This window comes from Pseudonaja textilis, chromosome 2, assembly GCF_049901715.1.
Source record: "Pseudonaja textilis isolate UNSWEBS1 chromosome 2, rPseTex1.2, whole genome shotgun sequence".
NCBI lineage: Eukaryota > Metazoa > Chordata > Lepidosauria > Squamata > Elapidae > Pseudonaja > Pseudonaja textilis.
Genome location: NC_141991.1, coordinates 163,235,470 through 163,523,827, shown reverse-complemented (window position 1 = coordinate 163,523,827; position 288,358 = coordinate 163,235,470). Strand labels below are relative to the sequence as shown.

The window sequence follows — 288,358 nt, the reverse complement described above, 5'->3', positions numbered from 1 at the left end:
TGATTCACAAATGAGCTTTGTCATATGCCACTGCCTGGACACCTGCAGCTGCTCCAGTGTGCTGCTCACAATAGGGGCACTTTGTTTGGAGTCTAGCCTCCCAAAGAGAGAACAAGTGAACATAAAAAGGCAAAGTTTAAGTCATCGAATCCCCTCCAAATAAAGCTGTGGGTCGAACTCTTCCCTTCAGTCAAGTGTTCGTCTGGAAGTTTTTACGTGACTGAATAATAGAGATGATTCTCTATTTTTCTCAACCTCAATTTATTCTAATCTGCTTCACATTTTTGATCAGAGCTGACACAAAATTCTCCATCAGAACGGCTCAGAGTTTCTGTGGTAGAAAAAAAATACACCATTCTATGAACAGAGAAGCATTGGACTGTTTTAAGTACTGGTGTTATGACATAATTGAGGTTTGTAGTCTTTATAATTCAGGCCTGATTGAGGTCCTGCTTATAATAGATTATTTTTCTTCTTCTTTTCTCTGGTTTATCCTGACCCAAAGATGCTTTTTTCAAGAGGCAACTGAACTTTTTGTCCAGTTTTGTCCAAAAGTCTAGTTGTCCCTTGAAAAAGCACCTTTGGGATAACTATGGCCTGGTTGACTGAGAATCTCATAGTCCAAGCATTTTCCTTTATTTATATATGAACATTTTGAATTCAGTGTATTGTCCGGGCATATTATTTTACAAAAGAAAAGAGAGGGGGAAAATGTTTTTAGTAACATATATGCTAATAACAATAGTAATGGTACAACAGAATGATTTTAACCAAACTTATAATTATGTTGGCTTATTTATAATCCTATTAATTATATTAGCATACTTATAGTTATAAACCATGTTTATGTTTAATTTATACATAGCAATATTTCTTCATCTAATTGCTTATTTGATTGCTTATTATACCCTATGACTTATTTGATTGCTTATTGTACCTTATGACTATCATTAAGTGTTGTACCTTATGATTCTTGACTCTTGATGAATGTATCTTTTCTTTTATGTATACAGAGACCATTTGCACCAAGACAAATTCCTTGTGTGTCCAATCACACTTGGCCAAAAAAGAATTCTCTAATTTCTACCTCTTATCTCTAATCACTCATAAAATCTATTCCATGTTAAATAATACTCTGTATCATCTTTATCTTTTATTTTCAATGTCAATCTATCAATTTCTGCACAGTCCAATATTTTCCGAATTACATTTTCATCTGATGGGGTGTTCTCATTTTTCCAATATTGTACAAATACAATTCTCACTGCTGTCAATACATGTAAAATCAAGTACAGTATATAGTTCCTTTATCATACTTTTCTGATATTATACCTAACAATAATATTTCTGGTTTCAAATCTATATGCAGCATATAGACGACTGAAAATCTCCATAGGTTTATTCTGACATTTCATGCTCTCCTATCTTTGCTTCTAAAGTGGTTATGCTATGATTGTTGAACAATGATAATTTTTTTAGATGTTTTGTTGGTAAGTAAAAAAAACAACAGTTACAGTGTTTTGTTCTAACACCAGTGGCTGGTTCATTTATTTCTGACCCTCACTTTTTCCCAGGAGAAAAAGACTAAAGCGAATTTTTAAATGTAAATAAAACATTGCTTTATTTATTGATTCATTTAATAAATGAAAATCAACATACACTGTGTGAAAGGAACTGAAATGTGTTCTGCATGCAAAAGCGAAGAATAGATTTGTGTATGCCACTTAGGTGCTGCTGATTATTTCAACAAAAATCACTTAATCCAGGTCAAATTGCAGGCCCATTGTCAACAGTATTCAGGGTTTGAAAAACTGCAAACAATACAGGTAGCCCTCAATTTACAGCTGTTCGTTTAATGATGGTCTGGAGTTACAATGGCCTTGGAAAAAAGTACTTTACAATCTGTGTTCACACTAACAACTATTGCAAACCATTGAATCACCCTTGTGCTCATGTGATTGCAATTAAGGTGCGTGGCAAACAGCTCACATTTATGATCTGTTGCAGGCTACTGCAGTCCCATGATCACAATCTGCAACCTTTTTTTGCCAGTTTCCACCAAAAATGTCCATTGGGGAAGTTGGACCTGCTTAACATTATGATTCACATAATGACCTTGGTGACTCGCCATTAAAAAAAATGGTCATAAAATTGGGCATGGTCACACAGTCACTAGACTTATAACTGCATCTTGATTTACAGCCTGAAATTTTGATCCCTTTTGTGGCCATAAGTGTAGGAGAAGCAGTGACAGCACCTGTGGGAGGAGTCAAATGAGGAATCAGTCTCTAGTCTCTACGTAGCTGCAAATGGATTAAGTAGTCCAACCCACTTAAATTCTGTTAGCCCTTATTTAATACAGAGATAATACTAACCCATTAGTTGAAGAGATCCCTGTGCATAGGCATGTTTAATAATAAATGAGTTTAACTGGAACTTCACATGTGGTCCTGATGTTTCATGCCTCAGCCTGCCAGTAAGTAAAATATTATGTCAACTCATAAAATATTTCTCTGGTCTTTTTCCAACAGAAAGGGAGCGGGGAGCAGTGCAGCAGCTTGCAAAACCGAAACTGCATTCCATAAATGTTTTCAAAGATAGTAACTAGGTGCAACATTCTAACTGGGGAGCATGATTGATGACTCTTGGCTATGGATGTGTCCCATTGGAGAATATGAATTGCGATACACCCAGGGGATGGGGGGAAAACCAGGGTCAAGGGTGACAATGAAGTATGTGTCTCAGGGCCAGCTATACCGAGGCAATACCACACCTTTAATTCCCAATAAATTCTTTTGAAGTTTTGGAAGTTTGGCTCTAGACTCATAATTTAAATGGGGCTAAGTGCTGGAATCCTGACATATTACCTGTAGTGTGGTTCATTACTTAACCTTTGTGCAGTGCTTTGGAAGCCAGCTACTTTCACCAGGTAAAAAATCTTCACTGAGAATCTGAGAATCTTTAAAGGGCTTATCTACATGCATCTACTCTCTAATACAAAATATGGTCCTCCAAAAGCAAAATACTGTACCTCCATCTTTTCAGCTTTATGCTTTTCTTCAATTCTTTTGAGGTAGCGACAGCATTTATAGTTGTTGATCCTATCTGAGTGCTGACAGTGAAAATTTGGAGAAGAGAAGCACTGACAAGATAGCAAATCTCCCTGACCTGGATTGTGTCAGATAATAATATATTATTCCCACAGTCAAATAGAATAGAACACTTATAACACATGGAATTATTTAAATCATTAAATAATGGAGAAGCAAGAATATCAGAAAAATCTTGTTGAGTTCCACCGAGTCCTTTTAATCTCTTTGCCCAAGTCAATGGGTTTCAGATATGAATGGCTACCGAATGACATTTGAATACAGGTAGGCCTCGACTCACAGCTACAACTGAGCCCAAAATTTCTTTGGTTAAATGAGGCAGTTGTTAAATGAGTTTTACCCCATGTTACAACCCTTTCTTGACATAGTTATTACGGGAATCACTGCAGTCCTCAAGTTACTAACAAAGTTGTAAAGTGAATCTGGCTTCGCCATTGGCTGGTCAGAAGGTCGCAAAAGGAGATCACGTGACACCAGCATACTGCAACCATCATAAACACGAGCCTGTTGCCAAGCAACTGAATTTTGATCATGTGACCATGGGGATACCAAAATGGCCATAAGTGTGAAAAATGGTCGTAAGCCACTTTTTTCAGTGCTGTTGAAACTTGAAATGGTTACTCAATGAAGTCAAGGACCACCTGTATTGAAATTCAACCACCAGTTGAGGAGATGGCTCAAAGGTCTTATTTTTGATTGCCAAAGGTACAAAAATGAGTAATAATAACAGCAGAAAGCAAAGGACACAAGTGCTTTAGCTTTAAAAGTTAAAAACTGTAACAAACCTTTCAATTCATTTGCCTTTTTTTTTTAAATGAAAAAGCTATTCAATTTGACAGCCCTGATTGCATCTGATAATAATAAATCCATGAAGAAAGGGGTATCCATATGCTAGATGTGGTTAAAGGAGTGGCCTTCTGCCCACTTCTTTCTTCATTATCTCCATCTTTGACATGTAGGTACATATAGCTATAGATGCTTTGGCTCAAACCTGCATTCTAATGTAGGCAACCTGAGAGCCTCTAAATTAAGAAAAGAGAGCAAGAAACACAGTATGCAACAACCGCCTCTCTGCAACCATTTAAATAATAATAATAATAATAATGAAAAAAAACCCTAAAATCTTCTAACACAGGATGGGCTCCAACAGAAATCAGCATAAACTAGTTGAATCAGATTGAGGAAAGACCTTCAAACTGGTGACAAACGCTTATAAGGCTCAGCCACAGTGGCAAGGAAGGCATTCCACAAGCAGGATGTTCTGACTTAGAATATCCTCTTTCAAGTCATTTGATAGTGAATTCCTAGTCAGTGTGGCACCCTCTTCCTCAGGGGGTGGCTCCTCTCTCGTTTAGTCTAGCACCTGCTGTGAGATGTTTAGACACCAGCTGAGGAGACGGCTTTTCTCTCAAACTAACTAGTTCACTGTTGTTATGCTACTGTATTAAATGGGATTTTAGTAATGTTTCCTCCCAACTTTATCAGTTTTCAATTGTACTTGCTTTCAGCTGCTTTTATCTTACTAGTTTTTGATTTGTTCTGCATTTTATCATGTTGCCTTTTCACATTGTTTTTAAAGGTATGTTTTCCACTACTGTTTGGTGTTACTTTATAAGACCCATAAAAAATCTGCAATAAATGTATACAGTGTTAAACTATACAGTTCTTTCAAGTCAATGTTAGCTCCTGATGATTGCCTGGTCTAGTCCCTGAAGTTGCCTTGGAAAGATTTGAGAAATGGCTTGTTCTTGCATCCTTCCCAAGATTGAGTGAGAGAGACTGGCCCAAGGTCACTTGGTTGGCTTTATACCTGACATGGGACTAGAATTCACAGTCTCCCAGTTTCTAGCCCGGTGCCTTCACCTCCTTCCTTCCTTCCTTCCTTCCTTCCTTCCTTCCTTCCTTCCTTCCTTCCTTCCCGCTCCCTGCCTCCATCCATCCATCCCTGTTTGCATTTTAGACCTAGTGCATGTGCTCTGAGAGTCAAAACCTCAGACTCAAGTTCCAATTAACACACACACAATTGTATTCTCAACAAACAATAACAAATAATTTTGTATTGCTGAAGTCCTTAGCACTCCTGCTTTGATACTTAAGTAAACAAAGAAGGAGCCAATGTAAACATTGCATAGTTGTCTCTGTATAAACATTATACTTGTCTTAGTAAATACTTTAATTAATGAAATATATTAGCTGCACATTCATATCTATATATTATTGCATCTGCAGGCCCCAAAAGCAAAATTGCAAATTGGAGTGGGGTGGGGTAAGTCAATTAAAGCAGAACGGAACACAGAAATAACCTCTGTATGATAATCTTGCCATAATAATGAATCCCATATTTTATTTATCCATTATTCTATAGAAATTGCTTCTCCGGCATATTCCCTTTTGGGGGTTTCTATCTAACATCAGTTGGAGAAGGCTGAAGAAGTAGGGACAGAAGAGGGAGGGTTAATTGTTTAATTCTGCATTCATGTTATTCACTATTTGCAATTTACAAACTGTAATTTATTTTGTATTGCCTTGTGTGAACCTATCCAACTTTATCAATAAATCATGTTTTAAAAAACTATTCCTTAGTGAAACACATGGACCAGGTCACCAAATCAATTTATGTACTGCCTTAAGCCAGAGTTCCTTAACTGATGATTACTAAGTAAACCATAGTGGATAGATTTAAACATCATGGTAAATGTAGACAGCAGAGTGAATCCCACTGAAGAATGTGGGAAGACCTATAGTAGAGGTAGTCCTTGACTTACAACCATAATTGAGTCCAAAGTTTCTGTTGCTAAGTGAGACAATTATTGAGTTTTGCTCCATTTTACAACCTTTCTTGCCACCGTTGTTAAGTGAATCATTGCAGTTTTTAAGTTAGTAAAAAGATTGTTAAATGAGTCTGGCTTCCGCATTGACTTTGCTTGCCAGAGGGTCGCAAAAGGTGATCATGTGACCCTGTGATACTGCAACAATCATAAATACAAGTCAGCTGCCAAGCATCTAAATTGCCACAGGAATGTTGCGGGAATGTTGCAATGGTCGTAAGTGTGAAAAGCAGTCATAAGTCACTTTTTCCAGTGCCATTGTAACTTCTCGTGGTCACTAAATGAATTATTGTAAGCCGAGGACTACCTGTATTACCAAGGCAAAGGAGTCCTGGTGGCACAGTGGTTAGAATGCAGTATTGCAGGCAAACTCTGCCCACAACCTGGAGTTGGATCCCTGATGGGGCTGAAGGTTGCCTCAGACTTCCATTCTTCCTAGGTTGGTAAAATGAGAACCGCGATTGTTGGGGGCAATCTGTAAACCACTCGGAGAGTGCTGTAAAGCACTATGGGTTATAAGTTAAGTGCTATTGCTATTGCTATTGCTATGATCAGACAAATGTGGCTTGAGCCCATTCGAAGAAACTAATGTAAGAAAATGCCTCAGATAGTGTTATGTCCCTGGAACTTGCCAAAGTTCCCACCCAGGTCCGTTCAAGCTGACTTCCCTCGACAGCCGGCTATAAAAGCCAGCTGCAGGGTTCGGTCAGCGGCTGTTCGTTGGAAGCCTGCTCTAGGCAGAGCTGACACGTCCAGTCCTTTATTTCTCAAATAAAGTCTTATTGCATCCATGCCCTGGTCTAGCCTCTCATTGCTCAAGCTACAACAGATAGGACCCTCCCAAATTCACATGAAAGTAAAATGATGAAGGAGGGAGGCACGTGCAGATTTGAAAGATTCTGTTTCTATAGCTGCTCAATAAAAGTATGCCTATATGGCATTGGCTTCTTGAACTGATCTACCCTGTACCACTGACTTTAAGCTAGAACCAAACACATTGCATTCTGGAATGATGGTGAAGGTGTTGGACTGACCTCAGGTTAACATTCATCCGCATCCATAAAAACTACCTGGGTGACTTGAACCAAGTCATTCTCAGTCCAACCTACCTCCCAGAGTTTATGTAGTGGAGAAAACTAGGAGGAGGGCATTTCAGCTCCTGCAGGAAAAGTGGGATATAAATCTGACAAATAAATAAAGGCTGATATCTCCATACTGATATCTCCTTGCTAAAAGATGGCTGTTTAAACACTCAATATATTTTTATCTGCTTTCCAGGTTATTAGGAAGACTCCAGTAACCCAAACGCATTTACAATTTCTCATCTACCGATGCCACACGTAAACTATGAAAATGTTTAGAATCATACAGTATGAGTGATATTGGGAAGTTATAATTGCCCCTTTGTGGTATGCAACTATGCTGGATTGTTTGAGAGATTTATTTGCAGCAAAAATATAGACAGTTCACACGTTTTTTGTGTCCTCACAGAAGCTATCCTTTCATCATTTTTTTACGTCTCTATTCTTGAGCTTGTAATCTTCAAGAGATTAAAGATGAGGTGGGAACTGCCTCTGAATAAGTTTGGATCAACATATCAAGTGATGGGATCCTCTTGTGGGAAAACAGGGCCTGATAATTCCCCACACTGAGATCAGGCTGTGGATTGTTAGTAGGAAAGACATCTAATCCAGTTTAAGTACTCCTTCTGCAGATATACTAACAACATCAACAACTTCTACACTGCAGGCATCTAATGAGCTACTTCAGCAAAAGGCCACGCTTGTAAATAGCAAAAGAAAGGCATCAAGACACAAAAAGGGAAAAGGAAAAAGTCTAGGACCATTTTACAAGGCCGCCTCAGCTTCTGTCCACCCTACCCACTGCCCTTTGAGAAGGATCCCAAAGTGATTATTTCTGTCCTATAAGGCAGCATTTGTCAATCGTGGCAACTTTAAGTTGGATGGACTTCAATTCCTAGAATTCCTCAACCAGCTTAAAGTTGCCAAATTGAGAAACCCCACTAAAATGTATTTCGGCATTTTTATTTAAGAGTGTTAATGTCAATCATAAATAATAATAGGCAGGATATAAATAATGATACTAAACAATACATAAAAAACCAGAAAGGGCAGCTGTATTGTGAAAACACTTTGCAAAAATGGTGGCACGTTTTAGTTATCACTGGCAAAAGAAAAGTATTTTATTAAGTGATTCCCCACAGTGAGATAAATGATTGAGCAGACTCTTACCCAGAACTGTAGCAGCCTCAGTATGCTAGACATTAAAAACCAAAACCATTTAGACCCGAGGTGATGACAGTGGGGCTGGATTACTTGAAATGTCAGGTATGTATAGCAGCTGCATTTATCAGTGGTTTGGAGGCAAGATGACAGCCGGGTGTCAAAAAGTCAAGATGGTGGCAATCATATCCACACCTCTTTTTAAGTGGCATGTAAAAATAAAGAGGCTGGTTCTTTGGTAGCACAGTTGTGACTGCCATCCTGACTTTCTTTGACATCTTCCTCTTGCCACGGATACTCCTGTCAGGAACACAAGTTTTAATTAATCTTGGAACTTCATTCGGAGATCTATAGTAGAAGCTCTAATAATGTCTGCACCGATGAATGTTACAAATCCATTCCTAGAGTTAGAAGAAAATATGTATTGACCATAGACTTCAGACTAAATTTTAGCAATTTTAATTTTAGCAATCCTGATGAACTGTTATTAGTTATCTGCAATACTTTTTTTGGCTACATATTTGTTGCCTTTACACTTTATTATAAAAACAAGGCACAGTCATGAAATTTTCCATTTTTCATACAGATACTCATCAGCCAGAAGTAACTATAATGTTTGAGATGTCGGAGTGAACAAGAAGACAGAAGAGCAAAAATTAAGAGGGGAATATCACGAAAACTATGGTAACATTGGTCAACCCTTTTATCACAGGGAAAGATGATGCACATACTAATTAAAAGATGAAATTCTTTTTATAGATAGGATTTTGACACTGGAAAGTGGTTGTGAGGGCAAATGAGAAAAAAAAAATCTGTTTCTGAGTTTCTGTACTGCCTGTTCTCTCTCTTACCTCAGCATTAAATCAGACTATTTTCAAGGTTGTGGACTGCAGCTGTCTATCTTTGGTACAGATTTACGGTGTCTCAGGAGCCCCCTTTTTACTCCAGGAAAACTATTTTGATAAGAAACAATCTCAAAAAAAGCAAATAGCAATTATTCTTTGTAAATTGGTCCCATCTGAAATTGCTTGTTAAAAGGAGGCAAGGAAGGAGGGAGAAAGAAATAAACTTTCCAAATTTAGTTACTGTATTTGCAGGTAAGGTCCTGATTAGCCTGTGTTATGCTGCTGCATGGTTGCCCTTCAACTGAACATACTGAGCTGACCTCGAAATTTTCAAATGTCTTGATTTACATTTCTGAGGCTGCTTTTTCGTCATCTCTAAAATTTTCTGGAGTTACATTAGTGAATTGATTCTGAGGGTATATTTGTAATGAGGGCATATATAACACCCAGATAACAAAGACACCTGCAGATCTTAGTAGTTGATACTTTCCAGCAGACATTTGTACAGTTAACGTGTTCCATAATCCATGCAAAGCTTGTGGGTTTGGGTTGACCTTGACTTGATGCAACAAAACAGTGAAAGATCACATTTCTTTATGACTGAGCTTGGCTTTGTTCTTGCTGTTGTTTAAATGCAGTGTACAAAACCTATTCAGAAACAGGAAATCATTTACATTTTTAAAAACAGATCGGAGTGAAATTCAACCATCTTGTACCACCTTGGAAGAGGTGGTAGGGACAATTTGAATCAGTTGACCCCACCCATGTCCACCTGCCTTCTTCCTTTTAGAGACTGAGTCCCACCAAGCCACGCCCATCAAGCCACGTCCACAGAGCCGGTAGGGAAAAATTTTGAATTTCACCCCTGAAACAAGAAAGTAGCAATTCCTACAGCAACAAAGCTGAACCCACAGGGTGAAAGGTGGAAGATCTCAATCTTCCCCTCCAGAAGGAAGGTCCTTTGGTAGGAAGATGGGTCCAGCCATCTTCCTGCCTTGGTGCAACGATCAGTACTAATCTTTCTTCTGCCATCACTAATATTCAGGAGAATCCTTGCCTTGGCCTCTCCTTCCTTAACAGTCGCTCCTGAGACAGGCAGAGGATTTCACCATCTGGTCACTCTTACTTTCCAGTAACTGGGAATAATAACAGCAGCAGCAGCAGCAGCAGCAACAACAACAAAACAGAAAAACTCCACAGCCTCACCTCTTGACCCTTGTACCCCAGAGGTATATGTCACCAGAGAAAACAGGTCCTCCCTATTCCCTTTGTTGAGCAGTTCAAACACAATGCATAATTAAAAATACAATGTTATAAAAAACAAGAAAAGGGGAAATGTAAAAACTTCTTTTGAACTTTAAGGTAGTCACCTGCAAAATTAATTAGGGTGGGCAGAATAAGGCAAAATCATAGACCTCACAAAGTACTAAAGTACTAAGAACCGAGTTTGCTTTACACAATACAATATTTCTCAGATACTAAGTAGGCACAGTTGTCAGAAACAAGATATCAAAGTCAAAACAAGATTTCAAAGTCAATAAAGACCAGCACATAACTTAAAACAAGGAATAGAGCCTTGCCTAATACACCCTTGGCATTGAAGGATAATGTTTTCACTATTTGCTGTTCCTGGATAATCCCTGATTCAGGTAGATTGCAACTTTAACCCAGAGACCATGGAACAATTTAGTCTAGCTCTTGTGTGTCTCAGAAGGTTCTGGAGATCTGATTCAGATTTCTCTTCTCCTCCATTCCCTGGAGCAGTGTTTTTCAACCTTGGCAACTTTAAAATGTGTGGACCTCAATTCCCAGAATTCCCCAGGCACATATCTTAAAGTTGCCAAAGTTGAAAAGCATTGCTCGAAAGCAGGGCTGTCAAACTCCCTGCCTGTGGGCCAGATGTGTCACGTGCTGGCTACGCCCACCACTCCCTTCTCCAGCGAAGGAGGGAAAAGTCCCAATAGGTCATGTGACGCCGCCATGACGACATGAGTTTGACCCCCCCCCCTGCTCTAGAGAAAGCAGCTTCACATCCCTGGAGCACTACCATATACTTTTCAAAGCCATGTACTTTGTCATTGTCCAGCTATCCCTGAGTCTCTTATCAGCCCTCATTCATCCAGCCAGTTCCAAGTATTTTCTGTTCTTCTTTTTCCAGTTAGGTTTTCCAGTGATCTCAACCACCCCCCACCCCCACCCCCGGTCTCAAGACTTTTGAACCAGAAATAGGAGACTGGAGAAATCTCTTCCTGAGCTTGCCCAAGCAAGCTTCTTGTCTTTCCCCTCCCTTTTTGAGGAGAGGATTCCAAAATGACTAAACATTTATTGCCTGCAGCCAAAAGTGTATGGGCTCTGGGGCATCTTTTGACTTGGGAACCAAAGACGCTGCTTTCCTGTCTGAATGAGATTCAAATTATTAGACATGACTGAATGAGTGTGGGGGACTGGATATGCCTGCTCTCCCTACCTGCATCAGATGATTGAATGAATGGGCCTTGCCTATTCACTACACTAACTTATATTGTTGCTTTACATTTTTTTCCCCAGCCTGTCAGCTGAAGACATTCTGACGCTCCAGGCAAAGAACAAGATGATGCCCTTCCTTCATTTTGGTATAAAGAAGGCAGCTCGTTTGATTTTGAACTGTGGAAACTGCACTGGCAGCTACAGTTGCTTAGGGCAGAAATGTCACTCATATCAACAGCCAACAAGTGCTAAATATCTGTTAAATTGTGAGAAAAGTGGGAAAAATAAATGCTGTACACACTATATAGAAATGCTACACAATGGGTCTTCCCTCCATGTTGACAAAAGGCACTCAACTCTATAAAGTGGCTTCATCATTGTATACAATGAACCCTCTTGTCTATCCATAGCATGTTAAGTATTTGGGCAGCTTCCACTGAGCCTGAGCTTGAGGGGAAAATTATGTGAGTTGTATTTCCATAAAATAAATTCTGGAAATTGCCATGGAATTTTGGAGGCCACTGGCTGAGGGACAGAAGAAGCAGGTGACTCCAAAGCTGAAGGAAGAGGAAGAGAGCCCAGAAAATCAGAAGACTCAATATGAGAAAATGTATGTTGGATGGAAACAGAGGAAGAGTGAGCAGAGAGGACTGTGTTGATCTCAGAAGCAGAAGCCCTTTGAAGCTTACCTGTAGATTTAAAATAGTCAATCATGTTTTCGGCTATGGGTCTCATTTCTGGATACCTGTCAGTCTAAGGGTTAAGAATTAGCCAGCCAGCATCTTTGGCACACATTTGTTCTAAGTTGTAGAGGCAGCTACACTGTAAATGTGATACTCCTTAGAAGCCCATTTGTTAGTAGACCTCACCAGTAAAATCTAGCCATGTGTGCATACGAGAAAAAGGATGCTTTTTAGATCCAGTTAGCTTTTTGTCTTTGAAGACTAATCACTTCTGCCTTATGATCTTTTTTAATGCAACACAAAAGCTTCAAAGAGGGTATTTCCCCTTGATTTTATTCATCATGGGGCAGCTAGATGCACGAAACGCTTTCTATGGGCAGCCAAGGGCAAGAACAAAAGTAGTTTCATTCTTTCACATTCTTTGTCATTCAATCCACATTATACTCTAAGTGGGTCTGAAGGGAAGAGGAAATGTTATTTCCCATCTTATGGACAGATCTTCTGAAATGTCATCTGCTGCCCAGGAGAGGTTTGAAAGACACAACAGTATTTTTGGTGATAGGAGAGAGAGAAACACATTCTTTGTGTGTACCACATGTATCTTAATTACTGGGTTTTTCTTCAAAATATGTATTAAAACAATCTGGGCGTATACTCTTTTCTGTTGAAATAATGAACAGTAATTACACATATCATTTTATTCCAACCGTCTTAGTAAAAAAAAAAAAAGCTGCACTTGGCCAGAGGGTTCCACTTTTTTTCAGGTCGTAGGGCCTAGTAGTTAAGACAAAAATAGTTGTAATAGCTGATTAGTAGACAAAGCATCACTGTTAGGAAATTGACTGTGTTTGAATGATTGTTTCCCTTTCCTGCCATTCTTAAGCTTCCAAAGAACCCCATTAGAATCCTAGAATCTTAGGGTTCCATGGAATACAATTTGAAAAACCTTGGACCAGGTTTTAGATTTAACTGTAGTGATGGTGAATGTGTGGGAAAGGGTTTACAGAGGGACCCTGTCTGATAGTTTTCTATATGCATGTCAAGTGCTTTGTATTGTAAGCTAACACAATCCTAAATTGTATTACCAATCAAGATCAAGGGAGGTACTAATACCACTCTATAAAGCCTTAGTAAGACCACACCTAGAGTACTGCATCCAGTTTTGATCACCACATTATAAAAAAGATGTTGAGACTCTAGAGAAAGTACAGAGAAGAGCAACCAGGATGATTAGGGGACTGGAGACTAAAACATATGAAGAACGGTTACAGGAACTGGGCATGGCTAGTCTAGTGAAGAGAAGAACCAGGGGAGACATGATAGTGGTCTTCCAATATTTGAGGGGCTGCCACAGAGAGGAAGGGGTCAAGCTATTTTCTAAAGCACCTGTAGGCCAGACAAGGAATAATGGATGGAAACTGAACAAGGAGAGATTTAACCTGGAAACGAGAAGCTTTCTGACAGTGAGAACAACCAACCAATGGAACAGCTTGCCCTCGGAAGTTGTGGGAGCGCCATCACTTGAGACTTTCAAGAAGAGATTGGACCACCATTTGTCAGAAATGGTGTAGGGTCTCCCGCTTGGGTGGCGGGGTTGGACTAGATGATCTACAAGGTTCCTTCCAACTCTGATGATCTGTTATCTGTATTATTAGTTGACACTGTTCTTTATTTAAACAATACTTATACCTCTAATAGTCCCTGGGAATTTTACAATAAAGTCTTTAAAAAGCATTGAAACAAATCAGCAATACAAATGCCATCTTGATGTACGACCACAATTGAGCCCAACATTTCTGTTGTTAAGTAAGACAATTGTTAAGTGAATTTTTCCCCATTTTATGACCTTTCTTGCCAAAGTTGTTAAGTGAATCACTGCAGTTGTTAAGTGAATCTGGCTTCCCCACTAATTTGGCTTGTCAGAAAGTTGCAAAAGGCAATAAATATATGCTAGTTGCCAAGCATCCAAATTTTGATCATGTGACCCTGGGTATATTGCAACAGTCATTAGCGAGAAGAATGGCCATGTCATTTTTTTTAGTGCTATTGTAACTTCAAACAATCACTAAACGAATGGTTGTAAATTGAGAACTTGTAAACTGGGGCAGTCTGGAATCTTGGTGGGAAATGTGGCAACATCCTGCAGCAAACCCTAAAGAATAAGATGGTCAAGATATCAGATGGGAGAGCATCCCTTGTGATACCTTTAATTTCCCGTATCTCTCTTTTATGCTCTTCCATAATACTGTTTTTTCAGCGTTCATGAAATCTGATTAAACTCAGGCACACAGGAATGCTCCTATGGCCCTTTCTAAATTCCCAAAGGCAGATCTTCACAATTCTTTGTTTCATCTTCATCCAACCTGAGAGCAATTGGGTTCTTTATACTTTTTGTTTTGAAGGCTACAGCTAAGCTTTCACTTCTCTTTTTTGTTCTTGCTTAACTGGGATCCAGCCCAGGTAATCAAGCAGCTGCCTAGCTCCAGCATTTGCACCCAGCATCTAAAGCCATTACTCAAAAGGCTTTCCTGACATCAATCCTGTTCTACGCTGAGGCCTTGCCCAAATTTTCAGGTCTAAACTTGTTTCCTTCCTTTTGATTGACCTTGTTATCCAGAGAGGTCCCTATGGCTCTGAATATCCAATGGAAAAAGTTACCCCTGATAAAATGCCCATTGAAACAAAAGTCTAGCTACTGCCAGGCATTTCTGTTCTTCTATTAATTGCTGTCCTAAGTCCAAAGATTGTGATCAAACACAGAATTTAGGCCATTGTGGAAGCCATCAAGAATACATTAAGGTATAAATTTAAGATCCAACTGCACCTGGACTTTAAAAAATTGGAGAGGAGCAAGAGGAGGGTCAGAGGAGGGCAACTAAGAGGATCAAAGGGCTAGAGCAGCTTTCCTATGAGAAAAGATTGCAATGTTGGCTGCCATGTTTTTAGCCTAAAATGGAGGCTTATGCATGGAGACAAGATTGAATTGTTTGCATAGCATAAATAAAGCCAAAAAAGGAGAACCTGTTTTTCCTTTCCCCTAATATTAAAACCAGAAATAATCCAAGGCAATTGAATCCCGCAATCCTGGAAAAATCAACCCCAATGCAAACATTGTTTTACAACACACGATATAACTTTGACATTTGCTACCACAAGATGTGGTGCTGTCTACCCCCTTGGCCTGGCTTCAAAAAAGGTTGGACCAATTCATAGAAGTCAAGGGGAACAACAGCCATTAGCCTTGTTAGCAGTGTGACTGAAAACTATCTGCTGGGAGACAAATGGACAGGTGGCTGACCACTTGGAGAACAGACTGCTGGACTAGATGGCCAAGGGTCTGATCCAATAGGATGCTTGTGATGCTTTAGAGTCAGGTGCAACTATTGGACCAATATATTTGTTTTAGATAGCTATCCATTGAAAAATACAAGTTTTACCCTTTCCATTTATATACAATGGTGAGCTAATTGTATTGATAAACATAATAAAAAAACATGCATCCTTTTCTGTCTCTGCTGAGAACATAAACAATGAACCTGTATAAGTTCAAATCCTGGAGTTTCAAAATAAACATTTGCTTCCTTTTCTTTTGCAAAATAATGCAGAAAAACTGTTCTCCCAAGGGAGAGGTTTCAGATTGCCTGGCCACATTTGAAATGAGGTGGTTCCCTCTGCTCTCATATATTCCATTTGTAGCAATGAATATCATGTACTGCAGTTTGCAGGGGAATGTTTTTCTGATTGATGGCAGTGTAGTTGCAGAAGTCGTGATACTGGAATTGTGGCGCTGGAGTTGACTATTACCCATGAACTGCAGAAAAAAAAATCACAAAGAAGTCCTAGACAAACCCTCACCAAAAATAACACTTGAAGTCAAGATCTTCAAACAATCATACTTTGGCCATGTCATGCAAGCTGATTCACTCGAAAAGTCAGTCATGCTGGGAGTGATCAGCAGAAAAAGGAGAAGGGGCAGTGGTGGGATTAGAACAACTTAACAACTGGTTCCCTGGCTGGGTAGGCATGGCCAGTTGGTCATGAGACTGGGTGGGTGATGTCACTCATCACACCAGCCCCGCCTCCTGGCCACTAACCTCAAAAGCAGAGATAGGATTCAGCCAGTTGGGGCTAACCCTCCATTTTGGGGCTGTTTTTCAGGCCATTTTCAGGGCATCTGGGGGCCATTTTCAGGGCTGAAAAATGGTCTGAAAATGGCTGGAAAATGGCCTGGAAAACAGGCTGAAAAATTAGCGGGGACAGGGCCAGCCAGTGGTGGGATTTGCTGGTTCGCCAAACTGTACAGAATCTTAACAACCAGTTCACTTGAACTGGTGTGAATCGGTAACTTCCCACCTTTGAGAAGGAACCACACCAGTACCCATTGGTTGAATACTATAATGCAGTCAAACTCAGTTTCATTGAGGGCTTAGGGTTGTGTTTGACCTCAGGGGGCTGGGGTGGGCGTGGCCAGCTTGACGTCATTCATGTTGAGGGGGCCTGTGGTGGCCCGAGCACTCCGCCAGCAAAAACAGGCTCACGATCTCCAGATCTAAGTGCTCCATGGGCCAAAACCATCCCACAGGCCTTGAGTTTGACACCCCTGCTATAAAGGATGATACAGGGATGGCTATGGCAGATCTGAAGGAGGCAGTGCAAGACAGAAGGGCATGGAGAAAGCTGATCCAGGGAATGGATCAAGTGATAATTTGGGTTAATTTCTTCAATGATCCTTTTTCTTTTTTCCTTGACTATCCATGGCGTATACTCCAAAGTCCCCAAGGTGCTTTGCCAGGAGGCAACTGGACTTTCTTATTTTTTCTTTTGAAGGCATTTCACTCTCATCCATTCTTCAGTTCTGACAGAACTGTGGGGGATGGAAGGATCCTGTCAGATCCTGTCAGAGCTGAAGAAGCTTCTTGGATGAGAAGCAAAACGTCTTCAAAAGAAAAAATAAGAAAGTCCAGTTGCCTCCTGAAAAAGCACCTTTGGGACAACCATGACCTGGATGACTGAGAATCTCTACAGACTTGTATACTCAAAAAGTTTTCTCCAACATTAAATTTCCAATATTCTTTCCAATATTTTTCTCCAATTTTATAAACATCCTCTTCTTTTTTCAACCCAGCTTCCCTTACTATGCATTCAGACTACAGGTTAAATAAATAACAGATCTGTACACAATCTTGCCAGGAGTGACCTTTGCCAACCTAGAATCAATCTGTTTCATCATGTTATGGCTTTACTGAGGCTTTCTTACAGGTTTCACAGAGGCGAATGAGATGTTCTGGGTTATAAGATGCAGTTATCACGTCTAATAATCTAAGTGTCTTGGAGACTGCAAATGACACTTGTTTAAATTGAGACATTAACAAATGCTGTAATTATAAATCCTTCCAGTGGACAGCAACAGAAAATCAATCCTCTAATAGATGAAATATGAAAAACTCATTATAATTCAATTATACAAAGCAAAATAATGATAAACTAATAAAACAAAGTAATCATCTTAATAGCCTTCCAAATCTCCCAAATAACAGAGATTAAAGGTCTGGATCACTCGAGGTATGAAAAAGGGTTGAAATGCAGTTTTCAAAAAATAGTATGCCATAATTTTTGAACGGGTATAATCGTGATATGAGATAAGTCTAACCTTTTATATTTTAAACCTGAAATAGTTCAAATAACTAAAGGTGGCATGTGCAAATATTTAAAAAGGGCCCAGGGAGGAGAATTTATTGTAAGTGAAACCATCCAAAATTCAGTTTGAGTCAAAAGCTATGTGTAATGTTAGAATTCTTTGTGCAAACAAAACATAACCTACTCTGCTTTAACTTTTTAAAGATATACCGTGTTGCCTCGGAAATAATCCGATTCCCGCCACCTGGAATGGGCTGAAAATGGGGCATGCAGAGGTCAAAAATGGGGTGCATGGAGGCTGCAAACAGGATGCAGAGGCTGCAAATGGGGCACGTGGAGGTGGCAATAGGCGATGGTGATCCTCGCAGTCTGGAACAGCTGATCCTCAGTATTCCAAGAGGCCGATCCAACCTCCAATCAGCAGCTTATGCTAAATCAGGCTGTGCTGAAGCTGACTTGGCTGTTGGCTGTTAGCTGCAAGGAGGCAAGCGGGGTAGAGGGAGGTAGAGGCAGAGGCAGATTTTTTTTCCTGCCCCAAAAGCTAGGTGCATCTTATACTTTGGAGCATCTTATAGTCTGAAAAATATGGTACATAAAATATTTGACCATAGGTATTTTTTATTTGAATATGCATTTTGGTTATGTTTTTCTAGGTTTTACTCTTGAATTTTCCTTTGTAAAGTTATAAACATAAACAATTCTATATTTTTTATCCTTATGAATCTCTTTCAGATTTGCCTCTTTTGCAGGTTTGTCATCATACATAACTCATTTGTCAATGTTTAAAATAAAATATCTTCATCCATGTAACCCTTATAGCACCTTCAGATATGGAGCTTGCAAAGTTACACAAATGATTTAAAAGAGTAATCCAATGGCAGGAGCGAAAGAAAGAAAGAGAGCCAAGAAAACTACTTAGAAATTGGAGAGTACTTGAACAAGGGAACAAGGACACTTTCTTATCAAGAAAAAGAAGTAATCTGATTGTAACAGGTAATACCGTGGGAAGAGGAAGAGATGAAGGTAGCACAACTGGTGGCAATATGTCATTTCATTTTTTAAGATTTTGATCATTGGCCTTTAATCACGGTGTCCATCAAATGCATGCTTATCTGAACCAAAGGGAGTCTTCCTCAAAATGTCTTAGGCTTTTCCTTTGAAATGCATCCTTTCCATTTTCTGCAATTTTTTTAAAAACACCTGAAAGGGTGTCGCTTACACCCATGTCCATGTGCACATTGGATCAATGTAGCTTTTTTCACTTGTTCTTACATTTCAGGAAATTAAAAGGCCGTTATCAGCTTTGCTTGCAGATATCATCTTTGTTTTCACAGCAAATAGACTGGGAGCTGGCTGACTGCCAAAATAATTAGAAGCTCAACAGCCTAAGTTTCACAAGTATGCTGAATTTCAGGATTCTGTGTGATTTTAAAGGGGATAAGTCCAAAACACTTTACGTGTGCCCAGGTTCATAGTTCATGTTCTAATTTTTTTCTCCTTTTCAGCAGAGATTCAGACTCTCTTTAAAGGACTGAAGAATTTGTGAAATCCAAATAAAGTTGTCAATTAATGTGTTACAGTAGATAGTATTAAAACTCCTGGTCCAACCTATACTATCTTCAGTGCAAGCAGAGTCACACATTAAGCTTTCAAAGAAAAATAGTTAGCTATTGCAGTGGTGGGATTCAAATATTTTTACTACCGGTTCTATGGATGTGGCTTGGTGGGTGTGGCTTGGTAGGCGTGACAGGGGAAGGATACTGTAAAATCTCCATTCCCTCCCACTCCTGGGGGAAGATTACTGCAAAATCTCATTCCCTCCTCACCCAACTAACCTGCTTTTCAGCTCCGTTCTCCTGTGCAGGGCAACAAAATAAGACCCAGACAATCATCTGGGACTCAGGATGCAGAGAATACATGGGGGCGGGGCCAGTCAGAGATGGTATTTGCCAGTTCTCTGAACTATTCAAAATTTCTGCTACCAGTTCTCCAGAACTGGTCAGAACCTGCTGAATACCACCTCTGAGCTATTGTACACGGCAATAGTGGAACTTTGGCTCTGGGTCATAGTATAGTCTGAGTTTTTGTGTCTTGCAGCCTCTTTTCATAAGGGCAAGAGCCAAGACTACCTTTGGGCTTCATGGTAGCAATTTTCCAACAGCAAATAAAGTGAAGAGCATGGATCCCTGTTCTCCCTGGACAGTGTTTCAGCAGGTAATACAGAGAGTGAATTTTTTTTCCAGTGAAGCATCCATATATTCTATCTAGCCCTCCACTCTGTTAGGAAACATCTAAGCTTGCCAATGCTTGCTTTTTCTGTACTTAGCGTGTTTAATTAAGCCTCTTAAAAATGTTTCTGATAAAGAATTGAGAAGCTCTTTGGGTGTTTTCTGCAAACAAGTATTCTCCCACGATCAGTGGCTTCAACGAAGAAGTTGCACTTCAGACGGGTTAAAGGACAGAAGTTGATTTGTCACTTTGCAGACTTTCCTATTAGCCTACAAACCTGGCTTTGAACTGAATATTTCTCATTCCTGAAGTTCCTACCTCCACCCTGGATCAGTTTTTACTGCTTGTTCAGCTGCATTTGCCTATGGTAAAATTATCAATCTCAGCAGCACAATTAGCAGCACAATTTAAAACAAAACTTTCTGTTTTTAAATACTAATCTTCCTTTGGACTCTTTCTTCAACTTTCCATTGTTTATATCTTTGTATATCTTTCTTAGAACATAGAAACTATGAGGAGGCTTCCCTTTTGCTTCCTATTCCTTCCAACTATGATTTAGTTCATTCAATATAATATTTGAACCATAGACTGTTATGATGATAAGGCCACTTTGGGGTCTGTTATTTTGAGTGACAAAGAGAAAGTTAGCCAAGGATAAGCAGGTCATTGTGAAAAAAGCCTGTAGGTGACAAAAGAAAATAACCTCTTTTCTTAGTTGGAGACCAGATCAGGCCAGATTAGGTAGGCAGCAGAGAGATACAAAAAAAGAACTCTTAATCTAAGATATAAGTTGATTTAGAAATGGGTGTTTCTAGTCACCTTATCTCCTATAGTACCTTCTTTCTTCCATCTTTTCCCCATTCAGCAGATGAAATAACTTGACAATGGGTATCAGAGGCATTTCTACTCAGCAAGCAGCAAATAGTTTTGCAGAGGATGGGAGAACCTTGAAATTGGCAGAGAAGGAAATCTAAAAACACCAACATGTTCATCCATGAAATTGCTAAAAAGCTGATAAAGAGCTTGCTAAATTCCAGACTCACACAAACAAGCACCTGTAAAATATTAACCTAAATTATTTTCTTAAATCACAGAACAGTCTTTGACCCTTTACTCAACCAGGCTACCAGAAGTATTTATTTTATTGGCAGGCAGGCTATCTAGGTTCTTAAGAGCTCAACTCTTAGTAAGGTGAACAGCAGAGGCAGAGCTCCTATATCTTAAACAGCTATGCAACATTTCACATTTGAAGAGATGCAAATATTTGTGCAGGGTTAGGAAAAACTGCACCTGCTGAAATGTCAATTTTCACAAAAAACGGAAGTATTGGGACCCATTATCTAATGACATGGAGCCGAGACAGAAATATTGACTGTGCCCCATTGTTCCCCTTATTTGTGAAACTGGATGGAAATGCATGTAATTGATCCCATATACTCAGCTTAGTGATTTACATAGTGGCTTCAACCCAAGTTCTAACTACTGAGCACTATTAGCATTTTAAGGAACACAGAAAAATCTTCCATGCAACTGGGGAGCATTGTCTTAACAGATTGCCTGATTGTATATCAGATGTAAAATTTTAAGGAGGTGATAACAATGGAACCATAAGAACTATGGAAAAATCAATAAAATTTACACCAACCTACAGTTTGAGGCTAAATTAGCAATAGCAATAACACTTAGACTGATATACCCCTTCATAGTGCTGTTACAGCCCTCTCTAAGCTGTTTTACAGAGTCAGCATATTGCTCTCAACAATCTGGGTCCTTATTTTACCCACCTTGGAAGGATGGAAGGCTGAGTCAACCTTGAACCTGGTAAGATTCCAACCGCCAAACTACTGTCAGCCAGTGATTAGCAGAAGTAGCCTGCAGTACTGCATTCTAACCACTGCGCCACCATGGCTCTGGTGGCTTTAATTGGTACTAAATGTGGTATTAAATCATTGATCATTGATAAAGGTGGTATTAAATCATTGATAGGGTTATATATGGCATATAACCCTATCAATGATTGCCAGGATGGACAATTTATACACTGAATGTTAGAAATACCAGAGCAAAGGAGGAACATTTTACCATATGTGATGGTAATGTAAAAAGACTCCAAAGTACTGGAAAGAAATACACAAAAGATCCATAAAATTCTAAAAATAAATCCGAATAAAAACCAACAATATTTTCACTAGGTATGATTCCAGGGGACACAAATAAAAAGCACCACAAGTTAGTAATTTATATGCTGCGAGTGAAAAGAGTCAGTCTAGCACAACATTGGAAAAGAGAAACTTTGCCAACAATAAAAAAGTAGGAGACTAAAACTAGAGAACATATGACAGTAGATGAATTTATTGCATAAAGTCACAAAAGAAGTCTGCCAAATTCAAATAAGCCATTTCCCTTAAATATGTTACACAGCAAGGCAAGCTGTGGTACTTCAAATACGGGTTTGGGGAAAAAAGGAGAAATTGTTTTAAAAAATAATTAAAATGATCCAGATAGAAAGAAGGAATACTGCAGATGTCCAAAGCATAGCATAGAAATGTTTAAGTAGAAATGGGAGTTGAGGGGTGAGATGGGGGAGAGGGTAAGACTACTAGAATGCTTTTTCCTATGCACCTTGCCCTTTTGTTTGTTTGATTTAAAAAAAAATACCCTTTTTTCATATTTTTACATTTTTATTTCAATATTTGCTCTGGTACAAAGTTTCTTTTTGGTGTATATGCACATACACACGCACACTTCTTAGCTTTTGTTCCTTATTTTACCTAGCAAGTAAAAAATGGAAGAGCTTCCATGATAGGCAACTTCTCATCAGATTCTCCCAAGGCAATGAAGACTGGCGGGGAGGAAGGAGAGGAGGAGGATTGTGATATCAAGTAGTAGAAGATTAGCAGCCTGGTTATGCAATTTCATAATGAACGAAAGTCTTCCCCCAAGTAGCCACAAAGTGGGCTATGGCTCTAAGTGGAAAGGAAAAAGTCTCCAGAAATACAGTAGAGACAACCAATGGCTACCTGCCCTAACATGCCTTCACTTAGATTCTCTGATTTCTTTCTAAACTTTTGCATGGCATATTAGAGGATGCGGAAAATATTTTACTACTCAAGAAACAGTGAGGTCTAATTTCAAAGATGTCACATGAGTGCTCTTTTTTATTTCTAAAAGTGCCTGAGAAACCCTGTCTGAACAGGGTGGAAACCTCCACCTTCTTATAATGATTTCCTGATTTAAAATGCAAATACTTTGTAGTGGATAGGAACTCTTTAAGCCCCTAAGAACTAAAAGTTAGGTCAGAGGAAATGATTCCAGCTTTGGTTCTCCAGGGGGGTGAATTCTCAGCATGAGGAGGAAGTAAAGCTTCTAAGGACCTTTACTGAAAGCCATGATTAAGTTAAAGTGTTATCCAACCTCTCCTTGAGTCAGCACTTAACAATGCCAGCCTAAAATGTGTTGTCCTCAAAGCCAATGCTTATCCTATCTCCATTGGACCAGATTTGAGGCATTGTTGAAAGGTGCCTTGATATTTTTACTTATTTATTTATTTATATTTTTATTTATTTATTTGTCAATTGCTTACAAGATAATAGGTATAAGTAAAAACATAGTTATGAATACATGAATAGCTAGTTCCTCTAGTGTGGGATAACTGAAACTAACTGCTTAATAACCACCTCTCTCCAAGGGGAGAGAAGGAGTAAGGAGAAGGAGAAAGAGAAAGAGGAGGAGGAGGAGGAGGAGGAGGAGGAGGAGGAGGAGGAGGAGGAGGAGGAGGAGGAGGAGGAAAGAGAAGTAGTTGAAACTGGCAAATACAGGGAAATTGGGAAATAAACAAAAGCAAGAAGTCTGTTCTGCCTTGCCTTGTTGGAAACTTGGATAAAAATTGGTATCAGAAACTGAGGTCTGAGATGATGGACATTCAAAAAAACCTCTTGGGAAACAAAACGTTAACAAACAGGGCAAAGGCTGGGAGAGAAATGGCTGAGGTTGAGATTGGCTGGTGAGCAGAAAGGAGAGTGCATCACTGCCTATGCCTCCCAACACTTCCCAAATATATTACTGAACCAATCACCTATAACCTGGCATCTGACTTTGAATTGTCCTCAAATGGTGTTGGAATAAGCAGGAGGGGATGCTGTTTTTACAGAAGTGTAGCTAAGAGAAAGTGAAGCCCCCACTCTCATTTATGGGCCAAAAGGAAGTGTCAAATGTATGCCAGGTTATTGTAAGAGAGGAGGGTCTATGACAATTCACCACGGCCAACTCTCCAGGGCCTCCGCACCACAGGTCAACTCGCCATGGGACAAGAAATGGTGAAATAGAATCATTAAAGAAAGGATGCAAAAGGATGGACAGAATGAAATGGGAATGATAAAAATTAAAATAATTTCTATTTATTTTAAATAATTAAATTGAATTGTTAAATTGCCCCACAGAGAGTTGTCCCACAGTGAGTTGGCCATGGCGAGTTCTGCCATTCCCAAGGGAGGATGAGGGAGGACAGATTAGAAGCTGCAGAAGCTGTGGTGAAATGCTTCCTCGATATTCTTAAAGAGCTGATCTCGTTCCATTTTAAAATAATATTCTTCTGAACGATGTATCTGCTGCTGTTCCATCATAGTTCCACTACCTGTACGTTGATTTCTTTCCTGCAAGAACTAAGATGAGGGACATAAGTTATATGCTTTTGAGATGGAGGTTTGCAAGTGATGCAGTGCTTCTAAGCGTAATGAAGAGATGGCATGCTGTCAATTGCTGTTCTCTATCTACTCAATTATCCATGAATCTAGGCCTCTTTTTCTCATTGTTGAGAGGAAGTAGCTATCTAAAATCAATGGAAGATTGTCTCTCTCTCCCTCTCCTTAAATCTGTGGATCTGTCTCCACTTCCTCCTGTGCCAGTTGAAGAAGCCAATGAAAAAACATAATTATCCCATGTTTTTAGGAAAAAAATCATAGAAAGTAGGCACTTCCATCATCCAAATCTTTCCTGAAGTGAAGCATACCTTCCAAACCCCCAGCTCTGGTGACAAATGCAATCTAAGTCAGTAACAAATCAATCTTGTAAATCATGAAGATGGTGATGAGATATTTTCAAAACAGATTTGCCCAGTTCTATTTCAGGCTCATCTTATTCTCCTGCACATAGAATTTATTTTCCAAGAAATGTGTGCTTTGCTATTTGCTTTTTGGCACAGATGAACATCCCTCAACTAATCTCAATTGAAGGCTTGGTGAGATTGCTCCGTTGATTGATCTGATATATTAGAACTGTCCAAATGGCCAATATCTTATTTCCCTTAGCCAGTATCTGTAATGTCCAAAGGTGCTGAATGTGAGACATCCTAGATACAGTGCAACTTCCTCTTAATGACAAAGACTCAGAAAAAGATAAATCCATGCTGCCTTCTGAAGGCCCTCCAAATGGTTGGATCCAAACTCTCAAAATTCAGTGGAAAGTTTAAGTAGGTTCAGTGTTACACTTGTACGTTCCCTTCAAGGGGAATAAAACTTTAAATACCATATTTACACTACACAACTACATTCAGAATGAAATGGAAGTGTCAAAAATCTTAAGGGAAGTTCATAAACTGTATAAATTTGTGAATGCATTTTTCTTACAATAGAGTACAGTAAATATGAGTCAAATATAAGCATGAATATAAGTTGCTATTTCAGGTTTGAAAATGTCTTCATGTACACTGCGACACAAAAATGTGATATTCAGATCTATGGGAACTGCATCTGGCTCAAGGTACATATGGCTCAGCTTCAAGGCTGAAGGCTTGATGAGGCTTGATGAGATCATCCCAGAGTCTCTTTAGGTGTATATAAAACACATGGAAGACAGTGCAGCAAGTTTCACAACAGTTATGAGAACAACCTTATCAAATAGGATGAGATTCAATTTCCAGAATTCACTAACACTGACTGGGAATTCAGGGAGTTGAAGTCCCAACATATCCCAAAGGGCACCAGGATGGAGAAAGAGCATTATGTGCAGTGTTTGAGTTGTGTGAAGAAGGCATTCAATTCTAAGTAAGTACCCTGTCTTTTTAAAGTCAGTATTGAATGAGTATTAAGTATTAAGTGAGTATTGTGTATGACTAGGAGAAGCAACCTTGCTTATTTGCGGTAGCTGCAGCCTCATTTTTCTTTGGGGAAATTATTAATGGGTGGAGTTCAAATGAACGTATGAAAAATATTACATATTTATTAGTCAAGGACCCAGAATATAGAAAGAACCACAGGAAAAAAACATTCAAAAGGATATCATTGTCACTCAATCCTAAAGACACATACTTGAATGACTTGAACAAATTCTGACAAAGCAGTGCATTTTCTAGCAAACCCAGATTTATTTCATGAGGTTCATATTTATCAGGAATATGTCCTGATTTATATCTCTTAATATAAATGTCATTCAAGAGAGCAGGACAGCCAGAGTAGGACAAGAGAGAAGTCCCACATATTGCAAAATTTTCTGTTGTGGGCACAGGGAAGCTTTGGACAATGGGCCTAACCTGGGCCATAAAAAATCAGCTCCTCCGGGCTAAGTGAGGTCCCTCCCACCCAAATTTTCTCTCTCATTTGGTAGCCAAGGAATAGAGAGTCTGAAAGTTGATGTAAGCTGATCCTTGCAAAGGTTCTATTATACCACCCACTGTTAGTTCTGCTTTGGACCTTGGGCACTTTTTCTATCATGGAAAATCTCCCTCTCCTGGCCTTCCATCAAGTACAGGAGAAGCCCCAAGTTTGAAAGTGGTCCATCCAGATGCTAGAACATCCACAATTGCTGGTTAGGTTTTTTACAACCTCATATCTTCCACAAAGGGGACTAAGTAGAGCTAACACTGGCAAGTGTTTACAGCAGGGATCCCCAACCACCGGTCCCTGGACTGGTACTGGTCCGTGGATCATTTTTTACTGGGCCACAAAGCTTGGGCGCCGCCATCTTGTTTCGACGGCACTTCCGGGTTTTCGGTTGCTTCCGGGTTTTCGGTTGGAAAGTGCTTCCGGGTTTTCAGTTGGAAAGTGGAGTTTGGGTGCTCACGCCTTAGTTTCGTCGAAGAGGGTGGTGGTGGCTTCGAACAAAGAGCCGTCCCGATGGCAGTGGAGTCTCACATTACTCAGGTACTGGTCCGTGGAAGAATAAATAATCGTGAAACCGGTCCCTGGTTCAAAAAAGGTTTGGGGCCACTGGTTTAAAGGACTGGCCTTTCCTTCCAGTGCAGTTGAGATGGGGAGCATGAGTTCAGGCAAGGGCCAAGCCCGCCCTTGAAGATAATCCAGGCTGTTGGTGTGTAATCCAGGCTGTATGAGGTGTGTATGTATATGAAATTGGGCTCTTGAGTCAGATCCAGTTTGCCACCCCCGCTAATTTGTAGCAGGATATCTGTACTACTGAATAGCTTTCTTCTCCTTTTTCCAACACAAGTGTTCATTTAAGATGGGAAAAAAACATATAGGATGGGACCTCAAGATTTTTACGGCATGTATGGATAGGCAAAACCTTACATCTTACAAGGAGCTATTTATTTGAAGAAAATGGACAGGTTTTGCTCTTCCCCAACATAGTTGCCAAGTGCAGCCCATTCCTCACAGAACTGAAATGGAGCTACTGAGAACCAAATCAGTTATTTTCTATTCAACTCTGTAAGGAGATTTCCTGCTTTAATCGTACCTACTCTGCAGTCTCTTAATCAATAGGGAATTGATTGGAAAAACAGCTTAGCACCATACAATGAAGCCTGAGTGGGCTAAAGAGGATTGGCCATTTATTTCTTCAATTTATAAACCACACCCATCTCTCATGGAGTGAGGTATAATGATACAAATAATAATTCAGATTTACCATAAGCACAAATCTTAATGCTTTACTTAATATGAGGAATTCTATCATAAATTCTACCACTCTCCAGCACACACAACTAGAGCAGGGATCTCCATCTGTGGCAACTTTAAGCCTGGTGGACTTGAAAGCCGCCTGGCTTAAAGTTGCCAAGGCTGGAGACCCCTGAACTAGAGCATATCGGCTTTGGGTGCAAAAAAAAAGGTGGTTTAATTTTTGGCTTCTCCGGGTAAAGCTGGGAAAGATCTCTACTTCAGACGCTGACAATCAGTGTAAACGCTGCTACATTAGATGCATCAGTGATCTGAGTTGAGAAAGGTGAGGGGTTTTTTTGTGTGTGTATACCAGGAGCTCAGAAGAGGCTTCAAGCTGTTCCCATGGCAGCCTCACTTGCACAATGCTGAGGGTATTGGAGACAAAAAGGATTCACAGTTTGAATGTGTTTGTGGGAGGAAGGGAGATAATAGCCAGATCAGGGACTGGAATTACAGCAACTTGGTAGAAATTTGGAAGGAGCAGTACTGCTCATCCCTCCGGGGCAGCAATCCCTGGTTCTTGCAGTGGATCAATAAAAAATCACCACTCCCTCCCATTCCATCGTCTCTAACAGGCACATTTGCGACCCTTCTGTTTTTTCTCAAGACACCAGTCAAACTATTTCAAAACCAAGAGGCATCTTCCTCAGGTGTCAAAAGTTCATCAGGGAAGGCACTTTCGTTTTGCAACCTCAAAAGGATGGGGATAGGTTTCGATAAAAGTAAAAAGTGAAAACACCCAAGAAGAAAAGCCACAGGGTTGTTTTTCAAACAAGTTCTAGCTTGAAAACTTCTTTTTAATAGAAACGGCTGGTAATCAGCTTCTCCGGTCTCAGCTGCCTCTAACTTGGAGAGGGAGTTAATGCCAACTCCCAGTTTGGTATACTGGCTGAAGTGCTGGGCTAGAAACCATTAAGACCGTGGTGAGTCCTCTCTTAGGTATAAAGACTGACTGGGTGATTTTGGGCCAGTCTCTCTCTTTCACCCAACCCCCTCACGGGGTGGTTGTGGCAAAACAGAAGAAGACAAAAGCATTAGGTATATACACTGCGTTGAGATAACTAAAAGTAAAAGTAGGATAAAACATCTAACAGCTAATTATCTTCATAATTACTGTAAACTGCAGTAGGAGGAAAGCGGCACATCCATTAGCTCTTCTTGTGAATGATTACATAAAGATTCAATGGGTTTCAATGGGTGAACCTTTCTTAACAAATGAATGTAGGTTAATTAACCTCGGATGTGTGTGTAGATGATTGAAAGGAAGATAAAAGCTGACATGGCTACTTAATAATTTGGCAGAACACTACCTACATATTTGTTTCCCAATAATAAATGGAATTAAGAATTACTTATTAAAATTAATATTGAATATTCAGATAAGGGGTTTAGTAGGTCCAAGGAGGAGATCTAACTTTCTCCCTCTAGGAAAAAAAAGAAAGGAATATATACAGATGACTTGACCATCCCTTGAGACTTTCAAGAACAGATTGGACTGCCATTTGTCAGAAATGGTGTAGGGTCTCCCGCTTGGGCAGGAGGTTGGACTAGATGACCTACAAGGTCCCTTCCAACTCTGATTATCTGTTATCTGTTATGAAGTAGGAATTTCTCTTATTTTTCTGCATTTACATGCAAGGTCTTCCCTACAGTATGAAGAGCTGTGAATTTTCACTATGTAATACACATATGATGTTATTTTCCTCCATCTTGTAATAGGACATCTAGCTGATGATTGTGACATTGTGACACACTATTTTGTAAAGGCTTTAAAAGTTGCACAAATGTTTTGCATGAATGAATAAATGAAACAAAGCAAGTTCATACTGGAATGTTTAGTTGGAGTTTATATTAATAGATGTGTGTTTGTGTGGGGGTGTCTGCGTGGGAGAAAAATATGGGTGACTACAATGAGACAATAAAGTTAATGTTCTCCTTTCTTTGACCTTAATCCTTCTCCCAATGCAATTTCTTATAACTCCAAGGTTATTTTTCTTCATTTTAGCTAGTAAGTTAATCTTGGCAATATGAATTCCTGCCATACTTGTTTGTGGGAGTGTATGGATACAGTAAGAACTGTTAAGATTCAGCTTTAGCAAGTTGGAGACAACACATCTTGATAGCTTCCAAGAAGCCCAAACAGTGTGATAAAGAGCTGAACATGAGGGATAGATAGGTTACTGTACAGTAACATTTTATGGGAGGATGACAAATGATAAAGGAACATGGAATCTCTGATACAAGCTGATGTGCCCACTCTTTTTTCATGACATACTTTTCAATTTTGATTCAATGATATAATGTGCAGGATGCTTTTCTAGCTACAATCCATGGTTATTTTGAAGAGATATGCTGGAAAATATCAGACATAACACTCACCTTCAAAATCAGTCAAAGAGGATGCCAAATTCTTCAATACTTGCAATTTTTCTTAGCTTGGATATACTCTTTCAGCTGTCATAGTAAGAAGCAATTTCTCATGAAACTGCTCAAGAGAAGCTTTAAAGATTTTGTTTTCTCACTTCAAGAAGCCCTGATTTTTGTAGGATACAGCTTGAAGTCCTTCACCAGCGCACTTTTTCTTAATTCCACCTCACAAAGAGTGCTTGCACAACAGCTAAAATGTTGCATTTGCAAGCATGTGCACAGGATTATAGATGCTTCTTCAGTTCAACTGATCTGTGGCTTAATTTGTCATATGAATTTGAAACTGTTAACATTTTTCTGGTTCAGAAAGCAGGTTTTTGAAGGTTTTGATGGATATAATTAACCAGTGAAACAACTTGTCTCCAGAAGTTGTGGGTGCTCCAGTTCTGGAGATTTTTTAAAAGGGATTGGGCAACCATTTGTCTGAAATGATGCAAGGTTTCCTGCCTAAGCAGGTGGCTGGACTAGAAGACCTCCAAGGTCCCTTCCAACTCTGATATTCTGTTAAAGTTACAAGATGAGAGATGAGAGAGCTGCAGTAACTGAGTAGGAAAGCAGATGATTCAAGGAGAAGAGGATAATAGCTCAATATTTGTATGACATATTTTTCAGCTCCATGCCATTCTTTCAAAAATCAAAATTTGAGTTAGATGAGATGAACGTGCATGATACTACCTGTTATGTCTCACCTGTGCCAACGAGGTGTGAAGTCCAAATTTCCAAATGAATATAAACAAGCAAACAAGTCCAGTAATGACAGGGTTAAATTCCTTGAGCCGAGAAAGTTCTTGGCAGTCTCATACAAGCTGTCTGCCAAGTCCAACAATAAAGCAAGAACATAAATCACAAGCTATTGCCACACACAGAATCTTTCAAAGCTTCTCTCACAAATTAACACGTTGTCCTGAACAAGATCCCAGAGCTAACACACCCACTTTTATTCCCTGTGGGGCGTGTCAGTCCCTCATCTCATTCTCTGATTTGTCCTTTCTTTCTGCGTTGCATCTCACGCTTTTGCCTGCATCTTTGCCTCGCATCAAACCAACATTCCTCAGCTTGATCCTTAGTCAGAGGCTCTGATACGCCCTCCTGATTATCTGCCGACACCTGAGGCACAACCAAGGAGGAAGGTCTTGCCGAAGAGGAAAGTCCTGGGGAGGAAGGCAATTCCAAATCCTCTAACAAAGCAGGCTCAAACCTCAGAGCCAAATCCTCCTCTTCCTCATTGTCCAAGTCTGTGTCCTCTAACAGAGCAGGCTCAAACCTCCGAGTCACAATAACTACCTAAGGAGGACAAGAGGACAGAGTAAGAGAGATCATGTGGGCAATGATGTCATGATGCCAATAATTCATGATATGTGTGACATCATCATGGCTTGCACCAAATACACATGCCCATATCTCTGCAGCCATCTCAGCTGAAAGAAAATAAATATCCCAGTATTTGTGATCACCGTCTCTTGATAACCCATAAATAGCAGCAAAAAAAGCAAAAGAAATACAAGAAATTTTAATTCTGAGCAGCATCATATGGGGTGAGTAGGATGAGGTTTTTTTTCCATTTTGAACTTTGAACAATGAGGTTTTTTTTCTTTCTCCCTAACAAATCTGATAAAGGTTAGAAATAGATGCAGGGTGACCAGGGGAGACAAGTTTAGCTGTGTGAAATTGCTAATTAGTATTTAAATCCAAAGTTACCTTACAATGTTTTGTATTTTCAATATTTTCAAACCAAGACACATACTAATATGCAAACAGAAATAAGTCATCACCGGAGAGTTGAAGCTCTTCTTAATTTTGCTGTCATTTGTCATTTTTGTTGTCATTTTTTAAAAAAAGAAAACAAATGTGTATTAGAATCTCTGTAACATTCATGAATTTAGAAAAATAATTTGCAAAAATGCATTATTTGAAGAAATGATTTGCAAAGACAGGTATATTCAATAAATTGTAAACAGCAATGTATGTTTGGAGAGATGGACCCTAAAATGCATAGGAACTCTAAAAGTCTAGCGTCAACAAAAAACAAGAACCAAAAAGAAAATGTGACTTGTTGGTGCCATTACCAGTGGAAAAGCAGTGACTTATATCCCACCAGTTAATGAACCAGACCAGTTAACTCACTAGTAGAAAAACAGGCAGGTGAGTTCCCGGTTAGTATAAACAAAATGCTTATTTTGTGTTGCTAACAATAATAGGAATTCATCTGTATGTTTGCGGTTGACCAATGATCATGTCATCAACTGGCTGAGAAAAACTGGTTAGAGATTACTGTTGCATATGGGAGGTTTTTGCTGACCCATTGAGACTTCACCTGAGCATGTAATCTCCCACCTGCAAAACATGTGCTGCAGAGGTGGTATTCAGCAGGTTCTGGCCAGTTCTGGAGAACCAGTAGCAGAAATTTTGAGTACTTCAGAGAACCAGCAAATACCACCTCCTGACTGGAGATTTTACAGTATCCTTCCCCTGCCACGCCCATCAAGCCATGCCCATAGAACCAGTAGTAAAAAATTTTTGAAACCCACCACTGATGTGCTGGTTATAGCTCAATCATATTAAATTAATTCCAAAAGACATTTTCTGATTATAAGTAGATTCTAGTTCTTTATCTCAGGGTCCTAAGATCAAAATCATTCTGAAGTTGGCTGCATTCCCTGGTTTGTGGCATCTGAAGCTAGAGTTGCGCAGCTACATCTTACCAACGCTTGAATAAGGCAAGATACTTTAGAAAGCAGCTGTAAGGTGAATTGCTTCTTTCTTCTGCTACCCTAGCATGTGTGTTTGTGTGTGTGCATGCATGCGTGTGCGGTTGGAACACGATTGAATTACCAGTCTTTAGTCCCTAGTCAGACAACTGACCCAGTAACATTCCTTCTCCTGCCATGGTTACAAGTCCAGCCACAGTGGTGTTCCTCTTTTGTTTTTAATAAGGCAGGAGTCAATTCTTCAGATGCCAAGTGTCTCATTCCACTGATCTAAGTATGAGCCAGAACATTCCTTGCATGCTCAGAAGCACTCAGTTCTCATGGTGTAACAGAGACAGGGATGAATTGTTTTTCTCTGTCACTCTCACAAAACATTTACATACAATACATCTTCCAAAAAACACACCCTGAAAAGTGATTTTGGGGATATCATTCCACCTATTGGCTTGTGCTGCAACCAAACTTTGGACTGAATGTGTGTGCGAGCTTCGTTTTTTGTTTTTATTTGCTAAACTGCTAGAAATCTTAGATTAGACATTTAGATCACTGCATTATTATGACTGGTTATTGCTAATTATTGTATATCGATATTAATAATCATGTAAAGCTCTAAGTTGATGGAGGAGGCTCTAAAATGCAGAACTATACTAACGTCACTTTGAAATTTTTATTTCATGCTATAGTTCCTTTTTACTTTCCTCCTCTTCTTGATTGTGTTTTTAAATATCAAATAAAATGAAAAATAGGGAGAGAGGAAGTGGGAAATCCTTAAATATCTACATTGATAAAAATGTTATTTTCCAAGATTCTCTTTGTTTCTCCAAACTTTATGGAACTTAGGCAGGGCTCCAGGACTTTCAGGGCTAAAGACTTACTGGTGGGATTGTAGCTGGAATTGCACTAGTGAAATCTCTGAGTACACCTTGTTTTTCCTCCACATAAATGAGCCATATTTTAAGGGAAAGCATAATAGCAATAGCACTTAGACTTATAGTGCTTTACAGCCCTCTCTAAGCGGTTTCAATAATGCTTTCAAAATCGGTTGCCAGATGCCAAGAGCCATCTTTTACCCATAGCAATGTGTGGCTTACATCCTGCATGCTCTTTGCCAACACTAACGGGCACTGTGATACTTCAGGGCAAAAGGCACAAGTGGGTAGGCCTGGTTTGTATTACTGAAAAGAGTGAAAAAAGAAGAACACACATAGCACTTTTAGATCAGGCCACCAAAGAACTCAGACCATCAAGCAGGAACCTGCCTGATTCTCCTCCAGATAACATGAGAATTAACACTGAAATCTTGGTTCAAAATTCAGAAAAGTTTTTTCCGGCCTAGAGGAAGGGAAAGAGAAGTGACTAGGCAGGAAAATGGGGAGCCAGGGTGATACAGCAATCAAGGTTCCAGCCAGGCTAGGAGTTGGGGGTGGGGTGGGGGAGGACCACCCCCTCGGCCACCCAAAATCATTGGGTAACTTTGGGCCACTCAGTCCAACCTACTTCACAGGGTTATAGAGAAAGCAGGAAGAAGGTACACCATATACATTTCCTTGAAGTCCTGAATGAAAGGCCGAATGTGAATCAAAAAAGAATGGTTAGAACAGAATAGATGAGTACATGGTGCGATATAGTGGAGTTCCTCCTTTTTACATTATCTTCTGCTAGCTCTCAGTTCACTCTGGACTGGTTGCCTGGGAAGACGAAGGAAGGGAATCCTATACACGTTTTTTTCCCTTAACATGTCAAATAATCTTATTTGCAGAGCACTGATATAACACAATATTTCCTCAAAAATCCCCATTTTTGCCCTCTGAGCGACAACAATTTCTGACTGCCAGCCAAATGCAACCTATTTAAAAACTGCAATCCTCTCTGTTTTATTTGTGGAATACTTCCAAAGGAAAATGCAAGCATTTCTTTTTTAAAAGTATATGTATTAGGGATGGGGACCATGACCTGTCAGTTTTCTGGAGGCATTTGACCTGGTTGGAAACTTACTAGAAATTCATTAAGAGAAAAGATAACCAAGAAAAGTGTGAAATTAACTACAGAAAGGGTAACTTGCCAAAAGCGGCCCTCATAGGAAATAGGGGATATACAATTTATGGCTCCCACCACCTCAAGAAATGCTTGATTAGGAAACCATTTTTGTATTTAATTAAAATCCAAGGTTAATTCTGCAGTAAGGAAGAGGCGTATGTACAATGGCAATCAGAATGGTAAATTGGAAAAAAATGAATACATGAAGAGCAAATGGAGCCTGCTCTATATGATGTCTCAAGAGACACCTTATTCCTTGCAGTGATGAACTCTGCACATTGTGCTTACCTTATGATTCTGTTTGTCAGGTCCCTAATGAGTAATAATCATATTTTGGAAAACAGCTATAATTCTGCTGCTTCTTAAATGGAAGAAGTGTTAGGTCAATGTTCAGAGGAAGAACCCAGATATGTGTGGGTCAAGTGGCAATGAAGGCAGTTGAAGTAAAGATGAAAGCAAAATCACCTGCTTTGGTCCCTGGGAATCTGAGCAAATTGGGGACATCAAAGGCGTCCCACAAGATGAGGCCAATGAAGGAAGGATCTGATTAAGCATCTTGCTTCTTGCGGGACTGGCTAAATGCTTCTGGGAAACTTATGAAGAGTCCCTGAAATTAACATTCCTGTGTTCACTTCTTTCCTTTTATGCCAGTGATGAAAGCTATCTTTGATAGCAACCATTTTCTTTAGAATTCATCCTTGATGATCTCCACAGGAGGCATAACACAGTCTCCTCCTCTGCCATTCCTCCCATCAACACCCCTGCTGTTTTTCCATAGATCTGCATTCAGACAAGAAGAGAAGGCAGTTCTCTCACAAGCTATCACCATCAATCCTAGCCACACTTCCACATCAATCCTAGGCTACCTATAAAACAATTTCCTCTGTGCCAGGAATCTTGCTGTTGTGGTTGCTCTTATCTCTTTGGAGGCTACTCTCTATGTATCCAGGAAGCAGCAAGCAATGGAGGAATGAGAGAAAGAAGGAAAAAGGTCACACTTCAGGTCTGTCTAGGACAGCTGGCCAGCAACAGCAATTTCAAAGGAGCTACAGTGACCTTTGATCTGCTTCAGATAATGGAAGAAGCTATACAATTTCTGAGAAGGAATCCGTGTCAGGATTTGGAGACTTTATCCAGCAAAGGACAGGGAGGTGATTTTAACTTGGGTTAGTTTAAGCAATATATTCTGCAGGTTTGATCTGTGCTAATCTAGAACAGCATTCAGGTTCAGCTTTTCTTTCCCTCAAAAGCTGATGATCTCTCCACCAGTCCTTAAAAGATAAAAAGGGAAAATTACCCTTGATATTACTGTGCTGAAGAACTGGAGATGAGGCTGAGAATAACCATGACTTGCTATGGAACACTTACTCTTGTAGCAATATGTGACCTAGAAACTTACAAACAGGCTATAAATTGTCCACGTTTCTACTGTTTCCTGGCAGTTAATCATGCCAAACTGAGTGGGTGTTCTTCTCAACACAAAGGACTGAAGTTTTAGCTATCAACTCACGGCAAGAAAATCCTGAGGACATAGGAAGCTTGGATCATATCAAAACCCAATATCCCAACCAGGCAACTGATTTCTAGTGCTAGATGGATTAGTTATGTCTATCAATTGTGTATAATGTGGGATAGTGGTTAAGGTGTTGGACTAAGATGGGGAAGCCTGAACTGAGGTGCACCTACAGCAGGGCTATCACACTCCCAGCCCATGGGGCCAGATGCATCATGTGCTGGCCACGCCCATGCCAGGTTTAATGAAGGGGGGAAAAGTCCCAATATGTCAAGTGACGCTGCCATGACAACATCAGTTTGACACCCCTGACCTACTGTGTTAGAAGCTCACTGGCTGTCTTTGGAACAGTTACTGTCACTCAGGTCAGCCTTCCTCCCAGGGTCGTCGTGGTGGGGAGAAAATGGAAGAAGTACTATATATACACTTCCTTGAGTTCCTGGATATAAATTTATCAAATAAAAGTAATAAAAAGGAAATAAATCTAGGCAACACCTTTGATAACCTGCTGATAACCAAGTGCTTCTGGTAAATCACCTCAGCCACCATCAGTTTACAAATGACTGAAAACTCCTTTAGGTTGAAATCTGTTTTCATTGCTATGTTCCTTTGCTAAACACCACATTCTCAGAAAACATGTACAGTTCACAAGATTAAGTTATAAAGGCAGCAGGAAATGGGGTTGGTAGGATACATTATACCCCAGGAGGGGATTCTGTTTTGTAAATGATGCTTGCCAATTATATTATTATTCTACACAAAAGGCCCCATGCGTTCTTGTAGTGAACTGTGTGAAATTTGATTAATAGCTGGCCTTGGTTCCCCATGACTTGGTTGTATTGGTTTTAAAATCTTGGATCCTTTTTATTTCATGGCTGGGATACCAGAGGAATGTATCCTTAAGAGTATGATCCAATAAAAGCAAACTGAAAATTGTTATACTATTACAATACCAAGCAAGCAAAACGGACAGAAGAAAAATGGTAGGGTCAGCAACAGATGTGCTTTGTGTTTCTTTTTCAGATATATTGCCAGACATATTTTATCCTGTCTGTGCTCTCTGATAAAAAGACTTAAGCATCTCACCAGGAAAAGAATGAGTAAGACACAAAGGTTTTGTTCACACAACCATCCTTCTTTTCCAATCTCCCAAACCCTTAGCATTTCTTGGCAGTTTAATCTTTCTGCAAGAACATTAATATTTTAAAATCGGCAGTGGTGTCATCCATTTCTGCTCCTCATGTATGCAGCCATGAGGATTGGAATGAGGATCAAAATGACTATGCAGAGATTCTACAAAATCCCATTATCGGTGGCACCTCTCTACATCTTCATCCAGATTAACTAAGCCTTTGGTAGCAATTCACACAATTGGCCAGGCTTTGGGAGATGTGATTTTTAACAAGAGCAAGTTTTGACTCTAAATGCCCCCATCCTAATGGGATTAACTGGATTGTTTAACCTTGTTTTCCTGTTCATACAACATACTAACTCCCCCATGACCCAGTTAAACAGTCCTGCCTACTAGGACAGAGAAGACCCACAATTCTGCAATAATTCTGCATGTGTACATGTATACATGGTATCTCCAGTAGCAGCAATAAACAACAAAACTTTATTATGGTCACAGACCAGAAATCAGAAAAAAGCATAAGAACAATAAAATGATCAAAGCAAAATACAATGTATAATTGGCGATATCCTTGCCTTGTTATTTTATTGAACTAATACTGATATAACACGCCTTAATAGTTAGAGAAAAAATTGCTCTTCAAGAATTAACTTCAGGATTACTGAAATAATTTATAAAATTTCTGGAAAATTCATCTTCTTAACTGAGCAAGTTTTAAAGTAAAGGCTGGAACAGCCTAAAACACAAATCTGAAAAGAAAAAATACATTGTAGGAAAGCATGACTTCTAAGAGTAGAACTGTTAGTTTTGCCCTTCCCAATTGTTTCAGGGACAGCATCAAACAAGTTTTGGAAAAAGACCACTGGTGCTTAGCAGAGACAAGAGAATATCAACAATTCATTGCAGAGAGCCTTGAAATTCCGTCACAATGCCAAAAAAACATAGTTTGGGGTTCATGAGAATCTGCAGAGTATGATAGAAAAAGGCAAAATGGTGACCACAACAGTGCAATCAAAGCTCAGCTTGGTTTTTATAAAGGTTGCACATAAAAATGGGTGTGGAGTTTCAATTATACCATTATGGTTGCCAACCTGACTTTTTAAACCATATTACACACACACACACCTGTTTGGATTACCTCATTCAGGAATTCAGGAATTCCTGCTATCTAGCAATAGCAATAGCAATAGCACTTAGACTTATATACTGCTTTACAGTGCTTTACAGCCCTCTCTAAACGGTTTACAGAATCAGCCTATTGCCCCCAACAATCTGGGTCCTCATTTTACCCACCTCGGAAGGATGGAAGGCTGAGCCAACCTTGAGCCTGGTGAGATTTGAACTGCCAAATTGCAGGCAGCTGGCAGTCAGCAGAAGCAGCCTGCAGTATTGCACTCTAACCATTGCACCACCATGGCTCATCTAGTGATCACCTTGATCTTTCTTAGCACTAAAGCACTCCTACAGCAGAAGTAAAAAAAGTGTAGTCCATGAACAAGATGCGGCCTCCATTTTTTCTGCTCCTAGAATCCTCCCAGATAGCTTCCCTGTGACTTAGTGGTAACATTGCCTATTTCTGAATGTGTTTATTTTCTCATGGGTTTCATGCACTTATTTCGTCCGTTAGCTCTAAGTATTGAGATACTGGCATTATAGCATGGCAATATCCTCTACAGTGCTTGGAGGTTAAAAAAAAAAATTAAGGGAAAAGATATAAAGAGTTGCCCACCCACAAAGGAACTTAAGCTATGTTGATCTCTGCTGAGACCGCCAACAAGCACTTTACAACCAATGATCTGACTTTGTGCGTTACATGCTACATTCATTGTCTTTTAAGCCTGGCTTTCCTCTGAGAACTTAAGTCACACATGAGAATCTCTCTTCATTGTATCCAAACAATAACAAACTCATGAATTGAGTTAGGCAGAGGCTGTCTGGCTAGGAATCCCTCAGTAAATACCAATACCCCATGGGAATTGAACTTGGGTCTCTTGATCCCACTCAATATCTTAATTATTACACCACCCTGGCTTTTCAATGATATATACATAAGTAGGGAGGATATAGATAATTGTTTGCAGGTCCTGCTGATTTTATCTTTGTTGTTCTTCCCCAACTATTGTGATCACATCCATATGGAATATGACTCCTCCAGTTCAACTGAATCAACTCTTTAATGTCTACACAATTCACTCACAATTATACTGTTAATTCCTAACCAGATAGAAATTAAGAGTCCAAGAATGAAAAAAGAAAGTTGAACTTGATGCACTGGAAATTGGAGAAATTGTTTCATGTTTACAGCCTTACATGTATGTACCAGATGGGGATACCGTCATGCTGGCTGGGGAATTCTGGGAGTTGAAGTCCATATGACTTGAATCTGCCAGCATTGAGAAACACTAATTTAGAAGTTCATCCAAAGTTGCACATGGGCCTTCATAGCCATACATGGAGCAAGCTGTCATGTTCCCTGTTGGATTTCTAATATTTGAAATTATTTATTCTGTTATTTATTTATTGACTGCAGCCTTTGAACTGAATTATAGGTCTATGATAGCTTTAGGATGAAATTTTACCATTGCTATTTCTAATTTGACTTTACAGATAGAAAGAACAGTGTGTTTTCATCAGTAGCTCCTCTATTGTTAAATGTTAGAAAATAATTTTATGCATTTATTTCAATGTTTTGATACGATTGATTGTTGTTGCTTTATTATTATTATTTGGCATGCTTCCTTTAAAATGTATCTATCCTGAATGGTCTCTCCTGAATTGGCTTGCTGGGATGCCAAGTAGAAATATTATCATTTTTGTTTTGTTTGCTTATTTTTATTATTTATTGCATTGTTATTTAGTTTCATTAAAAGTTTGCTTCACTGAAATTTGGAAGCTGTTTTACTCATTAAAATGACCTGTATGTTTTTAAAAATAAAATAGACAATAAAATAACATTTGTGCATGTTCATTTTGTAAGTTCCTATGAATAAAAGAATGGAATAAAAAGTAGAATTTGAACAAGGCGAATGAAGATAGTTATGAACACATGGAAGACTGGCAATAACATTTATACAAAAAGGAACTGTTTGCATTAAAAAAAACATGTGATATTTCTTTGACATAAAAATCCCAACAAGGTTGTTACATAGTCTGCTACTCTGTGTTTGGGAGGTATGTTAGCTACAGTTTTAGTATTTATTAATTAAAACATAAATTCTATATTCGGCAATCTAATCCATGATTCCCTTATTTATAATAATGTATACAAATTATATAAAATTTCATTCACTCTATAAAAGAGTGATAACTGAGTGATTACTGGGTTGTAATTCTAGGAAGTTACTTGATGGCCTCAGAGAATGAGTTTTCTGTATCCTTTGCTGCCTTTTAGTGTTCATCTGGATTTTTGGAACCCAACTAGATACCTTTATCATATGAATTCAAGGTCATAAAAGAGTTTTCCTGGTTTTCCAGAATTCTTCTTCAGGCAAGACATAAAGCTAAGAACGAGGAGGAGAATGGGGAAAGAGGACAATCTTATTTTTTTTATTTCTTCAACCCAGCAGCTGTGAGAGCCCCCAATGCAACCTGAAACCACTTCAGCCTCTGCTGTTTTTATCATGTACTTCCTGACATTAAGATTAAGAGGAACACATGGATAAGCCATCTCAATATATTGTAGGCAATTCCACCACATTCAGGCACACGGAGAGAATCAATTACTGAGGGACCTATTGACTCCGAGGAACCGTTATATAAGGATTATGCAAGGCATTATGTTGTCTGCATAAGAAAGACGATAGAAACATATGATTTTAAAATTTATGCTATCCAGGAATTTGCCAGATGAGGTAGAGTGGTTGTTATTGCTATTGACCAAATAAAAGCCAGGGTTTTGTTTGTTTTTTTTTTCATTTCTCTGAGACCAATGATACTAGTATCATAAAAACTCCAAAAATGGTCAACAAATATTTGGTGTATGGTAAAAGAGGAAACCATACATGTGGGTTTTTTTAAAATTGGCACCTGATTCTTAAATTCCCAGACTGGCTTTTAAATCAATGGTCAGAAGCTTTCAATTGCATTCCAGAAGATGACCTTATCTGTGGAAATCCAACTCGAGAGACTCTATTTGTCTGTTCTGTTAATTGATGTGAAGAGATGCCAAGCCACTAATAAATGACCCTTGTTAGGGTCTTAATGCACCCCATTCAAAACCATGCACAAAAGGAATACTATGTAACGGAAGGAAGCGAGTGCGTGAAAGGCAACAGACAATGCAGGAAGGCGATAGACTCCGACAATATAGTTTGTATCCTGTTTTTATTTCTCAGCAGGCCTGAGTCTAAAGTAAAATAATGTATGATGAACAAGACATAGTTAAAATGGCCTCCTTCAATGTCCCTTACTTTTAGTTAATGTCCCTTACTGTCAGTTTCTTTTTCTTTTGGGACAGAGTACTTGCTGCATGATCTATAAATTCAACATTTTGCCTGTATAAGTGGCTTTGGAAATGTTGGTTCAAAATTATTTCACTATGCAAGATGTTCTCATAGCTACCCTAATTAGGTCCTTCCATAGGCACCTGTAAGGCCTCTGTAATAAACATGAATATGGAAGGATATATTACATACATCATAAAGCAGGTGCCTTCAGCCATTTCTATGTGTAGAGATTACTACGTAGTGACTCAAGTAGTGTGAGAAATTCTACAAATGGTTTCAGACCTGCACAATACATTTTGTCTTGCGTTGTTAGATGATGGAATAATGTACTCAAGATAACAGCATGGAGAAGCAATATGGAAACCTATGGTTAGTCTTTGCAAAAGAAGTACCTATTGTACAGTGTTTTGGTTTGGGACATTAATATAGCTTTGCCTATAACCTCTCCTGGAGACAGATGTTCTCTATTTATCCTTACTGATAGAGTCCAATAACTCAATCTGAGGATGACTCTTCATTATTGTCTCTCTGCAAGATATATGGTTTTAAGTCAATCTTCTTCAATCCCCGGAAGAGGTACTCCTGCAGAAACATATGGAGTAGGCTATTTTCATCAATAAATAATAGAACTGTAATAGAGATCTTCAAATGACTGTAATCCTAATATTTTCAATTGATAAGAAACTATGTCTTTGTTATGAAAAGTCTGGGAAATTAAAATGGGTTATATTTTCCCTTTGTACCTTATTGACACATCTCCGAGATTTCAGAGCTCTTCAAGATAAGGCCTTTCAACTTATATATAGAATCTGCGCCTTTTTGCCCCACAATCACCTTTGCAATTCTCTCCTGTCACGTGTTTTTATGTTCATTCATCAGATACTTTATTTCTGGTCCATCTGTAGCAGAACCCAAACCAAGAACAAGGAATCTTGGCAAAGCTGAAGCATTGCAGGTTCTGGATGCTCTGTTTTCCATGGCTGGGAACTCTGGCTCCCTTACCAGGCTTCTGTTGCCCTTGCGTTCTGTTCTCCAATGTATTAAGAGGAAGTGTGACTTCATGACTTGCCAGAGCCTCTTCACAGCAGCCATTCATCTCTATGTTTTGCACAGAACCAGATTCCATTAAACAAAAACAACAACAACAACCCTGTTCTTTGGGTTTTCTTCAAGCCTTATGAGCCATTTTCTTTCATTTCCTTACATACAAAGGGAATGGTTGAGATAGATATTCAGAGCTATCTCTCTCCTCCTCACAACCACTGTTGTCCCCTGTTTTGCTTGGATGCACTTAGGAAAAGAAGAATGATCTCCAATACAGAAAAATGACAACTGTGCAGCCAGGCAGGTCTTATAAGCACACAGCCTTGTCTACAAACAAGCAGATGCATAAAACAGGTCATAAAATTGTAGATTGGAAGGAGGTAGCGATTTATTTTATTTACTATTGGGGAGTAGAAGAGGTACCACATTGAAATGCTCCCGGATGTCTCCAAACTGAAATGTTAAAGAAATTCCATGGTCATCACAGTGAAACCTGTGAGTTCCTGAAAACACACCAAATGACCAGGTTGCACTTTGTCAGGAAACCCCAATTATTCTTGTCTTCCTGCTATTGCTGAAACCCAAACTTCCACATTCCAAAGTGAATGCCAGCATTCTGCTACCTCTCCCTGCCTTAACTTCCTTGTTTTATTTTAGGATTATAAATAGCAGGCATTCCATTGTGTGTTTCTAAGCAGAAGAGTTCTCAGCATGCATAAAACCATCAAGGATGTCTGCTTCAGAAAAAGCTATCACCAGCTACAAGTATTTGCCTACTGTTAACAAGCACTTCTTTCAGCCTGCAGGTCCTGTGCTCCAGTTACTCCAAAGCTGCATTCAGCCATCCATAACTGATGAAAAGCCATTTCTCTTCTTCTTTTCAGAGAATAAGATCAGCTCCTGGCAACTCATCTTACTGCTTGTGAAAATGGGGAGAAAAGCAAATGTACCAATATTACACAAGAAGAAACAGCCATCGTCTTTCAACCATCCTCTTCTGAGGTAAAGGTTTGCGGCCTGATCTCCAGTCTTCACCCCTTATCTGAAGGCAACCAATAGTACCTCTTCTTAGCTACATTAAATTCCTCTTCATGTAGAGATGGCTTTAGCAGCTTTGTGATCAACTGCAGGGAATTTGAAAGGACAAATATGTTGGAAACTTGGAAATATAATCGGAGGGCAACATAACCATTTTCACATTACTAAAATGAAAATGTTCAAGAATGTGTGTGTGTGTATGTATATGTATGTATGTATTTCACCACTGAAATACACCTCCCGTTTCGGCGAGGTGTGTTCGGGTCTTTTCCTGTGTAAGATTGAGAGTATCTTGGTGACGTTTCGGCAAGGTCCCACTCGCCATCCTCAGGCTGGTGCTTTCAGCTTTGTGCCAGTGCAAGCAGTGTGTGATTGGAGCTGCCATCTCTCTATAAATACTCTATAAATCTCCCTCTATAAATACTGGGGGCTGGTGTGCTCGGCTGGTTGGCTGGGCTGCTGCCTCTTGATTGGTTGATGGAGTTGATGTTGGTATAATAGGCTGTGTGATGGCCTTGTGAGTTTTGTTGTGGAGATATCCTGGATCTTGTGCTGTAATCTCCTGGGTCGTTTGTTTTGTAGTGATCTTTTTTCCATTAGCCTCTCCTGTTTTAACGGCTTGGGTAATGGGTTGTGTGATGGGCTTGCGAGAACCAGAACCAAACGTCTAGCTGATAAAGACCACCTGAGAACAGAACTACACACCCTCACTAACATATTAATTTCCAACGGATTCCAAAGAAACACAATCACCAATACATACTCGTCATTTCTATAACAACAATCTGTCTAATCAGCAAAATCCAAAATCAAAGTGTCATTTTTCCCACCTCAAGCACACAGTCCAAAAGCTGCCTCCAAGTAGAAATGAATGTAATTGTACTGAAAATGTTGAAGAATCTCTGTTGGTGATGAACATTGAGAACACTCAGGAAAACAAATATCATTAAATTAGAAATCTGAAATGTTTCTCTTTGTTGAGAATCACTGCGTCTCGGGGATATTTATCATCAGCCACACAAAAATCAATGGCCCCGTGTTCCCTCCTTACTGTTCTTCATTCTTAAACTGGACTAGGATTGATGTCCTTGACAGCGGTGTTTCTCAACCAAGTGCATGGATTTCAATTTCCAGGATAATGGCTGGAGAATTCTGGAAACTGAAATCCAAACTTCTTAAAATAGCTGAGGTTGGGAAACACTGCTTTAGAAGACGCTGCAGCCTAAAGAGAGATACAGCGCCTGAAAAATCCTTTAAATAAAATTCCTTGTCGGGAGAACCATTTCAGAGCTGCTTTTTCAAATACAGGTAGCCCTCCACTTACAACGGTTCATTTAGCAACCGTTCGAAGTTACCACAGCACTGAAAAAAGTGACCTGTGACCATTTTTCACGCTTACAACTATAGGAAGTTAGCACCCACCCCTCTCCTAGAAAATTGAAACATCCTAGGAAATATAAAAAAGGCAAAATATTTCCCCTAAAAAGAGTAGAAACTCAAGAGCAGAAACTCACCTCAGAAGTAGAAGCTCAGCCCCACCTTTGTTAATGGGTGGGCCATTAAGGCCTGGGCCAGAATACTTTACATAACAAAGATCTCCAGGTAAAGCTACAGCAATTGCTCAAAAGCCCTTTCAGTGCATCATCATCCAGCAAGGCTCAACCAAGCCTGGAACTCAGGACAGCCTATAGAGTTGCCCCTGCATGGCCCCATGAGAGTCTGACAACCAATCAGAATACAAGCTCCAATTCAAATCCCAACAAAGGTTATAAAACCCAGGCACTCTCAGCACCTCAGCCTCTTTTTCTTGATCTCTCCCTTCACCTTGAAGCATGTGATCGTCCTTCCTGTTCATTCTGGAGCACCAGGCCATGTGGTCCTGTCCACCATTAAACCTTCCAAACAGCCTCCATGTTTCCAGTGTCTTTTCCCCCATTTGGAACTGAACCCAGAAGGATAATTCTTCCAACACAACCTTTGCAGCCTGGTCACAAGATTGGAATTCAGGTGCTTGGCAACTGACTCAGTTGCAGTGCCCTGGGGTCATGTGATCACCTTTTATAATCTTCTGACAAGGAAAGTCAATGGGGAAGCCAGATTCACTTAACAACCATATTACTAACTTAATGACTGCAGTGATTCATTTAGCAACTGTGGCAAGACAGGTCGCAAAGTGGGGCAAAACTCACTTAACAAATGTCTCACAACAGGAATGTTGTGCTCAATTATGGTCGCAAATTGAGGACTACTCGTGGTTAAAATGAATGAGTTAGTAAGGAATTTGATAAGTATAAATGTTCATATTCACAAACCATCCTCCTTTTTCTACCGTGGTTCAAAGATCTTGACCATGCTCTAAAGAGTCTTCAACTCAACCTATTGTTGATCAACACAATAGTGCTTCGTACTGTAGGAAGTTAGCACCCACCCCTCTCCTAGAAAATTGAAATATCCTGGGAAATATTAAAAAGGCAGAATATTTCCCCTAAAAAGAGTAAAGCAGAAATTCAGAGAGGCAGAAACTCAGCCCGCCCCCCTTTGTTAATGGGTGGGCCATTAAGGCCTGAGCCAGAATACTTTACATAACAAAGATCTCCAGGTAAAGGTATAGCAATTGCCCTAGAGCCCTTTCAGTGCATCAACATCCAGCAAGGCTCAACCAAGCCTGGAACTCAGGATAGCCTACAAAGTTAGCTAAGACTCCCACCCCTGGGAGTCTGACAGCCAATGGTATACATTTCTTGCACAGGAACAGGAAAGACTAAGGTAGGGCCCAACAGAGGGTATATAAGGGTCTCTCAGCATCTTGGGCAGCCCTTCTTTCTCTTTTCCTTCACCTTGGAGCATGTGATCATTCTTCTTTGGAGCTTCAAGCCATGTGGTGCTATCCACCATTAAAACCATCTTTCCAAACATCCTCCATGTTTCCAGTGACTTTTTCCCCACTGGGAACTGAACCCAGAAGGATATTTCTACCAACAGTACCAAGACCAACACAAGAGTGCTTCATACCAAGGTGGCTTTAGTTCCACAAACCTGATCTCCACTCTCTGGAGGTAATTCTCTGTTGCATCTCTGCTCTTGACCAGGGACAGTCCCTGGGATAAAGGAGAACCATTAACAGGAACAACAAGGTGCAAAGTCCTGCTCAAATATTCCCCACCCCCCACGCCACTCTACACAGCTAATCTTTCAAGTAAAAAAAAAAAACCCACACAAAGCACAAAAAATCAGGAAGTAAGTTAATGGGTTGCTGGAAAGATTATAGACTTCATATTATTTTGGTAAACAATGGAAAGGTGAAACTTGGATCAGCGCAGCAATAACTGCTTGCCTTGGGGGAAAGACCAGACCTTTCTATCTAGTTTCTCTCAGCAACAAGCCAGAAAAGATTGCAACCCATCAATATATAACATTCAAAGGCATCCAGCTGCTGAATAATTGCTCTATTTAACTTTCAGATCTGGACTGGGTGACAAAAAATGAGGAGATGTTACCCCCATTTTACCCAATTAATGATATAAAAGAGGGATATAAAATTTCCTCTGTATATTCTCCTTATGAACTTCATTATTTTATATTCATCTACTTTAGAAGTTGTAAACTGGGGCAGTGTGGCCTACATCTTGATCTTTAAAAAATATAGCTGTAACACAAAGTAAACTACAGTATATTCTACAATTCCAATGAAACTATGCTCATTTTAAAACATATTGTTTTCTGCATGGTTGACACCTAAATTAAATATTACAATAAGACATAGTGTGATTTGTTTAGTTTTGACTGGGTGAATTAAATGAAGCAAACCATAGATTCGCATAATATATGAACCCAGTCTCAGTCTGGAAAGACAGTTAACTGACTTTATCCAATCAAAAGAACTACTGATTTCAGCCCAGGCAATTATAGGTACTCAACTCTTTAAAACAGATACTTCTTTTCCCAAGATCCTAGAGAAGCTGAGAAGAGCAACTCTGGAAATCTCAGGAAAAGACATGGATGCTTTAAAGAATTCTTGGCAGGTGCTATGTTTCTACTCTTGTGGGTTCTGAAATCCCTTTTGGGAATCAGATGCATAGCACCACAAAGCTGTATTATGATGTTATTGTGGTTCTACTCCTACTTGAATGTTGTTAGTTGCGAAATCATGTCCGACCCATCACGACCCCATGGGCAATGTTCCTCCAGGCCTTCCTGTCCTCTACCATACCTGAGTCCACTTAAGCTCACGCTGACTGCTTCAATGACTCTATCTAGCCACCTCATTCTCTGCCGTTCCCTTCTTCTTTTGCCCTCAACTGTTCCCAGTGTTACACTACTTGAATAGGTAAGTCTGAAGGGTTGTTAGGGGAGTGAGGACCTAAAGATACTTGAGATATATCATGGTTCAGTTCTTCCCCCTATCCTTATCATTATCTACAGTACATGAAATTAATGGGAAAGGTCATCTGTTTTGGGCTGAGGTGTCATCAATTTACAGGCGATACCCAGTTATACATCTTTAACCTGGGTTAATTAGAAGATGTAGGGAAAGTCATGATTGATATCTGGAGACTGTGAGGGTATGGATATCTGGAGACTGTGAGGGTATGGATGGGGGAAAAGAGGCTCAGATTTAGTCCAAAGAAGATGGAGTGGGTCTTAATTCAGAATCTGACTGATTCCATAAAAGTACCATTTTTGACTCTTGGGGGGATTATGCTTACAGCATCTGGTTCTCCTGGATTTATAGCTCTGGTTCAAAGGAACAGATAGAGAGCTGTGACAAGAAGGGCTTTGCATACAAACTTTGGTTTAGTGCCAGCTGTAGCCTTATCTGGTGAATTATAACCAACAGCACCATGCTCAATAAACATAACTTATTACTTGTGTCATTATTTATTGATTGTACATTGATTCATTTTGCTTTCTTTATATAAGTTCTATAAGCCACCTTGATTCCTAGTTTCAGGCAGTAGACATATCCCACAAATAAATGTTGTAGGAAATAAGATTGTCCTGCTATATACTTTTAGTTGGGATTAACCCAGGTGTGGGATTCTGCCAGTTCGCACCTATTCGCTAGAATCGGATGTTAACATTCTAAGCAGTTTGAAGAACCGTTGTTAGAAGAAATTACTGGCCTAATCCTGTAAGGAAGGCAGGAAGGAAACATTCTGGTGTTGCTTACAGAAACTGCCTCTCTGTTAACCCTTATTACATTCTTGGAAGGACTAGACTTCCTGTCTCTGGAACTTCTCTGGAGTTTTTTTCTCCTCCTTGGCTAGTACTTTGCTTATGTGGAGTGACCATTCAAAGTTACAATGGCATTGAAGGCACTGAAAAAAGTGACTTATGACTGTTTTTCACACTTACGACTGTTGCAGCATCCCTACAGTCATGAGAGGCCAGGCAAGGAGATGCGTGCCTCGATGTGAGTGATATTGAGTTGGCCATGCCCAGCCAATAACATGACCACCAAGCCACATCCACCCAGTTACAAGACCACCAAGCCACGCCCACCAACTAAGCCACGCCCACAGAACAAGTTGTTTAAAAAATTTAATCCCACTCCTGGATTAACCCTTATTCTAAACAAAATTTTATGTTTACTGGACACATATAGAGTTGCTTTGTAAAATACAAATCTTAACAGTAATCATTATGTCCATGGAGAGTCTCAGTTATCCGGGTCATGGTTGGCCCAAACCCCAAAGATATGTTTTTCAGGAGGCAACTGGACTTCCTTGTTTTTTCTTTGAAGACATTTTGCTTCTCATCCAAGAAGCTTCTTCAGCTCTGACTGGATGGTGGGGAATGGAAGGATTTGCAAGGAATATAAATTCTTCCATTCCCCATCATCCAGTCAGATTGAAGCTTCTTGGATGAGAAGCAAAACGTCTTCAAAGATAAACAAGAAAGTCCAGTTGCCTCTTGAAAAAAAAGCACCTTTGGGATTAATCATTATGTATTTTCCAGAAAGATCTCCGGTAGGCAGTTAGGAGAAGGGAGGTCACTTTATGTGATTAGTCAGATGCTTGCTATAAAATACACCGTTGCATTTAGACTTGGAGAGAAAACAGCCATAATATAAAGACAGACTGAAACAAACAATAAAGAAGCAAAGTAAAAAAGCAACGCTGCTTTCATAAATCAAGGGAAGAGATTTCCTGTTCCCTTCTCTTGATATCATTGTTGATGTCAGGTGCCAGAAAAGCTTGAAAAGTATCTGGGAATATTTGCAAATAATCTCTAGGGATAATGAGACAAACAAAATTCCTGTGGATGATATGAGGATTCTGTAGTACATATCTTAGGACTGAATGCTACTTAACTGACAACTAGTTGGAAGACCTTGCATGTTATTTGAACTCAAATCTTGGCATAGCAGCTAAAAACTTGTTATCAGTTATCTTATCTATGCTACTTCCATATATGCAGCAGATGTGAATGGGGTTATTTTAAAGTTAATTTTCCCTTTTAGCTTCCAAACACAAGAAAAAATTGAACATCTTTTAAATGAGTCTGTGCCAGTCTACTATCTGTTTCCCTTTTTTTTTTTTTGCATAGCCCTATATGGAGGTAAATTGGAGACAGAAATAGCACAAGAAAAAAAAGAAAAGAAAATGTCCTTCATTACATTTGAGAGGAATCCCCACTCTGTTCAAATTATGGGGCACTTTTTAAGAAATGTTATAGAGTGTGGGGAAATGTGGGAAAGCAAGTAATAGGTTGCCAAGTATGACAAAGATCTCAAAGATAATTGACCTATTATCCAAGACTTTTTTAATGGATGTGTTTATATGATTTATGTAGCCACCCATGAGGAAGGAAGAAAGGAAGGGAGGAAGGAAGGGAGGGAGGGAGGAAGGAAGGAAGGAAGGAAGGAAGGAAGGAAGGAAGGAAGGAAGGAAGGAAGGAAGGAAGGAAGGAAGGAAAAATTGGATTCACTCTTCATTCCCCTTCAGCAACATTCTGGTATCTCTTATAGTACCATTTCATCATCTGGAGTTGCTCCAAAAAGCAGAACCTTCTGAGGACCACGAGCATAAAAATGGCTGGTCTTTAATGAATGGGGACTATTTGTGATTTCTTGAATTACATTGTTCCAGGTCATTGAATACATAACTCAGATGCCTACTAGATGAATTTTAAACCTAGCCAATTCAATCAGCATAACTGAACTGTGATGACCCTACCCATTTTGTCACCTGAAAGACACTATGGCAATTCCTCACTAACTTGGGCAATGGCACATTCCAGCTTTATTTTCCTTCATATTCAGGCCAGCTGCTCAGTTTTTCCCAAAAGTTCTTAATTTCTGGATGTGATGGAGATGTTTGGCTCTCTCTCTCTCTCTCTCTCTCTCTCTCTCTCTCCTCTCCTGGGTAGTTAACAAATAATTATATATATTTAAAATAATTGTAGCATAAAGCCTGCCAAGAAGGCAACTCCATAAAACAATGAGACATTATGAAAGCATGGAACATAGAAACACTTCTGACATTCACAGGAAATTCAGAATGAAAGTAGAGATCTTTGGGTTTAAAATTCATCTAGTAGGCAGCTGAGTTATGTATTCAATGACCTGGAACAATGTAATTCAAGAAATCACAAATAGTCCCCATTCATTAAAGACCAGCCATCTTTATACTCATGGTTCTCAGAAGGTTCTGCTTTTTGGAGCAACTCCAGATGATGAAATGGTGACACAGGTCACCGAGTCTACCTGTCATGAGTACAAGGCAGTGGTGGGATTCAAATTTTTTTTACTTTCAGTTCTATGGGCGTGGCAGGGGAAGGATACTGTAAAATCTCCAGTCAGAGGCGGTATTTGCCGGTTCTCCAAACTACTCAAAATTTCCGCTACCAGTTCTCCAGAACTGATCAGGACCTGCTGAATACCCACCTCTGGTGCAAGGACTCAGCACTCCCCATTATTCCCTCATCTTTTGCTACTCAGACATTGTGCTGAATGAATCAAGAACACAGTCCAAAGTCTGGCCTGGAAATCTGCTTTTTGTAGGAGAACAAATACTATTAAGTAATCTTTCAGCTGGCTTTTCTTCTAATAACACTTTATAATTCTTGGAACCATAATAGATATCAGTGATACTCAAGCACACACCAGCTTGGTCCAACCAAAGATCAAAGTATATGTGATATGAAATATATACAAAACAGATTTGCTGTATATTATTTCTTTTCATTGCCAGGCTACAACCATTAGGGTGAAAGTAAGCAGGAACTGGCAAACAGTGATAATTTTTGCAATCCTGTCCACGTGATATAATTCTGAACCTTACACCATGGTTTTCATTTTGAAAGGCTTAAAAACGCTTCACATTGTTGCAAGTGCTTTTTTAGTTTCAGAAATAAGACATTCTCTTAGTAGAGGAGGATGGAAAACGGTTGAATATATTTTAGCTGAGCCTATGACTTTTTGTCCATCTCACTGTGTGATACTGGGCATCATGAGGCCAAGTGCATTTTCTGTTTTGTGTCTTTTTCTCGTTTTAATCTCAGAAAAATAATATTGTGCTAGTTGTTATGTAACGAAAAGAAAAGTTACAAAAATGAAGTGAAACTTTGGAGAATGGATGTCAAAAATAAATTCTTTCTTACCCACTTCCTCAACATACAGGTAGTCCTTGACTTATGACCACAAATTGAACTCAACATTTCTGTTGCTAAGCAACACATTTGTTAAGTGAGTTTTGCCCCATTTTATAACTTTAGTTGCTACCATTGCTAAGTGAATCACTGCAGTTGTTAAGTTAGTATCATAACTGTTAACTGAATCTGGCTTCCCCATTGACTTTTCTTTTAAGAAGGTCACAAAAAGTGATCCCATGAAGCCAGGACACTGTAACCATCCTAAAAACATACCCAGTTGACAAGCGCCCATATTTTGAAAACATGGGGATGCTGCAATTTTGCTGTTGTAATTTTGAACAGTCACTAAGTGAATGGCTGTAAATTGAGGACTACCTGAACATAATAGGTATGCCTGGGAACTTTTTGAAACACATGAACTCCACATAAAACTAGTTGTTGGTTCTGCAATATTAAATACTTTCTGCCAACAAATAGCCCAGAATTTCTTTCACTATAGAATAGATCAAACGCTGGGGCTGTTTTCATGGAATGGGGTGTTTTCTTTCACATACAGCAAGATATTGCAATAAATTTCCACATTTTAATATGTAACTGGAGAATTTCAGATAACAATCAAGATGCAGCTGTTGAGCAGCTGCAATGCAACATATTCCACATTCTTTGTCTATCTTTGGAGTCTTCCTTGGTGGTTTTATCACGGCAAGATTCTGTGAATCAAAGCTTCCCACCTAAGCAAATTTATTTAAACTTCTCTAATAGGGGTATGTAATTCACACAAAATCAGAGCATGTTGTTTATCAACGGAATGCTTGAATCTATTTGCTAATTTATTCTTTCAGGTTCCAGATTGCATATTTCGATCTCCCGCTTTCTAAACTTTGTGCCTCATTAATGAGTGAGGTATGAAATACCAATTCTATCTCAGACATTGAAGGTTCCTTTCAAGTTTGCGAGACATGATTATCCAGCAAGCTACGGCAGGTTGGAAGACCTCCTGACTGGTTCATTAGAAAATGAAATGTTTCCTTTGAAAAGTTCTTTTCTTTTGGCCCTTCCCCTCCCTCCCCAAACGATAATAGAGATTTACCAGAAAAGTATGTAGATCAAAGAAAAGAGCCTTTGCCTCATATTTAAGTGCAGATGTGCTCAATGGCATGCACAGCCAGGACCATCACATTTCCCACCAGTTCATTTCTTTTGTTAAAAAGAAAAAAATCCCATTGGAGGCTTGCCAACCCTTCCAGAGATATTGCTGAGATCCCAAGCCACACAATTCTCAAAGCTGAAACCTGAATCGGGGATCTTTTTTTTCTCAAACAGTCTGCAATCATCTGCATGCCATACGGAAGGGCGATCAAGAAAGTGTCTCCTAACTGGAACCCTTGGAATCCCCAAGGTTACAAATATGCAGATAAGTTTGTTGTAGTTTGTACTCAACGAAAAGCATTTTTTTAAAATAACAAGAACTTTGTACTAATTCCTTTTGGGATAATACCTAGCCGTTGTGCCTCCTCATTCACATTTCCTATTGCTTTACTTTGAGACTTTCATTCACAACAAATGGCAGAATTATACTGCAGATTAATCTACCAGTCAACCAGTGCTGGAACAGTTGCTCTGTAGAGAGTCATTAGGTTGTGTGGACTGGTCAAGCTCATTAAATGCTTCAGTATAGTTTAAACTTTTAACGTTTTCTTTCACCTAACACATTATGATATCTACATAAGCGCACCAATGTGCCTACCGTCCCTGTCCTATTGTTTCTTTTATTTTTTTTATTTTTCTTATATGTATCCATGTATTCATAACTATGTTTTTACTTATACCTATTATTTTGTAAGCAATTGACAAACAAACAAACAAATAAATAAATTCAATTAAGGTACTGTTGGAAGAAAAATCCTTCTGGGTTCAGTTCCAAGTGGGAAAAAGACACTGGAAACATGGAGGCTGTTTGGAAGGTTTAATGGTGGACAGCAGGACCACGTGGCTTAAAGCTCCAGAGTGAAAAGGAAGAATGATCACGTGCTTCATGGTGAAGGAAGAGATCAAGAAGGGGTGACAGGCTGAGAGTGCCTGGGTTTTATAACCTTTGTTGGGATTTGAATTGAAGCTTGTATTCTGATTAGTTGTCAGACTTTCAGTGGAGGGAGACGAAGGAGGGGTCCATAGCAACTTGCAGCAAACCAAGTGTTTTGCAGGCTGTAGCATTTCCAGAGAAGCTGTTTTAAAGGCAAGAAAGCCTTTTCTTTTGATTTTTCCTGACTTTGATGAATGAGGATAGCTGATTTGTAGATTTGTTTCACAAATTACAGTATACAGAAGCAAGCAAGCTCTTAAATGTGCTTTTGTAATTTATTGGATTCGGCTTCTCCCATGAAAATTTTATTTTACATATGAAGTTGTAAAAATTCTGTTGTGGTTTCAGCTGACATACAGTTTAATTATTAAAAGAAAATGGTATATCTATTCCTTGTCCAATACATGAATAAATAATAAATGAGTCTTATGTAAGCAGACTTCATCCACCAATTACATAAAATGGAATACTGATTTAATATTTTCCTTTTAAATTGCTGGTTTCAAGGGACCCACTCAGAGAATCTTCTTTTGCTGGTAACTATCCATCCATACTGGAACACCATGTGAAAAACCTATGTTGCACGTTCTGCTCATTCATGCCTTTTATGTATCTATATCTGCCTTCATTATTTTTATAAATAATCAAGGCAGTGAACATACTAATACAGATAGTCCTCAATTTACAATGGTTCACTTAGTGAACGTTGAGCATTACAACACCACTGCAAGAAGTGACTTATGTCCGATTTTTACATTTACAACCAGGGGTGGGAGTCAAAAATCCCAGGAACCAGTTCGCTGCCCGGTTGCTGGGTGGGCGGGTGCCATGATGGGTGGGGCCTACCAGAACTTCCTGTTTCTGGCTTCTGGTGGGCCTCCAGAGCCCTGGGGAGGCCGTTTTCACCCTCCCAAGGGTCCAGAGGCCTCCCCCAGGGCTATGGTAGGGTGAAAACAGCCTCCCCTGGCCTCTGGAGGCCCACCAGAAGTCAGAAAAAGGCCCATTTCTGAACTTCCAGAAGGCCCATTTTTCCCCCTCCCAGAGCTTCTGCGTAGACCCTGCACTTACCCCCATCGAAAATGGGCTGCATGGAGACTCCAGGGAGGGGCGGAAGGGGAGGGGCCAGCCGGTTGGTTGAAATACTGGTTCAGCCAACCAGCTGTAACTTTAACATCTGGTTTGCCCAAACCGGTCCAAACCGGTAGAATCCCATCCCTGGTTACAACCTTTGCAGCATCCCCATGAACATGGAATCAGAATTCAGACACTTGGCAACTGGTTCATACTTATGAGCATTGCAGCATCCCGGAGTCATGTGATTATGTTTTGCGACCTTCTGACAAACAAAGTCAACTGGGGAAGCCAGATTCACTTAACAGCCAGGTTACTAATTTATCAACTGCAGAGATTCACTTAACGACTGTGGCAAAAAAATATCATAAAATGGGGCAAAATTCACTTAACTAACATCTCATTCAACAACACAAATTTTGGGCTCAGTTGTGGTGGTATGTTTAGAACTACCTGTACTTCTTCTTCCTCCTATTTTCTCTACAACAACAATCCTGTGAGGGATACTGGGCTGAGAGAGAGTGACTGAGTCCAAATTACCCACCCTAAATTTTTCTGGAGAGAGAGAGGGGAGGATGGGCCATTCAAACCAAATGGCTGATTTTCCTCTTCTCGTATTGTGATTTAAGAGGGGAAAGTTAAGTTTTGTTTTTCTCGTAAAAAAGTATCTGTGTGTCTCATCATAGCATAGAGGAGATGGCTGTAGAGACCCCGAAGTTTCAGGATTGATCAAGACACGTTTTTACAAATGAGGCAATCCTGGCCAAACTGGACCTGTTGGTCAGTACGTGATAACAGAAATGGAGCCACATCTGAGAAATGCGGGGGGTGTGGGGGAGAGGGAGGATTTCTTGGGAAAGAATTCCATGATTTTCAAGATCTCCAAGATTTTGCAGAGTTTCAAAATACCATCATTGCCAATAATTAAAGGGGATGATGAGGTTGCACATGAGCACTTGGATTCCCGGGACTTTGAAAAGTGGGAGGCCAGAAAAGAGAGAGGAAGAGGAAGAGTTTACAGCGACTGATAAGCTAATTTGCTTGCAATTAATTAATAAATTAAGTAATTAATTCACTTGGAGTTGGAGAGAGGGTTACTAAAACACTTGTAACTGTTTGATCAGCTGTTATCTGAATATAAAACTCAACATGAATTGGAACTACTCCCCACCCCCCATCCAGGATCATATCCTCTTACTTCTAGCTGGACAGCCATAAAATGTCATAAATTGGGAACGGGGTTCACAGACTCATGCTAAAAAGGAGCTGTCACTGATCTTTGTCTCAATGGTCAGAGATTCAGATTTCCTTAGCTTAGGAAATCAGAATAACATAATGTCAGATTTGGAAAGGACCTTGAAGGTCTTCTAGTCCAGCCCCACTTTAATCAATCAAGGTCAAGACACTCAACATTCATTCTCTTCCTTCTATCCATCCTTGATTTAATTCCATGATTGCAAACACAAATTATCTTGGCTTGATTCCTACTCAGGTTTCTTGGCACCAGAAATAGAGAATTTTGAGAGAATATTGCTGGTAATAGAGAATATTGCTGGTCATCACTGAACATTTAATGTAATAAATACCATCCGTTAAGCCATAGGGGGTTTTGCTGCAGCCTAGCAAAAACTTTTCACTGAATAAATGACAAAAAGAATTTTGGTTTTAATCCAACGTAGGATCACTGTCAGGTCATGTTTGGACGTCCTCATAGACTCTCTTGGCATGAATGCCTATTGAACTTGAATTGCCATTTTCAATTCATCCTTTGAGTTTCAGAGTTGCAGAAGAATGAAGATGTTCAAGAACCAAGACAAAGGCAAGGCTTCACTTCTGGAGGAATTTTTTTTTTAAAAAAAGGAGACCATAACGTTCAAATATGAGAGCAGACTTAAAAAGATACTTCTGTGTGAGAAAAGAATTAAATAAATGAACAGAAGATGAAATCTCTCTACTGCTGTTAAACTTTTACATTTAATTCTCATGTTCCAAAACAGAACATGAGGTTGTGTGTATTTGGTGCCACTGGACAATAGATGTTCTGAACTAAAATGACCCAAATTCTATGAAAAGAAAAACTGGACCTGTGTGATTTGTATCAATTATAAAAGCCAAGCAAGCAATGTAGTGGTTTTTTATATTAATGTTGTATAATTGATACAATTTTCTCAGAAACCTCCCAGAAAGACAAGTTCTGTGACCCTATCCTTTGATTGTTAATAAGTGTTGGCTTTTCTCTTGGGCCACATTCTGTTCACAATATGAAATATCCAAAGTAATGAGTAAGTAATCCAATTGTTTCTCTTCTCTTTCTCCCAGAGCAATAATGGAAAGCGAGTCTAGGAGATGAGGTTGCACAGACATCGCATAATAAAACACTAACAGATGAACAAATTGCAGCCACGCTGAGATTCAACCCCTTTCAGTTCTCAAGATTTCTCCCCTTGTTCAAGATGCTCCAATTTGGGGCAGAGAGTTGCTATTTAAAACCAAACCTACCTGAAACTTTTTACAAGTTGAATGCTGCCTTCTGCAGTTTTGTTTGTTTGTTTATTTGCTGCCTTTGCATTTCCTTAGAATATGACAGGTGACACATCCTGTTCGCTGTTGTAGGAGATAGTGGGAAAACATACTCCTTAAGACTATAAAAGCCATGAAGAGGAACACTGATATATAGCTCTGTGGCTGTGCCTTACTTGATACTCTTGAAGGGCTTCAGAAGGCATTCCTTGAATGCATGTTTAGGCCTTGATTCCGGTCACATTTTGCACTGAGCTGCTTGGTGATTTATTTACCATGATTTAAGGCACAGCCTTTAGGTGAAACAAACAATTTGTGACTTAGTCAAAACAGGATGGCTAATGCAATCTGTGATGCCAATAAAAAAATTCAACACAATAGGTTGAAAAAAAACCCTTTATTTAAGAAAGTGTCCCACAAGGGAATCCAACAGGGATTGCAGTTTTTGTTTTTGTTTTAATTCAATGATATATCTCTACAATGAGTGGGTGCATTTTCTAATTTCTTGTTCTATTTGATTTTCTTTCTAAACTGAGGAACAGAAGAATATGTCTTTACTGGGTATAAGGAAACAGATTGATCATAACTGAAATATTGTTGTGATGTGGCCGTAATCTCTTTTTCTTTTAAATGAAGTTTTTATTATTTTTAAATACAACAAATCCATTCCATTTCAATCGTGTGTCAATTAGGTACATATTTCACTTGTTGACCATTATAAATGATATTCTACTTATCAAATCTAACAATACAATATTAATCACATTTCCATATATATAATAATGTCACATACATCTATCACTTAAATTTCTCTAATTACTCTATAAATACATCTCTTTTAATTTATTTTATTCTCTATCCATTGATAAAACATATGCCATACCATATAATAATCAGTTCCTTCTCTTTCTTTAATTTCTAGTGTCAATCATTTCTGCACATTCAAATATTGTTTCAATTATTCTTCCAATTTTGGGCAAATACTATTCTAACCGCTGTTAAAACATGTATAATTAAATATGTCTTTTCTTTAGTATAACCTTCTGGTACCATTCCTAATAGGAATATTTCAGGTTTCAAATCTATATGTTGTTTAATTATTTTTTCTAACCATGTGTGTATTTTAGTTCAGTACCTTTTTGCCTCTATGCAAGTCCACCACATATGATAATATGTTCCTGGCGTTTGATGACATTTCCAACATTTCATTGATTTATCTTTAAACATTTTCGTTAGTCTTGCTGACGCTAAGTGCCATCTATAAAACATCTTATATAAGTTCTCCTTATACGATGTCGATATTGTCAATTTATAATTCCTATTCCATAATTTCTGCCATTTATCCAATTCTATAGGATATCCAAAATAATATAAAAAGATTATATAGTTATTTATTAGGTGTCAAGCTGGAAGAAGAAGTTAAAGAAATCATGATTGCTGTAATCTCTTTTTCATTGACCTCCAGCTGCACATAGACATCTATATGATAATACCATTTGCATTTGCATATGCTGGCTAGGGAATTTGCATATTAGAGCCCATGGTCACCTTGGATAATGAGATGGGCAGCAAACAAATGTAATAAATAAATAAATAAAACTGCACATGCTGACTGGGGTATTCTGGGTGTTGAAGACCACACCTCTTAAAAGTTGCCAACCCTGCTGTAGTGGGAGGCCGTTGTGTTATGTGGATATAGAAACATTACACAATTTAAGCACTAGGTGGTGGTGGAATCAAAATGTATCCAGTTAAGAGTTGTGAGAATAAGCGTTTGACTCTAATTCTATTTTCATAATGTCATGTAATGCTTTTTTCTACAGTGAAGAGAGGCAGTACTATATACACACAGATGCAAAGAGACCTGAAATTCCACTTAGTGCATTGGGGGCCCGGCAAGTACCTAATCATAATAAAGTACCTTTATTACAATCTGTAGTGCATACATTGCACCACAAATACACACCCGTACACACATACATACCTGGAGAAGGCAGGAGTACATGGTGAGGAATAGGTGTGTATTTCCCAAGAAAGTCAGTATTGCAAGCATTTGCTTGAAAAATATAATTTTCCTGCACAAGCATGCTAGTTTCTAATCGGCTGCTCTGATCTTTAGCAACAAGTACACATTCCAGGTGCAGAACTAGTGAACGGAGCTGTGACTAGGGAAAGGAAATGCAGGGGCAGTGTTTATACTTGCCTGATGACTTGGCTTAAATTATTTCGTGTTCCTTCCCTCACTGCCCAACCACACCCTTGTTTATTTACCAGCAGTTGCTGCCCTCTGCTGACCAGTGCAGAAACAGAAGAAGAAGAAGAAGAAGAAGAAGAAGAAGAAGAAGAAGAAGAAGAAGAAGAAGAAGAAGAAGAAGAAGAAGAAGAAGAAGAAGAAGAAGAAGAAGAAGGAGGAGGAGGAGGAGGAGGAGGAAAGGAAGGAAGGAAGGAAGGAAGGAAGGCTTGGTGTCAAGATGCCAGCTACATCATCCACTATAATCCTTTGCAGCATTGCCCATTAATCCCAATGGTATTGAATTTATCTCCTGTAGCAAAAAAGAATGAATAGAGATGTTGAAAGCAGAACGTCTGTCATCGCTGATAGTCTGTTGGACTACAGTACAAGAAGTCAGGAAATGAATGAATGAAACAGAGGCCAAAGTTTAAGGCAAGGAGAGATGGGGTAATTTTTTATCTAGATGGGCTTTATATGCTTCTGATCATGATAGAAATATGAACCCTTTGGGTTTTTTTTCCACAGAATTAATTATGGGTGATTTCAATCTACCTCTACACATTTCTTCCAAGTGTTTAATATGATATAGATGGAACAGTATAAAATAAACACACCCCAGCTCAGCAATGTATGTATTTATAGGCCATTTCCAGTGTCCAAAGTGCTTGCCATGATTATCAACAAATGCTACTGTCTATCCTACCACTTAATCTTTGGAGACAGAATTAGTGCTGGTAGAAGTGATTATTATTATACAGACAGTTTTATTGAATGCAGATTAAAACATAAAATAGAAAAATTTTAGTTTATAACTCGACTGGCAGACCCAGGCAATTAATAGTAGACTTCTTTTTTTTTTTGAGCGAAAGAAAAATGAAAGCGATGGAAATGATGTTTGTGTCTAATTTTTGCTTATCACATTGCTGTTAGCAGACAGAAAGACCCCATTGGGATAAATTAGCAATGGTTTGAGTCTCAGCAACTGTGTAGAATAGTACAAATGACAGCCTTAAGATGAAGTATGGGAGCTTGTGCTAGCTAGGTGGCAGCATCTGGCTGATCTAGAGACCCTAAGCAAGGGCAGACCTCATTAGTATTTAGATGGGAGACATTCATTTATTTATTTTATTTATTTAGTTTAGTTTGTCAAGCATGTATGAGAAAACAAATATAAGTATGAACATAACATATAAACATATAAGTATAAACTGGTATAAGTATATACATAATAAATGAGTACAAATAAATGGGAACAGTAGGACAGGGACGATAGGCATGCTGGTGCGCTTATGCACGGCCCCTTACCGACCTCTTAGGAATGGAGTGAGGTCCATGGTAGACAGTTTAAGGTTTTGGTGGTTTGAGGATGTAACAACAGAGTCAGGTAGTGAGTTCCAGGCATTAACCACTCTGTTGCTGAAGTCGTATTTTCTGCAATCAAGTTTGGAGAGGTTTACTTTGAGTTTGTATCTATTGTTTGCCCATGTGTTATTGTGGTTGAAGCTGAAGTAGTCATTGATAGGTAGGACGCCGTAGAGGACAATTTTGTATACTAATCTTAGGTCGGACTGTAGGCGGCGTAGTTCTAAGTTGTCTAGGTCCAAAATTTCAAGCCTGGTGGCATAAGGTATTCTATTGCAAGCTGAGGAGTGGAGTACTCTTCTCGTGAAATACCTCTGGACTCGTTCAATTGTATTAATGTCCATTATACAGTGTGGATTCCAGGCGGATGAACTGGAATCATCATGAAATGCTAGGTTGTAGGCTAGACTGGGAAAGTCAAAACCATCCAGGGAGAAGGTAAAGGCAGGTCACCTCAGTACTGTTGCCAAAAAAACCACCCCTACACAAAGTATCACAAAGGTTTCATGAAGTCACCAAGGGCTGAGCCCAACTCAAAGGCTTTGCTGTGACCCGGCTTATGTTGGGAAAAAGGGGAACCTATTCTCCGATCTAGAAAGTATATGCAACGTTCTTCACACAAAAGATTTTCTAAATCTGGTTTTACCAGTCTAACGTTCTGCCTTGGCTTTGTTTTCCAAAGTATGACAATACTGTCTAATAGTCAATCAATTTCCCTCCCCCACCATTCCGACCCTTATTACAGCACATCCCCAGGAGAGCAACCCAGGCTCCTTGCCAGCATCAGAATTGGTTTTTTGAACAAGGATTTACTCAAGGGATGCAACTAGGTGTATTTGCCACCGAGAAAAACAACCAACACAAAATAAAGACCTCCCAACGATTGTTTAAACAACCAGGTAAGACATAAGGAAACGCGTTCCTGCCTAGTGTGCAGAAATCAATAGCTGAAACACATTTAATTTGAGTATCTGCCAGCATCTGCTTAGGTAGGAAGCTGCTCTTTAAATTCCTGCTACATTGGCTGGCTGGCAAGTTGGTAAATCAAGACAGGGGAATGAGAGTGAGAAATAATTAAAAAATATATCAAAGCTATAGTGCACCAAAGGGTTCTTAAAAAGTGGCAAAAGATTGGTTGAATCGGTTTCTTAAAACACTTATCTTTTCCCCATCCCACTTTCGACAGTTATTCTCCCTTGGCAGGTTCAGGAGCAGCCTTAGCTCAGTTTCACTCTCCCTTTCAGGGCATTAGTGCAATCTGAACTGCCCAGCATGCTTATCTTTCAAAATAGTTACACAAGCAATGATGCTTTAAATTGCTAATTGTTTAGATGGGCTGTGCAACCTGAGCAATGAGAGCTGACCTTTACTCAGGAGAATAAAAAAATCACTATGTATCGTGCACACAAAGAAGCAGGTGTGATGTTCTTCTCCAGCAAACCCCACCTTCTTGAAGTCACCAACTTGGCAACACCTGGTACAAAGCCTTCCTGGTTCCACTTCTGTTTTACTTCTCCTCCCCTCCCCTTTTTGCCTATAAAATACAACATAGAACGAGTTTGGCGACAGCAGTGTTCAGTTTCTCTGTATACAAAGAAGTTTCGGGCGAAGTAGCCGAGTGCTTTTAGCTGGGTACATAGAGGAGGGAAGACAATGGACGTCACAGGTGTGCCTGCAGTAGGACTGAGCAAGCGGACAGGTAAATGTTTGCTCTCTTTTGATGTCTGATTCCAAGTCAGGGGGAGCTTCAGGATTTCAGGAGGGGGATCTTCAAACCATCTTTAAACTTGAACGGGAAGAAAAAAACCCTCAGGCTGCCGTTGACCTTCCTTGTTGGGAAGGTCCCTCCAAAATTACACTTTAGAAGGGGGCACTCCTGGCAGTGACTCAAGAGAAGTAAAACGTACCATATTTTGGAGCCGTTCCTGATTACAGGGGAAGGAAGGAGAAAAACATTCTCTTTAGCACTGGGAAAGGGAGACAGAATTTAGAATTAAGCAATTGTGAGAAATAGAGCAACCCAACTGTTCGCTGTAGTTTCTTTTACGGGCAGAGTAGGAAGGTTAAAGGAATTCTGCAGTAAATGTGGGGCTTATATGTGGGGAACCTGAGTCCTGACTGACCGGATTTCTTGAATCCTAATCCAGAATCTTTTTTCAGCAGAGATCACCAACAGATGCCTAGCAGGGAATCTTAGCTAGGCAGGCCAACTTAGAAGGTGAAACCTCTTCTGGTTTCCGTAACAGCTTCTTGGGCTTGATTGCTTGGTCAGCAGCATGCGGACTCCGACTCCCATGATTGTGGGCATTGTGCTTGGTCCCTGTGGCCTTGTCTTGAACCTGACAAGCACGCTGGCCCCCAGCTGGAGAGATGTGACTGGATTCCTTGACATGTCAATAGATCTGATTCAGCACCAAGGGATCTGGGATATTTGCAATGAGCGCATGAGTACCCGCGCAAACGAATGCAACATCAAAGACACCCTTGGTTACTTTGACCAGCTGCCCGTGCAAGTGGCCAGAGGGCTCATGCCCTCTTCTCTGGCAGTCACGGTCGTGGGGCTGATTGTGACTTCTTTGGGTGTGCGATGTTGGCAGGAAATGCCCCACCATTTGCTCGCGGGGCTAGGCGGCCTGGTGCTCTTTGTTTCCGGCTTGCTGAGTTTGATTGCAGTTTCGTGGTACAATTACGAATTGTATGACTTACCTTCTCCTCCATCCACTACCCTGCGGGTGGCCTACTGCTTGGTCCTTGGATACTTAGGGAGCTGCCTGGAAATTATTGGAGGCATCTCTCTAACTTTTAGCTTTGGCCAATGCTGCAAAGAGTTGAGATTGAAGAAAAGCGCCACGAATTCCAAGTATTCCAAGAATTCCAACCAACAGAGTCTGTCAAATGTTGGCGCCATCTCTGCCCCCATCAGCAGCACAGCAGTTCCCAGGCAATCCCGGAACCCCATGCCCAGATCCTACAGCAATTCTCTGGATGTACTGGAAGGGGAGAGGACGTGGAGTAGGAGCAGAAGCGAGAGCAAGCTTCCCTGTGACACAGATGTTTAGCCCTAAACTTGAGAATTTGTACAAAGCCAAAGCAAGGAGGAAAATTCTTGTTATTGTACTATGGAATGCCCATCCATGAATGTCCTCTTACCAATGTAATATTTCTCCTTCCCTCTTGACCAATGAATCAATGAAAGAACCACTGAGACTCTGGAACAATACCTGATTTATGTATTTTCTCAGGATGCTGGTATACTGCTTAGGCAACATATATTATAGTCATTGCACACAGAAAAAAAAAATACAAATGGAATGAATCATGCCTTTGACCGGCGCCTGTGTTGTTAGGAGTTTGGAGATGAAGTAGGCTAAGGATCCTCTCAAGTGAGCCACCTGGTTAGTAAATAAAAGCAGGACTTAAAAAATATTCTAAATTCTTGCAAAAGATCTGAACAGAAATTTAAATTGCAAGCAATCCACACTGAACTGAGCAGAAACCTCTTATGAACAAATGCGTACTGCTGACCAGCTATGCATAAGATTGTCCTGCTGGGTATTAAAAACTGCTTTTACAGCGGTGCTTAGAGTTCTTAAGTGTTTCCTTTTTTTACTGTCAGATGAAAAGCTGAAGGGAGACTTATAAGAGATTCCACGTAACTTTTCACACAAGGCTATAATCCTATTACTTAATTATTCAGACACGGAGGGAAAGCTGCAGGTGAAACTTATCCACATTTATTTGAAGGTATATACCACGGGTCTTCAAATTTGGCAAGTTTAAAACTTGCGGACTTCAACTCCCAGAATTCCTGAGCTAACATGACTGGAGGAGGAATTCTGGGAGTTGAAGTCAACAAGTCTTAAAGCTGTCAAGTTTGAAGACCTCTGGTGTATACATTCATGTGAAGAAAGGAAATCACAGTCAGTTGCACAGATACGTTTTATATACTGTGTGTAGATATGATACTTGAATGCAGATAATTTGCTCTTAAGACTTTCTGCTAAGGCTGTGCCAAACATGCCTTGTAATTTATCAAAAGGGGTTTTTTTCCCCTCACAAAGAGAAGTTTCTATTCTTTTTCTCATATTTCGGGTGATTGGAAAGTTCTTTCTTGATGGTGTTTTAAGCTTGCTTCATTGTCCAGCCAATAGAGTTTGCAGAAATCTCTTTTTAAATTTTTTTTTAGAAGTCTCTCCACTCTCCAAAATGTAAAAAAAAAAAAAAGCCCAAGGGGAGTGGTTCCTTCATAATGCTCTATTCTGGGATTCAGTGTGAGAACCAGCAGTGTGCAGTCTGCTCCTGAGAAGATTGACTAGTAAGGGATAGGATAGTTGTATGCTCCTTTGCCACCTCTTCACTAAAAGAAGTGCAAGGGTATCCCATTCTGCCATGAGAATTTCATCTCTTTCCTTTTCAATAAAAATTTGGAAAGCAATTTTCTTACTCCAAACTGAGGGAAAACTAGTAAGTGGAAACATCACACAGAGCTTTTCTGCACAGCCCTGCATTCTGCTGTATGTGCAACATTTAGAATAGCTCCTAAGGGGTGAGCTCAACTCTTGATAACTTTATAAACATGTGATTTCCTTAACTACAAGGCAGGTGGGTTGTGATTGTCTTCCTTAGGGGTGTGTGTGTGTGTGTTTCATTTCCTCAATCTAAATTATACTCTGGAGATTTCTTGGTGATCTCTCATTCTAATACTAATCAAATACAATTTTGCTTAGCCTTCTTGTGATCAGCCAGGTCTACCAAGAGGCTGCTGCTACCTGGTATGGCCCACTTCTGATAGCTTTTGAATTACTCAGCTGTTCTTCTCCCCATGGCCAGGATGCTTCTAGAATCTAGATTGTCTCCTCTGCGGGGGTTCTTCCATTTTTCTTCAGATATTGTGCCTGCAGTGTTAAAATGAAGTTGGTCAGTGTCTATTACCTTGATGGGAAAAGCAGCTAAATTACCACTTGCCTTCACGTTTTCTGTTTATGACAAGGAAAAATATTATTTTAAATAAGGAATGTAATAAGGGGACAATATCACAGATTGTCCTAGCACACCAAACAAATCACGCTAAAGCATTTACGTTTACAAATGGGTAGGTTCTAATTAAAGGCACAGGAATCCATCATTGGGGGAGGGAACATAACAACATCCTACAACATTATGCCACAAATTAAGGTCTGAACACCCAAAAGACAAACAAACATTGAAATGGAATCATTGTGTAATGATACAATTTGGATTATGTGAACAGTTACAGTGATTTTTGAGAAAAATGTTTGAACAAGTAGAGTTATTTTTGCAAAGCTATTAGGCAATTTATCTCTGCCTTAAGATTATTTTAATCATCATCAGGTTTTTCCCCTCACAATAAAGCTAAACATTTGGAGGAACACTAGCTTACTAAAATGATATGTTCTGCAAAGTAAGTTACCAATGAAGCTTAATTACATCCTGAAGTATTTTTAAGATTTATATGAATACCAACTTGTATTAGTTTTTAATCTGTTCATGCAATAACGGGCAGGGCAACTTTCGGCAGGGCAACTTTCGGCAGGGCAACTTTCTGTTCATGCAATAATGGGCAGGGTAACTTTCGGCTATAGTATACTAAAATACATTGAGCTGAAAGATTGGTAGACATGGGTGAAATGCTGCTGAAAATACTATAATTTTTTCCTGAAACTGAAATCCAAGTATAATAATAACCATCTCTAAAATCAAGGGCAGCTAAATTATGCAAGGTACAGATTGCATTTGATTTAGAGTGGCCATATTTATACATGTAGCCCTTAAATCTTGTGAATTTCTTTCCTTATTGATTCTTTTACTTATTGTATTTTTGTGTTTGGTCTGAAACATTTTTTTCTCCTTAATTTTGTAAGGAGTCAGGCTTCTTTTTGGCCTACAGATCTGGTGTTTACTTTTATTAGGTTTTTAGCCTTTCATTATTGAAATATATTTCTGAACTAAATTAAACCATTTCACAGTGTATTTACATTTTAACAATAAAGGGATCAACAAACATAGGATCTTGGGGTATGTCATCTCTGTCTTTTCCATTTGTTTTAAATACCTGGTTAACTAAAAAGCTGTCTTTTTCAAGTCTTTTTCAAAACTGAAATTTCAAAAAGTGATTTTTGAATGGTGAGGCGTTCCACTCCCTAGGTAATGTGATTTTATTTTGTTTACATTTAAATGTAATTAAAATTCAGTAGTTTTAAGTTTAACTGATTATTCTTCAGTTCTGTACATACTTTTCTCCCCTCTTTTATATTAAAATTTCAGTTTGGAAACCACTTTTGAAGTCTCTGCCTCCTCCAATATACATCTGTGATGTCAATTAATGTACAATGATTGCATCCTGAGTTGACAGGGGTATACTCTTCTCCCATTTAAAAAGATGACAAAGAAAATCTTTCGAGTAGCTGCTTGAGAAACACTGCTTATAACCCAAATGATACATAACCCAGGGCCGTAGAGTGGGTCTACTTGCAAACATTGGGTTCCTGAGGGTTGTCATACCTTCCTCTGCCTGTTACCATCCTGATGTATTTATGTATGTAAGTGTACATCTTATTTATATGGCTGCCCACCTCACAAAATTGTGACTCTTAGCAGCATGCAATCAAACCAATTTAAATAAAATATAGAAAAATGGATATTATTGTTAAAAGGCTGACAGAGAGAGAGTCAGGTATTATGAAGAATGGAGGCCCCTCCTCAGACCACCATTCTTTTGCAACTTCCGGGCCTGTTGACTCAGTCAGATTTGGAGGGTGTTCCAGAAGAAAACAGAGATGTTCAGCAGAGATGTTGTTTGGGGAGTTGATATTCCACAGGGCCAGGGCCAGGCAGATGTCCCTACCTGCTCCTTCTTGATCCTTTCTCCAAGGCAGGGGTGTCAAACTCAAGGCCTGGGGGACAGATCCAGCCCATGGGGTGCTTAGATCTGGCCCATGGGGCCACCCTGGAAACAGCAAAAGACCGACCTGCGGCACCTCTGCCAGTAAAAACAGAGCTCGCTCGGGCCACGTGCAGCCCTCCCGAGCTCCGTTTTCGCTGGAGGCTGTCGCAGCCAAAAATGGAGCTCGGGAGCCCACTTTCACTGGCAAAGTGCTCGGCCACAGGCGCCCCCACACGAATGACTAGCTAGCCATGCCCACCTGGTCATGCCTCCCAGCCCCTCTGTAGTCAAATACAACCCTGATGCGGCCCTCAATGAAATCGAGTTTGAAATCCCTGCTCCAAGGCTAGGACACACACACACAAACACACAATCCCCCCGATCCTCAAGAGACCAACCATCTCTGCCCAAGTACTAGGTGGCTCAAGAACTAAGCCCGTCTAGGTGAAAGAATGTCCACTCACCACACCTGACAGAAGGGAAGATCATCCATCCTCCCTCGCTACTCGACTCAAGAGTCAAGAATTCAAGATACTGTTTTATTTTGTGTTCCGTTTACTGAGTCCTTGGTTGTCTGAGTTAGATACTATGCAAGGGCTGAGAGCTCTATCAATAAAGGTGTGGTAAAATGAAAAGAAATGCTTCTTGCTTGCAAAAATACTTTTTAGCTAAATGCGTGCATGTGTGTCTATATATTGTATGATGGACGGTGGATAAATAATGCAGTGTCAAAACCTCTGCAGTTCAAAAGGCAATCAAGTTTCTGCTTGATGATGATAGCTTTAGGAAGTGAGTTTGCATCTTTAGAGGGATGAGAACTGCCACCACCCGCCCCTGAGCAAAGGTGTCTAGGTTCCTCAATAAAATATGGCTATAATGTAACTGGGAAGGGCAGTCAAAGTCCCCAAAAGAAAAGTGGCAGCGTTGTGCAATTTCTGGGAACAGCATACAGTTATGTCATGTTAATATTTTACCAGTTATTTCATTTTTCAAATAGCAGACATTGTACAGTCGGCAAAGATGCAGTGGAGCTTTTCCAAATCTCAAAGCAACTGAGAAAAGGAAGTCGTAGTTTAACCCTACCTACTCCAACAACTAGAAAGCTGGCTAGCCGATTCTGCAGCTGGCCAATTCACACCCCTCACCTACAGATATCAGCACCTTAATGCCAAGCTTGCTGCTTCTGCCTCTCTAGTTCTCACCATGTTGTAAACAAACTATTGTATAATTGATTTCTGTATTTCATAGTGGTTCAGTAAGAGTGATTTGATTTTGATGGGGGCATCTGTGATTCAATTGTCCTCCAATTTCTGAAGTCATGCATTGTTGTCAATAATTCAGTTTTGGTGTGTGTGCATACACACACACACACACACACACACACACTAGCCGCTAGCACTTGGCTGTATAACCATTGTGATTATTTTAAATGAAAGGTATAGTAACTCTGTTGTTTTTCTTTTTTTTTTTTGCTGTCAAGGAAAACTAGTTGAGTGTAGGGTTTAAGGCATTAGACTAGAAACTGGAAGGCCCTTAATTCTAGTCCCTCTTTAGGTACAAAGCCAGCTGGATGACCTTGGGCCAGTCACTCCCTCTCAGCCCTGGGAAGCAGGCAATGGCAACCCACTTCTGAAACTTTGCCAAAATAACTTCAGGGACTTGTCCAGGCAGTTGTCAGGAGTCAACACTGATTCAAAGGCACCGAAACAAATACAATGGTACCTTGGTATTTGTTGTTAATTGGTTCTGGGAGGCACAATGAATATTAAAAATGATAAGTGGAAAACAAACCATGTGACTTAACAAGTGATCCTTTGTTTTGGCCAGAAAGGATAGTGAGTCACAAGGCAGCCAAGATTGACAACTTCTAGCTTTGCATGCCTCAGCAAATGAGTCAAACAAACAAACGAGTACCGGGACAACATTTTTGCGTCAAAATGCGTCAAATACCAAATTCAATTATTTTTAGAGCAATTGAGGTACCACTTTATATGCAAAAAGGTAGATCTGGTATAAAATACTTCTTCCCCTCTTTCTTTCTCCTTTGAAAGAATCAGAATGTCTGTTTGGGACTCTCTTTTAACATCTTTCCCCCTCCCCTTCTTTCCTTCCCATCCTACAGGTATGTCACTAAGAAACTAACATCACAATCAGAGACATTGATTCAGAAATAATAATGTTGACTCTATGAATTCTTATTTTCAAGTGCAAGATCATAGAAGAAAATAGTTGGTTGTGAGTGATAACATAGGATAGGATAGGTTAGGATAGGAATCACAGAGTTGGAAGCGACCTTGAAGGTCTTCTAGTCCAACCCCTGCTCAGCCAGGAAACTCTACATCATTTCAGACAAATGGTTGTCCAATCTCTTTTGTGTTGGAACATTCACAACTTTTGGAGGCAATTTGTTCCACTGATTAATTGTTCTGTCAGGAAATTTATCCTGAGTTCCAGATTGCTTCTCTCCTTGATTAGTTTCCATCCATTGCTTCATGTCCAGCGTTCAGGTGCTTTGGAGAATATCATGGCTATCCCTGAGGTACTGGAACACTGCTATTAGATCACCCCTAGTCCTTCTTTTCATTAAACTAGATATATTCAATTCTAGCAATTGTTCTTTATATGTTTTAGCCTTCACTCCCCTAATCACCTTTGCTGCTGTTCTCTGCACTCTTTCTAGAGCCTCCACATCTTTTTTACATTGTGGTGACAAAAGATGGATTCCAAGTGTGATCTTACCAAGGCATTATAAAGTGATATTAGCACTTCACATGATCTTGATTCTATCCTTCTGTTAAAGCAGCGTAGAACTGTGTTGACTTTTTTTGGCAGCTGCAGCACACTGCTGGTTCCTATTTCAGTGATTAGGACTCCAAAATCTGTCTCACGGTTACTACTATTGAGCCAGGTGCCACCTACATTATATCTGTGCATTTGGTTGTTGATTTTTTTTTGCCTAAATGTAGAACCTTACTTTTTTCACTGTTGAATTGGAACATCATGGAAAAAGAGAAGTTAAGCAGGTCTTCTCTTGAAATGAGATATTAGATATAAAACCCTAAGATGCAAGCTAGGAGAAAGAAGGCAAATGAAAAAAAAAATCAACTTTCTGATGTGACAAGTACTGCTGCATTGAGACAGAATAACAGAAAAAATGGATAGTGTTCCCAGAATTAACTTGTCTGACTTCAAAAGGGCTCCGACACTCTACATAAAAATAAATGGATTGCCCAACCTACCATTAATGTCTTCATCACCAAAAGGTAGGGTGGGAATCACACTTTACAGCACAACCCTACCCTTTTCCGCTCAGAGTTTATTGAATATATCTCTGTGTGCATGCCACTGTAAAGGATTAGTAGATTGCCATCGTACTTCCTTCTTTCCCTGTAGCTGATTAACCAGGGATAGAGAGATAAACTCCATTCTTCAGAACAAGAGTGGTTGTCACTTCTGGCTTGTAATGGATTTTAAATTCAGCTTCCAAAAACATGGAAATAATGACTGGTTCAACTTAAAGGAAAGTACCAAGAGCTATAGGTAAGCCTCCACTTTTGGTTAAGGAACCATATCCAAGAAGGGACAGTAAAAAGGGTGCTGCAGACCTATGACTTCATAAAGTTAATGTATTATATAAATCATGGAGCCAATTCAAAAGCATGCATGTTTGGGATGGCAGCCACATTAATGGAAGATAAAGAGTTTGTCTCCAACTTAGCTCCTCCACATTCCTCAAATTGTCTCACATTCAAATGTTCAGAAATACACTGATTCCTGGTCTTGTTACTGTCACAGAACAGATCACAGGGATCTCCAAACTTGGCAACTTTAAGACTTGTGGACTTCAACTCCCAGAACTCCTCAGCTAGACTGTTCACAAGTCTGAAAATTGCCAAGTTTGGAGACCTCCGGAATAGAACTTGACAAGTGAATCAATTTACTCTTCTACTAGCTCAAAGGCTTTCGGGTTGGACTTTCACGTGGCCATCTGGCTGTACCCTTCAAAATGGATATATTGTAAAAGTAGAAAATGTTGAATTCTAAGAAGCATTTTTATTTTAATACTGAGGCATTATCACAGCCATATACTTATTTTCTAAGGCAAGTTACTTTTTTAAAGCCTTCTTCCTTTATGGGAAAAAAATGTTTTTGTAGTTACACACACATTATTTTCAACTTCCCTTAGTGATTCCCAGTCTAATCCCAGGATAACATTAAAAGCAGTATCAGATGCTTGTAAACAAAGTAAGAAAGAATCCTTGTGTGTTGTTAATAGATTTTTTGAGAGTTTCATAACAGGCCAGAGTCCAAAGTCAATGGATTTTGGATCTGATAGCAGTTCAGTTGCAATATGCACTTTGTATACCCCAGGCATGACTCTCTTTCATTTATTAATAAGAATTCTGAATAAAATGTTGGTAAAGCATTTAACCAACATTGAAAGCACAGTTGAAAGCACCGTGTTTATCATCTGGCAGGAGAGGCAGGGGAAAGGGCTGAGGGAAGAGGAAAAATATCTATAGCTCAGTAAAAATGCACATAGATTTCATGTACAAAAACCTCAATTTAAACACCTCTAATTAAATCAACTCGTCTAATAGAAAATAGGATTGAGAAAAATACATGCCCCAAAGTCCTGAAGTTGTGAGCTAGATATTCAAGGAGATATCCCTTCCCTTTAGGATAGGGAACCCATGCTAAGTAGCTAAGATGGCAAAGTAACTCATACTAAGGCCTACAGTCAACTGTTTTTTTCTTTTAATGTGACTTACTGGTTTAAACCCTTTTTAAAACAGAGAAAGCATGTGGTAGTCCTTCAAATATCTGAGAATAGCCCTCTCTTCTCAAGATTAAATATGCTACACCCAACTGGCATTTCTGCTAGGGGTGTGGGTGGATAGGACTAAGGATTAGGGATGAAAACTAATCCTTTCTGTTTAATGTGCTTTGCTTGAACTAACATTTGCATTTGTATCCTGGTGCAGCACTAGGGAGCAAGGTGGGTGGACTATTTTGAAGCATTAAAACAGCACTTCCTTGATAGTAAAACAGACGAGCTTAAATATTTGAATTCTTTTACACGGATGAACTTTATCTCAGTGTAAAACAGTAACAATTCTAACCTATTCATTTATGGTCAAGATGGGGAGCTACTTAGCAAGACAATCAATACACGGACATCAGCATGCGAAATGTACTAAAGCTGTAATATCAACATAGTGCAGCTCCCAAGCTAGCTCCCATTATTGGAAAAGACTGATACTCTTAATACCAGCAACAAACAAAACATGTTGAGGAGAAATTATCTGAAATAATATAGGTTCTCCTGCTTGAGTAAGGGGTTGGACTAGAAGATCCAAGGTCCCTTCCAGCTCATTCATTCATTCTATATTAAAGGATCTCTTTCATCACACTGATCATGAAATGATTTCTAATAGTTGTTGCCTATTTCTATAGGTACTTTAGAATCATCATGTTTGTTGATATAAATGATCCTAACATATTCTTCTGGCATAGCTACTGTTTCCCAATGTAAGCAAGTTTGATGGTCCCATGCTAACAACTGTAAGTCAATAAGGGTGGAAGCAAACTCTGGAACTGCTCTCATACTTAGAAAGTATCTTGTACCCAAAAGAAATGGCAGGCCAGATATAGTTTTATGCCTTTTACCAATTAAAAAAACTGGAAGGTGAAAGCTCTTCAAAGATATTGTTGTGTACTTTCACAGGCAAGGCTGATTTCACAGGACAGCATATGCTACTTCGTTATGATCAACACAGTGTGAAAATCTTACTTCTAGTAGTGCCCCCAAGAAGTAACTTGAAACTACACAATATTGTCTTCCATATGGGCATTTGTATATTTCTTCCTCCTACTCTGGCAATGCTTTATAATCTTCTACCAATGGTGTAGTTTGATGCTGTTATGGACTGATAATAATATTGGTGAGAAAAATCCCCTATTCTTAATTCTCCAAATCCCCTATTTTTCTGCAATGAAGCTATATCTACTTACATTATAAGCTTGTTGGGAAAGAGAGCTGTGCTGTGCTGTGCTGTGCTGTGCTGGCGACCCAAAATTGATCTAAACAGTGTTGGTTATTTTAAAGAGCAATACTGCATTAGTGGAAAAACTGGAAAACCCACCAAAAGTTTCAGGACCTTGTTGGGACAGCGCTGAAGGCTCTAAGAAGCGAGAAAAGAGAAAGGAGTGGAATTTTTCAAAGGATTTGCCACTTAAGCCACAGTAAGTCATTAATGGCGAATGGAAAGTAGAGACCAGTGTAAATATAAATCTTTCCAAGAAATACACCTGCAAAAATGAAATGAAATGCTATTTGATATTTTAATGAAAGGGAAAAACCATGAAGAGATGTTTTGCATTGCGTCTTGCATCTAAGCTCATGAATTCATAAAAGCCAGTGAAAGAGGGATTAGTAAAGTTTAGTAGTCTCAGATACAAATCATATTATTCAAAGGGCTGGATTCTTGTAGGATCTTAAAGTCATTTGAGCCAAAAAAATTATTGCGCATTTGGTTTTTCATACAATCATATATTATCCTTCATTTGCAAAGCTGATATGCGATTCTAGGCATAGTACTATAACAACTTGTCAACTGCTGCTAGTTGAGTACTGGATCCAGATATGCCGTTTGGCCTCTAGAAGTGATTGGAGTTCATTTCATTGGGTCTCCACACCACTGTAAAATCAGAATCTAACTCATGCTATCAGCGGAATCTCCCCCTGTTTGCTACTTTCAGCTGGCTTTTAAAATGCTATTTAAATAGCTTTTAAAATGCTATTTAAAATGAACACTAAAAGATTGAGTTTTAATATAATAAATACGACACTGAGAAATTCCTATTCTGTAATTCTGCATAATCATTCCTGTTTTCCAGCTGGAGAAGACAGCATGAGGTTTAGACCTAACAGTTTGTTTTTCTTACAAATCTGTGCTTGTCCTTGTCTTCAGAGGAGTTGACATTTCCTGTTTAAAAAAAAAAATCAAGATTCAACATTTTCTATTACATTCTTTGCATGTTTAGATTCTTTTTCATTATCCGAGATCCTGCAGCCAGGGTATGCTCATTTGAGTTCTCTAATCAATGTCTATAGAGAAATTCTTTGCTTTGCAAAATAAGATGCAGTTAATTTAAGTGGCAAACTATCCTTTAATCAGTCTCCAAATCAATTTCTCTAAGCAAAGAGAGGTTGCCATTCTAAAACTTTTCAACTCAAAACAACCGCACACGGTTTAAATATCCTTTAATACTTAAATATATTTAAATTATATTTAAATATAAAGGGGCTATAATTCATTCAAGATTATAGAGAAAGCTACCAAGTGTACGTGCTTGGAACTGAAATACAACTTTGAAATGTTACAGAAGCTGTTACCTGGCCTGGGTCATAAGCTGCATTGATGCATGTTTCATCTTCAACAAAGCTGTCTCTTTCTGGTTGGTTATCCTTCTGATAGATGGCCAATGTTTTATCGGACCCTGTACTTGATGCCCTTTGAGAAAGAGAGACAGAATTCTAACAATTTAAGTGCCAGAATTTTTTTCAGAGTTGTGATTTTACATTCATATCAGTTCTATTATCACATTCCCCTTCCAATATCATGTTGGCACTATCATAAAGGCCATAGTTGCTGTTTATTTCAAGACAACTTCATAGTCCTACGCATAGGTCAATACTCCATGAACTATAATGTCTCCAATAACAAAAATAAACAAAGATCAAGAACAGCAAACACACAATTGAGGCACACCAACATAGGCAACACCTCCTGTATAAACAGAAGCATACAATCAAGATCACATGAAATACTAGTACCACTTTATAAAACCCTAGTAAGACCACACCTGGAAAACTGCAACCAATTTTGGTCACCATACCACAGAACAAAAAAGATGTTAAGACTTTGGAGAAAGTTCAGAGAAGAGCAACTAAGATGATCAAAGGCCTGGAGACTAAAACATATGAAGAACTGTTGCAGGATTTGGGTTTGGCTAGTCTAAAGAAAAGAAGAATTAGGGGTGACATGATAGCACTAGTCCAGTATTTGAGGAGCTGCCACAAAGAAGAGGGGGTCAAATTATTCTCCAAAGCACCAGAGGGCAGGACAAGAAACAATAGTTGGAAACTAGAGAAGCAACCTGGAGGAGGAGAAACTTCTTAACAGTGAGAAGACAATTAACCAGTGGAACAGCTTGCCTCCAGAAATCATGGGTGCTCCATCACTGGATGTTTTAAAGAAGAGTCTAGACAGACACTTATGGTGGTACTTAATGGTATAGGTTCTCCTGCTTGAGCAGGGGCTGGACTAGAAGACCTCCAAGGTCCCTTCCAGCTTATTTTATTCTATTTCTAGGACAAACACAGCTAACATCTTGGACCCGAGTGAACAGACAGGACTTCAAAGTCTTCAAAGTCTAACAAGGTTGGAGCCTGTTGAATCTTAGGGAGAAGATAATTCCATAGATAGGTACCATGAGAGAGAAACCTTGCCTCCTAGTCCCCTCAGATACATAGATCACATTCAACATGAAACTAAATGTTCGTTGTCATAGGTCAACAGTCACCTGAAAATAGAATTCAGCAAGTATACTGACTGGATAGGACTGGGTTTTGAATTAGATAGCATTCAAGAGTTTTAACAGACAATCTCATGCCTTCATAATATTTGTATAACCTTTCACCTATTGGGTGGTCTACTTCCAAGTTTATAGCTTCATACTTTCTAGCAGCAAATGCAGTCCTAACTAGATGAATACCTACTTAAGTAGGACTAAAAATGCAATTGGTAGCACATGTGAAGAATCTTATCAGGCAGAATTCACTTGACTAATAGAGCAAGGTACTACAATTTATTTTAAATGCCACTCATCCCAAACTCCTTGTGGAAAAAGTGCTTATAAATACAGTAAGTATGTACATAATAAAAAAAAAATAGAGTGAGAAAGTTACAGTTAGTAGAATTACACTCTAATGTCAAACATCAATTCTTAATTCCAAAATGTTAGTCCTTCAAGGGGGAAATACAGAAAAGCAGACACTAATTTTATTATTGGCCAGGTAGCAGAGAAATTTATTGCATTCGCTTATTTTCATCACTGAATATGGGTCAATTTGAAAGAAGGAAAGAAACTTACCTTAGACGTGATCTTTGCCTCCTAAAGTAGATAAAGATCCCTGCAGCTGACATAATAAATAGTAAGACAGTAATGACACTCAAAACAATGGAGCCAGCCGTAGACTTTGGTTCCTCTTTTTCACAGTAGTCACCACTGTATCCCAGCATGCAATTGCACTTTATTCTATGGTTTTCCACAGTACAGTCTCCTCTCATGTTACAGGTCTCGCTGTTACAAGCATGTGACCCTAAGTCACTTTTTTTGACCCCCTGCACTAGAGAGGGCTTTTGCCATTTCTCCGGTGCAGGTCGTGTAGGTTTCTGTCCTCTTCTTGAAGGAAGGATCTGCGTAGTGGTAGAAGTTCTACTTTTATAGACGGTAACGGTAGTGCTCTTGTATTTTGTCTGTGGTTGCACATGCATCTTTTTAGTGACAGGTTTCTTTGTGGTGATTTTGATGGGTGCCAGAGTTTTCTTTTCATGAAATGGTTTTGTTTGCAGCAGTGTTGTCCGAGATGGAGTTATTGCCTGGGGTTTATTGACAATGTAGTGACCTGTAAGTAGAGAACATCATTTACATACATCATTTCTGAATGTAGCAGAATCAAGGTTGAATGTTTTGTAGCTGGCTAGAGGTTCTTAACAGAAAGAGTAACTGCCAGCAAGCCAGATCCCCCCCTCCCTAAAAAACACCCCATAATGTCTACTCAAAGGTTAGGTGTAGGGCATTGGGACCAATCCAGGTTAGTGGAAGGACTGTCTTGCCTTTCATGGTTTTTGCTTAGATGGCACATACCAGCTAAGGAGGCATGTTCAGGGTTCTTTCAATTAAACACCGCCACCTACTGGGACCCAGGGAATGTGACTTCATGTCATTGTGCCTGCCCGCTGGAACCTGTGGGCTCCTACCCTATTTGGTGTTCTGTAAGGCGCTGAAGACCCGGTTCTTCTCCCAGGGATTTGGTTAAGGTAGATGGAACCCCTTGTTGGATGTGTCTTTATCTATAATTTTTGTACTGAGCAACTGAATCCCATCTTGTTTTGTTTTGTATTGTTTTGTATTATTTTTAGATTGTGATCTGCCTAAAATTAGTTTGGGGGGTCAGGGGGCACTTAAATTGAAATAAATAAAAGTTAGCCTGGCAGACTGAGCCCCGGTTCAGATGTGATAGCCTTTCACTGCAGATTATTTTCCCTTATTCCCTTTATTGCCCCTTCTATAGAGACTCATAGAGCCATAACATGTTACCTGACTAAATATCCCAGAAACTCTGATCAGTTTTATATAAAACTGTTATTGTTGGATCAATATGATTGGATTTCACTGAACGTAGCTACATTTTGTTACACTATAAAATTAATCAGACTTTGATCACCCATTGATTTCACCATCAATGGTGATATATTTCTATGCCTTGCTCTGTTTGTTTCTGTTGTTTTATTTTAATGTTTAGTTTTTGTCTAGGACAGTAAAAAAATTGATCTGATCTTGATTTGATCCCTTTATTCATATTATATTTGCATCACTCTTCTGCCTTCTGAAATATTTGCAGAGAACTGCATTTTTAAATATGATGCTGAATGTTGGGAGATGTTAATCCTTTGTTTATATGGCTACAAGTTCCAGGAAGAGGAATAAAAATGAACAAACGATTTCAACATGTCACAGTACCTTAGACTTGACCAACATGTTATTTCAGCCATTTGATACCAAAACAAAATAAAGCAACTCGAACTGGGAAATTTGATGGGAGATTTAAAAATCTGATGCGTTAATCCCCCTATTAATTTCTGAGTAACCATAGCTACGTAGAAATTACAGCCATTTGTTGTTTCCCCAAGTTAGACATAGGAGGTGTGGATCTTACTTTGAAATGGGCGCTGACTGAATTAAAGCAGACTATTTTATGAAATGGCCATTTATTTCCAAACCACATCTTGTAGTAAATGCACCCTTCTATCGTGAATATCATTCTCTTGCTTTTACTTTTGAAATATTGTTTCATTATATTGTTATAAAAGGCAGGTGCTACATTATAGAACTATTGTATAAATTATTAACTCTGATGGTGTTAATAAGTTTAAGTTAAAATAACATTTTTTTAAAGAAAAGAAAAGAAAAAAGGTCTTGCGAACTATGATTTCAAAAATATTAATGTGGATAAGCATAAAGCTGCTTAAATTATACATCTAGAGCTGAGGATAGCATTTCTTTGTATTAGGAAAGCACCTTATTTTAGTACATACAAGCAGCATATCCAACATTCAGAAGTTTATAAAAAGCATTTGTGTTAAATAAACAATTGGCTTTAACTTTTAACAAAAATACATTTTAACAACAGCTATACATCCTTCAGGTACTAATGAGCTGCTTCCCAAGCCTTCATCTCTCTGACTGGTTAAATACAGGTTTACATACTTACAATTCAACTCATCAGATCCATCATGACAATCAAGATTCCCATCACAGACTTGTTCTTTTACAATACATTTGCTGTTATCTGAGCAGGCTTGAAAAGGCTCTGAGCATTTCAGGGCTTTGATGCACACAGTATCGTGTTCTAAAATGTACCCGGCGGTGCACCAGCAGCTTCGTCCTTGTGGATTTGGTAAACAGATCTGACTGCATCCCCCATGCTTTTCCGAACAACCATTTCTACCTAGAAACCACAAGATAAAAAAAGAATTGCTTCAGTTCTATTTCCCATGCATAATATGGTACAGTAAGGAAGCATCTACTTGGCAACCTGGCTGGCGTGTTGTTGACTTGGAAAGATATTTCTGACACCATTTCACCCAAAGGTCTTGTGAACTATGGTTTCAAAAATATTAATGTGGGGAATTTCCGGTTTGTCGGCTTCAGTGACAGCAGGGATTCGCTTTTCTCTGCGATCCCTGCTGTGCTAGCCGCCTTGGTGCCTCCGATCCTGGCGGATTTGGAGGCTAAGGCTGCCCTGTTGGGGCAGCTGAAGAAAGGGGGGATCCGGACAGGGGTTGAGGGGTATTGCAAACCCCCTCCCCAGCTGGCAATAACCCCCTTCTCTCAAGACGGTGGAGCGGCGGTCTTAATGGTACCATAAAGAAGCCGGCAACTGGATAAAGAATGTGCAGGAGGAAGAAGAAGGAGTTTTAAAACGAAAGTTTTTTCTTGGTCGAACTGGGACCTTAAGGACATATTCAACACCTGGGAAAGTATTGTCTTTTTTCTGGACGCTACAATGTTCCCGATTGATGTTTTCAGCGGTGAAGAAAAGTGATGAAAAGGGAAAGTTACTCTCCCTCCCTTATGGAATTAACAAATGGACAAGGGAAACCTGCCTTTTAATAGAAGGTAAAACCTAAACTCCTTTGTTATAAGTGGGAAGGGAGAGGCTTGGAAAAAAAAAATTTACTCTAAGACTTTGCTGGAGGAGATGCCTTGAAGATAAAGAGAATAGAAATTAATTCTAAAAAAGATTTAAAGCACAGACTGGACGTTTTCTCTTTCCCTAATTTGACTTCACCCCTAGAAGAGAAATTGTAAAAAGAAGAAGTTTGTACTCTGCCTGGACTGTTTGATGATTGCGGGATTTTTGGACTTTTGGGAACTGTTTTAAGTTTGGAAATAACTGATTGGCTTAATAATAAGAGGATACAGAAAAAGAAGAAGAAACAGTTAAAAATGGCTCTATCTCTTGATGAACTAAAAAAACAATATTTAAAAATAAGGAAAGAAGGCAAAGATGTTATGGGAGAAGCCCTTTGTTTCCTAGATATGGCGCTTGTCATGTGTCAGCAAATTAAACAACAGCTGGAAGAAGCCGAGGAAGAAGAAGCCATTTTTAATGAACTAAATGGTGTGACTAAGAAAGAAAGGAGAAAGAGAGGAGCGAAAAGGAAGGACTTAAGAAATAAAAAAATATTTATGAAAGAGAAAAAGAAGATGCAAAAACAACAGAATGCTAGAAAGCAAAAGGAAAGAGGAATGCAACAGAAAGGGGAAACCAAGAAGGCAGAGGTTTGGAGAGGAGGGGGTAAAAAGTTTAGGCAGGCTAAGAAGGAAAGGGAAAAGGGGGGAAAAAGTTACAAAGGTATAAAACAAGATGGAGAAAAGAAAAAAATTTTTTGGAATAATGGGTAATGTATTGGTTTTATTTTCTCAAAAAAAAAAGGGGGGGATTCTGCAAAGTACACATGAGTATTGTAATAGTGGTATTTGTATTATAAGTAGATAATCAGAACTTTTTAAGATCTAATAAAAGACTAAAATATTAAGGTATAACTTTAAAATGTTTAATAATGAATGATTTTAAGTTTTAATAAAATACTAAAGGGAATGTTTAAAATATTAGTTTAAATATAGAGTTTAATGGATTAATGTGTTGACTGTTATGGATTTATTATTGTAGTATTGGTTTCTGAAATAGTAGAATGTACTAAGCAGAATCTGATTGGGATTTAGGTGTCATTTTAAATTTTAACTTAGGGGAATGATAGAAAAGCATCATACTCTGATTAGTGATTCCAGGGGAAATTATTCTTTTTTATATTGGAAATGAGATAGATGTAAATGGAGAAATGGACAAAAGATATAAAAATATTTTTCTTTAAAGCAAGATTAAATATATAAAACAGAATTAAGACGAGGCAAAAGTGGAGAGGAGTTATATAATAGATATAGAATGGTAAACAAGATAGGTAATGGTATATAAGAAGAGCATGAATTCAATTGAAGTCCATACAAAAAGAGGTAATCTGGGGCCAAGTTACTTTCTAAAAGAAAGTTTTATGTTTTTATGTTTATGTCTTATGTGTGTGTGTCCAATTAAGAATCAAATAATAAAATCTCGGAGGAAGACTAGATGAGAACAATTATAAACAAGCCAGAGGAAAATATAAATGTGATGATTGAATAGCAGATAAATTTGAAAGGAAATATGATTGAATAACGATTAAAGAGAAACAATGTGGAATTTGGTAAAGGGAATTTACGTGTTTATATGGAAATGGGATAAATTATAAGTATGTGATATAAAGCAATGTGTTACCTGCCTTGTAAAGATTTACAATGGAAAGAGGTTTTATGTTTTTAATGTTTAATGATGTTTTGTTTTGTTTGTTTGTTTGTAAAATCAATAAAACTTGTTTTAAAAAAAATATTAATGTGGATAAGCATAAATGGGGATGCTGCAATGATCGTAATTGTGCTATAGAACAAATCCATATATGGCAGGTACTATTTTTCCAGATACTATTTTTGGGGAAGGGTCTCACTTAGCCTATGCCTTAAGGGAGAGAGAGGTTTTCAGTCAAAACAATGGCGGTCACATCTCTGTTCAGGATTGGTGCTTAGAGAACAACCCACTTTTTATATGCTTAAAACTTGTGCTTTACCAAAAGGGTACCAAAGAATGTTATTGTTCAATGTAGTCCAGGCATCCCCCTATGACTTCTTAAAGTTATAATGAACTTTACCTTGCTGGTGTAGTTTGCTGTAGATCTTTATATCCACAAGTTTCTGATTTGTTTGAAACCACCAGTTTTCTTCCGCTTCCAGCTGACTATGCCACACCTTCATTGCATCTGTGTGGAATATAGTTAATCAGATCGAAGAAAATATTTTACTGCTACACAGAGTATCACTATCGATTTACAAGACACTATATAACACTAGTATTATTATCTGACTAGAATCTGTTAATTTCTGAGGCAGTTGGAATACAATACTGATAGTTCTTGACTAACAACCACAACTGAACCCAAAATTTCTGTTAATATGTGAGACAATTCTTAAGTGATTTTTGCCCCCTGACTTTTCTTGCCACAGTTGTTAAGTGAATCCTGCAGTTGTTAAGTTAGTAACACAATTACTAACTTCCTGGCTTCCCCATTGACTTTGCTTGTCAGAAGGTCATGAAACCTGATCACATAACCCAGGAACACTGCAACCATCATAAATATAAGTCAGTTGCTGAAGAGCATCTGAATTCTGATCATGTGACCATGAGGATACGGCAACAATTGTAAGCGTGAAAAATGGCAGTAAGTCAAGTTTTTCAATGTTGTTGTAATTTTGAATGGTCACTAAATGAACTGCTGGAAGGTCTACCTGTTGAGGTCTACCTGTATCACAATAATTATAGTCTAATAATTAGACTGAACACTGTATGAACACTTGCCAATAATATATTAATATAATTGGAGGCAGGTTTTCAATGGGAACTTACAAAATATTTGTTGTGCAAGTATTGACATAAAAACCTGACATCTGGTTCCCTTGTTTCTATGATATGTCATTGTTCTGAGTCAAGTAAATGATCCAAGTGACACACTGCTTAATATATTATGATTGAGCCACGGTAGTGCAGTGGTTGGAATGCAGTACTGCAGGCTGCGTGCAATTTGGCAGTTCAAATCTCACCAGGCTCAAGTTTGACTCAGCCTTCCATCCTTCCAAGGTGGATAAAATGAGGACCCAGGTTGTTGGGGGCAATAGGCTGACTCTGTAAACCGCTTAGAGAGGACTGTAAAGAACTGTAAAGCATTATATAAGTCTAAGTGCTGTTGCTATCTGTGACAGAGAGCTTTCCCTTTCCTTGGGAATTCCTATGGGGTTTGTGTAGTTCAAGCCTGCTTACAATTGTGTACTGCTGTTGTCCAGAACATCATTCCATCCCCTACTGTGAAGAGCGTAAGGCCATATATTCCTCTCCGAATGATTCTGTGCCCAGAGCCATCTAGACGAATGCTTTCCACAGAACCTTTTGCTATAGAAAACAGAAAGCAGTCAGAAAAGCAATACAATAGGAAAAAAGAATTGTGCAAGACATTTGATCAAAATAAAGTAGATATGTTGTTATCTCTGGTAATCCTTTATGGACTTTTCTTGAAACAGGACTGAAATTATGAGGTATTTATGGATTTATTTATAGATAAGAGATGGGATATGGGAAGAAGACATCATTTGTTGCATTTTAAAAGGGGATAAGTTACTTAAATTGTGATGAATGTGGGAAGTAGTTTTTTATATTTGTTTTCTTTCCTGCATTTTTATTTTTTATTTCTCTATTTTTTCCTTTCTCCCTTTCCTTTTGCACCTTTTATTATTCTTTAGGGTTTTTTGCTGTGTGTATTAGTTTTTACTATTGTAATTATAATTCTTAATAAAATTACTATGAAAAAAGAAGAACATGTACTAGTCTAAGAATATGACCAATTCTTTCATATGCTAGGAAAATAAGCTGGACCCAGGCAATTTAATCAACATGTTAAACCGCTTACCTTGATCAGCCCAATAGAGCCAAGTGCCATCCACTATTGTTAAACCAACAGGAACCAGGGATCTCTTCCAGAGTATTCTCCGCCTACTCCCATCCATAGCAGCACATTCTATTGTGGGATCAGGTATGCCATGTTCACCCCCTAAATCCACAATGCACATGGATGCAGTTGGAGGGTGCACCACCACAATGGTTGGGTTGTAAAGACCATCACTAAGTACCATATGTCTATAACTGCCTTCTGATGCTGCCACTTGGACAGATGTATATTTATTGTCAATCCAATAGATGTTGGCACTTAGCCAATCAAGTGCAAGTGATATCACAGTGCCCTCAACTGGAAGAATCCTCTTCAAAGAAGCTCTCCCAGCATCTTTAATAGCCAGGACTTTTATGAAGTTGTCATTTAAGTCTGAGAAGTACAGTGCAGCACTGCGTACAGAGTAGTCTACAGCCACCAGGTGAGTTACATTAATCAAGGGGAGAGTGCTGTGCTCAGGAAGAGCTGTCTGCCCGGCTGTGGAACGCAGTTTTTCCAGGTAGACCTAGAGTTCAACATTAGAAACAACATTATTATAGCTTCAGTCTACAAGGGGCTACCTGCATTTAGCAATCTGCTCTAAGACAACTCTGTCATAGCAGAAGCTCAGGACCGCTGAAGCCCATACAGCTTTGCCTACCTTGTGCAATGTTAAATGAAAATACTATATAACAGCTTTCATTTATCTCTGCACCCACTTTACAAGGGGTAAAGTATCACTTTCCAATAGAATTTCAGTAAGTTTTTTTAAATGTGATTAACTTGATTGAGTCACTCTTTTCGAGAAACTTGTGTGTTTGTGTGTTGCCAGGAGAGCTCTGTAAAAATTAACATGCAGCTAACAGCATTTACTTGTTAATGAGGAAAATTCAGATGGAAGCCACTTTGCTGTGCCAGCCAGTGAAACAGCTGTAAGAACATTTCGTTTGGGCAACTTGATCTGCAGCTATTCTGTTTACTATCCAATTGAAAGCAATACCTGTGTAACATCTGTCTGGGCAACCAGTAACATGAATGCTGACTCCTTTAATGGAATGCAGGTCTTTCCATCACTTGATAGCGCAAATTCAAGTGGACAATGGCAGCTTCCTCTTTTGCTGGGGCTTAAGAGGCACAAATATGAACATCCAACTTCTACACATGGATTAGGGGCTCCTGGCTGCAGAACTTCATGCATTACCTGAAAGCCAAATTTCAAGAGCGTGAGAATGTTACACTAGGAGTTTCAAGGCCTCTTTGTTATGTACTTTGCATGTTCCTCTTCAAAAATTATACACGCTACGTTTACTAGGTTCCACTATTTTCATCTATCGTCCACTTGTATCACATGGCAAAAGTCTGAGAGTTTCAAAAAACGCAGTCAATCTACTTTATGACTGTGTTTTCTTTCACTTGATGGGACTCTTAGATCTGTCTCCAGATCTATAACTGGAATGTGGCTACCTTCTTTCTCATTATTCAGTTTTCAGAGCCATACATCACCACAGGAAAGACCACTGATAAAAGATTTTTTTAAAAAGGCCAAGCAATGTCATTCAAATATACTTATTCTTCACGATTTTATATATGTTTGCCATAAGTCTTTTTTCCAACCATCTTTATGAATCCAAGAAAACAAAACAATATATCCCCTTCACTTCTTGGCCATCAAGTGTATGATCACTATAAATGCATACTGGTTGACATAACCTTTGTCTTCGTAATATCAACCAACATTTTTTTTTTACATTTACCCCTAAGAAGGTAGATTGATCAAAAGAAATAAACCAGTTCTATTAATAGAGGAGAAATCTCTGAAATAAAAAAGGTTGAATGAAATAATGTAAGATCTATGAAAGGTCCCATTCATTTTAGGGATACAGGTAGTCCTTGACTTACGACCACAATTGAGTCCAAAATTTCTGTTGCTAAGTGAGACATTTCTTAAGTGAATTTTGCCCCATTTTACAACCTTTCCTGCCACAGTTGTTGAGTGAATCAGTGTGGTTGTTAAGTTAGTAACCCAGTTGTTAAGTGAAGCTGGCTTTTCCATTGACTTTGCTTGTCAGAAGGGCGCAAAAAGTGATGCCATGACCCTGGGACACTGCAACCATCATAAGCACGAGTCAGTTGCCAAGTGTCTGAATTTTGATCGCTTGACTACGGGGATGCTGCAATGATCGTAATTGTAAAAACAACTGTCATGAGTCACTTTTTTCAGTGACACTGTAATTTTGAACAGTCACTAAACGAACTGCTGTAAGTTGAGAATTACCTGTAAAGGAAGGATCCTGTTTCAAAATGATTAAGATGTATGAAAGATGTATAGTTTTTGAAAACTGAGAAGATTGTTAATTCAGAGATTCATTTTACCAAGATAATGGCTATGAGAAATAGGAACTTAATGATGGCCAAGGCTTTAAACCAAAATTGCCCTGATAGGAGAATTGTAGGAATTTCTAATGTGACTGGATTATAAGAACATGGTTAGTAAAATTCTGATAAGTCAGTGGATCATAGGAAGATTCTCAACTAAAGAGAATTGTATAAATGATTGTATAAAGCCGGCCAAATAAACTTGCCTTAACATTTATTCATTCCAAGCTAGAGGCATCCCCTTGGTAAAGTAAAATAAAAATAGGCACTTACTCCAGCAATCAACCTTTCCATAATGTGTACTATTTGTGTTATACCTTTAGTCCATATGGTTGTCCATGACTCTTTAGGAGAACTCTTCTATTTTTGGCTGTCCTTTTGTCAATCATCTGTACTATCCTTGTTTGCATGTCAGACCAATAGATGTAGTCTTCAAAGATACTCACTGAGAAGGGACTATGAATCTCAGCCAGCTGAAAAATCTGAGAGAAAAATATTGTTGTTAAGAGATGCATCACAGCTCAGGGACTGAGATCTTATTTTCAGACAAACAAAAAGATCTGGAAACCGGACATATTCCCACATTTATTTCCACAGCTCTGGTTAGATATGGAATTCTGAAACAACATAGAATGCTACCAAGAGAAGAGCGAGATTATGACACTATCAGAAATGGCACTTTCCTTTAAAACAAACGACTCAAATAAATTCTTGCCTGTTTCCAGCTTAGTCAAGTTTATGTAAAGTAGGTAATACCTTCATATCGCTACCATCCAAAAAGGCTGAGCCAATGGAGTGAATCTTGTCATCAGACCAGAAAAGTCTCCAGCTCAAGAAGTCAATGGCTATGCTTGTGGGCCAACCAATTCCCTCATCAATTAGCACTTCTTTATTACTTCCATCCATCCCGGCTTTCTTGATTTTGGATTCAACGTCTATTTCACACCAGTACATAAATCTAGGAAAGAGAAAATAACATTATATATTTTTATAGAATGGAATTCAAATTACTACAGCTTACAGTGCTTTCTAGAAGGGCTACTGACCACCAAGTTAGATGGCCCTCATTGTATATCTTCTTTAGAGTACGAGACAAGGTGTCCCACTGATATCTCAGATGATTTCAATCTGGGGGAACATTAGTATCAGAATTCTTTTGGCTAATGTCTCTTCATTTGAACCCTACATTCTTTGGAATGTGAAGTTAGATCACCACTATCTTTCTATGCAGTCATGTATCAGATCTGCAGTTTCTGCACAATTATTGAATCATATAGCTTAGCTCCCATTAAGCATGGAGGTTGGGGGAGGGTGAACTACTGTTAAAGTTTAATACATCTGGGGTCTAATCCTAGCTCTTCAGAACATTTCATTTGCATTTAAATAGTAATAGAGCCAAACTAAATTTTTTTATTATTATTTTGGATCCATATCCTTTCAAAATTTCTGATAACCGGAGCCAAGTCTTCATTTTGAGATTCCATTCCATTCCCAAGCTATGTGCATAATATACTCTGTGTGTGTGCATGCATGCACATTTCTGCAGCTAAGACTAAGTAAGGTCACTTACAAAATTTAGGCAAAATTGAAGAGCTTCAAGTGGTGCAACATGGCATTAAGGATTCACATTTAGTCCTCTCACCAATAAAGGAGAACAGCAAGAAGGCATTTAAATAAAAAATAATGATTCATAAAAACTCCAAGAAACATATTAATTTTTAAAATTTAAAACCTGAAGCAATATCAGACCAGACTGGCAAAGCAGGAGGAATATGTGTTAAAGTGACTTGGAGGTTTAAACGGTTTACTGCAACCCTTATGTGAAAAAGGGAGGGAATTCTGCAACCCAACGCTTGTGCTAAAAATTCCCTCTTCAGATGTAGCTAATATCCAAGCCATGAACCCTCCTAAAAATGCATCTTTTCTAGCTCTTAACTGATAAACAGGAAGGTATGAGAGAAGGCACTCTATCAGGTATGCTGGCTTAGGCACAAAGTGCTTTATATGACAAGTTCCAGGAACTCTGCCTGATAACAGTGTGTGCCTTCAAAAGTGTACAGTTATGCTTGTTAATTCTATGTGGCAGCCTTCTGGAATCTGGAACAGCATCTTGCACTCTGGTGAACCTCAGTTCAGAGTTGCCTTGTATGCAGAGCTTCCCAAAAGCCTGTCTTGAGGTTACCAGCGATTAGATCACTGTGGTTAGGTTATTTCTGTCCTGCCATAGCTAGCAAATTAGGTGAAGCTGGAAAAAGGCACTCCTTCCTAGTGAAAGCTCAAGTCCTGCATCCGCTCCTTCAGGAGACTGCAGCCAGTCCCTGGCAAACAATTCCATCTTATCCAAAAAAACAATCCTTCGGGATTCAACTTCAGCTTAGTGTTTCTCATCTATAGAGGAATTATTGAGTCTGTCATCTGCACCTCTATAACTGTCTGGTTTGGTTCTGCAACCCAACAGGACAGACACAAACTTCAGAGGATAATTAGGACTGCAGAGAAAACAATTACTGCCAACCTGCCTTCCATCAAGAACCTGTATACTGCAATGAGTGAAAAAGAGGGCTGTGAAAATATTTACATACCCCTCACATCCCAGACATAAACTGTTTCAACTCCTACCCTCAAAACACTATTGAGCACTGCACACCAGAACAACTAGACACAAGAACAGTTCCCTCCCCCCAAAGCCATCACTCTACTAAACAAATAATTCCCTCAACACTGTTCAACTATTTACAAAGTCTGCACTACTATTACTATTGACCTTCTCATCACTCCTTATCACCCATCCCCTCCCACTTGTGACTGTATGACCATAACTTTGTCGCTTGTATCCTTACGATTTATATTGACTGTTTCCTAGTATGATTTGATTGCTTATTGTACCCTATGACTATCATTAAGTGTTGTACCTTATTCTTGACTCTTGACAAATGTATCTTTTATGTACGCTGAGAGTAATTGGACCAAGACAAATTGCTTGTGTGTCCAATCACACTTGACCAATAAATAATTCCATTCCATTCCATTCCATCCCATTCATCCCATCCATCCCATTCCATCCCATCCCATCCTACCCCATCATATTCAAGCATGGAGAAGGCCCACACAGCATTACTTGACTCTGATGTCAAGGGAATTTAAGCTGGGCATCGTTAGCCTAATGATGAAACCTTTACAGACACTGAATAATCCCAGGAAAAAGAATGGAATCCCCTAATTAAATGAACTGCCAGTGAGTGTTCATCCGGTGCTTTTATGAGACACGGCCAAAGGAATAGGCACTGGAACAACTGTTACATAGCAGGCCAAAGAATTTTCATAATCAGAACATCAAAAGCTGTGAACAATCTTGCCTTTGGTTTTTAAAATTTTGTATCTTACTGAGGTTAATATTTGAATATTTACCACTTTTATTGTTAATTGCCCAGAACTGCTTTGCGGAGTGAGATGGGCAGCATATAAATTTAATAAATAATAAATAAAGTAGAATCAAAAGAGCTGTGCTACTGGTTTCTTTTAAAAATGTCAATTTTCCCTATCAATTATGATTCAATCACATAATGGGACGGACCTGACCACATGTCAACATGATCACCACCCTCTGAAATATCTTCTCTAAAAAGACAATGTTAGTGACTTAATAATAGTAGATAATTATGGATGAACCCACCTATCCATCCTGTCTCTGAGATCTATTTCTAATTCTTTTGAACCATTTCAACAAGCCCAAACTTTGTACAAGCAAAATATAAAAGGCTTACCCATCCAGTGGGTGGAGAGCTAGTGACCGTGGCTGCTCCAAATTCTCTAGAACCACTGTATAGACAGGATTTCCCTTCCAAGTGATATTTAACCATGTAGCCAAGATCTGTCCTGAGGTACCATCAGTCCAGTAAAGATTCCTTCCTAACCAGTCCACTGCTATACTGTCAGATTTGATACCTGTAATCAGATGTTTTAAATGACAAGTATGAAACTACCCAAGTTTCCAGCCTATCCCAATAGCTAGATCACAATGGCAAAATTTTTATTTTTTAAAAAAATTATGTTGTATTCCAACTTTTAAAATAAGCAAATGTATTTTTGCTTTTATCTGCCGTGATAAACAGTCTATTGCTAAGATTTATAAACATTTGAACAGGAAATATCAGACATCTCCTATTAAGTAATTACAAAGCAGAATTTCATTACAAACTATTTTTTAAATAGCCATATAAGAAAAAGGCATCCTGTTCAGAGGTTTTCATGCAGAGTACCTCTGGTTTAAGGCTGAACAGTTACGACTCAGCTCCAGGTAGACCAAGGGTCTTCAAACTTGGCAAGTTTAAGATTTGCGGACTTCAACTCCCAGAATTCCATCTAACATGACTGGAGGAGTTGAAGTCCGCAAGTCTTAAACTTGCCGAGTTTGAAGATCCCTGAGGTAGACTGTTCATTGTTAACAGTGCTTGAAATCCATCTTCTTATACAATCCTCAAAAAGACTCATACTTGACCAATACTCATAAAAGGATGCTTTTTAAGGGGCCAGGTCCGCTGTTACTGTCTCTTTATATTAGCGTACACTAGACAAGCCTTTACATTTATAGACTAGAAGCTGAAGATTTCAACCTTCATCAACTCTACAACAAGGAATTCTTGGCCTTCTGAGCAATTGTCCCAGGTGACACATAACCTTCCTTTGCCATGAGGGAGTTTGCTAAGGTAGGATAACCTCATCTGTGATATGAGACTTTGTCAACTTGTATGTTTTCTTCCTGAAGGAACTTGATTAAATCTTTCCTTCAGTTTATCAGTTAAAACATGCAGGCAGGATTAGATCTATGAACCCACCTGGTATTGCTGTTTCTCAAAGTTATTTTGTTATACAGTATCAGTTTAGAAACAGGAGTACTCAATTTTTCCTTTTAAATATAAGTGGATTTGAATTTCATCTTTTCTCAGGTGAACCTGTGAAGTTTCCTAAGCATGTGAGAGTGTGAGTCGGCTTCAATAGTCAAATATGAATTATACGAATAGTTTAACTTGCCAAACTTACAATTAAAATTAGTTTTGTCCTAAGCCACTAATATTTTAAAAACTGTCCAAACATTTGAAAATATATTAAGACCCACCTTTTATTAGGGTTCCCTTTTCCTTGGTTTTCATATCAATCCACTTAATACTTTCTGCATTGAGATTCATCCAAAAGACGGTCTGTGATACAAAATCATAGTCAATGGAAAAGATGATTAGGTCAGGATCAACTCTCAAGATAACATCCTCTTTCATGGTCCTTAATCCGAACACGAGTAAGTCAAACTGAACTGCAACTAGTAGTGATGGCTCAGAACCTATGGCAAAGACAAAAGTAGTTACTTTCCATGCAAAATATGTAGGTAAATTAACTAAATTAAGGGGGAAGAGCTAGGAAATGCAAGTTGTCTTTCAATGAATGATGATGTTCATTCTTCCACTCTATTCTTTGTTTTCTATTGTTTAGCACTGCACTCAACAATATACACACAAATATACACACAAAACAGAATAATTCCAAAACCATTTGAGACAAACTTCAAAATATTTCACTACAGGCCAGGTGTTAGGTTGTCTTGTTTTTGCTGTTAAGTACAGAGGCTGTTAACCAAATAATACTCTGGAAGACCTCCAACATCATTCTTAAAAAATGGTGGATGCCTTTGAAGATGGCAATCTGAAGTGCCTGAAGTGGCAATCCTAAAATAAAAACATGGGAAAACTGGGCAACTTCCATGATTTTTGTTTGTTTTTGGTTGACTTTTTCTTTTATGGGAAACTTCTCTTAAATTCAAGCTTGTCTTCTGTTTAAGATACTAATTTTGCTTTAGGGAACTATTCAAACTTAATTATTTACCTCTCAGCTTTTCTTCATAAGGCCTTTAAAGTCAGTTCATGCTGAATGTTACTTGCTACTCAGATCTATCAAGAAATTACTAAAGGTGTGGGGAAGGGGCATTGTTCCTAGTGCCAACAAATTACTGGCTGCAAAATGAATCTGAGCAATTCCCATTGCTCTGAAATCTGAGTTGTAGAAAAACTTATTGCTTTTGCTGATGTTCCTGCACGTTAGATCATTTGCGGGCCTAGGATTAAAAATGGCAACATGATCCAATTTTCTATATTTTCTTAGGGCAGAATATGAAATGTCACAGAACTGAGCATCCTTTTTGTTCCTAGCTTAGAATCAATGCCTCTTTTGAACATTTCAAACTCAGTATGTTTTGCACAAATGTTAATGTGCTTGAACTTTGGAAATTCAAATAATATTGCTGCAGAATCAAAACACTAAACAATTATTTACTTTACCCAAAACATTTATATTTCATTATGAGTGCATTATTTTAAGTTTGTTAGGTTTTTCTTCCTGAACTAATAGCTGCAATCTTAGCAGGGAAGGCAGCCTTTAGTTGAATGAGATCACCATAAAGGGCAGGAGTTCCTAATCCTTTTGCCACCACACCAACCTTTTGTGTAATTTCCCCTAAAAATCCAAGCACCAAAATGAACACAAATAAACAATACAATGAAACTTTGGAAAAAATGGATTTATTGTAACAATGTGACTAAAATATTCTTTAGACCTCAACTGAATTTGGTACCTTCCCAAGGAAAGGAACTCTCAGAGTTTGGGAAACCCTGATCTAGGAAATTAGAAGTCTTTGTCCACCTAAAGGTAAATGTTCCCCCGTCCAGTTGTATCCAAGACTCTAGGGAGCGGTGCTCATCTCCATTTAACACCCAAGGGAGTCAGTGTCATCTGAAGATATTTCCATGGTCACATGGCCTAAAGACTACAGGCTGTGGTACACAGAATGCTGTTACCTTTCCACCAAAGTGGTACCTATTTATCTATTTGCATTGACATGCTCTCAAATTGCTAGATGGACAGGAGCTGGGGAAAGTAACAGGAACTCATCCCGTTGTGCGGTGCTTGGGTCTCAAACCCAAACTCCAGCTGAGTTTTCGCACCCTCCTTCTTTATCTACCCAACAGCTTTCATATCTCTCAGTACATCCCTCCAAGTTAATAGTACAAAGCCAAAGGAACTTATTTCAAGGCTTCTTACCCAGAAGGCAAAGCTTTCTATTACATCTGATTTCAAAAAAGTTTATGCATTCACTAAATTTGAATCATATAGATCAGTGGTGGCGAACCTTTTGGGGCTCCTGTGCCAATTCCCCCCCTTACCTGCACTGTGCCTCCCAGCTGATTTGTGGCCCATTTGAGGCCTTTTTCGGCCTGCCAGAGGCTTGAAGGAGCCTCTGCAGGCTTTGCAGGCCGAAAAATGGGCCCGTTTCATCACTTCTGGTATTTCTGGAAATACAGGAAGTGATGAAACGGGCCCATTTTTTCAGCCTGCAAAGCCTGCAGAGGCATCCCTCAAGCCTCCTTCAGGACGAAAAAGGCCCCAAATCACTGGAAGGCACGCATATGCACAGCGAGGTAAGTTTGCCTGGGGCTCACGTGCCCACACAAATGGCTCGGCATGCCACCTGTAGCACGTGTGCCATAGGTTCACCATCATGGCTATACATAATCAGTGAAAAGCCAATCCGTGGACAGGAAGAATCTTACCAATTACTTTACATATGTGGTTATCAGGCTCCAATAAATATCCAGGATGGCACGTGCAGTAGTAACTGCCTTCTGTATTGACACAGGCTTGGCTACATTTATCAACTGTCAACTCTTTGCATTCATTGATGTCTTTGCAAGAGTGCCCATCACTTCTTAGCTGAAACCCCTCATTACAAGCACATTGCTGGAAATTAGAAAACAGGCATTATTATTTATGTAAATTTTCACAATTTTTCTTTCTCCTCACTCTGCCCTCCAAGAGTTGCTGCTGGAAGCAGAGTCCAAATACAAATTGAGATTTAATTTGCAAAAGTATGCACTTAGGTAATACATTTGAAGGCACTGGTTTTTTTTTTTTTTCAAATTAATTTTTACTAAAGAATTTTTTACAAAGTAAAGCAATTCAAGTTTAAAGGAAAAGAAAAGGGGAAAGTGATAATAGAAATGAAAGAAAAATCAAAGAAAGAAAAAGAACAGAAGGTATAAAGAGGTGGTGGCTTCCAATTTTCTTTACAACAGTTACAAATGCATTTATATTTATCCTCTTGTTCTAAGGAATCTTGGCAACTTTAAGAGCTTTTGGCTGAGGGAATTCTGGGAGTTGAAGTCCACAAGTCTTAAAGTTGCCAAGGTTGGGCACTCCTGTTGTAAGATTACATAGTTGCTCTCCTTTCTACACTTTCAATCTACTTGCATTGTTTGGTACTGCTTTTAGGACTTAAGAGTCATCATCTCAGCAGAATTATCCACCAGTAACTGATCTGAGTTCTTGTCAACAAGATAATTTAACTCCCAAAGCTTTTCTGGTATCTTTTTCTATTGCATCTTTTTCCAAATATTAGGGATTCCAGCAACTCTTGCCTTTGTATTGCTTGTTCAAAATATTTTAGTTGTAGTTTAGTTACCAACACCTCCAATGAACAGTCTATTTTCTTTTTCCTAGTTTTATATTATTGGTTCTCACAATCCAGGTTATTCTCAGACATGGCCTTCAGAACCAGAATTTGAAAGTATTACTACTTTATTCAGCCAATCAAATTGTAATATAACTTTTACATTACAACTGGGAAAACTATTGCCTTGATCATATATATCTTTGTTGCCAGCAAGATGCCTCTGCATTTTAATACTTTGTCCAAATCTGTAATAATCTTCTCCCATGTATTTCTCATTTTCTCATGGTTACAACCACTATCCTTGTAAATTTTTTAGCTTAAGATGACAAAGTCTGTTGCTATAATAGTAGCAATGAGTCCATATTGTATTATTATTTGATAATGGCCATCTTTTTTCCTTATTTTAAAAGAATTTTGAAATAGGGCCTAGGAAGAAGCAAATCTCCTTAACCCATTTTTTGTTTCTACAATACATTCAGTTTAAAATGTACATGTTGTCAATTTTTAAACAGTAATATCATCAACATTTTAATACTGGTTTTTACTTACAGGCCCACTAGGAGACTTGTAACAAATGTGAGCACACGGTTTTTGGCATGGCATGGCACAATAGCCGCCTTCATCCATTCCGTCTTGGCAGTCAGATTTCCCATTGCAGACCAAAGTGTAATTGATACAGGTATTGCCACACTGAAATTCATAGTCATGGCATTTCCTGGGCTTACCTGGAAAAGCCAAGAGGACTTCAAGATTCTAGTTTTAGTGCAATTATAAACAAAATAACCATTGGAATCTAATGAAGCATAAGCCAAAGTCAATATGTCTTTTCATTTGATTGATTTGGAATGGGGTAGGTAACAACTTGAAGAAAAATCTGGAACTTTGTTGTTATAGATGTTGACAGAAGCAAGAATGCTCTATGCATAAAAATAGAAAGATATCCTAATTCCCACAATGGAAGAAGAATGGCTGGAAACTGATGGAATTAGCAGAGACAGCCAAATTAATTGCTTTAATAAAAAAAAAGGATGCATCCAATGTTGCTTCTACTTGGAAGCCACTTCTAGATATTGAACTTGAGATAGAAAAATAATGAAACTTCTTTTTTACTTTGGGATTTCCTGTTTAGACAAGTTTGCTATAGAAATGGCTAGTACGTATTAAGTATGCAAAAGTAAAACATTGACGCTGTAATGTGATTTTTATTCTACTATGCAGAAAAGAGTCAGAAGTTAATGTATTTTGTTTTCCCCCTTAACTTACACCTCTGTCTTTTTTCCCCTTCTCTCTTTTCCCACTATTTTCATTTTCATTTATATTTTATACTTTGATAAGTTTAATAAGGTTATATTTAAAAAGGAGAACATGAGTTCAACAATCTGGCAAGCACAAATGTAAATAAACGGCAGCAGCAGAATAGTGAGAATGAAGTGTCCAACCATATCCTTAAATTTCAATTCCACCAGACATTAAACCAAACATTTAAAGACTAATATAGGACTGCTACGATTATAACTTGGCTCTTTTTTTGCAGAACTTCTTTTAAGCTAATGCCTCAAAAGAAAGACAACCCCTCCCACCATTTCAAAAAACAAGACAATTGCACCAGTTGCCAGGATGAAGAATGTTTACATACATCCAATCTCATCAGTCCCGTCTCTGCAGTCCCATTCCCTATCACAATTCCATTGATCTGGGATGCATTCTAATGAGTTGTGACATTGCCACTGATGGGCACCACATTGTTTCTTTGGAAATCCACAGTCCTGTAAAAACCAATCAATCCATCCATCAAAAACTGCTGCTGTACAACAATGAAACATTTGAAATACTTGGGAGATGTTATATGCTATAGAATAAATGCTATGTGAGCCGTGATACTTTACAGCAACACAGAGAACTTGGGGGAGGTAAAGGTAGGCATTATTGAGAAAATAGTTTCGAGGGAACAACAACAGGAGGCTGCTTGCTCCTGCCTTCTGATTTGCTGAGAAGTCTGCCTATATAGTACATACTGCATATCTTTAGAAAGTAGTATCTTAAACTACTCTTTAGCAGTTCAGAGACATTTGTTGACCATGAATAGGAATATGCTGTGTACTAGTAGTGACTGAATCTTTCCGTCTTGACAAATGCTATACATCTTGAAAAGTATTCAGGAAATAAGCATCACATTTTTTTCTTTTTATGATCTTATAATCCCTTATATTGGGATGGAGTCAGGGCAATTGAATGGAGCTGAGTATTTACTGGCCAGATGCCCTTCTTGACACCTACACAGGGTTCACAGCAGATATTTTCTCTTTGTGCCCTGATAGAGAAACATCTGCCACTGCCTATGATTGAACTCTCAGCGTCCACAAGCATCTTAATCTTGAGGTCACCATCCTCCTCAAGCATCAGACAATTAAGGTTACTTAATTCTTAATTAAGGCAACGATTGTAATGGAATTCCCAGTACCGTATTCCAGCTGCTAAGTGGTTGAGATGGCACTATATTGTCTTGTTTACCCCAAAGGGACAAGTAGCTTATTTTAGGGTTTTCACTAAGCTAAAATGCTGATTAAATTGGCCCACTTCATGGTACAAGAAAATAGACACTAGTCATTTGTACCTGCTCATCTGACCCATCTTTGCAATCCTGCTCCCCATCACAGAGCCATTGCTTTAGGACGCATTCTCCACTTTCATGGCATTTGACTTCATTAGTATAGCAGTGCACTTGTTTGGGGACTGGGCAGTCTTCTTCGTCAGAATGGTCCTTGCAGTTGTAATTTCCATCACAGTGCAAGAAATAAGAAATACACTGTCCGTTTTTACACTGGAAGTGCAGGTCATCGCATTTGATCTGAGCTGCAAGCAGATAATAATGTTTAACCTTCCCTTGTTTCATGCCCTCCCTGAAAACTTACACAGACAACACGAATCAATTAGTAAGTAACAATAGCTTTAAAACCTTTCAAGAGCTTATAAAAGGAATGCTATTTACCTTACATGGAAGAAAAGTAATACGCGCAGCAAAAGATTTATGTTCCGTTTGACAATGACAATGTAATACTGTGTTTCCCCAAAAATAAGACCCTGCCCATTTTTTGCACACAAAAAAGGCACCTGGTCTTATTTTCAAGAGGAGGGAATGTTGTCCACTGACTTACCTCATTTGTGTGCATCACCCCCGCCTCCTTTTCACTGTCAGGAACTTCTTCTGCAGCCAGCAAGGCTTTTCTAAAGGCCTCTGCAGCCGATAACACAGCTCCGGATCATGGCTTGCAGGCCTTGCTGGCTGAAGAAGAAATGGGTCAGCAAGGCATGTGTCAGGGTGTGAGAGGCCTGGTTGCAACTGTCCGAAGGTAAGTAGGGGGGCAGCTCCACCCCCATCCTCATCCTAGCTTAATTTTTACCCTGGCACCCTGGAGTGGATGAGGTCTTAATTAGGGCTTATTTGGGGGGGAATAGGGTTTATATTTCATGCACATGTAAAAATCAAGCTAGGATTGAAACTTTCAGGGTAGATCGTATTTTGGGGAAAACACAGTAGTATCTTTAGAATTTTTAAAAATTCATATTCTACCAGGGGAGATATTTTCAGTAAACAGCCACTTTACCAATCTGTAAAGGAGACATGGATAAGAAACCTATGAATCTGGGAGACAAACTGAATTCTGAAAGATAGGGAAAAATCTAGTTGCTGAGATTATAGTAACCTCATCTCAATCTGTTCCAACAGGTAAAGAAATTCTAGAGGAAACTGTAGAAGTGGTGCAGCCAGGAACTTGATGGAAGTTTATGGCCTCTGAAATTTCAGAATATTGAGTTTAATGAAACAGATGTTTACTCAGCCTAAACCATTATTAACATAAAATAAAAATATTTACTGAAATGGTTTTGAAAAACATACAAGAAACTGGGAATAGAGAATTGGAGTATCTCAAATGGCTTCATGTCTTTTGGGGTCTTTAAAAAATATTTTTAAAAGATTATCTTTCTTTATAGGCTGGAAATAAAACACATTTGAAGAAATTTAGTGTGCATATTATGGATTTGTCTAGCAATTCTTCATTGGTCAGACATTACTATTGAACACTAGGTCCTCAGAAAGAATTTACAGGACAAAGATGTTAATCAACCACCACAGGGGTGGGATTCAAATTTTCTGTGGGGCGTGGCTTAGTTAGCAGGTGTGGCTTGGTGGTCATGTGACTGGGTGGACATGGCTTGGTGGTCATGTTATTGGCTGGGTGTGGCCAACTCAATATCATTCACATTGAGACACGCATCTCCTCGCCTGGCTTCTCATGACTGTGGGGATGCTACAACAGTCGTAACTGTGAAAAACAGTCATAAGTCACTTTTTTCAGTGCCATTGTAACTTTGAATGGTCACTCCACACAAGCAAAGTACCAATAAAGGAGGGGGGAAAAACTCCAGAGACATTCCTGAGACAGGAAGTCTAATCCTGCCAAGAATGTAATAAGAGTTAATGGAGAGGCAGTTTCTGTAAGCAACACCAGAATGTTTCCTTCCTGCCTTCCTTACAGGATTAGGCCAGTAATTTCTTCTATCAACGGTTCTCTGAACTGCTTAGAATGTTAACAACTGGTTCTAGTGAATAGGTGCGAACCGGTAGAATCCCACCCCTGATGTTAATATGGTTTAAAATGCTATCCCCCCAAATCTGGATTTTCTCAATTTGTGAAGAGTTTATAATATACTGAGTTTGAATTATTACTCCAAAAAGGTGTTAATACTTTTTGAAGAACATTGTGTCCAAGATTTCAAAAACTATCTTAATGAAATTTGTCAATTCTCATTGTTAAATTAATTCTGTATCAAAGAGAGGCAAGGTACACAATTTTTTGCAACTGTAGGATAAAATTCACTGTTATAAATATTGGATAGCAAAATTGGGAAAAATATATAATTTTAAAATCTGAGAAGTCTGGTATTTTTGTTTTGTTTTTGTTTACTAGGCTTTCAGCTAATTTTTCCTATTATATTTTAAAACATATTTATTTTGTAATAGTTTGCTTTTTCTTAAAGTATATATTTTTGTGAGGTAAATAATTATATAGAATACATGTTTGTCCATGTATATGCTATAAATATGAAATATTTCATAAAAATGTAAGTATAATATTTGAAAATTTCATTAAAAGTAATAATGACTGGAATTTTGCACAATAGGAGATTTATAAATGACAGAAACACATTTTCTTTGTATGTATTAATATAGGTGAACATTCGAAGATGTGCCACGAAAGACTTCACACCAAGTTATACTGACTGTGGTTTCCACAAGGCAGTCTGTGATTGTAGAGCAGGTAGGAATTAAACTTGGTGTCGAATCTTGGGTGTGGCACATGCAGGAAAAAATAAGTCATGTCTTATGTTGCTTTTGTGGAGATGGTGCGTATGGTATGGTTAGAAACCAGGAGACTGAGTTCTAGTGCCACCTTAGGCTTCAATCAAGCTGGATAGCCTTAGGCCAGTCACTTTCTCTCTGTCTTAGGATGTAAGCAATGGCAAATCATTTCTGAAATCTTGCCAAAAAACAACAACCATGTGGGAACTAGTCCCAACAGTCTCCAGGAGTCAACACTGACTCAAAGGCACCACAACAATAACAAAAAAAAGGTTAATATGAGACAGGAAAGGCTGTCTTCACTGTGTGTAACTAAGAACCTGATATAGGAAAAGGGCTTCCTCCAGAAATCTGAGTCCTGAGAAATTTAGGCAATGTTAAGTCAATGTCACCACTTTAAATTTGGCTCAGAAACACATACACAACCAATATAAAACTCTTTGAACCTTCAGACTAACTGTAGCTTCTTCCTACTGGTTTATTTTTTCCAAGACACCCCAAATAGAGACTATTACCATAATCTAGTGAAGAGGTTATTAAATAGAATCACTCTTGTCACTAGGCTGAGAATGCTGGTACTTCAGCTAAACCGAGTAAAGTCTCTCTATACTACTAGAGCCAAGCAAGTTTCAAGAGACAAAGCTGGATTTAAAAAAAAAAAATCCTAATCTGTTCCTTCATGGAGAGAATCAACCCATCCAATACAGATTATTTAGCCACTCCAGCCCAAACAGACTCTCATCTTGTTGGGACTCTTATGTTTATTAGCCTACCTCAAAGCTTGACTACCTCCAGCCACTGACCTGCCCCCATCTAATTCAGTGACAAGGACAAATAGAAATAGGTATTCGCTAGCATTTATGTTGTGTTTGCCCCAATCTCCTAATCATTTAGCCAAGTAGCTTCAAATGTATTTCAAGGGATTTCCTGTTTATTCCAGCTACAACCCACCTAGAAAGCCAATAATCCAAAAATAATTTGTTCCTTCTTAGATATGTCTTTCCTGCACTGGCTTACCACAGTTTGTTTCATCTGCCTCATCAAGGCAGTCTGGGTTCCCATCACATAACCAGCTCTCTGGTATACAGCGAATGTTGTCATCACAACGTAATGCACACAGGGGTGTTGCCATCCAGCAGCTAGATTCATCAGAGCCATCAGCACAGTGTTGTATCCCATCACATTGGTACTTCTCATTTATACATCTGTGGCCACTGTGGCACTGGAAGACTCCTTTAAGAGAGACACATTACAATTAGCCCTATCTCCAGGCACTTCTAGTTACACATTTGCAGGTTCACAATACTAGCTGCCATGTCCAGTAAGAGCAGATTTTAACATTTTACATAAGTCTGGCCTTGATGCAGACTTAACCACATTTATCAAGGTTGTCTATTTCATTAGATTAAGAGTTGCTCTGTTTGCTCTTATAGTGCACGTGATGCTATATTTGTCTTAATTGCTACTTGACTTAGGTTATTCCCCAGACTTGTGGCATGTCCTCATATAAATTCCCAAACAACAACAAAAACTAAAAAGTTAAAATTAACAATAACATTAACACCAAGTTGTCAAGTAATAGATAGCTCCCAAGTATGTAATGAAAGAGGACAATTTTCATCACCTTCCTACAAGCCAAAAGAGTGAGAACCATCCAAAGGAGGCAACTATTCCCAAGAGCTGGATAACTACAGAGAAAGACCTCACTAATGCCTTGCCAAGAGGGAATCCAAAACATCCATTTGCAGGTTAATTGCACAAGATGATCAGATTCTACCCAGAAAAAATGACCCCAAAGTTCCCTGAATCCAGATCAAAATGTTGAACTGCATTTGAAACACACAGGCACACAATGCAGTGCCTATTCCTTATGTTCCAAGCTTCTAGCTGCAGGCAAAATGCCTCAGAACAAAACTGATAAAAATAACAAAAGCCTACTTTGTTCAAATGTTTAGTGTCCAAACTGTGAATACCTGGGTTATTACAGAACAGGGAACATTCCTCTTCATCAGATCCATCCGAACAGTCATTGTCCCCATCACAAATGTATTCGTGGGGAACACACCTTTTTCCATCCTTGCAAAGCAATTCTCCCCACTCACAGACGAGAGACATCACGACTTTGGCCTTTGTAGTAAATGTAGAATGTAGAACAATAGATGCTATTGCTGTAGTGGTAGATGTAGTTCTGGGCAAGACTGTCATCCATTTTGTCTGTGGAACTGCTCTAGTTGTAGTATGAGGCAATCTAACAGTTGGATTTGAGACAGGAACCATTTGTGTTACAGCTAAAAAAAATAAAGTTGAATTGCAGATAAAAAGGTTAACTTCACAGTTCTTCACGTGTTTATGTATTTAGATAGTTTAATATTTCTTATATTTGATAATGATTTTTCTTCTTTTCTATGGGAAAAATGGACTAGTTGCCTCAAAACACAGGAAAGCTCAACCAATATGGGTCATATCATCCTTTGAGTATTTCAATCCCCTCAAAAGATTGAAAGGTGTTACCAGCCTCCATGTTAGAATGAAAATGTTTTACCTATGTTTTTAAGGATCAGCCATTTAAAAGAAAGAGTTTACTTTTTTTTCTCTTATTTAAAAGGTTCTGTAAAACTATAACATTACATCATTGTAAGGTAGATTACATAAAGACACTATATATCAAATAAATTAAGCAAAATCAAAACATATTTTATACACTGAGCAAAGACAGTTCTTGGATTTACTACAGAAGAACTGAGTCTATCATCTGCACCTCTATAACTGTCTGGTTTGGTTCTGCAACCCAATAGAACAGACACAGACTTCAGAGGATAATTAGGACTGCAGAAAAAACAATTATTACCAACCTGCCTTCCATGGAGGACCTGTATACTGCACTAGTCAAAAAGAGGGCTGTGACAATATTTACAGACCCCTCATATCCTGGACATAAATTGTTTCAACTCCTACCCTCAAAACGATGTTATAGGGCACTGCAAACCAGAAGATCTAGACACAAGAACAGTTTTTTCCCCGAAAGCCATCACTTTGCAAACAAATAATTCCCTCAACACTGTTCAACTATTTACAAAGTCTGCACTATTATTACTGTTAATCTTCTCGTCACTCCTTATTACCCATCCCCTCCCACTTGTGACTGTATGACTAACTTTGTCACTTGTATCCTTACAATTTATATTGACTGTTTCCTAGTATGATTCGATTGCTTATTGTACCCTATGACTATTGTTCTATACAGACATTTGAATACTCGAAATCCGGCAGCCCGGATTGGCTAAAGCGCACGGCCGCCGGATTGGCTGAGTGCGCGGCACTGATTGGTCGTTCGGAATTGACCGCGATTGGCTGAGCCGATCGCGGGCGATTCAAAACGACCCGATTGGCCGCAGCACTTAGCAGAGAGAGTTTTTAAGCCGCGCTTCTTCCCCATTTCCCCCACTTGTGTTATACCCTAATAAAGAGCTGAACCAAGTCACCGACTCGCGTCCTTTGTGCGTATGAGATATACGACACTGGCGACGAGGATGGGATTTTAAAACAAGTCCCACACCGCACGTGGCCCACGGAACTGCAACCGGCAGCATGGCCAGCGGCAACGTGCCACCCGCTCCCTTCAACCAAGCTACGGAGGATTGGGAATCGTACATAGACCGATTCCTCATGTTCCTGGAGAGTAGCAACCTCAAGGACGCGAACGGGCAGAGGAAAAGGGCCATCTTCCTCACACACTGCGGGCCCGCAGTGTTTAAAATGGCAAAAGCCCTCGCCAAGCCGCTCGATGTAAAGGCCATGGACTGGGCTGATCTCGAACCGCTGCTGAGGAGCCACTACGCACCCGCCGTGCCCACCCTCATCCGCCGGCACGAATTCTACCGCGATCAGAAGCAAGGGGAGAGCGTCAGCAACTTTGTGGCCGACCTCAGAGACCTCGGGGGCCTGTGCGGGTTCACCGATCTCGATGAAGCCCTGCGGGACCGCGTCGTCCTCGGCCTCCGGGACCCCGTCCTGCAGAGCCGGATCATGGCAAGGGCGACATCTCCTCGCTGACGCCCTTGCCGAAGCCACCGCAGCAGAAGCGACCCGGAAATCAGCGGCCCAATTGCGGCAAGCCGGCACAGCAGAGCGACCCGCCATGACCAAAGCGACCGCGACCCCCGAGAACCAGTCCGGATTCGACCATCGAGCAACCGCCTCCACACATCACGGCGATCTCGAATCCCCCTCCGACTCAGAGGACGACGAGGAGGACATCCACCGACTGCAGACGGGACGCGACCGGTGCGAGCAACGGAACCAAAAATCAAAGTTCCAGTGCGCCGGCTGCGGCGGCGAACACCAGTCGGAATGCGGTTCTTTGATGCAATATGCGGCATTGCGACAAGCGGGGCCACATCGCCAAGGTCTGCCATTTCAAATGGAACCACAGCCCCGCCACCGAGGCGGCAGCCCACGGAGGCGCGACAATGACAGACGCGACAACACCCCCAAGGAACGCGACCGGGATAGCGAGAGCCGTTGGAGCTGGGAAGCGAGAGCCGCCATTTCAACGAAAACCGCCAGCGCGAGAAGCGCACCAGGCGGTCATCGTTGGCCATTCCTCCAACTGGGAGGGCCGGAAGGTCCACGTGGAAGTCGCCATCGAAGACCGCCCCTGCAAAATGGAAGTCGACTCCGGATCTTACCTATCCATGGTCGCGTGGCGGGAAATTAAGAGGCTAGTACCATCCATGAGACGGCACGAGCTGGAGAGCCAGAAGCTCATCCTTAAAGACTACCAAGGGAATCGCATCCCGTGGTAGGGATCGGGCACTTCAAGGTCACATTTAAAGGCGCACCGAAATACTACCCTAACCATCGTCGAGCGAGACCGCCCCAGCCTCCTGGGACTTCAATGGTTCGCGCCGTTGGGACTAGAAGTGACCGGCACCAACCACGTCGCCGAGGCGGACTGGGAGGAGCAGCTCGTGCGCGAGTTCCAAGAAGTCTTCGACGGAAACCTAGGCAAGTACCGGGGGCCCCCAATATCGTTCAGCCTTGACCCCACCATTGCCCCTATCCGCCTCAAACCCCGGCGAGTGCCTTTTGCCCTCCGCCCCAAAATCGATGAGCAATTAAATAAGCTCATCGAACAGGAGTCCTCGAGCCAACGGACCATGCCCGATGGGAGACCCCTATAGTCACCCTGATAAAGCCAGATGGGTCGGTGAGAATCTGCGGGGACTATAAGGCCACCTGAACTGCGCGCTACAACAAAGCGCCTACCCCGTCCCAGTAGTGCAACACCTTCTACACTCACTGGGGGGCAGGGTTTCGCCAAACTCGACCTGGCCCAAGCCTACCAGCAACTGCCGGTCGACGAGGAAACCGCAGAAGCGCAGACCATAGTCACACACCGAGGGCATTCCGCTGCAAGAGGCTCCAATTGGAGTCAGCGTAGCCCGGGGGTATTTCAAAGCCTAATGGAGAGGCTCCTCCGGGGCATAAAAGGGTAGTACCCTATTTTGACGACGTGTTGGTAGCGCGCCGACCAGAAACAATTGGAGGGCCGCCTAAGGGAAGCGCTGCAAAGATTCCAAAGTGCAGGACTAAAAGTTAAGAGGGAGAAATGCCAACTGCGCACGGCACGGGTTCAAATTCCTGGGGTACCTACTAGACCACCACAGAATCCACCCCACCGAGGGCAAAATAAAAGCCGTCAAAGAAGCCCCGAAACCCACAAATAAAACTGAGTTACAAGCGTTCCTGGGGTTGATTAATTTCTACAATGTTTTCCTGCCCCAAAAGGCGACCGTGGCGGAACCGTTGCATAGGCTGCTCGACAAGGCAGCCACCTGGACGTGGGGGAGACGAGAAGAGGACGCTTTCAACAAAACCAAGGACCTTCTCATCGGACGCTGTCCTCATCCAGTACAGCGAAACACTCCCCATCACGGTAACGTGCGACGCATCACCCTTCGGCGTAGGAGCCATCCTCAGCCACACCCTCGCCGACCGGAAAGAAGCACCCATCGCTTTTTTCTCAAGGACCCTTTCAAAACCCGAAAGAAACTACAGCCAATTGGACAAAGAGGCTTTAGCAATCGTTGCAGCCGTAAAGAAATTCCACGAATACCTTTACGGCAGGACCTTCTCCATAATCACGGACCACAAACCGCTGCTGGGAATACTGGCGGGAGACCGGGCCACCCCAATCATCCTCTCCCCAAGGATGACAAGGTGGTCCAATTTCTCGCCGCCACAATTACTGGCTAATCCACCGCCCGTAAGTCAATCCCGCACGCAGATGCCCTCAGCCGCACACCTTTGCCCACCATGGACGCTGACCCAGCACCCACCACATCCACCCTGAGCATCGAGACCTTACCCAACCTACCCCTGACCGCGTCAGACATTGCTCTAGCAACCAATAAAGACAAACGTCTGGCGCAGGTCCTAAGATGGGTGGGAAAAGGGTGGCCGGAGAAGGACGTGGACAACGAGTTCAAAGCTTACCGGAACCGACAAACAGAGCTATCAACGCAGAAAGGCTGTCTACTGTGGGGGATAGAGTCATAGTCCCAGAAAAATTACAAAAAGAAGTCCTGAGCATGCTGCACGAAGGGCACCCGGCATCGTTAGGACAAAAGCCCTGGCCAGAAGTCACGCCTGGTGGCCAGGAATGGACAAGGAGATCGAAGCCTGGGTGGCCTCCTGCAAGCAGTGCCAGGAATCAAGACCAAACCCCCCCGCCGCCCCGATCCTGGAATGGGAAACCCCTCGGGGGCCTTGGTCCCGAATCCACGTAGATTTCGCGGGACCAACCAGAGGACACACCTTCCTGGTAACCGTAGACGCTTACTCCAACTGGCTGGAGGTAAGCAACATGAAGACAACTACCACAGACGCCGTCATCAGAGAACTCAGTAAGCTCTTCGCAACCCACGGCCTTCCCGATGTCATCGTGTCAGACAACGGGCCCCAGTTCACCGCGCTACCCTTCGAGAAATTCTTGGCAGAACGAGGGATCCGACATGCACTAACGGCACCGGCGCACCCGGCGGCGAACGGAAGGGCGGAGAAAATGGTCCAATTCACAAAAAAGACCATCCAAAAGATTGAAACCGGGGACATACAAGACAAAATAAACCGGATGCTACTAATTCAGCACATAACCCCGAGCACCACGACGAACAAGAGCCCAGCGGAGCTACTAATGGGGAGGAAACTGCGATCACCGCTCGACCGCCTGCACCCACATACAACCCAGAAAGACCCCTGACTCCACCAGCAAACGCAGAACATTCGCACCGGGAGACAGGGTCTACGCAAAAAACCTTACCGGGACCCCCTCTGGATACCGGCAACGATCACCAAACAACAGGCCCACACTCGTACCGCCTTCAAACTACCGACGGACGAGCGTGGAAACGCCACATCGACCAATTGAGATCAAGAATCACCGCGGGAAATACAACCGACACGCAAACACCAGACACTGAAAGGAACCGGCAAAACACCAACCAAGAGGGGAGGGAAGACCCCAAAGAACAAAAAGAACAAACCCACCCAAGAAGAAACCAGCAGTACTCACCACCTGAAGAACCGGAGAGCGACCCACTCGAAGCCTCGCCTGGAAGGAGCAGCCGAGCCAGCTCAACCGGCCCCGGAAGCCCGAGCGGGAGCAGCCAAGCCAGCTCAACCAGCCCGGAAAAGCCGAGCGGGAGCAGCGAAACCAGCAGCTCGACCAACCCGGGGAGACCAGGAGGGAGCCGCGGCGAGAGGCCTGACTCACCCTTCCAGGCGGTTCCATCAACGAGGCGGAGAGCGACAGGAGTCCCACCCGAACCGGCCGTCAGCCAAGAGACAACTGACCAGCGCAAGTCAAGTCGGAAAATACGGAGCCCCGCCTACTTACGGGACTACGTTACGTAGGACCAAACCAAGAGGGGAGGGGTGTTCTATACAGACATTTGAATACTCGAAATCCGGCAGCCCGGATTGGCTAAAGCGCACGGCTGCCGGATTGGCTGAGTGCGCGGCACTGATTGGTCGTTCGAATCGACCGCGATTGGCTGAGCCGATCGCGGGCGATTCAAAACGACCCGATTGGCCGCAGCACTCAGCAGAGAGAGTTTTTAAGCCGCGCTTCTTCCCCATTTCCCCCACTTGTGTTATACCCTAATAAAGAGCTGAACCAAGTCACCGACTCGCGTCCTTTGTGCGTATGAGATATACGACAACTATCATTAAGTGTTGTACCTTATGATTCTTGACGAATGTGTCTTTTCTTTTATGTATACTGAGAGCATTTGCACCAAGACAAATTCCTTGTGTGTCCAATCACACTTGGCCAATAAAGAATTCTATTCTATTCTATTCTATTCTATTCTATTCTATTCTATTCTATTCTATTCTATTCTATTCTATTCTATTCTATAGTTCTGCAGCGCAGGAATAAGAGTTTTTAGCTATCAGTGTACACAATTCTAATTATTATTAAATTATTATTCTAAAAAGTTACTAGTAAGAGATAAAAGATTCTTATTATGAGTAAACAGCAGAAACATTGGCAAAAAAACCCATTATGGATCCATTTTCCATTCTTGTTTATATACTGAGGGCTATTTTGGTATGGTGGTTAAAAATACCAGGGTAGAAACTAAGAGACCGTAAGTTCTAGCTCTGTCTTAGATACAGAAGTTGGCTGGGTGATTTTGAACCTTGGCAATGACAAATGACTTGGATCTTGGCTCAGACTTCATAACTATAATTTTTAATTGAGACCCAGAAGAGCTGAGACTACAATCAAAGTGGTAGGCTGTCTTATAATTTGATTCTCCATTAAAAAAAAAAAAAATCTTCTCAGAGTTCTCTAAAGATGCTATTCTCTTCCAGGAGCCACAAAGGCCACAAAACCCAAGAATCTGGCAAACCAAAGCAAAGGTCAGCTCTAAGTATCTTCCAGTCTTCCTTGAGACATTTAGGTATGGGCTGATCCTGCAGAAATTGCTTTAGCATATAGAAAGCTACCAATTCAGTCCGGCACCAATACAATCCCTCCTACTGTCAAACTCTCCAAGTAAAGATTTTTGCCTGGAACTTACCACTTTTCAAATCTGTGTCAAAGACAAACAGTGCCTTTTTCACTTTAGCTACTTGCACAGTGGAGGCCTTCATTGACTTCCTGTTCCAGACCGTAAGTGTTGTGTCATTGAATGTAACCAGGTAAGGCCTATAAGCAGCTGCCACTCCATGGGTCCAGCTATGCTTCAGATTATATTTCCGATGGGTGATGACATTCAGTACATTAAGCACTGTGATAACAAAAGGAGTGCAGATGTTAGAATCCCTTTGTGACAGGTAGAATCAAATACTCTAGATATACATCTCCTTTCAAGAAGCAATTAGTCTAACTTTAAAGCCCAAACGAGTGGCCAGTTCTAACATTTTCATATGAACATTGCAATAAAGTAACTTAGAAGTATCTAGAGCAATGTATCTCAACTCTGGTGACTTTAAGACTTAAGAATTCCCCAACCAACAAGCTGGGATGTGATGGGCTAAATGGCTTATTCTAACTCTTACCAGAAACGTAACTTGCTCTATAGCTAGTCAAATGTAAATGCATGCTACTATGAGAAAATCAAATTGAAATAAGACAAATTGTAGGCTTCTACTGCATTTCTACAGAGTTTCATATTTTAGCCAAATCTCCATAAATAATAATTCTGTTACCCATGTCTTCTGAAGTCCAGAAAAAATTGCATGAACTTATATCCAGAACTAATGGAGTATCTTCTGTCCAGGTCTTATTCCACACGTCCTTGATTTGCCCACTTTTCAGAGGATGGAACTGGATGCGTTTGCCACTTTCAAGCCAGAGGAGAGATGCCCTCTGCCAGTCTATGTAGAGGTGCCATATAATATTCTTGAGGGCCGCATGATAGAGAATCTTTGTCACCAAGCCAACAAATGTAGTAGTCTTAATTTTAGTTCTGTCACAAGTTAACCAATAAAGATCTCCTGATGGTATATCAACAGTTGCTGCACAGACTACAAAGGGAAGAAAGAGGAAATCGGTTTTCTTTCCTTAATGCTTCACTAACTTGCTGGATAGAAAATGGTCATTTGCATTTTCTGTGCAGAAAACTAAACTTTAAACATAGAAGATGCCACTAGCAGAAAGAGACAGAAACTATTCAGATTTAAGATTCTTCAACAGGCACTGACATGGAGCTCTAGAATCTGTGGAAACTAGTTCTCTCTCACAAGTTAATATTCTTCTTGCCAGATGTTTCTCCTAGTTGGTTACTGACTAAGAAAACATTTTTGCAGTTCCACTGCTATCTCCCAAGCCACATTGCCACCACCATCTACTAATTCCTACGTTGCCATAATTCTGGAATTAAGGCAATGATTGCTCTGAATGTGCCTGGGCTAATAAAACAGCTGTATGCCTTCCTTCTGGAATATGGATTCCTTGATTAGAGAGGTCAAATTGTTAGTAGTGGTTGTACCAGCTTTTAGGGGACATTTGGTTAAATCAGTAAGCGAAACAAGATGAGAGAGAGAATGTTTGGTGTAGTTGTTTTAAGGCATCAGGATAGAAACTGGGAAACTGTAAATTCTACTCCCACCTTAGAGACAAAGCCATCTGGGTTTGGTTGGAAGTTGGGGGTTCAACATAACAAGCATTCGGGATTATTTTCATTTAGTTTATCTAAGGACAGAATGAATAGATTAAAACCAAACATACTATGCATATTAACTGATGTCCTTTCCTTTGTTTCATCTAAAACAGGAATAGGTCTTGACATTTTCACCTCCAAAGCATTTTAGAGTCTGCAGTTATTTGTTGATACCCTAAACATAACCTTTGTGTAATTCTCAAGTCTTTGACCCAATGATAAGAACTGTGATGCTTGGAATCAATATGGCCTCAGATTTCTCTCTACAATTACTATTCTACAATGTAATAATTCATAATCCAATCATCATATTCCAATCTTGTCTGTGGGAGATGATGTCTGTGTGTTTAGCTCAAAGTTTCTGTGCCTATTTTGATTTTTTTAATTCCTCAATTAAATTCCTAATAAATGGGCTGTATTTCCTTGTTTGTCCTAAAAAAATTTTATTCATGGGAAAGATTAGAACAAACTCTCAAGTATAGATATGGTGATTAAAACATACAATCAGCATGCTCAAAATCCAACATCTGTTTTTCAGGTTACAAATCTCCAGTTCTATCATATTAGCCTTCTCTGCCAATATTCCACATTTGGAAATTGGTATGGAATGATCAGTTTCTTTTTTTCCAAAAGAATGTAACAGATAAAATTACTTTAAGTTTTAACCAAGTTTGGCTTTTTAAAAGTACTTTCATCCTTAGCAGTAGTACAATCTGTCATGTGCATAACCCCTTCAAATCAAAGTAATTTCCTGTTGTTATATAGGCATCTACCTTGATTTCACCTTCCTGCTTACACAAGATGTCAAAGCCAAACCTTCCTTTGGAGGAATGAGTCCTTAAGTGGTTATAGACTTCAGGGACAAACTCTTCTACATAATTCTACAGCAGAGTTTCTCAAGTCCACCTGCTTTAAGAGGTATGGATTCTGAGAGTTGAAATCCCCACCTCATAAAGGTTGCTGAGCTTGAGAAAGTCTGTTCTGCAGGCTTTTGCTCTCTGTTCTTGGATGTTCTTATACACAGGATAAAAAATATTCCTAATCAATCGTGAAACTGGAAAACCTAAAAAATGTTGGCATAAGTAAAAAATTGTGGACTTTATGGCATTATACCAGAAAATCTATAATACCCCAAAGAGTAAACTATTGAGAAATCTAGTTATGAATATATATTCTAGCTGCCCAGAAACATTTATTTTTTTGTGGTTTTAACACTGATCGGATGCAGTTCTTTTAGATGGTTGCTAATAACCTGTAGGTTATGTCAAAATATCAAGGCTTGGAGTAATTTTAAAACTAATAGTAGTATTGTATTTTACTTATACCATTGGATAGTGCTTCACCTGGTAAGTTTGTAGGAATTATTAATTTTGTCTTTGTTGCTATATTGTAGCGCATCAGTTCTCCTTTATCATCAATCCAGTAGAGGAATCCTCTTTTCCAATCCATGTCCTGAAAATAGATTATTTCTGGCCATTCAGGTATCAGGGGTTGATGCTGCTGAACTATGCCTTCTGGTCCAATATGCACTTGGAAAATTTCATGGTCAGTAGAATACACAACTTTCAACTCTGTCAAAGTACACATATGAAGAATATCACTTTGGATACTAACTTCATCAGTCATTCAGGCACCAAGAACATTCACTTAACATTGCACCTAAGAATCACAGTAGCTTTTGGCTTCCTATGTCAACAGCTGACCTTAGTACTTCCTTGAAGGAGAAAATACACATGATGGTCTGGTTTCTATATATAAGCCATTCTTCAGAGGACTTGAAAATAAAATTTTATTTTATTAAAATAAATTAAGACATGGATAAACATATTCTAGATGTTTATTTGTATTTGTCTGAAGGTCTGCTTTAAGACTTATGACAGCTTGCAAAGACTAGCTACTAACTTTACTGCCATTGGCTTTTGATATATTAAGATAAGGGATGACAAAACCACAGGGGGTCAAAAGTACAATTGGATATGATAGGTGGCTACCCAAACCATCATTAACCTATTTCTTCTTTTTCAACAGTTAAAGCATGTTCAGTATCTGCATCACATCACAACAGCTGACGTCTAAAATACGACGCTTGTATGAGTCTAAAAACTAATATTTAAAAGGTCAAGAGAGTGTTCCACCAATCTTCAAGGGACTTATGGTCTTCCAGTTGCATCCAAGTATTATAGACCTACCTCCACATTCACCAGAAGCTAAGAGAAAAGTACCCTTTGGACAGGCGCATTTGTAGCCTTTGGAATGAACTGGTGACAAAAGACAGATGTGGCTACACACTCCAGGTAAACATGCATTTGTGTTATCTAGAAATCAAAGGAATATGTTAGCATTCAAGACTAATTAACCTCTTCTCCAAACTATGTAATTATTCAGCATGGCATGTGAATTAGGGCTGTACAGTGCTTTGGATTCTAAGGAAAAGATGCTCCATAGCAGGGGTCTCCAACCTTGGCAAGACTTGTTGACTTCAATTCCCAGAGTTCTTCAGCCAGCTGGCTAAAGATCTCTGGGAGTTGAAGTTCATAAGTCATAAAGTTGCCAAGGTTGGAGACCCCTGCTCCAGAGCATATGTGCAACACTTGGCTACAATGTCTTAAACCAAATCTCTCCTCCCCCTCCACCATCAACCTGCAGTTACTGAAGGCAGCAATTCTAGGAAAATATGCTGTTTTTTAAAAATCGCAGACATACAGTATGCAATTAATTGCTCTGAAGCAAATGTTGCCTTCAAACCTAAGTGCTCCACAATTCTAGCATGAACCCAATAAAGACCTTTCAATCTTTGGTGCAAATGAAGTTGCTTTAGATATATCTCCCGGCTGATACATCTCTCCTCTCTTCAACCTCCCCACATGTTCCTGATTATCTCTTAATCCAATCACCACTTCTATATAATTCTGCCCAAGCAAGTTTGTTACAATTGCTTATGAATTCTTACAGTGTATTCCAGAAACACCCATGGGCAAGAGAATGTAAATTATTTGTCTTACTAGCTCAGTTTGCCAAAGAGATCAACTTACTTAGTGTTTGCTGTAGCTCATGCAATACTGTGAATGAAGAGATCGAGATGTTCAGCAGTATACCAACACCAGGTGAGGTGCGAGATGCATAAAATAAGTGTGTTGCAGTGCTCCAGAAGAACAGATTTTCAAATACAGCAAGTCCTAGGGGATCCTGATATTTCAGCATTGTATCAGGGAAAGTATATCTTCCAGAACCATCTACTTTTACTGTTTCGACGGACTAAAAAAAAAAACAATTTGAAAATAGCATTCAGACTTACAGGGCTATTACTAATTGTTTTAATTAACTAGCCATGTTTTCTGATAATCAAGGCAATTCTGTATGGCATTTTTTCCTCAAATTCTCCAGATCATATGGTTTATGCATTGTAGCCCTCTATATGGATTAATGGTAGCAATTCAACCCAAGCCCTAACCCTAATCCTTTCATATCTTCATTTGAGGACAATTCTGCAGAGGATTAGATCAATTCAGTAAAATATTTTTGCTTCTGAACAGGCATTTAGAATTGTTCAGCCAGATTGTTTAGCCTTATGCAGCAGGGAATGTTTTTAAATTCCCTGAGCATTTTCCAAAGCAATCTAAAAAGCCAAATAAAAATACTTTTTAAGATTTTCACAAAGTTTAGTATCAGTGGGAATATAGCAGGAATAAGAATCCTTTCAAATTGATAGCCCTCTGAACCCTTTGTATAAGTCATATATAAAACTCTCTATACAGATTGTCATTCTATGACCCCTTTGTTTGGCTCCCTAATTAAATAGATGTACTGCAACAAGTTTTAAAATGTTATGGTTTCCCTGAGCAGAAACATCAAAAATTGATGTACAGTATGAAATGTTACTACAATATTACATTTAATTAAAGAATATAAACACATTGTTAGGATTTGTTGAGAGAGGGAGAGAGGGAGAGAGGGAAGGGAAGGAAGGAGAGAGGGGGGGGAGAGAGAGAGATGCAAACCATAGGTAGCTTTGAATTTGGGATGGGCTAAATTGCACACCTTTTTATACATACTGATCCAATACAGTCTACCAGTGATGTAATCCAGAGTCAATCCCACGGGCTCTTCGGCAATTAGTACCACAAGCACATGCCTGTCTGATCCATCCATCCCTGCGGCTTCTATTACAGTCCTGCCCTTTTCACCACAATTCACCCAATACATGTATCTGCGATAAGACAGAAAACCAGAGCAAAATGCTTCAAGAGCAGTAGTCTTGAAATGTGACTCTGTAATCTCTCATCCAGTTTACTCCCACACATGAAGAATTTACACACTCTTAGATCAGGATCTTCTCAGGAGCTGAGCAATACTATGTAATATGTTGTATAGTATCACGGGGACCAAAAGTTATAAGAGGTGAGTTAAACCTTTATCAAATTTCTGGGTTTAAAAATTTCTGAGATTACACTACAGGCGGTCTTTGACTTATGACTACAATTGAGCCCAAAATTTCTGCTGCTAAGTGAGACATTTGTTAAGTGAATTTTGCCCCATTGTACTTGCCACAGTTGTTAAGTGAATCACTGCAGTTGTTAATACCCCAGTTCTGAAGTGAATCCAATTTCCCCTTTGACTTTGCTTGTCCCAAGAGGTGATCATGGGACATTGCAGCCATCTTAAATATACACCGCAACTATCCTAAGCACGACTCAGTTGCCAAGTGTCCAAATTTTGACCATATGACCATGGGGACACTACAATGGTTGTAAGTGTGAAAAACAGTCATAAGTCACTTTTTTTAGTGCTGTTGTAACTTTGAATGGTCACTAAATGAACTGTTGTAGGTTAAAGACTAACTGCATGTAAAGATTTGGGATTCCAGCCCTAAAGGCTTATGGAATTTCTGGAGAGAATGGTGAGATCTTACTAAATTTGATGATCTCTTAAAACTCTGGGCATTTTTAATAAGTAATTTGGGTCTTGGAGATGTTTCATGGGCAGGCTTCAAATAGCACAGTACCGGCAGGCTTCGTGTATGCATGAAATTATATCACTGTTACAACACTGTAAATACAATAATGTCTATTCTGAAACTCGTACCTTTTTTCTGGAAATGTAATCAGCTGCTCCGGCACCAGATTTTTCTCTAGGATCTTGACATAGCCCCTACCATCATTCAAACCAGTAAAGATGGCACGAGGAAAATTGCTGGCCCAGTATAACTGCCCTGTGAACCAGTCTACAGAGATGCTGTTGATGCCACTGACGTCTATAGGCAAAATTAGAGAAATTCAAGAAGACAAAATATAGGAAGAGACTAAGTTTTTGTTAGTCCCTCTGTAACTTGTAGGGTGCTATAAACACCCTACATAAATAATCTTCTGTAAGAGAGTTCTTTACATCACTTCTCTCTGGGGCTAAGGTGATCTCTGTGTAATGTTTTGCTTGCTATTTCACCTTCCTGTAAATTCAAGTTCACAATAATACGTAGCATATATTCCATTTAATGGTTACCCATAATATAATTCATCAATATAATCAATGATTAAGTCTTCATCAATGGTCATCTTCTATTATGCAAAAATTGGGGAAATTTACTCAGTATTGGAGAGAGTGAAAGATTTTGGGGCTCTTATTGGTGATTTATGCCATGGCAAGCTTTGAGACACACACTTTGCATGTTAAATCTCAACCTCCTCAGAAGGAAAAAAAAATCCTTAATTTTTACTCCCACGTATTCCAATAGGCTCTAGGAATTGTGTTCAGTTCTAAAGGAATGCCACACAACTCTATGTGAAAAGACAAACTGAGGCACAGATGACTGTAGAAGTAGTCTTGACAGATTTAAGGTTCATCCCAAAGGAAATTAGGATTCACCTAGAACCGAAGCTGAATGTTGCTTTTGCTAAAGTATAGAGGCAAAAATAGAGTATATACAGGGTTAGTTTTTGATTCTGGATTTACCTGCAGTAAACAATTTTACCTGGATAAAGAATCATCTCACTTTTTCCAGACTCATAAATATGCAGTTTTTTATCTTCACCAACCCAATAATAGCTTCTCCTTAAGAGGTCATAAGCAACAGAGACAGGTCTTATTTTTGTAGATACTATAATCTCCCGGTGGTGTGTCTTTAAATCCAGGAGATCAAGACCTTGAGGGACAGCTAGTAGCATTTTGGTAGCACCATCTGAAAAAAAAAAAAGAACTCTAATTACCTTTGCTCTAAGACATAGTCAAACTCAGACATCCCAGTCTGAAGCCCTCTGATCTGAGCCGGAATTGCACCTCTTAGAACTCTTAACCAGAGTATATATAACAATTAATTGTGTCTCAAATTACTTGTAAATTCTGACTCCAGTGAAACTAAGAAATCTCATTTTTTCAGCCCTTTAGACTTATTGCATGGCAATTGTACGGTACACTGAAAGCTTACCTATAACATTGCAAATGGTTCCATGGAAGAGTTCATATCCTTCAACACAGTCACAGGTAAAAGAACCTAATGTGTTCTTGCACAATTGATTACAAGGACTGTATGCTGTTGCACATTCATCAATATCTAGCAAAGAACAAAACACACTGTTGAAAGTTGCTATAAATTGTAAACGCAGTTACATCAAAAGTTTAATCATTTATAGAAAACATTAGGTGTACACAATAAACCTGGGAAGATCCTGGAAAAAATAAGCAACAGATCTGCAAACACCTAGAAGCAAGTAAAGTTATAACCAGAAGCCAACATGGATTTGTCAGAAACAGATCATGCCAAGCAAATGTTATTTCATTCTTTGACAGTGACAAAATTAGTGGATCAGCGAAATGCTGTGGACCTAGTGCAATTAGATTGAAGTCAGGCACTTGACCAAGCAGACCACAACTTATTTCTTAGTAAGTTAGAAAAATATGGAATAGACAGCATCATCACCACCACCACCACCACATGGATTCGTAACTGGTTGACAATCTCCACTCATTGTGTAGTCTTTAATGGAACTACATCTACATGGAAGGAAATAAGCAGTGGGGTACCCCAAGATTCCGTCTTAGGCTCAGTACTCTTCAGTATCTTCATAAATCAGGGGTTACCAACCTTTTGGACCTCAGAGACCACCAAACTCATAATTTTATATCCTGAGGACCAGAGACTCTGGGAAAATCCCAAAAAAAGTCTGCAGGAAAATTCCCCATGCCATTTTCCTACTGATCTATCATTCTTTATTTGAGATCACAGGATACCGTCTCCAGCTCTGTTCTCAAGGGGGGAGAGACACTTTTGGCTTCATGCAAGGAAAGCAGCAGAAGCAGCAGAAGTCTTTCTTTCTCTCCCCCAAACTCTGCCAGAAATGAGTCTTGGTGAGACTTGTCATACCTGCCCAGCCTCTTGGAGCAGGATGCCTTGCAGGGTCCCAAAGACTCATTTCTGGTGGAGTTTGGGGGAGAGAAAGAAAGACTCTTGCTGCTTTCCTTGGATGCAGCCAAAAGCAGAAGAAGCAGCAGCCTGGTGGCCAGGCCAGGCACGTGGGGAGCATGGGGCAAGTTCCCCCCCTCCGTCCTTTCCCACCTCCCCTCACTACCTTGTGTTGTTCACAATGCAAGTGAGGCAAGCCTCGTGTTCCTGCGCAGCCTGGATTAATTCCTTTGGGGGTTGACATTTCTCTGCGGACCACCAACATTTTCTCGCAGACCACCAATGGTCCCTGACACACTGGTTGGCGACCACTGTCATAAATGATTTAGATGAGGGAATAGAAGTGGAACTCATCAAATTTACAAATGACACCAAGCTGGCAGGAATAGGCTAAAGATCCAGAAGGATTCTTGACAGACATCAACATTGGGTCCTATAAATCCAGTGTAAAGTTTTTAAAACCAAATGTATAGGTATAGATGGAACTCGTGGAACCTGGCTCCATCAGCAGCAATTGTGAGAGGGATCTTGGAGCCCTAGTAGACAACCACTTAAATATGCGCCAGTAGTGTGCAACAGCAGCAAAAAAAAAACCCAATGCAATCATAGGTTGCATTAATAGAGGAACAGAATCATGATCATGTGACATATTAGTACTGCTTTATAAAACCTTAGTAAGGCATGCTTGGAATACTGCATCCAGTATTTTGGTCATCAAATTATAAAAATGATGTTGAGACTCTGGAAAAAGTACAGAAAAGAGCAACAAATATGATTAGGGAGCTGATGACTAAACACATGAAGAACAATTGCAGGAATTGTCTATGTCTAGTCTAGAGAAAAGGAGGACTGGGGTGACATGATGACAACGTTCTGATATTTGAGGGGCTGCCAACAAAGAGGAGGGAGCCAACCTATTTTCCAAAGCACCAGAAGGCCAGGCGAGGAGCGATGGATGGAAACTAATAAAGAAGAGAAGCAACCTAAAACTAAGGAAAAAATTTTCCTGACGGTGAAAACTATTAACCGGTGGAACGAACGGGTTGCCTTCAGAAGTTGTGGGTGGTCCGTCACTGGAGGTTTTTAAGAGATTGGACAGCCATTTGTTTAGAATGGTATAGGGTCTCTTGCTTGTACAAGGGTTCGGACCAGAAGACCTTCAAAGTCCCTTGCAATTCTGTTATTCTGATGCTATTGTTATTGGCATAATTTAATTGCCTAATACAGGGGTCCCCAAACTTGGCAATGTTAAGACTTGTGGACTTCAACTTCTAGAGGAATTCTGGGAGTTGAAGTCCACAAGTCTTAAGGTTGCCAAGTTTGGAGACCTCTGGCCTAATACATTAGAAAATATAGTTTCTAATTTTTAGTAAGTTCCCATTTCCACTTTAAAAGTTCAGCTCACTCAACTGCTAAATTTGAGGCAGTTGCATAAGCTAAAGTAGTCAGTTCCTCAGTATATATTTGTTACAACTTACAATTGAGAATATCTATGAGTCTAGCTCAGGGATTGTCCCTTTGCATTCATACCCGAACAGTTGTGACCATCAGCAAGAAGTTCCCAGCCATCAGCACATGAACAATTGACACCCCAAACTGTCTCTGTACATTTCTCCATGCAGCCACCATTATTCAGAGAGCACTTTTTGCCTAAAAAAATAGAAGCAAGAGTTACTCCCCTGTTCAAGCCTTTGATTAATGAAAAATAATATTAGCAGATCATGCTGTTAGGGTTTATTACCACAAGACCAGGGTTCATCAGTGCCATCCAAGCAATCTGCATCTCTATTGCACATTAGAGATTCCAAAATGCATTTCCCTTGATCACAATGGAACATTGTTTCGGGGCAGTGAGCTGTATTCCAGAAATTAAAACAACAACAACAATGTTTATATATGGAACTTCACACCGATTGCAAGTCAATCTGTTGCCAACAGAAATTCATATATCCTTTTCTTGAAGGCTATAACCTGTTTTCTCAAAGTGAGACTCACACAGTATGTTCTACACATAAGCATGTTCCAGTTGAATAGTAGGAAAAATGGTATATTTTGAACAAGAACCTATTAACCAGGGGCGGGGGGGGGGGGGCAAACTTTATTCTATTATGAATATTTAGCCAGATGTTCCCCTTTCAGATATATCCGAATTCCTGCTTTGATGGGACTGGACAGACAAACAAACTTCCTTTCCAGCTTTGTGACTGTGGACAAGTACAAAACAAATTGTTTTGAGCCTAGTACAATCCCCATGTGCTTGGAATGCACCTTCCAGAAGCTTTACATTAGCTGGTCCCCATTGATGTTCACTAATGATTCATAACATCTTCTGGAGTCATCCAATTATCACTGCACAAAAATAACAGTAAAAAGAATCGTCTTCACATCACTTCATTGTAGGCAGTACACTGAAAATGCTCTAAGTCACAAGTGGGAAAATGGCCCAAAACATCTATTAGCTTTCAAGGAACAAATGATACAACTGTGTTTTTAATTCCTTGGCACAGGCATGTATATGTTAATCAGACAGATCTACAACCCAAAGTACTGTAAGGATTTGCCTCAGTTACCTTCTCAAGAAAGTAAAACTCTTGAAGCAGATTTTATAATCCAGCAACTGAAGTTTTTCACATAAGATTAGTTCAAGAGCTGATCTCATAACTTACATACTTTGCGGGCACTAAGTAAGTTACATAGTTTGGGTTCCTGAGTAAAATAGATTGTTGATACCAAGTCCAGTTGTTGATAATGCTTAAGAATATGATGCAATTACCAAAATCATTTTATTAGGATTGCTATTCAATTAAACACATAATAGCTTGACAAGATACAAGTTACTGATATTTAAGATGCACAGTTAAAACCTAATTCTGGAGAATAAAACATTGTTACTTTTCAGCTGCTTTTTTCACATCAAGTATTGTCTTTGGCCTACTGTTTTTCAAAAAAGAAATGCCACATTAAAAAAAAAACTAGTTTATTTTCCTGCAAAGCATGAGTCCAAATCAGCCACTCAGTCTGCTGTATGGAAGACATCATAGTGTATATTTCTAATTCCTCTGAGCGATACTGAAATTTGTATATAAGGTAGCTGCCTGCAATATTTGCAGATAATTTTAAAAACTGACCATGTTTTTGATTAACCAATTTATCAAATATAAAACCCTTAGAGCCCATTGGTCTTTATCACTGGGCTCTGAGGATTTTATAGTTGATAAACTACTTGGTTAATCAGATACTTGAGACATTTGAATATGGGGCTAACTGTATTCTACAAACAGTGCCAAATAAATGAAAGGGGTAAACAAACTATAAATAGTATTCATGACTTGACTATGTGCCATCAAGTTGATGTGGACTCTAGAAAGTTTCTCCAGGAGGATATGTCCCTAACTTGGTCTTTCAGATTCTTTCCAACGGTTTACCTATTGCCACTGTAACTGAGCCCATTCATTACATAGTCAAATGAAAAAAAAAATACTCTTATTAAAATAAGTGGCCTCTCCCACCATGAGGAAGGAAGAGAAAGGAGCTCAACTTTGGCTTCCCAGACCTAGGCTGGCCAATTAATCAATACGTTTATCTCTGTAGAAGGAATATTCAACACTAAAGTTTATAAAATTCACCTCAGGAGAAAGACAGGGTTTTGTTTGTTTACAACATAAAGATACTAACAATAATGGGAGCAAAATAAATTTAAGGTTATTATTACTGTAAAATACTGCCTTATGTTGTTTGAGGTTTATATATTAGAACATTGCTTCACTTTTCTTTGTTACATAATTGTGTAATTAATACCATTTGTAATAGGTTGCTTATATCCCTCTTATGGTTTGTCACTCTATAGCAGTGTTTCTCAGCCTTGACAATTTTAAGACGTGTGGCCTTCAACTCCTAGAATTCCTCATACTGGCTGGGGAATTCTGGGAGCTAAAAGCCACCATGTCTTAAAAGTTGCCAATGTTGAAAAACATTGTTCTGTAGAAGGGGTGGGGAACCCCAAGAGTTGAAGTCCACAAGTCATAAGGGGGCCATCATTCCCCACCTCTGCTCTACAGGAACCATATTGCTACAATGAATTAGCTGGATTTGTATACATTCATGGGTAGATCAAGTTGCTTACCACAGAATTCTTCATCCGAGTGATCCCCACAGTTGTCAATGCCATTGCACTTCCAGTCTTCCATAATACAGACTTTGTTCTTACACTGCCACTGTTTGGCTAAGCAGCTACTGGGTGAGCAGTTGGTTTCATCCGAGCCATCTATGCAGTCCACATGATTATCACATACATCCCATGGATCGATGCATTGATTGTGGCTCTGGCATGGAATTTTTTTCTCTGCACAAACTACATTAAAATTATAATATCAGAAAAGACAAATTTCCCCCTCCTCATTCATTATATTTCTGGCATAAAGTGGACTGCCTTGATTTCTGTTTACTACAAAGCAAACTTTGTAATGGTTACACTAGAGAGCTCTATACCTCTTTCAAAATAGGTGAGGAAAGTTCCTTTTGCCTGTCCAGGACAGCAAAAAGAGTTTTGGAACTGCATGGAAAACCCAAACATTGTATTTTGTATATGCAAGACCCTATAGTTAGTTCTTAGTATTTTTAATTAAGGACCACTACCGTGTTTCTCACAAAATAAGGCCGGGCCTTATTTTTTTTTGACCCCTGAAAAAACGGGTAGGCCGTCTTTTCAGGGGTGACAATTTCCTCCCCCACCTAGCGTGACCCATACGCATGTACCTCGCCGCAAGGCTGCTTCTATCAGCCGACGAAAGCTCCCCAAAGGCAAAGTCCCCAGCTGCTTCAGGGTGTGGCGTGCCTGCCCGTGTCTCCTTGCCTTTAGGCAGTCTCTTTCAGGCGATGGAAGCTCCCCAAATGCAGTCACCAGCCACTTCTATCAGCCGATAGAAGCGGCCTCGCAGTGAGGGGTGTGTGTGTGTGCCAGGCCTCACCCCGAAGTGGCTGGGGACTCTGCCTTCAAGGGAGCTTTCATCTGCTGAAAGAAGCGGCCTCGCAGCGAGGAGAGTGTGTGTGTGTGCACTCTCCCCAAGGCCGTTTCTACCGGCTGATCGAAGTGGCTGATGACTGCATTTGGGGAGCTTCCATCACCCAAAAAAGACTGCCTAAAAGCGAGGGGACACGGGCAGCCCTGCCTTGCCCCAAAGCGGCTTGGGACTCTGCCTTCAAGGGAGCTTTCGTCTGCCAATAGAAGTGGCCTCGCGGCAAGGGGAGTGTGTCTGTGCACTTGCCCCGAGGCCGCTTCTCCTGGCCAATCGAAACTCCTTGAAGGCAGAGTCCCCAGCCGCTTCAGGGCGAGGCGTGGCACACACACACTCCCCTCGCTGTGAGGCCATTTCTACCGGCCGATTGAAGTAGCTGGTGACTGCATTTGGGGAGCTTCCATTGCCTGAAAGAGACTGCCTTAAAGGCGAGGGGACACGGGTAGCCACGCCACACCCTGAAGCGGCTGGGGACTCTGCCTTCAGGGAGCTTCTATCGGCTATCGGGGTATTCTAGCCTAGGCTACCTGCAGGGCACTCCTTAAAGGCAAGTTTTCTCCCCATCCCCCCCACCCTTCCCCCACCCATTTCTCTTCACCTCGTGTAGTTCTAACAAACAATGTGAGAAATAACGGGGAAAAGCATGGTTTGAATAGGCCTAAATTTTGGTGGCGGGGCTTAATTTCACCTCATGCCTAGAAATCATGCTGGCTCTTCCTATTGGTGGAGGCCGTATTGTTGGAGAAACACGGTAGTAGGACATTGAACACAATATCTTTGCCTCTAAATCCTTGAAAAGATTGGGCTAGATGACTTTGCTATGCATTATATAAAATTGTTCTATAATTTTTTAAAAAAACCAAGGGATCTTCTATGTTCACGTACAAGACTACTGAAGTGATCTTTAGAGACAAATCTATTTTCTTTGCTAAGGGATTTTCTTTCCCAATCTTAAAACTTTTTTCACACTTTTTTTCCTTTGAGAAATGTTGTGTCTTAGTTTTCATAACTCCTAACCAACATAGCCAACATACCTAAAGGATATCACGCTGAAAAGGCCTGTATCATCATCTATAGCTAACAATACACCTTCAGGCCAAAATTCCAGTTGCAATTCATGTCCCTTAAAATACCATTTACCCTCACCTTCTTGAATGGAATATGCTTTAAGATGTTTAAGAAGTAGCAACCAGAAAAGTCACATAGAAAGGGCAAACTACTTTTATTTTCTTCACAAGAGTCACAATGCTGGACTCTTGATCCAAGGTTCTAAATGTAAGTTAGCGGGACAGAAGTAGCCAAGAGAGGCATGAAGATAACTCCCTCAGCAGCCTACTTTAGTTTCTAGAAAAGGGAAGTCCTTCTAAAACCATCTCCCCAGCAGCCATTCAGGTTAAACTCAAGATTAATAACAAAAACACATGACAGACCCGAGTAGCCAAGATTCAGAACGAAAATGGACAAATTTCAAGGGGAGAAATTAATTTTAAAAAAACCTTAAGTTATTGCTTAGATTAACACCCTAATTAAATTCAAGAAACAACTGCACTTCTTTTTGATGACATCACTGTGTCATCACCCTTCCTTCCTACATTTGTTGCCAAGGAGAAATTGCCCACTGATTGAGAAAATTCTTTTTTACAGTTTGTACTAAGGGGATTCCAATATTGTAAACATTAATACTGAATGCATTAAAGCACCACAGACATGCATTTTGAATACTTTTCCTTGGCATGGGAAGTCTTAATTTTCTTGCTTCTATACAATATCATGGGGCATCAGACCATGTTTTCTGGTTTGTCATCACTGCTATTTCTTAGTATTTTTCTACGTAAACTGTTGCTCTGCTCTGTCTTTACAGTAACAGAGGGTATACCATGCAGGTTCTATGCTGCAGATTCGAAAGCACATCCACCATAAAGCAACTCCTAGCATAAAGGTGATCTTTTCTTTCACACAAGTATCTGTCTGCCGAATTATTTTTACAAACATAATTCTCCAAATTGTATTTTTCCCTCTATGCATAGTTTATAGTTTTATCGTATAGCTACCTGCCCTTTTTCAAATTATACCTTATTATCTGTCAGCGTGTATGCTGCTATTAAACATACATACCACAATTCTCTTCATCTGAGCCATCTAGGCAATCGCTGGTACCGTCACAACGCCACTTAGCAGCAATACATGTTCCATCTTCACACTGCCAGGCATTTAGATCCCCACCACATTCTACCACTATAAAGAAAGAGGAACAAAAACAGGTTTAATAGTTTCACTTAAATTTGCCTCTATGAACTGCTCTACAGAAACTTTCCCCAATAGGACATCCCCTGGTGGACTGGAGCAAACAAAGCTATTCAGAATTCCCAATTCCCGGAGATGCTCTTTCCTTCATTTTAGTTCTGGGACTACAATTCTATAAAGCACAGTGCTAATCTTAAGAGAGGATTTTCTTAAATAAGTTGGTTTATGAAGTAGTTACCACAATAGGCAGTCAAGAGATCAAGGTTAAACAGACTCCACAGTTCAAAGGGGAAACAGATCTCGTCACCAATACAATCCACTAAACTGCTCCAGAAGATGCCAGTGAGCAATATTAATTAATTATTTTATTTTATTTTATTTTGTCAAGCAATTATAAGATAACAGGTATAAGTATAAACATAGTTATGAATACATGAAATGGATACATATAAGAAAAATAAAAAGAAACGATAGGACAGGGACGGTAGGCACGTTGGTGTGCTTATGCACGGGTGTCATTACTCCAGGGGTGTCAAACTGGCTGGATGAATCACATGCAAAATAATCAGTCGTTCCATAAAGGCAAGCTACTACACACATGCAACTGTGCCATGGGGTGGCATTCTGTTCCTGGCTGATTGCCCATCTAAAGTGCTCTTGCTACAAGGAAGCTGGAAAGGCCAGGGCTGTCTAATCTAGCTATCTTGGGTGAGATGTACCATAGTTCTCAACTCCAGAAAGTGCAACTTATAGCAAGGCTGTCTACTTCCCATTCAATGCAAATCAAAGCCACCCTGATTATTCCATCATAATCTTACGTTGATATGTTTGATCAGTTATTGATGCTTTATGAACACTTAATGAGTCCATGATTCTATTTTTTCTTGTCATTTTGTAAACAGCTAGCATGAATTACTATAACCTGGTTAAAAGATCTTCACTGTATTTTAGGGATTGAGTAATAATATCAACTTTAGCCAGACATCCACATAATTTGGGGGGGCGGGGGGGAATTGCATACACCACAGAACATGGCAAAAGTCATAGCAGAGTAAAGAACTACTAACATTAGGAAATTTTAGCACCTTGCTTTGTAAACTCAAATTCAGCATTTTGACAATTAATGACAAGATAAAATGTCAAATTAAGGAGTTCCACATGGTTTGGATAACTACTCCAAACTACTAGTTATCAGTCATGCTGGTCTGGTATGTTGAATTTATAGCCCAGAACATGTGGAGGACACTAGGTTAAGCAATTCACATTGCTTGTCTTACTTTGATCTGTCCTATCAGATAAAAGGGCAAAGGTCTATGGAGATTATTACATTGCTTTACAGTTTGAAATTCCTAGATAAGCAGATAGTCAATCAGCACCATACTGGTTATAGCTGATGGCAAATGAAAATATCTCAAGAGCAACAGATTAATTTTATCCAGAATTTCTTTGAAACATTAGACTTGGAATTTATTTGAACAAAGCATGCTCTCTGGAATGAATATCTTTTCCTTTCAGTTAAGATCTGGTTCAGGTTCCCCACATATATACAATAATTAATTTCCTAGGTAGGTTGGCACCTATTTATCTGGGATTAAATAGAATGCCTTAAACACCTGGTCTATGGTATATAGATGGAAGCCAAAAATATAGGGGAGGTACAGAGCTAGCTAACTAAAACAAGCAAATTTAGGTGTGGGCTAGCAAGCAGCAGCAGACATGGGCCCAGGTTGAAGAAAAAAAAACCATGCCATTCAACTAAGAGCAATTAAAGATGCTTGCAGCATCTGCTCATCTTGTGTATGTTGAAATACGAAGCCATATACAGAACACTCGCCTTAACTCTAGTACTGTGCTTACCTAAGAAAGTAAATAATTGCAAGTATTACCAAGCCAGGACTAGGCAGTTTTGTGCTTGTGTAAACTTTCTTTGGGGCTTCCTGATTTATTTGCTCCAGCAAAACAACCACCACCACCACCAGGCAGGCAACAAAGCAGAACACCTATCTCCCCTTTCCTCCTTTGTACTATATTTCAGAAGTGAGCTGCCGCAGCCCTGTGTTTTGCCTGATGTGTGCTTGTTCTTTCCCTAGCTTCAAAAATGTGGTAAAAGTATATAAATTAGTCACCATCACTCCCTTTTGCAAACTGCCCACCACAACTATTTTATCAAAATTCTCCCCAGATTAAAAAATTGCCCCCACCACCAACCACCTCAAAATCTGATCCTTTTCAAGTCAGTGCCCAAATGTTTGTTTCTTAGCCCTCGACTGCATGGAATGCCTTTGAAGAACTTACCACAAAGTTCATCTGAACCATCAGGGCAATCTTGTTCTCCATTACAAAGCCATGAGTAAGGAATACACTTATCTCCACAAACAGCTTGCAAGGTGGCATTACAAGGTCTTCCATCTGGAAAAAGAAAAGCACAGAATTAAAAAAACAGTTGGGCCTAGACCAGGGGTCTCCAACCTTGGCCACTTTAAGCCTGGCGGACTTCAACTCCCAGAATTCCCCAGCCAGCTTCAATTCTGGGAGTTGAAGTCCATCAGGCTTAAAGTGGTCAAGGTTGGAAACCCCTGGCCTAGACCACATAACATTTCATCCATGAGTACATGATTAAGAACCCATCCTGAAATGTAGCCCAATGGCCAATTATATTGAGAGAATCACCATTTCCATCATAGCAATCCATTTTATTAATTAGTAAAATTAATAGTAGCTATTCTGACTCAGAATTACCAATATGTAAGTAACTGTCCACAAAGCAGAGGTGGTATTAAGCAAGTTCTGACCAGTTCTGGAGAACCGGTAGTGAAAATTTTGAGTAGTTCGGAGAACCGGCAAATACCACCTCTGACTGGAGATTTTACAGTATCCTTCCCCTGTCACACCCACCAAACCCACAGAACTGGTAGTAAAAAAATTCGAATCCTTCCACTTCCCCAAAGGCCTGGATGAAGAGACACTATAGCTTGGGGAAGTCTGTTTCCAAATATTTGGATGCTATTGTTTGGGCATAATGCTATATGAAATGCATTTGGACACACCTGGCCCTTTCCTGGAGGCCCAGCCGCCTCCCATGCAAAACAAGGCCTGTGGTTTAAGGTAATCTTAACAGGAGTTAATGAGGATGCACCTCACATTCCAAACCAGAGTTTGTCCTTTGAATCAGGATTTCTGTACAGCCATTTTTCTGAAAGCCATCAATGCAGGAAGCATTCAAAAAAGATCTAAACAGCAAGCCCCATTTTTTTAAAAAAAGTGAGTATTGCAATATCAGTTTAAATCAGAGATGACCAACCCTGGCAAGTTTAGGATTTGTGGACTTCAACTCCTAGAATTCCCCAGGCAGCCATGCCAGCTGAGGATTTCTGGGAATTGAAGTCCACAAGCCTTAAAGTTGCCAAGTTTGGACATACCTGGTTTAACCATTAAGCTGGGATGTGATAGCAAAAATTAGGGCTGAAATACACTGGTAAGGGACACTGGAAAGTTCCTTACCAATGAGCCCAGCAAGCAGAGTCCTCTAAAATATCCAGAAGGGAACCCTAAAAAAAGACAAGAACTCAACTTACCACTGAATGATATTCATGAACTAAAAGCAATACTGAAAAGACCCCAAAACACTAAAAATCCAATAGCAAATATGCAGTTTGTAAGGAAACTACATAGACATGTCCATGTAAGTTGAATGGTTCCTAAATCAATGATAACCCTGAACCTAACATGGCCACGACTACAGCACAGGTACATGACTATCAACTGAATCTTACACAAGTGAGGCTTATTCCCAATCACTGCCACTCTCAGTGGTTTTATTTAAGAGCCCACTGAGAGATTTTCTGCACTATTACTTTAAACTCCTTGATACCTGTGAATGGCTGGAATGAAGTCAGTTGTTGATGTTTTTTTTAAAAAAACCCTGCCAGGGTATTAACCCTTTCCTCTACTTTAGTCACAATGACGGTTTACTTTTTGTCCTGGCCATATTTACCCACCATCCCTGACTTCTTTACTTCTTCCTGGATAGATAAAAAGTAAAGACCACAACATTACTTGTAGTAGGTTCCCACATTTGGGATGGAAGAAAAAAAAAGGCAAAACTACCAGTTTCCCCTATTATTAATAAAATAAAAAGTAAATAAAATTTAGTCTATCACCTATAACCTCTATAACTGTCTGGTTTGGTTCTGCAACCCAACAGGACAGACACAGACTTCAGAGAGTAATTAGGACTGCAGAAAAAACAATTACTGCCAACCTGCCTTCCATCGAGGACCTGTATACTGCAATGAGTGAAAAAGAGGGCTGTGAAAATATTTACAGACCCCTCACATCCCAGACATAAACTATTTCAACTCCTTCCCCAAAAAACGCTATTGAGCACTGCACACCAGAACAACTAGACACAAGGACAGTTTTTCCCCACAAAGCCATCACTCTGCTAAACAAATAATTCCCTCAACACTGTTCAACTATTTACAAAGTCTGCACTATTACTGTTAATCTTCTCATCACTCCTTATCATCCATCCCCTCCCATTTGTGACTGTATGACTGTAACTTTGTCACTTGTATCCTTACAATTTATATTGACTGTTTCCTAGTATGATTCGATTGCTTATTGTACCCTATGACTATCATTAAGTGTTGTACCTTACGATTCTTGACGAAAGTATCTTTTATGTATACAGACAGCATTTGCACCAAGACAAATTCCTTGTGTGTCCAACCACACTTGGCCAATAAAAGAATTCTATGCTAAATTAAAACAAGCAAGCCTATCTTTTTACTGCTTCATCATAAACTCCGGGGGTGGGGGAGCCCATTGTTTCTTTGTATCGTTGTTTAAGTAAGCTATGATAAGCAGACTCCAAAATAAGGCATTCCATCCCAGGACACTTTCTCTCCCAAAACTGGGGGTTGGGGGGGAGGGTGGGGAGAGAGATACAAAAAGTCCCTTCTCACCTCCGCTGGGCGACAAGCGACCCCAGCCACTGAGTGCAGCCAAAAACAAGAGAACACCGTGGAGCGTAAAAAGCTCCATGACTGAGAGGGGAAAACCACAGCGAACCAGCGCTGTCTAGGACAAGCCGAGCAGGAGGTGAAGCTAAAAGAATAATCCACAAACGGCAATCTCGCAACGCCGCTTTGGGGGAGCTTTTATCTGCCGCCCAAGTCCCATTGAGTTCAGCTGGGCGCCAATCAAACCGCTTTGGGTCTGGTTTCACTCAAGCTGCTGCTACCGTCGCGCCCGCAAGAGGGCGCCGTTGTGCGCGACAGTTACCATCCTGCCCACACTTAACTAAAGGAATAGAAAACCGCGGCTTTTTACTTTTGGTAAACGTATATGGGAATCGCAGGACGCTGAAGCCCTACGCGAGAGCCCGATTACAATTGCTTGACAACGTAAGGGCTTGTCAGATAACTTTGCGTTGTCACCTGGACGTCAAAGTGCTTACCAGATCATTGGCTTCTGTGTAAGCGTGCATCGCAGTCTAAGCTTTGCAGAATTATAACACTCCACCTGGTACTTGTCATCCATAATACACCGCTTTTTAATTTACTTTTCTTTTTTCGTCTTTATGAACGAATTAGACTCCCCATTTGATCGTAGATGTTTGATATAAATGATTGGGTTCCTTAAGGGAAGACATGCTATTTTCTCCCTCTCTCACTCCCAGGAGTAAATCTAATGGATCGCATCTGCAAAGATTCGGCTGTTGAAGGCATTTTCTGGCTTGGGGGCACCAGGAGATGGAATTCTCACCTAGAAGAATCTTGCCAATTGCAGTTATTTTTAATGGCATGAGATTTGTGCCAGAAAACTGATATTGTCAAACACACACACACATGCACACAAATCTGAACTCTTTAACCACACCATCTCAATTACAGATCACCTAGGTCTGGAGTCACATAACACAATGTATTAATCTCCTGGGTTTCATATCCCCAACGTATTAGTCTAAAACAAGTGATTAGTTTGTGATTCAATGTTGTGTAAAAGCTGCCAAAAGCTGCTTCCCCACCTAGTGATCCTTCATAGCAGTGTTTTCCAACCTCAGGAACCTTTAAGAAGTATGGATTTCAACTCCCAGAATCCCTCAGCCAGTGCTATCAGTGTTGTCAGTAGTGAGGGATACAGGTGTTTACCAAAACCATAAAGCCAACTAGGAAATAATTAAACTTCAGAATATTGAATCTTGCTTGTTAAGAATCTGATTTGGATTTTCCTCCCCTCCACCTCACTTTGAAAAAGTTGTCAAAATGATTTTGTGTCTGAAACAATATTTATATCTAGCTTAGGGCTAGAGAATTAGAGTTTTGCTATCTTATAATACCATCTTTTAAAAATGGATTGGGGATATATATTAAACTAAAGTTTCAAATTCATGTTTCTAAAAGATTACATCTATCTCTTACTCTCACATACATACATAATTAAAGTAATTAATTGAATACATTGATAACCATTTTCACAACTTCATACAATTTTTATATTGTAATATAAAGACTGCCATAGCCATCCTTATAATAAATTGCCTTTTGTACATATTACGATTGCTTCTTGGTTACATTTATTATCTAAACTGTGTACTTGCACACCAGTAACAAATTGAATTTTAAAGGATATTTAAGCTATTTAAAAGTGATGCTGATCATAAAAAATATGCTTAAAGAATACAGCATTATTACTTAGTTTTGGAAAATGGGTACATATTTTGCTATAATACTTGCAAAAAAAAGAAACAAAATTGCAAATTCCAAATTTTAGAATGTATTTCTTTATTAAAATACAAAGCAATAGCAAAAATAAAATAAAGATTAATTTATATATTTTACACAGAGACTTTTTTAAAAAGTTCAGTAGTCACCTCTCTTTTCCCTCTGTCAAAATACCCCCAACAATTTCAGAAACTGACAGTAGACACACGCTAAAAATAAATTGTTGCAAGCCAGTTGCAGTTTTATCATTTCAATGTTATATTATTTTTTTAAAGCTATTCTGCACGCACAAAGCACCCACAATCTTTAATTTCTTGGTAACTTTCAAACGGAGGGAATATACAGGTAGTCCTTGACTTACAATCATCCTTTTAGCATCTATTAAAAATTGCAATGGTATAGAACAGGGGTGTCAAACTTGCGTCGTCACGGCAACATCACATGATGTATCGGGACGTTTTTCCCCTTAGCTAAATCAGGCATGGGAGTGGCCAGCATATGACGCATCCAGCCCACCACCCATGACTTTGGCAGCCCTGGTTGTAGAACAAGATGATGAGAAGTTCTTACATCAGGGATGTCAAACTCATGGCCCGCAGGCTGGATGCGTCATGTGCTGGCCACACCCACACATGGTTTAGCAAAGGAGGGGGGGAAACTCACGATGTCATGTGACTGCCTTAGATCATGTGATCAAAATTCAGATGTTGTCAAATGGTATGTGTTTATGACAGTTGCAGTGTCCCAGGGTCATGTAATGGCTGTTTGCAACCTTCCCAGCTGGTTTCTGAGAAGCAAAGTGTATTTTAAGAATTGCTGCAACAAAGTTTAATTGGTTCAAGATGATAATAAGACTCCTGATTTGCATCTTTTGGTCCCCAAACAGAATTTATCATTTTTAATTCTACTAGATCCTTCCCATAAACTTTTTCATGGGATCAAAATTCTTTCTGGTCCAATGTATCCTTGAAGACTTAAGGGCAATAATTGAAGCTAATGCCTGAAGCAATACTGGCCCAATTAACCCTTTACACAATGGGAAAATAATACTGTTCAGGGACATGGCATAGGCATTAAATGAAAATTTGTGATCCCTCTATGATCCCAGCATCACCAGTCCCTGACCCACTCCTTCCTCTCATATGTGTTTCAACAGATTCTCAGAACTGTGAACAGCAAACAAGCTGGAACTACAATTATATTGAAGGTTTGAAAGAATTGCCTGTTAATCAGGCCTGTAAAATGAAAAGAAATTAATAGAGCGAAGAGTGGAACACATCATTTTGGCAGGAATGTCATCTGGATTCTCTGGGGTTAAGTAAATGAAGCTAGGGAACAAAGTGTCTTGCCAAAAGTAATGGATTCTGTCAGGATTAGAATGAAAACTGTTCCATGTTTCTAGTCATAGATGTCCTTGCAGTTCATTCCATGGCTGAGGAATGTGAATATCCAGTTTCAAAAATCTAATAAACATCAGCCACTTTCCTGGGTAAAGAATCTTCTGATAAAACAAAGGTTTCTCTCATAGGTTGCTTTGATCCAGGGGTGTCAAACTTGATTTCATTGAAGGCTGCATCAGCATTGTGTTGACCTGGAGTGGGGGGAGGTGGAGTGGACCTGGCCAGCTTGATGTCACTTGTGTCCGGGGCAGTGGTGGGATTCAATTTTTTTTTACTACCGGTTCTGTGGATGTGGCTTGGTGGGCATGGCAGGGGAAGGATGCTGTAAAATCTCCAGTCAGAGGTGGGATTTTCCAGTTCTCTGAACTACTCGAAATTTCTACTACCGGTTCTCCAGAACTGGTCAGAACCTGCTGAATACCACCTCTGGTCCAGGGCGCCTGTGGGACCTGAGCACTCTATCAGAGAAAACAGGCTCCTGAGCTCCATTTTCAGCTGTGACAGCCTCCTGCAACCCTTTGCCAGTGAAAACATGCAGCCCTTCCGAACTCCATTTTCACTGGCAGAGGCACTATAGGCCAATCCTTGACAGTTTCCAGGGCGGCCCTGTGGGCCACATCTAAGCACCCAGTGGGCCTTGAGTTTGACACTCCTGCATTTAATCAATTGAAAGGAAATGGCAGAAGCTTTACAATTCAAACTGGTCTGAGAATCTGGATAGGGTTTTGCTAGATTTCTACTGAAATGCAGTATCTCTCCTGTCCCACTGGATATCACTTTTAATAAAGTCAGCATCAGGAAGATGCATGACTTAATAATACACTGTATAATATACATTTTCAAAGAATATTCATCTTTTCTCCCAATGAATGCTTGAGTATGGAGTGGCTGAGTATAGCCACCTGGGATATTTGTAGAACAATGCCTGCAGGTTTATTCAAATGTAGACTTGATTGACTTCAGCTTACTCCCAGGTAGGTAAAGAAGTATTTTCAGAACAAACGTTATTAGGAACTGAAGATCTGAAAACAAATTATATATGTACCTTTTCAAATAAAATAATTTATGGAATTAGTACTATCAAATTGAGACTAGGGTTAAATATTAAAGCTTTTGGATATTGCAGTGAAATATTTTGAATACTGAACCCAGTGGGTTTACATGTACTTATATCTAGATGTCAACAGCTTAGTTTCTTGCAACGGAGTAATTAAGCATCAATTTTGATTGCAAACATGTGAAATCCAACTGGTTTAACACTTGTGAGAAACTGCATTTGCAGGCCTACCTTGGTTGCTCAAATTTAAAGAAACAAGATCAAGATTTGGGTTTGAATTTTCCTTCTAATGAGACAAAAAAGAACCTTTGAAGTTGCACAGAATGCTGGATCATTTTTAGGCATAACATTTTTGAGCTGTCTGTGATGGAGCTGATATTCAATCTATCCAGCGGTGGCATGGATTCCTATGGTACAAGGAAAGTAGGGTACAGGGATATTTTAGGAGACACAGTGTCAGAGACGCCTTATTAACAGTATGGGAGAAAATAAGGGAAAATTTCACTATATGAAAATACCAATCAGGTTGTCAACAATAGAGGTATTTACATATCCAAATGTTTTTAAAAGGGAACATATTATTAGATATAAAGAAATGTTAAATGAAAAGGGTGAACTCAAAACAAAGCAAGAACTAGAGGAACAAGGGATAAGTATAGGTTGGTATTCATATTTGCAAATACACTCAAGGTATGAAAAAGATACCAAGATGACTGGGTTTTATAAGAAACTGACTGAATTAGACAGAAACTTAAGAGGCACCGAAGAGAATATGATCAAAAAATTATATGGTTATTTATTAGGGATGAAATTAGAGGAAGAGCAAGTTAAAGAAACAATGGTTGCATGAGGGAAAATTTTTGGATATGGGATAGACTTGGACAAATGGTAGACATTATGGACTAGAAACTACAAGTTAACTATGTCAAGGGCGTACAAAGAGAACTTGTATAAGATGTTTTATAGGTGGCACTTCTCCCAGCGAGAATAACCAAGATGTTCAAAAATAAATCAGCGAAATGTTGGAAATGTCATCAAATAGCTAGATCATACTACTATATGTGATGGACATGCCTTGACACTAACAAACATTGGACTAGAATACACACATGGTTGGAAAAAAAGATAGAACAACACATAGATTTAAAACCAGATATATTTTTATTGGGAATTTTGCCTGAAGGTTATAGTAGAGAGATAACATATTTGATTATTAATGTATTAACAGCAGCTAGAATTGTATTTGCACAAAATTGGAAAAATGAGAATGTTCCAACAGAGGAGGAAACAATTAAGAAAATAATGGAATGTGCAGAAATGAGTAGATTGACAATGGCAATTAGAGAACAGGAAGAAAACAATTATAAGATTTGGAATTTATTTTATGAATGGTTAGACAGTAGAATAAGAAACAGAAATGTGATAACAGTAATAATATATTACAATTAATTGACTTAGATTGAGTAAGAAAATGAATATAATTTAGGTAAGGATGTAATATATTTTTGAAAGATAATATTTACAATATTAATGATAATATAATAACTGTGAGGTAAAATATGGATTAGAATGGTTATATATATATAAACAAGTAAAAAATATATGATAATAGTATTATGTGCACAGGATATATGTACTTAGCAGACACACTGTTGAACTGAAAGATGGTTTTCTATGTTTGTTTTTGTTGTAAAAATAAAAAAAAAACTTTTTTTCAAAAAAAAAGACGATATTGAATCTATCCAGAATGAACACTGGGAATTTTTTTCTTCCAGGAGAAAAGCAAAAGATTTCAGCAAAATTCAGACGGACTCCTCAAACAGATTCTAATGTTCCAATTATAATAAAAAAGGTACACATTTCTCTATAATATAAAAGGTACACATTTCTAACAGTTCTGTTTCATAAACGTGTTTCCACTTCTTCATGGGGCTTCTTTATCTTAATTGTGAGATTAGCATGCTTGAATTCATCTTTCCCTGGCCATAACTTGCCCTGTTTGATTTGAATCCAACAGCAACCATATGCACAAACATGGACAGCTGACCCCAAGATGGCTTTTGGGGCTTTCCAAGCCATTCCAAATTAATCACCTTTCACATCAGCTTCAGCAGCAGCACTATCAAGAATGAAAAATTATGGTTGTTACAGTCCAAATTGTTATATATTTGAATACTTGAAATACTGCCTTTTGATTGGTCCGTCTTATATATTTGAATTCTTGAAATACTGCCTTTTGATTGGTCCGTCTTATATATTTGAATACTTGAAATACTGCCTTTTGATTGGTCCGCCTGACAGCGGGAAATTCAAGGAGCCGTCATTGGCCGCGAGCAGCTGCTATAAAAGAGGCTGCCGCGGCTCCACGGTAGTTCAGTTTTCTGAGAGACTAATAAAAAGAGCTGAAATCTGACTGGTCTTGAGTTGATCCTTCCCGCGACTTAACACAAATGAACAGGAGGAACACAGGATGGGAAGTGCCATCTGGAGAGACTTCTGAACTGCAGTTATAAGTAATAGTTCAGAGGTATTGACTGGCGTATTAGTCAGGAGACTGATCTAAGGAGATTTTCATTCTAACTTTTGTTGCAGGTGTCAAGAAAGTTAATCAGTTAAATGGGTACTCCTCCCCCTGCCCCCTTTGTCCTTTCCAACTATCTGTATACTCCTTTTCCTGTTCCAATATCTGGTAAGGCAGACTAGGAGGCAGCTTTTGCTGCTCCTGCGTCCTGCCCCTGACTTCCTATTTTTTCAAAGTTTGTTTCCCACTAGATGGCGTCTCCAGCCAAAGGAATCTAGAAACTGAAAGGAATTGGAATGAAACTGAAACCGATGGAATCCTCAGCTCTTGCTTGCTTTCAAGACTTGTTCCTACTGATAAAATTTCACTTCCACTTAAGAGACATCAAGCGAGATGACACACAATAAACCTAACCACGCATACAGGTAGTCCTCGATTTACAACTATTTGTTTAGTGACTGTTCAAAGTTCAGTGGCACTGAAAAAACGTGGCTTACAACTGCTCCCACACTTACCACTATTGCAATGGTCACTTGAGCGGAGTTTGAGTCAGTGGTGGGATTCAAATTATTTTACTACCGGTTCTGTGGGCGTGGCCTGGTGGGTGTGGCAGGATACTGTAAAATCTCCAGTCAGGGATTATATTTGCCGGTTCTCTTAACTACTCAAAATTTCCACTACCGGTTCTCCAGAACTGGTCAGAACCTGCTAAATACCACCTCTGGTTTGGGTGCTTGGCAACTGGCATGTGCTTATGACTGTTGCAGGGTCCCAACATCATTTGATCACCCTTGTGATCTTTCCAACTGTCCTCCAACAAGCAAAGGCAATGGGGCAAGCTGGATTTGCTTAACAACCATATGATTTACTTAGCCGCAGTGATTCACTGAACAGCTGGGGTAAAAAAAGTTGTAAAATTGGGCATCGCATCACTTAACACCTGCTTTGCTTAGCAACAGAAATTTCACTTGCTGTGAACATAATATAAATACATATATACATATATATATATGCGTACATATATATTATTAATCTTTAGCGAGATTCACAATTCAACAGCTCAAATCCTAACCAAGGACCTAGGAACTGTTAAGGTAGCGTCGGAGGATATAAGCTGTTCCATGTAGGGTGGCTTTTTGTAGAATCAGGGTATTCAAATCTGATAAATTCAGAATGTCTAAATAGCAAGGTAGCCATTGAAGCATTGCTCCAAAGGCTCCAATTACAATTGGGATAACACACAATTTCTTTTTCCAAAGTCGCTCAACTTCAATTTGTAAGTCCCGATACTTTGTGATTTTTTTCTTGCTGCGTGTCTTTAATTCGTGCATTGGTATTGCAATGTCAATGAACTAAACCTTTTTCTTTTCAACTATTGTTATGTCAGGTGTGTTGTGGGCCAAGTGCCTGTCAATCTGAATTCTGAAGTTCCACAATATGGAGAGTTTCGCACAGATGGCTGATGCTTCATTTAACATCTTTATAAACATAAATAGATTTTACAAACCAGTTGTAGATTTCTCCAACATGGAGCACACTCAAACAGAAACATGTTGCAAGTTCAGAGCAGAGCTCCATTCTTCAGCAAGCAAGCAAGTTAGTTTCATCTTCAATAGACAGACTCAGAGTTCAACATAGCTGCAGAATTGCAGAGCTTAACCTACGCCTAGGCTACTTTTAGTTTCAGTTTCCAGCCTAGGCTAATTCTAGTTTCAGTTTCCAAACTATCCTCATTGGCTTTAGTTGCTATGCCTATTCATTGGCTGATCTTGTTACCAAGCTCTATTCCAGTTCATGAATATGCTGACACACAAGATCTTGACTTTTTCATTCTCCAGAACCTTCTCAATTTGATGTTACTATGCTGAAATCCAAACTTTTGGCACAGTTTCCAGTGAATGATTTTAACAACTCGGTTATGTTGCTCTAGGTAGTCAGTTTGTGAAATTTTGCTGATTAAATGGTCAACTGTTTCATCTTTCTCGTTACAGAGGCAGCATTTGCTGTTGGTGGTGACATAATGAATCTTTGCCTTCATGCAATTTGTGGCCACGGCTTGTTCTTGAGCAGCCAAAATAAAGCCTTCAGTTTCTTTTTTCAGTATTCCTGACTTTAGCCAATTCCAAGTAAGCTTTTGGTCAGCTTTGCTTTCAATACTTTTCAGGTATTGGCCATGTACAGCTTGGCCTTCTGCAGCTGACCCATGGTGATCTTGTCAGCGCCAGTTGTTTTTAAGTGCTTGCCTAGGTCCTTAGGCACAGCACCCAGTGTGCCGAGTACCACTGGAACCATCTGCACTGCTTTATGCCAGAGTCTCTGCAGTTCAATTCTCAAGTCCTGATATCTGGTGACTTTTTCAAGTTGTTTCTCATCGATTCTGCTATCACCAGGTATGGCAATGTCGATGATCCACACTTTTTTCTTCTCCACAATCGTGATATCCGGGGTATTGTGTTCCAGAACTTTGTCAGTCTGTAATATTATTATTATTATTATTATTATTATTATTATTATTATTATTATTATTATTATTATTATTATTTACACAGCAATGTGACATTATACCTGCCAGTTCTTTAGCTGCTGTTGGCCTTCATTTGTATCAGGTTCTTCTCAAGAACCAAGGATGTTGTAATGTATCGGTATATCTGTACATCCAAGCACTGTGACTTTTGTAATTGACAGATGGAAATGTTGTCAATGCACAGTTTTTGTAAATGTATCCAAGGATTTTTGGTATGGTAATGTATCAATAAATACTAGGATGATTACTGCCAATTTATGCTATAATCTTTCAACTTCAATTTTCAGATCTTTATACTTTGTGATCTTCTCCAATACTTTGTCTTCTATTCTTCTTTAGTTCAAACTAAAGTGCTCTCACCTGACTCTGATAATAGATAAGGTAAAAACTAACGAAACAATGATAATGGATCATGCTGAATGTCCTTTTGAATACTGATGATAAGGTAAAGAGATTTCTTTCTGAACATCCCAGAATGGAAAGCCAATCAGTCAGCATAACAGAAAAGCAACAATTTGGCTGGATATGACAAATGCTGATCTGGAGCTACCCTTTGTTTATATGCTTTTTCTTCCTTTTCTATAAATTTGTTAAAGAAATACAGAATGCTAAGGAGTTTGTGCCAAGGCAAGCTGATGGGGTTGCCATATTGTTGAGACTGTTTCCTGCTTTGCATAACCCAAGACAATGCCGCAGATCAATGTAAGAAAAGATTTGGTGAACATCCAAAAACCACCAATTAAATCTGAATGTGTGCCAGACACTATGAAGTGAATGCATAATGCCAAGCAATCAGTACAAATCCCAGCCCATATTAATGGGAGGAGTAGAGAGGGAGAGATGCCAACTTGCTTTAAAATGGGCAACAGAGAGCAGATAGAAAGCTGAAGCACAAAAACAAATGATCACGACTTTTTTTACTGGAAAGTCCTTGACTTGAAAGCAACTTCTGACTTCCATACAGCTTCCCACTTCCTGATCTAAATATGTACGGTTTTGTTGATGGAAAAACCCATTCTTATGGCTTAGGAAGATGCTGATGGAACTGAATCCCTGAATGAATTATGCAACAAGATTTCTGGGACTGGCAAAGTACCTGAAATTATTGATGTGATACTATTCTAGGAAACTGCCCCAAAGCTATTTCTCTGTCAGGGCCAAGTGAGGTTATGTAACTACATGATAAAAGTGTTGAGGTGCTTGATTCAGGTTAAGAGGAAGACAGCAAAGGCAGCTCGGTGGGTGAGAGTATGTATACTATAAAAGGTTCCAAAGTTTTTTGTTCAAGATGACTAGCTCAAAGTCATGAATGTCCATTCAGAATGAACTTGTATTGAATTCCTTTCGATTCAGATCAGTGGTGATATTCAGCCGGTTTGCACTGGTTCGAGTGAACCGGTAGCAAGAATTTGGCATGGGTCGCTGAACCGGTAGCGACTTCTGGCTGGCCATGCCCCAGAACCAGTTGCCCGGTTGCCCAATGGTCACTGCTCACTTGCTTGACCTGCCCGGCCGCCCTCTCGCTGCTCACTTGCCCCACCCACATGCTCGCCGCTCACCCTGCCCATCCCTATAAAAACGCTTCACCTTGTGGCCTGATCACTTGCGCATGCTAGTCTGCTCTGTGGCTTGCCTGCCGAAGCTGACTTGAGTCTACTCTTCTGCGGTGCCTGCACCACAACAGAACTGCCTCCTCCTACCCACAGGACCAGGTAAGCACTGACTCACTAGCCCCCGCCGCCCAGCCCTGGGCTTCCGAAACCAGGGGCTGCTCCTTCCCGCCGCTCCCGGGCTTGGCCCCGGGCTTCTGAAAGTCTCCAGCAGCTAGGGTCTAAAGGCTGCAATCTGGTATAGCTGCCCAAGATGCCACGGGCCCCTTGTGGGGTGGCCGCTACCCTTTGTGGCCAGCTGCTCCCACTGCCAGGCTTTAAAATGCCCCTGGAGCTCCTTGCCGACTAGCCAGGGCCCATAGGCCTCAGCCTAGCTAGCCTAGCTAAGTAACCCCCCTCCCCCAGCCTCCAGCAAGCACCTACTTCTTCAGACGCCTGAACAGCTGATGCTGACCAGAGGTGGTATTCAGCAGGTTCTGATCAGTTCTGGAGAACCGATAGCGGAAATGTTGAGTAGCTCAGAAAACTGGCAAATCCCACCTCTGACTGGAGATTACAGTATCCTTCTCCTGCCATGCCCACAAAGCCACGCCCACAAAGTAGTAGTAAAAAAAATTGAATCCCACCACTGCTGCTGACCTGCCTCCTGCCTTGCTTGTACTGCCTGTCTCTGCATCCAGCTCATTGACGAGCAACTGATTCTGCCTGCCTGCTTTCTTCAATTGGGTAAGTAAGTGGCTTTTTTTTCATGATTTAAACCAAGGGTCTCTAAACTTGGCAAGTTTAAGACTTGTGGACTTCAATTCCCAAAATTCCTGAGCTAACATGACTGGAGGAGGAATTCTGGGAGTTGAAGTCCACAAGTCTTAAAGCTGTCAAGTTTGAAGACCCCTGATTTAAAAAAAAACCAGTAAGTGTGTTTTTTTTGGGGGGGGATTTCTTTTTAGGAAATAGTCATATAAAATTTAGGAAATTGTAGTTGTTTTTCTATTTTTAGAAAGCAGCTGCTTTATGAGATTGTCATTGTATATATAAGTTCTTTTAAATTAAGTTGTGTGAAATGTTATGTGCCTATAAATTAATTAAAGCTATATTTTTAGATTTTTCCAGCTGTATCTGCTTTGTGAGAGAGTACGCGTGTAAATGTGATAGTTGTTTTTTTTTTCAGTTGTGTAGTTTTGTGGGTCTGCTTCCAATCCAGTCATGTTACAGTGTGACTTTTTTTTTTTCAGTTGTGTAGTTAGGATAACAACATGTCCTAGCATTTTGTGAGGTTGATGCTTGAAGCAAGCAGGGGACAGTTGACGTGAAGTCCAGCCGCTTTTATGAGACAAACAGCTTTACTTTGAGAAAATTAGTTACTTGTTTTGGGGTGTAAAACTTAGCCATTAGTAAAGCTGCTGTTAACATGTTGAGATTTCTGGAGCTGAGCTTTTGTTCTTGCCTCGGTCTTTTGTCTTTCCTATCATGGTGGTTAATTCTGCCAGTTATCTTAATAATGTTAGGTGTTGCTTTTTGTTGTGGTGCTTTTTGGCTTGGGGGTTCCTTAAAGGCAGAAGGGCTGAGATTTCTGGTGTGGGGTTTTTGGTCCTTGGGGGAACAATCATGCATCCGGGGTTTTTATTGCAGTGGCTTTATCGGGATTAAGTAAAAAACTGATTTTATCTGCAGTATTTTTGGGGGGCGCGTATGCTCCTAAAGTTATCTACACATTAACAATGATCAAATACTAATAATATTTGCTTATCCTTTTTTACTGAACTTTCCTTATATAATTGGTGTTTTCTTTTATACTTTTACATTTCTAGCTTCTGTGTCTGTTAGTTAGCCATTGATAAAACAAATCTCACATTAAAAGGTATTCAAAGCCTTCTGCTTGATTTAAAAAACCCTGAAAGTAGAATATAAACAGGTTCCCCATAATTTCTACCTAATCCTGCCTTCCTTGGCTTGAAAGATGTATTTATACAGGTAGTCGTTGAGATATAACAGTTTGTTTAGTGAGTGTTCAAAGTTACAACGGCACTGAAAAAAGTGACTTATGACTTCTTACACTTACAACCATTGCAGCATCCAAGTCACCATGAACCCAATTCAGGCACTTGGCAAATGGTCCGTATTTATGACGGTTGCTTTGTCCAGGGATCATGTGATCACCTTTTGCGACCTTCTGACAAGCCAAGTCAATGGGGAGACCAGGTTCACTTCACAACTGTGTTACTAATTTCATACAATCTCAGTGATTCACTTAGCAACTTTTGTGAGAAAGGTCATAAAACGAAGCAAAACTCGCTTAGCAATAGAAATGTTGGTCTCAATTGTGGTCATAAGTCGAGAGCTACCAGTATAACGTTTAAGTTTTCCTAGACTCCAAGCTTTCCTCCCACCTGTCATTCTACTCCCAGCTCTCAAATTTCTCACTTCTGTTCTGATCCCTCCAAGAATAAAAAGGAGGAGGAGGAGCCCAGGGTTACTATCTTTTTGATTGATGGCTCTAAGATCCAATCACCACTCTGTCAATTTGAAATGGCATCCTTCTTTCCCAACACAGGGCCTAAAAATGAGGCCTGCAATGAGAAAGGTCCATGGTCCATGGTGTTTGTTTCCCTGTAGTTGTCCCTCAGGCTGAGACAGCTACTGTTTTCAATTGTTTTCACTCTTTTTTAAAGCAAAGACACACACACACACACACACACACACACACATACATACACGCAAAATTCCATTAAAACTATGAATAGGATTATGATAGCAATAAAATTCCAGGGCAAAACAAAGCAAGACAACAGAAGGAATGGTTACACTGGATATTTGCCATTTGGGAGCCAATGCTGAAATATCTGTGCCCATTTAAGTGTCCGTCTGTCTGTTTGTGTGTATGTGTGTTTATTTATTTATTGTATGGTATATCATACATGGACTAGCAATATACACTGCTCAACAAAAATAAAGGGAACACAAAAATAAGATATCCTAGATCTGAATGAATGAAATATTCTTGTTAAATACTTCGTTCATTACATAGTTGAATATGCTGACAACAAAATCACCCAAAAATTATCAATGGAAATCAAATTTAGCAACCCATGGAGGTCTGGATTTGGAGTTACACTCAAAATTAAAGTGGAAAAAACACTACAGGCTGATCCGACTTTGATGTAATGTCCTTAAAAGCCAAAATGAGGCTCAGTAGTGTGTGTGGCCTCCACGTGCCTGTATGACCTCCCTACAACGCCTGGGCATGCTCCTGATGAGGTGGCGGATGGTCTTCTGAGGAATCTCCTCCCACACCTGGACTAAAGCATCCCCCAACTCCTGGACAGCCTGTGGTGCAACATGGCTTTGGTGGATGGAGCAAGACATGATGTCCCAGATGTGCTCAATTGGATTCAGGTCTGGGGAATGGGCAGGCCAGTCCATACCATCAATGGCTTCATCTTGCAGGAACTGCTGACACACTCCAGCCGCATGAGGTCTAGCATTGTCTTGCATTAGGAGGAACCCACGGCCAACCACACCAGCATAGGGTCTCACAAGGGGTCTGAGGATCTCATCTCGGTACCTAATGGTAGTCAGGCAACCTCTGGCGAGCACATGGAGGGCTGTGCAGCCCCCTAAAGAAATGCCACCCCACACTATTACTGACCCACTGCCAAACCAGTCATGCTGGAGGATGTTGCAGGCAACAGAGCGTTCTCTGTGGCATCTCCAGACCCTGTCACATCTGTCACATGTGCTCAGTGTGAACCTGCTTTCATCTGTGAAGAGCACAGGGTGCCAGTGGCAAATTTGCCAATCTTGGTGTTCTCTGGCAAATGCCAAACATCCTGCACGGTGTTAGGCTGTAAGCACAACCCCCACCTGTGGACGTTGGGCCCTCATACCACCCTCATGGAGTCTTTTTCTGGCTGTTTGAGCAGCCACATGCACATTTGTGGCCTGCTGGAGGTCATTTTGCAGGGCTCTGGCAGTGCTCCTCCTGTCCCTCCTTGCACAAAGGCGGAGGTAGCGGTCCTGATGCTGGGTTGTTGCCTTCTTATGCCCTCCTCCACATCTCCTGATGTACTGGCCTGTCTCCTGGTATTTTCTCCATGCTCTGGACACTACGCTGACAGACACAGCAAACCTTCTTGCCACAGCTCGCATTGATGTGCCATCCTGGATGAGCTGCACTACCTGAGCCACTTGTGTGGGTTGTAGACTCTGTCTCATGCTACCACTACCACCAGCATTCAAAAGTGACCAAACCATCAACCAGAAAGCATAGGAACTGAGAAGTGGTCTGTGGTTACCACCTGCAGAACCACTCCTTTATTGGGGATGTCTTGCTAACTGCCTATGCTTTCCACCTGTTGTCTATTCCATTTGCACAACAGCATGTGAAATTGATTGTCAATCAGTGTTGCTACCTAAGTGGCCAGTTTGATTTCACAGTAGTGTTACATTGTGTTGTTTAAGTGTTCCCCCCTTTTTTTTTTTTTGAGCAGTGTATATATTAACCTTTCATCTAGATTAATCAAATACAATTAAATATAAATGTTAGAAAGATCTATTTTCAAAGGCCAATGTCTAGGCGTTCTAATCATTGAAGCACAGCATTGTTGATATTAAAAATATATACGAATAGTTAGACTGGATATTTGGCAATTGAGAGGAAATGTTGAAATATCTGTGCCTGTTTAGGTGTCTGTCTGTTTGTGTGTGTGTGTGTTTATTTAGCTTACGGCATATCATACACGCACTAGCAATATATATTAACATTTCATATAGATTAATAAAAAACAAATAAATATAAATTTTAGATGAAATACAAATCCCCAGCCCTCTAACCATCGAAGCTCAGCATTGTTTATATTTAAAATACCAGATACTGTACATGCCTCAGTTTACAGCTGGGCATGATGTGATCTACAATTTGATGTGGGACCAGCAGTTTGTGTGTGTTTAAACACCTGTTTACTGTTCTTGAATTCTAATGTCAATCCCTGCCTGTAGTGTATTCATGTACATACTTCTAATACCTCGTTTCTATTGTTAGTCAACATAGCTTAACGATTGGTTAATAGAGACAGTTTCGGATTGGCCGCCTAAGCGGCGGGAAGTTTAAATACATGCCATTGGTTGCGAGTTGCGAGCAGCCGCTATAAAAAGGGCTGCCGCGGCTCGACTTCAATTGAAGTTACTGGTTGCTAATAAAGAGCTGAATTCAACTCCGGTCTTCGAGTCTGCTTTGTCCTGGCGATGGAACACTGCCTAAATTGCCCTGGCACATAATTTTGCATCTGTTTAGTTTCCCCTTTCCGCCCCCTGTTTTGCTGCTAAGTAATGGCAGGCCTTTACAGTTTGTTCAGCTGACTGGCCAAGCTTTTACATTTACTGCTTAAATATATATGTGGGGAAACAATCAAACATTTCTCACTTCCAAACCATTGGTTATTCAAAAAAAATTCTTTCTTTGTTCTATGGCAGTAGATTATAAGGAGTTGTAATTAAGAAATAATATTGGACAAGATGAGCAGCTCTGAAACGTTTTTGCTTGAATTAACTTGGAGAGGGGAAAGAAAAAAACTTCAGGACTTAAAGCACTAACAATGTTCTACCCTATCTAATACATTCCAGATATGATAAAATTGCAGTTGTCCTAATCTTAGCTGCAGGTTGTACTTGACTTATGACCATAATACAGTTGTAAGTCACTGTGGTAGTTAATTGGGTTGCTTAATGTAACACCAACTCATAACTTTTTTCCTGTAAAGTAAACCCTGCGCTTAAATGAATGCTGCTGTCATTAAGCTAATCCGTTATATCCAATGGCCATTTCCTTGCCAGAAAACAGATGGAAAGATTGGAAATTGATAAAAAAAAAATCATGATCACATGGCTAGTAATATCACTATTTTGTTTCTATGAAGCTAAACTTCATGAGTAAAAGTTTCCATGGACCTGCAAAAGAACTTGTTCCACATTGCTTTCATTTCTGTCAGTGGATGAAAAAATTAAGAAGCAGGGGAATGACAATTCATCCGTAAATCTATATATCATGGATGCAAAGGTCATCTCTAAGGAAGGGCAGTTGCAAAGATCACTTTGAAAAAATACCTCATAATTATTCCATTAAGCAGGCCAATGTACCATATCACACTGACATGATGGGTATGTAGGTATGCAATCCATGCCATGTCTGTCATATAATAAAGCAACACTTTCCAATGACAAGAGATGGAATCTGTGCATTTCCAGCCCACCTATATAATGGGTGTAATTAACTGATTATACTGCAATATGAAAACATGACCTCTTAGAGTAGTGGGTGAAATCTGTGTACACTCACTGCATGTGCGTATGCATATGCACATACACAGACTCACATTTTTTTTAAAAAAAGAAACACACCCTGAAATGTCAAAATTACTACATGTTCAAAAATTGTCAGTTCTTCGTTATATGCTTCTATCACTCTTTTGTGTAATTTCTGATGAAGGTCGATACTCAGGTTGATACTCAGACAAGCTGATTCTACTCTTCCATCACAGGGCATAACAGGATATGAAACAGGATAATTTGAGACTAGTTATTTAAAATGCTGTTTTGAAAATGACAATGAGTTTGAAGTGGGACTCTGTGTTCTTTATAAGAAGAAATTCCTCATTCAGGTCACTTTCCCTCTCCTAGGAACAGCCTGGGTGCTGCCATGATTAGTGGGGGGGAAATGCTGGTTGTTAAAGGAAAAACTGCAAATAAAACATATACAAAAAGAAAAAAAGAAAGGGAAAGCTTTGCTACCATGCAAAATGTTCTATTTGGAGGCTGGAATATGTTCAATTTAGCAAATCACTTCCTATTTACATTAAAAATAAAACACCCAGGACCAACCTTGGAATGGCCAAATCAATGAGAACTGGAATTAAAATAGAATATTTCCCAAAAAGTACTTCTGGAACATTTTGCACACAAAAAAATCAAAATGATTTATTACCTTTTATGTTTGTAGAAGTTTGCATGTTTACATGTGGACCTGAGAGGTGAACTGAGATACCTTGTTAATGATCAGTCACAAAACACTGATTGGCTGGTAAGTTTTCTGTACATAGTTATTGGCCAGAAATACCAACTAATTGGTAGGAGGTCTTACAGATTTTTAAACATATCCATGCAAATAGTACTCTGACATCTGAATAGTTATGAAAATATTCAAAATAGTCTGGATGAATTGTCTTGAGAATGGTTGAGAGGGGAATGCTTGATCATGTTAAAGTGTCTCTCATCTTTTCCTTGAGTAAAAAGAACAAGGTTTGGAGGGTTGGAGATTCACTTAACATCTGTGTTACCAGTGGTGGTATTCAGCTGGTTGGTGCTTTATTGCATTGTAATTTATTGTTTTGTGTACTTATTTTATTCTTATTTAAGTAGTAAAGTACTTCCTTTTTGTGTATATTCTTTTTGCAGGTCATTCATTAGGGCAAAAAAGTCAGTGATGTTGACTTGGCCACGCCCATCCAGTCACATGACTGCCAAGCCTTGCCCACCCAGTCACATGACCACCAAGCCATTTCCCCACAGTCACATGACTGCCAAGCCATGCCCACAAATCAAGCCACGCCCACAGAACCGGTAGTAAAAAAAATTGAATCCCACCACTGATTAATATGTGTAAGATTTTACCCATACTGATGGAGTGGGAAAGGAAAAGGCAAACTGTTGCTGTCCATGCTGTAGTTCTTCCTTTTCTTTTCCTCTCTGGTCTCATAAAATCACAAGTCAATATAAATCAGACTAAAAGGGGGGACATTAGGTCCCAGGGGTAGTTTTCCTCTGCTCACAACGACCCTTATAAGAGAAGGAACTATCTATTAATACCATGCATTCTTATGATTTGTAGGACTCATTCCTGCCAGCTCATTTCCTTGTTTAGTTTCCTGGACCATGTGAAAAAACACCACAATTTGGCATTTGTTTCCTTTGTGTCATCAAGTTGTTCTATATGTGATAGGCCAGTATGAAAATGCAATTGTCCCCTTAGATTCAGTAGCTGGTTGCACTATTCAGCTGCAATTACTGCAGTCAAACACTCACTGTAATTGGTGATCAGCCTCTCACATCAGTGTATAGAAAAGTTGGCCTATTCCTTCATACCAAACTGCTTCAGTTTAGTATAGTGGTGGGATTTAAAATTTTTTACTACTGTGTAGAGTTGTAATTGCAGGAATGTTCCAATCTCGGATGGCAAACCTCAGATAAAGAATGTTACCAAGCAAATACAACTCAGGTAAACAAAATCACTAATCTAAAGGAGGATTAGAGAGAGGAAGTAAACATATGTTAGACTTTAACTAGAGATAATTAATTGTATGGATTACTATGCTAAACAGTAACGAAAGTTAAGCAGTAACCAAAGTTAACCAATGATGGAGGATAATTAAAAATATGTATAAATGCAAGACTAGATTCCAATAAAGATCATCATGATTCAGTTGTTCATGATCAAACAACTTGACTGCCTCGTCATTACAACACTACTGGTTCTGTGGGTGTGGCTTGGGGGGGGACTAGTGTGACTTGGGGGCATGGCTTGGAGGCGAGTGGCATGGGAAGGATACTGTAAAATCTCCATTCCCTCCCCACCCCTGGGGGAAGGATACTGCAAAATCCCATTCCCTCCCCATCCTACTAACCTGCTTTCCAGCTCCCTTCTCCTGTGCAGGGCAACAAAAGAAGACCTAGGACTCAGGAAGCAGAGAATAGGGGCCAGTCAGAGGTGGTATTTGCCGGTTCTCTGAACTACTCAAAATTTCTGCTACTGGTTCTCCAGCATTGGTCAGAACCTGCTGAACACCACCTCTGGTTTAGTGACATCTGAGGGTTTTTAGCATGAACCTTTGGTTTCCTGGTTCTGCTATAATAGGTGGTTTAGATCTGGACTTTGATAATGGTCATTCCAAGGCACTGAATTTGTTTTTCAACCATTCTCTGTGTTTGGAATCACCGTCTTGCTCCATAGCTCACACTTGTGCTTCAGCTATTGTAAAGATAGCATGATTGCCGGTTGTAGATTTTTCTACAAGAATTCTTGGTTGTCCAGGTTCTCAGAAACCAAATATGTAGTTTCTGCCAGATGCAATAACCTCCAACATTCCTTTAAATTTTTGGCAAAACTTGAGGCAAGCATCAGTGTTCTATTTAATGATTTACAGCTTCCATTCAGTAAAACAGAACTCTTTTATAAGTATCACTTTGTCAGTGCTTTTGTAAATGGTAGAATAGAGAATACTGATTTTAGCCAAGGTGAGACAGGCGTGCAGGTCCCTGGATGTGGTTCTGAGATATTTTGTGCTTTCTTGGGTAATCATATATTGTACTTTCTGAGTGAATTTGACAAGGCAGACATTCCAAGAAATCATTTACTGTATTATTTTCACAAATCTTTTCCATTTCCTGACTATGTGATATACATTACTTAGATCAGTAGTGTCTCAGAAATTTAGAAATGGGTTTGTAGCCTTTTCCAAACTGGTGGGCATATATGATAATCTAGAGAGTTCCAAAAAAATAAAAAATAAAATCTTGATGTTCGAATCTATGGAGAAGACTTTACTCTAAAGAAGGGAGCCAATTTATGATTTGTACAATTTGCGATTTGGCAGGGCTGGTTATTTAATTCAGTTGATTGAACTAGAAAGTTGATTACATTTTCACATTGGCAGGCCACAGTTTGGTCTCTTTTTTATGAAATAAATGAAGCAAGCATGGTGTTATTTGCTCAGTCAGACTCCTTGCATATTAGGAAGCCCCAAGTAAATCTCTGATAATGTTAATTGGTAAAGATACATAAACATTCAAAAAATCCAAAATCCAATATTTTCTTTGGGTTGTAATTTTAGAAAATATTGAGGATAATCAAGATTCGCTTTGGGAAATGTTTGCATTTCAGAATCAGAATAGAATAGAGCTGGAAGGGACCTTGGAGGTCTTCTAGTCTACTCCCTGCTCTCAAGCAGGAGATCCTATACCATTTCAGACAAGTGGCTGCCCAGTCTCTTCTTAAAAACCTCCAGTGATGAAGCTCCCAAAACGTCTGAAGGCAAGCTGTTCCACTGGTTAATTGTGCTCACTGTTAGGAAGTTTCTTCTTCATTCCAGGTTTCTCCTTCATTCTCCTTGATTATTTTCCATCCGCTGTTTCTTGTCTTGCCCTCTGGTGCTTTGGAAAATAAACTGACCCCTTCTTTTATGGCAGCCTCTCAAATACTGGAATACTGTATCATGTCCCCCCCTCCCCCCCAGTCCTTATTTTCCCTAGACTAGCCAAACCCAAATCCTGCAACCGTTCTTCATATGTTTTAGTCTCCAGGCCTTTAACCACCTTAGTCTCAGCATCTGTTTTGTAATGTGGTAACCAAAACTGGATGCAGTATTCCGGGCGTGGTCTGACTAAGGCTTTATCTACTTTGATCTAGTGTAGGTTTGTTTACTGCAAGTAACTTCATTAGTCAGAAAAGAAGAATGTGATTTAGTACAGGAGCCCCCAACCTTTTGGACCCCAGGGACTGGTTCCATAGAGAGAGGTTTTTCCATGGAACAGAGGGGACATGGTTTTGTGTGCTGACTGCATCCTGTTGTTAGGGCTTCACTTGTTTGTGCGGCCCAGTTTCTGACATGCCATGGACCGGTGTCAGTCCACGGACCACAGGTTGGGGACCTCTGTTTTAGTAGTTGAATTCCTAATGTTAGTTTCAATATAATGTATTCATTAAAAAGAGAAGTACTATCTCTAGTGATGGGGTTCACACAACATTAAGGTGCTTACTAACATACATCTGAATGGTTTTTCTTTCATCCTCAGTTTTACCTAGCTTTTTAAAAAAGTGAAGTTTGACATGTTCTTTATTTCAAGACACTTGTTTACGTACATCTGTAACACATAAAAATCAATTAACTTGGTCTGTACTTGTCTGTGTATCAATGGATTTTTCTTGATTTACTGTACTGCTGTTATTTATAGCATTTTACCCAAGTCTTTCAGCAAAAGGGTATCAAAGTTGGTTATTAATATCAATAGTAAGATAAGCTCTGTACTGGTTTGCAGTCTAAAAAACAGATGAGGAAAAAGAGATAGGAAGGGTAGGAGGAGACAAAACTGTAGCTCAAACTCCAGACTGGGAAGGGACAATTTCTGGTTTTTAACAGAACAGTGGCCAACAAAGCAACAATTAAATTGGAGGAATGGCCAAGGCAGCAGCTCTGTAGTCTCAGCATGATGGAATAGCCTTGCTTCTTTCCTTCTTTTTGGCAATTCGAAGGAATTCAGATTGCACAGGCTGGAAATCATATGGTTTTGGATACTTCCCTATCCAAAAAGGAAAGGAAAGGAAAGGAAAGGAAAGGGAAGGAAGGGAAGGGAAAGGAAAGGAAAGGAAAGGAAAGGAAAGGAAAGGAAAGGAAAGGAAAGGAAAGGAAAGGAAAGGAAAGGAAAGGAAAGGAAAGGAAAGGAAGATTTCCCAAGACATTCAATTTCTGCACTGGCTGGGAATTTTGCAGCTGTTACTCCCTGCAGGTTTGAAGGAATCCAACTGGGAATGGCTATGCTGGTTTTTCTATGGAACCGAAGAGCCTCTAGTCTTATCTGTAAACATAAATAGTTCAAACAACAATTTTATCACTTGATGTGAATTGTCAATCCAAAATATACAGAGCTCTGAATCTCAACTTTGCAGATGCCCCACGCCTCAAAGGAGATTTCTCATCCATCCATCTTTCCTGTGTATTCCTTGAGCTTCACAGGTGGATAACTTCTGTTGGCTGTAACTTGATTCCCTAATTTTATTCTAAAGCTTTATTCTGACAATGTAAATTTCATGACTCTTAGACTGATTTTGGTGCCAATGACAAGTATTACCCCACTCTCCTCATAGTACTCCCTTTTAACCCCCACCCCCCCCACAATTGCAGAATATCCTTACTTTCAACATGCCTAGCCTTTACTCAAGGCTAATAATGGACAATTTTACTTAGATTCTTTAACCTCCCTGCTTTCCAGGCTTTTTATTGTCCGTGCAATTCCCTCAACATTTTTTCCAATTTGTCAATGTCTTTTTTGAATTGAAGCATGGGGCTGGGATTATGTTCAGCTGGACAATGAAGCATTTATTACGCATAGTGTTGTGAATTTGGCTGGCTTGATCGCTGTGAATGGATGCTCAGCGCCCTTAACAAAAGAATTTTAATGCTCGTTTAATGACTCTGGGCGGTCCACTGATGAACCTTTCACCTGCTGGGTAGAATCACAGATGTGTGCTCTGCAGGGTACCTATGAAAGAAACAGCAGTGGTGACGTTTGAAAAAAATAGCGGTTGAGAAGAGTTGAACAAAAAAGAGGGGAAATGAGAAAGTGTAAATCCTAATTGGACTAAAATAAAATTGCTAGTGCGAAAATTTTGGAACTTTGTGCCTGGGAAAATAAGAAATATGTTAGAATATTAAACATTTTGCTCACAGTGATTGAGCTTCTATATAATGATATATTATGGTTTACTTTGTTTTAGTGTTAATGTGTTCTGTGCACCAACCATTATAGCTTAGTGTGGTTAGAACATTTTTATGACATAGTATTAGAACATTTTATTTGAGTATTTACACTTTTATCGAGGTTCAGAAACCATGTCTCTTTTTATTTTACTGTAAGATTAGATGGTTGTCTTACACTTCATTGTTCACAGAACTTGAAAGTTGTTTATGCAGGAAAGTGAGATAAAGCGGATATCCCAAGGACAGATAAGATATATATTCCAAGGATTCTCTTTAGATAATTATTATCAGAAAACTTAAGGGAACTTGGTAAGGAAGGACATTACTTATATGGAATGATGTGAGGAGGTAAATGAATTAGTGAGTAGGGAGTTGGTATTGTATAGGAAAGGCTCAGTGTAAAGTATATACACAATGCTGGATAGAAGGAACTTAACAGCTTGCTGTCCTTGCTCTTGGGCAAGGAACTTAATTCATGCATCTACTTGTTTCCTTCATCCCATCCCAGCAATGAATTTGGTAAGGAATAAAATATTCCAGCAGTGCCATGTGCGAGTTGTGCAGTGATTTTCAAAACGTATTTTTACAAATCAAGACTGAGGGTTGTGTATAAATGCTGCAATGTTGCTTGTCCTATTACAGAAGATTTTAAAATGGACAGGGGGTGGGGGGGTGGAGGATGAGGTAGAATACAGGAATGTCTCTGTCTGTCCTCTCTAGCTAGTAACTGGACAAAAGCCTCTCCATTATCACAAATTCCAAGTCAGCTTTCAAAGGAATTAAAAAGCTTTATCATTCTCAAAACCTTTCTCATGTGCTGCTAATGACTTATGGATGAGCTACCCATTACAAAGTCTTTTACTGTAGATACACTTTAAAAAAAAGTAGGATCTAAAAACCAAGATCAGCAGCTACCCACTATGGTGTTTTGTTTCCAATCTGATACTTCGGTGCAATTATTTAATGCAATTTTTACTCCAAAGGATCAAAGGGGCCTGAAATTAGTTTTACTTGGATATCTGTAATTTCAGTAAGTACAGAATACTGTACAAATATCAACAGTCATTAAAAAGCTCTGGCCACAGCGAGAAAAGGTTGAGTGATTTCCATCATAAAAATTGTGCAGAAAATAAGACCATCAATCCCTGCTTAGAAAAGGGAACAAATCAATTACAATTTCTTTGTCCTTAGCAAGTCTTTCTCCTGGAGACATCCAGACTACAATGTTGGCTGTCCTGCGATGGATTGGATATTGTAACTGTTGTTGGGAGCTTTTACTTTGTTTATGATGGTTTCTATTTAAATATTCCACTGTTTTTTGTTGTGTTCTGAGCCATGCTGGATTTCATGGCATATCATCATTTTAGCCATTGTCTATCCAATGCAGAATGAAGGTCTCTTTTGCATGTTTCTAACCAATACAGTCCTGAGCTTTCTTTTGCCAATTGGGCCTGCAATACTTAGTGATGTCATTGATCCATCTTATTTTAGGTTTCTTTTGCGAATGCTTCTTATCAATGGGATCCATTCTATGACTACCTTGGTCTGCCTCCCATCAATTCTTCTTCTATGTGACCAGCCCATTTCCATTTAAATTATTTTACTTTCTTGATTATATCATATACTTTTATTTGTTCTCCAATCCATGTACAAGTTTCCTATTTTTTCTTGTAATGCCAAACATGTAGTTTTCCATGGCTCTTTGCACCACTCTTAGCTTTTGAAATAGTTTGTGAGGTTAGTGTCCATGTTTCACTGGCATATGTTAGAGCAGGTAACACACACTGATTGAAAATTTTTATCTTCAGGCATAGGGGTAGGTTGTTCTTGAAAATTATGCTTAGCTTGCTGAATGCCTGCCAACCACATTAAACAAATCATTCAATTTCCTTTATTGTATCACCTTCCATTGAGATCCGTTGGCCAAGGTATATGTAGTAGTCTACTACGTCTAGTTCTTCTCCAGATATAATTTGTTTTCTTTCTTTGGTGAATTTATTAAAAATAGCCTGGCTCTTTTTCTGGTTTATTTTTAAGCCAAATAATTTTCCTGCATTGTGCAAGCCTTGTAGCTCTTTCTGGGTCTTGTGAGAACATAGGTATCTCAGGTATAGCTGTACACCTATTTTATGCCGATTTTCACTTTAAGATCATTAAAACAAATTGTTGCCATTGTTTTTTCATATATTGATTGTAGTAAGTCTATGTAAGCAGTGTCTGTGCCTTGGTTTAGTGATGTCTTAATTATTGCTTGCTGGAATACTGAGTCAAACGCCTTTTCATAGTCAATGAAAGCCATGCACAGAGGCACGGCGTACTTGTTGTGCCTTTCAATAACTTGCAGATCAACCTAGATATGATCCATTGTGCTGTAGCCACTTCTAATACCCTTCCTGCTCCTTTGGCTGTGCATCATTTAATGTTCTCAATATTCTTTTTGCTATTATCTTGGTGAAAAACTTGTAGATGACTGAAAGAAGCTTTATTGGGCAATAGTTATTTCGATCATCTTGAGTCCCTTTCTTGTGCATAAGAATCACTTCAACATTCCATGCATGGGGCAGTTTTTCTTCTTTAAGACATCTCAAGTATAGTTTTGCTAGTATCTTGTGTAAACTGTGACCACCAGCTTTCAGCATTTCAACTGTAACACAATCATTTCCTGAAGCTTTGCCATTTTTTATTGATTGTATAGCACTTGATACTTCCTTTTGCTAGGATATCTGCCATTTCCTCTTTCATGGGTGTTGTTACTTTTGAGTGATATTGATCTTTGTATAGCTCTGAATAGAATTTTCCAATTATTTCTAACATTTCCTGTCTTGTTCTACACACAGAGCCATATTCCCATTTTAATGCAAAAACCTTTCTTGAATTCATAAGCTTACATTTTGAACTATTAATCCTTCTGTTTTCTTCAATTGCCTTTTTCACAAGCTTCATGATAAACTGATGTGTTTCTTCTTGGATACGTTTTCTTATGGACTTAAGTTCAACGTACTCCAGTTTATTAGTAAAACTTCCAGTATTCTTCATTGTCCATCATGTGTCATTAAATCAATAGTTTCATCAGAGATTTTTGACTGTATATAGTGTTCTTCCAATAGTGCTATAGATGTAGCAAATTCAAGGATGTTTTTGACTATTTGCTCATTTTGGTCTGTAATATTCATTTCTTCCAAATGTTGCAATAGAGTAAAGTGATTTGATAGATTAATCTCAAAATCGCTGTTCTCCTCTGTGGCATATGAATAATAAGTGAATAAATACATCCAAACTTTATTGTGGATTTAGACTGGTATCAAATAAAATAACCATTATATGCAGTGATAGACATCCATATATTTTAATCTGGGTATATCAAAGTTACTCAGGCTTTTTCCTTGGAAGTCATCTTACTACCTCTCACCTTTACAAATAGCACACAAAATTTTGCAACCAATGATTTTAGAGTTTTAACTTGCTAACAGTTCATTTGTGAAAGACAATTTGGTGTCACGATTAAGCCATCAGGTTAGAAACCAGGAGACTGTAAGATCTAATACTACCTTAGGCATGAAGCCAGCTGAGTGATTTTGGGTCACTTGTTTTCTCTCAGCCCTAAGAAGGAAGCAATGGCAAAATACTCATGAAAATCTTGCCAAGAAAACTGTAGGGATTTGCCCAGGCAGTGGCCAGGAATCAACTGGAAGATACATACAAAAAAGCTGTTCATTTAAATAAAATCCATTTGAATACTCAGAAAAAAGGGTTGCTAACAATGGGGGATGACTGTTAAGCATTCCTTTCATGGAATAAAATAGAAAAAGAGGTATGCTCTTTTGAATGAACAATTTATTTACAGAGGAGAGGACTTGCATACCCTAATTCAAATGAATAAGCCTGGTGACCTGATGGGCTTTTTCCTTCTGTGATGAATTCCTGTGTGTCTGGTGATAGTGCTTAAGTAGCACATAGAAATTTAATAACTTGCTCAACAGCTTCAGATGCTGACAAGATCCCACTTTCCATGTTTTCCCATTACTTGATAGGTCACTTACTGGACAAATTCTATTGGGGAGGGTCATGCCATCAGTTTTAGTTAACATAATTCTTCTGCTTCATTAACTCTATTTGCAAAGTTGTCCCTGAGTAGGAAGCACAACTAAAACCTTTAATAATAAGCAGGATTCAATATCGCCCTGGCATTGGGGTGGTCAAGACTGGCATTAAAGCCAAACATAGTGTTGATGAAAGTGTATTCATGTCATCCCAAACAATGACAGATACTTGTTTCCCTTTATCTTCATTTTAGTTTATGTTTTAGTTTATTACTTTTAGGGCTGAAACAGACCTCCAAAGCCCATTTAACCCCAAAATAGGAAATTATATAGAAAATGGGTTGGTTAACAAAAGTCACTATTAATCTTTAGAAAGTTGGGAAAGATCATTGTTCAATTCCACTATACCTTCAAGAGCAAAAGTTGTTCTATTTTTTATTTTCTAATTAAATGTAATAAAATTATTATAACTTCTAACTTCAATAATCAAATTAACGGCACTGCTTTTAATATTTCTTTTTTATTGTGGAGTTTGAAGGGTTTTCTTAAGTTCTGGTCAAGTGTCCTGAATTTATTAATTTAGCAACGTGCTATGTTATATCTTAACTAAATTAATGCACCAAATATAGTAGGCTTTGTTATAAAACTGGCTTATAAGAAAGTGCAAAGGAAAATTTTAAATATGAATTCCAGGAGGTTGTTTCCACCACCCACTTAACCCTTCAGAACATATTTCTTGTTTAAAAAAATGTAATCCTTTCCTGCTGTTATATATTTGATAGCACTGCTCTTTAACTTCTATTTTTGTATAAATACTTAGCTTGCAGGATAATTCCAAAAACACTGGGGAATTCCTGAAAGCTTGGCATTTTGACAAATCAGCCATCAATAAAGATAAATCATGTTTACACACTATTGAGAAGAAACAATAAAAAAGCTAAGAAGGAAACAAAAAGACCAGAATATATCTGCCATAGCAGCCTATTCCTAAGCAGGGATTAACTCAAGACAAACATTCAAGCAGAAAACAATACCCACATAAAGGAACTACCAATGAGAAAACCACATCCCCTCAACACTGGCAAGGCAAGCTACCATGTATAAACAGGGAGCAAACCCCACACTCATTACCACTGATGGTGTTATTTAATCAGACAGTGAAAATCTGCAAGCATGCAACCATACTTAAAGAGCTCCCAGGACCTACAGTATTCCTTGCACTTATGATATGAAACTTTGAAAATGATCTTCAGTATCATCATTTGTTCACACTGTCTTCTCCTGTACAGTTGACTTGGATAGGATCCATATGGTTAGAATATCTCCAAAGATTATCAGGCTATAACCAATGTATCTATATAAAAATAAAGGTATCTCAGACACTCAAGGCTATCAATAGCTAAACATCCATTAATATGAAAAGACAAAAAGAAATGTTGATTTTAAATGTTGGAGCATTAGTATATAATGTTTGGGGGTTTTACACTGCTGTAGGTAATCAATTCAATGTTAAAGCTTTTTGCTTCCTGCTTTTTTTGCAATACAGATCCTACACTAGCCGAGTCATGTTTGGGAGTTGTCTGCCAAGTCTAGCTGAGAATCACATTACAGAATAAGTTTATACATATTTATGATTTATTGCCTACTTGGGTGTGAAGCTTGATAGTATGTGCTAATGACATGTTGGCAATGTGCCAAATGACATAAACAAATCTGGGTTTAATTCTGAGGACTTGCTATCCAAAATATAGGATCTTATCTAAGACCACTGACTGAATTTCTCCTGATCATGCAATTTTAATTATCTCTTGCATGTGGCATTAGCAAACCATGATGTTGCATTTATGAGTTATTTAGACTCTTAGTTTTTGTGCTTCATAATACATTTCAATCTTGTTTTATTAGATCAATAAAGGGTTTTTTGATACGATGCCAAATCCATTCTTGCTGCAACTTCATTAATAGTATATTGCGCTAAGAACAAAGTTTTCCAACTTCTGAATATGCCAGCAAACATGTTTGCTCTGGTACAATTCTGAACAGAAGCAGCAGAGAACAATCACTAATAAAGAATGAGAACATGCCACCCAGAGAGAGGTCTTGTGAAATTGAACCCCAGTTTCTTCTGTGCAATTCCGGTTTACAGAAATATGAAAAAAAAATTCAGAGTGCAAAGATTAATATAGATCAGGGGTCTCCAACCTTGGCAATTTTTAAGCTGGCTGAGGAATTCTGGGAGTTGAAGTCCACAAGCCTTAAAGTTGCCAAGGTTGGACACCCCTGATACAGATAACAAAATTCAACGTGTCATCTTTCAGACGTGCTAGAAACTGACACTTTTAAGAACTATAATCCCATCACATGTGGGGACACCATATTCAGAAATTTTGGACTGGTTGGGCTGTCATGAGAAACCAGGTGCACTTATTCAAATCCTGTTTACTCCATGTGTATTTTTTTTACAGAACCCTTTTAGTACACTGCAGATATGTCTCCCTTCTGAAGCAATCTTCAATAGGGGGTACATTTGTTGGGGAAGGGGAGAATTTGGTTCTCCTGACCAAATCTTGCAGAAGTTTTCTTTTTGAAAAAGGTAATCTGGAAATACAACCATTCAAAACTTGTTCAAATGGCATTATTTTGTTCGCATTTCTGATTTTGTCAGCATCAGTTGGGAGTGAGCAAAAATATTTCATTGACTTACAAACACAATTGCCCTTACTGAATGATTGGTTTATTATTAAAAAGTTTGGAATTATAAGAGCTCATGATCTGATCTTTCGAATAAGGTCATGGGGTGACTTAATGAAATAACCAGGAAGTTGGATATATTTGATGCTAATTTTTGTTCCCTGTGGGTTCTGGAAAAAACAGCAGTATAAAATTTGCCACATGGATCAGTTTAAACAGTTGTAATCCAACACATCTAGAAGGTAGCAGATTGGGAAAAACTGATTTTGTGGGTCCCACATAATCATTTCTAGAGTCTACTTTTTAGCAAGTAATTGGTAGACTGACAGAGGAGCTCTCTTTCAGAATATCAACCATTTAAAAATACCAGCTTTTTCTCTATATATCCAGCCATCCTAGACCAGAGGTATTGTGAACACTAGGAATAAAAGCAGAAACACTGCATATATTTGGAATAAAACCCTTAGTGTCTCAGCATCGTATTTAATTGTTGACCCATTACATTGTAATTGCAGGCCTATTGAGCAAATAGGTATGCTTGCAAGTCAGATGGGATGTCATAAGAGACGTCTTAACCTCTGGCTGTTTTGCTGGAAGGTTTGAAAAAGCAGCACTCTTTGGCTGTACCCATTGCCTTCCAGAAGGTATTAGCATTAGCTGTGCATTAGCTCTCTGGCAAGCTTTTAGATGGAATGTTTTGAAAGAACTGGACTCTCTCTTTTTACTCAGCATCCTTAATGAGAGCATCCTTGGAGAGTACCAGGTTTAGGCTATGACTTGATTTGTGCAGGATGTACTCTATTTCACATGCCGAAGCCCCTTAGTCAGTGGGTTTGTATCTGTGGTGAATTTGGAAAGATGCATAAACCTGCAGGTGATTTCTTGTTCCTGGTGTTATTCAGAATAGCTTTGTTTAACATGCCTTGAAACCGTCCAATTGGATACTAGAACAGAAGCAGGATAAGAATTGGCAGCAGGGACATTATGCTTTTATAATTTTTTGCCAGTTCAAGCATTTTAACTCAGCTTTGGACTCTCTGAACTGCCTGTTTATCTGTTTTGCATTTCCTTCCATGCAGTAGACATTTGTAGGCTGGAAGATAGAACTGTTTTTTTATTTTTATTTTTTGTTTTGCTTCTGACATTGATAGAATTTCTTTTTTAAAAAAAGACATCTTCTAAAAAACAACCACAAACGCTGGTTTGAGTTCATGAATATGAGTACAGTATGATATATTGCTGTTCATACAACACCCAAGAATGAGGTTAAATGGGAGGAGTTGTTAAACATTAGTCATCAATGATGTTATGAACAGCAGCATGTCCAGAAATGTATGTCGATGGTATTTAGGCCAGAATAAAAATATAATCCATCAGTATTTTTCTGTGTGTCAGTCACTCCATTTTGAGGAACATTAGAAATGTAAGAATGAAGATAATTATAATGACCTATGCCTCTGTTTGCATGATATGAACTGTATTTATTACAGTCCAGTGGGACCACTGATGCCATTATTTTCTCGCTTTGTGAGATACTTTCACCAAATTCAGGGGTTTACCTGCAATTGCATGTGTAGTATGACATGAAGCAATTGCCATTTGAATTTTGCAGAAACTGAACTCTGGAACTGAATGGAGAGCTATATAACAACAGGGCTGGAGAGGACCAGTTCTCTGCTACTAGGACTTTCCATAGTAACCAAGGTGATAGATGGAAATAAGGTTATGTGTGCATGGTTGGCTGGATTATACACTGACCCATAAAGATATATAGGTGACTTAACCATTTGTAACATAGTTTACAAATCTAATTAGGATCACACGATGTTTTAAGCCAAAACTGGCAAATCACATTTTGGGTTAAAAACCATGTGTATCCAGTCATAAGAAGGCAGGAAATGGAAAAATGAATCAAAGAAACAATGGATCTATGAGGAAAAATACTTCAGCAGAGAAAAAGAATGGCTGGATGCTACATTGCTGCTCTCATAGATACAGTAGCAAAGACTACTGCTCATTTCCACAAATCTCTTCCATCCTTGGTGGCACCCAACAGGAATATTTGTTGTAAGGATTGTGCATACTCCCTTCTTGGGGTGCTGAAGTGTCATAAATTATATATACACAACCATTTCTGTCCGTTCTAATAGACCCCTGGGGAGAGGGTCTTTCTGGTAAAGTGAAATCAAACTGTTAGGGGAAAAAAAGGAAAATGCCACACAATACTAAATATAGTAGTTTGTAGTAGCACATGCACCATTTATTGCAACAACTTTTGGCTGCATTTGCAAGCTCAAATGAACACTGATGATTGTTTACTTTGGAGCAGCCACTAAGGCAGTTGTTTCTCTGCCAATTTGCCAAATTTAAGAATGTGGGAATCTGTGGTAATTGACAAACTGCTGCTGTTCATACTGATAAAAGTTGCTGGAGGTCTGATTTCTTTATATCCAGTTCTAACACATTTAATACCTGTCTGAAAACAACTGGCCCAGTTGCTCATCAGTGCTCTGGTGATGTTATTAGTTTAGGTAATGAAACATCTGCAAAAACAAAACAAAACAACCAAGTTCAAAGAGCATCAAGGATGCCTCATTTCAATCCTTTTTGAATGTTCTCCTTTTCTGAACATCTCTTTCTCTCTCATCTATGCATATTCCCTTGCACATCGAGTCAGAATGTCTATACATTCACACATACTTTACCCAATTCATGCATCCAACAACTTGGGCTCTTATTCAGTGGTGGGGTTCATGTTTTTTTACTACCAGTTCTGTGGGCATGGCTTGGTGGGCATGTCAGGGGAAGGATACTGTAAAATCTCCAGTCAGAGCTGGGATTTGCCAGTTCTCCAAACTACTCAAATTTTCCTCTACCGGTTCTCCAGAACTGGTCAGAACCTGTTGAATACCACCTCTGCTCTTATTCCCAAACTAATTGTAATTATATTAGTCTTTCCTTGATTGAAGGTACACTCACCCAGATAGCATTAGGTATTTTGCTGCTTTGAAGGTCTCCTTGTACTTTAAATTTAAATGTGCTTTAGAAAGTTTTAGTGGGGCTGTGAGAATGATGTCCTCTTCTGCAGATCATGGTGCTCTACTTATAGGTCACCTGCAGAATCCCTCCAGACCTTGTGGACTTCCTTGTGGGAAGTTGCTTCCTAGAGCTCATAGTACGGACAATCTCATGGCTTTATTTTGTCTGGAGATGCTGTTAGCTCAGGCATAGTGCCGGGCTGTGAGTCTTTGCCTCTGGATCATCCTTGCTGTTTTATGGAGGCGTGTTAATATGCCATATTTTCACAGCACCAGTTTCTTTCTAAGGTGTCAAAAGCAACGTACTGTTGCTTGCCCTTAAACCAGCTTAGGGATGCCTGCAGTATGTGACTGACTTAGTATACTTGGGAAGTTTTTTACTTCACACATTAAATTCTGCTGCTCTGACTTCTGATAACAAGAATGTAGCAAAAATAACCCTTTAAGAAGCAAAACATGTTCTTTTAGCCCAGGGTTGTCAAACTTGCGGCCTGCAGGCCGGATGTGTCACGCACTCGCCATGCCCATGCCCTGTTTAGCGAAGGGGGGGAAAGTCCCAATATGTCACGTGATGCCATGACGACGCGAGTTTGAGACCTCTGTTTTATTCCATTCTCACAGTTTAACATCATCCTTACTGCATCTATAAAAAAAAACCATAAGCTAGCATTCTTACCTATTTTTTACTATTCCAGCTGAGCCACATGCTTGCCAGGAGGCATTTAATTATACCATATCCATGATTAGAAATTAACTTTCATCTCTCTTTTACATACATTGAACCTTTGCACTTTAAAACTGATTTGCCTCAGGAAGTGTGACTGGGTTTATCTGGGGCTTATAAACTAGAAAACCTTTAAAAGCTTTTTCAAACTTCTGAATTTACAAAAATGTATTACTAATACAAAACAAATGCTTGCAAGTCTGGTTCAGATTTAATAGAAAAAACACATTTTTGTTATATGAATCACCCTGCATAGGATTCAGGTTTTATGCACTAGCTATATAGTTTGTTGTGGCATCTGGACCAATGGACGCAGCAAGCATACTTATCGTATTAGTAAAGCTCTGGAATACTAATAATAATGTGGAAGGCTACATGTTCCCTATCCTAAGTTGTACATTTTAGCTGATGAAAAGCAATATACAGACCAACATTTAGGTTATTTTTTGAATAAGAGAAGCAGTGTTTGTAAATGAATGATAATGCCCTTCTTGAATGCAGTTTCAAGTTTAAGTTCATTGTGCAAGTTTAAGGAATGAATTAATTAGTCTTTTGCATCAACTTTTGCTAAACATGGTTTTGTGAAAACAATTACTGGAGGAAACAGGATTACTGAAGAGAGAAAAGGATTAATAAAGATAAATGGCTAAGCAAGATCCATTGACTAATGTAACTAAGGAAGGACTATGATTCAATCACTCACAACAGAAGTCTGATGAAAATTAAAACCTTTACAGACCACATAGTATGAGCTTTCTACTAAACCATCCGCCCAGTGGTGGGATTCAATTTTTTTTACTACCAGTTCTTTGGGCATGCTTGGTGGGCATGGCAGGGGAAGGATACTGTAAAATCTCCAGAGGTGGTATTTGCTGGTTCTCTGAACTATTCAAAATTTCCGCTACCGGTTCTCCAGAACTGGTCAGAACCTGCTAAATACCGTCTCTGCATCCACCCCAAAGATTTTGTCATTGGAATAATTAAGGGTGACCTGATAGGAGACCTGAAATCCAATATGCCTTCTTCCTTGCTTTGTTACTATGGGAATGTACATAAATCACAAACATCTGTGATGTTGAATTCCATATAACCTCAACAATCAAGATACACAGATCAGAATTAAAATTTTATTGAGTTCCAAAATATTGAGCATGTACATCAATGGGAGATAGATAGATAGATAGATAGATAGATAGATAGATAGATAGATAGATAGATAGATAAACAGTCACAGGCAGACAGATAGACAGAGGATTATAATTATTTTATTCAGGACTTGATCAAGTTATCCTGCTAAGAGGACAAATAAAGTTGTATCTTCCCATTCCATGTGCAACAGCCCTAGTTGTAGAACAATACCTTTCCCTGCATCCACATGCAGAAAGCCAGTTGATAAAATGCAGGTTAACTTACATTGGGCAGAATGTAGTAACAAGATTTTACTGTGTCCTAAATCTGTTATTAGAAAGGACAACCCCATTCTGACTAATAGACTAATGTTGATATTATTCTGTTACCAATGTTAACTTTCTTTTTACAGAATACCATATTGTATCTTACATGATTAAAACATCCATTTTAAAAGAAGGCATATCTTTGTGCCTACTAATAATAAACGTACTATCCCAAAGTTGTTTTTAAATTCCTCATTGAAATATGGAATATGGAAATATAAAGAGACCTAAAACAAGTTGGAGGAGGACATCAGCAACTATTGGGGACCTAATTGGCAAAAGCAAGTTTAGGACTGTATTGGTTAGAAACACGTGGAAGAAGTCTTCATTCTGTAGTATGGCTAAAATGATTATGATTTCAGAGTAGTTCTATTAGCAATAAAGTTATGTTCTGGAAGAAACAACTGCATACATTAATTGACTTTGAGGTAAGTTTTAATATTTTCAAATGTTCACACTCTTTTGAATTACATTTTGGGTACCTATTTATGGAAACTGAGCCGTGGACAATGAAAGTGGATCCAATTACTCAGTTGACTTAAGATCTGATGTTACTTGTGGCCTATGATTGAGTTACCTACAGATGTATATTAGGTAGAATATGATTACAGTAAAAAATGATCAGCCTTTATTGAAATTATGTGTGAAGATTTATATACATTAGTATGACAATAGAGTATATATGCTTTTTTGTGTTTTTTTTTCTTGTGTAAAGTTTAAAGAATTATTATGGAAAATATTTTTATGTAAGAATAATTCATATTAATATATAAAAAGGCTATTTATATGTAACATATATTGTAATTCATATTTTAAAATGTAAACCAATGCAATAAATGATGATATGCAAAGGAGAGTGCTACTTCTAAGGAAGAATTTTGGCTTACGGTACAATTTGCCATAAAGAACAGAGATGCTATAGTAAATGTACAAAAGTTCATCTGGTCATCCAACTCTCATATTGAGGACACTTGTGTTACCACTTTAATACATATTGGCTTAATTTGATATCTGTTCCTAGTTAGTATGATCTAAAGTCTAAACCATTATTCCCTTCAAAACAAAAGAGTAGAGACCTGTGTCTTTTGCTGATTATATTAAAAGCAATAATTCCATTAATTAATTAATTCTTGTCTACTGCTTCCATGTGGAGCAGTAGACAAGAAGATCTCCTTTTTATTGCTTGCAAATATTTTTCTTGAGTCAATCAAGCATGTGCAACTCTTCTGAATATATCCTTCACTGGAATAATCTTTTGTTTTGAGTAGGTATGATACAACTGCTAGATTTTTAACTTAGCTGTACTGTGTACACTATGTATGAAAAAGTCTCAGGTTCCATCTCTGTATCTCAGGAGCAGTGGTGGGATTCAAATATTGTTGCCACCGGTTTGGTGGGCATGGTTTGGTGGGCGTGCTTTGCCTGCTGCACACACATTACATGCATGCGCGTGCCAAATGCGCACTTTGCACAGGTGCAGAGGCATTCTACTTCGCCTCCTGCAAGCCTGCACGATCTCCCGGTTGCTTCAGCAGCTGCCGCGTGGCACTGTTCTGTGCCACACAAAGCAGCTGCGCTTCAAATTCAGCAGATAAAGGTGAGTATGGGAGCCCAGGCAGGTGGGTGGGCCCAACAGCAGAGCCATTAGAGCAGCAGAGAGAACCGGTTCGGTTTCTCCTGCTCATCGCTCCTACCGGCTCTCCAGAACCAAGCAGAACCGGTCGAATACCACCACTGCTCAGGAGTTATGAAGATCCTCAGCTGAAATTCCTGTAGGGTAGGCCTATCTTTCCCCAACTTAGTACTTCAAATGTATTACAACCCCAGACAGCACTAATGCTTGTTGTGGTGATGTGAGAAATTGGGGGGTGTTGATTTAAATATTGCAACACCTATTTGATGGATCAATGGACTGAATTAGGACAGGGTAGTTTCTGATGGCTGGTTTTAATCACGTCCAGTTAAATATCTTAATCTAGTCTGAACAGAACAATCTTCTTCTTGTTTATAGTTTTGGATCTGCTATGGTCCCCCTCTCAAATGAGGGAAATGGCATGGAGATATTCCAGGATTTAAGCAAAATTCTTCTAATAAAACTATCCTGGACAAATCATGAGGTTGCAAATGTGATAAAAAGGTGTGATGTGAGACCATGATGCCAAGTTCAGTCTTTTATATGTGCCCCAACATTGTCCTCAATAATCTAAGTTGTTTTTACAATCCTAGCCGCTGTTAATACATTTACAATCAAATATTTCAAATTTTTATTATATGTATCGGGTAAAATTCCCAATAAAAAAATCTCTGGTTTCAAGTCTATATGTTTCTTTGTCATTTTTTCCAACCATATGCGTATTTTAGTCCAATATTTTCTAGCGTCCTCACAAGTCCACCACATATGGTAGTATGAGCCAGGTATCTGATGACATTTCCAGCACTTTTCAGATTTATTCTTGAACATTCTTGCTATTCTTGTCGGAAGAGTGAGAAAATTCCATCAGAGAAAGAAACTATTAAGAAAATATTGGATTGTGCTGAAATGAGTAGATTGACATTTGAAATTAGAGAACAAGAAGATAAACAATTTTATGAAGTTTGGGATCTTTTTTATCAATGGTTAGATAATAAAACATAATAATAGAATATTTAGACTTAGGATATAATGAATATATATTTTCTTTTTCTTTTTTCTTTGATATTATTTTTATAAAACTTTATTAAGATAGATTTGGTATGATCTTATGATTTGTTGTAAAATAAATTAAGTAAATTATAGTTATCTCGTTAAAGTATGAATTAACAAAATTATAGTTAAATGATTTCTCAGTAATGATACTAGGTTATACAATTGTTGATTGATAATATGAGTTATTATGTAATATAACTATAATGGTGTCTAGGAAACGGATGCACAAAAAAAAGTGGTAAACCAACCGATACACTGTTTGTAAATCTATGAAGGAGGAGGATGTTTTTATGTTTTATGTTGTATGTTTTACGTGGTTTTGTTTGTTGTTAAAATCAATAAAACTTAAAAAAAATCTAAGTTGTTTGATTTGTAAATATTTGCCCTTCCTTGCTCCGCTTCTGCAGGTGCCCGTAGTATTTTACACTAATGAGAGGAGTATGCCAGCCCAGTATGCTAAACTGATATACTTACAAGACCCCTTTCTAGAAAAAGACATATGCTGAGTTATTAATACTGTAATACTGAAAGTGCAAATGCTGATAATATCCTCCTCTGAATAAACGTGATGAGATTATCCGCCAGTCCAGCATTTCCCAAACCTGGGTAAATTATTCAAAATTGGGTAAAAGCATTTTTTCTTTGGATTAATACTTAATTAATTAACTAACATTAATTAACTCATTAATGGCTTTACAGAGTGAATGATTGAGCTTATGTTAAACGTCAGTGCAAAATTTTATTTGAAGAAAAGAAGAACCATCTGGAGTCTTTCTGGTCAACAATTCACAGTGAATATCCTGTGTTAGCTGGGGAGGATGAGATGCAATTATTGCCGTTTCCAAGTACCTATGTATGAAGTAAGATTTTCCATTCAGGCTTTCATAGAGAACACATAACAAAACTGTTTGCTGATTCCTAAAAATGGTTTTGGATAATGAAGGAAAACGTTTGAGAAGCACTACCCTTTCCTATCTGCTTTTCTTTTCTTACAATTATTACAATTATTTGTATATAGTTTCTCATTTAATGATCACACCAGTTTTTAGTGGAAATAGGCAGAGTGCATATTATTTAAACCTTATTATTTAGAAGTTAATATGCAGTTTTATGTGTGTTTTGTGACTTGGGAGTATGTATTCAAGTCCTCCCAGCCAGTTTGGTTATTTGTAATTCAATGTATAAATCCAAAAATGAGTTCATTTTTTCATTGATCTCAATTTTTTGATGTTGCAGTTGCAGTTGCAGATGGGATCCTATTTCTTAGGAAGCAAACAAATGCTCTGCCTTCATTATTTGGACTTATGACACCTCAGGCATGGGCAAAGCACTAACTTCTGATGCCACACAGCTATGGGTGTAAGCTATGGGATATTTTGCAAAGTAAGGTAAAAGTTCCTTGCCATATATTACATCTGAAAAGATGTGAAATTAAATATCTAATTGTGAAGCTCACAAAATGACTTCATGGACTTTTTGGAAACCTGCAGGGGCAGGGAGAGGGCAAGGAGGAAGAAGAGGAAATTGTGCAGTTTTCTTCAGCTTGCTGCTAGGCAGGAATATTGTAACACGACCATATTTGCTGGAAATAAGGTGAGTCATGAACCAACCCATCCGGAGGGAATGATGTTGTAATATAATTCTGAGCTCCTAAGAAAGAGGTGGGCGACTTTCTGCAGGCTGTGCGCAATCCTAAATAACGTATCAGGTCAGGAACGAAGCCAAAAAAGGAAATAAGAGGTAAGGCTGTAGACAGAAGCAGTGTTTTTCTCCAAGATAAACTCCCATTCCCTGGATTTTAGAGGCCTTTCTTTCCTCTTTGACTAGTTTGACCATCTTAAGCCTATTGCAGAGCCCCTACTCTCAAGCAGGGGATTAGCCTAGTTCTGAAAGGAAGGAACGGCTCCACACCAAAGATAAACCCCCTACATCAGAGTGAATTTTCCCTTTCACCCTCAAGAAACCCCTCCGTCAGCTTCCCTTACGCTCCCGCAGGATGATTGGCAGATGCGGCGGGGCTCCTCACCCGCGACAATAAAGAGACGTGAGGAAAAGCAGCCGCTTTCTGCCCCGACGCGCCCTTTCTTCCTGGATTCAAGGGCGGCTCCGGGCGCGGAGGCAGGCAGGCAGTCACGTGCCGGCAGGCGGCGCTACGGCTGCTTTAGCTGCTTCGCGGCAGCTGCTGCCGCCACCGTCACCGCCACCTCCGGCTCCTCAGTCCCAGTTAGGGCATCCACCGGCGTCGCCTCGCCCTGGGAGCGGTCGCCCGGGAGAAAGGATGCTCCGCCGGGTGCGGCGGCGGCGAAGGCGCAGGAGACGGGACTTGTCGGAGGCCGCGCGCCTTTTGTAGCCGGAGCCGTCGCCTTCTCCATGGCGAGCGTGGCGGCGGAGCCCCCCGCCAGGTTTGAGCGGCGCGGCCCGGCTTGGAAGAGGAGGAGGCGGACGAAAACGGCCAGGGTCGAGGGTGCCCGGGCCCGTTTTTACTCCCGTCTCGCTGCGCCCTAGAAGCGCTACGGCGGTGGCGCCATGGCCGAGATGGAGCGTCCAGAGGAGGCGGCCCGGCTCTGGCGAGACGCCGCCCTGCGTGCCAGGAAGCTGCAGAGCAACCTCCAGCAATTGGAGCTAGAGCTGGGCTCCCGGGGAGAGAGCGGCCCGGAGGCACCGCCGAAGCTGAAATCCTCGCAGGAGCAGCAACAACAACAACAATCGCCGCCGCCGCCGCCGCCGCCGACTTCGCCGCTGGAGGCATTGAACCTGAGCGGGCGCGGCCTGGATGAGTTGCCGGAGGGCTTGTGCGCCGCTGTGGGGAGCAGCCTGAGCGTCCTCTCGTTGCGGAGGAACCGCCTGGCACATTTGCCCTCGGCCGCCGCCCTTCGGCACCTGGGCCGCCTGGCCGAACTCGACCTCAGCCACAACCGCTTGCGCTGCTTGCGCGACGACGGCCAGGCGCTGGCGCTCCTGCGCGGGCTCCGTAAGCTTAACCTCAGCCACAACCAGCTCGGAGGCGAAGAGACGCTGCCCGGCGGGTTGGGCGAACTGCCACAGCTGGAGGAGCTGGATCTGAGTTTCAACCGCCTTAGCCACCTGCCCGCCGAGGCCCTGGCCCACCTGCGACAGCTCCGCACCCTGGACGTGGACCACAATCAGCTTTCTGCTTTCCCTCAAGCGCTGCTGGAGCTGGATGCCCTGGAAGAGCTGGATTGTTCTGGCAACCGGCTCTTGGGGTCTCTTCCGGAAGGCATCACCTCTCTTCGGCACCTGAAAATCCTGTGGCTCAGTGGCACTGGCTTGACGGCCTTGCCGGAGGGCTTGTGCCAGCTGGGTACCCTTGAGAGTCTCATGCTGGATGGAAACCGCTTGAGTGTCCTGCCTGCTGGTTTTGGCAGCCTGCAGCGTCTCAAAATGCTGAACCTCTCATCCAACTTGCTGGCTGATTTCCCGGCAGCTGTGCTGGCCCTTCCAGGCTTGGAGGAGCTCTACCTCAGTCGCAACCAGCTTACCCTGTTGCCCGCTGGACTTTGCCAGCTTTGCCAACTCCGCACGCTTTGGCTGGACAACAATCGCATCCGCTACCTGCCTGATTCCATAGTCAAGCTTCATCAGCTGGAGGAACTGGTACTTCAGGGAAATCAGATCGCCATCCTTCCAGAGGGGTTTGGCCAACTCAGCCGTGTGAGTCTGTGGAAAATCAAAGACAATCCATTGATCCAGCCCCCCTATGAGGTCTGTATGAAGGGCATCCCTTACATAGCTGCCTACCAGAAGGAACTGGCTCACTCTCAGCCTGCCCTTAAACCCCGTCTCAAATTAGTCCTCATGGGCCTGAAAAATGCAGGCAAAACTCTGCTTAGGAAGTGCCTCATGGAGGAAGAGGAAGAGGAGCAGGCAGAGTCATCTTTTGGTTCAGCTACTAAGAATTTTGAAAGAACCCAAAGCAGGGGGTGCTTCATACAACCCCTGAGAGACCTGCCCCAACCTCTGTCTCCAAAAGCACAGCCAAACCATTGTCCCATTGTGGAACAGCCCGAGGCTTCTTCTTTGTCTGTCTCACCTCTGAAATGTTCCTGTTTAGGATATACCTCCACTGAGAAGAGGGGTGTGTTCAGTCAGTCCCCCAAAGTTATTGGTCGGACCCAGACAGGAGGCTCTGCTGCGGAGCAGCATGATGATACCCCATTGTCCCCCTCAGTTAAAATACATAGGGAAACCTGCTTGGGGAGTTACCCCCTGAGGCCTCCAGGCTCACATGTAACAGGTTTGCCAAGCAGCAGCAAAGGTATCGAAGTGGCAGACTGGACAGCAGATGTGGAGAGAAGTCTAACCTTCATTGTATATGAGCTGGCAGGAGACCCAAGTTACGATGTGATCCAGCCCTTCTTCCTCTCTCCTGGAGCCCTTTATGTGTTGGTAGTCAATCTGAGCACTTACATGCCACAGTGTTTTTATCCTTCTGTAGGACACTTCCTTCACTGGCTGGGGGCAAAAGTGCCACATGCTGTGGTATGTATGGTGGGTACCCATGCAGACCTGTGTCCTGAACGGGAGGTAGAGGAGAAATGTTTAGACATCCACCGCCAGATTGCTTGGCAGGAGAAATGTGACTATGAAGGCCTCCAGATTTTGGCCCGGCAGGTGGATGAAGCTCTGGGGCAGGATTTTGATTTGCGCTGCTCGAGCCCCCATGTTGCTTTCTATGGGGTATCAGACAAGAATCTACGGCGCAAGAAAGCTCAGTTCCAATATCTGCTCAACCACCGTCCACAAATCCTCTCCCCAGTTTTGCCTATAAACTGCTGGGATTGTGTTCAGGTCCGTCGATTGCGAGAGAAGCTCCTTTCAGTGGCAGAGCACAGGGACATCTTTCCCAATTTGCACCGGGTTCTGCCAAGATCCTGGCAAGTGCTGGAGGAGCTGCACTTCCAACCCCAAGCTCAGCAGTTATGGCTAAGCTGGTGGGACTCTGCTCGACTTGGCCTGCAGGCAGGGCTGACTGAGGATCGTCTCCAAAGTGCACTTTCCTACTTGCACGAGAGTGGCAAGCTGCTGTATTTTGAGGAGCACCAGACCCTCCGAGAATATGTTTTCCACAATCTGCCCAGGCTCATCGACATTCTCAATGTCTTCTGCCAGCATGACGCCTCAATATTGCTCCAGAAACTGCTCAGCAGCACCCATATGGACGAGATGAAGGCCACACAGCTCCACCACTATGTGGAAGGATTTCTGCTTCATGGCCTTCTCCCTGCCCATGTTATTCACCTGCTTCTCAAGCCCCACATCCAAAGCAGAGAGGACTTGCAGCTTCTGCTGGAATTGCTCGAAAAGATGGGACTCTGTTATGGGGTTAATAAGCCCAAATCAAAACCCTTGAATGGAGCTACAGCATGGTACAAATTTCCCTGCTATGTGAAGAACGAGATGCCTCATGCAGAGGCATGGATCAATGGTACTAGCCTGGGTGGGCAATCTTTTGGGGCAGAACAGCTGCAGATTGAGTACAACTTTCCCTTTATTTTCCCCCCTGGATTGTTTGCTCGCTACAGTGTGCAGATTAACAGCCATGTGGTTCAGCGATCAGATGGAAAATATCAGATCTATGCGTACAGGGGGAAAGTGCCGGTGGTTATAAGTTACAGGCCTGCCAAAGGCACCCAACAACCAGATACACTGTCTATTGCTAGCCATGCATCTCTACCAAATATATGGACAGCTTGGCAAGCCATAACCCCACTGGTGGAAGAACTAAATGTATTGCTTCAAGAATGGCCAGGCTTATACTATAGTGTGCATGTCCTCTGTTCCAAGTGCCTTAAAAGAGGGTCACCCCACCCACATACCTTTCCAGGTAAGAAACCTCAGCTGATTGTCAAGGTAATGTCTCCTTTGCATTGAGTTCAGTTCCTGGTTGGTATAGGGGCACAGCCAACTTGTTTTCTTGGCAGTGGTACAAAAGTGTCTCACCATTGTCTTTTTCTGGGATGTTTTTGAACTTTCAAGCCTAATCTACAGTCTTGGGATTTCCTGACTATTTTCTGTCTAATTAACCTCCATTCTGTTTAGCTTTTGTGAGTTCAATCAGTTACGTGCTGTAACAGTGTTTCAATAAACATTACGGTTTGCCAATAAATGCAGGTAGTTGCCTGTAAAAAGGTAGATACAGGGAACCATTTTACCACATAATTTTTTTGGTTAATATCCCACCTAGCAGGATTATGTAGAGGATAACATCCTGATAGTCTGATTGTTGCAAAAAGGAAAAAAAAACAAATATCCAAAGGTAGGTTTGATGCTCTGTACAGGCAAATTTACTTAATCCAGATGAGAAATTTCGGCACTCCCCAGTGTTCTAGCACAGCTGGTTCTCAATTATGACCAATTGAGCCCAACATTTCTGTTGTTAAAGTTGTGCCCCATTTTGTGATCTTTTTGCCATGGTTGTTTAATGAATTGCTACAGTTGTTGAGTCAGTCATATGGCCGTTAAATTAATCTAACTTCCTGCATTGACTTTGCTTGTCAGAAGCTCCCTAGGAAGGTTGCAAATAACAATCCCAGAACCCCAGGATGCTCCAACCGTCATAAGTACATGCCAGTTGCCAAACATCCGAAGTTTGATCACCCGTGACTGTGAGGATGCTGCAATGGCCATAAGTGTGAGAACTGATCATAAGACGCTATTTCTAGTGCCATTGTAACCCTGAACAGTCATTAAATGAAAGGTTGTAAGTTGAGGATTCCCTGTAAATTGTAGAAATATAATAAAAGTTCTTTGTATTACTTGACAAAATGGCATGTAGGGATATTTTACTAGCTACCTGTAGTATATATTGAAATTTATCAATAGTGAAGAAGGTAAACATGAAGGGTGTTCAAATTATTGGGAACTGTAGCTTGGCATCTATATTACCTTATCAAATGTCAAATGGGACTACAGTATGTAATAGAATATGTGTAGAATGGCTATCTATATCTTTTCCCAAAATAATCCTGAAATATTTTTGGTAACTTCTCCTAAATGACTTATTGAGTAGTTATATTGCTGTGACAAATTATTACTTATAAGTAATCATTAATTTACTCTTTCTTATTGAGTAGACACTGTAGCACTGTGAGAAAAGGTTCTAAACTTTATGTATAGTGCAAACTGAATGCTGCTTTATTTAGCTGTGCAAGTATTCATTTCCATGTATTATTCACATTTTGATTGCTGCTGAATCCATATCCTTTTTTCAGATGCTTCTGCAAATGGTTTATGGTTGTGTTTGCACAAAATGTTGAGTTAAAATATTGTTGGCAAGGTTGTGGGAACGTTGCTGTTTAACTTATGATTTGTTATATTGAATCATTGTATGAACCCAGCCAATTTAATTAGGAAACAGCAATTAAGTATACCGGTTCCCCCCTCTTCCCCCCTGTATATATGAGTGTGTGTATGTTGCTACCCTACATCTTAATAGGCCTATAATGTTTATGACATCCAAGCCTTGTGCAACTGGGCATCAGTTGGAAATTTCTTCTATTCCCCAATACTTCTTTTTATTTGTGCCTAAAACAGATTATTTATATATTGCTACCATGTGGCCTGTCCTGTTTCCAGTGGCAACATGTGATTGATTCCCCACTTAATTTCTCTCTGTGGAAATGGATGGGTGTGTGCTTGCTGCTTTCACCTCAGGCAGTCGTAAGTTGTACAGGCCTGATGAATAATATGCAAAGCAATTCTGAATGTTTTTGAATGCTCATAAAGCAAACAGCCTCAAAATGTTAAAACAACAATATTAATTGGTTTTCAAAGAGTGTAACGGAAGCAAACAATATCTCATCAGGACTTTCATCTAAATTGCTTGTTAAGGGGAAAATTAAATCAATTAAGGAGCCTGTTTTCTTCTGGAAATTTGATCATATCTTGAAAAAGTTTGTTGAACATGCTCAGTATAGAGTTTGTTAATGGATTTATGATATACCTATCATAGTCATTAGATTTCTATCTAGCCTTTCATTCAGGAACTCAAGTATTCATACATAACATTCTCTCCCCGTATTTTTCTCTCAATAAAAGCCATATGAGGTTCTCACCTCTCCTAATCCAGCATTTCCAGCATTATGCCAAACTGGTTCTCATTGTACAAAATCTATTTTTGTATACACTTTTAACACATTGCATAGCTTTCCTAAGCCAATATAAATAGCCAGTGATTATTTTTGTATTTCTCCAGTCTCTGTATATTGCAATTTGCATTGAGAGCTCTCTATTCATAAACTAAAAGCAGACCAGTGGCTCCCCAAGAACCAGACATAATTATTTTAAGTGCATTGTAGCATAAGATAAAGTGCACCAGATATACCTATGGGGTGGTGTCTTTGACAGTGTGGGAACCACTACAAAGAAAGCTTGCTTTCAGATGTATCCTCTTCTTTCCTATCATGGAGATCAAATCTTAAACAGGCCTGTATATTCTTACTACATAATATATATAATTTATAGGCAGGAGTATAAACTTGCAGTTAGTAAGGGACTGTTCACAGATCAAGCTCATTTTAGGCACATGGTTCAGCATGGAACATTTCTGCTCAAGCATACTAATTTCCATTCTATAACTACCAGAAGTCATCATTGGCTGATTTGGGTTCGGCAACCTTCATGCTTTAGTTTATCAAAGTAGAAAGCCATAGAGAAAGCTAAGGCAAATTCTTGTACCATTTCCTGGTTGAGGCTGGAGGTGGTATGCATTATACATTCATATAGCATGCCAGTAGATGATACTTGCTATCCACACCTTTGGGGAGGAAAACTAATATGTATGTGCGAATGTATAAAAGCACTGAATACCATCTATAGTGCCATTGTTTTATACTAGGCAGCATTAGCCACAATATTACAGCTCTTTGCTCTGCCCAATCAGGTGATGACACACACTTTGCAGCTCTCAAACATGCCCAAGATTACATTATCTTGTAGGCCTCAAAGGGAACCACTGAGGCAGTGAATTATCTCTTTCTATCTTAACTTCTTCTAGAATCTGAGAAATGATTGTGAAGACCTCTGAACATAAATTAAGTAAGACTATGAGTCATTGTTCTGAAGAATTGCAAAATGCTACGTCTATCCCAGCTTTTAACTGTATGAGTAGGAGAGACAATCACCCTTCTCTTCCTTCCCCCATTCCTGAGACATGACATAGTGTAGTGATCACCCTAAATTTTCAGTACAGTATGTATGACAGACTGATTTTCTGATAATGGGTTGTCTTGAATTTATCGCTTTTACATCAAGTTTGGTACTTTTTTGCTTTGTAATGGAGACTTGAGTCAGAACACCAAAAGAGTATTTTTGGGAAACAGAACATAATATGTTGGCAGAAAGTCAAGACAAACATCTGATCTTAATAAGCAATGTGTTTAGACGGGCTTTCTTTTAGGCCATTCAAATACTTGAGAATGTGTTACATTAAGATGGAGAAGAAAAGAACTGAGCAGATTTTACTTCGTTCAAATTGTGTATTTTTACCTTGCTAGAAATGTTCTTATGCAATGATATTTTATCATTGCTATTCTTGTATGTGCTTTTGGTAAATAACTCTGAAGGACACAGTGTTAATATAAAATTTGCTTTTGGTAATCTTTGAATTTTTTTATTGTAGACAATGCCTGGATACCAGAACTGTCTGCCTCTATAAGTGTGGATATTTTTTCATGAGAATATATCCCATTTAATATTTTACATTTCTTCATTTGGTAGCTGTGTAAACTAGAGCATAGGGCTTATTTATGGTAAGATGTATCAGTTCTCATTCTCAACTATGTTTGCAAAAAGTGAGATTAAGAACTTCCTAATATGTTGAAAGCATTTTTAGGATTTTGTTTAATTTCACATTAAAATGGGATTATCTAATGGAACCGCAGGTATGTGAATAGTCATTGTTCAAGAACAATTGAAAGAACACCCATTGTATGATGGACTATACATTTGTCTCAGGGCCCTATTTGTTCTTTATCCATCTAAGTTCCCAAGAGATTTATTGCCAGAATGAGCTTTCTCATTGAAAAGCAACAGAGCTTACAGTTCTTCTCACTCATGGGTAAATGTGGAATACTGAATATAGCCATGATGGCAACCTATGGCATACATGCCACAGGTGGCATGCAGAGCGATTTGTGCAGGCACACAAGCCCCAGCCAGACATATCTGCACTGCGCATGCATGTGCCTCCCAGCTGATTTTCAGCCCATTTAAGGCCACTTTCGCCTCATCTCAGCTGGGAAATACACGCATGCGCAGTGCAGGTAAGGGGGCGGGGCAGGATTTTGTGTGCGCATGTGCAGGGGGGCGGGGCATATTGCACTGTGAGTTCCGGTGCGCGCACGCTTTCGGCACACCACAACAAAAAGGTTCATCATCACTGGAATATAGACTTCTGGGGTTTGACATGGCCCAATGGAGGTGTGTATATGTGTGTAGGGGGAGGTTGGTATATGTATTAAATGTATATGCCGCCCATCTCAGTAGCCAAAGATATGGTTAATTTTTTCATTGAAAAGCATTTTGTTTCTTTGATCATATTAACAAAGGAATGTTCAAAAGAGCATCCCAAATTTGAGATCATCACATGTCAAAGTATTCTGAGGTATCATATTTGAGATGTCCAGGATCACTTTTACCTATTATTTTCAAGGGATAACTATGTAAGTTGTCTAGAATACAACATCTCTAATGGTGTGGTAAAGCAATATGCTGGCTGTGTATAGCATCCCAGTATCTATTTGCATCTCTTCTTAATGCCCTGAAATTGTTCAGTTAAAATTCAGCAGTGAAGTGGCTGTAAGGGGATTGTAAGAGCGGAAATCTGAATGACTTATTTCCCAAAGCTTCCTCCTTTCCAAACTTTACTTTTACACATCTGGAAAGACCAAAATAAAATTTGACCACCCCTTTTGGGACATCCTTTTGCATTAGTAGATGATCTCTTTTGGCCCTCCAAAATCTTGAGAGGCTTAGGTGCAGTCTCTAAACCTGCAGAGGATGTCCTTCTCTGCCCTAGTGTATAAGGTGAATTATTAAAAGAAACAAGGAGCATAGCTATCATTAAAAAGTAATTACTCTCTTATCTCATCTGTCATCCATATTATGTGAAGAGAAAGGAGTTTAGTTGAGTGGTTCTGAGAAAGTCCTGTGAAGTATGTGATGGTTATCATGTTATAATGCTAACTGTCAGATCCCTAGCAGTCATTCAGCACCTCATTTATTGGTAAATTCATTAGGGTGGCGATTCTTTGATGTACTTGCTAGTTGCTTCTTGAAACAGTGTGGAAATTGTTACTTGCTTTCCAGGTACAGAAGAGTGCGTACATATTCCAGCCTTGTAATATTTTCCAACCACTATTCAATTTCACAGGCTCCAGGTGAAGCTCCTTAAGATAATTTAGCTTAGAGTCATTGGGAATTCTCTTTAACTGTTGGTTTCAGATTAAATAATTGATTCTGAAAGTTCACCCTGTCCTGGCATTTGAGATGGTGATCCAGCAAAAAATGTTTTCCATGAGAAAATGGAATAAGTCTTTCTTCATGCAAGGATTTTGGGTTGTGCATAGGAAGAATGAGGGAGATTGGGTACTTTTAAGGCTCCAGTTGACTTTTTGCAGGATTGCCTTCTCCTATTTGACTACTCTGTGCCTCCATGGCTATTTCTCCTTTGGCTGGAGAGACCATACTTGTCCCTGTAATCAAGTTTTTAGAATCAACAAAATGTCTGAGTGAGTGCCTCTAAGTCTGTGTTGATTCCTGGTGACCACCTGGATGCATTCCTACAGTTTTCTTGGCAAGATTTTGAAAGTGGTTTTCCATTGTCTCCTTCCTAGGGCTGAAAGACAGGGACTGGCCCAAACTCACCCAGTTGTTTTCGTGTTAAAGGTGGTTTCTAACCTGATGCCTAAGCCACGACACCAAACTTGAGACTCCTCATCTCCAAGGGAATAATGACCTCATGGAAAACTTTCCACATAGTCATTACTCCCATTGGTAACCCCTGTGTTGCAACCCAACACGTACCATCACGATGATCTTCCCCAGTAACCTCTTTTGCCTTTCTGTCTCCCGCTCCCCTGCCCACCTATACCTCCCTTGGAACCTCTTTGCTGCCCTTCCCTTGTTTCTAGGTTTACTACCATATGCCGTTGACACTCCCAACAGTAGCAGCCAGAGCTGCCTTCACATTTGAAAGAGGATGCACTGGGACTGGGTGTTGTGCAGCATGGGACAAAAGGTGCCACAAAGGTTAAGGGAAAGCCGAAGATCTGTGTTTGGTTGGGGGTGGGGGGGTTGGAGAAGGCAGGCAGCAAAGGGGAGAAGAATCCTCTTCCCTGCTCACCATTCCTCCAATAGTGGCTGCAGCGGTGAACTGTTGCCCCCTCTTAGCCTTCTTTCAGAGATATGCAGGTAGTTCTTGACTTAAAATAGTTCGTTTAACGACAGTTCAAAGTTACAACAGCACTGAAAAATGTGACTTACGGCTGCTGTTCAGAGTTTATGACCTTTGCAGCATCCCCTCGATCATGTGATCAAAATTCAGATGCTTGGCAACTGGTTCATATTTATGACCTTTGCTGTGTTCCGGGGTCATGTGATTCCCTTTTGCGAACTTCTGACAAGCAAAGCCAATGCGAAACCAGATTTACTTAACAACTAGGTTACTAACTTATCAACTGCAATGATTCACTTAACAGCTGTGGCAAGAAAAGTCATAAAATGCGGCAAAACTCACTGAACAAATGTCTCACTTAACAACAGAAACGTTGGGGTCCGTTTTGGTTGTAAGTTGAGGACTACAACTAATAAAAAGAGCAATTCAGGGGCAACAGCGTTCTAGTTGATAATATCTTCCCCCATATGAAAGAAAGCCTTCTGCCAGGAGTGTAGAGAAGAGCCCTAAAAATTACTCTTGTGCATCTCTTGAAATGTATTTAATCCCATCCAACTAATAGCAATTTGCTTGAGAAACTCTGAGATCCAATGTTTTGAAGTTCTGGAATTCCAATTCAGAATTCTTACTGGAAACAAATTAAGCTGCCTGTAATCCAAATGGTCTCATATGACTCCTTTTGTTAGTGATAGTGACTAAAACCAGGTAATCTCTGCTTTGCCTTGTTAGGATAGTAAGAAGCAGAGATCTTTGCTCCAGTGTAAAGCTAAGCAAGGTATTAAATCAAGCTGCCCTTGATCCATTGTGTTCTGAGCACTACTTACAGTTTTCTAGCTCCCTTTTTGATGGCTCATATAGCCAAGACTTCCCTGCTAAAAAATTGGGGGCAAATGCTGAAAAATGGCAATTTCCCCATTTATTTCAATTACGCACTAGCTTTCAAAAACGTGGGGAAATAAGTGAAAAAATAATTTTATATATCCTTTTAAAAAACCTATCCATCACTAAAAAAGGAAAAAGAATGGGGGAACAGAAAATTTTGTACTAAGATGTTATAGTAAGCCACACTGGAATCTGTTAGATCTATTAGTAAGCCTTAGGATCAAAAGACAGGTAAGTTTCAGTTTAACCTTCATTCTCTTGGGCTAATTTTCCACAGGCAGGTGTATTTTAAATGTAACTATAGCTACAGGTCAAGGTAAATGCCTTTGAATCAAACAATGATGATTCCATGAATATAACCAAAGCTGTAGGTTAGACTGAGAAGTTGAAAAAATAGCTTGGAAGATGGGAAAAGCAAAAACATCCATATTGTTCCTATGAAAACCATATGTAGCCTTTCCAGGAAGCCAGTAGGAGTTGAGCTTAACTCAAAACGGACTTTCTTACTTTGCTGCAAATACTGAAAGAGCATTAAAAATTAAGAGAAACTATTAAAATCAGTTGTAGTGTTTCAGAACTGGATCTTTACATAAAGCAACAGAAAATATTTTGCAGCTTGTCAGGGAAGGGACTTTATAAAACAGAATGAAACATCCTGTGAAGGGTCTCACAGAGACAAATTGTACTTCAACAAAAATATATTAAATGCCTTGTTAATGATAAATTGATTAATACAAATTTTTGACAGTCTTGATCTTGTCAACATAAAAACTACTTCAGTGATTATGATTTAGATTCTAGGAAATGTTTTACCTAGAATAGTTCTCAGTTCCCTAGTCTTCATTTCTGGAAAAAGTGCTAAAAGCATTGTATAATATTCTTTTACATTTATTTGCATGGGTTGCAAATCACATGTCTCATGTTTCAATTAGCATGTTTGAAATATTGAGAGCATGTGGTAGGCACATTCACAAAATGGTTGCCTCAGGACACCTTTGCATCATAGGGAACAAGATGACTCATAAAAAAAGATTTACAAGAACGTGAACTATCCTAATGGGATCTTTGTGAAGTCAAAACACATTCATTTAGCTAAATATGGTGTTTTTCTTTGCAGTATATCAGTTTATTTAATTTTAAAACATTACAATGTTTTTTTTAAAAAAAGGTAGGAAAAGATTTGAATGGCAGTAAAAAAATATAGCCTGGGCTGTACGTGCTGCACCACGTTGTCTTCTATTATTGTGAATCAGTATTATTATTTGTCCATTTGTGAATGAGGTATGATTGATTACAGTATAGATTATTTTTTTCTAAGAGATAATTTGAAGTTATTTTGATTTCATTTCTGCAATTGTGTAATGCTTGACATGACTAATCCTTTTTCCATTACCAGTAGATATATGGGTTTTCTAATTAGATTTATTTTAAAAGAAATTTGCTCCCCGTTGCTAAGCTTGTCTTGTGATATGCAAACAGAAACCACAGCTTGTAGAGGGTAGACTTGTGATCTGAGAAGATAATGGTAAATTGTTTATTTTGATCGGTTTTTGAACAGTTATTCAGCCATCCATTTGAAAGCCATTAAATAGATTGATATCCTTACCATGAATCATGGAACACAGTAACATCTTTACTAAAAAGCTTTTATGGGGAACTATTACTATTCTTTCCCAGAGAAATGTAGCATCCTGATAGTAACAAAAAATGTTTTTTGCAGGGATTCAAGAATAGCAAAATAGTTATACATGTTTTGGATTACACATTCCATAGTATTTTACCATTCTGGAGCTGATGAAAGCTAAAGTCCAAAATATCCACATAACTTCCTGGCAGGCTACTCCAGATTTAATGATGGGGTCCTTGGTGCTCTCTGAGCTTGGTTGTTTTCTTGCAGACATTTTATTATTGTTGGAGGCTTAGACTGTTAGGATAAACCCACTCGTCATGTTCATTAAGTGACCTGTCTGAAGCACCTTGAATTGTTGTTTAAGTATCTTTTCAAATTCTTGCCTTTAAATAATACAAAACCTGATAAATAAGTTTATTATGAGCAAAAATGGGATGGATGTAAACACTGTAAAAAAGAATCTTTCTCCTACTTTCCCTCCCTTATGTCTCCATAAAAATAACAAATATAAAAGTAGATGCCAACACCAGTTTAATCACAGCAGCATTAATTGTCAAACCTTTGTGGAAAAATGGTAGGCAAATATGTAGAATGTTGTAATAACTGGAAAATGTATGAATGTGTAAGCATGTAAGAAATTTTCTTCCCCCCTTTCCCTATGTTTCACCTGGGTAGAAATGGTGAGGAAAGGGATAAGAGGTGGATATTTTAAAAAGAGTGTACTGAGAGCAACATTTTTTTTGTTCATCCTTTCCAAATATATTAGACCACATTTTGCATGATTTTGAGTCATTTGTATTTTCTTTATACTGGTTAGAATAGGAATTATAGCCAATATTATTGTATATAATCCCAGCTCATTTGAATGGCACTAGTAAGTCTTTAATGCAATTTCAGGAAGTATAAACTATTTTGCTCCTCAGTAATTGTACACTGAGGTTAGGGTATGAATGCTGATCCTTCTCTTAATTTATAGCCAATTTAGAATATCAGTTGAAGTGATGGGTTTAGCTAAGAATGCCTGATCTTTCTGTAATCAAAAGCTATGTCCTTCTCTGAGAAACTCAGTACTTTTGCCACTGTTTCTTTAGCATAACAACAAGCATTCCCTTTTCAGTTCCTCTTTGGTAATAATGCTTATAGATGCTGATGCTGCTTGCAAGCAATTTGCATGCAGTAGCATGCAAATTGCTTGCAGTAGCGTGCAAATTGTTTGCATGCTGCCGCATAATAAATAATGAACATCTACTAATACTTGACTTAAACATGAAAATTGCACCTGCACTTACAGGCACAAAAAGTTCACAAATACATTACTGTCCAAAAGTTACTTGTTGGTTTATGTTGGAATTCAGCATGGCAAAGATAATCTATAAAATTTCAAAGAAGTATATTTTCTGTGGCAATCTTATTTTGCAGGTGTTGGATACTGAAGTGCTTTTTCCTAACATTCAAATTGTTATCTTTTTATTTGTATTGTGAAAGTATAAGTACTGATTTGTGACCTTGTTAAATGCAATGAGATGTGGAAAGCACAAAAATTTGGCATATTTTTAAAGGATAGTGAATTATCATTCATAGGAATGAATAAAATATATCTTTACATATAAGAAGAAAAATAAGAAGAAAACATTTTATTGGCAGTGAAGACAACTAGAATGAAGTTAGACATTTTTCCTAAATATATAGTAGATTAGCATTAGTCCAGATTGATCTAATACATCAATGAAAACTGAACTATAATGAATTTCCCTAGGAACAATTGTTAAGAAGACATATTTGTCAATTCAATTTTCTTCTTAAATCACAAGTGCTTCAGTTGATGAACATAAAAGGAATACAAAATTAAACCAGTAGATGTTCTGGCTCAGAAAAAGAAAACACTGACAACACATTCATTTGAAATGAGATATAAAAGCTTGCTATAATAATAACGTTATGTAAAGACAAGCTAGGACAAGCACTAATGCAATTCTCTAGGAACAGATTTCTTTGGAACTGAAACCCTGAATGAATTACGTTGGATATTATGCAAGTGAGCTTCTGATTGTGCAATGGGATTTGGCCTTGCTTTTCTCTCCTCATGATGCCACCAGATGTTTCAGATAATTTTCCATCCTTTCGAATCAGATTTGTAGAATGTAAAGTGGAGGAGGAAGAATCTATACTGCTAGCAAATGAACAGCTAAACACAGTTGCAAACAACCCACTAAAGATCTTTCTTCTTTACTTCAAAGAACTGGCCTCTGGTGAAAGCTCCAAGTATCGCTAATGAACAGATAGGCTTTTTTGAGGAGAGTTACTTGTGGTAAAGTATCTCATCCACAGCTTTAATTCTTACAATTAGCTTCACTTTCAAGAAAAATAGGTTTCTTATGGCAGGAAAGCCCAGGCTTTAGTTCCATGCATCTAATCTTGGGACCACTGGTAGTCTTAGGGAAACTTCAGGTGGTCTCAAAATGGCAACCCAAATTATCATCAAACCTCCCTTTTCAAGATGCTGTAATCCCTTAATTCGGGGTAGAGTCAAGGCGACTGGTTGGAACTGAGTGTTTACTGGCTGGATGCCCTTCCTGACACCACATAGAGTTCGCAGCAGATATTTTTTCTTTGTATCCAATTTTTTCTTTGTGGAGACAAAATATCTGCCACTACCTAGTATTAAACTCTCAACCTTCTGAGGGGGAGGTGAGCGTCTTCACCAGTAGTCCACCACATGACTCGTTTTGGTCATTAAAACTACAGGTAGCCCTCAACTTACAACAGTTCATTTTGTGACTGTTTGAAGTTACAGCATTGAAAAAATTGACTTATGACCATTTTTCACACTTATATCCATTGTAACCTGGTCACATGATTTACAATTGGATGCTTGATAACTGGTTCAAATTTATGACGATTGCAGTGTCCCATGTCATGTGACCATCTTTTGCTACCTTCTGACAAGCAAAGTCAATGGGGAAGTCAGATTCACTTAACAACTGTGTTACTAATTTAACAACTGCAGTGATTCACTTAACAACTATGGCAAGAAAGTCATAAAATGAGATAAAACTCACTTAACAGATTTCTCACTTGACAACATAAATTCTAGGCTCAATTATCATAAGTCTAGGATTACCTGTACTTAGATTTATTTACATTTATTTTTATTTAATGTTGGAGTTGCTATCTGATAATAAATGGAAATGCTATCTGATAATAAACATTCTTAGTTTATGTGAAGAATTTCAGTGATAAGGTAGTGGGAGATATGGCAGTATAGAAAGAACAGGACCAAATTTGAATCTTGCACTATTATACTTAACTATGTTGTTCATGCATTATTGCGCATCTTTTTGGCAATTATCCTTGGAGATGTCTTTTCATCCTAATCTTAAGGTGTAGTAGTTTCATCCGGCAATGTAGAAAGAGTGCAGAAAAGAGCAACCAAGATGATTTATAGGACTGGAGGCTAAGCCATATGAAGAATGATTGCAGGAACTAGATATGTCTACTCTAATGAAGTGAAGGACTAGAGGTGACATGATAGCATTCCTCCAATATCTAAGGGCTTGCCACAAAGAAGAAGAGTTAACCTATTCTCCAAAGAACCTGAAAGCAGGACAAGAAGCAATGAACGAAAATTTATCAAGGAGAAATCCAACCTAGAAATAAGGAGCATTTTCCTGACAGTGAGAATGATTAATCAGTGGAATGGCTTGCCTTCGGAAGTTGTGGGTCTTCAAGAAGAGATTTTCAAGAAGAGATTGAACCACCATTTATCTGAAATGGTACAGGTCTCCTTCTAGAACAGTTGCACTAGAAGACCTCCAAAGTTCCACGCAACTCTGTTTTTCTGTTATTCTATAAGTCATCTTATTCATAGCAACTGCCCATCCTTTGTCAACCTGTTTGATCAGTGCCCTGGCGATTGCCTTAAAAAAACACGCTAAGAGATTTTTAAAAATTATCTCTTATGTTTATGAAATGGCTTGTAGTAGCCAGAGGGAGGTTTTCAGTGCAGTGTGTCATTCCTTTGAAAAAATGCTATTCCAGTTATGTTCTAAATGGAAGAGATTTTGTCAGTAAGGAAGACTAAGGCATTTATAGGTCTTCATGGTCCTCTCCCTTTATTTTACTTGAACTTCGTGAAGAACAGAAGTCGGTAATTTGCTTGGGCAACAGGACTTTGTGACACTGATCTGCAAAGCATGTCTATTTTCTCACTCAGGCTTTAATTCAGTAAAGCAAGAGTTTAATGTTTTATTTTTTCCATTTTGTTGAAGTTCCTATAATGTTTAATATTGTTTACTTGAGCACGTTACTCTGTTATTGAGGAATCAAAAAGGATGCAGTGAGCAATTCAGAAATGTCATGGTGTCCTCACCTGAGCCTTGCTGCCCATGTAGAAGTTTTCAACCTCTACCGAAGCGCCCACTATGAACCACCAAGAACTGCAATAGAAAGAAAATAAAATAAATAGGCAAACAGAATGGTTATAATAATACAGAAGATAATTAAGGAATATTTCCTTGCCTGTTTCAGTAGTACAACATATTTGGACACAGTTTTGCTTGATTTATTGTGTACTTTAAACATTTTTTTTACACAATGCCCTTTACACAAAGTCGTATCAGATCATCCAGGGCACTCACAATCTCATTTCAATTACCTTACTTAAAATTTCTGTGGTTTTCATTTGTACGTTCTCATGTTTATCTTTGCATCTCTGAAGTGTAGTTTGCACAGCATCTTATTTTAAAAAACAGCTGAGAGTTGTGGGAACCTGAGCCTGGATTCCATATGTGGTTTTATTCTTCCATAATATGGAATTGCAGGCTCTACTGCCTCTAAATAGCCTCAAGAATAGACACTGTAGCAGGATTGTTACTTTTAACTTTTGTCAGCTTTTATTCTCAGCCAATTTAACATAATAAGCCAGAGTAGAAGGGAAAACGGGAATAGAGAACATATCAAGACTTGGCAGTGGCCAGTTGATGGGAGTCACAGGCTGCTTTTATATGTATTTCAAGAGGATTGTTTAAGTATTATGTTTTACTTTTCATCTTCATAGTTTATGAGTTACGATTGCATGTATTTATTATTTGCATGAGGCTTATTTAATTCATGTGGCAGTGTCTCTTATTGTTATGGCAGAAATTCTGTGATGCTGTGGGATTATGTAGAATAGATAAAATGAAAAATAAAATAGCAGAGATGTTCAGTCAAGTAAGTTTATTCCCTGATCAGAAAAGAAGATAAATATTATTATGGTTTTGTCACCCTTTATCATCTTTTAATGTATTGTTCAAAACTCTTTCTTAAATAATTTATTCAGCCAGGGATTTGTGGGAGTGATGGAGAAATATAATTCTTTTTTATGTGTGTGTAATATTGTACAACATAAATAGCCAAATTCTGATATACTTTCAAAAAACATTGACATTAATAGACCTTGATCTAATCTAGTAGTTTGTTCTTAAATATATATTTTGGGTTGCTTCATACAAATTCACTATATTTTAATGTCTTAAGAAATCTCTGTATATTGAGAAAGGTTAAAGTTGTGAGTTTTTATTTTTTTTACACCTCCAGTATTTTTCATATCTGTTAATTATAGATATAGTTTATTTATTGAAACCTTAGTCTTAGGAAGCATATCTGTATGTCTTCTGAATTTCAGTCTCGAGTATTTTTTCATTCAAAAATGGACAACTAGGGAAAATATCTCTGGGGTTTACAAAGCTTTAAATGATGGAAAGATAGAATGAATGATGCATATTAACTTTCATCAAGGACATTTATAATTCTTTAGCCATCCGGCTTTATCACTATTGTCATTATACTGGGTGATGTTTTCCTATATTCTTCTTCAACTAGTCAATCACATTTCGTCTATGTGTTCTTGTAGCTGTTTAGAAATTTACCATCTTTGTGAATCTAAACCTGAAGCTAAATGCAAAATTGTTACATCAGCATACTCTATTCTCTTTATTTCAGGAGAATTGCTAAGTCAGCCCAGGCCAGAGGGAGTAACTGAGATCATCTGTCCGAAGAATGGTAACGAGCGAGTGAATGTGGCTTTGGTTTATCCCCCTACTCCAACAGTGATCAGCCCTTGTTCTAAGTGACTGCTGGAAGTCGCCTGCCTTGGCCCCTAGTATAAGGACACATCAAACGCCCCTTAAAACCTTGCTAAGCATTTTCGGAGATGTACCACCCCGAGATGGATCTAATTATTTATGGGGCCTGAATATCACAGCTTGGGAAATAAAGGTATGGTGGGATTGCTTTTTTTGCAAATGGGAAACACACTATAGTTAAAACAAGGTGGGAGAGGTATCAGAATTTTACTAGGCTAATTTGATTTTCTTTTTTTGAAATTTATACTTTATGGTACACATTGTAGTATTTCTATGCTTCCTGTGCTTTGGATTCTATCAACAGCTTTATAATCTGAGCAAATATTGACTGCATGGGGAGTAAATTCTTTGAGAGGAATTCAAGTCACCTTAATAAGTTAGAAGTGTCAGAGGAAGCAATTCCTATTTGTATATGTATCTAGAGAATACTAGTGTAAAAAATTGCAGAACTAAGCAGATGCTCCCCAATATCTTCCAAAGCATATTTACCCAGTTTAAGTTCAGAGATGAGTATTCAACAGGCCATACAATGTAACACGTACAATTACTTTCAGATATTGTACATTGGCACCAAAATGATTGGTAGGAAATTGCTTTTTTTCCCCAAAAAATAAGAATGGAAGTGGAAGCAGGACATTTCCAGAAACTAAGAACTCTTCCTATTTCTGTTCTCAACCTCCCACGGTCCCCCAGAACAATCCAGGATGTTACTGCCAATATACAGTCCTTTTGTCAATTTTTCAATGATTTTCAATCATTCTTATTTTAGGCTATTTTGCTCCTGTTCCCATCCTTAAATACTTGGAAAACAGACAGAGGAAATTAAAATTCAAACTTGTTCTTTCCAAGACGTCAACATGTCTTTGAAATATTTCCTGTGGCCCACCAAAAGCCATGATCATTAATTTTGTCCTGTGAGCACTCAAAAGTTGACCTCCCCTGTCTCCACTTACACAGTCACTCCTAGTGAACCAGTACTTTTAAAACCAAACATTAACTGATAAAAAATATATTTTTTCCTCTACTAACTACTTGGGACAGTCTGACTTTCAATATGAAGAAAAGTTCCTTCTGACAACGTGTACTTAGGTTGTTCTGTTGCTATTATTATTCTAATAAAACAAATAATGTTTAAAATAGACCAAATTTACCTGAAAGGAAGGCTTTTTTAATACTTTGCATTTAAAATGGAAGGGCTCATTCCTTTCAATTCTGTTACTTCAGAACAGAATTGAATAGAGGCAGATAAATTGGTTTCAGTATAAAATCCCCTTTGAATGGAAGAAGGACTACATTTTAAATTCAAGGTCATCTTTCTTTTAGAAAGAGGCTGTATTAAAAAAAAATCATAATAGCTATTTAGTACTGACTGATTTTATAATCATAGGAGTAATACTTAACCACAACTCCCTTCTGTTATTCTTTCGGATTAGCTTCACTAAGGATCACAGAAGGCAGATCAACCATGGTAGCTTTGTACAGAGAATGGCTATTCCAGGGTATTAAAGAATGGCTATGCCTATTATGCATGTGGATTTCCTGAAGATACCCAAGATTTGGTTGATGTTAGTTGCTCAGTTTAAATAGATGTTGATCTGATTTAGTAAGAATAAACATGTCTGTTCTCTTCAGTTGCCCTTACCTTTATTATAGAGATTTATTTTCTTTGGGGGTCGGGCAACAATAAGGTAATTGAATATATATTTGGAACCGTAAGCATTGCGAACCTTGAGACTTCAGTTCTGCCTTCTTCTAACATACAGATTAATGAGAGAGCAGGTGTGCTGAAGGCTGTGAATTGGGGTGGACACAAATCTGCAATCTACATGAATTGATCCTTTTCACCAATTGGGGTTGGACTGATATATTCAGAAGAAACAGAAAGCACCCTCATCCTGATCTACTGTTGAATCTGATTACCCTGCAGTATGAAGGCTCTCACAAGAACCAAGACCACTGTTCGCTGATAACACTATCGACCTGTGTTTTGCACTTGTTTGGACTCACGAATGTAAGCTTTTTCTCAATGTATGTACCATTAGATGTACCTGAAGAAATATCTAATGAAAAGGAATTGTTGTTAACTTTGGTGGTTTCTGTGCAGGTAGGTGTTGAATTTATCACTGGCAAGCTTCAGTTGGCCTCTCCAGCAGGCAAGAAGTCTATCATCTATTCACTTCTTCCACAGTCTTTAGAAGCCAAGACAGACTCAAAATGGTGCTTGGGGAGTTCTATTATGTCTATGGAATACCTTTTTAGTTCTCCTGTGTGTTTCACCCCAGTTATGCCATCTGTTAAATCATAGCACTAGCTGTTGCTTGTGCACAAGGATAGCAGTGCAGAAATATAGGAAGCTTAAATATGTGCACATGTACACCTGTTCCTTGGTTATTGTCTGAGATATCACTGAGATAATCTTGGGCAGAACTACAGTATATAAATTTAATGGAGCCAAATTTATTAAATACCAACAATTTTCCTTTTCACCCACAAGTACAGTCATGATGACATAAATGGTCTGAATGATCCTTATATAAATTCACTACATCACGGAATTTTCACTGAAGAAAAAATATCTTGGATAAATTGTTATCAGGGAGTTCCAAGTCAGATTCTGGAGTTTACCCAGCCTTAGTTAAGTGCTACTAGCTGAGTTCCTTTGGCCTGAATCAAAACAGCTAGGTTTATTTTCATATAACTACAGCAAATAACCTAATGTAGCTTTGCAAATAAATTTTCAAAAGGTAAACATCTGCAAAATTGTTCCTGTTGCTTTCACAGAAACAGCCTAAAAAGGAAGAACTGGGAAAAGAGAGAATGCATTCTTTTTTTTTTCTTTTCAGTTTATAAAAACATCTCACTGTTTGGCCATAAACAGGCTTGCTCCCTACATAGATAGTTTAGCAGAATGGAGAAGTTTGAAGCCTGAATGTGCAGGGTAGGTACTTGTGAAGGCAAACATAACATGGTAGCCCCATATATAACTTCATATATAGTCCTCCAAACCTCTTCTTACTTGCCTTGTACTTTTAAGATGTGGTAACTTAGAAATGAAAAGTAGGTAAACTCCTTCCCTCTCACTGATTTTCATCTGAACTTTCCCTCATTATCAACCAATGAAAAATGCTACTTGTTCAGTCATGGGTCTTGTCCTATTCTGCTGGGTAGAGATTAGTACTTTGAAACAAAAGATGTGCCTAATGGCATAATACTTCATCTTTCTTAACTTGTATTGAAGAATATCAGCATGCCACAAGATACTATTATTTATTCAGATATTTTTAATTTGTGTGTCTACTTTTCTTAGGTTTTGTCTTGCCTTCAGTTTCTGCTCGTGTTTCTGCTCGTGTTGCAATTTCTTTTGGATTGGTTGGAAATTAATTTGAAATCCACCTACTTGCCATCCTCGTATATGGGATGGCAGGAAAAGCAGAGTAAAGTCTAGTATGCCAGAATTATAACATTGCAGAATCTGGGATTAGCTTTGTATCGATTATACATTCTAAAAGTCTTTAGGTCCCTTTCAGGAAAGGGCCAATTGTTGTGAGCAGCTCTTTTTGGAAATGTTCTTTCCCTCCCTCCCACTTTTAATTTTTCCATTTCTTAGATTTGGCCTGGCATTTCCTGAGACATTCTTTCTTTTGCTCATTTGGCTCTTTTCCTTTGTTTAGAACATCCATCTGTCCATAGCCAAATTTTTAGGAGCCTGCTTGAATTAGCCTTTATATTAGCTCAGCACTTATAAGGTTGCTGAGCTATGTGAAAATCCAGGAAATGCTGGTCACTGAGATAGCATCCAGTCTAACTTGCACATATTATCTACTTCCTTTCATTTTTATTTAATTTTAGAATTCATTTTGCCAATAGCAAGTAAAATTGCACAACAGGTTAGACTGCTGGACTGGGTTTAAAATTAGAAATAATTAACATTATTCTCCCCTCCCATTTATGTGGAGTCATGCTCAGGTTGAGAACTGGCACCATCACAGAAGCAAAATAAATTTGAAAAGAGCTGAATAGGCTTTTTCCTCTGCATACTTGTTCATAAATAGTTATTTAGGATTATAGTGATATACTAATGAGGAGCTCTAGTTGGAAGCATCCTAAAAAAAGCAATTACAAACAGAAGTAAGAGGTCATCCAAAGTAATATTCATTCTCTCATTCCAGAGATCAAATGAATATCAGGTTGATTTCCCCAAAAAGATTTAAGGAATAGCCAAGAAAATTCTGTCCTAGATGTATTTATGAAAAAGATGATCTGTTTCAGTAATACAAAATCAATCATAGAGGTGATTTAATGTTAGAGAAGGCTTGTCAGTTGAAACAAGAAATTAAATTGCTAATTATTGGCCACACAGAAATTGATGCCACTTAGTTGGCAGCCCAAATGTTTAACTTGATTTGTTTTTCTCAAATGATTGGATATTTTTGTTTTTCCCACAGTTAAATTTGTCAGTTGGTTTTATAAATATCCACATAATTAATATTCTGGGTTTGGGGCATACATGAAGAATACTGTTATTCTTCATATTGCATATCCAACTTTTAAAAGTTCCAAATTTATTCTAGTTAGCAAAATAAATAAGCACTAACAAATCATAAGAACAGTAGCTGCCTGTTTGACAATTTTGATTAGTGGGACAGAGTCCATATTTATAAACAACAGGCATGAAAGTTCTCAGTATTTTTAACTGTAAGCAAAAAATCATTTCAAGATGTGTATGAATTGCCTTGAAAGACATTCCCTTACTTTAACCTAGATATACAATATGTATCTGCCAAATAAGATAAATCTTATTTAAACAAGGAGAAAAAGCTATTGAGCTTTTCTTTCTACTGTCTCATCAAATTGATGTATTGCCCCTGCTCATTATCACAGTTATTATACTGAAATAATATGCATAATGAGAATATTGGACACTGATTGATTGTTTTTTGGAAAGGAGGTTTGAGTTCAGTGCATAAGATCACAGGGCTGCAAGTATCTTAAGACTCTAAGACTGTCCCACTTATTTTCCCTTCCTCCCCCCACCAACCCCTGAAAAGTTTGGCCTGATTCTCATTCTGATGTTGCTTGAGGATTATCTGAAAGGAAATATAATTGTGACATTCATTTTTGTTGCTAAGTTTGTTTCAGTTTCCTATACCAATTGATAAGGGGAGAGGCCACCTGGATTGCTTGGGGGAGGGGGCAGATTTCCTACTAACTTGTAGCTACTCTCTAAACATTTACAGAATGCCAGCCAAGTTGGAAATGTACTGGGACTCTGGGTCTCTTTCCCTTCCCTCTATTATCATACCTGTCTACTATCTGCTGGCTGATGGTTAAGATTAGTATGGCATCTCTCTAGAAAATCATCAGGCCAGAGGTAGACAAAACATATTGTTTCATAAAAGTTGAAAATACTATATAGTATACTGAAGAACTACTAAGTTCAGAGTTTCCCAGACTTCTGGGAGTTGAGGTCCACCTGTCTTAAAGTTGCCATGGTCAAGAAACAATGACTTAGTCAAATACTGAAATGAGCAAAAAAGGAGAATTGTAGGAAATAGCAGAAGGTGAGTGAATATAAAAGAGCTTTCATTTGTTTAACAATTGAGTACCCCATCTTAAATCTTCAAGGTGAGTAACAAAAGTAAATAATAGAGTTGGTCTTTGCCTTGGCATCACCCCAGAACCAGATCAAAATAGGGTGACTTGAGGCGTGTGTTTTTTTAAAGTTGCTTGAGTCAGAACAGGTGTGTTTGGACTTGCTTCCTATGCCTCAATTCCTGTTAATGATTGTTTTATAAGATGGAGGAAGGTTCACTGAATTTTGTATAGCACATCTAAAATTGGGACGAGGGGAGCAAAAATCTTTCTCAAGCAAAGAGAAATTTAGAGGTATTATTCCCTCTATCATAGCTTGGTGGGGATAAGGCATCCTGAATTTAAGAATGAACAGTCTATCTTCAAACCAGAGACCTTGAGATTGATCATCTCAACCACAGCTCTTAGGACAGGAGGAAAGAAAATGAGCTGATACATGTCCTTCTATAGCTGCAATCAATCAGTATTTTTCAATGCTGTATGTGGCAGTGCTTCTTGTGAATAATTAACTGATTATGATTTTTTACAAACCCCTCTCAGTCTTCTATCAATTTATTTGTCTTTCTATTCCTTTTTTCAGACCTTCAGTTTGCTTTCAGAATGTTTCTAGTTCTCATTTTTGTGTAAAAACAATTTTCAATTATACTAGGGTGTTTTTTTCTTTGCTTAGTTTTTTTGATTCTTTCATTCCTCCAGTAACAATACTTACTATTAGTTGTAATTTTATAATTGCCTAAATGACTGAAAATAATGTATTTTTCTTGCATTGGAAGAGAGTAGCCATAGTTGATTGACTTGTTTCACTTGCTCTGTCAAGAAGAGATAGTTTTTCTTTGTATCTCCTTAAAGAGAAGGAGAGTAACTTTGTGAAAGAGAAGGAGAGTAACTTTGTGAAATGTTTCCAGATCTACTCCGGTGTATAGGCAAAAACAGCTCCTTTTTTTGTCTTTTATCTTCTGCTATGAGAAAAACCCAGGTAGTCTTACAATTTCCATAAATGCTTCTGGAGAGCATTCTGGCAAATAGGGCAACCAACTCTTGAGCTCTACCCTGGGTAAGTGCACAATCACTCAAGCAACTTCACCTGTATGTTTTACTTGATGATTTGTCTATGACACAAATAGCAAATATTAGTTGCACAGCTTTGAGATGATAAGGATCGTTAATTTTGGAAGTGAACAAAGGGAGCCTTGTACAGGTGATGTTGCTGGGAAGGAAGGCTCCTGTTTCTGGCTCTACCGATGATATGTGGATCAAATTTTCACCCTTTGCAAGTGGTCTTCTCAACTTATCCTCATGCTCTCTGCTTTCCAGGACTTCAAGGCTGTTTCTCCAAGAAGCTATTTCTCAAAGCTATACTGCAATCTTGGGCAGGAAAAGGTAGAAAATAGTATTTTGCCAGGTTGTAAACAGAGCCCTCAGCTGAGAGTTAACTAAAGGCTACTTGAAGTGCACACCAAACTAATATCCACATGCTTCCTCAGGATCCCAAATGCCTAGACAAGAGTGTGCTTGTTTCACAGTGCTAATTTGGATGCAGAGATCTGAGAGAAGCTGTCACCCTCAGAATTAATCCCCCCCTCTCACTTCTACTATGGAGAATGGGGGAACTTTTAAATGAAAAATTCATGGTATACTTTCAGAGAAAATGGGCGGCTATTTTGAGATGCAGATTTCCTGCTGCTGGCTAAACCCCCTCCCCTTTATAAAACCCTTACCCCATTTTCTCTCTCTTTTACTCTGTCAAAACAGTCGACAATCTCTAGATCAGGGATATCAAACTCAAGGCCCACAGGACGCTTAGATCTGGCCCATGGGGCCACCTTGGAAACAGTGAGGGACTGGACCACAATGCCTTTGCCAGTGAAAACAGGCTCCCGAACTCTGTTTTCACTGGCAGAGCGTTGCAGGAGGCCATCACAGCCAGAAATGGCACCCAGGAGTCCATTTTCACTGTGAGAGGACTCAGGCTGCCACAGGCACCCCCAACATGAGTGACATCGAGCGGGCCATGCCCACTCTGGCCCCGTGAGATCAAACACAACGGCCCTCAATGAAATCGAGTTTGACACCTCTGCCCTAGATGATTCCAAAGTCAGATAATCCTTTTCCTCAGACCTTCTGCCATGACCATCTTTCATCAGGATCATGAAAGTTTATTGATTGTCAACAAAGGTTAGCCCTTCATATTTGAGCACTATGACAAATCTCTACACCCCATTTTGCTTCAAAATGCCACTGGTAGATGCTATCACTGTGTCCCTTATTTGGGGAACAATAATCAAAAAGAAAACACTAACATAGAAAATATCCTGATCAGCCACAAAGTGAAATTATATTAAATAGGTCTCAGCTACCTTTGTATCCATTCCATGGTCTGAATGGCTTGTCTAGTACAAATATGAAAATATTAAATCATTTGGCCAAGACTTCATCAATGACTGCAGTGCAGACTAAACACATGAATTAAAATGTTCCCTACACTTTATATAAAGGGGACTATTTCCGTGTTTATTGCCAATCTTTTAACAAGAAGATCCATTGTTGGGAGGTCAGTCACCATGAATGGGTATTTCACATAAACATGCACAGGAGGAACACCTATAAATGCTTCAGGTTATCAATCATCCACTTTCTGCTTAAACACATGGCTAGCTGGAAAAGGCTGTAAGGATATTATTAAATATTTATAAAATCCAGGGGAAGGAGATGCTGGATTGTGGGATATACTATACTGCTTTTACATTGGAGCATTAAAGTTGATTCTACAATGTCTCCAACAAGGAGACTGGTGTCCATGGACTTCTAGGAGACAGGCAGGTAGTCTTTGACTTGCAACCATTCATTTACTGACTATTTAAAGTTACAATGGCACTGAAAAAAAAGTGACTTGGGACCGGTTCCCACACTTACAACTGTTGCATCATCCCGATGGTCGCATGATGAAAATTCAGGCACTTGGGGGCAACTGGTATGTATTTATGATGGCTCCATTATCCTAGGGTCATTTGGTCACCATTTGCGACCTTCCCAGCCACTTATGACAAGCAATGTCAATGGGGGAAGCTAGATTCATTTAACGAGCACACGATTCACTTAATAACTGCAGTGATTCATTTAGCAATTTTGACAAAAGTTGTAAAATGGAGCACAAGTCACTTAACCATGTAAGTCGTAAGTCGAGGACTACTTGTATTTATATATACTATTAATCCATCCCATTGAAGATTCCTCTACTTGGAGTGTTTGGTACAGTGCTTCCAGAACAGCACCCTTCCCTTCATGCTACTATCAGACATGGCGGGGATGGGGGTGTCCAATTTGATGGCACATTTTCAACATCATAGTACATTGTGAACGCCAGAGGGTTCTTTTGCTCTTACTTCCCAGACATGAATAAAACCCTGCCCTGCCTGCTTAAATGAGTAGGAGGAATGCTAGCTAGGAATACTCTTCATTCATTGTAGAAAGAAGGCCTTCCAAATGAAATCCAATGTTTTATATTGTATTTTCTTATTTTGAGTTATTGTAAGCAGTATTTTCCTGTCCCATTTTATCCCTAATGATATGGGGATTACATATGTTAGCATTTTGTTACCAGAGCAGTTGAAGACAGATAAGGATGAAACCACACTGGCAAACAGAGACAAAGATGGCTGCAGAACTAGTCTAAAAACCTATTGTTTCAGTCTACATACTTGAAATTTTCTATTCAAATTTGTATGAAATGTATGCTTCACCTCATAATGTTTTATCACACCTTTAGATTTATGAGCTTTAATAACTAAAGTTGTAAGGGAACTTTCAGCTCTTTTACATCCCCAGGTTCATCCAATTTTTGGTCCAATTTCCTGCAAGTTATAGTTCTGTTAGGCATTTTTCTTGTTCTAGATAATGGGAGGCTAAAGTTCCAGATTTCCTGAAAGATGCTCCAGAATTGGAAATTAGCTGGTAAACTTATCTTCACCCTCAACTAAAACCAAGTGAGTCAGATTATTTTCTTAAGGACTTTGCATAATCCTAAACATAAAGAAAGAAATATAATATTCTGCAAATAAACAAATGGAAGTGAGAGTGGGGGGTGTCTTTGGGCCATTTACACTGTCTCAATGCAACCCACCTCACAGGGCTGTTGTGAGGAACACAAGGTGAGAGTATGTTTGCTGCCTTTGAATTACAAAGTAATAAAGGTGGGATAAAAATCAAATAAATTGAACATAATTGAAATGCCACTCTATCCAACTTTGGGAGGTAAATTTTCCTGAAAACAGCTCAGTCTTGATGCTCTATGGATAGTCACTGATCTGGAAATCTGCAAAGCTATCTTACTGTTTTTTTTAAAAAAAATTCTAAAAGCCATCCAATGTGTTCATCTGATCTCATTTTGTGTTTTCTTAAAATAATTAAGGTTAGAGTTGTTTTTATAAACAGGGATATCCTAGCCTAGTTCGGTACACCTCCAGCATTTGGGGGACATAAATTGTCTTGCTATTCAGATGGACCATTTATGACTGTTGATTGGAGAATGTTTGTGACTTGCTACTTGTATGTAAAGATTTTTTCCTTCTTTAATTTCCACTAAGGAAGATACTAAATTCCCATGAGTGTGGTACACTTTGGAAAGGGACATAAAATTAAAATTGGAAAGCATTTTCTCTTCTGAAACAACACTTTCCCAGGAACATAAATTAAGAAATTCCAAACTGAAATGGATATAAAGTAACCTATGGGCAAAAATGAACTATTCATCACTTTGATTCCCAGGATTGTTCTGAGCAAAGAAGCATGCCAATAGCATGGCTTAAAAAGCTTCTAAAGGATTACATTTAGTGTGCAGGATAAAAGTTGCCACTGCATGCACCGACAACAATCAATATTGGGGGCTCTTGTTTTTGTTTTGTGAAAAAAGGATCATTGTTAAAGTTCAGTACTGTTCATATTTGCCTCTTTTAAAATATTATTCATTTTTATGGGCTTCTAGTTATCTATGCAGTCACAGAGTTAAGGTGAAATTGGGTTCAGCATGGCCACTGTGCTAGACAATTGCTGGGTTCTAGCATTATCAAAAAACAAAACCCAACCCTGCATGTTGCCCATCTTCACTCTTTCAATATTTGTTCCATATACAAATACAACGGATGTACATGCTTCATTGTTCAATTTCATAGTACAACCAATCAAAACAAATCTGGGTGTGCCCTTAGCTCCACATAAGGTCAAAAAAAGTAATTGAAAGAAACTATTGTAGATTTGAATAACAGCGTAACAACACTGTCTATGGAGACAAAGCAGTGTATGTCAACAATTAGTTTGTAGCACATTCATGTGGTTAATAGGAGTGAAACAACCAGGAATTGAAAGCAATGTTAAAACTGCTACAAAAAAAGATTGAGGAATAATAATAGTTAGCTTGAAAACCAGTTACCATCAAGACTTAAGGTCTCAAAAGGGGTAATTCAACTTTTTATTGGAGGGAAGAGACCATAAAAACTGGGCTATTTAGGTTCCCTACATTAAAATTAAGAGTTCCATAAACTTTTTTTTCTTGCCTAGAAACTAGGCTTGGTAATAAAGTTCTGTCATATTCTAAATGTCAGGGCTGCCTCTGTTCAATCCCAAGGAGAGAAAAACCCTTGGATCCACAGATTTAGAGAAAAGGTACTTTTACTAGGAAAGAACTGAATACAGTAGAAGTCAGGTAAGATCTCAAGCAAAAACGTGTGAAGAAGCAAATTGAAATAAACCTTAGAAACCTCACCCCCTGTAATTGGGTAACCAGATTTCTGTCATCGGCCAGAAGATGCTTTGGGAAAGTCTCTGATTCAGGTGCACTGTCGCTCCCTTCTGCATACCAAAGTTAGAAGAATTGGCCTTGAAGGTGATAAGCCTAAGCTGGCATCTGCAAAGCTTCATGAAAAATTTCCACCATGGCCTTCTGCACGCTTTCCCCACACTCACCAAGTGCCCATCAAACCCCCCCCCCCGCTTTCCATGGCAGCTGGCAAGCAAGCAAAGATGCAGGTTGACAGGTGATTGGTGCATGTATTGTGGAACACTAGATTGTACTTCAGATAGGATTGGAGTTGGGTGGCTAATATATTCAAATAAAATTGGGGCCCACTTTAAACATTCATTTGTATGAGACAGTTGCTCTTCAATCAGTAATTACTTCTCATAATAATAACTTATATAGTTCAAGCAAATGGAATAAGCTTGTGTATCACCCTTTCCAGATTAGGCATATGTAAATGTTTTGTAAGAATAGTACCTTATCAGTCTGAACTACAAGCTATAAGCTTATATTTATTAAAATATTTTAAGCATAAAAACTGAGAAGAAGCCTTCTGCTGTCCCATTGCTGAAAAGAAATGTTACTTTCTGTAAGATTTACTTTTATAATTAAAATATCCCATGCAAACATTCTATTTAAAAGTTTAAGTCCAAATATTGAGATAAATTTCTTTACAAAACTCTGAACAACCATTCAGTTTTATGTTTAGGCCGAAGATGGATACCTCTCTTTTGGAAAGTGATTGAAAAAGTGTAGAGTGCATTAACAAATGTGTTATGTCTGTTTCAGGAGTGAAGTTTCAGCAGGTTTGTGTGCAATGTGAAAGATTTAATATATTTGATAACTATATGAAACTTGCCTGTGGGACTAAACGTCAGTTCTCTGTGTTGGATCTTTTGAACAATTTTGGCCTGGGGTAAATTAGGTGGAATATTTCCACAGATCATATTTCTGAAAACTAAGGAATTAGAAGCATAATTTAAATTAGCTTGTGCTTTTGAAATGTATTGTTTACCTAACACAGGATACCATAAAATTCGGTCAGTCAATGTTAAAGTGCCAAAACATGCTGGTCAATAGTGGCTTTGGGCTTTAAAATATAAGATTTTCTGGTAGATTCTAATCTCATTTTTGATAAAATTCTGAGGAGGAACCCTGTTTATTTAAGCTTCTTTCTGGCTCGCCAGGCTTCATCCAGGGCTCAACAATCAAGGTTTCTTTAGAAACTCAAACCTGAACTAACAACGAACAGTCCTCACTGCAGATACAAGATGTCCTGAGACCTTGGAAGTAGGCAATAAACAAGCAAGTCAGTAAATAAATAATGAAAATCAGCTACTGAAAAAAAAAATCAGCCAATCAATCCAGCTCTCTATTTATAGCAGAGTTTTAAATCTTTCATCTCTTTCTTCCCCTGGTACAGCGTAATGGACTTCTTAAGCTCATTTCTTGCCCTTGGATCTGAAGGGCACCGCACTATGTTTTGAAAACAGTCCTGTCTGGCCTCAGATTCTATTTCCAGACTGGCCAGGTTCAGTACTCATACTGAAAGCCAAAATGAAGTTTGGGTCACTTGGGAAAGTTAATATTTACTAGGGTTTGAAGGTGGTTCCTCCCATGCCAGTGGACTTTGGTCCTTATCTTCTGGTTCAGCGTCATTCTGTTGTAAGGCCCAGGTTTAAACAGTTGTGGCAGTTTTAAAACCCTTCTTGGCTCTGTAAGATGTTTTGATATATAGTCCAGCGGAGAACTTTGGCTGGCAGTGTCTCAATAAGATTCTGTTATCATTGCATCAATAGCTGATTTCTGCCAGTTTCCAAGATCATGAAATGCTGCCATGTGGAGGCCATTTCTTTGAAAATTGTCGGAAAATTGTCCTGGTATTCATTTCTGACAGGAAAAACTGTTTCCTGGTTATACATCACAATGCTGCCAAAATAAATGTGTGCTTTTCTTTTAATTCCTCAAAAGATCCATTTTTCTTCAACCATCTTTAGGATTTGCCACTGGAGGGCAGGCATAAAGAGTATAAAATAATTGAGGGGTGGTTCATTTGAGAGCATTGGGACTAAATTATAGTTCTCTATAATTTAGTTATCTCCATTTTATGGTACAGGTATTTTATACCTTTTTTAAAAATCAGATCAAAAATTGATAATAAACATCACCTTAAACTTGAGTAATGTTTGACTGTTTATTAACCTCAGAATAGTTAATTTGGTGTGCATCTTTTGACAGTATATTTGAGTTTTGGAAATGTTGAGATGTTTATCTAACACTTTGCATCATTTTACCTTCTACCTAAAAAATTAAAATAACATTCTTCCTCTGTTCTAAACACCTTTTTATGTTACTAGAAAAGATTAAACGCACATAGAGGTACAGTATTAGCACAGTTTCTATACACACCTGGAAGGACATAGCACTGGCTACTCCTGGAAGAGGAAATTCAACCTTTCTAACATTTATCTAGATACTATAATGGGTAATATCTGAAATTACAGAATAAATTTTGAAGAGGCAAATGTTTCATATTTCAAAAGACCACCATCTGAGCTGTATCATTGTGAGAAAAAATAGGTTGTGCATAGATCCAGCAGCATTCTCATTTCATCATGCTTGCTTTGCATCCCATTGCAGATAGCCTTACTATGAATTTTCTGGAGGCCATCACATACTGATTTTTCATGTTTTTATATGAGCATTGCTTCCTTGGGACATCATTGCCTCAAAATTGCTTCATTTGATAATAATAATCCGGAGACAGTAGAATAGACGAGAAAGTGGAGAAACATAACAAAATATATAGACCTGCAAACAGAAATACTGTGGCAAAAGAAAGCAAAGGTAGTACCAATAGTAATAGAAGCCTTGGGTGCAATCCCAAAACAACTAGAGCACCACTTGAACACCATTAGCATCGATAAAATCACCACTGCTCCATTGTAAAATAGAATGTTGCATCTTAACATTGCCACGTTTTAAAGTGTTCTAGGTTTTCTTGTATTCAGTCACTGATTATATTTGTGGGCTATATTTAGTAGTAGGCAATAACTGCTTTTTTAAAAAAATCACAGATTTAAAGAGTTTGCTGATATCAACAACCTCACTGTATTTCTTTAAACAAAGTACAAACATTTTGCTAAGGAAACAAGCATTATCACTGTTCATCCAGCAATATTTTCCATCTCTATATTTCATTCCAAGGAAGATATCATTCCACTTCAAGATTGTTTCTTTTTTTTGTTCCACTTCTGATTATATTTCTTTCTCATTTCTATTTCCTTCTTGCTGCTAAGAAAGGCTTCAATACATATTTTCTGCTGGGTGGGCACACGTTCATTTTTCTGATGGTTTCCAATTAGTCTCTTTCATAAAGCTATAATGTGGAGAGAACTGAGAAAAGAATCACTTGTAAAAATGGAAACGAATACCGCTAAAATGCCTATACGCCCCACCACCACTACCACGTTGCTACAGTATGTTTTTATAGTAAGGAATGAAGAAAGATACATTCTGAAGAATCATATTTTATTTAACACTGTTCCCCCATGTTTTATGCAGCATTAAACATGTATATATGTGTCTGGGGAAAGCTGGAGTGTGGAAATTTAGACACTTGTAGCTGCAATGTAATGGCTATCCAAACAGGGTGGGGTGGGGAAAATTTGACAAGAATGTCAATAGGAAAAAACACTACCCTCTAAACTACTGGTACATAGTTGAGTCTCCTAGTGCGCACACAAAGCATTTTAATTGAATGAGTAAAAAAAAGGTCCAACAGTGTTTTTGTAGAAACATTTAATGTTATTGAACAGGTAAATTCATAATTCAATAAGCTCAATAAGCATGATTGAGTTACTAATTTAATCCCCCAATCCATATGATGCTGAAATGCCTTGGACTCGACTTCTCTGAATTTAAGATGTGGATGCTATTTTGGGTTGGCAGAAATCAGAATTGGAAACAAAAGCTTGTTGGAAGTCACACATTCTGATTTCTGTAAAAAAACAAAATGGCGGTAGTTTCAGGTTTGAACTACAGGATAAGCCTCAGAATCTGGTTAAACATCAGACAACCATGCCTGTGTGTGTATAAGAAGCCATATTATGAGCATTATGTAAAATGCCACTTTCTTCAGAATCCCAGCCTAAACTCATCAAACACGGAATGTATCCTACAGTGGGGTCAGTTATACTGGATTCCCAGCACCTCACCATCGAGAAGACCTTCAAATGTAATGGACATTTGGCAGGGGAGAGCCTTTACTTTCCCTCCCCATTATGCACCAAGTGGCTTCCTACAGAACTGCAAAAGAAAAAGCTTTCCACTTGGTTCTGTTTATAGAAATGGGCCCATCTAATTGCTTGTGGAGGGACATGAAATTTCTCTGATGTACTGCTAAGGGATATGAGTATTTTTTAAAAGCCAGATAAACAAATAAAAAGGAAACGGGACAAGTGAAACTGTCCAGACATGACCAAGGTTATTTTTATAATCCGGTTATATTTCTTTTATATTAGCATGTAATATGCTTTATGTACCAATGTTTCAGTTAAATGCAAATGTGCTAACAAATTACCCATTCAAGTAAATTCTACTTTCTTCTACTGCACTGTTGCCATGAAACTCCACTCTGATGCATGTTTTTAGGAGGAAAAATATTCAGAGGGATTTATATAGTGTCAGTCTGGCTGGTTTTCCTCCCAAGGAAAATGAGAGATGCAGGGTTTCTAGATTGAAATGTGTTTGTCAGGGCTTCCTTGGTTTATGAATAGGTCATACAGTACTGCTTCCATGGCTACTGTGACAAACAATATTCAAGGTGGCCAAATGAAAGACTTCCTTCAAGGTATTGGAGTTCTGGTTTATAAATTCAACGAGTGAAAAGGCCTAATAAGCTTTGCATGGATAGATTTTGTTAATGTTCTGTTATTTTTCATTGAGGCAGAGATGCCAATTTCTTCAGGAGCTCAAGGACACATTGGATTTGGAGTGGACACATCCATCCAATGGTTTCCTAAAGGAGGAAAGAAACTATATATTCCTTTCAAGGTGAATTCCTACCTCCAGAGGTATCTATAATGACTATTTTTTAAAAATGACTATTTTTAAAAAAGTAATGCATATTACGAGAAAATGTTGATTATTGTTCCCTCCAGGGAAATATTTTTAGGCCAACTGAAAGGTCATAGATTATTTAAACTGTCAAATTTTCTAATCCTTTATTTTAAAATCTGGTAATGATTCTGTATACATTTGTAGAAATTATAGAACTGTTTCATTTATTAACATTGATATAAAGATATTGCTTTCTTGGCCAGGGAATTGTGGACCTCATCTTATATAATTTGCATGATACTCATCAAGGTTTCCCACTTTCCTTGTTACTTTTTTATTTAATTTTAAAATCATTAGCCATTGTAAATTGCTTCTTGGATCCAACAGTTTTATCTGCTTTTCCGACAGGTATTTATATTGCCACTCTGAAGCCAAAAGCAGACTTTTTCATAAACATTCAAAAGTAAGTGACATTCTTTGAGAATTATAAACTAACAAATTCAAAAGCCAATTTTATTCTAAAGATGTCAAAAGGAGAAAAAGCACAAAATAATTATCGAACAATACACATTGAATATATATATATATATCAATAATTCCTTTGTTTTTTTTGTGCTAGATCTTATATTTAATTGTGCCTTAGATAATGCAAAGAATGCAGTCTTTCAATTCTGTATTAAAATCCTCTTTCTCACTTTTTTGGTTAGATTATGTGTATTATTTAAAATCTCATTTAAAATGTAATTTCTTATTTTCTTTGAGAACTTCCATTATCCAGGCACTCAGTCATGGCCTATCAAGAAGAAATCTTTTTCTAAGGAAATATTCAAACCAGGTAAGCTATGTTAATATATATTTTAAAAAATCCAATGCAAAATCTATTTAAGTAACATTTATTCACCGTATTGTTCTGACAGTATATATTATTAAAATGATCTATCTATAAGAATAGGTTTCACCCATGCATTTTAGTAGCCTAATCAATGCAAAATTTAGAAAATGCAACTGTGGTGCATAAGACTAATATGAAAGTAATTCTAAGCTCTCTGATATAAATGAATAGAAGAAAAGAAGAAACTTGTTTCACTGGAAAACCCCATTAGGAATTGTTGAAAACTTTATAGTTGTTGTATAAAAGTAAAACGCCTAGGAAATTTATAGAACGTTTGACGTTTTTAAGCAAAGCATGGAATGTCTGTGTTATTTTAATGTTATACACCAGTGTCAAACTCACTTTGTCACGTGACGTATTGTGACTTTTTCCTTTGCTAAACCCGGTGTGGGCAAGGGCAACACAGGACACATCCAGCCTGAGAGCCCTGAGTTTGATAGGCCTGTTATATACCGCTCCTAGGTATTGTATATAATATCTAGACATTATACAGAATGACAAGAACTATTTAGGCAAAATATGAAATGAGAGCCATTAAAGTGTAAGAAACTGACAGTGCATAGAATGCTTAGAAAAGGAGCCAAATATTAAGCATTTCATACTTTCATGTCCCATTTTTGACATTCTATAGATTTCCCAGGTATTCTACAAAATGCCTAGTACAGACATCATGTGCCTGATATCACAATAAAAATGACACTATCGAGATATTTTATACTTTGGTTTGCCTTTTGGCATTGCATAGTATACCTAGGAAATATGTGAAATATTAAATGCCTCATGCTTTGATATCCCAATATTCTATAAATTTCCCATTCTACAAAATGCCAAATTTCACACACTGAAGTTAACGGATATAAAAAATTAGTAATTTTCTTTTTAACATGATAAAATTCTTTATCTCAAGAAGTCACCCATACTGACGTCTTTGCACCATGTACATTGATTTGAATACCCATTGATCTTAACAACGATCATTTAATCTGTTGCCAGATGAAAAGACAATCTGGAAAAATCAGCAAGAAAGGATAGCATCCCAAAACGGAAGTGTTTTGGCTACTAGTACAGGGCTTGCCAGCAAAAGAATTATAAAGAAAACCCCAAAACAGAAAACTGATGCAACCAGATCTTCCTTTTGCACCCTGCTGTAATCATCACTGTAGGAATTCGAGGAAGCATAATTTCAGAAACATCCTGAGACCTAATTTACGCCTTTTACCCAGACTGCAGCATGATTGACAACCACACAATTCTTTAAAATGGCATTAAATAACCCAGAAGTCCTATTTTTTCGACAGCAGGCCTGATTTCATTCGAATCCCCTTATGTGCATTTGGCCAGAAGCGTGCCTAGGATCGAAGCTTAACTATAATTTGCTTCCTAACTAGTTAAGTTCCTATTTTTTCCTAATAAGGAATATACTGCTGCACCCGGATATTGCTCCAGCTTTCCCGCAGCGTTTTCAGAGCAGACACCAGCATTGTGCCCTAAAATTCTGGATTTTTTTTTTTTATCTCTGATCGTCGCTTAACAATCAGATTTTGCCACGTTCGCAGCGGAATAGGCGGTTCGTCATAGGGACTCTGGAAAGCAGCGAACAAGAACTCTTCGGCCCTTCCCGCGCAATTACAGAAGAAAAACCCTGGGAGGCCGAGCCTTCCGCTCCGTTCCCAAAGCAACGAGCCAAGAGCGAGGCACGTTCGTTATTTTCCGGCGGGCCCTGACGTCACATTACATTGCCTTGCGGGAGGCGTTCTCACTCTCGGCCCCGCCTCCGAGCCACCATCGAGGGAGCGCGAGGGGCGTCCTGACGTCACCCAATCCTGTGCGGTGTTTTGTCTGGCGGGGGGGAAAAAAAGGCGGGAGGTTGCCAGCTCCCCTCCCCCCGCAGCCTAAGTCCGAGGAAGACAGAGACCGAGCTTTCCTTGCCGCCAAATGGAGGCGCAGAAGGAGAACGTGCCGCGACGAGACCACAGCGGGGAGGAGAACGCGGAAGCCCGCGAGGCCTCGGTGAGTCTTCCTTTGCGGCTGCGCAGTTTTGCCGTCAGGCTCTAGCTGCTTGGCGCCCAGAGAACCGACCGTCCCGGCTGGAAAGCTCTTTCCGTCATCGGTCGAAGGGCTCAGAGCTCCTCCCTCGGCGAAGGAGGGGCAAGCGGCGCGAGAGACTGAAAGCCATTGGACCGCGGCGGGAAAGCGCTCGCGCGCCCCGGTGAATCGGGGTCTCCCGCGGCGTCCTTATTGTTTTGCCCCGCTTTAAGTTTGTCGCGGGGCGGTTGCACGAGAGCGAGTGCCCGGTGGCCCTGGGCCTTTGAAGAAGACTTGCGCTTATAAAGGGGGTTTTTGTGTGTGTGTGTGTGTGTGTGTGTGTAGTCCATTGAGTTTCTCGTCTTTCTACTTGGGCTTTGTATCTAACCAAGATGGATCGCTGCCCAAAGGAGGAATCGGTGCTCAAACAAAGAAATAAACCCAACCTCGTGACACTTCCAAGGGGGATAGGGGTGGGTAGCGTTACTAATTAAAAGGACTTCATGTTTTGTTTTGTTTTTTGTTTTGTTTTGTTTTAATCGCATGGACAAACAAGATGACAATGCTTTTGCTTGGACTGTTAGTAAAAGCGACGTCAGTGAGGCAAGCTGTTTGTGTTACCTGGAAATACCCCAGAAATCTTGCATTGCTACTGTACTGGGAAAAAAGAAACTCTGGTAGTTTGCCAGTATTGGGACTGGGATGTATGTTGCTAAGTGGTGCATATTACTTAGCAATTGCAATCCTTGCTGGTCCCAGTTGCAATTGTAACTCCAGATGTGTAGGCCTTTAAGTGGGAAATAGTAATAGCACTTAGGCTTAAATATTGCTTCACAGTGCTTTACAGCCTTCTCTCTGCGGTTTTCAGAGCCAGCATATCGCCCCTCAATATGGGTCCTCATTTTACCAGGGTTGGAAGCAGTAGTGGGGTTCAAATATTTACTACCCGGTTCTGTGGCTTGGTGGGCGTGGCAGGGGAAAGATACTGTAAAATCTCCAGTCAGAGGTGGGATTTGCCGGTTCTCCAAACTACTCCAAATTTCCGCTACCGGTTCTCCAGAACTGGTCAGAACCTGCTGAAGACCACCTCAGGATGGAAGGCTGAGTCAACCTTGAGCCAGTTAGGATGGAACTCCTGGCACTGGAATGCAGAGGTAGCCTGTGGTACTGCATTCTACCCATGCACCACCATGGCTCTGGTGGGAGTCCCAGGTAAGGGCTGTAGGGGAGGCCCAGCACAGCCTGCACATGAGTTGAGGCTGCAATGTGGTGCAGGTTTAGGGAGGTCAGGCATAGGAGGCATGTAATCCTGGTTCTCCAAACTGCTCAGAATGTTAATCGATTCTAGCAAATAGGTGTGAACCTTTAGAATCCCACCCCTGGTCATATGGCCATTATGACTACCGGTATACGCCAAGACACAAGGAATACTGTTACCTTCCCATCAAAGTGGCACTTATTTATCTTGGATTTGCATTCTTTTGAATTGCTAGGTTGAAACCAGCTGGAGCAAGAACAGGAGCTCACCCTGTCACACAGTACCTGAGATCTCAAACAGCCAATATTCCAATAACAAATCTTTAAGCTTAAATATATATATAACAACCTGTAAAAATAATGTAAGGAAAATGTAGCAAAACACTGATGCCTACCATATGTTACAATTATAAAATTTAAAATAAAATAGCATTGCCTTTGGGCCTGTTTTGAAATGTTGCTAAATCCCATAACAGTGGGAGTTATGCTCATCTACAAGGTGCCATGTTGATGAACAAGTAGGAAATTTGACTAATTGATGGGCCATAAACAAGATTAGGCTCACATAATAATTATGGTAACAGGTTCCCTTCTTTAAAAGAATGTATTTCAAAAGCTGGATGTTGGTAAGTGAATAAATTACAGCTCTCAGTATATGTGAGGGCTTTTTCAATATAATACTACGATCATTCCTGCTTTTGGACAGCTATCCAATGTCATTGTTTCTAGATAATGTTGAATACGATTATTTAAACTTTTGAAGTTAAAGACAATTATAACTATCACAACTTTTTCTTATACAGACTTTCTGTCAGACTAAGCAGTGCTGCAAGTTTGATTTTCAAGAAGAAAATAAAAAAACTAATTCAAGTGATTTCAGCGATCCGATTTACAAAGAGATTTCTCTGACAAATGGTTATATCAATAGAATGAGTAGAGAAGAGCTGAGAGATAAGCTTGCTGAATTCAGACTTGACACCAGGTAATGTGTGAGTTGCATACATTTTCTGATGTATTTCTTACTACGTATGTAAATGTAGAATTAATAAAGTCACCACTTCTGGATTTCTTTTCTGAGATGCTTTTATCATTTGCAGAAAGAAGGAACTGCACATTATGAATAATTATGTCTTTATCATTGGAAGAGTTTGTTGGCAGAGAAGGATTTCACACTGAAGAGTCATTAAGCAGATTTTTCAGTATGAAATCTTGCACAAAGTTGTGATGCTAGAATTTGCATTGTAGCATTACATACCTCTCCATATCTTCCATTAAAGGGGTACATGGAAGAGGCTCCAGGTGAATTTTTTGGAGAGGCTCACCTGATGGGGAAAAAAAATAAAAAATTCAGTGAAAATTAAATTGAAAAGATTAAATAAGATCTTATGTGAAAAAAAAGGGAACCTAAATAGTAGAAGAATTCCTTCTTCATTGAGAGGTTTGATAACAGAGGCCCCAATAACAAGCATTCCCTGAGATAATGTCTGTCTTCCTAACAGCCTGACTCCTAGGCAAGGAAGACCCCTACCACAATGGCCTATCAGAGGCTAGACCTGACTTTTCTAGATGGTGATTGGAAACACAGGCCTATATAAATTTGTTGTTTTATATTTACATACAGTACAATATTTTGTTTTAATGATTTGACATCATCCCAAGAATCCACTTGGACTGAGACAATGAATAAATTGCATACCTAAATTAAAGTTGGAGCAAGGAGAAGATTTAAAAAATACTTTGCGATTGGTGGTGGTTTAGTGATAGAGTGTAGGCTTCGCACACAAATTAACCACTTGTGATTCTCGGCATTTCCAGGTAGAGTTGAAAGAAACAATTGGGCATCTAGAATTCCCTCTCAGCTATAATTGACATTACTGGAGTTAGGTAGAACTATGGTCTGACATTTTAGAAAATAGCTTCCTGAGTCAGTTATGTAATGACATCACAATTTTGTAATATATGTTTTTTGTAAATAGCATACAGGACAGTGTTCCTTCTGTTCTCTGTCCTAGAGACCATTTAAATCATCTGAAATGTAAATGAAAGGGTTACTTGTTTGTGCAGAAATAACTGTTCATATCATTGCAAACAAGTAAAAACTGGAATACATTTTGTCTAAAAATAATCTCCTAAATTTCTTAAAGACATAGGGAATTTTATAATTCTGTCAAAATGTTTCTGTTCATGTTTTATCTCTTAGTGGAGAATTACACAGTAGGAGCAACTTCCTTTTGAGACTAGTTTGATGCAAGCAGATCAGAGTAGGTAATTCTTGTCATTTCGGTTGGAGGAAGTTATTAAAAACAGGACTGGCATTTTAATGGAGAGATAATGTCCAAATGGATTAGGAGATGCTACATTTCTGTTCTAACTCAGCACTATATTAAAATATCCTAGAAATAAGCACTTTATTTTACAGAGGAGTAAAAGACGTATTAAAAAAGAGGCTGAAAAACTACTATAAGAAAGAAAAATTGATGCACAAGCAGCCTCCAAATGCAGAAGATTACTACAATTATATCTGTGTTATTGACTTTGAAGCAACTTGTGAAGAAAAAAATCAGCCTGAATTTACCCATGAAATAATCGAATTTCCTATTGTTTTACTAAATACACAGACATTACAAATAGTAAGTATTCCTGTCCTACTTGATTACTGTATAGTTTAATAAATTCATTAGAAATTGAGTTTTGCATTTTGAAAATAGATAGTGAATCAAAGGTATTATGTTGCCTTGTGTGCAGTCTAATCAACAAATTAGGCAGCTTATGACTGGCATCTTTTTAGATCTTAAATTATGTCCACAAGAAAATAATTACTGATATATGTTTGCTGCTAAATGTACAGGCGTTTTGTGCAAAAAAAAAGAAAACTTCCCTTTTCTCTTGCTAAGTGGAACAAGCATAACAGAAGTAAATGCATGGCTTGATTCCCACAAGTAGACAGTTTGGGAAAGGGAAAATGATTTTGGGTGAAAGACGACAAAGAATAATCCAAATGCCCTGTGCTACTCTTCTGCTCTAAATGATACCATCCTGAGACTGCTTTTCAATTTGTTTTTAAAATGTTGAGTCTAATGTTCTGCAGGTATTTAACACGGATGCAGTTGCATATCATACTAAACCATAAAGCTTAGCATAAATGTGCATGCTCATGCTCCTTAGTTTTCTGCTAGGGAGTGTGGCTAGCAAGTTACCCATCATTTGTTGTTTGTTTAGAATTAATCATGCTGTTTCAATATAGGGTACATTCCTAACAGAATTAATTCAAAAAAATGGGAAAGGCTTGTGTGGAGTGGCTTATGGTTGTGTTCTCTGATTTGTTTTGGTTGGAAAGAACCTAGTCTGCGTCCTGTATTCACACAACATGCGATACTTTTAAAAAGGCATCAATAGGTGGTTCACTGGCTATGCTGGTTAGAGTAAGGAATCATCAATTGTGGATATGATGTGCAATCACAGATGTATCCCTATGACATAAGGTGGGACTTCCTGTATTTTATCTTCTCATAGCTGTCCAAATACAGTGCCCCTAATATACTCTGACAAGTATCATTCCTTATGGGCTGCTCTGTGTTACAACTCTTGGCACTCTTTGTGAACCTGAACCTGAGGTGTAAGAAAGTCTTTAACCACAGCAGCAGGAACAGCAGAATATCCTACCTAAAGCACAAGTATGGTACTGCAGTACTTGTAAGGTTCAAATTATTGTTGTTGCTGTTTTTTTGTTGTTATATACATGTTGTTATGTTTGACTGATTGTTATTCCTTTGGTTTAATGAACTATGTAAGGAGCAGTCTGTGTTTTGTCTATATCATCATGATATGGCCTATATTAAACTTCAATTTTGTAGGAAGACACTTTCCAGCAATATGTGAAACCAGAGATTAATCCTCAACTTTCAGATTTCTGCATTAATTTGACGGGAATCTCTCAGGTAAATTGCCACACACTTCACTCAGTAAGCAAAACCCTTTTAAAATATTAAAGGTTTAGGCATTAGATATACTCCTAATACCTGACTACAAACATAGCATGTAAATATGGTGTGCTCAGATCTAAGCTTCCGGATTTCTCTCTTTTTTTTTACAGATTTATTTCTTTTAAATCAGTACCACAGTGCAGTGCTTGTGATAAAGAGATGTATAACTATTCTATAGATTAAAATTCTGAGTTTCTCTGAGCAATTATTTGAGCAAAATTGAACACGTTATCATTTCTAACACCATACTAGTAGCAATCACTATTGATTTGGCTGGGTCAGAGGCAAAAATCTAATGTCCAATCAGTGTTCTATGCACTTGGACAGCCTGCTTGTATATAATTGGTAATACAAATTGTTTTAATCAGGGGTCCCCAACCTTCAGTCTGTGGACAGGTATCGGGCTGTGGCATGCTAGAAACAAACTGCAAATAATCAAAGCGCCATCTGCAGGATGCAGGCAGCATGCAAAACCATGTCCCCTCTGGTCCACAGAAAAAGCTCTCCCCACGGAACTGAACCCTGGGTCCCAAAAGATTGGGGGCCACTGGTTTAAATGGTACATCGATTGATTAGTAGAGGGTACTATGCAGATAGTCCTCGACTTACGACAGTTCATTTAGTGACTTTGGAGTTACAACCACACTCTTTTGGGACCTTCTGACAGGCAAAATCAATGGGGAAGCCAGATTCATTTAACAAACATGTTACTAGCTTAACAACTGCAGTGATTCACTTAACTGTGACAAAAAGGTTTTAAAATGGGGCAAACTCACTTAGCAACTGACTCAGCAAAAGACATTTTGGGCTCAACTGCGGTCATAAGCTGAGGACTACCTGTAAATCTTATGAGAGTTCTACGCAGATGAAGACTGCTTTATTGCCTCCTTATGGCCAGCTGCAGGAATAATGCAAAGATTGCTTGGTGTCTTCAAGCTAGTTACATTCTTAGTAGCTTAGTAAGTTACAAACCGAGTTTTGTACAGTACCAGAAAAATGTACATTAATAAATGTTGGTTTGTAATGATTTATTAGGTATTGAACCTGATATGGAGCAGTAGACATTTTAGATGTTTTTGAGATAAAGGCCCTTAATGTTAATGTTAACTTGCTACTGCTAACTCTTTTCTTATACATTAGTTAGGCTCCTAACAAAAACATATTTCTCCACCATAAAGTCCATATTTCTTCCAGTTTCCCAAGCTGAGAAGGGATGGAAAAAGAGGGAAATAAAAGAAGAACCAGAAAGATAGGGTGGTTGCAGGATTTTTGAAAATACAACTTGCAAGAGTTGGATCCAGGAGATTCCCCCCCTTCCTTCCTGCTCCCCCCTCCCCCCAGCCATTAAAGAATATTAGGCATAGGATGCAGATACTGTAGTAGTTATAAAGAAGTTTTCTCACTGAATGTAATAAGAATGAATATAGGATATTTTGTTGCATTAATAGTTAATTATAGAAAATGAAAAAGTGTGGTAGACTTAATAATATGACTTGATAGAAGTCCTCTTTATATTATTCTCACATTGCATAATTAATACTTGAGTTTCTTAATATATAGTAATTGTATTTTCATTCATAATATTTCTAGGAACTGGTAGAGAAAGCTGATGAATTCCCAAAAGTGCTGCATTGTGCTGTAGACTGGATGAAACAAAAAGAACTAGGAAGCAAATACAGCTATTGCATATTAACAGATGGGTATGTGTTGAGGACAGATATACATATGTTCAGTTGGATGAAACATATTTATTTTTTAATTGCAACCATTAAATTATGTCAGTGTTCTTAAACTATTCTTTAGCTTTGACAGAATTGTATTTCTGGAGCTCTTCAGTTTAGTCGTATTTGCAACAATAAGCTAAATAGGATGCTGTGATTGGAACATCAGAACACCTTGGATCTTTTCCCTGCTTGCTGCACCACTTGATTAGAATAAATATTTTCTGTTCTGAAAAGGTTATAACAAATTTGCTTTAATTAAAATCCAGAGCGTAGTAGATTACAATTTGTTGAATTCCAGAAAAGTAATCTGCATAGGTACTGAACTCATTAACATTCATACATGAGCATTGAAGTCAGCTGTTGTATTCAGTGCCTATACACAAGCAGGGGATTATAAATATGCTAATTTTCTGTTTGACAAAGATAGCTGAAGAATGACTTATTTGCAGAACCTTACAAGGGAGTACATTCATATATCTGTTCATTATTTAATGTTTGGGCCATATATTTTACATTTTAATAAGTATCATGAGTAACATGAGGCAATAACAAATGATAAAATCACAGTATAATTGTACAAGTTAATGAATTATAAAACTAATGAAAATGTCAGAAAACAAATCAACAGCATGGAATAAGACAATATTTCCACGAGAAAATTTAGGCAAATAAAATTCTATAAAATGCATATTTGGGCCACTTAAAATGGAATTTAACAATAGTGTTACTAGAAATAATGCTGATGGTCTGTTTAAAATTTAGGGATTCTCAAAAAAAGATTTACAAATTGTTTCAGAAAAATTGGAGAAATACTCAAAAAAATATCCAAATAATTTGCAAAAAAAGCTTAAAAGAACCTCCTGATGAAAAGCTAAATTGGCATCCTTAAATTTGTTTGCTTCTTTGTTTGTTAAAGGTCCTGGGATATGAGTAAATTTTTAAATATCCAGTGTCGTATTAGTCGTCTGAAGTATCCTTCTTTTGCTAAGAAGTGGATTAATATCCGCAAATCCTATGGAAACTTCTACAAGGTTTGTTGTCTGCTTGTTTCCTGAAATATTCAGATTCTAGTTGAGAAAAGTAAACATTCAGAAATGGGGTTATAATAATTGGCAACTTAATGAATTTATTTAAGTGCTGTGGCTAGGACAGCAATGGCAAATCTTTGGGGCTTGGCATGTCAAAAACTCAGAAAATACATAAGTTCATTCTGATAGCATGTCACATACATACACATTTAAAAAAAGAGAGAAACAATTCTCTATTCACCCACCTACCCCACATCCTGAACATTGGCACTTGGCAGCAGTGCTAAGGCTGGGCCTGAGTTGAGGTCTGACCTCAGCTTCAGCCCTAACCTACGCTATCACTGAAAAAGGCCACTTTGCCCCATTCCCATTCCTCACCTTCCAAAAATTGTGCTTTTGAAAGTAGTTTTTGGGTGTTGGTAAATTCTGGCATAAATGCTGGTGCGTTATCCAGTGATGTATCAGATTTGACACTCATGTTACAGGTTTACCATCACTGAGCTAGGAGAACAATATAAAGTTTGGGTTAAAGATTTCCCCTACTGAGATCTGTATGGCTGTATGGAGTTTATACTGCCCTTTATTAGCCCTTCTGCAACCCCTAAAAGGGATGCCTTCTTTTTTTATATTTTTGAAGCCATTTTAATCAGGGAAATAGATGCCTTAAGCATCCCTCCCATTCTGGTGATGTCACTAGATCACTCCATGTAACTTCAAAATACAGACAATTCTCACTTACTGATCACAATTGGGACAGTAACTCCATCACTAAATGATTATTAAGTGAAATGTCATGTGATTGTGTGGAACTTTTGATGTCAGTCCTACTACAGTTATTAAGTGAGTCAGGTCTCAAGGACTTAAGCAGGTTCTTAAGCTCAACATCATGTGACTGGCATATAACTTCCTTCTGGCCTTTGTATTGACTTTGCTTGTCCAAAGCCAGCTATGAAGATCCCAAATGGAAATTGCTTGACTGTAGGACGCTGTGACCATTGTAAATGAGCACTGGTTGCAAACTGCTTGAATTGGGATCACATGATCATGGGAACACTGCAGTGGCCACAACTTAGGGAATTGGTCATAAGTCTCCTTCACTGTTGTAACTTCAAAGTCGGTTAACTGAGGACTAGCTATATTGAAGAAGACCATATGGGTTTTATGTAGAAGCACTCATGAAACTCAGAATCTGAATGTTGCCTTTTGTTGCCCATTCTTGATTTTTCTAGAACTACAGCAACTGGAAAAACAAACCTATAAACATTCTTTGGGGCAATGGGCATTATTTGAAATGTGACAATGAGTCCTATGTACTCTTATAACACGGGCGCCTTGAAGGACATGGCCTGTTGTAAAAGATCCCTTTGTTGAAGGAAAACTGGTTCTCTTGCTCTCCACCATCCTTCCCAGTATTTCCCTCCAGGATATGCCCTTAATTGTCCAGCTTTATCTTTTTTTTTTAGTCTTCTTTGGTGTGAGTCGACATACTTTCAAATAAAACCCTGGACTATAACTACCCATCATTTTTGTTTTCTAAGAACGCCGAAATACCTGGATTGGCACAGAGACATTCTCAGAAACAAAAATGGGAAATGGTTTGGTATGCCAAATATTGTCCTTCTTTTATTTATTTAAATAAATTAAGTTTATTTTAAAATTACACCTCTTCATGTAGGAAATCTGCTGCACTTCAGAGCATAGCTGGAATATGCAAGAGCCCATTGCTATCTCACATATGTGAGCAGGAGTAGAATTTAGAGCAGCTAGTAATGTAGACAGATCGATACTGCATTTCTCTTCAGTCTGCATCTCCTCAGAATGATTCAATTCATTTTCCAGGTTCCTAGATGCCAAACAAAGCTGTCAACCATGTTGGAAAAACTTGGGATGGACTATGATGGACGGCCTCACAGTGGGCTGGATGATTCTAAGAACATTGCACGAATAGCTATTCGAATGCTTCAGGATGGATGTGAACTCCGTGTAAATGAGAGGTTGCACGGCGGGCATCTGCTAGCAGTCCCTTCCTCAACTCCAATAGAGGGCGCTCCAATCCCACAGATGCCCAGATTTCGATAAATGTTAGGAAGTGAGTTACCCTGTCTTCAGGGCCATATTCTTGGTATTCAAAAGCCATTTCAGAGAGTTGAGTTTTTAAAGGGGGCTCTATCCCCAGTGTAACCCCTTGCAGAAATATACAGATCACGGAGTACCCACTGAAAGTCTCTCTTAATTTAACACTCTAAATTAGTCATGCTAAGTTTCATTTTAGTTTTCCAAGAAATGTATATGCTTATTAAAATGGTTTTCTCTGAAGTAAAGTCAAACCAAAGTATAACATTTGATCTGCAGATATAACAGTAATAAGATGTTTAACGTAGTTGAATACCATGGGGAATGTATCTTTGCTGATCTTTTCTTTTACTATTTAATGTACCAGGAAGATCTATTTGATTTCATGCCACAGTGACCAAATTGTTTCCTGGTATGTGTTATTTTGTCTGGGTTTGGTAAATTCTTCACAAAGGGGATTTGTTTTTTTAAGTTTGATCTTCCTTACCCAGTTGATAGAAAATTCCAGTAGTAATACATTTTTTGATGTATGTATTGATGTTCTAAGATTGTTGAGAGGCCTGTTGAGCCAATATTAGTTACCTTTTAGCCTCATTAAATTCTGATAGCAATTTAAGCATTTCACTACATTTCTATTGAAATAATGGAGATGTGTTTAACAAGAATTATTGTACTTTTTTCCTTCCATTACATATACAAAAGCATGGTGTAACTTGCTTTAATATCCTTCCCCAGCATTGTTAAAAAAACAGAGAAGCAAATTATTTCTGTAATAATTTAAGCTTTGGCGTGGATTTCATGCCAATATTTCATACAATCAGTCACTTTCCTGTATGCCAACCTTTGTTTTGATATTTCAACTTATTTTTTAAAAGGTTTGCTTTAATAAATGCAATTTATGTTTTTAATGTTCTGAACATTACACAGCACGGCACATTTTAATATTTATTGCACAAGTGTTACAGATTTCTTACTTCAAACTGGTTTGTTACATTTTGCCACTTTCATGGGAATTCTGTGCAAATTGTTGCCTAGAATGTTGTGAGGGGCTGGATGACTGATTCAAGTCGACTAGTGACTTTTGGTCTAAACAAGGATTCAAGCCCATCTTTTATCTATTATACCTCACAGTGGCTGTGTACAGTTTATATAGTTTGGCACTGTATGCATCATGGTTTTTCTCCCGAAAGCCCATTTTGTAAATATTCTGCTTTCTTGTAATCTGCCCAGAGCAAAAATGATTTGAATTTACACTTTCTGCTGCAGCCTGCAAATCTTAATATTCTTTTCTACTTTAACACTTTAAATCATGTGTTCCTACATGTGTAAAATCATTTCTGCATGTTTTGTTCATGGAATTGGGATGGTTTTGAAAGACTATGACTAGTTCATACATTGCGATAGGTAAAAATAGGCATGACCATTTTATGGACCAGTCAGTCCACATTGTTTATGACTCAATGAACCCAGGCTTTTGGGTGAAACTACTAAAACTATGTCAGATGTTGTATGGACACAGGTTAAGCTTTTGTTCTCGGTCAACTTTTTTCCACTGCACAACTAGCAATTCATCTTCTGGACACTTTAAATATCAGCTTTTGGGATACTATAAAAGTCCATGCTCTTTGGAATACAGTTTGTATATTTTTACTTTAAAACAAGGGTTCAATCCACTGTAATCATTTGTATTCAATTTAATGTGTTATGTCTGTCCAATAAAGGTACTTTGTAATGTCATCCCATAACTCCTCTGCCCATTCAAAAATGGATTGTGGAAACAGATAGAAATTTTGGCTGGTTGTTGCGGCTGGAGTTAAGACAGTGGACAACACTGAAGGACCATCTGGGGCTGCATTATGATCTCTTCCTGTGTATGCATATATGTTGGATAATGGTGCCGGGAGCCACAAGAAATACCAGTAACTTATGAACGTTTTAGTTACAAATTGCCAAGCGATCACAAATGGCCATAATATGGAGATTTCTCCAATGCACAAGTCCTACTTACTGATAATTTTTTTGAATTAGTTAATTAGTATGCTGCATGGCACACTGACCGACACTACCCAACCACGCTTTGACCTAATTATTGTTGGATTAAAGATGGATTTAGTAACCTTAATCAAATTAAACAGAAGTATGTTTTGAGAACATAGCCATTGAATACCCCAACAATTTACATGGAAATTGTTGGGGGGATCTTATAGAATAATTGATTAGCCAATCTAGGGAATAGATCAATCTTTGGGTTGATTCAGCAGGACTTGTTTTCCTATTCTTTTATAATCACCTTCAGAATTACGTAACATTACATTCTTGAATGAAGGATATGATATTACTGGATGGGAACACCAAAGTAGAAGAAGTTGAGAAATTTCAAAGAATTCTGATATAGAAGGTCAGTAGAACAAAGCTAATAGATTGCAAATGGGATCCCTAGTTAGGTATATTGTGGGAACATAGTTTTTTTTAAAAAAAAAAGTTTGTTCAAGAATAGCCTTGCTTTATCTCTTCAATTTGTTACAACATCCTTATCTACAAACATAATTCAGCCAAAGTTAAGTAATTTATTAAATAGAACTGTTAAGCATATAGATAAATCTCTCAGTGGACCCAGTGGATGTAAATATTTCAAAATTGGAATCAACTGTTAAAACATACTACAAACATTGGGCGAATGAGAAAAAATGTTTGCATCATATCTCTATCAGTTTTGTACAGTTTATATGCACTGATTGGATCTCCTTTAAATCCAGAGGGGAATTTATATCTGGTGTGCCTCTGGATTATTCAGTTTCAGGCCATTATAAAAAAGGCACTTAGCAATAGAACAACAACAAAAATTCCAACCCAATAAAATAGTGCTTAAAACAATATATTTTAAAAAGTAAAAATCATTTTAATATAGTAAAAGAAAAACAACAGGCAGTGTAAAATGTCCAATTTTCCATAGAGCTGTCTCGAGTGTCCAGGTTGGGAGGAGCTCCAGTCTCGGCTCTCACAGGCTGAGCTTGAGATTGAGGCACGCCTCTCACCATCACGTGGTCCTCCGGGCGGGCCCCAGTTTTTTGCTCAGCCTCGTGGCAGTCAGGCTGGTTTTCCTTTTGCTCCTGGTCGTTCTAGCACCTCGTGTTTTCTTTTTTTGATCAACTTGGACTCTCAGACAGCGCAGGAAACTGAGGTTTGAGCTCCCTAGGGAGCCTTTTTCTTCTAAGGGAATTGTTTCACTATCCTTTTAAGGGAGAATCCAGCGCTTCGAGCGCTGCCCCCGATTGCTGCCTTTTCGCTCCGTGCGAAGCTGCATCGTTTCTTTCCTGCCTGTTTTTGTTCTTTGGCCGTTTCCTCCCACGAACGCCCTCTAACCCAGGAGATGCTTCCTGCCTCTCCCAGGTACTTCTTTGTGGCCTCCGGGCCTTTTAACTTCTCCTGGGTGATAGCCGCTGGGGATTGCCTCGTCATTGCGCCCTCCATTTTGGGCTCCTGTGGCGTCAGCCATCTTGGGAGTGGCAGGAGTCGCCGCCATCTTGTGTGTGGCCGCATGGCCGGGCGCCATTTTTCAGAGGCCTATAACAGGATTTTTCTTAAGGTTTTATAGGCAGACTCGGACTGCCTATATCCTTGCCTGTTTGCACTTAGTTTCTATCAGGCTAACCAGGGTTAGTTGGCTCTGTAGCCCTTCCCCCAGCAGGCGAGTTAGCAGCTCTGCCATCCCCTTCCCGGTCCGTCCGGCAGGGGTAGCTGCCTGGCGTTCAACTTTTGGCTAATTGGCTTCTGGGCTAGGCCCTGCTGTGCAACAGCCTCCTATTTTAAATACAAAAAAAATTTTTGATCAAAAGGGGTGCGAAACGTGCGCTAGGATACCCGGCCTCTACGTGAGGCCGCATCCAAACGTGCAACTGTCCGAGGACCCGTGATGGCACTTTACTTTAAAATTTTTGGTTGGTAGCCCCAGGGACGCCTGCCACTGCTCGGAGGCCTACCTGCAGGCCGCATTGTGTTTGATTCCTGGGCAGATCCTTGGAATGTCCAAATCCCTGCTGGTACCTTGCAATCCTGCCTTGGTACTCCTCTAGATATAGGAGTCTACTGGCTACACAGTCTCTCCCCAGCAAGGGAGGTAGCAGCTCCGCCATCCCCTTCCCGGTCCGCCCGGCAGGGCGGTTTTTGCGTCCATCTTTGGCAATTGGCTTCTGGGCTAGGCCCTACTTCTCAACAACGTGCAAAGCACCTCTGTTGCCCTTGACCTAGGGGGTGCGAACGAGTACTGGGTTTCCGGCCCCTGCTTAGGCTGTGTCCAGCCTTGTTAATCACCTCACGTTAATCAAGAACTTTTCCTCCTTTCTCCTCTCCAGATGGCAGACGACAATGCATCTCGTGGCACTTCACTGAAGGCCAAGGCTAAAGTCTCACCACCTGCGCAAACAAGCACAGGAAACATCCAAAGCCTCTCAAAGGGATGCCCTTAGGCGACACAGGGCCCTTGAAAAGGAGATTGACAGACGCTCTAAGGAGTCAAGCTCTGTGCCTCTGGACCCTTCCAATCCCACTCCCTCTACCTCCACCCATCCTCCCTCCTCCCCTGCTTCTGCCTCTTCATCGCAGCCTGGACAGGCCCCTGAGGCCACCTTCCCCCCGCTGCTGCAGGTCTGCGCCCGGAGAAGCCTCATCCACCCCCACGGTGGAAATCCCCGAAAATCTCAAACGAGCGATGGAGCTGGCCATCCGGCACGGGATAGCACAACAGTTTCAGCAGCTGACCGGTCTGGCCCCTAGGCCTGAGGCCCCGAGGCTCGAGGATCAGCAACTTCGCATGGTCAGGTAGCTCTCCACGGGGACTTGACCCTGCCCTTGGAGATGGAGGAGATGGAGGCCCAGGAACTCGGGACCCTACCCTCTTTGGGGACGAGGAGGATCTCGAATTGGGGTCTGTCGTAGACAGTGAACTCCTGTCGGGAGCAGGCCCCCAGAAGGGGACATGTCGGAGGACGAGGGCCTCTCTCCAGGCCAGCCCGCGTTTCTGGGGCTGTTTAAACCACATCTATTTAGGTCCCTCCTGTTCAAGGCCAGGAATACCTCGGGCCTGAACCCTCCCCCCACCCAACCCAGCGGCATCGGGGTTCCTCCCGACTCCATTTTCTCCCAGCCTGTGGTGGAAACCGAAGTGATTCCTGTCCCACCCATATCCTCTGACATGGTCTCAAGGCAGCTAGCCTCCTCAGGGCCTCCTCCTCCTCCCAACGCCCAGGACAAGCGGTTTTTCAATCTTGAACCGCAGTTCTCTACCTTGCTCGATCCCCCGTGGGCGAGCCCGTAGTAGGTCTGGCCTCCCGCTCAACTCCCAGCGAGTCCTCGAAGCTCTCCAGCCCGAGGACAAACGAGCTGAACTGGCCCTGCGCCGCGCTCATCTCTCTGATGCCTGGGCGGTCAGGGCCTCCACGGCCGCGTCTTTTTTCACGAGAACCTCCATCAAGTGGCTCCAGCAGCTCAAGCAGCACGTCCCGCAGCTAATCTCAGAGCGCACCAGGATATTGCCAAGATCCTGGCCGCAGCCGAGTTCTCTGCAGACGCCACCTTCCAGGCTGCAAAATTCTCCACCAGGGCCATCTCGTCCCAGGTTACTGCCCGTCGCCTTCTCTGGCTCCGCCACTGGCAGGCGGACGTAAAAAACAAGGCTAAGCTAGCATCAGCCCCCATCTCTGGGGGAAGCTATTTGGACCGGTTCTCGACCCATTCCTGGCCGAGACCCGCAACAAGCGCAAATATCTCCCTTCTCTTGCTAGGAGGTCTGATTTCAGAGGTTCCTCTTCCTCTTCTCGCCAAGGTTCTTCCCGCTCTTCCTCCTTCCCCAGGTACTACCAATCATCTCCCTACAGGCCTCCTGACCGATCGGAACCAGACAGGTCCGGAGGCACCTCGTCAGGAAGCCCTCCGGGGATCCGGGAGAGGTTCGCTTCCGTCGTTCCCGATAATGCAGTCGCCCCCAGGTGGCTGCCCCTCCCCCAAAAAAAAGAAAGAAAGAAAGAAAGAAACAAGTATAAAAACGAGGAGAAGGAGAGCGAGAAAGCCAATCCTCTCCAGGCTTCTCGCCTAGTCTGGCTCCACTCTGACACTTAACTCCTGCAAAATCTCTTTCTCTTCAGCCTTGCCCAAACCGTTGGGGAAGCCTAATCCTCATATCTGCCTTACCTCTCCATACCAAGACTCCCGGTGACCATACGGCTCCCGGACGCAGGCTCATAGTCTGGAGCACCCTTGTCCTCCTCACCTTGCCCCAGGGCATCTGGCTGGCAACACATTTATCCCACCCCATGTTAGCTGGGGTTCCTTCTCTGGGCCCCGCCCACAGCCTCATAATCCAGATACACGGACCCCTTGCCCTGGTCCTCACTACTACCCTTAGTTCCCTCTGGGGCGGTCCTCGGTCAGTTGGCTCTTGAGCAGGGCCGACCGCCTCGCTCTGGGCGGAACCAAACTTGGTCCCCACTAGCACAGGTCACAGTTTGGGAACTCCTTACGTCTCCCCTCCATCACTCTGACCTGGAGTTCTCTCAGGGGGTCCCCAACAGGGTCTATCCCATAACACCCTAGGGCGTCCCATCACCACCCTCGCAACGGTGACCCTCCGGTTATTGAGGGCGCCTCCCCTCACTCTGGCTAGGTCTTCTCAGGGGAACTTCCATCCTCGCCTCTGCCCGGCTCCTCGTGCCGGGTCCCTAACAAGGTTTTGGCCGCTCTACCTAGTCTCCTTGCCCTACGGTCTCAGTAAGCATCCGTGGCATCCCCGGCAGGGCTACCTTTAGACAGCCCCGTCTCCTTCATCAGGCCCTCTCGTTGAGGCATTCCAACCTCCGAGGGGTTCTCCTGTTGGGCGTGCCCTCCAGCGGGTCATCAGGGTTCCAGGAGAGGTCCCATTCCAGACGGGAGCCCGCCCGCAGGACTAGCCAAGCTTTGGTATGTCCCAACCTGGACACTCGAGACAGCTCTATGGAAAAGGGCGTTGGTTCTTACCTGATACGCTTCTTTTAGTAGAGCTGTTGAGAGTGTCCAGCCCCACCCGTGGGCCGTCTGCTGTTCGACCGAGCAAACTAATATTTTTTCCTGAGTAAGATGAGAACAGGACCTTCCTTCTCGTCTTCGCAAAACTGGGGCGCGCCCGGAGGACCACGTGATGGTGAGAGGCGTGCCTCAATCTCAAGCTCAGCCTGTGAGAGCCGAGACTGGAGCTCCTCCCAACCTGGACATTCTCAACAGCTCTACGAAAAGAAGCGTATCAGGTAAGAACCAACGCCCCTTCTGATTAATTGCTCAATTATAAATTCCTAGCACATCTTCAGTTGTTTTCTGAAAAAGGACAACATGGGGAGAGGCTAGGCAAACTTCCCCTGAGAAAGAATTCCATAATTGGTGAGCTACCACTGAGAAGGCCCCATGCGTCATTGAACTCAAGCCATCAATGGGAAAGTAAGTTATGCCTCTGTTCAGGATGTAGATGCACAGTTTTGGGTGATACTGTGCAGGAGTAGCAACAAATGATACTTATAGTCATTAGGGCTTTACAATCCCAAAGCGGCAACCACCATACATATGTTGACTGGATAATGGAATTGTAAAGAAAGTGACAGGAGAGAGGGGTCAGAAAACAGCGTTGCATAAATAAATAAAATGCCTTGGTTTTTCAAGAAAGTTTGATATGAAATAAGATACGGAACTCACTTAATGATTACAACATTAATTAATTAATTTCAATTTTTCAACTATAATACTACAGGTCTCTTAGGGCAGTGCCCATATCCTATAGCCGTGGAGAAGCTGCTAAATGATATATTACAGAATGCACTTAAGATGCAGATTAGATTCTTATTTAGTAGTCAATGATCTATATTCACCTTTCTTTCTAGAATTATATTATTTCAGGAATAAGCTGCAAAACTAAGAATATCCCAAACCTATGCATTCTCGAGTGTAGGAAGGCATTTGGCCATTTTGATGTGTTGTCAGCAGTTCTTCTTGGGATTGTTGAAAAATTGCGTTTTAATAGCAGTATATGCCCTTGTGCAAGGATATGAAACAATAGGTTATGTGTTGCTCTCTTGTTTGTTCCGTCTATTGGGATTTACATAGAAAATGTTCTCACGCTTACACTGTATTTTGTTTTCCAGAACAACATTTGGTTATGATACGTTCTATCTCCTCTCAGACAAAATTGAACCTTTTGATGATAAAGTGGCCAGGATTTGGTGGTCAGCTGTGAAGATTTTTGGCTTGTTTATCTTCATCATTCTGGGGTGTTTGTGGACTTAATGATCTTGGTTGGCCTTATTTGTAGCTGAAATAGTATGAGAATGCCTGAATTGGCTGATTTGGTATTATCATTAGTTAGCTTTGTAATTAATATACTTAACTCTCCAAGATATCTAGGAGGTAATAGACTTAAATCAAGTTAGGGAAATAAGTACCGGTAGTGGTGCCTGGATTTGTTCCAATGAAGAAAAAATATGAAGGTGCGTAACAATTTTTGTTTCAAACCAAACTAAAATAAGTGTCCCTCATGGCCCTCTTGGTCATGATCACTTCTTCATTAGAATATTATAATGGCAGTTGCCCTTGAAGACTTCTAGGAAGCTACAGCTGGCCCACAATGCACCAGTGCAGGCAGTCACGGGCATGTGGCAGTATGCATATCTGTTCCTGCTGCTTCATGAACTGAACCCATTGCCAGGTAGTTTTCAGTGCAGTTCAACGTGCTGGTTATCACTTATAAAGCACTGCATGGCAGAGGGGCTAGTTACTTGCGGGACTGTCTCCATCTGTTTCTGCTTGTCCAATTAGGACAGCTGGAATTGGCACATTTCAAGTCCCATTAGTTACGCAAAGTTATCTTGAAAGATCTAGGAAGCATGCCTTCTTGGTGGTGGCTCCTGCCCTTTTTAATGATATTCCACTCCTGTGACTTTTTTTCAGTCTATTTAGATCCCGCTGTTCTCCCAGGTCTTAGGTTAGGATGGTGAATGAAGCCCTTTAGGTTTTTGTTTGTTTGTTTCTTTGATCTGTTTCCTATCTTCTGGCACATTTTTCTGATATGCTTGGTTTTCTTTTTATTTGTAAACTGCCCAGAGTTGCTGTGGAATTGGGTGGCCTCAAAACTGAAGTAATAATAAATAAATGAAAATTAAAGAAAGATATCTTTCTTTAGAACTTAAACCCAAGCATTTTCCACATGAAAAAAGGAGGAGTTGTGAGCTCTTTAAAAGGTAAGGGATATCTTGACACTGAAAAATGAAGGATAAAGGTGATTGAGCTATTTCTCTCTTCTCTTGTACAACACTAGAACAGCCCAAACATAGAGAGGAACAATTGTTTGAGATACCAAAATCTCAGAAGCCTTCCTTTAGTGTTTGGTGTAATAGACAGCCAGTTCCTTTGCCTGGCAATTGAGCAAGTCCGTTCTTTAACCTGTACACTTCAACATTAATTCACTAACAGATTCTGAAATAACCCTCAGTACATCAACATAAGATTGTTATAAGTCTGCTCAGTTAAGATTTCTGGAAACATTTTCAGAAATTTTAGTTGGCTCTGATAGAAGAATTGCCATTCTGTGATGTTTGTTGTTGTTTCTGGGGTCACACTCTTCCATCGCCCTGAGCAAATGTGTGTCATGTGTTGCAATTTAGAGGGCAAAAAGGAAGAAATACTTAGTTTAACCCAGTAGCGTTCTTTTGCATTTTAGACTACAGTGTCTTAAATTTACTGTGGCACTGTTCCATGATGTATGCATGGTTCAATTTCTATATATAGTTTTGCATAATTTCTGGCAAAATAATTCAGTTTAATATGCTGTCAAACACTTTTCCCGTGCTTATCTAACATACTTCAGCCTGCTTCCTCCCATTGTACCAGTTTCGGTTTGTTTCTACTGTATTGTTCGAGGGTTCTGATGAATTTGACAAAGCAGAAAATATTAAACTTAAGTTGTTTGGGAGAACATTTCTCTCTAACTTTTAATTAAATCATTCTGCTTGCTAAACAAGAAGATGCCCAAATATGAAATACGTTTTGCAATCTTTTCATTACTAACCATTCCACCTCCTTCCCTTTATTAAAAACATTTTCTTAAAAATTATACTTACACCGTTAATAAAATCTTTAAACTTAAAACAACTGAAAAAAAATGAGAAAAAAAGACAATCTCACCCCCCCCCAAAAAAAACAAATTAAAAAAGAAGGAAAAAACTCTTCCTTTATACCTAGTGAATATGACATGATCATATTACACTAATATATTCTCACTACGTATAAAGATAGGGTTTTTTCCTTCTTTTTTTAGTTTGTATTTTTCATTACAAAATATTGTAAAATATCACAAACTCTCTGCCATAGAACGCCATTGCTGCATTCCCCTTCCCTGAAAGATGGATATCCGGCTTTTATCAAAAGCCAGGCACCTTCCTGCTAAATAGATTTAATCTGGGCATTGCCACCAAAATCCTAAAGAGGGACGTTTTAGTGAAGTATGAAATATACATATTTATAATTTGAAAGTAACTTCTAGTTCTTTATTAATGGAATTCTAAATTTTTATAGCATATCATTAATTAACATTTTAGGAAGCAGGGGATCAGGAGGCTGTATGAGATTGGGAGATCATGAATTGGCCATTTCTGCTCAGAAGAAAGTCTGTTCCATACCTGCCTTCTGTTTTGCATGACCTGAAGACTAGTTAAGGCAGGGGTCTCAAACACAATTTACCTGGGGGCCGCTGGAGGCAGAGTCTGGGTGAGGCTGGGCCGCACAATATTATACTTTATATTATACTTTATATTTATATTATACACTAATATTATACCTTCATATCACGGTGGGGGCCACAGGATATCGTCCTGCGGGCCGCGAGAATGAGACCTCTGAGTTAAGGGAATGAAATCTGCTCGTTTGTGGGAGCTGTGTCCATTCTGCTGCCTTGAGCTCCTAAGGCACAGAAAATCAGCAGCTGAAGTGAAGGGACACTTGAGTTTGAGGATTAGAGCCAGTAACCAGACTGTAAGCCACCAGGGGGAAAAGTTTAATTTCTACATACCTATGGAGATTCTCAGTCATCCAGGTTCATGGCTGTCCTAATTTCTAGACTACCAGCTCCTTGGTTATGTGGTTATTTGAAGGGTGGATTTACCACTTTATTATATGTCCTTGAGTCTACCCTAAATCCATATTGCATGGCTTTTCAGCAATTTATTCTTACACATTTGCTTTTCTTATTAGCCTTTTTTTTCCTATTCTTGCACCCTTGGTGTTTCATTCCTGGGACATTTTATTTGAGAATTGGATTTTGTAAAAGGAAAGATCAAAACATGCCTTATTAGTTTTACCCCCTGGAAAGTAATAAGAAGTCTTGTGGCACCATAACACATTTGTGAATGCAGGAGTTATTGTGCATCAGCACCTACTTCAACAGATATGCAGAGTATAATCCTGAGAATTTGATAAACGTATACACACAACTCTTAAGCATCAAGATACCTTTATGGGCTTATATGGGTGTTTGCATACACACTTGTATGTTCATGCCTCTGAATGGGAGACTACAAAAGTGCAGATGACAGCACAGTCAAATAAAGTATCCCAGATTTGTTGCTAGCTGTGCAGAAACAAGTCAAACTGGTTAGTCTGTCTCACAATCCACAAGCCAGTTCTCTCCTGTTTGCTTTACAAGAAATAGCTTGAGGATGGCTTCAGTTTCCGGATCTGCCTTTGTGTGCCTTGTCCCGAATGTTTGCTTTTCTCTCTCTAAAGATATTTAAGTAGATTAGCTAAATGTTGATTTTATTTCCTAGTGACAGAAGTGGTTCAATTAGGCTCAGAAAAAAACAGTAGATGATCGATATTATCAGGGGTGTCAGAATGGGAGAGAGAGAGAGACTTAACTTACATAGTGCAGAAATGAAGGGAATTTCTGCTCCTTCTGCTACTAGGATTTTCAAGTACACCTAAAATATCACTGAATGAATGAATGAATGATTTTCTCTAATTTTGAGAAATTACTTGGAGATTCACTCTCCTTTTACTATCCCAGTCTCTAGCAGTTTGCAAAACTCTTGTCAATAGATATGGTGTACAGAAGTTGCTTGTTGCCCTCCTTACATCATCATTTCTGCAATATTCTTTTCTTTATGAAACATGCCCTCTAACATGTATCTAACGGCTCCTGCTGGCATTCTTTTCTGCCTAGACTGAAAGAGCAAATAGGGTGTGTTTCCTATATCTTTTCTACAGATCATGCTGACAGAATTTTCTGATAACCCAAAGATGTTGCCTTCAAATATCCTTAATTGGGAGTGTGGGGAGAACAGGGAGAAAAGCTGAAAACTTCAGCCTTGTTTTCATTCCAACATCTTTTGAGTTTTCTAATTTTCATTCCCTTCTAACTACTACTATTCCGGAAATGCTCTACCGCTGTATTTTATCCAACTCACATCTTTAGCTTTAACTTCCGGTAAAGTTCCTGTACAGTCATAGAAAGTTCAATAGGTTATTCTTTCATAATTTATAGGAACTTCATAGCCCTTCAGTTTCTCGGATGTCAGAATACCATTTCCTAATGTGGGCACAGAGGATGGGCATGGTTGCACGCAAGTAAAGTCTACAAAGTTTTCTGTAAAGTTTTCTGCAAACTTGTATAGAGGCAAGGTCTACAAAACATTTTCTTTGTTTATATGGGTCCTATGGAGCTAAGATGCAAATATTTTCACAAAAACGTTTTCAACTAAAACTGGACCATACATCAAGTTGACATGTGGTTAGATATAAATTATGCTAAGCTATTCAAACCAAAAGAGGAATTTGCAGAAACTTGCTTTTTAACTTCATAGTCAATGATTTCAAATCCTTCTTCAGTGCCATCAGATGGAGAAAATTCAGTTCCATAGAACAAAGTAGTAGCAGCAACCAGGAAATCAGAAACTGCAGCTAGCAGTCATAACCATGCCTTTGACAATGCAGATGAAATATTCCTGTACTAGAGATACAGCATTTAATTTATTACAACTTCTCTCTGAACATCTGATTAATTTTCCTGATCCAAGGTGATAAAAAAAATGTAAGTTTTATATATTCTAAACATCAACTTCCTAGCAATGGAGAGAGCACTTTCCCCCACTCCAATCATATACTTGAATAGCGACTTTGCCTATATATGCCTAACACAAACAGTTGATGGGGATTACACTTGGAAAGCCAGTTACCTATACAAGGAACATCATTAGAAGGGGGTTAACCTCCAAACATTCACCAAATATAAAGGGAGAATTTTATGCCCACTAACCACTTTGAATCTACCCATCTGCAAAAATTTATTATTAGTGATCAGAGTCCAAAATCGAAGCCAGAAAAATCAAGGTGACCACAAGATGGAAGCAAACATAGATTTCCATATATCTTTATTACCATCTAGTGGTTGTCTAGATTTTTGCAACCTTATTAGGAATGAAACACCCGTGTTTTCATCTCAAGTCAAGACTCGTAGTGCTCTTTGTTATTTGGATATTTACTGGAATAGAGGAGCTATATTTATGTGTAAGAATTATGATCTCTCTCATTTTTTTGTAGCTATTGCATCCCATTCCCATACTACCTGAGCATTTTCTCATAGCAAATGTTTTTTTGCTTCTTCCCAGACTCTGCAATCTCAAAACCTGTCTCAGTACAGCCTACAATTGTTCTCACACAGAAGAAAACTTGGACTGAGGCACCTAACTCTCCCTTTGCCTAACTAATAAAGAAGTACAAGAAATGGGTCCCTCCTGGCCTCATCCTGCATCTGCTTTTGGGGTTAGGTAGGATGAGAGTTTACAAGCAGAGCTCTGTTAGAAATCTGGCTAATGAAAACATCGTTTACACACAATCTCATAATCATCAAAAACCTCACTTTTAAGACTTTGGATTCAGCTGCCAAAAGTTGGCTCAAGCAGTGGAGCAAAGGGGCATGGTTCCAGCGAGTGTCAAATTCCCTCATGGGAACTGCTTCAGTTTTATTCCTTCACAGCCAACCAACAGTTTATGTCTATGGCTCAGATCTCTTTGGCCACTTTTTGGGTGATGCCCCTCTTAGTTTAGTTTATTGTCATTGCACCTCGTACAATGAAATTAAATGCCATCTTCAGTGTACATTATAACTATAAAAATAAAACACAAGCACTCATCCTTCACATTCTATACAACTGAATTGAAAACCCGATACTGCATTAATATTGCACTATACAGTAGAATTCAACTTTGTCTGGTTTAATAGCAGGTTCTGTATTTTTATACATTACAGAATTTTGAATCTGCCAACTTTCTCTTAATGTATGGATGCTGCCATTTTGGATACTCTAAATATAGGTCCAAGTTTAAAAGGCACTTTAAAAAAAACAGTGGCTAAGTAAAGCAAAACAGAATTATCATAATTGTGTTGCAGGATATTTCTGTTGATTCCCATTTCAGAATGATCTTATGAATAGCACTACCTCTCTGGCCTTTTAAGATTTAATGCTTGAAATCTTCACCACGTAATATATCGTCACTTATGAGATTATTCTTTCTATGCTTGGTAGAGTAAAAATAAAGATGGCTTTATCTCTCAACCAAGAAGTTGGATATTTAGACAGTCAGAAAGTACAGGACAAAGCAGGTAAGGAAAGGATAGTGAACAGAAGCATCTGTTTAAGGGGTCAAAAAAAAATCCAGTTAGTAATTCAATCCAAATTACTGAAGCCCACACCCTTTTTTTACATGTTCATCAAAAAGGGCAAAGGCTTTGATTGTATAGCTGTGCCATCTTGACTTTCTTTTTAAGTCTACAGATTCCCTGATACTGATGTGGCTACAGATATTTATTTTTCATTAAGTTCTGGAAGGATAAACTGATAATGAAGGAAAGACAGAAGGTTAGAGAGATTGTATAGATCGATGGAAACTCCGATGTATGAAGGAATAAAGGAAAATAAGTCATTTTGAAAGAACAAGACATTTTTGAGATTCCAGGTTAGCAGAAGAGGGAAGACCACCTTTGGGAAGGGGGCTTAGGTGAGAGAGACATAAAACATTTTCAGGGCTACAAGAAGACAGTTGTACAGTATTAGAAACAGGGAATGGGAAGACAGGAAAGGAATTTATAAAGAGGCATTGCTTGCTATAAATATCATGAGAGAAGTTAGTGTTTTTGCTAATGGAGTTCTCTACAGAGACAAGAAGATTTAAAGAGGCAAAACTAATAGCTACCGACCATACTAGCCAAGGATTATGGGAGCTGTAAACCAACCCATTTGAAGGGGATTATGGCAGGAAAAGCTGCATTTAAAATATTACTTTTCTCTGAGCTTTTTTCTATCTGCTATAAATACTTCTTAATACCGTGTTTGAAATTAGGACTGAAAACAAGAGTGTCCCAGGATGCTTTTATCCATGGCCATCGGCTAAATCGAAAGAAGCTAGTGAGAGGTACCAAATGCTGCCCTTTGCAAAGAGAATCAGTTACCATGGTCTCCAGATTATGTTGTTAAATAACCGGCAGGCCAATGTTAATCCTTCACAGACCCCCATCTAAAATTGGGTTGTGCCTTTTCCTCTGGCTCTGTTGAGCTGAAGGCCAATGGAGTTATAGTTAAGATTACCCCACTGCATGCCAAAGCCACATGTTGGGCTGCCACGTGCCTGCTCTCATTTTCACTGGATTAGCTTACTCCACCAAGTTGTAACAACCTTCTGCCCTCAGTTGCCTCCGCTGAGCAGGACTGTCCGAACATTGCTGTTCAGGCTCAATTCTTATAATTTCTGTGAAATGACCCAGGGCTCCCCTCCCCCACCCTGTCTAGGGGGTGAAACAAGACTTTGTAGTGTAATAGAACAGCCCTGTGATCTTACTCCCCTTTAGACCTGGCAATCAAAACCAAAGGAAACCGAAATAGAAATTACTTTAATAGGAACTCTTTGTCTGCAAGCAAAATGCATGAGCAGAAATAGCATCAGAGAGGAAAACCTGGAGATGCTGGTTTCCAAATATAGACTGGATTCTTTCTTCTCAGCCAGATAAAGTTAAAGGATGCTTCTTCCTTGTAACAGATAAAATATTCTATCATTCGCTTTCTATACAAGGTATAAGAGAGTCAATGCTCAAATGTAATTTTTTGGGCTTGGTGCAGACAAACTCTGTTGTCTTAAAAATAGTGAGGGGGACACACAAAAGAATGACTGCCAGATTTTTATTTACAAAAAGAAAAGGCAATAAAGGATGTATTCAGATGAATGGTATATCATGTAAAGGACATATTACGTCATGCAAATATTGTTGCCAGACCACTTGATTTAGTATTGGCTTCTCCAGTGCAAGTTGGAGTCCAGAAATGTTAACATTTACCCCAGGGCTTAAATGACATAGCAAGAACACTGGCTCCCATTGTTCTAGGGGAATCAATGTTCCATTTATTAAAAATGTTGATTCACTCTCCACACTCTCTATTAAATGACACCCTGGTTAACTCTGACTACTGCATGCCTGAGTTGATGGATTTCCTGGAGTTGCCTGTATAGGTTGTCATTGACTCACTGGAGTTTGTTCTTCTGGAGGTTTTAGTGAAGAAATCAGCAGAAAATCTCCTATCTTCAGTGTCTTTTGTTTGATCAGTAGAAATGATACAACAAACACACCCTATTTGCTCTTTTAGTCTAGGCAGAAAAGAATGCCAGCAGGAGCCGTTAGATACTTGAGAGGTCATGTTTCATAAAGAGGCACAAGACACACACACGCACACACTCTTTCAAATTGCAGCAGCTAGAATTTCATACACAAGCATGCCTTCTCTTATCCTTCTCGCTTTACATGTTTTTAGGAGAAAGAAGCTTCAGGTGACGGTTGGGGTATGAGTTTCCAATCCTGACTGCTGCAGAAACAGACCAGGTTGAGGCATAAAAGTTGTGCCCTTGTGGGTAAGAGAGGCGGACAATAGTTTATAAACAAACAAACAAGCTTCTTTGTAGGAAAACTGGGGCTCGGGCCGCATGACTACAAGTGAGTGTTGCACTCAGAAGTTAGTCTTGTTCCTCCTCAGTTATTGCATGATGCAGCCTGGCACCTAAATGCAGATTAGTCCACACTAGGGTGTTTCCCATGGCTACCCACAGTTGTGAAAGTTGGACCATGAAAAAAATATGTGAAGATTTTGAATCTAAGTGTAAGAAATGTAGTGGGTTAGAGAGAAAAACAGGAGGAAACTCAGAAGGCTGGACACTAGAGGCAACCAGAAAGAAATAAAGATTAAATTAAAGAAGACACCCACTAATACAGAATGGAAAAACAAGTATTTTAACATCGAAATAATCCAAAAATAGTTGGCATCTCTGCCCTCAGAAATTTCTCTTAAGATTTGCTACCATAAAAGAGAAAATAGAAGAGGATACAACTGAAAATGAGTCTGTTTTGGATTTTAAAATGAGAAGACATAAGGATGATATAGAAAATGATGTTGCACAGGATTTACAAGTAAACTGGCTGATGTCTCAATATTTGAAAGGGACATCCAAACAACAAATCAGAATAGTAACTTGGACAACTCATGTTTTTCTCTAATTTATAACATTTCTTAAACTTAGATTCAAAATCTTCATATCTTATTTTGGATTTACAAAAGAGATGAGTTATACTCATAAAGGAGTTCCTGAGAAAAATAAAAAAAATGAAAATAAATCAGTTTTGGGAATATTATTTAAAGGAATAAACATCAAGTTCTTTTAAAAGCAAAAAGACTATAAAGTATGTATGTATGATGTTCTTTCTAGTAGCTCTTAGTAGTTTTTTCTGGTCCAGGACTGAATGACAAGGCTTTAAAGATCCGTTTATAGATAAAAGGTAAGATATGGAAAAATTGTTTGTATTTTTAGAGAAAATAGTAAGTGTATTAAAAGTAAGGAGATATAACATTGATTTATTTGCTTAAAGTTAAAATATTTATGTTGATATTTCTAGTAACCCTTACTGAATTAAGATTATCAATGAATTAATGAGTTATGAATTAATGATGAGGCTTTATAATTCGTTTATAGATGAGACATGGGAATCAGGGATTTTTGGCTGAAACATTAGAGAAGGTGTAAATTACTGAAATTGTTTGTACTTGTCTTGTAAGGGGGAGTTGATTTCTTTATATATCTTTTTTATATATACCTCCTTTGTTCTTTTTTCTCTGCAATTTTTTTTTAACTTTTTATATTCATCAGCATTTATCTTTGTATTTTTAACCTTTAATTTTTTAAAAATGCCATCATTAAAAAGTAGCATTATGTACATGCTTCCCACACTGGAACTAAAAGAAATATTAAACATCATGATACTTGCAAGGTATAGGATTTCACAGGAGGAAAGATCATTGGAGATGCCTAATCATTGTGTAATTACTTGCACCATGATATGGGCTGAGCTGTGAAATACGTGTCTTCAACTTCATTGGACTCAGCTTGCCGGAAGAGTTCCTGCAATATGCAGCATTCATTCTCTGCCTTTCAATCCCAGTCTCAGCAAAGGTGGCCCTCGGGGTACAAGAAGAAACTATTGTCAGCCTCTCTCCTTGACTAGCAGAGAGAAGAAAAAGATGAATTACCTCCACCAGTTCCCGCAAGACACATTTTGTTCCTTGTGGTGAACAGGGAATGTTTTTCATGACAAGTCATAGTTCATAGTACCTAATGCCAGCCAAAAGTGTTAAGAGCACAGAAGGCAGAAAGTCCCATAAAACCCTGCCTATTCCCTGGCAATCATTTCATGAAACTCTAGTATGCCAGTTGGAATATCTGGCTTATTCTGTTTATTGCACTGACCAAAGGACCACTGACTTTCTCTTCCCTATTTCCAAGGTCTGTCTTCTTTGTGCCTCCAAATGACCTCCTGGACATGTCACTACCGTCTCTTTGGCAAGAAGGGCTGAAAGAGATTGACCAGCCAAGGTCACCCAGATGGTTTTGTGCCTGAGGCAGGACTAGAACTCACCGTCTTCTGGTTTCTAGCCTGATGCCTTAACCAGGACACCAAACTGTAGATGTATTCATACCACCACCACCACCACTCCTCTCCATTTCCAAAACAGAAAAAGAAATCTGCCAGGTGGAACTAAAAACCACAGTGATCCCTCATCCATTAAAGCTGAAGCTGCTGCTGCTGCTACTGTTTTTTTTTTTAAACTCCACAGCAAATAATTTACAAACAAAACTCTGAGCCAGAAGGAAGGTTTGCACATGACTGAGATTCTCAGGTCAAATAGGGGAGGGAAGGAGAGCCGGTTTGAAAATTGACCACCCCCTTCTTCCTACAGGTTATTGTCTTAACCTGAATTTAATTGATTACGGGTGCCTTCAGTGGGCCTGAGCTTTGCAAGTTAGCAATGTACAAGTGGGTCCCCTGAGAAGGTTACAATTAAAAAAAAAAAGGTCAGAGAGGCCAGGCATTAGAAAAGGGAACAAGAGCAAAGGCTTCTTAAGGTGTTTTATCAAAAATGCCCAGGGTGGCAATCTCAAAAGATCCTGCAGCTTCACTGGTGTCAGACCAGCCCCAGTCAGGCCCTAAGGAGAGCAAGATTCCTGAATCCATTGAGTGGAATCAAAAGAACTTTTACTGTGGGAAACTGGGTGCAGCAAAGTCACCTGAGGTAAAGCAATTCCTTCAGTTCCCCAATCCCAACTTCCCTGACCAGTCCAACGCGATGCCAAGAAGATGTTTTGAGAATGCTGAGGTACTAGGCAGATAACAGTTCACACTCAGGGCACGACTACCCTGGAACCTGGCAAAAACTGGCTGGGAAGACGTCCATCCTATCTCCGAAAACAGTCCACCTCCCTAAATCCCAAGCAAACAGCACAAGTGGAAAAATCCCAAGCACACAATTCCCTCTCCCCCTGTATGGTGCAGGACACCATAGAAGATGATGGTGGACCTGACAATTGGCTTGTTTGCCATGGTAACTTTTTATACTGAGAGTGAAGTGATGCTAAAATTCATGTAGCATGTTAGAGGTCACAGCCTCGCCAGGTTTGAGCACCCTCTAGTAGACTGTTGCGGTATAAAGTAGATATAGCTATATTTCCTTCCCTTTTTTTCTTATCTCCTGCCGTAAAATTTTTTAGCTGACTGCCTTTTCTGTGCTTTCCATACCAATCCAAAGGAGAAGTACACAGTGAATGTAGAATATAAATAGACATGGTTCTAATGTCATGCCAAAACCACACCTTTGTCCTTGGGTATTTTTCAAATGGACTTGTTATGTACGTGTGTAGTAGGGGCAGTGAGCTGGCAAAGCAGCATTTGTTGCTCTACTGTAGGTCATCAATAATTTTGACAAGTCCTAATCACATTCACAGTTTTAACTATTCTGTTTTAGCCAAGTCTTCTGCAGCCACCATTTTCATAAAGTACCCATATTTTGCCTTCTTCATCTTCATTCTCCTGTTCTTGCTCTGTACATGATGCTGATAGTAATATTTGCAGCCCAGGCATAATAGGCATAGTACAGCATTTCTGCATATATTATCTTTAGCTGCACAATGCAACCAAAAGCAAAGTCCCAAAATAATTATTGCCTATGTGATTTGAGGCAAGAGGAAAAATATCATGTAATACTTGCTTATTTTGCCTTCTCCTACAGAACTTCTCTTAAATGGACTCCGGAAGATGGACAGGAAGGCCTGGAGGAACGTTGTCCATGGGGTCGTGATGGGTCGGACACAACTTCGCGACTAACAACAACAAAATAGAACTTCTAATTAACATTAATATAATTTTGTGCTGTTGAGAAATTGCTTCTTTTTTTTAAACGGGCATATTTACAACTAAAAAGTCCACATACCCTTAGAGCTATCTTCTCCAACCAACATTGACATGTTTCAGATATTCATCCCAGGAGAAACTAACAGTTTTTTGGGGAAAAGGTCTTCAGGGATGGCATCAATTCTTTGGACCAACTTCTCTTGATAAGTGAGCCTAGCCGAGTTGCAAATAACTTTTAGTCAAAATGGAATTGCTGGACAGAAATATCACCAGTGTTGTGATCTTTTTCTTGTTCCATGCATATAACCCATGAACAATATAATCCATGAGTGAGCCATGCCCCTGCTTCAACTCTCTCAAACGTCTGTTTGCTGTCAGTCTCCACCAGGGGCATGACACCTTTCCACTTTTGAGCATATTTGCACCTTTCCACTTTTGTGTCTTGCTGCAGTTGTCATATATAAAAATATTTTAAAGTGTCTAGCTTGCAATTTGTAAATTTTATTAAAAAAAACAAATACAAAAACATTGTATGGAGGTAAATGAGTTCAAACAAGCACAGAAATTACTCTTCACACATATTTCAGTTTTGCACAGAATTTATTGTAGACCCTTTTTCTTGCCCGGTTATATTCTACTGGTATGTTTTCCCAAATGTAACCAGCGCACAGTCGGTATGTATAATCTAGAAAGACCACATTATTATTATTTTATTAAGAACATTTATATGGCTATCCAACTCACCCATGGTGACTTTGGGCAGCTTACAAAAATAAAACCCAATGCATTTTGTCACAATTTCTGAAGTGGGTGGGATTTGAAAAAATATCTGTTTATCGTTTGACTGCTCTGTGACATACAGGTAATTCTCTTTTAGCAAATTTATAAGTAAGTGAAGCAATCACTAAGTGAAACTGTGACTATGCTTATTAATTACTTAGTTGCTTACTTCATCTTTCCTTTGCTTTACAGATCTGTGAAGGTCATAAATTCAAGGTTGGATTGTAAAGTTACTTTTTCATCACCATCATAAGTGTGATTAACCAAAACAATTGCTAAACAAGATTTATCTGTATTGGGGACTGAAAAGTGAGGGACTCAACTGGCAGCCATGCTAATAGTTTTTAAGACTGGCAGCCATGCTAATAGTTTTTAAGACTGGCAGCCATGCTAATAGTTTTTAAGACTAAACAAATCCTATGCAAGCATGTACAGATTTGTAAAAACATATGAAGACTCATTCTGAATCAGGCTGAAGATCCATTTAACCTCACTTTCTGTACTTCAGTGGTCAACTAGATAAACTCTTTGCCATTTGCAAAATGGATATAATCATCTACACTGGTTATCACTGGTAGTTGCCTGAGGGCTGAATCCTCAAATTAAGAACAGGCTCCAAATGAACCCCTTTCTTAAAATAAGTAAATGTTACTTACCATTGGAAATAAGACGCAATCAAAACAAATTCTCATCCATGTTGGAGTTTGTATACATTACAGGGTTTAGCAATTGCTGACTACTTCAAAAAAAGTAAAACAAATTCTTTAGTTGGGGAAAATTGCTGAAGCAAGCAGGAATCTATCTGTAGCGGCCTTGAGCAACTCAATTAGTTGGTGGAACTTGGAAGGATCTAATAGGAAAATAATAGTTTTTAGATTTTATCACGTCCAAAGCTCTTTGTTGGTTTGACTTGGATATTTACTCACTTCTGAAAGCTAGGTCGAATACTGGTCAAATACTGGTTTACTAGTTAGAAAGTAAGATAGCCTACAATTTTATTGAATATACCTAAAAGATTTACCTATTCCACTTTACTAAAGACATATTTTACAAATTGAACACTCCAATATAATAACATGACAAACAGACTTTAGAGAGCTAGAAACTTAATCTTCCTTCCCAAAAATGTGATTAAAGCCTCCCATCCATTCTTAAGAATTAAAAATACACTGGGCAAGATCCTCCACTAGTGACTCTGCAGAACAGAGGTGTCAAACTTAGATAGATAGAATTCTTTATTGGCCAAGTGTGATTGGACACACAAGGAAATTGTCTTGGTGCAAATGCTCTTGGTGTACATAAAAGAAAAGATACATTCATCAAGAGTCAAGAATCATAAGGTATAACACTTAATGATAGTCATAGGGTACAAAAAGCAATCAAATCATACTAAGAAACAGTCAATATAAATTGTAAGGATACAAGCGACAAAGTTACAGTCATACAGTCACAAGTGGGAGGGGATGGGTGATAAGGAGTGACGAGAAGATTAATAGTAATAGTAGTGCAGACTTTGTAAATAGTTGGACAGTGTTGAGGGAATAGCGTCGTTTGGAGGAAAGGAGTTGAAACAGTTTATGTCTGGGATGTGAGGGGTCTGTAAATATTTTCACAGCCCTCTTTTTGTCTCGTGCAGTATACAGATCCTCGATTGAAGGCAGGTGGGTTGGAATTGTTTTCTCTGCAGTCCTAATTACTCTCTGAAGTCTGTGTCTGTCCTGTTGGGTTGCAGAACCAAACCAGACAGTTGTAGAGGTGCAAATGATAGACTCAATAATTCCTCTGTAGAACTGGATCAGCAGCTCCTTGGGCAGTTTGAGCTTTCTGAGTTGGTGCAGAAAAGACATTCTGATTGAAACTTGATTTCATTAAGGGCCACATCAGGGTTATGTTTGACCTCGGGCGGGGCATGGCCAGGATGGGCACGGCTAGCTCAACATCACTCATGTCGGGGGTGCAGGTGGTGGCCCAAGCGCTCTGCCAGAGAAAAATGGGCTCTCAAGCTCCATTGTCAGCTGCAACAACCTCCTGCAACCCTCTGCCAGCAAAAATGGAGCTTGAGGTGGCCACAGGTAACCCTCCTGAGCTTCGTTTTCACTGGCAGAGGCACCATGGACCAGTCCGCTGTTTCCAGGGTGGCCCTGCGGACCAGATCTAAGCACCCGGGGGGCCAAATCCAGGCCTCGGGCCTTGAGTTTGACACCCCTGCTGCAGAAGATCTGGCAGTCAGTTGTCTAATTGCATGAATGATGAATTTTATCCATTGGTGTCCTGGAGCTGCAGGGAAACTTCAGCTTCCACCTAATGAGAACCTTTCAATTCCCAGCTGAAGGGCCAAAACAAAATCAAAAAACCCTTCCCAATTTTGCTCGATGAGAATGTTTTGATATAGTATAACAGCTACATAGGGTGATTTATTTTAGAAGCCTCCAGACGTCCAATTATAAATTTAAACAGCTTTCAAAACCATACTTATAATTTCCATATTAATGACATTTGAATGCAATCAACTGTTCAGCTCTTCCCTTGCAATGTGATTTGCATCATGTGGCAACAACTGGAGTGTGCAATTCCTGACATGGATCTGCTTTTCCTTATTCTTTCGTTGTCTGTCTCTTTCCTTATTGGCACTAACGGGAATTCTTCATCTCTAAAAGAAGACCAGCTGTAGTTGGTACATGGACATACTGCAGCAATGCACTACAGCTTCAAATCCAGTTGACTTCAGCCCATGTTTGCATATATGAACGATGTCTCCATTGTCTTGACAAAATAAGTATATCAAGTATTGCACACAGAGAGAAGCCCATTGCACTCTGACGATGGAGGAGAACCACAGGGAAAACAGTGACACAAAGATAATAATCCCCTTTCCACCAGAAAGCTTGAAGCACTGAAGATTACTTTCCTTCCTCAATGTTATGCTGTCTCTGTCCTTAAATTGATAACTTTTGTCAGTTGAAGACTACATAAAAAGCAAAAAACGGTAAGTAGAATGAACCAACATCCCAGATAAAATTATGATATGATTGCACATAATGGACTCTTTTCTTTCTTCCCAACTCTTATATTTCATTTTATAATCTAAATCATGCATTCAGACTCCAACTTTCATAATCACCTCAGAGTATTTCCTTGTGGGGAGGTAACAGTGGTCTGGGAATTACTGTCTCAACAAGTGTACAAGTGTAATATGAGATCTGCTGCTGCTGACATGATGAATACACTGGTGGGAAACCTTATATACACCACCAGAATATCCCAGATAAGATAGCAATTGGGAAACTATGACATTGAAACAACTAAGATGTACCATACTGATTACTGGCATGGAGGAAGAACACAACTGCACCATATTTATGCAATCTCAGCTGTCCTCTGTTCTGTTGGCAGCAGCAACAATGCAATTATAAAAATATACTTTCAAAATAGGATTATTTACAGCTAAAAAGAGTCATGGAAAAGTAGTTAATAAATCAGTTCATAAGCCAAATACCAAACGAGTTCAAGCCAAGTTAAGATTTAGAGGGCAAGACAAGAGAATGTAGACTGCAGCCCAAGCAATAAAGAACCAGTATCACCTGGGAGGTATGTCAGGCAACCTGGATTTCCAGTAACTGGCCCAGTCATTTTAAGACATTGGTCCTAGCTATTAGTTACTTTCAAATATAAAGCTTTAAAGCTTTATATTACATTATTATAGGCTGTACCATAATAGCAGGGCAAGATCCAGGGGTACTTTGAGAGTTTCTGGAGGTAAAACCACCTGAAAATGATTGAAGGTGTTCTAAACATGGATTTCCAGTTTAAACAAATCTGCTTTGGGGTTAGTTCACCTTCAGAACACCTCATGAAGGCTAAACTGCCTCCAGGAGATGTCGTATTCCCGGATGTTCAATAGGCTCTGGAAAATTTTAGATTTCTCCAGAACATCCTATTTTCAAATTGACCAATTTTGCATAACCCTCACTGTTTTTCTTTTATAGAATGTGAAGGACATGATTAAAGTCACAGTCTTATTAGAGAGCTTCCCTAGTTCTTTTGATAATTTTAGATAGACCAATAATCATTACAATGTGCCGCTGTCCATGGTAATTAGTAATTATTTCAAAGAAAAGGGGTTCTACTACTAAGATGGATGACATCTTCTACAGTAGTGTTTAGCCTCAGTAACATCGTTTTGTTGACCCTTTTTTGCAATGAAAAGAAGGGATACTGAGATGACACCATTCCTTTCTTTGTTGGATAATTTAAAAAATATCTCACATATTCATTGTTAAAATAATACTGGTAAGATGTGAAAATATCACCTTCTCTTTTTTCTTCTCCCCTCCTTTTACTCTGTCTAACTATTATCTGCCTCTCTGTTCTGGGAAATGTAGCTGCTTGGCAATTAGCTCTTTTCTTGCATAATAGAATTACGAATTAGCCTTTCCTCACAACTTTCTCCTTTGCTATATGGAATTCAGTGGGTGTCAACTTACATTTAGATAAACAAATAGAAGTCTAATTGACAAGAACTGTGATGAGGAAAGAATCATTTCATGTCAGTCAGAAGAGAAAGTCATACCTTTTTGTTTACTTTCTCTCAAACTGATGCATTTAGCAGGCATTTCAGAAAAAGCTCAGTATGAATGCGAAAACTCCATGAGAAAATCCACATTTGTTCATTGTCCTATTTCTGCAGCAAGCTGCAAAACAGCTTTTGCCAAATGTTTGTCCTGATGTGACCCAGAACCAAACCCAAGGGTAATGACAGTAAACTACATTTTGAATCTCAATCTCTCTTTTTAAAAAAATGACAGTGGAATGTGACTCAACACAGCCAGCTTCTTATAGATACACCATGAAAATCTGGTCAAAATGTTCAGAGATGGAACCATCTCATAAACACATAAGAATATAAGCAGGCCCTGTTGGATCATACCTGTGGCCCATCTATTCCAGCAGCCAGAGGTCTAATCCAACAGGGCCAACCACATGTACAGGAAACCCAATTGTTTCCCAGCAGATGACTTTCAGAGATAGTCACATGGCTACCCAGGCTAATAGTCATTGATTCTCAGTATTTCCATTAAATAGACCAGCCTCCTTGGAAGCCAGCCAAAGAAGCACCATGCCTCTCACTGGGATACTCTGATCATTCCTTTTTCTTTTCCATATTTTAAAAATGTAGACTGGAAAGCTGTGGGAAGGGAAGGGAATTGCCAGATACATGTGCGCATGCCATGTTTAAATGTCTAAAATACAGTTACTATCTGTGAATTGAAAAAAACCAATTTTTGCATGATCAAATTATACATGATATCTGTCATGCCCCTGGTGGAGTCTGATTCTGAGGAAGAGGAGGAACAGCCAACAGGGAGTGGGAGTGTGGCTCCAGAGGTGGGGAGGAGGCTGGGGAAGGGCAGAGGCTGGCTGAGCAATCAGAGGAGGATCCAGGCCCATCCCCTACCCATCCTAGGTCACGCAGGGAGGAGAGGATCAGGGAAAAGCGAGGTCTACTCAAGAGGAGATTACCATGATCCTCCTCATGGCTTGCAGGTGAGAGCTATGTATATAAGTTTGCAACTGCGCAGTCAGAATTGCTGGAATCAATTTACTATTTACTTTGAAAGAGGCTTATCTTTGCTGGCATTCTTCCCATGGACTTTTCTCGGTTATTTTCCTGGAGTTTATAATTAGTTATCTCGGCTTGCTTCAGAACTCTCATCAATGCAGTTTGTTTTGGTTTTCTGTTTGCCTCCTTATTTACTTTTGTGACTTTAAACTGTGCCTAATAAAACAGTGAAGTTAAGTTGAAGGCTTTACGGGACTTTAATATACGTTTTGGGTTTTGGGTTATTTTGAAAGACTACGGGCTGTCACAATATCTTACCATAGATGGCAGCAAAAGCTTAGAGTTATTGTATATTTCTCTGCTGCCTCCTAGTGAGGCTCTCAATTTCTGCAGCCTAGATAGATAATTAGATTTAATTGCCATGAGTGCTTAGTGGAATCGTTTGATTCATCTTTTTCTGTTGGATCTTTCCCAAATGAGGCCATTGACCACGGTTAATTTTTTAGAACTTCTAGCACTTTAGAACTGCTGGAGTTTATGGAGCGCAAAACTATGTGCCTGCATGTAAAAAAAAGGCAGAGGACAACTGCAAAGGGGTTCTAGAAACTCAATCTTGTCTTGGAAGACTGGTGAAAAGAACCTCAACCCCTATCCCAAGGACATGGTAGAAAGAGCTTCTTTGATTTCCTTCTAAAAGGAAGTTACTTTTAGCCCTGGCTTTTTGCCACCATCATGTGAATCTTTCTCAGTGATGATCTTTCATACACAGCTATGCTTGCCAGCTGACAGGGAGAGGCTAATCTTCTTATATGCTTCTTCCTGCTTCTCAGTGCAGTGATGGAAGGCCTTGACATATGAGTATAAGGTTGCATCAGAGTTCTCATCTCACTGCTCCGCTCTTTTCCTTTCTGATCTTAATTGTAATTTTATCCTCATCCCAAAATGAGATTCTGCAGTGTTATTTCACTAATAAACATACATTAGGTTGGGTGAAAGCTTATGACTGGCCCATTTATTCAAGGGAGTTTTCTCCAGAGTCCAATATATTTAACATTTTGTTCTTACATCAACCCTGTGAGATAAAACAGGCGGAAAGGCCTGCCCTGGGTAGAATGAGATTCATGTCTGAGCAAGAATGAATTTTCCCAGGTTTAGGCCGGTATTTGAATTGTTATACCACATTTGCTTTGTAACTTTATTCTCCCCTACTCCAAGTTCCTTGGAAACTGATGACAACATGTATTACATGCTGTGTTAGATGCCCAACACCTGTTTCTGCTTATCGCTTTTATCTTATATTTTGATTCACATTTCAAACTTATCGCTCCTGGCAAGTAACACTTCCTTACTATAAACCAGTTATTCCAAAAAAACATGTAATAACAAAGGCTGACAAGAAAGTGTTGTGTCTAAGGCAATGAACCCATATGTTCCTAGCTCAAGCATCACATGGATCTTCATACAAAAGAAAAACTCAAGATAGCAAGATTTTGCTGTTGCTAGGATGTTCTCTGATTGCCAAAGAAATTGATTTCTGAATTAAAATACAGTAGCTTTCCTCGGTTCTATTGAGGAGATAGCTATGGAATTTCATATGTGACTCTTACCACAGAAGACACTCTGAAGTTGTTTTATCCTTTCCACAAGCCCCCACTTGCATATATCATGCCATTAAGATCGCCTTGATGGATGAATGTAGGTAAGTTTGTTGAATCTGCATTGTTTCACTTTACTTGTAAATTTGTCTGTGTTTGGAATTTCTACTATATAGTTGTTGTGAATTCCAGTAATTTAGAGTTTTACTTAAAATAGCCATATAAATCATAGCATACCTTGTCTTTATAATTACATCAATCATTTGGTTTGGTCTGTAACTTCAGATAATACTAATACTACTAATAATAATGTTTGTATTTCATGTGCATTGCATACGTGGAAGGACATTTGTCAGTTCTGAAATTCTATGAAGAATTTCCTCTCAGCTTCAAATAAGCCATTTTCACGAGACCACAAAAGAAGAAGGTGAGTTTTAAGGTATCTCTGCCCCTGCATGGCAGTCCATCCAAGACAGGGCTGGGCAACTATGACAACATTACAACCTTTGGACTTCATCTCACAGAATTCCTGAGCCAGCCATGGTTACGGATTCTGTTTGTTAAAGTCCACAGGTTATAAAATTGCCCTATTGCTCGCTCCAATCCAAGAGCTGCTATTTGCAAATTTACATTTAGTGCAAAAGAAACATTGGAATCATGTATTTGAGGCCAGTAGGGCTTTTTCACAGATTAATATATACATGATAACCCACATGTGGGCTTTATTGTACCACTTACATGGAATTTTCAAGTATTCTTTCATTTCTAATTTTCCAATGTTTCATGGTTACACCCTTCCACCTCCTCTCTCTCCCCCCACAATTAAAAAATTAAGAAAACAAATATAGCTGCATTTCTATACTGATACATTCATATTCTATGTCTGCTTCAAGATCTTAAATACTTTACATTAATATCTCTCTTCATTTTATCACACCAAGTAATCATGTCACCTAGTAAATTTCTTTGACAAAGGGTAAGCTTGAACCTTGGTCTCTTCAATCCTAGTCCAACACCCTAACCACCACACCACACTGTCTCTTTATCAAAGCATATTAGCTATTGCTGTATTCGTTCTGTTTGGGCATCTTAATCAGATCTGTCCATTCCCTGAGACTTTTTAAAGCATGCTACAAAACTCCTTGCTGTGCTATTTGGATGTTTTTCTGTAAGTTCCTTTGCACAAGTGCTTTTGAGGTAATCCCAAACGGTCATTTGCTTCCCTTCTGTATGGAGCCTATAGGGCAGGGATGAGGGAGAGACTTTAAGCCATGTCATCTCAAAATGCAATACCCTACTCATTTAAGCTATGGAGTTGCTAGGAATGAATGACCCATAATCAATCAATTGATCAATCAACCAATTACCCTACACCAGGTTTTTTTTCATGAGACCATATACTGTGATGGTGAACCTATGGCACGTATGCCAGAAGTGGCATGCAGAGCCATCTCTCCGGGCACGTAAGCCATCGCCTGTTGCTCTTCCGGGTTCCGGCATGTGCTTACCAGCCAGCTGGTCTTCACGCACATGGGAGCATCAGAAACTGGAAAAGCAGTTTCCTGGTGCGCATGCGCATTCCAGGAAGCTAAGCTTCTGGTTTCCGTCACACACATGCACGCTAGCCAGCTGGCCTTCGTGTGCGCATGTGTGCCAGAAACCAGAAGACCAGGTGGCCAGCATGCATGCATGCACTGCAAACTGCACACACTGGGAAGCTGCTCTTCCAGTTTCCAGCACTCGTACATGCATGCCAAGGAGCTGCTCTTCCGGTTTCTGGTACTCCCCTGCACATGGTACGCTCCTGTTTCGGCACTTGGTGCCAAAAAGGTTCGCCAACACTGATATAGGTAATCAGCTAGACAATTTTTAGAACATACTGAATCTAGCAAAGTTTACTTAGAGAAGGTAAGGGGAACACCACGGAGAAAGGCAGTGCACCAAATGAAATCTTAGATTCCACAGGAGAAGAAGATTCAAATCAATTGAGTGGAAACAAATAATGTTTCTTTGCATTTGTCCCTAGATAGTTTTGCTGTTAGATTTGTTTTTGTTGTTATTGGGCTATTTTGTTGTTATTGTTGTTATTTTGTTGTTATCTGCTTGATAGTTTTGTTTCTAATTCACACTGGTAATTTGATGCCTCATCTTCTTCTCCTATGTATCTGACTTTGACACTCCCTGTGTGACTGTATCACTGCTGCATTTCAGCAGGCAGTTAGTTTAGGGAATCCATATGGCCACATTTCTGTTCCCCGCATCTCGGGTGCCTTCCTTCTAGCCATGTCTATGCAGAGAATTGGTTCAGCTCTTCTTCCCAAACTTCATCTAGTCCCCTTCACATGAGTTTGTATTGATCAAATCTGCCATCGGTAGCCATAACTTTGGGCAAAATACAGTAAGTATCTGGAACAACCTAAAAAATAGGTCAAACTCTGTGATTAAAGTTGGTATCACTTGCTATATAAAGTACATACTCTTTTGCATGGATGTAGCATGTCACAAAACTGGGGGAGGCTCAAGTATACTCCAGTCCTAGAAAAATCCATGGAGCATAAATTTTATTGACTACAGTGAAACTGTTAATGGTTGTAGTTCTTATTTTTACATTTTAGAAAAAGATTGAAGTGAGGTTTTACCTCATAAAGTGTGTCAAAATGTTTCACCGCATAAACCATTGTAGACCTGCTCTGGAGTGTAACTGGCTATTCTTGAGTTTAAAAAAATACATTTTAAAAAACAACAATGCTTAGTGTTGTTATAGATGTCTACCATAGTTGTGTCCCACTGAATTCAACATGAGTTACTCCTGTTAAGTAAATTGAGGGTTTCATTTTTAACTGTCTTCTGGGACAGTGTTTCTTAAACATTTTTTTCTCTCAGGATCTCTTTCCATTTAAAAAAATGGAATATTTTTATCAATATTTTCTATATTACAATTTTAAACTGACATATTTCATGTAAGCTAGCAAATAATTTTGATTTTGTAGATCCTAGGACCACACTTTAAGAAACATTGATCTAGAACAAGTCCCAAATCGTGTTTTCTTTTTGGAAAGTTTTCTTTGTCTCATCATGAGTTCATGTTCCCACCCTGTCTTGTTCCCCGTATCTTCCCCTCCCCCCGCAATTCTTTAATTTATTGTTTGAAAGAAGAGCAAAACTCAATGGATGTTTTATTTGTAACAGTTTATTATTTGCTCTCAGATAAAAACATTTCAAAAAACACTACACAAAATAAACCCATTGTGATTGTAAAGTGCATTTTTCAGTTGTGTAAAAAATATATTTAACAACATGCAAGGCATCCTGAAGCAAAAAATGGACTATTCCTCATTACATTCATACAGGCAAGAGAAACACAAAAGTCCAAAAAGTTGGCTTTAAAATTTGGAAAGAAGACAAATAAAAGTGCAGTTCTTATAGCTATCCTGGGTATGCATTTCACACTGTTAAGTATTTTTTTTCTTTCTTTCTAGTCACATCACAATAAGCTAGATCTGCTAAAGAAGCCAATTATTTGGATTCATGTGTGACTCCTCAATAAGCCATGGTTTATAAACCCAATGGCCATCCAGAAAATAAAGCCAAACCAAGCAAACTTCATTATGACATTGTGCAGGGGTGCACTAGTTATAATTAAAATTACTCATGTTTTTAAAATTCAATCAGAGGAACATTCAGTCCAAGAAACTCAGATTTTGCACCTTTGGGTTCAGCAAATTGTGTCCTTGCCCCTTTGGCATGAGCTTTGATACTTTGATCTACCTTCTTGGAAACCTTTAAGATAGTTTTACATACCATTACAACCTAGCATAAGGCCTTTGGAAGATTGAATTAGGGGATATATAGAATCCGGACTTTCAGACTGAAACAATTCAACTGGTTTATATTTGATTTGTCCAGAGTTCTTCAGTTCAGTGTTGTTACTTGAGGTATTTCTGTCCTATAACACATCCCTAAACAGGGTGGGAACATGAAGGATTAATACAGAGGGATGGATCATGTGAGTGGGATCTTGATTTATAAAGATGTGGCATGTTTCAAGGCTTACAGGAAGAAACCGTATCTAAACAGGGCCACGTATAGTCCTGATCAGAAGGATTAAGGATAATGCATGAATTTTCCCCAGCTTGTTTTTTTCTACTGGCATATTAATTCAACATAAAAGGCAGTTGTGAACAGCTGATTTGCAATTTTATTGAGGAATTGCATGAAGGAATGGATTTTGCACATGACCTTGAGGGATTATTTCTTGACTATACACAAAGGTTAAAACATTTTTGTAGTCTATAGTAACCTTCCCACTTGCAATCCCAAACTTGTAATTTAAACTAATTTTCTACTCTCTAACTACAAATGTACACATTTTCCTGCTTCTCATGCCATCATCTCCTGTAGCATCTGGAGATCTTCAGGAAGAGAAAGGTTATGATACATATTTCTTTTGAACGTATGTACTGCTGTGTTCAGTGGCTTCATTCAAAACGGTTTTGAAAATCTTGCTATTTAAGTTAAAGCAGCAGTTAATGTGTGCATTTTATTACTGGTTGTTTCTTGGGGAATTAAAAAAATAAATGATTTTTTTTCTGGCATATAACCAACCAGAGGATTCAGTTTCCCTTCACAGAAAGTATTAGTTACCCCATCGGAGTGGCTCAGCCCCAAAATCCTTTTCCTCATAATAAACCCCATTGCAAAAGAAGCCATGCTCTCACTTTTCAAATGGCAATGGGAAGAGAGACCCATGGCATGTAGGGGAAGTCCATCTTTATCATAACAGGCTTGCAACTGCTGATCACACCGTCCTCCTAGGGTTTTTTTCTTAATTTTTAATTTTTAAAGCAGCAATATCTAAGACCAATCGGGTATTAGCACTGAAGTTTCTAATACCCAGCTTCTAACAGTTCCCGTGCCAACTCTTAATTCAAGCTGAAGGCATGCAAATAAAATGACAGGACTCATTATAAGAGTTAAGAAAATGCAGGATATGCATATTTCTTAAGTAACAAGCTGTAGCATGTTGACAGACTTTCCCCATTTTTAACCACAAGCTAACATTCCAGGGCAAGGCTCTTGCGTCATGCTAAGTAATCAAGCTTGGTCACTGCTGCTTTTCCAAAATTGCATAGGAGACTGCACAAACTCCTTTCCAAATCAAGGTTTTTTTTTCAGACAGAACAGGGAACATAAGAACTTCATTTGGACATTAGATACTAAATCTAAAATCCTCAGTTCTACTTCACACCCAGAAAAACTATTTATCGAGCTACTTATTCAGTCACCACCATTGAATGGAACCAGAACAACTGATTTGCTTGAAGGTTGAGTTATGAAACTCTAGTATGTATATCGTTGAGTTTTCAAGTAATTTCACCATTTTGTTATAGACACTACAAACAAGCACTGAAAAGGGTTAACTTTCTAGTCAGTTGGATTTATAATCCAAGGTGGAAAGTCTAAATGGCTTTCTTTAGTGTTAAACAAGAACCAGAGAAGGATTGGCCCCAGTAAATGATAAAACTTGGCTATTACCTGTAGTTACTACTGTATCTACCAATAGGGGAAAACATTTTGGACAAGAATTAGTGATAAATTTATGGAGATGAAGGAACATTTTTGATTGTTTTGCTCTGCATGCAGGGAACGATATACCATTTTTTGGATAACTATTCTTTCCCTCTCAACTTTGCCAGAGTTCAGGAACATAGGAAATTGATATTTCATCTCATACTACATATGCCCATTAACAAAGAAAAGACCAGGATATCTGTCAAAAGAAAGGGAAATCTAGCCCATTGCATAGTTCAATCAGGAGAAACTGACAAGAATTTGAATACTGATTTCATTAAAGAAAGGACTCATGTTTGACACACAGTAGTCACTGGAATTCATTCATACTGGCTTTTAACTTTTCTATAATAAAGCTCCTGGATTCTTGAACGTTTGTTTAATTCATTTTGCAACACTGTCCTGCCATCACTTAAACTGCTGTTGAAGGCCAACACCAGAAAATCCCCTACTCAGAGAGACCATGTCCCTTTGACTCTGGACACACAGAAACAATACTCCTCCAGTGTCTGTACTACGAAGACATTCACATTAGGCTCATCTTGCCATCATTGCATAAATACCCAGAATTCTACAGGACAATTCTACTTCTTCCTACTTCTTTCAGATATTAACTCTGCTAAAACATCTGTTGCCAGGTTCTGTGTAGCCGTGCTTAAAATCCATCAGATGATGACCTCTGCCGTAAAGCAGCCTTAATGAGCAAACACTTCATCATTCTATAGTCCTCTGTACTGTGATAAATTTAGTCTGCTATAGACTAATCTCTAAGCTCCCCTGCACCTCTAATGCTCCTAAAATTTCTCTCAGTTTCCCTTCAGGCTTTTGGTTTTTACGCATATACTTTCTGTTTTATGTCTTTCAGCTTCGTATAATATTTCTTTTTAGACTTTGATGTGTTTTCTGTGCTTTTTAATTGACTGTAGCCCACCCTCTTTATGCTGTAATAAACAATTGATTTTTAAATTGGTTCTAGTCCAGCCTAGGGAGAAAAGCCTGAAACCAAGTATTAATATCCCTAGAGAGATCAAGCATTCTTGCGTCTGAATTCAAAATGTCTGTTGTACCACCAAGTTAAAATGCTCCTATTACTGAGCAGAAGTGTTGAGGAAGACAACAGACAGCTGGACTGAGTGGGTATCCATTATTTGACATATCTTATTTATGTCAGTAACATTCAATTTATAGGCATTTTACAAAATTCTTGAAATAAAATGAAATTTTAAAATGTTCTTCGCCCAGATGACTAAGCCCACAGGCCTGAACAAAATTAAATGTAAATAAGATGGTGTCATGAGGAGTTAAGACTTAAAAACAATTTTATTCTTAACAGTCTACCACCACCTAATAAAGAAGGGAGGAGGGAGATAAATAAAATCACCTAAATAAAATAATTACTTATTGTGGAAGCTAAAATGCTACATCAGCCTTCTCCAGGCCACTGACTGTCCCGCCTGGAGATTGAACTAAAGTCTAGCACATCCTGAGGGCACCAGGTCGGTTAAGGGTGGATTATGTGACTAGGCCACATAGGCTCGTCTGGCTCAGCCACTGAAATAAATCTTCATATGTGTTTAGGAAAAGAGATACAGGCAGAATGGTGAGTAAGCATTCTGGAATCTTCCCATACACAAGGCAATTCCTAAAATGGAAGGAAGCAAAGGATCATCTGAGCTAAAATTATAGTCTTTTCATTTGGGACTCTTAGCCTCTCACAGATTGTACAATCTGATTAAGAGAGGAGTGGGAAAACTGTTTAGCTCATCCCTGCATCTTGTTTCTTCTCAGAGAGTTGGTTTTATCAGAGAGGTGCACAGCAAGTTTGATTCCAGAATACAGAAAGGAAAAAGGAAGGGGGGATCTATTCTGCACAGCTACCAATACTGTAATGTATCTCAAAGGATAAACACAAACCAAATTGCCCAAACAACAGCACCAAGTGCTGAATTCGATCTGTGGCAGCCATCTCACAGGAGACCATCTCCTTTTGTTTAAATTCAAAGGAAACACGAAGAGAGCTTCTGCCCTAAAAACCTTTGCAGCCAGGAGTTTTCACATTTCTCTTTGTTTCCATTCTGTAAGTACAAACTGCAGTTCTTTTGCCTACTCTGACTCTGCAATCACCTCCCAAGAGGGTTTTCTATCTGTGTCTCTTCATTCTTGTGCAGTAAATATAACCCCGAGTCTCTGATTTAATAATAAGGACCAAGTTTTTCATATCCGGAATAGCTAGGCCATTCAGGAAATAAACCATAAGAACACCGGGGGCTTCCAAACTGATCAAAGGCAATCCCAAAATCTGGCTCACTACAAGGCTGTGAAATCTCTCGAGCCGATTTGAGTTCAGAGCGTATGATCCTGTAATTCAATCCCTTGTTGCTATCCCAGTAGACTTTGCCATCACATTCATAACACACTGCAAATTCGATTCTTTCATGGGCTTGAACCCGCTCTGGCAAGCTAATATCGAAGGAGAAGGTATCCTTATCGGAACTGGCATAGGTGTCCTTCACGTATTGGCATGGGTGATCCGTGAAGGTTTTCCAAGTATCAAAGGTCATCCGAATCTTGACAGCCTTCTCAAATGCCAGATTCCTGACTTTCACCGTACCCATAATAGCTTTATCTTTCAACATGCAGTTCTCAAGACAAACACAATCTGCCTGGAGGCGATTCCGGAAGTCCAAGTAATCTGCAGAAGGCTGTACGAAATCCAAGACAAAGTCATCGTGATCCACCGTGGTCAGGCCCACGATATTGTCTATTAGTTCTGTGATGTTCAAGGGAATATCCAAGGGGTCATCAAATTCTGAGAAGACTTTCACCACTGTCAGAGCCAAGCCCCTGCTGTCCGCAAAAGAAACCCTTTTCTTCGCTCTGTTCCCCTGCAGAGCTTGGACCTCTGACCCCAGCTTGTTCAGCTCTGGGCTGCTGTTTACATGGATGCAGGGTCGCAAAGGTGCCTTGATCTTTGGGGCTATTTTGTAGGCAAAGCTCTCTTTCCGCAAAGAGGGCCCTCGCAGGTAGAGTTGCATGGCTACGTCCACTGCCATTCTGGGCTTTTGAGGAAAAGAGTCCAAGATTCTGGAGAAGGGGATAAATAACAAAAAAGTAAAATAAGAGAAACACATTCAACAGTTACAAAGCCACATAGCAGGCAGAAGCCAGTCCCAATTTTCTGACAAGTGTCCCTCTGGATAACATGTTTTAGCAAAGCCTGCTCATTTTCAAGCTTTGTATTTTTAGTTAGCTTATCAAATATATACTGGACTCTGCTGGGTCTTACACTTACTCTTACTCAGAGCCTTACTCTTGCTTAATATTCTCGATAAAGACAATCAAGTACAGGTCAGAAGTACAAGAAGAAATGTGGACATACAACTCATATTTTTAGCGTTAGGCTGTCTGACAACAGAACAGTTGGACTTACAAGTTGATCTGTCTGCCTTGATCTAGCAAAGGCATATTCACATTTTCAGAAATAGGAATTCCTCCATGGAGAAAGTGTATGATTTGAGCCAAGTTTTGGCAGATTTCAACAGAAGATGCAACCGGTAGATCAAAGCTATGTTTCACATCCTTTCACATGCTATCTCCCCAAACAAAGACCCAGAATCAAATTTCTACTTGATCATAGCATTCTCATATGTCCTTTAATATCATGGAACCACACCTTCCCCAACATTATAATAGTAAATCCTCCTCAGTTATTCTACTGAAAAAAACATCTATCTATTTTCTATGACATCTTATTTACAGGCAACATAAATGGCATAATAGTTTACTGCATGCTCACCCTGTAACCCAGAAAGAGTTTGGTCGAAATTGTATTCCAGTATGGAGCATTCTGAACGGTTAGGTATTCAAATCCAGCGGAGCAATAAAGCATGGACAGGCTTGGAGCGCCGGGTAAAACACAACTGCCAGAGACTAAGGCTGCATTTCTTTTACAGCAAGTTCTCCATTCCTTCTAAGTATTGGAAACTTTTCTTTCAGTGTGTAGAAACAGGAAACAGAATAGACTGCAGCAAGAAAGAGCTGCCCCAACTTCTTAACTGGAGCGGAAGCCACACCAGACCTGTGACTTCAGAGATTTACAGTTCAACAATATTGAGACATTTCAGGAATTTGCATTGATGTAACTATGTCAGTGAATTTGAGTCACAGTACATCCAAATTCACTTCCGTAAAACTTTGCCAGGATCCAGGCACGAACAAGAAAAAGGATTATATTAATAATGTGAAGAAATACTACCTACAAGAAAGCTACCTAATACCTTCCTACTTTCTAGATGTCTTGCAGTTTTGAATATTACATAGATTTGGAAACAGGTGGCTTCAAATTACAAGGAGTGAATGATCTTTCAGTATTTGTCCAAGGTTCACTTTTGACTTAGCTACAGCTCCGAGTAGTATTAACATGCAAGATAGCAAAATCTAATCTGCAAAACAGTTGCAGAATATATTTACGTAAGTAAGCAAATTATATTTTACACTGCAAGCCAGGGTTCCAGTCCAGAACTGACAAGTTCCAGTCTCTATGAAAAGTCAATTTACAAAAATACAAATAAATTGGCCTCAGAAAAGAGATTCCAATAGCATCAAAGGCTTTAAAAGAAAATGGGCAGTTCAAGTTGGTTGCAATCAGATGTATTGAATTACAGTTCCCATAATTCCTTGCCACTGGTCCTGCTGCCTGAGCTGTGGGGAATTTAACAGCTCAAGTATATTAGTTTGGCTACCTTAGATATTGAACCTGGACGGGAAATAAGTTTTTTTTTTTAAATTACTACATAGATTGTTGTCTCCTATGAGTCAGAACTGAAGAAGTTTCTTGGATGATAAACAAAACATTCTCAAGGAATACACCCCCCCAAATAAAGTCCAGTTGCTTTTTGGAAAACCATGACCTGGAAGATTGTGAATCTCCTTGGTATAGACATTCTACACAGGGTAGCCTTTGGAAGAGAGAGTTGCGAGGGCAGACTCATGTATATCATCTGTAATTTCTCAGAAAGAAGATGAAATATAAATGTAATAAATCAATAATAATTATACTATGTAGATTGGAACTTGTGTACAATTGTTACACAAGCCACAGAAGCTTCACAATTTAGGATTGTATGACTGATTTGTTGGCATTAAGAACCGTGCCATCAATTTAGAGTTTATAACAACAAAATTCAAAACCCTGGCAAAAAATAAATAAAATAAAATAAAATAAAATAAGCATTTACAATTTTTCCCAAAATTGCATCTCAGTTTAAAGGCTAATCCCATCTGCAAGGCTCTGGACTAAGGAAGGCTGCAATCCAAATAACTTCAAATGAATAAATAAGGGTCACGGTGACTAAGAACCATTCATACAGCAGCTTTTTACTCCAGGTACTTAATTCAAAATTGCTGAAATTTCTGTAGAACATTTTGCAAATAGGGAGCTTTCATCATTCACGAAACTTTTGACTCATGCACTCAGGGGATCAGCCAACAGATAAAACTGCATATGCCACATTCCGAAACTTCTTTTATTAATGTCTGCTTTGTCTGCAGCTGTGTAGAACAGGCACCTTAAAACAACTGGCTTTTTCTCAGGTTCTTAGGGAATGAAAGCAACAGATCCTCCTTTTGTATGTTTGGAAACGGTTGCCTAAACAAACTATATTCTTGGACACATTGCTGTTTCCAAGAAATTTTAAAGGCTTTTCGCCATGAAGACCATTAAGAGTGGATAAGGTCAAAAGATACGGAGTACAACATCCATAGGAGGAGTTTTCCAGGCATCTTCTCTAATATATATGCCCTTAATGCACAACAATTGTGAGAAAGTACAGTACTTCCTCTGTTCGATCTTTATGAAACAACAGCCCAGGTTTTTCATAACTCACCAAAAACATACAGTATATACAATTATTTTTCAGACTATAAGAAGCACCCCCTCCCCCCAAAAAAGTGGGTGGAAATGTATATGAGTCTTATAGAGCAGGACTCGCCAACCTTTTGGAGCTCAGGGACCCCCAAACTCATAATTTTAAATCCCGGGGACCACTAATATGAATTTTGACTGATGGTGGCTTGCTGACGGTGGGAGAGAGAGAGAGAGACAGAGAAAGAGAGATCCGATCTAACCTCTCCCTTTCTCACACAAACACACAGAGGCAGGGGTGGGATTCAAATTTCTTATCAACCGGTTCTGCAGGCGTGGCCTAATTTGTGGGTGTGGCTTGGTGGTCATGTGACTGGCTGGGCATGGCTTGTATGTAAATATTATAAATATTTATGTAAATATTGAATTTTTTGTTAAAAAAGAGCAGAGCAGGCAGGCAGATTGAGTTGCTCACAGAATCATTTAGAGATCTATCTATCTGCCATCAGCTACCTGAGTCTGTAACATAAAATTTGCATGCAAGCAAACTCACAAAATTAACTCACAACATACCATGTATGTAAATATTGATTTTTTTATAAAAAAAGAGCAACTTCCACCCAAAATCATTGAAAGCAGGCAGGTAAATTGAGTTGCTCACAGAATCATTCAGAAATCTATCTATCGGTCATCGGCTACCTGAGTCTGTCACATAAAATTTGCTTGCAGTGAGTCTGCACTGAATCATAAAAGCTTCAGTCCTAAGGAAGATCTAAAGATCGCTAAAAAGCAAGAAATGTAATGATTTCCTGTTTTCTAGCTAGTCTAAATCTCCTGGCACAGCAGAACAGTTGATGGTCGGGAAAAACAAAAAGGAAACAGAAACTTAGCAGGCAAGCTTGCCAGTTAAGGAGTGAGCGGGTGGGAAGAGTTCCCACGGGCCATGTGGGTGGCGGTGCAGCCTTGTGTTCCTGCGCAGCCTGGATTAATTGCTTTGGGGGGTGCTCTGGGGGATGACATTTCTCTGCGGACCACCAAAATTTTCTCGCAGCCCACTGGTTAGCGACCACTGTTAGAGTAAATGTTGCCAAATCCCCGCCCACCTGCTGGCCCCCACCCTTCAGCCTCTGCCTCCCAGCAATTTGCCTCTTGCAGCAAACAGCAAATAATCTGGTCAGCTTCAGCACAGCCTGATTTAGAATGGTGGCGGTGGCGATCGGTGGCGATTCTTGCCACCTGGAACAGGCCGAAAACAGGATGCGCAGAGGCTGAAAATGGGGCGTGCAGATACCGAAAATTGGGCGCGCAGAGGTGGCAATGGGCGGTGATCCTCACAGCCTGGAACAGCTGATCAGTGGTATTCCAGGAGCCGATCCAATCGCCAATCAGCTGCTCGTGCTAAATCAGGCTATGCTGAATCTGACCAGGCGGTTTGCTATTTGTTGCAAGGAGGCAAATTGCTGGGAGGCAGAGACATATTTTTCCCCCCTTGTTTTTCTCCCCAAAACCGTCTTATGGTCTGGAGCGTCTGACAGTGCAAAAAATACGTTAATTTTTGCTCAGTTGAAAATCATAGCATCAAACATTTTAATTTGCTCAGAAAAGCCACTTGCTGCTTGACATTAGGAACCATAGCTAAAAGTTGATTTCTTGTTTTATAAGAGTGCCATCATTTCTGGTGAGATAAAAGCCTGAAGGCTATTGCATTTGGAATCCGGTTTGACAGATCTGCCAGTGGCATTCAGGAAAAGTGAAAGCAGAAAGTTGTAAAGAAATAGAATTTTGGTACCGTAGTAACTTTATCTAACATATAATTATCCACCTTCAAGCTAAACCAGAATAGCAAACATTTTTGCAATCATTTCCTGATACGCTTCATTTTATACTGGAGCCTGCAAGTCTTGGTGAATTTTTGCTACTAAGGGTCCGCAGAAGACTTGTTCTGATTCATACATTCAAAGATCAAATTATCTTTAATTACCCTTACTAAAACAAAAACAAAAATCACCTCTTTAAACGTCACAGCAAGTAAAACTTCCAACAGCAAATTAATAAGATCCAATTTCAAAGCAGGATCACCAATTCTAATAATTGGAAAATGACCAATCCGTATTTTCCACAGATTCTGTTGTGCAACAGAAGGAGCAGGTTTGTGGGAAAATTTGTAAATTTGGAAACAATCACACTTTTCAAAAAGTATCCCTATAGGTTAAGTCTATTTATGAGATGTAGAAGCCTGAAACCAGCTAGGTTATATTTGGTATTTTTGAAGGAACTAGACATAAATGGTGGCTTAATTACTTCTTCAGAGGGGTAGGAATTGAGGAGTCCATAGTGGACTTCATCAATACAACCTGCTTTTGTGTTGAAGTCCCTACCTACTAAAATATATGCACTGGGAAATTCATTCAGGCAAACATTAAGGAAGATATCAACCTGTTTACAGGTTTGGGTTACCTGTACTGGAGTTGCTGAGGAGGAAGATAGACATAAAGGAACAAAAAGGAAAACTGGTCAAAGATTAACAAAGATTGATACAGCATTCTCAAACTGAAATGATTGTTTTACAATTTTAACACATAAGCTGGAAGAGATAAAAACAGACCAAGGGCCTGTTTTAGGGCCACCATTCTGAGGCTTACTTGTTCAGCGGCTAATGAGAATTCCCCCAACATCCATGTCTCCAAATGATTATATAAATTTGGATAGGAATCCAAGAAAATCTGGGTCTGCTTCTTTTGGGGCCTACCTAGCTATGTTCTAAGACAGGATAGAGAAATCCAAACTCTTGGGTGCCTGGGACCAGCTCCATGCAGGTTGGTTTTTGTGTGGATGAGGGGATGGGGGGCGGGGGTGGTGTTTCACGTGCTATCTGAATATTGCACGTGTGTAGATGGGGCTTCACTTGCTTGCATGGCCTGGTTCCTGACAGGACAAGTACTGGTGCCAATCTGTAGCCCAGGGATTGAGGACCCAATTAACAGGATATAGTAGTCAATTTGCTGGTTCTCTCAAGAGTGCTGTCTCTGGATAATTGTGCAAGAGGAGCAACACCTGGTATGATCAAGTTGGTGACTGAAGGAAAAGATGGGAGAGCAGACCTCTTGCTGCCAGTGAGGGTGGCTAGTATCCTGGAGGCAATTCCATAGGGGAAGTTTTATGGGTAGAACAAGTAAGGGCAGACTGAGGATTGAAATCAGGGGGCGGGGTGGGGGTTGGTCTTGCACAGGGCTCCAATGGAAGGGGTATCATTAATCTAATCTCCTCTGAGACTTTTTCAAAGCCAAAAGCCTATGCATCAATCGCTATGAAGAAATATACAAGTAGGATTTCTCAAACCAGAAGCAAAGTAACTAGCAACAAAGGAAACCTGACAAAGCAAAGCAGATGGTGATGATGATGATGATGATGATAACTCACTGTCTCCAGGTTTCTAAGTCTTCAAACTGGTTCTAGATGAATAGGAACTAATTGCACTTCTATAAAGATTTCAGTAAATGACTACCAGGAACATTTAGCCAGGGTGTGTGTGTGCACATTGCATGTGTCAAAAGTGTTAAGATAATGTTTGTTTGACTGCAAAATTTACACACAACCACCATCTTGACACTCCCTCCTCCTTTCCCACAGACACTCCTGGAGACTATGACATGTACGCTACTCTTGGCTTGTTTGAGAATGAGGACATGAATATAAACAAACAAAGCCATGCATCTTTAAAAAAAAACAACAGGTTTGAAAGTTACTAAATTAAGATCAACTCCAACTCTCCAGTTTACCCAAATAAACAAGCTTAGCACCTGACAGATTTCCTCCACTGCTATCTGCCAGACATGTCGGATTTCAGTTTATATAATCTGCAGTCTTCATGGCCCACGTCCAGGGAATCTGCCTAGCTTTAGCTGAAACTAAAAAAAAAAAAACAGATTTAAATGTTCTTTCAACCAGTTCTATTGCATTTTAAACTCTCTTGAAAATACAGGCATGATTTAGTTAGTGGCTGTCGTGTTCCAAATAGTTCCAAGCGGTGCACAAAAGCAGCTTTCAGACATACTGGTTGTCTTTTCCTTCTATGCAAATGACAGGAGATTTTTGTTTCTCAATTAAAAACATATCCGGAAGCTTTTGACTCAATCTTTGATCCCCACCAGACTTCCCTTTATCTTACCCGCATCACTGATTATAAAGCTTTCAACAGCTCTGCATGACCTTTATTGTGAAAGACTGGTTTCTCAATTTTTTTTAATAACTTTAAGACCTAGCAGTACAGGTCATCTTCAGAACCCCTGAGCGCTAAACATATTTATCTGCCATTTCAAGGGTGGAATGCATGAAGTACCACCAACCCTGCTGAATTTTTCCTGGTATTTGTGTGGGCCATGGAATGCTTACCCTTTTCCTATAACTATTTGCTGCAATCAAAAGTGCGGTTCTTTGAGATTATCTCCCCTTCCCCCAGAGCATAATAAAAAAAACTTTGAGCGGCATGAAGAAAACCTGCCCTATGAAGTTGAAGTGGCGTTTTAAAGCATGGGAGGGGGCTGGTGGGAAGAAGGGCTTTATGAGTTGTAAGTTGGATATAGAAGAATATAGAAGATGGGATGGCCTAGCAAAAGTATAAATTCAAAGAGTTAACTCAATGTCCAATTCCAAGAATGCAGGTTGAAGAAATAATCATCTTGTAGCTCATAAAGTGGCAAAGGTTATTCATACTGGCTCTTGCATTTTAGTATTCATTAATAAAGTATTTTCCAACCTGTGACCCAAATGCAGCTCCTGGAACCCAATTTACAGCCCCCCCCCCCTTTAAAACTGCACTGCTGCAATTCAGTAGGAAATAATTGATTTTCAGTGGTGCAATATCTATGCTAATTCCTTCCAAAAATGGGGCGAGTGGGGGAGGGAACATTAGGCATTTGAGAGGCAAACGGCATTATTTTTCCAACCCAACTCCCACACCCCACCTCTTGCATCGTACAACCCATAGTGGCTCCCAATCTCTCTTAATTCGATCATTTAGCTGCTGAATTTTACTTGCCGCTTTAGGCCAATTTCATAGGGTTTTAAACACTAGAAATGAGTGCAGTAGGGCTTCCATGGACTTCCCCTTTTCACCCCTAGCCTTAATCTTCAGGAAAACCACAAAGAGCAAAACAAAAAAACAAAACAAAAAACCCTATTCTACACTTCCTGTGATATTGCTATCTTTTTGGAGACATTACGAATAGCTCTCCAGACAGCTGGTGCTTACGTGTCAAGTTGCATGTCTGACACAAGAAATTTGTGCTTCCTTACATTTGAGCATCAACAGCTCTCCTGGGAGAGGGTAATATTATTTCTTCAATCCATATCCCAAGCTGTCCTCTGAGGACTCACAAAAACACACATGCACAGAAGATCAACAAATATGGAGGTAGCTAGGCTGAGAGAGAAAACACTGGAGAAAACACCCAGTATCATTCGTTGAGCTCTAACATTGTACCCCCTCTCCCCAGTTTGGTCCAACACATTAACCACAATATGATGCTGACTCCATTGTGAGCTGCATCTCTTTCAACTGATCCACTCACATGAAGGAAACAACGCTATGCTGCTAGCATGGGAGCCAGCCATCTGAGCTTTACTGCTGCTGACCAAATTATAACTGCAAGATGAATAGCAAAGCATTCAATTATAGGAAATGATTACTGTAATCCTGAAGATATCCTAGACATCTATTCAAAGCAAAGGGTGCTGCCAATAGATAACACAAATAAGCAAACACACCCCTTGCTGCTGGCTCCTATTAAGGTTTATTTCTTTTTTTACGATATTTGTTTCTTTACTATTTACAACCACAGCAGAAAACCCCTCTATAATTGTTCCTGACATATTTTAACAATGCATTCAATTTACACAGCTAGTCCTCAGTTTATGTGCATTTATTCAGCACCTGTTTAAAGCTATAGCAGCACTGAAACAGTGGACATATGACTTGTCATCAGAATTCCGGCCATCATAGAAGCTCAGTGGTCATGTTCACAATCCAGTGTACAATTACAATGTTGCAAGGCGCTACAGTTATGTGATTGCCATTGGTGACCTTTGCTGCTGGCATCCCACAAGCAAATTTAATGGGAAAGCTAGTAGAGAAGGTCACAAGTTACTCCAGCGTTGGTCTCACTTTTTCTCCCAGTTGTAGTACCTGCCCTTCCTGCCCATGCTTCCACTGGCCTTCCCAGGTTCTCCCCAGTCTCCATCCCCCCACAGCATCCCATGCTATTTACCTAGGACTTCCGTCTCATCCCACATAATAACCTGCATGTGTTGGGGTTACAACAGCAACCAAAACTACCCAGAATTGCCATCGCCAAGTGATGTAGTCACATGACCTTTACAATAACATTGCTTAGTGATGCAATCCCAGTCCCAATTGCCATCATAACCCAATGGCTATCTGTATTTTTCAGTAGTGTGTGTGTGTGTGTGTGTATACACACACATATACATATACACATATATAAATTACACATCCCAAATTTATTCAATTTATGTTATTATGCTGACTTTTTGAAGGAGAGAGGTGAGTATCAAACCATTGAGGTCATTGTTGGCCTAGGAATTGCTTTTGCAGATTAAAGTAAATACCGGTAAGTAAATAAAGTTATGAAGATTATAGAAGTAACTCAGTCAAAATGCACCAGAATGCTTTATATTTAGTGATCCAGGTGAAACAAGTTCTTTTGGACGTGGGTTGTGACACTATGGAAAATCTGAATATTACCTAAAATTAAATTTCTGGGTTGAGTCCTTAGTTCAACCAACCTTTTCTGCCTCTTCTTAGAAAAAAAATATATCCTTGGCTTTTTTTTTTTTTAACTCCAGCTTCTCAGCTCATTCACTGCTTATGCTTGGATCAGAGAAAATCATGCTAGAGGCCAAATAGAGGATCCTTGATAGGGATCTGCTTACTCAACGTTTCAACCCATTCTTATGGGGGCCTTTGCAGCTGATTTTTATCAAGACATAATTGGAACTCTTACACTCTCTCTGTTCTGCACAGGAAGGCATTTATACTAACAAGCACTATAGTTTTTAAAAATTATTATTATTCCTGCATGTGTGAATGGGATATTATTATAAGGGATGTTACTTAGAATACTTCTGTCCTACTTGGATGTGGCCATCAGGACAATTTCATAAGTGTTGCTGAGCTACCCTTTAGTAGCATACTTGGCACTATGAATTAATGCTTACCCTCCTTATTAAGTGAATTAAGTGCCTGAAATGCACCTTTTATGAATGGATCAATCAATCAATACTTCTGTGAACTTTGTTTCATTTTGATCAATTTCAACTGCCATCAGAATATGCTGGATAATTAATTATAACTCTGGTAGAAGGCCACCAACATTTAACGATTAGCATTAATTTTTCTCCCTCTAATATGCTAACTCTCCATTGCATTGCATTATTGGATTATATTGGGTTTTTTTTCTTTTTTGGTCTTTGACCAAAAACTGTAATGACTAGATTATGTCAAGATCCTTTTAGGCCATCATGTTGATTTCCAGCAAGACTACCTCTGAAAAGTGCTACCTCTGAAAACAGCAGCCTTTCCATTTAAATACAGCATCTAAAATTTAGAAAGCATGCTTCTGTTGTAAATGTGGGGAAAAGCAGGAGTGGTCCACCCCTTTTCTATCTTCGTTAATTATAAATGTGCCTGACTTGGCCTCCTTGGAATATGAAAATGAATGAAAACATAAGGGAGCAATGGGATTTATGGTTAATTGTATGAAGCCGACACTCTTAGTATGGAAATTTGACATTTTGTAATGACAGCATCCATTCCTACTTATGCAATCTCAGCTAGATTACCAGTCTTGTTTAAAACTAAATATTTATCTTATCGATATTTACTAAAAATAGTTCACTGATTAGATCAGGTATTACATTTTGGGATTTGCTAAGGGTTTTACACAGTTAGTCATCCTTCTACTAATACAAACAAGTCAGCAACAGGAAATCTATACCCCTGGATATTTGAAGGAAGGATTTGTGATGTCAGGTGTCCCCCTGATCTATCACAGTCGTAATACAGAAGTGCAGACTGATCCTATATACAGCACACAAACTCAAAATACATTTTCACTGTTTCGAGAATATAGCCGTATGCTAATTAAAGGACTATGGATATCTGACAGCATCTCAAAGAACGAAGAACTCCAGAATTCCCTGGGGTGATTTAAATATGTCAAGATATTGACATATTTTGTATACAGATGCGCAAACTACATATAAATATGAGTTGTATGTCTACAGAAATATATTTATCTGGGAGTAAATCTCATTGAATTCTTAATATATAAGTGATTGTGGACAAGAGAAAATTAACTTTCAAAAGATTCTTCTTGCTTCTTAAAAAAATATGTTTGACATACCTCATAGGGGCATAGGAGATGAACTGGATTGCTGCTTCAAGCTGTGGGGCAGAAGACAAGAAGTATACCAGAATTTCACATCCTGCAGGTATTACAAATTCATTCCCTAAAACAAGAAGGTATGGTAGGTGAGTTTATCCGAATCAAGCATCAAATCAGTCCCTCCCATGCCAAAGGAAACTAGCAACTAGCTTCGAAGCTCTAAAAGGAGGCAAAATATAGACCAAGAAACATCTCCATACTCCCTCAGAGATCTCCCCACCTTCTTTTGGAAGAAACGGCCTGAAGGACACCAGGCTCAGTCCCCAAACACGCTTTCTCATAGGTGGCTCCCATTCATTTCAGCTGGCCCTACAGCTGAACAAACTCTTGTAAAAAACGAAGGTTAGAAGGTCAATACCCACAACTTTCAAGAAGCCCTCTTAATCCCGATGGGCTTCATTGGGGTCAATTTGCACCTTAAAACCCTTTTGCTATTTGCACGACTTTTAAAGAGAAGTTTATGGAAACATTCCATTGGATCCCTCCCCAAACAAGCAGATTCATCATTCACACGCACCCCCCGAATGAATTTTATAACGTGCTCCGAGCTTGCAAGTAAAGCGACTATGGCCAGATGGGGGCCTCATTCGTCCACCTAGAAAGTCCAAGACCTGCGATCCGCACCTTGTCAGGTCACTTTTTTAAAAAATTCCGATGCTTTTAATTCCTCCAAGCAACTAGTGCGTCCCTTTCTTTCAGCATTCAAAGAATCCATCCAAGCATTTGGGGGGTGGGGGTGGGTTGTTAAATTAAAGTATCAGTAAAGATTCTTCCCAAACTATTTCGCAGTAACCAGGCGCGGAAAGCAGCATTTCACATAACATACAGGACACGAGCGAGCCATTTGCGAAACTCAAAGCCATTTCGCTTCCAAGGCCATTCATTCCAAATGCACGATTTTTAAATACGCTCGCTTCTATGAATCGTCTTTAGATCGTAGCCTGCTCCTGTTATATTCACCGATTTTAGACTTTTTTTTTCTTTTCCGAGCGCTCATCCACCCGCCTACCCACCAGGAACACGAGCTATGCTAACCCGGATATAGGATTACTGCTTTGGGTACGCTATCTAAGTATGCATTTGCATTTCTTCTATGCTCAATCTAAAGCCAACCTCGGAAGCAAACATTGAGAAATCGCCGGCTCAGCCCACTTTGAAACAAGTATGCTAGAGGTTAAATTTTCCTCTTCTCCCACTTAATACCTGGAAATTTCAGGATGCTTAAAGGGTACTTCAAGGTCTCCGATTGTTTCGCTCCCGCCCCCCCGAGCAGCGTTTAGCGCCTTCTAACTGAGAGTTATACGTAGAGCAAGCGGTTACTGCAATTGCTAAAGATGATCCGTTTCCCCTCCGCCCTAGCACACCAATTCCTCCTGCTTCCCTCGCAGCTCCGATCCAGTTACAGAACTTGTGAACAAGACTCGTTTCCTCCACCGACAATCCTGCAGGGGGGGTGAGCTGCGCGCTAGCCAATGGGCGCGCTTCGAATGTTCCTTGCCAACCAATGGCGGAGGAGCTTTCCCGTGGAAGAGCAGCAGGCTAGCACGTGAACGCCAAGCTGGCTATGTGGGAGTGACCGCGGTTCCAGTTGAGGGGCGAAGGTTTTTTGCGTTGCGGGGAGACTCGGAGTGGGGTTGCAGCCGCCCCTGACGAAGAAGACCGATGTGCGGAGCCCACCCACCCCTCTCGTCCTTCTTCTCATACAATAGGAGAAACTGGAAAGGTTGCTGTGTACAATGACACACTTTCCTTTTCCCGTCCCACTCGGGGTGTAATCCCCAGAGGAACGCTTGGTAAACGCCGGACCTTCGTTTTAGTACCGTATGAACATATTGCAGTGCATGAGAACTCGGGAGTTTCCAAAATGGCAATTTAAATTCGAGAGAAAACAGACACTTTGGGGTGGTAATTAAGGCACCAGAGTAGAAACCAAGGAGTTGTGATTTATAGTCCGCACCTTTGCACAAAGGCAGCTCCGAGACTTTGGGCTAGTCCTTCTCTCAGCCCTAGGAAGAGGGGAAATGTTTTCTTGTAAGAAAACTCTTAAGCACTTGTCCAGGCACTCACCAGGAGAGGAAGGAAGAAGGAAAGGAAGATGTATTATATGTATGTTTCAATATAAGTTTGCTGTATAAATTTCTTGCTCAGCCCTCTTTTTCTTTCAACTGAAACAATCCTTTGGGTGTAAGTGCCAAGCCCTGATTAACCAGGTGACTATCAGGGTAGAACGAGGATTTGAATCTAGATTTGCTTCAGTTTTTGTGAGTTAAACTTACTCCAGACTTCCAGCAGTTGCTACTGGATACATAAGATTTTCAGGAGCATCTCCATGGAGTCTTTCTCTCTTAGAAATGTTTCACTTGTGGATTTCACTAAAGGTGATGCTCCTCATCTGTGAATGGCTGTGCCAGATAGAATATCTCAGATAGAAACAGCTGTTCTTTTAAAATGTTTTCCTTTTTACTAAAACATAACTATTACTGGCAGATGATGTGGGGAAATAAAAGGATAATCTTATGTGAACTAGAGTTATTTGAGTTCAAATTCATGTTGTGCCATGAAGTTTGCTTGCTTAACCTTGGGCAAATTACTGTCACTCTAAGCCACTGAATGGAATTGTGACGAAATCTTAACTTGTCTTTCAATATCAACTTCCTCTACTATGGTGTTTTAATTAAAGTTTTAATTAAATGTTTCTATTCATAGAAGCTGGTAGTTCATTTTATGACCTGTTAATTAAGCTGGAGAGGATTGACTACCTTGAAATGCGTGCATTCAAGTATTCTATGTCTGTACATTCTGCCAGTTACACTCGTATACACCATGCTCATTCATTGCACAGAATAGTAAGATCTGTGCCCTGAGGAGCTTGCAGTCACATTGTTTGATCTGAAATCTGAATATCTGTATGATCATGATTGACAAATATTTTCAATAAAGAATGGCATGCGTTTGGAAAGAAAAGAAAGAGATTAAAGTACTGATGAATACTTTATACTTTTGAATAGAAAAAATGGTAATAGTTCAGGGTAACTTCAACAGTTTCCAAGTAGTTTATCAAACTTTCTATTTGGTCAGTGGGGACCCCATCTGATCTTGGTCAATTAACTTTCCTGTATCTTCTGTTGTCCTTTTGCAGTAGGATTGATGTATATTGACAGTATGCAATGCCCTTTGGACAATGAAAGTTACAGCAGAACTTTCAGAAAATTGGTGCAATCACTAACTATGTTAGTCAAAATTTATACTGCCTGCATATACTGGGTAGTTTTTGGGGAGGGAGTGGAGAGGTTCAGTGAAAAGTTATTGGGTTTCAACACTTGCATAAACAACTGAGGGTTTTTTTTGCTCCATTTGCATATAGAGAAAGAATAGATATATAAACGATTGTTTTATCTGCTCCAGTAGCAAAAATCAGCTAAAAGAGAACTTTTGAGTTGAAAGGTAGCCTGAAACATACCCACCTATCCTGTATACTTTTTAAGTAGTATCTTTCTTCTCCATTCCATTCTTTCCACTGAAACTCAAAATCCCAAGGCAGGAAAAAGTATTCTACTAAAGGTATGCATGTGATACTGTATTTTTGTTACTTTATTCTAATCTACTTTGGGATTTTTAAAAGAATGAAATGGTATATGATATTTTGCAGTGAAAGATGTTCTTCATAACTGTCAAGAATTCAGTTTGCTTGGTCTGAAATTGAGGTCTACTAAAGCCACCCTTTTCAGTGGCTTTCTTTAATATGTGACCAAAATGTGGGGGAACTTGTAATGATGCTGAGTATGTTTACCGAAAACAACTGTTATGAACTGAGGTATAAGCTGAAAAGGCCATCACTACCTCCCTGCATAGGCCATTAAACTCACTTAGATTTCTGACTATGCTTGGTGACCATAATACTCGCTTAATTTGGCTTTAGTTTAGTATGCTTCATAACCTCTGGGGAAGAAAAGTGTCTATCAGGGTGAAGGCACTAGATTGATAATGATGCTATATTTCTTCTGATTTCAATTAAGGTTGGTATTTGTTTTCATGGGAGGTACCTAATAAGCATCTTTTAAGATACAGTATTCATGTTTAAAGTATAAGAGGATGAAATGACAGAAGATAACTAGTGTAATGTAATAGAATAGTTTTGTGTTAGAAAACTATATATTGAGTAGGCTTTCTCAATTTCATCCCGTGTAAAAGGGATGATAATACAATTTGTCTTACCAGGTTACTGTAAACAATACTGAAAGTAATATTTATAAATATTGGACTTTCTGCTATATTTGTGCTATGCAAATATGTAATTTATATTAGACTTTCTAGTATATTTATCCTATATGAATATGTATCATTTAACCATTGCCTTTCTCCCCGTTGGGCACATTGTAATCACTTAAGAAACCTGGCAGAAAAAAATAGCTTATTTTTCCACTAACAGTTATCATCATTTGGTAGTTGTTAACCCATTTCTATTTTCCTTTCATTCATTTCCCCCCACCTTTTAATGGGAAGGAGTAAAAAAACTCAAAAATGCATATTTAGAACTGAATGTTGTTCTTTTTAAGGGCAGGAGGTGAGGCTTTCACGTGCCGATGATGCTGATCGGCCTCCTTTTTTCTCCCAGCTGGCCAGGCCTTTTATATATACCCTTCAAACACAATAGCTATTCTGAGCATACACAAATCACAATTTCAACAAATGTCACCTGTACCAATCTGCTTTGTACTTTATCTCTAGTTTATTGGTCAGAGAAAAAGGAATTTCTTCTGCCTAGATATCTGTTGGAAAGGATTAATTCACAAGCAACTAAAGAGATATAAAAAAAGCTGTCCTTTTCATCTGATAGAAAATGTCAGAGCAGTAATTGATCTACTATGAATCTGATAAAACTTATTTATTTAATTTAATTTAGCTATAAAGGATTCACCTCAAATAGGTGGTTGATCGAGTAGCAACAGATCCACCTCCCCCATTCTGCCCCTGCCCTCCCCATGTGTCCTTAGATTTTAATCTTTGGTTTTAACTTATTTCTGTTTTAATGCAGATATATTTTTATGACTGTAAGTCACCCTGAGTTACCTTATGTAAGATGGGCACTAAATTTAATTAATAAATAATAAGTAAGTAAGTAAATAAACACACACACACATTATTTCAAGATGCAAGAATATCAATATTACGATAAAGGAATTTAGCAAGAGATATGAAATACAGAATGTTTTTTTAGGAGTATGTGTTTGTTTATATCTATAAAGTCATTTTCATAAAGACCAGGTAGCTAGATTTAAGAGTATGGGTACAGATATATGCTACATCTGCACATGGTTACAATTGCCTATTCAAAAGAAAAAATAGTAGATGATTCCAATTATTCTGTCAAAAGTATTTTACTTTGCATATGAAATACTGTTCATACTGTATTTAATGAATGTGTTGTCTCCTGCTACTGCTTACTGCATTGCCCTATCCAAAATCGGGGGCAATTAAAGTTTGTTCACTCGGCCGTGCTCAAAAAAAAAATTCATCATCACTAGTCAGTTTAAATGGATATAAAAGTATTTTTGAGATGTGATGAGGATTAATAAAAAATTGAATCTTAATATCAAAGCCTTAAAATTGCCTTCCTCTTTTAGTTTAGTTTTTCTGAATTCTCAACACACGAGGTATATGTCCTGTCATTTTTGGGCCTAACTCTCTACAAAAAGGTTTGAAATTGCTTCATCGTGAACAAGCATCGGCTTTTTTGAAAACTGGCAGCTATTTAAAGAGTGACCAGATTAAACTAGTACAAATTACCTCCAAGTCACTGGACATGATCAAATAATAAATTTACATTGTTTGGTGTTTTTCTTCTCAAGGTCTGTCCTAAATCTTCATGTAGGCCGACAAGTTAATTTTAAAACAAGTCTTGCATAATTTGAGAATGGCTTTTAAACATACTTTATTTGGTTCAGGTAATGATTTGACTTGCTTGCCAAAAAGTCTGTAATGAAGTTTAACAAACTTTGTTGGCCAAATGGTGTTGCAATAACCAAATCCTGAGTCTCCAATAGATAAGCATAGGAAACAACATTCCTGTTCTGGAAGCTGCTGGTAAAAAGCTGCTGGTGAAACTGGATAGCAGCAGATAGCAAATTTTGAAGCAGTTACTTCCCAAGAACAAAATCAATGACCACCAGGCCTAAGATTGAGTTAGGTTCAAATCAAGTATACTTTATTTTATTTAAATTTTTATATGTTGTTATTTAAAATAGTTTTTCTCAAGATAGATTAAAAAACCATTTAATATGTTTTTACATTTTAAGTTATTTCTATTTTGTTAAGAACCTCAACTAAATGAACATAATGAATAGAAATAAAATTACTCTTATACTTTTATAATATTGCATAAAATTAATGCTAAAATATTAAGTAGCTGGAGAAAATAAAAACTTATTTCTTGCTGGAAAGACACTGGAGTAGGTGCAGGTGTTCCAGTGCCATGGACTATCGTCACTGTAGCTCAGTTATGGGGGAGTGGCTAAGCATCAGAGCTCAGAAGAAGCTGTTAGATTCCATGAAGGAATGTGCCATGGATGTTTCAATGAATCATAGGCAGGTGTTTTATTTACTTTCACAAGCATGCTGAAACAAATCTGAAGTATTATACAGATGAGTTCCTTCAGTTTTTGTCATCCCAAGTATCAAACTCTTGGTAAGGTAAAACAAGGTTCTCATGAAGACTGGATTAGTTGAAAGCAATAAGAAATTAGATTACTGTGTAGCAATCTTAACAACCAGATGCTTGCACTTTTAGAATCCAATTTTTCTTTGAGTTGTTAGGATAGTGGTCTAATTTGCCATTTTTAGTGTCCAATTAGGAATTAGCCGTCCATTTCCCTGATACTGGAGGAATTTGTGGCCATCTGGATTTTTGCTTTGTTTTCCAAACTGCTTTCATTTTTAAGAACTGAGAATAATATAATACAAAATATGAAGAATTTAATAGATTACATAATTAGAGGCACACTCTTTTTTCAAACATAATCTTTATTAAGAGATTTTATGTAAATAATAAATACATCCCAGGAAAAGTATATAAAAAAGTGTAAAACAGAACAAAAAAATAGATACAGAAAACAAATAGAAAATTAAAAAAGGAAAGCATGCATAAAGAAATAGCTTTCAATATCCGTCTTGACAGTTATACAAACAATATTAGTTAAACTACTGTCCTATTTCCTAGGGCACACTACATATCGATAGTGCAAATCTTGAACCTGAAGAGGAAGTAGGGTGGAATGATTTATGTGCACGCAGTTTCACAACTCTAGTAATGTATGGTATACTCAAAATATAACTAGATCTATCTGGTCAGTCTAACCTCATAGAAGGCGTATAGTGTCATAGAAGAACATGAATCTAAAGCATGAACAAAAAGTAAACATTTAGAGCAGACTCTTTTCTGAAGCAAGTTGAATGCCGTTGATACAGCAACTGAACAGTAAATAGACTTTTCATCCTGTATAGGTTGATCTTTGTTATTGACCCTTATAAAGTTCATTATTATAGCTCAACACTGATGAACAAAAATAATTTCATGTCATCAGTGGTTGCTTCATACAGATATTTAAAAAGAAAATAACATTCACAGGAACCACATAGTGCAATATATGGGTTGAGCTGGAATTTTCCCCAGCACTGCCTTGTGAAAATAGCTGTCTAAGTGAAAATTTCAATTTTTAAAAAATCATTTGTAGCTTGGATTTTTTAGGTTTCTATGATACTGAAAATGATAATGATACTGAAAATTGCTGAGAGGTCCAGGAGAATCAATAGCATTACCGTTCTCTTAACATTTGTCCAGGCAAAGATAATTCCATAGCTAAGTGAAGCAGGTTCAGTGTTAAAATTAGGTCTAAAACAGGATGGGGGTAGTGCATCCATCCTTGCTCTACTTGACCTCCCGGCAGCTTTTGATACCGTTGACCATGGGATCCTCCTGAGACGGCTTTGGGGGATGGGAGTGGGAGGCCTTGTGCTGTCTTGGTTCACTTCCTTCCTCTGCGGCTGCTCTCAGTCAATGTTGATAGGAGGGGAGAGATCCAACCCTCACCCTCTGCTTTACAGGGTTCCGCAGGGCTGGGTACTCTCTCCTGTTCAACATTTATATGAAGCCACTGGGTGAGATCATCCGTCACCATGGACTGAGGTATCACCAATATGCTGGTGATATTCAGCTGTATGTCTCAGCACGAGGTGAGTTAAGTGTTGCTGTGTTCCCCCTCTCGCAGTGCCTGGAGGCTGTTAGGGGCTGGATGAGGAGCAACGGGTGGAAACTAAACCCTGGCAAGACCGAGTGGCTCTGGGTTTGGGGTTTGTTGGTTTAGGGAGAATTACCACCTTTAGTCTTGGATGGGGTGGTACTACCCCAAACAGATCCTGTGCATAATCTAGGGGTTTTCCTGGACTCACAGCTCCTGTTTGAAGAGCAGGTGGCAGTCGTAGCCAGGAGGGCCTTTGCGCAACTGCAGGTTGTGCACCAGTTACGCCCTTTCCTGTATCAGCAGTCCCTACTTACAGTCACTCATGCCCTGGTCACTTCCCGTCTTGATTATTGCAACGCACTCTACATGGGTCTGCCCTTGAAGAGCATCCGGAAGCTCCAAAGTGCAAAATGCAGCAGCCCATATGGTTTTATGCAGACCCTGGTGTGCACATATGTCACCTCCTGCAGGAGCTTCATTGGTTGCCAATTTGTTCCGGGTGCAGTTCAAGGTGCTGGTTGTCACCTTTAGAGCTCTTCATGGCTTGGGTCTGGGTTATCTGAGGAAACATCTCTTGCCAGTGACATCTACCCAACCCATTAGAGCGAGGAGGCAGGGAATGTTGTGGGTCCCACCCCTGAGGGAGATACACCTGGTGGGACTTAGAAGAAGGGCCTTTTCCGTGGTGGCTCCATCTCTCTGGAACATCATTCCCCCAGGGATTAAAATGGCCCCCTCATTAATACTATTCCGAAAGGCACTGAAGACCTGGTTTTGCCAGCGGGCCTGGGGAACCTAGAGAGGGATGGAACCCATCAAATGGCTAGTGTGATCCGCTGTCATCGGGGCAGGGGGGTGGGAGTTGGGTTCCCCCCCCCAAAATTTTGTTCTATTGTACTTTACTAATTTATTTGATTCTTTTTATTAGTTTTTATTGTTTTTATTTTATTTTTTGTTTTAAATATGATTTTACATTGTGTACTCTGCCTCGAGTCGCCATGGACAAATAGGTGGCAATATAAATCAAATAAATAAACCAAGGTTTGAAATAAATTTAGAAAAAACACTTTGAATGACAAGAATATCTAGATATCATATGTTTCAGAAGAAATTGGATAGTTATAATTGTTCAGCATGTTTAGCTTCATTTTTTCCTAATCATAGATTCAGGATCACTAGTGGGAAACATTGCCTTCTTAAAAGGAGGAATTTAGAATTCCAGGATCTAAATGAGTACAACTAGTCGCTGAATTTATCAAAACTATGGAATCAAAGTCCATAAATGATAAATGTGATGATGTTCTCAAAACGTCTTGTAAACCTGTCTCAGCAAGCTTTTGAGAATTTTATTTGATTTCCCAGTAGGAAAAAACTTGAGCCCCCAAAACTTTCAGAAAAGTTGCACTGGAATACATTGAAATAAAAGTAGCAAATACTTTTTGCCTCCATCCATATACTAAAGGTTTAATAATGAACTTTAATTTTTAGTTAGTTTTGAAATACTTTTTTTCCAGTTGAGCTCCACATCCTCTTATGTTCTTTACTATCAGTTTGGGATAATAATAAACAACTTGTATGCCCCCTGATGCTCAATGACTCTGGAATAACTCAGCCATAAAATAAAGAAATTACCATAAAATTAATTACCATAAAATCACTCTGATCAGATCTGAGAAAGGGAAGCACATCATGTTACTGGATAATTTTTTCTATAGTCAATCTGGTCTTAAATTAAATCAGAATCTGAGTTCCTGAAACCTAAATCTGACTGGCTTTAATAATTGTTTAGCTTTAGCACACAGCAGATCACGGCCTATTTTTGATCAGGATCCCAGCAATTATTCCTACAGGGATACAAGGAAGCAAGGGTTTTTAAAAGTCTCCCTTATTCCCTATACTCAAAATATTTTGTATGTCATTAGCATGCAGGCCACTTTAAATGATCAAACATTTCAAGCGAATTCATTTGGTTCCAAACTCAGAACAAAGCTTATTTATTTGGTTGGTTTTGTGCATACCACTAGAAATTATCCAGTACGGTGTCAACCAAACAAAAAATTGACCTATTAAATCTATGTTTAGAATTTGGAGGAATGAGAGACACATTAAGAATAATGAAAATCAAAAATAATGAGAAAACTTTGTAATTTGCTAGAATGTTTTTGGTAGCAAGGAAGTCATTAAGAAATTGTTTTTCAGACTGAATTAGGACAAACTGACTCCCATTACACCTTATGTTATAACCATGCATGCTGGGACAAGGAACCTTAGATGTGATTTTTACTTATTTATAATAAAGACAAATTGCTTTCCAATGACTTGTAAAATGCTGCCGGAGAGAATTATGGATAAATTCTTTCTTGACATGCAAAGCTTCTTTAATTATTCACTCTATGACATACAATCTGATATATGAAGTGATTCTCCAGGTATTCGGTATGAGCCATTATAATTGAGACAGATGAATTATGCTTTAGGAACGTTTGCAGAAGTGAGGAAAAGAAAAATACTGCTATCTTTTTATCAAGATCCACTAGTACAGCTGAAATGGATTTTGTGAGTCAGAAATATTGAAGTCACACTCTTGTTTTCGTTACAGCTAAGGTCTTCTGATCAGATGAGAACCATTTAATGAAAAGGGACACTCTGAACAATTAAGATGGCAACATGTGTGCCTAAACGGTGGTTGGATTCAAATGTTGTTACTACCGGTTCTGGGGGCGTGGCTTGATGGCCGTGGCAGGGGAAGGATACTGTAAAATCTCCACTCAGGAGGTGGGATTTGCCGGTTCTCTGAACTACTCAAAATTTCCACTACCGGTTCTCCAGAACTGGTCAGAACCTGCTGAATACCACCTCTGCTCCTAATGTTACTAGCACATGAAAGACTACCCCATTGCTTCCAGGATCTCTTTTAAAGCCTCTGTGAGGACTTTGAAGAATGCTCTGGCACTATGGGAAATGGATAGGCCACTACTGGTTGGTAGTTGAATTGATAGCAGATCAACCTCCTATGATTTAATTACAGGCATCTTTTTGAAAAGGAGGTAGGTTGAGCATAGAGGAGAGGTGACTTTGAATGATATTGGAGAGGTTGCCTCAACTCTGTTGTAAGTTTCCACAAATTCTCTTTCTTTTTTCAGACTCCAAGCTGGTGTGGGTAGAAATATCCTTCTGGGTTCAGTTCCAAGTGGGGAAAAAGACACTGGAAACATGGAGGCTGTTTGGAAGGTTTAATGGTGGACAGGACCACATGGCCTGGAGCTCTAGAGTGAAAAGGAAGGATCACAATGCTTCAAGGTGAGAAAAGAAGGTCAAGAAGGGCTGATATGCTGAGAGTGCCTGGGTTTTATAACCTTTGTTGGGATTTGAATTGAAGCTTGTTCCTAATTGGTTGTCAGACTCTCATGGGGCCATGCAGGGGCAACTCTGTAGGTTGTCCTGAGTTCCAGGCTTGGTTGAGCCTTGCTGGATGATGATGCACTGAAAGGGCTTTGGGCAATTGCTATAGTTTTACCTGGAGATCTTTCTTATCTAAAGTATTCTGGCCCAGGACTTAATGGCCCACCCATTAACAAAGGTGGGGGTGAGCTTCCACTTCTGAGGTGAGTTTCTGCTTCTGAGTTTCTACTCTTTTTAGGGGAAATATTCTGCCTTTTTACTATTTCCTAGGATATTTCATTTTTCATGGAGAGGGGTGGGTGCTAACTTCCTACACTGGGAAAAAGAAAGGAATTCGCTTCTGAATAGACAGGACTTTGACCTGCTAAAAAGTAGGCAGGAAGTAACAGGCTGTGTTGGCTTGAAGAGGAAAAGAAGGTTAAATTGCCTAAGTGGTCCAGCAGAGAAACAAGTCAGCACATCTGACTATCAGTTGGCAGATGCTCCTCTGGACTATACCTACTTGGTGACCTCTCCTTGGGCTACAAACCTCTTTCCCTGTAGGACTTAAAGCCTTTGGTATGGTACTACAAAGTCTGTTAGTAAATATGGTCCTCGTGACTACCAAGAAACAGGGTAGGAAAGGAGAAAATCAAGTCCCTCACTCACTCTCCCTGGCTCAGGTCTTTTTCATTGCTCACTTCTCCTTGCAGAACATCGTCAAAAGGTGTCCATTTTCCTGGTTTGTGGGCAACAGGAGGGAAGACCATCCTGTGCTACCTGCAGGACTTCTCCTAAACCTTAGGCAAGAACTTCTGCTAAACCTCAGATATAGTATGGCACCCTAAATGGGTAATGAAAGCCTGCATGATCCCCCAGCCCCTCCAAGACCATTTCTTGTCCATAAGGACCCGTCCCAGCCCTTAGACTAAGTAAGCTTTCTGAAGGCTGTACAGCTTTCCAAAGGGTCAGGGAGTTTTGTGTAGGAAACATTTTCTGGAGAAGCTGGATCCAAAAGAGACAGCAAAGGCAGCAAGGCACTTCTGCTTTGGCCATAGCAGCTGGGTTCAAAAAGGAAAGGTCTGTGCAGGGAATTGGGAGAGAAGAATGAACACATTTCCTGGGGTCGGTCCCGCCGTTCAGGACAGTGAGAGATTGAACTAGAATCAGAATCAGAATAGAGCTAGAAGGGAGCTTGTAAGTCATCTAGCCCAACTTGAATTGATTGAATTTCTCCTTCAATTGATTTCTCCTTGCTAGAAATTTGTCTCCCTCACAATTCAACTTTAAGGTATAAAACTTAAGTTTTTAAAAAAACTTTGCAAATAAATGTTTTGTTGCTGTTGTTCGTCCTTGATATGCAGAAGTACAGATATAGTAACCTGTTCCAACTTAAATAAAAATCAGGTGAAAGAGTTAGGAATGGTTAATCCTTAACCCCAGACTGCCTATAGTCTGTTGCCTATCAAACTCTGGCACCAGAGTAGCACGGAGATACTTAGTCCCTGAATTTGAGAGAGAAAACACTATTATTCCAAAGTGATTTCTGCGTAGGGAGAGAGTCGTTGGAACGTACCAACTGCTAACATTCTTAGGGGGTATCCCCACACCAACCTCAGCGTTTCTTCCCCAGAGTGCATGGCAATATATCAGTGAAGATTCTCAGTCATCCAGATAAAATTGTCTGGAAGTTGAGTCCTGGAAACTGGAGTTATTTTCTAGTTCATTTGAGGTGTTTTCATCAAAACACACTTGTTGAAGAAACCCTGAGATGGGTGCAGGAATTCCTCTAATTTTTTTTAGGAATTGGTACATTCCAACGACTCTCTGCTTACTCAGACTCCCCTAACTTGCGTTCTTCAAACTGAAGAAGCAGCTTGGATGGGCAGGGAAACACATCAAACCAACAAGAAGATAAACCCAGTTGCCATGATTCAACTTCCAGACCTGGTTTCCCAGACTTCAAAAAGAGGCACAGGTGCCCTGCTAAATATTAAAGAAGCTAATGATGAAGCTTAAAATTACAGGTAATCAAGATTTAAGGTGGAGTTTAAAACGGAGCTGAATATAATAAATGCTGTAGCCTTAGTTGCAATGTAGAACCTTATCCTGAGTTCATTTCCCAAATGAACTCCCACTCAGGATTTATTAGTTTCAAACATGTACTGTAAATCTCTCTGATCAAATTGGGAAAGCTGATCTTTTATTTTTATTTCTTGGCATGCTTCTTTTGAAAGGAGAGGCAGACAGGCCAGAGCAGGCAAAGGACCAGATGTAGCTGGGTTTGAGTTATGAAGAGAAGATGGCAGCTTTTGTCATGACAGCCCCCATTCCTGCTGGATCCATGGTGTGTGACTGATAGCTCTCTTGGGCTTCCTACAGGACCAACAGTACCTCCAGGCAGGCTGCATACGGGGAGATCAATTTGAACGACATCGAAGAGATTGCCCCCCTCTTGCGCACACTCCCATATTCAATTGCCAATTTTGGATTTTAGACCCTCATTCTGGTGGGGGGACAAGGTTCTCAGAGCAGACAGAATTCAGACCCATTCAAAGATGGGCAGGAGAAAAGGGTGGAGAAAGGAAGGTCAAATTTCCAAACATGCTTGGAGATGAAATAAGTTGGTTTCCCTGTTTTTTTTGTGCTACATGTGATTGTGCTTTTACATTGTTAAATGAACAGACAGTTTCCCATATGAAAGGCAGAGGTTGTCATAGGCAACCAAGAGAATAGACCCCTGGATTGCTCATCCACTCGACATATGAGACAACCACCATCTTTGGGTAGATGTAAACGCAACCATGGTGAAAGACCAGTTCCCGAGGGAATAAGGTTGTAGGCCTGCTTATAAAGCCATCAGCCAATGCCCACTCCTGCTGGCCTAGTTTGGTAGCATATAGACACCACTTCGGGTTTCTCCTGCTGTGCCCTCTCATTCTATCATTACTTTCCCTGTAGGTTTATCTGGTACCTGCTGTGGCATTAAGAAGGCTATGACTATGGCTGTGATTATGTCATTATGGGGATGAAGCTATCCACCAGAGTGCAAGAACACACGCAAGTAGCCAGATGAGGAGACCCAAACTCATTGACAGCCTGACCTTGCAATCAACAAGGATGTACATTGAGGTTTAGGAGCTACTAAGATTGTTGGACAAGCAGGTACAAAAATAGCCAGGGAAGTGATTGAAACCTGGGAAATGGGCCCCTTGTCAATACACAGGACTGCTGATTTACTTGATAAGCTTATTGAATACTTAGGAGATGAGGACTTGGTAGCACAAGAATACAACGGCGGCCATCAACACCCCAATCAACAACTAAACTACACACAACCAGACACCATATAAATACCACACATAGAATAGCCTAAGGCACACACACTGCCAGAGAGAACTTCCCCGAGAATGGGCTGCAGCACAAATCCGAAAGCTTGGAAGACTAAACCTCTGGTCCCAGTGACTGACCCAGATTGGATCCTGCAACATTATCCTGGGACACGTACAGTATATTCGCCTTCATTCATTAAGAAGGTTATTAAGGGTAAGTGTGGCCCTCTCAGTTGTCAAGAACCAGAGAGGAGGGGAGAAAGGGCCCCAATTCCCTCTCCTTGACTCAAGTCTTTTTCTCTGTCCCTCTTCACAGAGCATCTTTGAAAGGTGTCCATGTTCCTGTTTTGTAGGCACCAGGGGGAAGACCTTCCTGTGCCACCTGTCAGATGCCAAAGCCTTCTAAACCTCAAGTGAGGAGCCATGCCACAAGAGTTTGCAAGAGCCTCTACTGCCCCAAAACCGCTTCATGTCCACAGAGGGGGGAAAAAAGGACAGGCTGCATGGTCTTGGAAAAGGGAAGATAAACTAGCTGGATGTTCTTCCATATCTCACCTTTTTCCGCCTGTCAGGACTTAAGAGTACAGGAGCGTGTTGAGGAGCAACACAGCTCTCATGATGGGGGCAGCTCTGCCATTTCAGGAGTAAGGAAGAGTTGGAAACATGGAAGTCATACCTCAAGTACAGTTCACTGGGTGTGGAGGAAATTCTCACTAGGGAGCCTGGCAAACCTAGCAAACTCAAGAAGAACCCCTTGCATTTCTGGAAAGACTTTTATGGTTTGGAGGGCAAGGTAACATTTGCAGAGCCTTTCCAAGCAATCCCACTTGACTTGTGTAATTTTTTCTGGCACAGTTACAGGGAAGCTGCTCTGAACCTCCTCCTAATGCTTCCCCCTCCCCTGTGTTAAAAGCCTTCTCCATTTTCCCCAGTTTGTTTAGTCACTCCACCCCGCCTTGGTTTAGAAAGGGTATCTGAGGGAAGGGACAGGCAGAGGACCCATGTCCTCCTACTCCAGTCTCAGTGCCTGACTTCTCCCCTGCCCCCGTGCAAGATTCCAGATGGATGGATGGTTAAGTAGCCACCAATTGTCAGGCTACAGCTGATAGAAGGACACCCAGTGAAGAAATGGTGATTGAGGAAAGTTACTATGCATCCATTTTTTCATGACCCCCTCAAAGAGAGGCGGATTGTTTTCCAAATAGAAGAAGAGTTTTTCCAAAAATGTTGCCATGTGCCCGAACCTTGAACTATTTGGAGAATAGTTGGTGATTATTTTGGAAGGAACATCCTCTTCTGAATGTACTCTTCTTAAGGGGCTGAACATTGCACCCTAGACTTTGGCCATCATTTTTGTATGCAAAGTGCTTTCAGTTTATATCTTGAAACAAACAATTATCAATAAAGGTTCAATAAAAGGTTCATGGGCCCACCAGGACCCACAGCCTGGAAAATGTAAAGTGCAGTTCTTATTCAACAAGGTAATTGCTCTCAGAAAGGATTCTTAAGGAAACAGTTGCATCGCTGTCCTGAAGAAAGGCTACAAGAAACATTTAATCTATAACATCTAATCTATAACTAATCTAGTTACAGATTATAACTAGATAATGTATAACTAATCTAGTTATAGATTACTATGATATGGGTGCTCTATCCTTGGACAGGAAGCCTTTCTCTTTTCTCCTTAATCAAAGAGAATGGGATGGGTTCCATTTAGGGCCAAAGGGGGACTAGATGATGAAGGCACCTGGACATGGAGTGCATGCTTTAAGTTCAGTAAAGTAAGTAAACTTCTGATTTTCCAAAGCCTAACTTAAAATAACAGCACAGAAGAAAAAGGGAGGGTTGGCAAAAGGGAAACAAGAAACTTCCTGTCCTAGCCAGTTACAAGGACTGAGTGGGGGCCAAACTTGTTGCAACCACCTTCTCAGGGAAATTCACCTCCTTTTTCTAACTCTTTCTCTGATAAAGAAAGAATAGCTCAGGGCAATCTCCTTGGCAGACTAGCTGACAGGCTTCTTAGATCATCCATGCGGTCACTCTTGAAAGAAGGCTGATGGCTAGTTTTGATCTTTGGCTCCTTCAATCTCTCCCCAGTGATGACAAACCAGAGAAAAAGAGGCAGAGGATCTACTACATGCTTTAAGAGAGCAAAGTATCCTCACTACTCCCTTTTCCACTAAAAGCTTCACAAAGGCAAATTGAGGACAGTTGCATCTGCCAATTAGTGCAATTTTCTTTCCAATCCAATTGCCTGAGGTCCCTGACTTTGAGTTGTTTTCCCGCAATCAATATAGCCAGCCCATATTTGTCAATCTGAAACTAAAAGTCTTTTATTTTCCCAAGCAGGGATTAGAATCCTTAGCCTGTATTCAGATGACAAAACTTTGGGTCGTAATTTAAAGAATCAAGAAATCCTGCCTTTGGACAAGACCAGCAGCCTGAGTGGGAAATGAGTCCTGATCCATTAACATAGGAGCACTTCAGAGTTTGCAAGATGTGGCATTTTCCCCAAGAGGAAAGGTAGGGGCCTTCACAGTGATGAATTTGGAGTGAAGGGACTCATGAAGTGATTTTTTTTCTCCTCCTGCTGGTCCGGATATCTCTAACCTTAAATTATATACAAATGTAAGAAAATGAGGCTTTAATTGAGCTCAGAATTCTTAAAGGATCTAATGTGCCTGAGACCTAGATGTCTGTCTCCCAGCCACTTTACTTATAAGCTATCTGCAAGCATCATCAAATCCTGTGGTCTCCTCTTGAGGAGCAGCTGTCCTGAGTTTTAAGTAAGTGATCATGCCACCCTTCCTTGCCCAGAGATCTGCCCTGGCCCAGACTTGTTGCCAGGTCACCAGTCTGCACCGCAATGCCATCTCTGCTCCCTTGGGGATATCTTCGTTTGTCATAGTCCTCACCTGGAAGCCTGAGTGAATGTGGCTTTGAATGACATCAGAAAGACCAACTTGCCCCTCTTGCACTTCCCCCAAACTCTGTCTCCACTTTTATGCCCCAACCCCCACCCCCTCCCAGGAATAAGAGCAGGCAGGAGTTAAGACTTACTAAAATGGGGCAGGAGATAACAAGCTGTGCTGGCTCAAAGGGGAAGTAAAAATCAAATTGCCCAAGAGGCACTGCGGAGAAGCAAGTTGCTATGTGGTTTATGCCACATGTGATTGGACTTTTGCTTTGTTCATGAACAGTCATGGATAGTGCCTGTGAAGAGAGAGGTGGTGTGATGGACTACAATGAAGCAGTGGTTTTCCAGAAGAGAGGAGAATTCCAAGGACGGGTGAGATGAGGCACCCTAGCCTGGTGCTGGATCAAAGATAAAGGAATGGAGCTAGGATATTCACTCCCCAAGTATCCTGGGGTACATCTGTCAGGATAAGAGTATTAATTTAGCCTGCAAAGATTGCTATATTCAGTTCTGCAGCTGGCATTGCTGGTTCCAACACTATCCTCTTCTGGGAAGGTCTCCTGATCACTGACAAAAGTTGTAGGCAATACTCTGTGATAGCTAGCTAGTTTCTTAAAATAATAAGAGGAGGCTAGAAGTATGAGAAACAGGTCTACAGATCAAAGCAAGAAACAGCATCATCAGTAGTAGTGTTATTTTTCAAACTACTATAATTATGCCACAGAAAAGATGCTGGCACCAACTAGTGGCATTTATCACTGCTGCCTCCTGATTTCAGAAACAATACTATAAAACAGCTTTTAGAAATCATACTAATATTACATAGACAGAGGAATTGCAGGCCTCTTTTGTACACCTCCCCTACCTTAGGTTCCCCCCCCCAGTAAAAACATCTGTTGCACTTCCATAAAGGGGGTGATGTTTTTCCACTGGATGGAATTCCTTGCTACCATTCTACTCCCAGCTCCTGTGCCAGCTTCAGCTCTTATTTCTTTCTGGATCTAGGGAGACAGAGCTTATGCCAACAGTCTTGTCTTCTCCACCCTTTTATAGGTTTAGTTTTTCTTGTAATGCTTCCAAAGTCCTGGTATTTGAGGGTGCATTACACAATATCCAATTTTATCATATCACAATAATTGCAGTTACCAGGAAAGACTTTAAGAGAGAAGTTTAGTTTACACCATCATAGCAATGGAATTATTGAAATAACGATCTAGGTTTGTTTATTTTTATGTTTCATAATCAACTTTTCTTTCTCCATCCCTCAAGTTTGCAAGTCATTTTATTTTACTTTTATGGAGAAGGAACCAAAGGTGGTTGTCACTTCACAGCCCATTACAGTGAGGAGTAGGAACTATGGGCTCAGAAAATACTCAATTAGCTATC

General features: G+C 39.4%; 6 protein-coding genes across 18 annotated transcripts; 4 read left to right on the top strand and 2 right to left on the bottom strand.

Annotated features, from left to right (window-relative positions):
* The first annotated feature begins 54,801 nt into the window (after positions 1-54,801).
* Positions 54,802-285,515, top strand: LOC148127225 (uncharacterized). Of its 7 annotated transcripts, none has more exons than XR_015742103.1 (5): positions 271,808-272,666; positions 277,216-277,334; positions 280,486-280,642; positions 283,685-284,269; positions 284,409-285,515. XR_015742103.1 is itself a non-coding variant. In XM_087926294.1 (4 exons), the coding sequence occupies exons 2-4, from the start codon at positions 277,247-277,249 to the stop codon at positions 281,519-281,521; spliced, it is 330 nt and encodes a 109-aa protein (XP_087782420.1). In that variant the 5' UTR covers positions 271,808-272,666; positions 277,216-277,246; the 3' UTR covers positions 281,522-282,081. The 7 variants fall into 7 exon arrangements, 1 of the variants encoding a protein (XP_087782420.1); XR_015742102.1 differs by having other exon boundaries at positions 284,372-285,515; XR_015742104.1 differs by lacking the exons at positions 271,808-272,666; positions 277,216-277,334 and adding an exon at positions 270,612-270,898 and having other exon boundaries at positions 284,372-285,515.
* Positions 63,652-65,562, top strand: CLDN23 (claudin 23). Of its 2 annotated transcripts, none has more exons than XM_026712674.2 (2): positions 63,652-63,837; positions 64,302-65,562. In XM_026712674.2, exon 2 carries the CDS (start codon positions 64,415-64,417, stop codon positions 65,195-65,197), a length of 783 nt encoding a protein of 260 aa, XP_026568459.1. In that variant the 5' UTR covers positions 63,652-63,837; positions 64,302-64,414; the 3' UTR covers positions 65,198-65,562. The 2 variants fall into 2 exon arrangements, with proteins under 2 accessions (XP_026568459.1, XP_026568460.1); XM_026712675.2 differs by having other exon boundaries at positions 64,299-65,562.
* On the bottom strand, positions 75,382-129,709 carry LOC113444089 (uncharacterized). The gene is made up of 34 exons (XM_087923199.1): positions 129,688-129,709; positions 129,313-129,426; positions 126,889-127,008; positions 123,882-124,109; positions 121,500-121,613; positions 121,289-121,408; positions 118,784-118,909; positions 118,331-118,537; positions 117,448-117,616; positions 116,404-116,572; positions 115,398-115,620; positions 114,555-114,680; positions 113,709-113,936; positions 111,413-111,730; positions 110,782-110,991; positions 105,861-106,301; positions 103,666-103,980; positions 102,710-102,925; positions 98,945-99,183; positions 97,967-98,096; positions 96,880-97,055; positions 95,432-95,618; positions 92,953-93,171; positions 91,601-91,781; positions 88,593-88,794; positions 88,154-88,318; positions 86,461-86,661; positions 85,443-85,986; positions 84,800-84,928; positions 83,637-83,744; positions 80,606-80,842; positions 78,202-78,736; positions 76,442-76,559; positions 75,382-76,031 (listed from the first exon to the last, which is right to left on the bottom strand). Exons 1-34 carry the CDS (start codon positions 129,707-129,709, stop codon positions 75,987-75,989), a joined length of 6,882 nt encoding a protein of 2,293 aa, XP_087779325.1. The 3' UTR covers positions 75,382-75,986.
* On the top strand, positions 171,598-204,625 carry MFHAS1 (multifunctional ROCO family signaling regulator 1). The gene is made up of 3 exons (XM_026712634.2): positions 171,598-175,856; positions 190,921-191,196; positions 192,827-204,625. Exons 1-2 carry the CDS (start codon positions 172,538-172,540, stop codon positions 191,049-191,051), a joined length of 3,450 nt encoding a protein of 1,149 aa, XP_026568419.2. The 5' UTR covers positions 171,598-172,537; the 3' UTR covers positions 191,052-191,196; positions 192,827-204,625.
* On the top strand, positions 210,274-222,226 carry ERI1 (exoribonuclease 1). The gene is made up of 7 exons (XM_026712670.2): positions 210,274-210,409; positions 212,485-212,663; positions 214,101-214,311; positions 215,536-215,619; positions 217,255-217,364; positions 218,305-218,419; positions 220,256-222,226. The coding sequence occupies exons 1-7, from the start codon at positions 210,335-210,337 to the stop codon at positions 220,493-220,495; spliced, it is 1,014 nt and encodes a 337-aa protein (XP_026568455.2). The 5' UTR covers positions 210,274-210,334; the 3' UTR covers positions 220,496-222,226.
* PPP1R3B (protein phosphatase 1 regulatory subunit 3B) lies at positions 252,381-270,538 on the bottom strand. Of its 6 annotated transcripts, none has more exons than XR_015742100.1 (4): positions 270,309-270,535; positions 269,064-269,169; positions 255,488-257,861; positions 252,381-255,405 (listed from the first exon to the last, which is right to left on the bottom strand). XR_015742100.1 is itself a non-coding variant. In XM_026712625.2 (3 exons), the coding sequence occupies exons 2-3, from the start codon at positions 269,066-269,068 to the stop codon at positions 256,970-256,972; spliced, it is 897 nt and encodes a 298-aa protein (XP_026568410.1). In that variant the 5' UTR covers positions 269,069-269,169; positions 270,309-270,538; the 3' UTR covers positions 252,381-256,969. The 6 variants fall into 6 exon arrangements, 2 of the variants coding, with proteins under 2 accessions (XP_026568410.1, XP_087782418.1); XR_015742098.1 differs by lacking the exon at positions 270,309-270,535 and adding an exon at positions 269,326-269,551; XR_015742101.1 differs by lacking the exons at positions 269,064-269,169; positions 270,309-270,535 and adding an exon at positions 264,441-265,303.
* Positions 285,516-288,358: the final 2,843 nt, after the last annotated feature.

What these genes read in the sequence shown, in the direction of transcription:
- LOC148127225 (XM_087926294.1), top strand. Translation starts at nt 277,247, where the DNA reads ATGAAGCCACTGGGTGAGATCATCCGTCACCATGGACTGAGGTATCAC. An exon ending in GCTGTATGTCTCAGCACGAG is followed by an intron (nt 277,335 to 280,485) that starts GTGAGTTAAGTG and finishes TTCTTTTTTCAG; the next exon opens with ACTCCAAGCTGGTGTGGGTA. An exon ending in AAGGATCACAATGCTTCAAG is followed by an intron (nt 280,643 to 281,436) that starts GTGAGAAAAGAA and finishes TTCTCCTTGCAG; the next exon opens with AACATCGTCAAAAGGTGTCC.
- CLDN23 (XM_026712674.2), top strand. Translation starts at nt 64,415, where the DNA reads ATGCGGACTCCGACTCCCATGATTGTGGGCATTGTGCTTGGTCCCTGT.
- PPP1R3B (XM_087926292.1), bottom strand. Translation starts at nt 269,386, where the DNA reads ATGAGAAAGCGTGTTTGGGGACTGAGCCTGGTGTCCTTCAGGCCGTTT. An exon ending in GCCGTTTCTTCCAAAAGAAG is followed by an intron (nt 269,170 to 269,325) that starts GTGGGGAGATCT and finishes TTCTTGTTTTAG; the next exon opens with GGAATGAATTTGTAATACCT. An exon ending in ATCTCCTATGCCCCTATGAG is followed by an intron (nt 257,862 to 269,063) that starts GTATGTCAAACA and finishes CCCCTTCTCCAG; the next exon opens with AATCTTGGACTCTTTTCCTC.
- ERI1 (XM_026712670.2), top strand. Translation starts at nt 210,335, where the DNA reads ATGGAGGCGCAGAAGGAGAACGTGCCGCGACGAGACCACAGCGGGGAG. An exon ending in GAATTCAGACTTGACACCAG is followed by an intron (nt 212,664 to 214,100) that starts GTAATGTGTGAG and finishes TTTATTTTACAG; the next exon opens with AGGAGTAAAAGACGTATTAA. An exon ending in TATTGCATATTAACAGATGG is followed by an intron (nt 217,365 to 218,304) that starts GTATGTGTTGAG and finishes TGTTTGTTAAAG; the next exon opens with GTCCTGGGATATGAGTAAAT.
- LOC113444089 (XM_087923199.1), bottom strand. Translation starts at nt 129,709, where the DNA reads ATGGATTGCTATGATGGAAATG. An exon ending in CGGGACTGATGAGATTGGAT is followed by an intron (nt 97,056 to 97,966) that starts GTATGTAAACAT and finishes TGGCTTTTCCAG; the next exon opens with GTAAGCCCAGGAAATGCCAT. An exon ending in AAAGGGAACCCTAATAAAAG is followed by an intron (nt 91,782 to 92,952) that starts GTGGGTCTTAAT and finishes ATCTGATTACAG; the next exon opens with GTATCAAATCTGACAGTATA.
- MFHAS1 (XM_026712634.2), top strand. Translation starts at nt 172,538, where the DNA reads ATGGCCGAGATGGAGCGTCCAGAGGAGGCGGCCCGGCTCTGGCGAGAC. An exon ending in CCACCCACATACCTTTCCAG is followed by an intron (nt 175,857 to 190,920) that starts GTAAGAAACCTC and finishes TCTTTATTTCAG; the next exon opens with GAGAATTGCTAAGTCAGCCC.